Here is a 277,158-nt window from a genome sequence, read left to right on the forward strand (position 1 = left end):
ATGAGGAGTTGGAATGACTTCAGCAATTTTGTAGTGAACAAGTCCACAAGAAGTGGATAAATCCTGAAGCTTAGTTCGGAATAGTTGATTAGATTTTATTTTATATCATAACATTTACATCCCTAGACACAGTGCATAGACAGCAGGACTCTTCGATAAAATGCTTCTACATGCTCATGGAACGAGTCACTCCTGCTATGTAGTACCAAATGACAATTCTCTTCATGGACAAATTGGGTTGTCTTTTCACTTGAATGGGTTTTAAGCAGATGATCAAGATGATCAATTCACCTGACTCAACCACCTGCAGGCTATGCCTACTTGACTACTCAGCTGCAACATGGTCCATTTTAGGCCATCTTAGGTAGGGGTGACATCGAGCCAAGCTCGAACCTATATATGTTTGAACTTAGCTTGATCTGAATACTTTGAATTTGAGCTTAACCTCAAGCCAAAAATTGGAATCGAACTCAAACCCAAAAATTTTAACCAAGTTTGAGCTTGAGCTGAGCTGGGTTCAAGCTCTAACCAACATTTAAAACTATAACAATAAAAAATTAAAAAAATAAATAAAGAAAATATTATGATGAACTTAGTACCATTGAACTACAAGCTATCACAGAGGAGTCCAAGACTTTGCAATGAAGCATACTAATGTCTAATAACCAACTTAATAGAACTAAAAGAAATAGCAAATACTTCTATCAATAGTATTTATTCCATTGGCAAACAACAACATTAGATGTTGAAGGACCCAAAAGGTCTGAACTATCGATCGTCTTTAAAGTTTGAGATAAATAAGAGCAACTATCAACCAACTAAAGAGGGAATTGATGAAAACAATTAGAGTAAAGGCTATTTTTGTAAAAAAATCTATGCTAACGAATCAGCTCACAAGTTAACAAGCAGAGCTAGACTTGTTATACTTAACGAGCCTTATTTCAAGTTTGAGCTCGAGTCGAGCTTTTTTCGAGCAGAGATCGAACGGTTTGCGAACCGATTAGGCTTGGTGCCATCCTACCAAACCATTTTTTTTTTTTTTTTTTTTTTTTTTTTTTTTTTACTATTTCTCATTTAACAATTACAATAACCATTTTTCCACATCCACCAAACTAATGGACCAGTTTCCATCAAGAAGCCACGAGTCAAAACAGGTATAATAGTTGAACTTTCACTAAAGTAGAAAATCAACATTAGGATATGCAAAAGAGAAAGGGGCTTAAAAATTGTATGATGTATTCACCAAAGGGATAAGACAGTAAGAGATCATGATGTCAAAGATTCAACTAGGGTCAAAAAGTGTTTAAAAATCCCTGAGTGCTCAACAGCTGTGACATGAACACAATTCAACAACATGAAGGATTTGATAGTTGAATCATAAATAGCACCAGGTTTTCACAGCCAAGCTCATTTCGGAACATGTATAGATACATCAGCAAAACTGACTTGGAGGGATTTGAAACAGCAGAATATAAAAGCATACGACTATACATAATAAAACTTCATTTTAGAATATTATAAATTTGATCTTCTTCTCTGAGCTTGCATGATGAACTTACGTTCATTCGTCACACTATGCCATCATTGAGATTGAATAACTGTTCCTATTCCACCTGAAATTCTCTGTGAATTTGTGAAACTTCACATGCATGCAATAGATAAATAGAGAGCTATAGAGAGAGAGAGAGAGAGAGAGAGAGAGAGAGTACCACAATATTGCACTTCAACTTCTTGTCATCAGGATTACAAAGAGTAACCTAAACATTTGACTGTCTGAATTGCTGACAAGTGGTTTATTAACTGTTAAATATCGTTGCTTCACTATTTGTGAGCCACTAATTCATGTTCGAACATCTCTATGTTTGCCTTCTTTCAGAACCACCTAGTCATAGATCAAAGAGAGGTCTTGGGGGGTGGAGGGATAGGAAAGGCATCTGTTAACCTCCTTTCATGATACAAATCTTTTCCCTCAGTTTCATCAATCATCATCCAATGTTAATTTTGTCAAATGAAGTTTATACTTTTTGTAAGTACAATCTCCACCATATTTTGACAAACTTACAGCCAAATATGCACCACAGCTCAAAAATTCTCTGATCAAATTCATACTTTTTCATCTAAACTGAAAAGCATTAGCAAATTAATATATTTTATACTTTTTAAAGCTTAAATCATGGGAATCATATTTTGCACTAGCAATTACAAGAAACTCTCTCTTAAGACACAATAGTCAATCTCTGGTTAATTATGCTCACTTTATGGAAACCACCATATGGACACGGTCTCAAAGATTATATAGAACATGAATCTTATCCTAATATCAATCCCATTTCTCATCATTCTCAAAAGCACACACACACATCCCACAGAGTCAAGAACCCAACAGGATTATCAACAAGAAGTATTTCTGGAAGATGCCAAGGACAAGTACATGAGGGATATCTTAAAGCACTGCCTTTTATACAAAATCAATCAAATCATTAGAGTTAAGTACATTGGTATTTCTTTGACCTCATTGTATCCAGCTTCTGGTTTGGTACACAAAGTATCATTACTTTTTATCATTTTCTCGTAGATCACTGCATCTCCAGGATGGAATGATTAGGATGGGAATGCAAAGACAAACTTGTCAAAGCAAATAAGAATTTGAAAATTACATACAACTGAGAAATCTACAGAAAACCAACTAAATCGTTTTAAATTTGCACTAATGAAGTGAAGTTCCTATACATCAAACCAGCCAACTGGACAAAATGAATAGCCTGTTCGATTAGACTATGTTAATACAACTTGTAAATTTTTGCTCCCTATACAAGATAAACTCAACGTCATTCTACACAACCTATGCCTTTTTCAAAGTATTCACCACTCCTTATTGTGGTAAAATAGCTTCTTCTTCCTAAAACTTTCTCCTAACTATTTTGGGGTCTACTACATGCATCCTCCTCCCATGTTCTGTTTTATCATTTTCTAACTCCCTTCCAGATGTTAAAGATAATGACACATGAGATTATTATTCATGTAGTTATGAGTCGTTGGGTTCAGTCATGTTACATGGTGCGACCAGACTGAGTTTCAGTCAACATGGATGATCCACACCCCCATGACCCCTTTACCCTTTGTTTTAGATAAAAGGACAAACCGTAGAGATGATAAGTTTGTAGGGCAATCATCCCAAACCACATAAATATATCGTGCATAGTTTCTGTGCTTTCTTGTTCGTTTGATCCTTTTCATTTAGCTTGGCCTTCTACAAATTTTCCCTGTATAACAAAATATGATAACAAATTTACACATCAAATTATGATTCAAGACATATTTGTGTTAAAAATCAGAGATAAACCAACACATTCTACGATAATGCAAGACATTTGATTGGTAATCAGAAATATCAGATGCTTCAAAACGAAATTTGGAAGTTGCAGAAAAAACTATGAGAAGTCCAACTAAACTTGAACCTATGAATCACAATTAAGTATTTATTTTCCTTGTTATTAGAACTTAGAACTTGTCTCCACATTGATCGTATGATGAATGGGCAAGTCTGAAAATTGCAATGAAATTACAACAACAATTGAGTCGAAAACTACAAGACTCAGGAATAAGGCCAAGGTATCCGGTCCCCAGAGAAAAAATGGGGCAACTATCTTATGAATAAAAAATGCAGCATCAATCTACCGGTTCGGCCGTCCAGTAAGTATGAAAAACAAAATTAGCGACTGAGCTTCTACATACCCAGTCAATCAAATTCCTCTGTTTTTCTCCTCCTCTTGCTGCCGCTCTGCCTCAAGTATGGCCTTATTCTTCTCTATCGCCGCTGCGACCTCCTTGGGCATGTACTTCTCGTCGTGTTTCGCGAGCACCTCTATTGCAGCCAAATAACAGTCTCCACTTCTCGCCTTCTCCGAGACCGCCCTTCCGGACGACTTAAATTGCTCATCACCCTCCTTCGGCAGAGGCTTCACCAAACCTTCAACCACCACTGAGTGTCCCTCACGGAACAGGTCAGGCAACGAACCCTCATACTTGACCAGAATATCGTTAATCAAATCAGTCACCACAAATTCCATTTCGGGCGATGAGGCAGGCTGGACGATGGATCCCTCTAGGACGAGTCCACCAACTCGGAGCCGGTTCTTGGACGGATTGGTCCGAAATTTCTCAAGCGCGTCCGTGGGAGTGACATAAAAGACCATCTGATCTTGGAAATTGGCGAGGACGATGACAATGAAACCAGCTACACAGCTGAAAGTCAGGGCGTAGGTCCAGAGCCTGCGATTCTGGAGCTGCCTGGCGCGCGCGCCGATGTTCTGACCTTTGCGGACTGGTGGACGACGGAGAGTCGAGACGTAACGGAGGCCTGACATGGAGAAGGGGAGCTCGGAGACGGAGGATATAGGCAAAGGAGAGACCCACGGGGTAGATTCGTGTACAACAGAGGCAAAGATGGAGGGAGATCGCTGGAGCCGGGGGAGGCGGGAAAGGAAGGCGGCGGCGGCCATGGATGATCCGAGTAGAAATGTCGTCCTAGACGCCATAGAGATCAATGGCAAATCAAATCAGGGGTGCCAAGGTAATGGAAAAATAGGGTTCCGCAGATGAGAAACTATGGAAGGAGAGATGAATCTCCAAGCCGCCTTGAAGCTTCCAGTCAGGGAAGACAGGAAGAGCAAAAATAACGAAGAAAATTTGGAGTTCGCTTGCGCTGAAAGTCGTGGAGTTTATTAATAAAATACTCAGATTTAAAAGGTATTTTTTATTAATAAAATATTATAAATAAGTAAAAATAATAATTAAATATTAAAAATAAAATACCTAAGAAAAAATGTGCTTAATTAAATTGTTACTTTTATAATATCTAAATTCTTACTCTTAAATTAGTAATTAAATATAATATTAAATTTTATAAATTAATATAAATAAATAAAGAGGGTAAGAATACTTTGATACTTTTATAAGATGGTTTTATTTTAATATTTAATAAAATAAGATAGATTTTAGATTTATCTAAATTAATAAAATAAATAAAAAATATTTATTTAATTGATCATAAAAATAGAATACCTAAACAAAAATGTTTACTTTTATAATGTCGAATGCTTAATCAAATTATTACTTTTACGATATCTAAATTTTCACTCTTATGTTAGTAATTAAATATACTATTAAAAGATGAATTTATATAAATAAATAAAATATTTTGTTATATAAAAATACATAATTCATATATTTTCTTTGTAAAAAGTAAAAGAAAGCGAGAAAGGAGAAGGTTGAGAGGAAGACACTAGGACAGGGGTTTGAGCATGGCGAGAAAGGATCAAGGCAAGAGAAAAAACCAAAGGAGCGAGTGGAATGATATCAATTGAGCTCAAAGAAGGAAAGAGGGATGAAAGCTGCTCTAGCTTGGATGGAAGAACTTCTCTATACCATCTTTGCTTCCATTACACTTACTCTACTACCTCCATCTTCGCCTCGAGAGGAGTAGCATCTAGGCCTCATACTCCACAAATCTTTACTTTTTGTCATAGGTTGACATCAGGTGTACATTTGTATTTTGGTGTTGTGAATCTTTTTGTAATAATTCGATTAATATCTCTATTGTAATCATATTCTAATATTATAAGACTAATGTCTACATTTGTGCTTATATTGCATGTTAGTTTTTTTATGGTTGATAAAAAGGAGGAGAAAGTGTAAAGCATATATTAAGGGGGAGTCATTAAAATGAATAGGAGTTCTTAGCATAATCGACAATTATATGCATAGATAAAATGAGTAATATACCTTGCATGAACAAGTAAGGGTTTTTCATTTTCCATATGCTATGTTTTGTCATCATAAAAAAAAGGGAAATCGTTGACCTAGGTTGATTGTCCAGGTTTTTATGATAACCAAACATAAGGTAAGTGAATATGTTCGCAATTCAAAGTATTTCAAGATATTACCTTCAAGTGACACAATTATAAGGTTTATGAGGAAGAACCAACAAATTCACACAAAAGACTTCGAGCTAAATAAAAGATCTAGTCATGCACCTATGAGGAAGATTAAAGAATCGAAGACCTAGAGTCGAAGTCAATTAAAAAAACTCAAAATTCTAGCTCTATAAGAGGATAGCTAACCAATTTCCAATTCATAGGTAAAAGTATGTTTTGGAGCATTAAGACATAATGTTTTCTAAAACCATATTTTTGATATTCAACAAATAAAAACATCAGGGGGTTCAATTGATTAGCCAGTGGAAACATATGATCGATCAACCTCCTTGTTTAACTTTTTGTACGTGTCTATGGATTGAAAGCTTGAAATCTCATTGTACGGGCTATATTTGCAAAAGAAGGTGTACATTTCTTTTCTTTTTTTGTATTTTTAATTTTATTTTAAGAGATTTTCTAAAGCCTTGATTCTAGAAGGAGAGTGCATAGTAGAGTTAGATCTAATTGTAAGGAAATCTCTTTAAAAGAGATTGGGATCAGGTAATTGGCTTAAAGAGAGCTAAAATCTCTTTTATAATTTTGCATAGTAGAGCAAAATAGTGATTTTTCTCGAGCAAAGGTTATTGTACAGTGATTACTGCTAAGGGAATGATAACATCAAATTTTAGCCTTCTTTTGATTGTGTGCATGTACTTACATTTTTAATTACTTGCTTTAGTTGAACTCCAAGTACTTGAATTTTAATTTTTATACTCAATCATCCTCTCCTCCCCCTTGAGATACCACTTAGGCTAACAAAAAGGAGAATCAACACTTATACTTCAAACAAAAGAAGGCACATAATGCAATACAATACTTCCAAATCTAGTGTCTAAATTTAAAGAAAATAATTACACTCATCAAATCAATAAAATAATGAGAATGACTAGTTTTGACAAAAGAAAAGCGGGAAACCATTTGAAAATTTTCAAGACTATAAATAAAATAAACAATCATGGAAGCACACGCCTTACATGGAGTACCATCTGTCTCGAGAGCATGCTCTATCCAGATCAACTCCTCTTCACATTCGGCATGCAGAGGATCCCATCCACCATGGCTAACTTCGGGCCATAGCTCTTGACTATGAACACCACCTATCTCCACATTGGTATGATATTGTCCACTTTGGCCCTAAACCCTCATGGATTTGCTCTTGGGCTTTACCCCAAAAGGCCTCATACCAATGGAGATAGTGTCCACACTTTTATATCCAAGATCCTCTCCACTTCTAACCAATGTGGGACTTTGGTTGTATAACCAACAGAAATATTTTGCCAGAGTTCATAAAGTACTAACCTTATTAAAGAGGTATGCAAAAGCAAATAAAACAACTACATATGACAATTTACTGGGACTAGAGGAGGAAACTTGAAGAAGTGTCTAAAAAAACAGAATACCTTGCTTAGATATTATTGTAGGTAACAAAACAAGAAACTTTTCTAAAATAGAAAATAACATAAACTTCAAATTTAATTAGGAAGCTTATAGAATTATTTTTGCAAAAAGAACCCATTTTGGTAGAGACTTGCACTACTATAGTTTGAAAACAAAATGGAGGTTTGGGAAAACAAAAATACCAACTCAAAAAGAGAAGGAAAAATCAGACTTAAATTTTGGATTTTTCGCATGCAACAAACTTTCAACATGACCTTTAATTCTTCTGTTATCGATATCCCTCTCTAGAAAAATTGAATTGAAAAACGGTTTACTGGGTTAGAACATAAACTCATAGATATTTCTTTTGACATATAATTCTCTATATAAAGTCTTAATCTTAATGGCACAAATCATCCCACAAATTAAAGTTTTTTGTTGCCATTTGAAACATTCTTGTCTTCTTGGTAATTGGGAAGAAATTCTTTATTTTTGTGAGATTAATTATTCTTTCTCCCAACTTTGGTTGTAATTTACGAGATTAATTATTTTTTAAGTCATAAAAGCTTTAAATATTAAGTAAAATTATAAACCTATCCTTTTATTGTTTTTGAACTTATCATTCTATATAGGGGCGGGTACCAGTAGGGGTGGCATCAAGCCGAGTCGAGCCCGAACCTGCCTATGTTCGAGCCGAGCATCGAGCCGAATCTCGTCTTGAGCCTAAAATTGTTATCGAGCTCGAGCCCAAAAATTTTAACCGAGTTCGAACCGAGCTTGAGCTTCAACATATATTTAATTTTTTTTTTTAAATATATAATAAATTGTATATAAAATTATACATATATTTTACATAAAATTGGGTACGACCTCTACATAAAATTGGGCATAACCTATATATATATATAATACATGTATAAGATTGGGTATGATCTCTACTTAAAATTGAGCATAATCTATGTATATAGTACTTATATAAAATTCGGCACGACCTCTACTTAAAATTGGGCATAATCTATATACATAATACTTGCATCAACACTCCATAAAATTGTCTATACATTCCATAAATGCTCCATGAAATTGTTTATACACTCCATAAAATTGTCTAAACACTCCATACAATGCATAACATTATGAATAAATTCCATACAATAATCAAACATAACAAAATTAAATGAAATATCACTATCAATTTACAATCACCCAAATCAAAACTATAAATCCTTTAAATAAATTCCTATTACTATTAGAGAGTCACTAGAAAATTACAAGAAATATTTTAAATTTTTTTAGGAAAGTTAAATGGATCTCTTATTACCTTTTCTAAGGAAATAAATAATAATTAATAATTAATCTAATATATTATTATACTTATTGATAAATTTTTAATCAAATAAAATGTTAAACACAAAATTGCTATGAAAATTGCCTCATGCTAAAAGGATTATATCATCAACTATCAAATACTTATTCAAAAATTTTCTATACGGTTCTCTAGCCCATCTTGGCAAGAAAATCTTACTTGGAAAATTATATGATTTTTTAACAAGAATTTATAATTAGAAAAATATTTTCAAAAAAAATGAGGCGCTAATTGTCCCTATATTTCTATTAAATTTTTTTTTCAACATTTATTGAAAAAACCACTAATAGTCTCTAGAAACGTATTTCTACTAAAATATTTTTTCAATTTCTTCAAGAGCCATGAGGAAGGGACAAAAAGTTTTTTTTCCCTTGTTTATGATCTCACACGTAGGGGTGGCTTCGAATAAATTATATATAAAATTATGCATACATTTTAAAAAAATAATGATAGGGGAGGTTCGGGATTGAATTTCAATAATAGATTAAAATGCACCAGTATTAATTTTTTTTACTCCAATTGTTATCTAGCTTGTTTTGTAATTTTTGAATCTGGCTATAAATTTACTATGGCCTCCTTAGTGCCCCTAGATGAAAATTTATATTCTAGGAAAAACTAGAAATATTTTCCTATGATACATATTCCCAAAAAAACCTTTAAATAAAATCCTATTACTATTAGTGACTTATTAGAAAATTACAAGAAATATGTTAAAATTTTCTTAGGAAAGTTAAATGGACCTTTTATTGCCTCTTCTAGGAATATAAATAAAAATTAATAATCAATCAAATATATTATTATACTTATCGATAAAATTTTAATCAAATAAAATGTCAAACACAAAATTGCAATGAAGTATTACAACATCAACTGTTATATACTTATTCAAAAAATTTCTATACAGTTTTCTATCCCATTTTGGTAGGAAAATCTCACTTAGAAAATTATATGATTTTTAATAAGAATTTTTAATTAGAAAAATGTTTAAAAAAAACATGAGACATCATAGAAACTTATTTCTATAAAATGTATTTTTAATTTTTTCGAGAGCTATGAGGAAGGAGAGTTTAAGGATTTTTTTTTTTTTACTTTATGATATCGCACGTGCGAAATCATCTTCGCGCGGGGGAGGGGGGAGATTATTTCTCCCCTGAACTTACTGGTTCAGGTTTTCCGTCGAGACGACGCGGAGGGAAGGGGGTTACGACATTGGGGAGGACCTGTTGTCGGGGATGACGGCGGTGAGGGAAGCGACAATGACGAAAGCGGCAAGGGAAGCGGCAGTGATGGAAGCGGCGATGACGGAAACAGAGGCGACGACGAGGAGGGGAAGAAATTGAACGGACGGCCACAGAGGCGGCCGACGAGCAGCTGTCGACGGCAGTAGAGGCGGCGACAATAGCCGATGGGAGGGGCTCCCCCCCCCTCTAGCTCACGCTCACGATCCCCCGATCCTGACCCGATACCAATCCCGACTCACCTCGAGCCGGCTCGCGAGCTGACGAATCGAACCTGGCTTCGATCGAGCTTGGCTCGTTAAGGTAAACGAGCCGATTTTAGAGCTCGAGCTCGATAGATAACGAATCGAACCGAGCCGAACTCGAGCCGCTCACAAGCCAGCTCGGTTCGTAGCCACCCCTAGGTACCGTACCGGTTAAGATTAAACGCGAAATCTGGCTCAACCCAAAAACCTAGGATTGGGCTTTTTTCCTCATCCAACAGGGCGGGGACAAGGTTGAGTAAAAAAACCTATAAGGTTGGGGGTGTGGAAATGTTTTACCAAATCTAACTTGATCCTCACTTTAACCTACCTAATTAACTTATATATTATTTTTAATAATAATATTTATTTATTTATTTTTAAATAAAAGAAAACAATTTTAATTTTTTGGGAGATTCTTATTATTTGTTTATTAACTATAATAATTTTTATATAGATTAATTTTTAAAAAAAAGTTTTATAATACTAGATGAGTGGTAGATTGCACCACATATCGAAGCAGGGATGGATTAGGGTTAAAAGGACAAGGTAGGGCCAAGGTTGCAAAATGAATATTGGGTTAAGGTTAGGGTTTTAGGTTTTTTCGGGTCAAGTTTGGATTTTCAAAAATCTGAAACCTAACCAATGTCCACCCCTATTTCTATCCCTCTCTATCTTTGTCGATAGAAATGAAGTAATAGGGAAAAAGAAAGTCTCCCACTTTCTCTATTGCATAAAGATATGGAGGTGAGGGAGGACCTCCTCCAGCCTCTTGAGGCCTTAGTTGTAGGGTTTAAGAGGAGAAGTAAGAAGAGGAAGAGGAGGTTGAGCCCCTTGTTTGTGAAAGGAGGCCAAGAGAGGGTTTCTTCGCCTTCCAACATTTATTTAACTAAATATAGAATTAAATTATTTTAAATTAAAGTATAAATACTTAGTAATTTGTAAAAAACAAAAATATCTCTTTTGTTTTATTTTTCAAATTTAAAAAAATATCTCGCCGTTAGTTGAAAGGATAGAAGATAGCAACCGTTCTTCACTGGGGAGCCGTAAGAGCGTGGCGTTTCCATAAGAGGAAGCTCAAATCGGTGCTGTAAGCCTGTAACTGTACGCTTCGTGACACCTCATAGTGAGTTTCAAGCCTTTCCATCCCTCTGCCATCTGGATAATTTACCTCATAAACATTTACTAACATTTACTCGTCAAGATTCGTCTCAATCCTTACCCTTTAGACTCGGTTCTCCTTTTACTGTTTCTTCTACCATTTGGGCTTTGAAGTCTACCTCTGAATGAATGAGTTCTATAAATAGCCACCATCTTCGTCACTCTCCTGCAATTCGTTTTTCTGATTCTTAGAGAGAGATTTCTGTAGCCAAAAGCCATGGACGTCGATCTTACGCCGAAATCAGCACAGAAGTGTTTTGGGAGCGATGGAGGGTCTTATTACTCCTGGTCTAACTCCGACTTACCAATGCTCGGCCATGCGAAGATCGGCGCTGCTAAGCTCGCTCTGGCGAAGAACGGTCTCGCTCTCCCCAGTTACTCTGATTCTGCCAAGATCGCTTATGTTTTACAAGGTAAATTACGTTGCGTGCATTGACTATTATAATCTTCAGTTAAACAGTTTTTAGTGATTCTGAACTTATATATTCTGTTCTCTCTGTCGTTTTTCTCTCCATTTCGATCGGAACTTGTGTTGTTTCTTTGGTGGGTTTATGGATATTTTTCATTTTAATTGTACAGCGCATCGATGAAGCTTTTGTTCATGGTGTACATCCTATCTCGAAATTGTTATATTGAACTTCCGATTTCTCTGGTTTCAATTTACAAATCCGTTGTATGTTTCTGTTAATGATGATAACTTTTGTGATTTGCGAATAGGAAAGGGAAGGGCTGGCATTGTAATGCCAGAGGCCTCTAAGGAGAAGGTGATCGGAATCAAGAAAGGCGATGCTTTGGCCCTGCCATTTGGAGTGACGACATGGTGGTTCAACAATGAGGACACTGAACTCATCGTCCTCTTTTTGGGCGACACCTCCAAAGGCCATAAAGTCGGAGAGTTCACCAACTTCTTCCTGACAGGCGCCACCGGACTCTTCACCGGCTTCACCCCTGAATTTGTCGGTCGAGCATGGGACCTGGACGAGGGGCAGGTAGAGAAATTTGTAAAGAGCCAAACAGCTAGCGGTATCGTGAAACTCAAGGATGGTACTCCGATGCCTGAGCCGAAAGATGACAGAAAAGGGATTGTTCTTAACTGTGAAGAAGCTCCATTGGACGTTGATATCCCAAAGGCCGGATGTGTGGTTGTGTTGAATACCCAGAACTTACCCATGATCAAAGAGGTTGAATTAGGTGCCGATCTTGTTAGAATCCAAGGGCATGCTATGTGCTCCCCGGGATTTTCCTGTGATTCAGCTTACCAGGTGACTTATATTGTTCGCGGGAGTGGCCGAGTTCAGGTGGTTGGGCCTGATGGTAAGCGCGCTCTGGAGACCCATCTCAAGGCCGGGAACTTGTTCATTGTCCCCAGGTTCTTCGTCGTCTCCAAAATTTCTGATTCAGATGGAATGGATTGGTTCTCCATCATCACTACTCCCAAGTAAGTTCTTTTTCCTCTTCGGATTCAGATTCTCTTTTTAGCGCAGGTTTGTTTAATGGTTGAATTTTTTTTGTTGCGTTGCAGCCCTATGTTCAGTCACCTGGCAGGAAGGACTGGGGTTTGGAAGGCTCTGTCTCCCCAACTTCTTCAAGCAGCCTTCAATGTCTCGCCGGACCTGGAGAAGGTGTTCACTTCAAAGCGTCTAAAGGATGAAATTTTCTTCGCTCCGGCCAAGTGAGTGGCGAGGATCGCATAGCAGGGGCCTCAGTATATCGGCTCGAGCGAATAAGATCAGAGTTGACTGTCGTGAACCCTTGAATTCCAGAAAATAAAATTATGCTCTTTAGTTAAATTTTACATGGTTTTGATGTTTTGTCAAGGTATCCATCTCAATTTAAAATAGAAGAAGTGATTCTCGGAAACAGAACAAGGGATTGTGCTTATTCCTCTTCCCTAGTTGCTAGACTGCATAAGCCAGTCCTGTCTATAAAACCTTCCCCACGCATCCATGGCAGGCCTCAGTCTTACACTTTTTGCTGCATTTCCACTTTGGAATCGACTCTGGGTCTAGTATTAATCGATTTGCAAAGACCAGTTGCAGCATTCATCTGCAGGCTCTCACCCTCTTGAATCTTTGACGTCTTTTAATTATATTGCATATTAAACACGATGATCGTCCTATCTTAATCAACTATCATCCATCAAGCATTTCAAATGGTTCTTCGTGGAATGAGTTACTATTCCTCCGAGATTTTCGAAGTTCCCTTAATTCTATAAGAGATGTAATCAAGGTTCTGGTTTAAACCGCCGGTTTTTAGCACTAATGCGACTTATACAAATTACAAACTGTTATTTATTGAGAACGAGTTAGAAGAAAGTAGTAAAACTATTTTGGCTTCCAAGACAACACTTTCCGGTTCAGATAAAGCTTTACCTTAGGTTAGGTTGAGATACCTTAAAAAATAACCCACATCTTCTTCTTCTGATCCCTCGCTGCAAATCCCCTCCTCTTTTGGATATCTTACAGTCTTTCTGTGATACTTTCATTCAGGACAATTCTCCTTTCTTTTGCTCTATTTCTCTCCTGGATTCTGCTTTTTTCTGCATTTTTCTCTCCGTAAACCGACAATTTTATGGAAACCCAATGTATAGCTGATTTTCCTCAGTCGAATATGGACAAACCTCCTAGAAAAAGGCCCAGATTGACATGGGATTGGGATGTGCCTCCTCCTCTTCCGCCGTCGCTTCCTACAAAGGTAGTAGTGCCTTTTGGTATTCGTTTAATGTCCTACAATTTTTTTAGGTATTTCAATTTCCTTAACGATCTTTAATCTCTTTCTGTTTATGGGACATATTAGTTTCCCTTATGTTACTCATCTTTGTTTATAACTTTTTGTTTATTGTAAATTTTGATTGAAAACTTTGTTCTTGTACTTTATGCCTTTCCTGTATTCATTACGCTTGATTTTCAATTATTGCTCATTAACAGAATATTTCAATTATTTCCCCTAAATGCTTGATGCATGATGCGAAATCTTACTCTCTTTGCATCTCCTTCACTCCGTTGGTTTACCCTTGAATGTAACATAGAGGTGTTTTGGTTGTGCAAATCTTGTAATTCTGATTTTATTGTCACCGTTGAACTTTAAGGGTTAGGGAGGTAAATGGGTCACAATCAGACAGAGTAAAGGTTTTCCGTTGCCTGTTCTTGTTGCTCTATACTTATTCTGCTACAATTTCTAATTACCCTATGCTTTTTACGTTGCCTGTTTGATTTGGAACTGGTAAGGGGTGTCCATTACCCATTTATTTACCCTATTGTGTACAGGTGAAGGGATAAGCATTCGAATAAATGGATAAATGAAGATTTTAAAATCTTCATTTATCCATACAGCCCTAGAAAACAACATTAGAAGTTATATAAACCTATAAAAAACTTAACAAAATTTATAATTAACTAATATTTAGGTAAGTCTCCTACAAAATCTAATTGTCTACCTTTATACTGAAGAAAATAACTAAACCATCTGTTTATGGGAGAGAATTCAGCCTTACTTTTAAAAAATAAATGTTTAATCGGGTGCAAGAAACCATTTAGCCTTATCGATTTCATTTCATTAACTGTATAGGATGTAAATGGGCAAACATCTAATAACAGTTTAGGGGTAAATGGATAACTTAAGGGAGTCCTTGAATGGATAAGCAATTTTGATTCATATCCTATCATAATCAGACAGGTGCAGTGGTTGAAGTGGCAGTCACGTAAAATTGCCATCCGTGATGGGCATATCTTCTACTTTAGATGTCTTAATTTATTTGAGTTTTTGTAGTTGGCATGGATGACTTTGTTGTTGCTCTTCATTTTTTAAATATCCTAAAATTTGATTTCTTTTGTGCCTTTATCCAAGTAATGTTATAAAACCTGGATTGGACTGGCCGATTGAACCAGGCTCAGTTCTGCTCTGGTCTCTCATCCGAGTCAAGAGTTGTGTAATACCTCGATTGGGTCAAAACCCATTCGCCCTGGTTGGTTTGCCAGTTCAGCTGGTCAACTGGTTGACTGTGCCTGGTCAGTTTGGTCACCTGTCGCACAGAGAAATTCTCCCTGTGTAACACTTTTTATATAAGATTGGCTCCAAGAACCTGTCTTGTCTTAGGCCTATGTTTCATCTTAGCGTAGTTTGACATAGTTGACAACAAAACTTTTTCACTCAATATCCTTACTTCTTAGTCTTTGTGAAACAGTACAGAAATTGTGTGTGTGTTTTTTTCATGACATCTATTTGGAGTATTCAGTTGTTTATTGCATGAAATCTTTGTAGTTCTGGAAATGAGAGAAAATCTTGGGCTTTGCAGCAACCATAACCTGTCTTTCACTATGATAGTGTAGGCTGCTCCACAAAAATACTTTGCACAAGAATTTGGGGGTGGGATGGTTGCAAATGCTCATATTTATTACAAGGGAGTGGTTCGTCATACATCACCACCTTGCAGAGCAGATGATAAAGATGGCCATTACGTGTTTGCACTTGGAGAAAACTTATCGCCTTGCTGTAAGTATATCTTATCATGGCTTCTTGGTGAACAATCAAGGTGATTTCTTTTAACATCGAGTGCTTCTAACTTGGGATTACCATTAAATTGGCTTCTTGTATCCACTTATATGTTTCTGATACATGTGGCCTGGTCTTGGTTCTTTTGGCCTTTTTTTTTGTCTTTTGCTTGGAAAAAAAATCTGCATAACATATACTCTATTTATAGTTGTTATACTCTTCCGCTTCAGTTTGGTTGTTATTTGACCGGTTTGACAAACTCATTAAAGGAGCATTCTTCCATCTTGATTATCAATCTTGTTGACGTTTTCTTCTTTCTATTCTTGGGTTTATCTGTTGCTGACTAGGTTGGGTTTTTCTTTATGCGGAGGTATGTGTTCTTTATGCTTGGTTCTTCAACACTTGAGCTTGCTGATATTATATCTTTTTCTCTCTCAAAAAAAAAAAATCTTTGCAAGTATTATTTATTATATTTGCATCATGCTTATGTGTTTCATCAATTCATGAGGTCTGAGTACTTATATTTTGATTGCTACTATTTTCAGATAGGATCCTCAGCAAAATGGGTGAAGGTCAGTAGTTTGTGACTTTTACTTTGTTCTTTAATCTTCTAAATCAGCTTTTCATTCTTATACTGGTTTTGCTTGTGAGGCATTACAGTTCATATCCTTGATAACAGTTTATGTGCTTCATTTCTCACAGATTTTTGGTCAATTTCTTGTGTAGGGACATTTGGGCAGGTGCTCGATTGCTGGGACATGGAAAGGAAAGAAGCAGTGGCTGTAAAAGTCATTCGCTCAACTAACAAGTATCGTGATGCTGCTATGATTGAGATTGATGTGCTTCAGAGGCTTGCACGACATGATCTAGGTAGCTCTTGGTAAGTGTCTTGTTTTCTTCTTCTTCTTTTCCTTATTGTCTGTAGAAGCTTAAGAGAACTCCATATAAGTGGTTTTATTCTTTGCAGTTGTGTTCAAATACGGAATTGGTTTGACTATCGTAATCATATTTGTATTGTAAGTATATATTGGTGCCTGTCATTTAATCAATTTGTGATGCGGAGCTTTCCCACCATTGCCTGAAATATTATGCGGCTTAAAACTTGGGGTGGATTTGAAATGGTTTTCAATAGGTATTTGAAAAGCTTGGACCAAGCTTATACGATTTTCTTCGGAAAAACAGCTATCGTGCATTTCCCATTGATCTAGTTCGTGATCTTGGCAGACAACTTTTGGAGTCTGTAGCATGTGTGTGGACAATCTGGCACCGATCTTTTTCCTTGCATATTAATCTAGTTGTGCAGCTCCTGCAATTAATTAACTGCTGGTCGCAAGGCTCTGTAAAGAATAATTGCGTCAGGTTGAGAGCTTGCGCAAAATCTTAGTCATTCATAACATCATGAGCCTGAACCTTATCTAATTTCTGTGTGAAGAACGGAGGAGGATCCATGGAGCTGACCTAGCATATAGTTAGGATAAAGCTGTGATAATGATTATGATAATACATGTTGCCCAGGTGTTTTGTTTGGAAAATGATGATTGGGCACCGGAATTTTCCGTTTATGCATCTCTCATCTTAGTTAATTGCTTCTTTTAAATCAATCTAACTTCATAGAAAGTTACAGAATGTAATATGTTACAAAAGTTTGAGTTTAAACTATTCTTGATATTATATTTTTACTTATTTCAGTTATGCATGACTTGCGGCTTATACACACTGATCTGAAGCCAGAAAACATTCTCCTTGTTTCTTCAGAATGTATCAGGGTTCCTGATTACAAGGTATCATCTGCCATCTCTGTTTGCTCTGTGTTGCCACAATCATCAAGTGTTCTATCTTATTGGCATGGTTAGAACAGAGAGGGAGGATGATTATCTATTTTTGGGGTTTGTGGACTCTCTCTCTCTGTCTCACTTCTTGTGTTTAAAGAAAAAACTGTAACTGTTCCTGTTTTTGTTATTGTGATAGTTTGTATCTAGATCATCTAAGGATGGTGCTTACTACAAGTGTCTTCCAAAATCTAGCTCTATTAAGCTTATTGATTTTCGGAGTACAACTTTTGAGCATCAAGATCATACCTATGTGGTGTCCACTCGCCATTACCTCGCTCCTGAGGTCATTCTTGGTAAAGTAGATTCTTGGTCCTAGGAATTGCTAGTTGGTTGTCATTATGGTCTGGAATTGATAACCGACGGTGTTTTCCTTTTCTTATAATGATAGGGCTTGGATGGAACTACTCTTGCGATTTATGGAGTGTGGGTTGCATACTAGTTGAACTCTGTTCTGTGAGTCCTACAAAGCAGATTATGTCATTGAAAGATCTTTTCTTTTTCGACCCAAATAATATTATTCGTAATAATGAAAATTATGTGGATCTGTGCCTGGGGGAGGTCTAGGTGCTATCGGTGCATGCTGAATGACTGCTATTGGATCTTAATTTGATTATCAAGAATTCACTAAAAAAATTGATTATCAAGAAGGATCTGTTTTAAAAACTTAATTGTTATAAGATGAGTTACATTTACATTTATTTTTGCATTTGGCTATGCCTGTGGTTAGCTAGCTCATCGTTGGAAATGTTTTTCTTGGATCAATAGGGTGAGGCTCTTTTTCAAACCCATGAAAACTTGGAGCATCTAGCTATGATGGAGTGGGTATTAGGTCCACTACCCAAACATATGGTGCACAGGGCTGAGTAAGCGTCAAGTGGCACTCACTATTGTTGGCTACTCTTTTGCAGTGAATTTCCTATGGTTTTGATGGTAAATTTTTTCCATCCTTCCAACAGTCGTCGTTCTGAAAAGTACTTCAAGCGTGGGATGAGATTAGATTGGCCTGATGGTGCCACTTCGAGAGAAAGCATGAAGGCAGTTTGGAAGTTACCCCGCCTACAGGTCACTCTTTTAACAAAAACCATTTGCAATTCTTAGGTGCATATGGCTTGTGGGCGTGATTATTTTGTTATTCAATCACGTTTGGATTTGCATTTCAGAACCTGGTAATGCAGCTTGTCGATCATTCCGCTGGAGACTTGATTGATTTGTTGCAAGGACTCCTTGAGTATGATCCGGATGAGCGACTGAAGGCACGAGAAGCTCTCAGACATCCTATTGTCACTTGAAACACAAGAACAGCCTACTCGTCATCGTGATTGTTTTGTTTTTTATTATGATGCGATTGAGCGACTGAAGGCTCGGGAAGCTCTGACACGCGGACTGCTTGCCCATCACCGTGACTGCATTTGGCCATGGTCTTGCTTCTGAGTTTAATGGGTAAGGAAGAAACTGGAAGAATGTCCAAGAACACAAGTCTGGCCGGTTATAGATGTTGAGATGGAAGGTTACTTCTGTTAAAACCTACAGGCGAATGCCATTGAGATTGTTGTGAAGGAACCGATGCGTTGTTCTCTACCTCTTGCCCACAAGCCTCATTTCCTGCATGGATGAATAGAAGAAATCGGATATTAAAAAAATCAAAACAGAGAAGCAGCTTGTTCATTATCTGATTCATGTGAAGTTTGTGATCTATAGAGATGATAAAAAAAAATAAAAAAAATCTGATGAAACCATTTTGCTGTCAAAAACTTTTCTGTGGAAAAACGCTTATGCTGTAAATGAATTCTTGAATGAACATTAATCGTAGTTTGAGTTACAATTTTTAACTTATAAAAATATAAAGAGATTACATACTCTCTTTAAGCCATGTATAATCTCCAATTATACAAATGGATTTTTACCCAAGAGATTCAATACAAACTAGATTTCGGGCTCATAGCTTTAAGGTACTAAAAAACCTCTAACAAAGTAGGTATAAAATAAAAAATAATAAAAATAAACTTACAACTAAATATGAGATAGCCCTTTTTCCAAGTAAGATACAAGCCTCCAAAACTTTAAGCAGGAGAGATGAAATGTGTAGGAGTTCAATGAAACTTTAAATGCAAAGAATGCAAAGAATGAAAAGAGAGATGGGAAGATTTGGTCAATTTTTAGGTTTTTCTCTTCTAAAGGGTAAAACCAGAATGTGATACTCAGAAATAATTTTCAAGAGGTTTGATAAACCAATGTAAGCACAACTTTTTTTCCTCTACGAGTTTGGGGAGCTTATTTGTAAGCTTCCCAGCCAAATTAGATATTTTTTGCTCATTACCAAAAAACTACAAAAAGTATTGATCAATCAACCTTGTATAACAACTGTTTTTTTCTCTATGCCTTTTGACCTATTAAGGCACCAATCAACATGTTTTCAACCTTCCTAAAAAACTCGTTGTTCAATCAACCCAATTTGATTGATTGATCATACTTTATAAAACTAGCTACGTAGAGTTTTGTATGATCGATCATGCTTTGTAGGTTATGCCAGACTACATTTTAGATGATCGATCAAGCCCATGTAGGGTTGATCGATCAAGCTACATGCTAGTGCATTATTGTAACATTTAAGCATGATGTAAGCTATTTTAAGGGATTTACCATTTTAAAATATTTATATGTATTTGGCCAAAATATGATTTTGAAATATTTCATGCCCTAAAGCTCCAAAGCTCTTGTGTAAATTGGGATTGAGATTTGGTTGAATGTCCTTGTATATGGCTAGAGTTATTGAGATCATCTTGTAGGTGTTTCCTCAAGATGACTTGACACTTCTTATGGCTTGAGGTCTTGTGATGAATTTATTGATACTTTTGCATAGACCACGAATCCGTGTCTTTGGAAGGAATTGCATCTGAAATGTTTAATTTACAATCATTAGTGCATTAGCTTAAATTTTCTTGTAGTCAAAATGTGGATGACGGTCAACCTAGGTCAACAAGATTTAGGCGATAAATAATGCTCTCTCAACTTCTTTCTTTATTTTCTCTCATCTCCTATTTGGTTAGACCACTGTTGTCATTGGCTAGTTCAACCTAATTGAACCAAAATTGGAACCGATTTTGGTTCTCACATACGGAAACAATTTTTGGCTTTAAATATGAATACTTGACTGGTTAGTCTAGTCTGAACTTGAATTAGACCAACTAGTTTTGGACCGGTTTAATCATTTTCTTTTAAAGAAATTGTCAAGAAAATTTTACAGGATTCAAAACCATGACCAAGCACTTATGTAGAAAATAATAATAACTTTTATTTTAAAATATCTAAAACCTTAAAAGTATTAAATTGTAATATATTTTACAAATATTAAAAATTCTTTTTAAAAAAAGGTACTTGAATCATATTTATCTTAAATACTCATTTATTTAGAGGGCAGATCCAATACGAAAAACCATTTATTTTTATTTTTATTCTATTTAATAATGATAAACTCAATCAATATAAATATAATATTTTTTATTCTAATTTAATAAATTTATTTAAACATAGCTATATTTGATACCAAGATGCTTACACTTAATATTCCAATCACATGCTTTAGTTATTAAAAAATCCTAATTTATTATTTATTATTATTTTGTAACATAGACCTATGTAGTCCCATGCATAATACCTATCGAATTTTAATAATATAGGTATTATATTTCCTGAATATTCCTCTCTCATAATCTCAGACTATGGCCCACCTTGATGGACAATCCAACGGGTGATGGCTAACGCGAGTGATGAACTGCATGCAACACGACTCTTTTTAAACCACAAATCAGGCCCTTACAAATGTGTGCGTATCTGGACACAGAGGGTCCTTGACATCTGTCTCTGTCGCGATCGCCGCCCTCCCTGGTTCCGATTTCGGAGGCGCCTAGCGAGTTGCGCCTCCTACAGATACAAAAGCCAGCAAAATAACACCGAAAACGAGCCCCAATTTTTGCCCACAGAAAAAATTATCACACGCGTATCCATTGCAGGAAGGTCGTATCTCTTTAAAAAGATTAAGAAAAAAACCCTCCAGAGAATGTTACAGAGGGGACGGCGTATCGGAATCTGGGGTCATTTCCTGCTACCCGAAGCTTTGCTTGGTATATACGTTTTTTGAGCTTCTGAAGCGGGGACTCTGTATACTCTCGACGATTTTATAAGTTTCGGATTGTCTCTCATTGGGGTCCTCTCTCTGTTAGAGGGGAAAATGGAGGATCCGGAGCGGCTTGCCGGGGGTTCCGAAGATTCGGAGCTTCTCTTGCCGGAGTCCGGTAGCGAGCGGTCATGGAGGTTGAACTTCGACGGCTTCCAGAGGACGGAGCGTAAGGAGAAACCGCGCGGGCTTCATGACTGTCTTGGTGTTTTAGGTAGTCAGCTTGCTGTCGTACTACTATCTCCATTTTTTTTTTTTGGCTTTCCTTGTTTAGTTTATTGCTGTTTGAAGCTTGTTTCTTTGTTTAGATGAGTTGATGCTGACGATACCTTTTGTTTAACAAATCATCTTCTCTTCGTGCGCACGCCCTTTAGTTTTTTTGTCATTCTGTTTTTTTTTTTTTTTTTTTTTTGCCAGTACCTGATTCTTTTTTTGTCGTTTTCGTTTTAAGTGTATTGGTTTTTTTTTTTTTTTCCTGGAAATCCAAATGATTTGTAGTAGGAGGTGTACGTCTGTTTTCTTTTTCTTTTTTCTGTATTTTTGTGGACATTTTCATTTTTGATTTATCTGTTCCTGTGTTTTGTTCACTAATATGTTTGTTGTCCCGGGAAAGTTTAAAGAAGTCAAACTAACGGTTGTTGTAATTATAAAAGGACTGCATTTGTAGAATCTGCTTGACTTGTTTCATTTTAAGCTCTGTTTTTTGTTTTCGCACTCTGGACCTTCTTCAGTTGACTTATTTGAACTTGTTGGGCTTCTGTCAAGATCAGTCTTTGCGCATAAAAGGACCAGATGGCTGATATTTTTTCTGTAATGTGATTTTCCTGAGGTGGCTTGCTATGCATCTACATGATTGTTATAGAAGTTCATTTCTGAAAAGTAATTATAGCTCTGATAGTGTGTCTGTTGTGAAGTGATAAGAGTAGAAATTGCACAGGAAGGTCAATGTTCAAAGAGAGTCTGTCTAACTATGGAGCTTTGTGACTTAATGTTTATATAGATTGAAGTGATTTAGTGATTACATTGACTGAAGATACATCATACAAGGCTTAAATGGTTGCCAAATGTGCAGCTTATGCACAAATCAGAATATGCCAAGGAATTTGGGTTGAATTGGTGAATTTTCTTCACAGAGTAGTTAATTCCATATAATTTGCATCGATCTTTGTTTCCTGAAAGAAGAGTGTTTTGTTGTTAAACACATGCATCATGTGTTGTTTTTTTTAAAAAAAAAAGAAAAAGAAAGAAAGAAAGAATATTTGCATCCTTGAAAAATGTAATTGAACATTATTTATCTTTAATAGTGTATTTGAGGTGATTGCATGTCCAGAGGTTTATTCAGATCATTATTATTTTATCTCAAATGTACTGATGGTTTAGGTACAGAAGACGTTGTGGCTGAGTACTACCAACAACAGGGGGAAATGTTGGAAGGATTCACGGAGATGGATACCTTAACTGAACGTGGTTTTCTTCCTGGAATGTCAAAAGTGTGTGGTTGTGCTTGTCTGTTATTACTTAGTATGTTTAAAATGCTTTAATTTGACTTATGAATGTGCTGCACTGAATTACTTGCAGGAAGAACGTGAAAGAACTGCTAAGAGTGAGACAATGGCCATTAGGATATCAAATGTAGCAAATATGATCCTTTTTGCTGCAAAAGTATATGCATCCATTAGAAGTGGATCCCTTGCTATCATTGCATCCACATTGGATTCACTTCTCGATCTGTTCTCAGGTTTTATTCTATGGTTTACTGCCTTCTCCATGCAGACTCCAAACCCATACCAGTATCCTATTGGGAAAAAACGCATGCAGCCACTGGTCTACCCTTCTATCTCTCTTCTTTTCTTTTTATATCTATAGGAGCATATTCTATGTAGAAAATGAAGCTTGTTTCTTATGATATCTGTCTTTTAGATTACCCTGCTTTTGAGTCCTTTTCATGAACTTTATAATTTGAGTTTTATCTCCCCTCATTTATTACTTGTCGGTTTCTGAACTCCCTGGTACTATACCATACTTCTCCAAAGATTTGCTTTGGATTCTTGATAACAAATTTAGCATGGTTCAAGTTTATTTAAAAAAAAAAAAAAAAACAGACCATGGCCTTCTCTATACTGGAACTTTGGCTAAGTTTCTGCCCTTTATTTTGTCTTCTGGGCCGGGCTTGATAAGAATAATGATTGTTTGATGTCAGATTGAAGGATTTGAATTGCAGTTTGAACATTTAAGTTAGCAGATGATTGTGGAAACTTTGGGTTCATCAGAAACATGGACATAAAGTGGCCACTGTAGTGTCTAAGCAGGGGTACTTGTATTAGAAATGTCATAGTTCAGCTTTAAAAATTGTATTAAGGGCAAAATTGGAACGTCTATACCTTGCTCATGACTTGGTCTAAAAAAAGTATGAGAAAGTATAGAAAGTGTTGCCGTTGATATGAGTATATGATGTGGACGATATTGGTCTCTTATGTTTTACTAAGTTATGCAATTTCACCTCTTTTTTATATGAAGAAACTCACTTCTTCTTTTTGCATTTGTTTTTTCAATCCATGGCATCCCCAATGGCAATGATACTGAAATGAGTATTTCTCTCTTGGTTATTTGAAAAGGGCAATAACTTTATCAAGAAGGAAGATTACCTGGAGGGAAAATTGACAATTTGGATGTTAATAATATCATATAAAAAATTCAGGAGTATAATTCTTCTGTTAAACTGACATCTTAATGTAAAAAATGTTTGCAGGGGATCCTCGTTTTTGCTTCTGTTATGGCAACCTTGGGTCTACAAATAATTTTGGAGTCAGTTCGTACACTTTTGTCTGATGTAAGTGAACATTCTCTCCGTCGATGAATTTAATAGTGGCAAACTTAGTGAAGCACTTCTAGGGTGTTACCATTCATGAAAGAATAACTTCTTTTTATATGCTTGAACTGTATTTGGTTAATTCAATGCAGGATAATGAATTTGAACTGACTAAGGAGCAAGAAAAATGGGTGGTTGGCATAATGCTGTCAGTGACACTGGTAAAGCTTGCGCTGGTTGTTTATTGCCGCTCTTTCACTAATGAGATTGTCAAAGCTTATGCACAAGATCACTTCTTTGATGTGGTTACCAACCTTATTGGACTTGTTGCTGCTCTGCTTGCAAAGTACATAAAGGACTGGATCGATCCTGTTGGTGCAATCATTGTAAGTTATATAGTTCTTAATTAATATCCAAAAACCAATTATATTCCTTGTTCTTTTCATTGAGTTATTCTGTTATAATCTAGAGATTTTTATTCCATTTGGCATCAATTTGTCATTTGAAGGCCCATGCTCTGCTAGCTTTATTTCCTACCTCTCCCGACTGATAATTGCCTTTATCGCTTCTGCTTTAGCTGGCTCTGTACACCATACGAACATGGTCGACAACAGTACTGGAGAATGTAAACTCTCTGGCAGGCCGAGCTGCAGCACCAGAGTATCTTCAGAAGCTTACGTATCTCTGCTGGAACCATCACGAGGCAATTAAGCACATCGATACAGTTCGAGCTTATACATTTGGTTCCCACTACTTTGTGGAGGTTGACATTGTCTTGGCCTCAGACATGCCACTTAGAGAGGCCCACGACATTGGGGAGGAATTACAAGAGAAGCTTGAGCTCTTGCCTGAGATAGAACGTGCTTTTGTTCATCTTGACTATGAGTATATGCACAAGCCTGAACATGCACAAGCTCACTTGTAGAAGCAGACAAAACGTAAGCAGTTTATGTTCTCAGGCATTCTTCAGGTAAACTGAATGCTAATTAAAGTTAATGTTCCATAGCTGGAACAAGAATTGTCGCAAATGAGAGCTCTCAGTGGATTGCATCTTAAATCTGAAGACCCCTTTTGTTCATCTTCCAAGACTTTTTTAAAGGGAACAACAGACCCTACAACATCAAAGATTGAAGCTTCGCCACCTGCAGAACAGGTTGGGGGAAAAACCGTGTGGAACTCAAAATGGGGTTCGAATCTAGACGTGGCAGGAAATCTCCCTTTTTCAGTTGTGAAGATTCAGATATTAAATGACTACATAAACCTCTCTATCCATTGCATTGAAGCATAGGAACATAATTAAACAATATAATATGATATTAAGAGGTAGAATTGGACAAATAATTACCAAATACCCTTTGCTCATATGTCTTCATAAAAATAATGTTAGGAATTAGACGTTTTAATTCTAAATTAAGTACGAAAAAGCACAACAAGATTTATATAGGTTTGCCTCAAAGTGAGAGTATATCTTATTTTTCGTCGTTGTAGTAGTTCACTATGAAGATGAAATAGTTTACAAGAGAAATCGCGTACGTATAGGTGTTTCTCTCCAACCTCTCGGGTTGTAAATGTTCCTCGAATATAAAACCCTAATTCTTTCATAAAATGATGAAATCTTAGGAGAAAAGAAAATAAATAGATACTTAGAGAGAAATTTTAATCATTAAAATTTAAAAATATTACTAATTTTTTTTTCTTTTTTCTTTTTCATGTGTATCCAAACAAGAAAAATTATATTTCTCTTCCATTTTCTTTCTCATTTTTTGTGGGCATCCAAACAACAGGAAAAAAACTTTTTTTTTTCTCTCTTCTCTTTCTTTTCTTTTCTCTCCACTTTATGTTTTCCAAACACAACCTTAGGGTATTAAAATTGGATGGTTAAAATGTTATAGTTAGCAATCATATAGTAGTCTTCAGGTTCCTTCTAACATACCTCTATAAGTTCACTAGGCAACCTGTTGGAACCCATTGTGACCATCTAACCATATACCTCACACTAAAAACCAATTGTAACTATAAATTTGTCTAGATTAAACATATTTCTGTAAGCCATAATAAAATAATTGCTACTTCAATTGGGTATAGATTGAAGTAATTTGTTACAAGGTAATTTTCAAATACGACCCTCTTAGATGTCATATTTTTTTTTAAATATAATAAACTAGCTAATACTATAAATTTAAATACAAACTTGTGATTCAAATTTAATGACAATTAAGGTAATTTTATTTGAAGATTTTTAATTAAAAACTTAAATTAGTTAACTACCTATTTTATTTTAATAATTTAAACATTTAAACAAAAATTAACTATATTTTAAATATTTTTACAAAAGAAAACTCTCATCTTCTCCCCCATGTGCTAGGGTAGTTCGCTTGTCCTTTCCACTAAGCAACCAAGGGGGAAGGATACGAGAAACACATCCTTTGTTGCATGGGGTTTGCCCTGTCGTGTAGGGCAAGAGAGGGTGGTGTCCTTCGCCCCCCTGGTGTGTTCACCGGTAGGTGGGAGGGTCATTGCCCTCTCCTCCATCACTATAGAAAAGGGAGGGGATAGTGACCACCCCCCCTTCACCCCAAAAAAGAGGGAAGGGAGGGCCAACATCATAACTCCTCTTCTAGTCAATAGTGAAACAACATGGAGGGGGAATGAGGCTACCCCTCCTCTCCCTATTTATTTTAAAGGGCCTCCCACCCTACACAAGGTTAATTAAAGAACAATTTATTGCAATTTGGTGTTAAGGTAGCATTTCTTCAATTTATTGCCTACCTTTCTTTGAAATTAGAGTGGACATTGATTCCATTTGGTTTGACCTGAACTCCTGCAATTTAATAGGGTCTGACCTTGTAGTGCTAAAACAATATACATTCATATATGATTCCATTTAGATCTTATTCGATATGGATTAACATTGATATTACGTGGTCCTGCTTACAACACATGTTGGCACTAACTATGTTATGTAATCAAATCCGTAACGCATACAATTGATTGACTATGACTATTGAAATGTGACATTATAGCTACTTTGTCCTTCTCAATCGGGGCCGTTGAATGTATATATGGTCTCAACCTTTTCTAACGTTCCGATTCCTTACATGCGATAACGGTTCTGATCATCAGAACTTCGAGAGGAAGAAATGGACGGTTCTGATACAATTCTCTCGCCTCGGCTGAGATGTTCTGTCGACGACTCGAGCCGGACCAGCCGGGGTGAAATGGGCACACGCGAGATCCGTGACTAACCATGGTTAACTTAACCTGCCTTTTCGAAACCCTATAAAAGTCTTCTTCACACCTCCGCCTCAATTTCTTCTTGCCCTCCTGCAGTCTTCAATCGTCGCTTTCTACTTCTGTCGTGACTCCGGTAAGTCTCGCAATTCCTGCTTTCCTTCGAAAATCAAATTGTTTTTTTTCCCGTTCGACATGATGTTGTTATATTTCCTGGTTGCGAGTAGGAAAGAATAAGGAGTGGTTGGATTCTTGGGAAGAAATTTTGCGTGTTTTTGTTGTTGGAACCTTGAGGGAGGTATGTTTGCTTCGGTTTTTATTTCTTGAACTTCTGTTTTGACAATTTAATGGCGATTCTCTTTTGCGCGAAAGATCGAATGCTGCGATCTCCTTGTTTGGTCTATGGTTTTTGCGTATATGTTCATGTTATCTTGGTGATTAAACGGAGTTCTTCTTCTTCTTCTTTTATCCTTCTTCCTCTTCTTCTTTTTCTTCTTCGCTTTTTTCTTTCTTCTTCTTCTTCTTCTTCTTCTTCTTCTTCTTCTTCTTCTTCTTCTTCTTCGTCTTCTTTTTCTTCTTCTTCTTCTTCTTCTTCTTCTTCCTCTTCTTCTTCTTCTTCTTCTTCTTTTTCTTTTTCTTCTTCTTCTTCTTCTTCTTCTTCTTCTTCTCTTGTTCCTCTCTCCCCCCTCTTCTTTTTTTTTTTTTTTTTGCCTGTTGTTGAATTTAATTTTTGGCTTTTGATGAGTTTTACGGCTGATTTATTTTCTCCTCGGTTGCAATACATAAATTTGCTTGGCAAGGCATTTCTTGGTACCGTCTTGGTATTTTTATTTTATCTGACTTACGCGGCTGATTTATTTCCTCCTCGACTGCAATACATAAATTTGCTTGGGAAGGCGTTTCTTGGTACTTTCTTGGTATTTTTTATTTTATCTGACTTCATCTTGGTTCTCTCTCTCTCTTTTGTTTCTAGAATCGGGAATAATCACGATTACTGCCTTTTGATATCGTTTTCAGTTCGGATATTAGACCCTTTTGATCCTTGGAGAGCAGATTAAAATGTTCAGATTCTTCAAATGTTCAAATAAATAAGAAAATTTAAATGTTCTGTTCGATTCGTCTTTCATTCAATTCCTTTTACTTCTTTCTTTCCTGATTTTTCTCAACATTGTTGGTGGATTTCAAGCTGCAAGCCACGACTCTTAGTTCAATTCAGAGGTTGTAATTTGTAGGCTTATTATTTTTTCTCTTTTATAATATGAACTTCTTTTTCTGTGTTTGTACCCCCTTCATATCAGTTTTTGGTATTTCCATTGCATAGACTCTTAAGTGTTTGAAGGAATTATGTTTTGTCCAACTCGAGTATTCGTATCCTACTTTTTTTTTAGTTTATATGCTCTTCCTTTTTTTTTCTTTTTTTTTGAATAGTATGCTCTTCTGGAACTATTATTTTTGGAATTTTAATTCATTATGTGACATCATTGAAGCATTTTGAGAACATTTAATTCCCATCTACTACACCTTGTGGATTTCAGTTTTCTTTTGTAATTTCCTTTTTCTTGTATTCCAGGATTGAAGCAGGAGTTATCGTGATTCAAGCATTATTTGGTATTCCATCAGTTAGCTAGGAGGAGGTTTTAGGCATGGCATTTGGGCTTTTTTACAAGAATTAGTGTCTATGGTCGGGGACGAGGACCCTACTGGGTCTCGGGGGCCATGCCCACTGCCTTCTGGTCGCAGAACTTTCTGGAGATCTAACTCATGGTCCTCTAGGTCCCCGTCCTCTGAGCAAATAAATGATTTTCGAGATTTGACAGATCCGAGCAGCACCCAATTCAGGCAGGACCGGCACTTTCCCGTCCCTCTCACCCCTCGTTCTCACAAGAATCCTAAGGGTCGATCTTGTTTGCCACCACTGCAGCCTCTATCTATTACTCGCCGCAACTTAGATGAGTGGCCCAAAGCAGGCTCTGATGATATTGGTGAGTGGCCCCATCCACCAACCCCAAGTGGCAGCTCAAACAGAGGATTGAAGCTTGACTTGTCATCATTTCAACAAAAACCGGACCCTACTGGAACCCTTGTTAAGAAGGATAAGATTGCGTTTTTTGATAAGGAATGTTCAAAGGTGGCTGAGCATATATATCTTGGTGGTGATGCTGTAGCACGGGACCGTGGCATTCTTATTAAAAATGGTATCACCCATGTTCTTAATTGTGTGGGTTTTGTGAGCCCCGAATACTTCAAGGCTGATTTTGTGTACAAGACTCTATGGCTGCAAGATAGTCCTTCAGAAGACATTACTAGCATCCTTTATGATGTTTTTGACTATTTTGAAGATGTTCGGGAGCAACGTGGGCGGGTCCTAGTGCATTGTTGTCAGGGTGTCTCCCGTTCAACCTCTTTGGTGATTGCATATCTCATGTGGAGGGAGGGCCAGAGCTTTGAAGATGCATTTCAGTATGTTAAAGCTGCAAGGGGCATAGCAGATCCAAATATGGGCTTTACTTGTCAGTTACTGCAATGCCAGAAACGAGTGCATGCTATTCCTCTGAGCCCCAGCTCCATCTTGAGAATGTACAGAATGGCCCCACACTCTTCTTATGACGCTTTACATCTTGTACCCAAAATGTTGAATGATGCATCCCCATCTGCTTTAGATTCTAGAGGTGCATTTATTGTTCACGTGCCATCTGCAATATATGTGTGGATTGGTAAAAATTGTGAATCCGCCATGGAAAGGGATGCAAAAGCAGCAGCATTTCAGGTTGTTCGATATGAAAGGGCGCAGGGCCCCATAATAACTGTTGAGGAAGGGGAAGAACCATCTGATTTTTGGAATGTGTTCTCAAATTGTTCACACTCTGTAGATAATTCTGATACCTCTTTGCAAGTTGAGAAGGAGCAGATTGAATCAACAGTTAGGGTTGGAGTAGGTAGAAAGCGGGTAGATTTATATGATGTGGACTTTGAGCTTTTTCATAAAGCACTTATGGGTGGAATCGTACCACCCTTTTCCTCAACATCAGGAGCTGTGCACGAAATGCGGGTCCCAGCCAGGGAAAGCAATTGGAGCATACTAAGGCGTAAATTTGGCCCAGGAGTTGTTAAAGAGTGGTTATCAGCACCTAGGGCTACCCTTTCTAGAGTATATTCAGATTCGATGTTGATGGTTGATACTGAGAATCCTGTAAACAAAATTCAGCTGCTTTCTCGCTATAGTTCAGTTTCTTCTGACTCTAGTGTGAACCCAAAACCACCAAGTTCAGATTCAGCTTCCTTGTTATCTTCAGCAGCTTCTTTGTCAGCTACACCTTCACCCGCTTCTACTGCTGCATGTGACTCAACATCAAGTTCTTCTCACACTATGTTACCCAAGCAAGATCCTTGTAATGTACCGTGTTCTGATGTGTTTTCTTCTCCTTCTAAGGATCATTTTCATTCTTTCTTTGAATGCTATGGAGGTCTTTTATCCTCTGGGACCTTGATAGATGCATCTTCATCTTCACTTTCATGTTCAGACCACTCTGTTGGACGGAATGAGGACAGTAAGAAGAATAGAGTTGAGCTTTTGGACTACATTAAAGAAAATACAAATGATGATGATGTTTCAGTGACAACTGATGAAGTGGGGGGGAGTTTGTTACGTGAAAAGCAACAGTTGTCTACAGTGATTGATTCAATCAACACTAGCTCAGATTTTTCAAACCCGATGAATCTGTTAATATACTGCTGGCCCAATTTAAAAAAAATTGCAAAATTTTGTGTTGGTGATTTTGATTCCAAGGCAGTGTTTCTATTTTTAGCTCCAGAGAAAGGTGTAGGGAAAAAGCTTTATTTGTGGATAGGGAGTTGCTTTGAACATCAGAATAGACTGACTCAAATAGATAGATGTAGAGATGAAAATAAGGGGATCGACTGGAATCAAGTTGGCTGCGACTTTCTTACTACAATGGGTCTGCCGAAGGACATTCCTATTAAGGTATACCACTTAATTTCTATTTTATGAGTCTTGAGCTTTTTAAATTAATCAGTTTGGCTTCTTCATCTTGGGTCCATCTTTAAACGGGTTAGTAGTTACATGCTATACACAAAATGATTTAGAGCTAGGGCTGGTCAAAATGGGATCAAAAGCTAGGACTTAACAATTAAGTGTTCACTGGGCCTTTGGCTCAATAGCCACAAGGGGGTATTTCTAACAAGAGGTCTTGGGTTCAAGTCTTACTTGGGGGTTTTGGTTGTTGCATATGTTTGTGTTGTCAACATTCAAAGCAGTTAAAGTTGACAGCCAAATAGTAACAGTGCACTTCTATAGTCTGGCATCTGCTTGTTTTTAGCAACTTGTTGAAAGACCAGATAAAACTTCTTAAAGATCAGAACTACCTGATCTGCAGGTGGTCCTATTCACTTTTAGATAAGTTGGGGGGTTACATTCATTTTTAACTGCAGTTACATTGTTTTTGGAAATTGGGTTGAGCTCCCAGCTAAATGGTACTGGTCTTAGGTCAAAACAAATCTGATGTCAAATTCAATTGTTGCTTGTTCTCTTGTTGAAGTAAGTTTGAGATGCTAGGTTTGAGTGACCATAGGAAAAGGTACAAAGTGCCTTTTCAATTCAAAATCTTCGTATCTGACTTTTTATGCAGTTCCATATGGTAAGAGTATTAATTAGGAGATTTAGAAGAGTTTGAGATGTATACATGTGTACTTTTATTGGATTTTTTAGTTTTTTTCTTGTTCTTATTTTTTTCTTGAATTTTAAGTTTGATACTTGGAAGTATAATGGACTAAAAAATCAGAAGGGGGTATCCTTATGTACTACTCTGGCCTTTCATAATTATTAGCCTCATCTCATATCTTGATTTTGTGGACAAGTCATGCTTAATGCTTTGTGATTTTCATTCTGTGTGGTGAATTGGATGAACAGGTGGTAAGAGAAGAAGAGGGCAAGCCAAAGGATTTCCTGGAAATGTTGAATGCTTTTTAGGTATTCTGTAGAACTAACACAGCTTTACTTGATCAACCAAAGGTCAAGACTCAGGCTAGGTCCTTCAGCATACATTAGACTCATTTTGCCTTTTATTGGGGCTTCTGCTGACAAGATCAGTGAGGTAAGCTTATGGCCTTCCACCTCCTATAAGCTATCTGCCCTCAGGGCATTGTTACATGAACTAGGCCAATAAACAAGAAGGGAAAACTTTTTTGCATTCATTTTTTCATCTGCAGAATTTAGTTCTTGTTTTATGACTGCCATGCAGTTAAAAATTTAGGTGTTCATATTTTTTATTATATTTATATTAAATAGCATTTTTTTCGAACGTTCTAAGTTATTGATGTGTTTGCGGGCTACCCACAGGAGGCGAGGTTGAACTCATCTGTTGGTAATGAAGCAATCGCCCGCCTGGATGTACAGTTTCAGGTACCTTGTAAGAACGGCGTAGCATCGTTTTGTAATTTTTTCTCCACTGATTAGGTTTTCTTTGACATGTTCAATGTAACAAAATAATTGATCTAAAGATCCATCTTCAGAGTAGACAGATTGAATTCCCTGCTTTTAAATGTAGCACCCTTTTGATTAACACAACCATGTTAATGTTTAACTTCAAAACTGAAATGTTGCACAATGACTAAACTGTGGCACTCACCCTCCACTAAAGAGTGTACTGCTTGTAAATAATTTCTTAGAGGTGAACTCTGGAAGAAGCCATACTCTTTTATACTCGGGGTGGAGGTGGGCATCACGTTTGGGTTCTGTATCTAAGTTACCCAATATCTGAAATTTTATGGAAATTACGTTTTATACAAGATCCGATTTGCTCGCTATAATGTTGGATTAAACTATGGGGGTTATTTAATGTGACGTTACCTTCCTGGTTGGACTCATCGATTATACATTTTCGGTTTGTTGTAATTAAATTGTGTCATGTGAATGAGTCCCGTTAATTGTATTGCCCTCGTGCTCTCTGATCTGGTGACTTTGTTATTAAAATCAACTATCTACATGTCGGTATAGGAGGGGCGAGAAAGCCGACCGTTCTTGACGTTAAGATTTCTTATCTCGCAGCAGATTGCAATGCTGAGTTGAACATTCCTTGATATCTCCGGTTCCTATGCAGTTGTCCTCCTGCTCCTTAATCTTCCCTACTGCCAAACTGCTTGCTATCTATCTATCTAACAACAAAATCATTAGAGACCTGACAAAGGCAAACAGATGAAATAAGCTTTAACTCTTAACGCATCAGGGGTTTCCATTCAATTGTTTCGAATCTCCGCTATCTACTTGATCCGGTGAGGGGGGAGGATTCATCTTCTTGAAGCTTCTCCAGAAGAGGGAGCCAAAGACAATGCCCTGTCAATTTATTAGATGTTGGTTAGAGAAGACTTGATCTCACGACTAGAGATAAAGAGAAGGATCAAGAAGTTCACGACAGCAACGAGGATGAAAAAAGAGATGCTTACAGCTCCCATCCACTGTTCTCCACTGAGGGGATGCACGAACCACAGACATGATAGCATGATGCTCACCAGCTTCATCAATATCAAGAATTTCAATTCCCAATTTCATAAGATATGGTCAAATTAATTGAATAAATTAAACCGTGAAAAGGATTTGCAGAATCCTTTTGCTTTAAATGGCAAATGCCACTAACTTTTATGATTCCCTTAGGACTTTGGTACCACACATGGCAGGTTCCATATCAATTTATAACCTTAAGAGGACCTATGTAGATGGGGCCTTTAGCTTAATGGCCGCATAGGAATTTTAAGTCTGAGGTCTTGGATTCAAAATGACTTTTTTTCCTGATTTTCTTTCTTTAAAAACAAACACACATATGTGTACATATATATAATATCATCTTACTTGTCTTGTGGTCATTATAGTAGCAGTTGTAAGAGAGCCAAATGTGCGAATAGTGTAGGAAATAAAGAACTGGCTAGCTGTTGCCACCTGCATAAGCATTGGATCAGTAATTTCTTTTCCTATCTTTTCTCCTTTGTCTAGTGAAGAAAAAAATAAACTAAATGCAAATAGAAAGAAGACTGTAATGGTTACACCACCCAACTATGCAGACAAGGAAAAATATAGATTTCATTTCTTTCATAGTTAACTAGATACTTACAGATGAAAGCAATATAATATCATATAAGCAGTCACGATGTCGTGATACAAAATCAACTGCCAAAACTAGTTGCCCTTGTAGCACAAGTCCTATGTTCAAGTAACAAAAAGCAAATGTCAGTGTCAGCAACTAAGTTTACAAGTATAATCTCAGAACCTTCCTACAGATGATGGGAAAATGGGATCCTGCCAAACCCAGTTGGCCTATAGAGTGTATAACAAAGATCACAAATAAAATACACATTTTCATTTAACAATATCATGAGTTAAGCCTAGATCGAAACAGTACTCTTGAGGCACAGGCCTACAAGGAGCTTTCAGGAATAAGCCAATTGTAGCAATGAACTTCACAGCCTTGAAATCCAAGTTCAGAAAGAGTAGGTGTTTTTCATTTTCATTTTTCAAACGTTAAGGACAGTGCTAACTAGCTTATAGATTACAAAAGCATACTACACCGATTACCCATGTGACCATTGAAGTGTGTCTTTCTCTTGTTTCTAGGAGGGAAAAAAAAATGAAAGAAAAAGAAATGGAGAAAGGAGTTACCAGAAAAACTCAGAATACAAGAACACAAGGATGTAAAAAATATTTGATTGTGTATTTCCATGTCATAACCCTTAAACAGTTTCTCCTGAAAAGTGCTTGTGAAGCCATCAAACCTGCAAATAATGAAGAGAATGAAGGTTCAACAAATTTGTCTTCAGCTGGCTAATAAACAAGAATTAAATCTAGCTTGCAAGAGTATGCGCATACTGTGTATATGTACCTTAGTCGGAACCAACTGCTTTTTCTCCTGAAGTTGTCAGATTTATTTGTATCATGCAGGCAACTCTTAAGAATCTCAAATTTAACTAAGACTGGGTTATCATAACATCAGTGTCTTCTCATGCCAATGTCACCATTTCCTCCCCATGGTTTTGCGTACGTTTGCTTTCATGACCAATCAAACTATTTGAAATTCTTGCCTGTTGTCAATACATGATAACAGTGTTCTGGGTTTTCTGACAAATCTGTCTATAAATGCGAGTATACTTCCGAGACCTTTTTAAGGAAGTTTCTTTATATCTGGACCAAGACATAAGGTTCTACTTCTTGTGGGCTAGCCATATTGATATGCAAGTAGAGCTTGTGGATATCCTCATACAAGCATCAGCCAGAAACCAACATTATTTGCCTTTCTTAGAAGAAACTAAAGAACCAATTAGTCAAGAATTCGCAACATGTAGAAAAGCCAGCAATGCCATATTTGGGCTGTTTCTGCCGCATTACTGACCTACAAGCCCATCACACTTAGGAGGGCCAGGTAATGATTTTTAAGATAGGATGTGCAAAACACTCAAGGTTTTAGCTGATGGATACTAACCCAATGATCTGATATTCAATCCAACTCAAACTTTAAGATCCATGCATTAATGTCTGAAAGGTTATAATGCTTCTTCATTCATGTTTGAGATTGTTCCAACTTAGCGAGCCTTCCCAACTACTTCCTCTCACTTATTCCTTCCCAGCAAACATTATCGCTGAGTTTGAAGCAATTCAAAGAAAACTTTTCTGGTGGGGTGCTTTGGACAAATTTTGATTCCCCTGAGTGAAATGGCAAGAAGTTTCTAAAAAGATAAAGGATGTGGAAATAGGCACAAAAAAACTAAAGTTGATGCATGAGGTTTTTACTTCGAAATGGCAGTGGTGCTTTGCCACATTAAGGAACTCTCTTTGGAGGAAGGTCTTACACGGTAAATAAGGATTTGATCCTCAACAATGGCTCTCCACTAAAATTCCATCATATAGAAATTCAAGCATTTGGCGATCAATTTGGGAGTGTATGCAGTTTTTCACACATCATATAAGGTTCATGTGATAGCTGGGAATCTCCCTCATTTCTGGTCAGATATTTGGTTAGGGATTCTATTCTAGAGATCAACTCCCAAGGTTATTCAATCTAGCATTCAGTAAAGAGGCTTTCATTCAAGATTTGAAAAGTTCGGAAGAGGTAAGGTCAGCATGCAATGTTCAATTACAAAGGGCACTTAATGATGTGGAAGCTGATGATATATCAAGTCTATTGAATCAACAAGAGTCTCTCTTCTTCAGCCAGATAGGGGATGATGAGTTAATCTGGTCTCTGCCTACATCTGGCCAGTTGACTACTGCATCTCTATACATCTCCTTGGTGGTGGTGGTGGGGAGTGATCCCAAAAATGCCAAAAGGAGTCCAGTATCCTTTTGTTCGGAACCCCCAAGTTGCTGCATTTCATATTAACTACATTGCGTAAGGAAATCCTCCCTTGTACTGAGCCGCAAAAAGAGGTTGCATAAAACTTTTAATTTCAGCAGACTTGAATCAGGAAATTGCAACTTTGAGAAACTTTCTGATTTAGGACATTCTATTATTGGCACTTGAACCCAAAATAGGAAATTCTGGCTTTTTAAAATTGAATTTCCTTCTTCCTTCTTCTTTCACATGCCCCCATCCTCCCTAGATCTCTTTCAAGTGCCCCAACATCCTCCCTGGATACTGGTCCCCTTCTTCTTTCAAGGCCTCTTCATTCTTTGTTCTGCTTGCAAGGGGCTACCCCCCATCCTTTCCCTAGATCTCTCAAGATCAATTTCAATGGCAGTTCTTGGGAAGTCTGGGCTCACTGGCATAGGAGGAGTGATTAGGAATAATGATAGTGAGCTTATGTTAACATTCTCAGGCCCTAATGGCAGGTGTGACCCTACTAAAGCAAAAATTGGAGCATTGTTGCAAAGCATTAAACATTTCAAGCAAAATTTCCCAACTCAGGTGAAGATTGAAGGGGATTCATCATAGTCATGAATTGGATGGAGAGGCATTCTTGCCGGCCTTGGAGATTTCTCTTTGTATTTATAGAAATCAAGTTTCCATGTTCTACTATTTACTGTCACATGGCAGCATACACAGAGAGCTGCCAATAATCTTTCAGATTTTTTGGCTATAGAGGGCATTTCACGTCCCCCAACAAACTTTCAGAGTCGGTGTTTTTCATCTGTCTCTAGTGATTGGGAATCTTCCCCCTTACTTTTGAGGGATGCATTTTCTTCCTCTCTCACTGTAACTGTTTTTTATAGAATTCTCACAAAAAAAATATCCAACTTAGCACGTGGATTTCTTCTATCGCTACACACTTAGAGATAATTAAAACCATGCTAACTTGCTGAGAACTACAATCATCTATGTAAAATACATACAGATATAGTAAGAGATGCATGGAGAGAGAGAGAGAGAGAGAGAGAGAGAGAGAGAGAGAGAGAGAGAGAGAGAGAGAGAGAGAGCAAAGAACCGTACCCAAGATATCCCATCATCAGGAAAACACCCCAAACTGTGTTTTCCCTCCGTGAATTGTATAGGTTAACATCAGATGCTGGCTACAATCCAGTGAAGAAAAAAAAAGAAACTAAATTAGAATGCTTTGATGAATTAATGTTACTAGCTAAATCTTTTTAACCACAAAAATTAAATACTTATATCTGTTTAATATTTCTATACAACTGTAGTCCATTATTGAAGTAGTAAAGCCCTTGCCCTTTAGTACATTTCAAAACAAAAGACCATACTCACAGCTAGAGGATAGGAAAAGATCAGTTAAACAACAATAATGTAGCTACAGAACACTAGCTAGGTACTGGTTTCAGAAATTATTTTTCTAGAAATTTATAACATGACAGAAAAACGAATGAAAAACATCTGAAGATCCATTTAGGTAAAGAGGTGATCCAATGTGAAGAGCATCATCAAGTAATGACAGGGATGTAGAAAAGAGGAAACTAAAAATTCACCATTTAGCAACAATGACAGGAGATTATGTTATTATGTTTGGTGTTCCCTCTTCACTCCGTATTAATTGTTAAGGGCTATCTTAGAGATTCAAATATTTTATCTACTGAATAGATACTCAATCTTAATATATGACAACCTCAGAAATAATAAAAAAATGAAGTTGTCAGATGACTTTGCATTCAACCACATTCTGTATCTAATTTTCTTAAAAGCCAACGCAATGGAACTTTCTTCATTCTTGTTGGACACCTTCCAGTGTTTGCCATATGTTAATGGTTTTATTTTCATGTTTCTTGTTACTTTTTTCTGTTGCATCACATCATTTAATTTATAAAATACTACTCTCACTAGCTTTGGTAAATTCGAGTTTTGAAGGGAGAAAAGGGATGGAACCATATGTTAGTCCGACATAACTTTGCGGGTGATTAGATATAGATTACATCACAAAGATAGGAAAAGAGTTGGATAGTGGAGAGAATAGAACATCTCACACAAGATTTACCGGATATAATATGAAGAGTGCACTTCCCAGGGTCACTAGAGCAGCCACTACGTAGTCATGGCTTTTATATTTCTTTTGCATGATTATCATGCACCATACCTGGAGAAGTAGTAGAAATTTAATGAAGAATTTCTTTGAAGTGGAGATTAAAGAGACTGGAAAATCCTTCAACCTCAAGAAGGAACTGGTACCAAAAGAAACATAACTTTCACCGGAAAATCACAAGTCAGTGAATGATAAAGGAGACAGAATTACTAACTTTTTCCTTTCACATAGACACTCTCTTTCAACCCAAAGGAGTAATATCAAGAGAGAAATGAAAAACTACAGAGTCCTACTTGGCAACATACCATTACAGGAATCATCTTTGCACATTTTGCAAGTGTCTGTACTGGGAAACTGACATACTTCAATGCCTGAAAGAAAATAGTGGAAATGAACTCAAGTAGTGGCGAGTTGTCAGGTCACTGACAAAGATGACAACACAAAAAGAGGAAGTATAAACTGGTAACACTAACCTCATACTGGCATGTGGTTGTAAGTATATTAGATACTGATACAACACAATATTTATAAACCGGAGCTACCGGATTCAGACCTTTCCTAGTAGCCTGAGCAAAAGAGAAGACAAGCTGCTCAGGCAAAGGAGTTTCATGAACTCCACAAGCATTATGAAAGAATTGAAAGTAGAAATATAAACAGCAAATGCTGTTTTACCAGTAATATGCCTGCAGATACGGCTGATGTTGTCAGACGGTTGCAGCAAACAAGGAATAGTGAATATTTAAAGAGTTCCTTCTTTACCCCATAGGGGACCTTCATGAGCTTTTCCTGGAAAAAATTTAGGATGTCAACAATCACGAACTGAATAACAGTAGAGATCTATTCTATATTTTTACGATCAGTAGAGAAAAATAGGCATAATTTAGGTAGCACCCGATCCAGAAGAGGAGCAATACACTATTTCGACCTTAAACATGAGCAAAATAGTAAAAATAAAACATGCACATCTTTCTCACAGTGGAGAGGGGACAATTAAATAGAAGATAAAGCAGTACCAGTAGGATCTATTGGTTCCTTATAGAACTAGAGGAAATTTAATCCAAATAAACTACTATTTTGTTCTCTTGACTCACTCCGACGAATGGAAAGCATAAACCAACAGAAATCAGTGCTCTTTCCAATCAGATAACAGGAGAAGCATCAAGGCTCTTGATGAAACATCCATGGAGGTTTGGCCATAACGACCACAGACCCCACATATGGGTTGCCGGAATTCCTCGTAGTCCGCAATTCAGAGCGGCAGCCATGTTAGAGTTTCAGAGATGGCGATCCAAGAAGAAACACACATGGGTGTTCAGCCACGTAAATCGTTTCCTCAGACAGATTTACCATAACAAAGACTAAGAGAAAAAACATAGTGGGGAAATGCATTGCCTGAAGGACACCATAAATGAGAAGAGTACTCATGATCCCACCCACGGAGATAAGCCATTGGTACGGTTTATGTTCTCTCGCATGCGCCGTAGGTTCAGACTCAGCCATGGCCTATCAAAGCTAATTCCTTTCCCCGAGCAAACTCCACCGAGCTTAGACCTGCAAAACTCTGGATACAGGAGAAAACCCTCGAATCGAAATTTAACAGAATGAAGAAACGAGGCCAATTCTCAGGGGACCCAAAAATTTGGGATCGGAAGAGACGATATGATGCGAGCTAGACAAATAAAGCACGGAAAAATGTTTAGAGAGGAAGACGCTGGAGGGCGTGGAAAACAAATAGATAATTAGTGAAAGCGCAACAAAATACTTCAGCTCGTGCCGGCGAGTCCGGACACTGCTTCATCGCCGGGCGCGGCCGGCTTTGAGTGGGGCCCTTTACGCGGGACCCACTTCGCTCTGGTGCCCATGTAGTTTATTCGACAATGGCGACGCCGTGCAAGAAAGAATACGTGCCAGTACCGCAGTTTTTATTCATTGCAAGTAGTTCGATATCCCAGTTTGTCGATTTGGGTGCCATAGAAGCCTCTGAATTATTTATTGTTAATTCTCTAATCGAAAATGGAATAACAAAATGAAAATGAATGTATATGCCTTTTTCTATGATATGCTCCAAAAACTGAATCTCTTTTTCTTGCAGACCTTCCGTCCTTGATGAGTGTGCTGAACATGAAAATGAAAGGGGGCGTATCAAGGTCCTTCCTCGCATTCAGACAGAGAATGAGAATGAAACGATTCAGAGCACTACTTCAGTGTGTGCATTAAGCATGAGAATCCTGCTTGGGCAGTGTGGTTCGAGTGGGCTTCGATGGTGAGTCGCATATAACAGCAATAGCAGGTGAAGGTCTAGACGACTGAGAAACTGGTGTTGGTGACAAAGAAGCAGAATTTGAACTAGATTTTGAGTTCACCTGAGTTGGACGAAACTGAAATGGGGCCAGAAAAGCCGAAATTTGTTTACAGGATTATCAATGTCTACCATAAAGGTTGAATTCGAATATCGTGCAGAAAGGGATTCTAGATGATACTCACGCTTTACCAATTCCTGAGCCAAACTTGCGCTTCAGTATGCTTCAATTACTTTCTCTGCCTGGAATTCGCATTTCACACACTGCTCTGGATGCTGAAGAAAAAGGGTGGTACTGGTACAATTCCTTCCATAAGTGCTTTATGAAAAAAGTTCCGAGTCCAGATCGTAAAACTCTGCTCATTTCTACCGGTATCAACCCTAACCCCGGACTCAATCTGGTACTTCAGACTTGCAAAGAGTTGTTACCAGATCTATCTACAGATTAGAACAATTTGAGAAAACATTCCTGGTTCTTCCCTTCCTCTTATTTTGGGCCACTTGGGTCTGTTCGGATCATATAATCCCGAAAATCATTTATTTGCTCAAAGACGGGTTCCTAGAAGAGCATTAGTGAGACCGCCCCGATGTTTTGCGACCAGATGGTAGTGCCCATCGGCCTCGGGACGCTAGAAGGATCATCGTTCCAGACTTTAGACACTAATTCTCATCAAGTGCAGTAGCAGGAGAATTCAAATTTCTCAAAATGGCGGCAGGTTTGTGTCTGTTTCTTACCCATTTACTTACGAGTAACTCAGTTTTTTTTTTTTTTTTTATATTTGACAGGAATTGAATTAATTAAATACAAACAGAGATTAATGGAGTTGTACATTAATCACCTCCAACCCACCAAAACTGATCTCTACCATGTACAGAAAAAATTACTTCGTTAGATGAGATTTCCTAGGAACGAACTCAGAACATTTCTTGCCCTTGGAAAGTCATAACTTGAAACAGATAACTGAGCAATTTTTCTTCTCCTTGAATAGCACTTTTTTTTTTCTTTTTTCTGGTTTACTGCTGTTCTCTCCTATGAGAAAGATCTCCTTTTTAAAAGGACATAGATATATTTTTCAAAATAATAAAGGGAGTCCTTGTAATTGGAGTGAGTTGGGTTTTCTCCAACTGGGGATCAGGGACTCCCTTTATGCTACTTACACAGTAAGTGATGATTTAGTAGTGACGTAACTCTTTTGAGCAAGTTTCAAGTCACAGATCTGGCTGACCTTGAAGAGAGAAACGTAGATGTTGGGGTGAAAGAGGTAAGAGGTTTATCTCCTCCGTTTTCTCTGTTACAAGCAATTAATTAATTTCTGCATACAATTCGCATATTTGCTTCTTCTTTTTTATATAAGTGTGTTTCTTTACTTCTTTTACAGGGTTTGGATATTCTAAAGGCTTCTTTACAATCCGGAACAGTTCTAACTGATGTGTTTATGGGAAGAGAAGCTTGTCCTGGTGAGAATCTTTCTGATATTTAAAAGGAGACTTTTACATGTAATTTGTATCCAGCTATCTTTTATCTCTATCGGTTTGGTGGTTTTTTGGAAGTTTTCAAATTTTATTTTCCTTTTCACCCTTTTATGAGCGAGAAGAAGCAAGAGAAGAGGAGGCTAGGGCGTCAAAAGCAACAATGAAAATAAAATCAAAGGGTGAGGCTTAGGATTTTGCATTTACTTGTTTTACTTAAGAGCGAATGAAAGTGAATTACGGGGGAAGGAGCTACTATCATCGCTTCTTGACTTCAAGGTCTCCTTCCTTCTGTAGACTGAACAAGGACTGCGGTAAGGGCTCGCTCGAGCGGATCTCCCAAACTCAATAACCCCTGCAAACACTTTTCTTAATACCTATATGATTTGTCCCAACTCGCATAGTCTTAAGTTTTGAAAACTAAAACGATACTGATGACCTTTTTACTACTCTCGCGCGAAAGTTAAATCTCAGTCATTTCTCGGATACAGCAGAGCAGGTGTCGTCTTTCAGAAAAGGAAATGCCTCCACTGAAGTCTTTGCAGCAAGAATATCCGGCCATCGACGCTAGATTCCTTCATTTTTGTACTTCCCGCGGTATAATTTCAGGTTTTCTTCCGCCTCTTCAGTCTTCCAGCTTTAGTGTTTTGTAGTCTCTCATTCACCTTCGCAAGAACGTATATAGATAGAAGCTACATTCGTAAAGCAATAGATGATGCTTCCTAAATTAAGATGGCAGTGTGCGGACTGGAATCAATTTCATGTGACCTCTGTCAAATACCAATTACTTTTTCTATGGTTAAATAATGGAATTGAAGTCGAAACCTCCTGCAAATTTGATATGGAAGTTAGTTTCCGCCCACGAAATAATATATCGTGCCTGCTCCAATTGGTTAAGGATTTTGTAGAATTATTTTACGATGCCCCTGAGGTCGATCTGTAATCCAGCTTTGGGGATGGTTTGCCTCCATGTTATTAATGCCCGTGCGCGTCATTGATCTGCTTATCTTATATATATTGCAGTGAGTGACACTAGAAAAATAAGTTTGAAGAAGGTGAGAGAATTGAAGTATCTAACTGTATTTTTCAGTGTCAACTCATTGCATTTTAGTGGGTCTAAGCAATTGAATCTGCTAAATAGGTTTTTTTATTTTATTTGAAGGAATGCTACATAGGTATATTGATACTTTATTCTCAAAGACAACAAGTTCTTGTCATCCTCTTTGGAAATATATGTCATACTCTCGGTTTTCCGTGTTGTGCAGTGGAGGACTTTCTAATCCATGACCTGAACGAGTTAGTTGCCTTTGCAGAGCAGGATCCTGACTCAGAGGATCTGAAGAAGGTTAATACTTGCATCCGTTTTTTTCTCTGTTGTGATTCCACTAATATGGCTTCATACTGTAGCTGAGAGCGTTTATGCAACTTCTAGTTCCCCTGTGATGGTAGAGCTCTTTGTCAGCAGTTAACTTCCTACTTATCAATGAGTGAGAAAACCAGCTGCATTTGATTTTGAATACTCCTTCCTCTGATGTTGGTCTTTGTTGTTTTCTCTTCTCCTGTTGTGTTGTTTGATAAATTTCACCTGAAATTAGTGAGAACTATTATATGGTTTTCATTAAACTAATTTTAGACCATTGAGTAGGGGATCTTGCTGGTTCTCTCCTACATTGATGGTCAGCATCAATCCTGGCGGAATGGACTAGAGTTGCTACAGGATGCTGAACGGAATAATCTTGTTCTCTCCACTGGTTGTGACGGGTATTTATGAGAATGAAATCTTTTACACTTTACTGGCAATACCTAGTCTTTACTGATCATAAAATAATGCTTTGGATGGTGGAAAGGATTGATTTCCTTCTCCAGGGAGGACTTCATGAAGGACAGTTGACAGAACTAGTTGGATCATCATCTTCGGGTAAAACACAAGTAAGTGAAACAATTCCGGAAATTGGTAGCTATATAAGGAGATTAGTGTCATGCAAAGTGTCTAGGCTGAGTGTGCTCATGAATGATGACGCTGCCACTTATTCTCATCTCTTCCACAGTATCTATAAAAACCTGAGAAATGGATTGTTTCTCCTTAAATGAAAATTTTGTAGTACTTTTGCAATTGTTGATCGGGATTAATGAGAAAAACTATGCCAATTTATGGTGAATTCTGAAAAATCTTAATAACATGCTGATTTATCTGTCTGACTCTGCAGGTTTGCTTGCAGGCAGCATCAAATATTGCTGTTAAGTACATGGGCACTGTCATGTTCCTAGACTCATGTAACTCATTTTCTGCCAAACATATTGCGCATCTAATTAGTCCGCTTTTGACTACCAGAAGTAAAGAGGTCCAAACCCTGCCTTTAGATTGATTAACAGCTTTGCTGCTTTATGTCTGCCTGATGTGTTGTGTAGCTTCTCTAAGCTAAGGTTCTGTACTGGTAGTATCTCACATGCGTTCTTTTCCTCTGTCAATGTCTTTTTCCTTTACTATTCCAAGGTTGTAGGTGAAGGAGAGAAGCCTCCAGAGAGCTATGAGTAAGATATTGTGCCAATCGGTGTTTGATATCTTCACTCTATTGCATGAACTGAATCAGCTCGATACTTTATTGAGAAGCGAGGTTTTCGTCCACACAAAGCTCTCAATTTTATTTTTCTATTAGTGAAAACCTATTTTTTATCAACAAGAACATTTCTTCAGGTTAAGAGCAAAGAAGGAAAGATGCATCTCCTAATCATTGATTCAGTATCTTCACTCATAACACCTGTCCTTGGAGGCAGAGATTCAAATGGTATTTCGTTTATAACTTGTTGTGAAACTCTGTCCTTTGTTGAAAAGTAACTCCCAATTTTATTATCATGTTCTGAATTTTGACTATCTGATGTAGGCATCATTTGTTTCATGAACATTCCTAGGCCCACTGACAACATTTCTGTGTACAGTAAGAGGATCAGTTGATCTGGTTGACCTACTAAAAATTTGACATGCATGACTAAGGAATACTAATCACGATTGACACAAATGCAAAGAGAATCCAATTTAACAACAAAACTCTAGTCTCTATACTGTTTATTGGATGATCTTTATGTTTGTGTACAAAGATGAAGAGATGGGCCTATATGAATGAGCTAAATTTTCTGTTTTAGTTCCTTGTTACCAGTATTAATCTCTGGTTATGATATTTATGGTGTAGGAAAAGCATTGTTCTGTGCTCACTACTGATGGTGTGTCTGTGCCAATAGGATAGGGAAAAAAATGTTCAGCGCAAAGTTCTCCTCTCTTTTGTGCCGTTTTTTATGACAGGGAGGTTTTCCATTTGATTCCTCTTGATTACTCTTGCCTTTCAAAAATGTTAAAAAGGATAAAAACATGAGTTTCTTATTGTTTCAGTATGAAACTATGGAAAAATAAACCAAGAAGTGTTAAAGTTGTTCTTTGTCACTAACCTCTTACTTTAACATTATTTTCTATTATTTAAAAAAATTGTTTTGTTTCTAGTATAGGCACATAACTCTACACAATGATTTTTCCTGTTGTTTCTTATGGTGGCATAAACACAAAAAAACTGGTGAAAAGGAATTTTTTCCAATAGAAAATTTCCAATGACAAAATTAGTCAAAGAAAAAATAATTTTCCTATAATTTTCTTTTTCTATAGTGGCATAAACAGTTCATAAGACTCATGTTGCTTTTTACTTGAGAATATTGAACTCGCCAAGAGCTCTTTTTCCTGGTCTGTAAAGTTACCTTTCTTTGAAATTCCTGTGTGGGTTTTATTATCATAGCATGAAATAGAATGGAGGGTCTAATGCTGAAATACATAACACTGTGATGTGTCAAGTTGGATGAGAACCCCCTGATGTTGTTTACCTTTCAGTTTATGGAAATATTTTACGCCATCTTTCATAAGATGAGTTGATGCCTGACCTTATGAATACAAATTTATAGCATTTACCAACTTCCTGTGGATAGACTCACATCCTTGATAGTATTAACACTTTTGTTGTGTCATAGTACCACATCACATGAAATTAGCATTCATCTTTCTCATGGGAAAAATGCAGGGCACTCTTTGATGACTTCTGCTGGATTTCTTCTAAAGAAGTTAGCAAATGAACACAACCTCTCTGTATTGGTAAGTGCCCTCTTGAGCTCTAATGTCACTGGATCCAAACATTTACTTAACTTTTAAGTTTCTTTTCCAGACTTGTACTATAAACAAATTAATAGCTGTTACATGTCTAACTTTGTGGAACTCTCCTAGTGATCCACTAGTTGAAGTGGTTGTGTCAAGCATGGGTCAAGCATGGGCCAAGCATGAGCCTTTTTATGATATCTTATCTAACTTGCTGATCTTGGGTTTATTTGTCATTTCAAGAACTCTCGGACATCTGATGGTTCCGAACAGGTGGTTCACGGTGGAGAAATTCTCGTTGTTTGCCTTCAAACTTTTTTTTTTTGGAGGGTTCTTTTAACTGGGATGTAATCTTTCAATAGACAGTGGCTTTCACCCATAAAAAAACAGTTGTCATACCCTTCGTGTCATTGAGCCACTGGTTCCTGTGAATTAGCTGGATCCATGCATCATTAGTGAAAAACTGTCAAGCCGTTTTTTCTTCCATTGGTGCGCTCATGCAGCTAAGAGAACTTGAGCCCTGAGAAGATACATGAAATTTTCTTTTGGTTAAAAGAAGATTAAATTGTGGGTAACAGCGATGTTACTGAAGGGATCCATTATCTGATTTCCCGAAGGCTGCACACCTATGTTCTCGGGTCGGTGATATTATTGAAACCTTTGTTGTGTTTTCAGGAATTGGTTTATTTAGTTCTCAGGAATTGCTCTGCAGCTTAAGCAGAGCTGAACTCTTTACTGTTTTTTTTTTTTTTTTTTTTTGTTGCTGTCAGCATTGAATATTCGTTTTTACCATTTCTCCTGTTAGGTTAAAATAGAGGAACCTTTGGTTTCAGGTTAGTGATAGGGAAGTCCTCGACTGTTGACAGGACACCCATCATAATCGTTGGTGACGACACTGTCATTTCAACTCGTCTTGTTGCAATGAAGCTGCCGAAAGTTTTTGTCCGTACTAACAAAAAATAACTTATTGCTTGTCTGCTCATTATAATACTTTACTTCCATTTTCAGGTGACCAATCACACGGTTGGGGGCGAGAGAGGAATCCCGAAACCAGCCCTTGGGGAGAGCTGGAAGAGCATTCCACACGTGCGGTTAATGCTCTCGCGGGAATCTGGGAGTTCCAGTCGCAAAGTTTCGGTATTGAAGCACCCATCAGTGGTTTGTTCCTACTAATCTCATTCTCATCATGTGAATCTCTCTTGCTATGTTGATTGCAGAAGTTGCCGGAACCCATTTCTTTAACCCCGTCATCCCGCACTGAAGTTGTAAAAAAAAATTTCTTGTGATTCTCAGGCAAGTGGTGTGTCTGCGTACTTTGAACTGTTCACCTGAACCTGCCTTTCATATCTGGGACTTGGTAGACAGGGGGCGACGGGGGGCGACTGCCTATCTTGGGAGAAGATGGATCCGTGATGGTTATTCCTAGTAGGAGGTGAAACCAGCGGCTAACATGGTAGCAGGCTGCACCTTGGCTTTTTGTATCACGGGGAGAAGAGTCTGAGAAAACGAGGAAAGTGCAGTGCAACAAAAGACGAAAAGGTTTCAATTTTTTGCAGAACCGAACAAAAATTCTGTAAGTGCATTACCTCACGTTTTTTAGAACTTGGAATTAGATGACTACTTGAGGAGTGTCGGTATACTATAAACGCATCGGAATTCATTGGGTAAATGACAAAGATATCTTTTGATGAAACATCTCCATAACGCTTCTGAGGAAGATTTCGGATTAGAACAGCAAGGTTTTTCTTTGTTTAATCCTAGTTTAGAGGCAAGTCCTCATGTTTCGAGAGTTTAGGATTCAGGCCTTGTTAGTATCTCTTCTCATTTGACGGTCAGCCACCGGTTTCCGTAAAAAAACGCAAAATATCTCGCCACAGAAACCGAAAGTATGGGGGGCGGGGGGGTGGTGAGATGTCGTCTGGACTGGAGTACCTTCTGGCTGTCTTTACTCTCCTTGGCCGTATCTTCAGACAGACAAATACAGGACACACCTCCATTTCCTCATTTTTTATACCAAAAAAGTTTAAGGCAAATTAGGGAGCGACCAAATGGACACAACTCTACCTTTCGACGCAAAAGCGTTTCTGTCATCTTTCTTCATATTGCACTCAAGCGTCTAGACTCTACAGAGTTTGGACATAGAAATAATGTCCTGTTAGCTTTTGTCCAATTCTGGGTTTACGAGCCAGACGTTTCTGGAATACTGTATCTGAAAGATGAAAACAGAAGGTGGGTTTCGATCTGCTACAGTCTTCTACATGAACCGATTTCGATTTTAGGTTGCTGCTACGACTCTGAAACGCTGTTAGATGGAGCTCATAAACCATAAAGCGGTTGGGATTTCTTTTTATGGTTTTCCTGGTGCGTCTCGGCGTAGACAGAGAACTGCGGTGAACAGGAAAAAATTGAAGAAAAGAGGACGTGGAGGTGACTGTGGTCCCGTGGCTCTGTACAGAACATGTTGACTGGGGGCGGCGGGTGGTTGCCCGTCGCCGACAGGCCGGAGAGTGGGGGTCGTTGGAGGGGACGGTTCGGAGGTCCGGGGGAGGACCTGGTTGACGTGTCGAAGTAGGGCGCCTGCATGTGCGCCGCGTAGGACCCACGCGTCACGTGAACAATGTTGTCGTCTGGGTCCCACTTGCAGCGACATAGAAAAGCGAAAGAGGGTATCTGATGAATCTCCTCATCTGCTCTCGCCCAATCATCGTTTTCTGACCCCTGCCCCCTCTTCTCCCCTATTTTTTTTACTTCCATCACTTCGTTCCACCCCCACTACCCTCCTCCCCTCACCTCACCAGAGCCTCCTCTCCTCTCTGATAAGTACATCAGCGACTGATCATCATCATGGCAGATTCTTCTGCTTCTTACATACATATGGTACGTTCTCAAACTCCTCCTAGGTTCTTCCTAGGTTCTTCCTTGTTTCTCTCTGTTCGCCGATCTCCCATGCACTTGATCGACCAGTACCACAGAGCTCCTGTTTTATTTCTTCCTCATCTGATGTACACAGGTGCAACATCTGATCGAGAACTGTCTGCTCTTCCATATGACGAAGGAGGAGTGCATGGACGCTCTCTCCAAGCACGCCAACATCAAACCGGTCATCACCTCCACTGGTAATTAATTAAGTCGCGCCTCTTCCTCTTCCTGGTCTGTTTTCGACTTTCCAGTTCCTCTATCGAAGGAAGATCATCAACTGTATCTTGCTTCGCGTCTTCAGTGTGGCAAGAGTTGGAGAAGGAGAACGCCGAGTTCTTCGAAGCTTACACACGCCAAAGGGAAGAGATACTGTCGGAGATGGAGACCAAGGAGAGAATACTCAAGATTCTGTCTGAAACAACCAGGGATCCCGAGGAGTAGAAAGAAAGCCAGCCGCTATAGATGGTAAGGAACGCAGTGGATAGTAGTGTAAAATATGGTGGAGATCAAGGGGCAACAATAATAACCAGTCCAGGAGAGCAACCGTAACCGTCACCGTAAGGTTCGGAAACCTTGCCAAGGAAGGACTCTGTGCACGTGGCAGCACAAGGTTGGATGGTGTATCTCTTCAGATTCTACTACTGACGTGGGAATCATTGTCTTCTTCTCTGTTACAAGTTGTAATTGTTTTCCTCTTCCATGTACTAATTTGTTATTATTTCCTCGATTTCTCATATCATATACCACTCTGAACGATGGCAGGCCGACCCAGTGCAACTATTCCTAATAATCCTAGTTTATTTTGTTTAACTCATTATACAGCGGCGATATAAAAAGTTTTCGAAGGGTCGAGGAGGAAGATAACGAAGGAGAGAGAGACGAGACTGGCTGGTATCGACCTGTGGAAAAGGCGTAGCGGCTGCCGGAGATTGGTCGTTATCTTATGCCGTTTCTGTCTATACTAACGTTAATGGAGGTGTAACCCAATTGAGCTCCCCGCCAGGGTAACTATTCTTGTACATTCTTCTTCGTTTGTTTCAAATCATGGTTGCGTATATCAGTTTGATATCGATCGAAAGGGGCAGCTCGAATTGTCCGCAGAGCTTTCGCTGCTGTGGGGGTCGGGAGGGAAGGGAAGAAAGACTCTTGAAGAGGAGAAAGAAAGAGCGCTGTGGTCCTGGTTATCACGTACCGGTGACAAGCTCACAAAAAAGCCAAAAAGGGCGAATCCTAGGCATGTTAGAACGATGATGAGCTTCCGGGCCGAGAAAACCGAAACTTATCGAAGCTTGCAAGACGACAACCACTTGCATTTATTGAAACAATCATCTTCCCCCTTTCTGCGAATTCTCGAACATTTAATTCTTCGCCTCCTTCCTCGAACACCAAAAGATAGAAGGAACGACTCTCCTTGTCCGCTACGTTCATGAGAAATTGGTTTTCTTTCTCCGTGGCCTCAGTTCTTCTCCCAACTTTGCACGTGTTGCGATCCCTCGATCCTCACTCGCGACCGCACATGGCTCCATCGCACAGGTTTTTCTTCTAATTCATTTTCGCGGATGAATCCGTTTTTATTCTTATAGAGCTGCTGCAATCCAAATTTTCAATGGGTTTCTTCGGAATTTTTCCATCTATCATCCAAATTAGAGCAGAAATGAGAAAACTAAGAGAGGAGGTAAGTCTCTCTCTTGGTTTTTTAGAAGAATCTAATAGAGTATGCAGCAACAGGCATACGACAAAGAGACACTCGACGCAGCATATTCTAGTTATGTCTCTATTACTCGAGAACTATGGACCAGTACCACTCATATTACTCACTCCAGATAAGACTTTCAAATACTTGACATAGAGATTCACGCGTTCACCTTGGGCGCCCATCCGGCGATCACATGCTCCTTCGAAGCCTTGGTCTTAACGAAAGATTCTCGGGAGAAGAGGGCCTGCAACGGATAAATAGTAGCAGTGAATAGCAAGTGGCTCTTTGCACTACTCAGTTCAAATATTTCACCTAACCAAGCTGAAACAGAAATATCCCTTCTCTACCTTGTTTTCCAAATGTATACTGCAATTTTAAGGATGAGAGCAAATGACACAATGCACAAAATTTAGGATGACTTTGAAAAGCGATTCTAGGTTTGCTCTAATTCTAATTGAGGCTGAACACATGTTGTATTTTCATATATATATATATATAAGGGACAGATGAGATCATTCAACTAGTTTTATAAAATGCAATATATGAAATAACATTGTTACCCTTGCATGGATTTTTTTTATATAAAAAAATAAAATATGTTTAAAAATGTGCAATTCAACTCCCCTCTTTTTAATGCATAAAAGGTGAGGAAAACCTCCTTGTCCTCTCAGGCGATGGGCCAATAGAAAGGAATGGGCAAATGAGGCCTCATCCTTGTTAGCACTCTTCCTATGTAACCCTATTCAGAATACTTTTGATGAGGTCTAATTATTTGATTCTAGGGATTTTATCCCTTTGATAAATCCATCCCTCTTATCTCTCATCTCAAAATTCCTAATGGCGAAAATTTTGCCATATACCTTTTGACAATAAGTTGTGTCTTACATTGGTTTTGAGGATAACAAAACTTAATTGAACTAATAATTTGTAAATCTAAAGTATTTCAGATATTTCACCTTCAAGAGCATTTCAAAATCTAAAGCGTCAAAACCAAATTCAAGACTTCAAGTACAATTGAAGAACATTTCTTGTAAAAACACCCACAACGCAAGAAGACTCGAGTTCAAGCATTACAAACAAACATCTATACGTAGTCAATTTTTCTAAGAGAGTATTCTAACTCCTATTCCTTAAGTATATTTATAAAATCGGAGGTTTAAGTGATAATTTGCAAATGGAGATGTTTAGGATCATCATAAACATTACTTGGAAACATGTTAAAGCACTGACAGAGAAATTCTGATGTTTTATAGTCTACATTTTTAAACTGGCATAAGAATATTGATCGATCATCCAAAACTGTACAAACCAGAAATATAAAACACAATCGACCAACTTTAGTCAATTGATTGATCATCTAAAACATAGTCATTTCATGTTATAACGCATAATCAATCATCCCACTTGGATTAATCGATTATTGTTGTCCAGACAAATAAAACTTTCATGGAATGATCAATCATCCCTCCAAATTGATCGATCAATCAGAACCTTGCAAGTAAGAGACTTCAAGCATAATCGATCAAATAAAAATACACTGTTGAATCATACTTGTATTGCACAACCAGAGAGAATCTCGATTAATCGATCAACTTAGCTTTTCTGGACCAACGGTAATATAATGATCGATCAGTCCATCGATCAATAAGTCAATTGTTTGATAGAAAAGTAGTCATTATGATCGATTAATCACGTATCAGTGATCAATCAATCAACGATCTGATTTTTGCAAACGGGCAAATAACGACTAGTTTGAGTTGGGGAAGCTATAAATACTCCATCAAACCGTAAGTAAAGGAAGGAATGAGCTTTTATTGGCATATTTTCCAACCACAATCCTTTATCTTGCAAAATTTCATCAAAGTGCTTTAGAGAGAGAGAGAGAGCCACATACTTTAAAAAACCTTCATTCTCTTTCAATCATCCTTGCATTCATCATAGTACAAGTTCCTTGATCTATTCACAACGTGCTACAAAGGAGGAACCAATTTGAATCTCTCAATAAGAAACATCTCTCCAAGTAAGGGTGTAATTTTTCTCTTTTTTTATTGAAATTGTAAAAGGTACATCTAAAACCTGTTACTCTAAATAGAAAGACCTAAATAGAGCTAGAATCTAGCAACAATCTCTTGGGGAGATTGACATGTGTAAAAATCTGTATTGAACTACACGTGCCCAAAGAAAACGAAATCTCTTTTGTAATTTTTCAGCTATTAGAGCTTAATAGTGGAATTTTCCCAAGAACGGGTTCTTGAACGGTGACTACCACTATAGGAACATCAATAACAAAAAACCTTTTTGTCCCTACTCCCCTATTAAGAAGCCACCTGGGCTAACAATACCATATAACCGTATAAGGTGTTAAGCATAGGACCATGCACTGACTTGATATCACATTACCATACAAAATTTTACTTATATAGTGCATTCAATGGGTGACCACTTGATTGGATAATTGAACCTTGAGCCCATGAACCTGATCAACTCTTCATCTCACTTTCTTTCATCTTAAGAATTGGCCTGATTTTTATGTGAGATACATAAATTCTTTTGGAGTGGAAAAGATCATACAAAACTTTATTTGATGTATTTAACACCACAGAAAAATTCCTATTTTCTACATAATTGACCAAGAGAAACTCGTCCAAGTGGTAAAACCATAATTTTAAGAAAAACTAATAAACCTATGGAGTTATAATTGTTCTCAAAATTATGGATATTCTTATTCCCTTAAATGGTTTTATAAATAATTATTTTAAAATTGTTTACAATATTTTTATTTAAAACTTTATGGAAAATGGACCCAATAGACCCCACTTACAAAGTGTCAAATTTGGCATCAAACTTAGTTGGAGACGTCTCATCCAACTAGAGTTTAAGTTTGAGTTAAAAGATTGAGATAAAGGAAAAAAAAAACTCTTTAGAGTAAGAGAGGTTGATGGGTCAATAGAGCGCATGCTGAAGAAATCACATCAATCCTTGATTAAACTCTGCCCCATCTCGTGAGAGAGGGACCTGCCATCAAGAAATAGTTCTTAAAAAGGATTGGTGGACTTCAAATATAGGTGGAATTTCTGCAGATAGATAAGTGTTCTAACTGTTCTACTTTTACAAATCTAAATTTTTTTATTTACTTCTGAAAATTCGGATTAATATGTGGGACAACAATCTCATCCCCTTTACTACGTAGAGATAGATACGGTGGGAGTGGAGAGGAGATCTCTCAAGAAAGGAGGTTAACGTTCCTCATCCAAATAGCAGACAGAAAAGAGAAGGTCCAGGCCACTCCCTAAGTGTAGAAATAGGTGGAAGATCTTCACTTCCTATACTTTCAGAAATGAATCTCTCTCCCTATTTGTGTGAGAGTAAGAAGATTTAATTAACAGTTATGTTGATAGTATGTTCATTAGGCCATATCCATGAATGCAAAGCTGTTGCCAACATTAAGGTCACATTCAAAAATTAGCCTAATTTTTTTCTCCAAAATCTCATCAGTTATAAATTTTGTATTATCTAATACAAAATCTTTTTCTTCTAAATTGTTGTATACAGACACATTAAAAAATGATTGGACACAGAAATTGGTGCCCAACTTGATGAGGCTCTCAATTCAGTTTATTTAGAGAACCAACAATTGAGAGAAAATGAATAAGTAGATTTATAATTGAACTGCCTGAACTTGTTTAAAGTTTAAACCATGTATCTTTCTTTTATTATCTTAAAGTTGATAGGATCAATGTTATAAAACCCAACCCTGTTACCAAGAAGGCAAGGTGACCAGGTCTAGTTAAACCAGGTCATCCAAACCAGGCAAGGTGACGGCCTTTTCTAGTGCTAGTGGACAAAGAGCCTCCACCCTCCCTGCCATCAGTGATAACATACCCAGCTGATTAGGCTGCGTCAGCCAGTTCACACAGGTCTGGGTTTATGGGTATTTTGATCCGGACAATGGCCTGGGACTGATTGAACACGATTCAACTAGCCAGTCTAATCCGGGATTTATAACACTAGTTGGAATTTTTTCTTTACTGTATATATCCTAGAAATCAATCAATCCAACCAAACTTAAGGAGACAGGCCAGTTTCAAAGTTCAGCATGCAGTTATAAAAATCACAAAAAAAATAAAAAAAAAAATCATCATGTGGTAACATTCTGAAGAAAAAAGTTCAGCATGTAGATTTTTCTTTTTATTAATTAAAATAAAACCTTCCACGCTAATCAGGTCCATAACCTAATATAAATGAACAGTTTTTTTAAACAGATTTTATAGGAATCGTTGTCCAATAACTCACATCATCTGCTCCACCTTGGTTGTTAGATGTGACAAAAGCCAAGTTCTAAATCTATTTGCAATAACCAAGAGGCAAAAACCAAAGCAAATCCAACTTGAAGTTAAAAAGAGAATTAATGTACCTTCATGTAATTGTGAACAGCAGTCAAATTCTCCGGGACAGTCCAATTTTTGAAATGGCCAAGGGCAACCTCCAGATGATACAGCTTAGGAGCCAAGCTCAAATCAGCTGCTGTCACCTTATCACCAGCAATGTAAGGGCCCTATATCATATAAGCTGCATAAGTACCTCTTCAAAATCTATGAGAAAAGGAATGAACTTTCGTGACGTAAAATAAATAAAGGCAAAGACTTAGTTTACATCCTACGTTTCGACTGCCTGGGCTTGCTGCAAGCACAAGCTAACAAAGAGTTCAGAACAAAGTGCCTGGTATCCCTCATAGTCATTTTGCTGCTAAAAATAGTTCCATAGTATGAGCGCTCAAGTAAACTGAAAATCATGTAGCATAGCTGTCAGGATACAGTGCCCATCGGGTAACAACCGGCACTTTAGTTACAGTAACACCCAATCAACTTCATCTATAATTAATGTACCTCCACCATCAACTTTGTGAAGTTGGGTCCTCAGCTTGTCCCAAAATGATTATCCAACTTAGGAACCTCTTTCCTAACTAATAAACTCAAGATCTTTGTACTTATTAATCCAAGTGAGACTATTCCTTGACACTCCATCTCACACGTAGGCTCTCTTTTGTGGCTCTACATATGGATAATTGGGTGGAGGCCCACATATGAGTATCTGCTCTAATAGTATGTGAAGTTGGGTCCTAGGCCTATCCCAAAATGACTAGCAAACTTAGAAACCCCTTTCCCAACTAATAAACTCAAGATTTTTGTACTTATTAATCCATGTGGGACTATTTATTAACAAACTTGAATGTGTCATCATATATAATTGATGACATATAATTGATGCACCTTCACCAACAATTTGAACATGTCATCTTCTCAAATTAGTTTCCAAATAAAAACTGGATTCCTCCAACAACTTTCCTAGGTAACTCCAGGAAACTGCCAGAAACTCTACATGACAAAAAACTTGAATAACATGATTTAGCACTACTAGCTAAATTGTTACTGTTTTCTAGCAAAGAACAATCATATTCTTCTATCTTTGAGCCTCCCTTCCAACATGGACAACACCAACAACATCAAATGCCAAGCAGTGTGCAAACTGTTGCTAAGATACTGTTCTACTAAGATAAGAGTCACAGAAAATTTCCAATTGCAAGAACAGTAAAACTATTTAGAAGTATCTCCTAAAAGATAAACTAAGTGATGAAATGAATTTCTTACATAATCAAAAAAGTATATTAAGTCAAGAAATGCTCACATGTGCCTTGAGATGGTCATCCAAAGCTTTTAATTCCTCCAGCAATGCTTCCTCTGAGCCATCAGCTGGGTCCTTGCTCTTCAGAAACTTCACAAATGAGGGAAATATCTTCGAGCCTCTAAAGAGGAGGAGTTTGTGGAGGTGACAATGAAGTTAGTTTCAGGAAATTGTCAAAGCCAGAATTGAAGAAGTTAAGATATATTCCATCAATGTTTAAGAGATAATTTACAAGGATGTCCTGATCTCAATTTTCATGACAAATAACAAAAAGCAATTATGTCATAGTCCACATATAACTTGTTCAGGATTCCAAGTGAAGCTAAGCGTTTCTGACTAGCATCAACTTTACAAATCTTGAACGCAGACTATAAAAATGTTTATCTTCATACTCCCTCTTCTCATATCCAAATCTCTACACGATTTTAAAATCTATGCATCAACTCTGGAGTAGCATGACGTTGTACAAAGAGAATTGAAATTTTTAAGAGATCGTGTGAGAAAATCAGCTCAAGAGTATGTTGGTCACTTTACATAATCGGATATTTTATATTATGGCACTATCTTGTTGAGCATGTTTGATTTAGTCTGCATATAAATTTTTATATTCATAGAAAGAGTAGAATGGGAGTTATAAGGGAATAAGTATTTTCTATGTAAGAAGGGCATTTTTGTTATTCTGTAATCTATGACTAAAAACTAAATAAATAGCATTGGGGGTCTCGCACAACCCCCAACGCAGCTCATTCAGAGCTTGAGCCTCTTTTCTCTCCAATTTCTCTCTCTCTCTCTCTCTCTCTCTCTCTAGATTTTTTATACTTTTTACATGGTATCAGAGCAGTGATCATTGCTGGGAATACATCTTAACCAAAAAAACCTCCTCTTTATCTGGACGTCATCACAGAATCAAGGTTGTTTCAAACCTCCTCGATGACTGGTTGGTAAAAATTCAAATTTTCTTCTTTTTCTTTTGCCATAACCTTAGGCTTAGTGGTTCTGTCATCCTTTAAAGGATTATTCATGCTTTGATTGCCCTAATAGGGGCTCTTTTTGAGAGACCTTGGGATGTGCATCAACTATCCCTAGACCAATGCCTGCATCATCAATCTGCATGCTGACATCAGCCCTAATTGTGGTATATTCTTGGAAGATCCTCTATCTATTTGATATACGGTGTTGATTTGAGTATATATCACTTGCGCACATCTCATCCCTGCCCTAACCCTAATTTTTACGATGTGGAGCTGACATCTATGGAATTTGCAAATTTGGATATTGAAATTGAACATTTGGTGACTCTATACTTACTCTATGGCTGATTTGGGTGATGTTTATGTACCATCTAGCGATATGGGTGGATCTGATGGCAAAGATGTAGTGTTTATGACATTCGAGAAGTTAACAAGACCAAATTAGTGAGAATGTTCTTGAAGGAAAAAAAGAGGACAAAGTAAATCAGAGATGATCCTCCAATCCCAACGACTGATGATTGGGAAGTTGAAGACAACCAGGTTATGACTTGGATTGTCAACAGTATTGATTCAATATTAAGGAATCAAGTGATGCATTGTGAAACAACAAAGGCTATTTGGGTTTCTTAAGAGTATATGTATGCTCAAGAGAGCAATTTATCCAAAGTTTATGAATTGTACACCAATTTCTTTGGTTTGAAAAGGGGTAACAAGACTGTTGCACAATATTACAATGCATTTGTACGTCTCCAGCAAGAAAATTAATGTGTACCATCCATTCACTACGAATGAGTAGGTACTAAGGAAACCACATCATCAACCACTGGTGGCGAAGTTTCTTGATGGCCTAAGTGGAGAGTTTGACAACATTAAGGCACAGATCTTAGCTTCAAAAGAGGTACCTTCATTACCCACTACTTTCAACAGTATTGCGAGGGTAGAAACAACGTTGGTATCCAAAGAAGAAAAAGGAGATAAGATGACAGATGTTGCAGCACTTAATACTTTGGGCCCTAGTCCTAGCACAGCAAACTCATCTTGAGGTTAGACAGGTTCCGGGAGAGGTAGAGGTAGAGACAACTTAGGTAGAGGTCGAGGCAAAGGTAAGTCCGAGAGGAAGTGTGTTCATTACTTTGATAGATGTTGGATAAAATTTGGAAAGCTGGCCTAGGCAAACTCTACCAACCATCAGACTAGTGGAACAATATCAGAGGTTGTTGCTTCTATCTCCTCAGGAGGAGTTGATAAGGTATAACTATTTCAGTAACAACAACAGATTATGCAACGTCTAGCTCAGTTATTAGTTGGTTCATCTTCAACATCTATGGTTCATGCTCCTACTCCTACTGCTACTCTGGCTACTTCAGGTATGTCTGTTCTTCATGTGTCCTCTTCTCTTACTTGGGTTATCGATTCCAGAGCTATTGCTCACATGCCAGGTACATCATCCTTGTTTTCTAACATAAAAGAGTCATCACATATAAAACAAATAAATTTAGCTGACTAGTTTGTTTACTGAATCCAGGGTGTTGGCACTGTTATCCCTGAATCGTTCTTGTCTCCGTAGTCTGCTTTATTAATTCCTAAATTTCCCTTAAATCTACCGTCAGTGAGCCAATTAACTAAATCTATGAATTTTTCTCTGACGTTTTATCCTACTCATTGTCTATTTCAGGATCTCAAGATAAAGAGAACGATTGGTTCCGCACATGAGAAAGATGGTTTATATTATTTGGAGAGCCACTTGCCAGCACTTCATACATCTACTACCCTATTTTAGTGGCATTTGCAATTAGGTCATCCTTCGCCAATAAAACTGATTCAGTTCTTTCCAAAATTTCCTTCCAAGCTTACATTTCAGTGCGAGTCGTGTCAGTTGGGCAAGCATCACCGAAGCTCCTTTCTAACCTCACATCATTAGAAAAGTCAACAATTTGAGGTTATCCATTCAAATATTTGGGGCTCTTGTTCTATAATGAGTTTGCTTGGCTTTAGCTACTTTATCTCATTTATTAATGATTTTAATAGGTGTACTTGGGTCTATCTCCTTCGGGAGAAGTCTGAAGTTTTCGATGTATTCAAACTCTTTTACAATGAAATAAAGAATTAGTTTTCGGCTTCTATTCATATTATGAGTTTAGGCAATGGTCTTAAATTTATGAATCATAAGTTTGACAACTTTTGTCAAAATCAAGGGATCATTCATCAAACTTCATGTGTGTTTACTCCACAACAAAATGGAGTCGCAAAGCGTTAAAATCATCATCTACTAGAAGTAGCTCACACTATGATGTTATATATGAAGGTTCCTAAGCACATTTGGGGTGATGTACTGCTTATTGAATTCTATTTGATCAATCGGATGCCTTCATCTATCCTTGAAGGTAAAATTTTCATTCAAATTTTGTTGCCTTCAACTCCATTTTCTTAGTTTCGCCTTGTGTCTTTGGATGTGTTTGTTTTACTCATGTTATGAGATCATCCAAAGATAAGTTATCTCCTCGTGAAATTAAGTGTATCGTCCTTGGGTACTCTCGTACATAAAAGAGGTACAAGTGTTTTTGTCCATCCACTGAAAAACATTTGTATCCGTAGATGTCACATTTTTTTAGGATACTCCTTTTTTTTTAGTCTACTACTCCCATTGATGTACCATTTTTTTCCCAATTTCTGAGCCAGTTATTCGCCTGTCGGTTGATCATTGTCTTGGACCTACACAAAGTATCATTGTTGAGAAACCCTTGTAGCTATATCAGGGTCAACAGGTGCAGGACCATGACTTATCTTCGTCTCAAGATCCTGAGTTAAATGATCACCACCTACACATTGCTTTAAGGAAAGGTGTTTGAAAAGGTACTCGTCATCAGTTGTTTCATTTTGTGTCATATGATCATTTGTTTGACAACTACAAAAATTTTGCATTGTCTATCTCTACTTGCACTATTCCTTCTTCAGTGCAGGATACTATGTCCTCTCCATAGTGGGAGCAAACCATGAATGTTGAGATAGTTACATTGTTAAAGTGAGGAACTTGACAGTTATGTGAGTTACCTTCAGGTGCTACATTGGTTGGCTATAGATAGGTGTATATAGTCAAATACAAGGTTGATGGCTCGGTTGAGAAGTATAAAGCTCGTTCGGTGGCCAAAGGATATACACAAACTTCATGGCGTAGATGTGTTTGAAACTTTTTGTCCACTTGCTCGATTATCTTTGATACACATTCTGGTATCTATTGTTGTTACTCAAGATTGACCCTTATGCCAGTTAGACATAAAGAATGCTTTTATGCAAGGTGACCTAGAAGAAGAGGTCTATATGGAGCAACCTCCAGAGTATGTTGCTCAGGGGGAGATGCACAAGGTATGCAGACTCAAGAAAGCAATGTATGGGTTGAAACAAAGCCCTCGTGCTTGGTTTGATAATTTTAGCCAAGTAGTGATGTCTACAGGTTTTTCTAAGAGCCACTACGATCATTCGTTATTTATCTTGAAAAGGCCTAGCAGTGATACTCCTAGAATTGAAGAAGTTAAAAAGCTACTTGCTACCCACTTCCAAACCAAAGACTTGGGAGCATTGAAATACTTCTTGGGTGAGGAAGTTGCAAGAAACAAAGAAAGACTGATGTTATCTCAAAGAAAGTACATAATTGATATGCTACATGAGTATGGATTTTATGGAGCTAACCCAGTAGATACTCAAATGGAAGTTGGACTTAATCTACACAATGACTAAAGTGTAGGATTGAATGATAAAACATTGTATAGGAAACTGGTTGGGAAGCTCATATATGCCACAGTTATGTGCCTAGATATATCTTTTGTAGTAAGTGTAGTAAGCCAGTTATGGAACACCAACGGAAAATTCATCTCGAAGCAACTTAAAGGATCTTGAGATATGTCAAGGGAGCACCAGGGAAAAATCTTTTCTTTAAAAATAATGGTCGCTTGAAAATTGAGGTCTTTTCTAATGCAAACTATGCTAGGTCAAAGATAAACAGAAAATAACTACGAGTAATGTGCCTTTTTGGGTGGCAACTTAATCGGTTGGAAAAACAAAAAACAAAATGTTGTAGCTAGATCAACCGCAAAACGGAATACAAGGCTATGACACATGTTGTTAGAAAGCTCATGTGGGTGAGATCGGTCACTAGGGAGTTAGGCTTCCATCAGAATGAAGCTATGACTATGTTCTATGATAACCAGGCCGCTATATTTATTGCCAGCAATCCAATTTTTCATGAGAGAAAAAAACGCATAGAGGTGGATTGTCATTTTGTTGGAGATGCTATGATGAAGAAATATGTGATCACCCCCTATGTTCGTTCAACTGATCAACTCGGAGATGTCTTCACCAAGGCATTAGGAAAACGTGAATTTTATGAACTTCTGTAACAAGTTGGGCCTCATAGATATATATTCTCTAACTAGAGGGGGAGTGTAAGAAAATCAGCTCAAGGGTATTTTGGCCATTTTACAAGATCAGATATTTTATATTATGGTACTATCTTGTTCAACATGTTTGATTTAATTTGTATGCAGAATGGGAGTTATAAGGGAATAAGTGTTTTCAATGTAAGAGGGGCATTTCTGTAATTTACGACTTAAAACCTAATAAATAGTATTGGGGGTCGTGCACAACCCCGACGCAGCTCATTCAGAGCTTGTGCCTCTTTTCTCCCCTCTTTCTCACACTGTCTCTCCTTCTCCACACTCTCTCTAGATTTTTCATACTTTTTACAGATCAAAACCCAACTTGATGCTGCCCCCTGGAAAAAAATCATCACTTTCAGGAGAGTTTCCTGACCCCTGGTATGTGCGCTGAGAAATCAGTTAGAAGAATTGCTTAACTTCCTCTATACCTGGTTTCAGAGCAGCCTGCTGCAAAGAGAAATTTGAGGTGCTTTGTGATAATGCCAAGAAAAAGGTGAAAAGCAAAAAAGCCATTTAGGTCAGAAGTTGAGAGAAAAAACATGGTAGCAAGTAGGAGCAAAGGCAGAAAAAAGAAATGCTGGTAGAAAGGCAAAGGAGCTACACGTTAAATGTCTAAAGCAGCCCTAGTCCCTTGGGGGAGTCTAAAAAGAAAGTGTTTCTCTCTTAAAGGCTGCTCAAGTTCAATTGTCACATACATAAAGAATAAAACAAACTTTATCACATTATTGACCTATTAATTAGACATCTAATTGGGTAGGGCCTAATTAGTTCCTGCTTGGGATATGCTACTTTGGGCAAACACTAGCCAGGAAATCTGCAACTTGAAGTGCCGTGGAGGAAGGGAGAGGCACTTCCTAGTTTCTGCTTCAATGACACTGGAATTAGAAGCTTAGATAAAACCCGTCAGTTAAATTTTGCATCACAGCCTGAGCTCATACAAAATTGGCTTCCTTTTTCACATGAAGAAGAGTAAGATTGGCTGCATTTCAAATCAATTAGAACAAGAGGATTCAGCTCCCTTGACCTCTATACATACAGAGTCAGATGAAATAGTATACAAAACATATGAGTGTCAGCATGCAGCGTGGATAATGCTATACCCAATATAAGTAAACAAATGGAGAAGTATTCTTGTCCAATTGAACAAAATTTTCAGAATGAAACTGGAAATTAAGGCTATAAACTGAGCAAAGGAAGAGTAAGTTCAGATTGGCTTCAACTGATGAGCACCAAAAACTAAGAGGACATTGAAAAAACAGCTCGAACCTATCAAGTAAAAAGAGTAAAGGTAGTTGGCCTCAGAAGAGAATGTAGAGAATGTAACCATGATTCCACCTCTATGCAGGGGAAGGGGCCTTCTTTTTTATTTCGTCAACTTTTGAGGCGTATACAAGATGGATTAGCAGGATCCATTAAGTTAAACTGGAAGGACTATAACTTGCGCTCTCACAGAAGACCTGAGCCAGGTGTCCATTAAAATGGAATGCACATTCTAATGATTCAGAATAAGTGGTAACAGGACTAAAAATAAACATGACATGTAAGAAATGCACAGGAAGAAATTGAAAAAATGTTTTTTTTTAGTGTTAATTACAAACGCACAGACCCCCTTACCCCCTGGTGACACTTGAAACCCCTCATGTGACCACTGAGCCAAAGGCCCAAGCGACGGAAATTGCAAAAAAAAAAAAAATGTGACATTGCTAAACAACATAAAAGAGAATTTAAACTGAAAAAAAAAAAAAAAAGAAGAAAGAACTAACACAGAAGCGTATTCCGGAGGAGTAACCAACGATGGCTCCGGGTACTTTTCCTCAATAGTCTGCGTAATAACATCGGAATCCGGGACCCAGTTGTCAGCCGCTTTGCACACGGGCACCTTCCCTTCAGGGCTAATATCCAAAAACCTGCCCATTCATGCCCGTATAATCACAGTCAATCGATAAACCGAAAATAGAAAATCCAAGAGAGATACAAATGCAAATGCTTCCTCAGTACTTAAAGTAAAAACCTACCATTGAGGCTTGTTACTGACATCGACCAACTTCATGTCATAAGGGATTTTCTTCTCCTCCAGTGTTAGGAGCACCCTTTGGCTAAAAGGGCCTGAAAATCATCAGAAACAGATTAAAAAAATAATACGCACAAAGAACAGTAAAATAAAAAAATAAGTGTACTGAAGAACTGAGAGGAAAAACTAACAGTCCCCAAGCACATCAGGAGCTTCAACCGCGGCCTTCACACAAATTTGAATTGGCTCCATTTCGGTGTTTCGATGAAGTAAACGTGGTGGAAGAGAGTATCAAAGAGATATCTGAACTCCCCGAGAAACTAAAAGAAACTGCTCGAATATGTGATGGATTGAAACGCGTTTCTGTGCGAAATATAAATGCAAATTTTCAAACCTTCATTCCACGAGAGGATCTTAACGTAAGACGCTTCAGACGTATCTTGGTCCTCGGCCTGTGGCAGCTCAGGGGTAAATGAGCCTGGAACCCATTGACGGGCGTCTAAGATCAAAGTTTCTCGGGGGAAAATGTCCTTCAAATATTTTTCTCCATCACAACCAAAATATATTCACACGCGAATCACGTGTTGCCGCGACTCTCGTCCTCTTTGTTTTTGCTTTCATATCATGAAATGGAAGTGACGATGAGTAGAGACATCAAAATAAACCGGTGGACCAGAGAAAAAAGTGAGCACGGTCACTACCCTATGCCATAAGCTAGTGGGATGTCCACGACTGAAGAGAATCTAAGCTAAGTAAAGTAAAGTAATGTGTAGGGTAAAGTACTTGTTTGTATTAGCGTGTATAATATAAAATAGTATAAAGTATTTATTTGTGTTAGAATGCAAATGGAAAGTGTAGTGTAAATTGTAGATAAATTGTTTATTAAATAAAATATTTTGATATATATCTGATTTTTAGAAAATTAAATTAATATTAGTTAATAAATAAAATATATTAAATATAACAATTAAACAAATACTTACTTTTATATTATTAAGATTAAAATTTTATAATATTTAAATATGAAATAATTATACAGACATTATACTACACAGCATACTACACAGACGTCGTAATAATAAAAATAAAAACAATACAAGTATAACTCAATCACCTATTTAATATAAAGAATTCATTTTTTAGCCTTTTTTTTGTCAAATTAGAAGTTGGGACTACAGGTTAAGGGTTCGGGGTAGAGTTGAGTTCTTAAAAATATGGGCAGAGGGAATGAGGCAAGAACAAAGTTGAGGGAAAGGAAAAAGGTGTGGAAAAAACCTTGGTTTTGAAGTCGAGGCTCGAGGATAGGTTTAATGTTTAGAAACTCCACTCGACCCAAACATTAAACAAAGCTAAAACTATTTTAAAATGAATGAAAGAAAATAAAGTTAAACTACTAGTTTTAATTATACTTTATAATTAAAAAATAAAATTGGGAAGTAATTAAATACTAAGTATTGCATAATGAAAAAGTCCAAAATACGAATATAAAATCAAAAACAAAAAAATAGATTATAAAAAATAAAAATAACATAACTAATAACGATGGTTATTTTAAAAAAAAAAAAAAATAGTAATTATGGTGTGCCTTGCTTTGAGTTACTAGTCTTCCTCGCTTAGTGAGTGGAAGACGACATTGAGAAGATGAAGAAGACTGTTAAGAGGACAACGGAGGTTGCAAAGAGGAGAGAGAAGTTGTTGAAGGTTGTCAATGCTGGGGATGCGAGAGGAAGAGAGTCGAGCGTCGGGAAGAGGTCGTAGAGGGGGCGACTGAAATCGTCGGAGGTCAAGAGTGAGAGAGGAGCTGAAATTTTTTTCTCCAAAACCCTTTCGTTCAATAGACCGAGTCCGATGTAATTGATGGAGAAAAAGTGAATTCAAAGCTCGACCCCTTTGAATTCACTTTCCCTCACATTATGCCTAAAACGAGGGAAAATAAATTACATCCCAACTTACAGAGGGCATTAACGGGTTTTAGCATATGTTACCCAGAGGACACTAACATGGCCTTAGTGTACTTTGAAAGTGTATTGTAAAGTACTTTATTGTGTTAGTGTACACCACAAAAAATTTAATGGAAAGTTGAAAATTAATTTATTAATAAAATACCCTGATAAATTTAACTTTATAAAGATAATTTATTTAACTTATAAATTAAAAAATAAGGTAAATAATTTAAAATTTTAAAATAAATAATTTACTGTACATGTTTTGCATAGCACACAACCATATCTTAAATAGCTCAGCAAAGAAGTAGGATATCATTGCAACTTTTAGTCATTTTGAGAAGTAGAATTTTACCAAGAATATTTAAGAACTAGGATCAAAATTAGAAAAAGTTCACTTCGATTGTAGACCATTGAACTGTTGAGTAGTTAACTGATCAATTAACTGCTCAATTCGTAAGGGGGCTAAAACTCATAAACCTACAAAGAGAGTTAATACATATTGTTGAAAGTTATGAATTGCATTTGTCTCATGCTTCTCTATCCTTAGGGAGTCGCACGTACTAGTTTTAATCTGTCTTCGTAGCTGCTTGCGGCTGAGTTTAGCCTCTGCAACCTCTCCTTCCCCCAGAAACCCTGCTCGGACAGGGTTTTAGGTCTCTACCCAAATACCCTCTTGTGGCATTACAGACGCGAGTGAGAAGAGCAAGACACGGAAATAGATAAGAGGGGAAGGAATGGAGACACTTGGCCTCTCGACACTCGACACTCCGCTTTGCTTCTCTCGGCCTCATCCAGTATCCTCCATGTTTCTTTCTTCAGCATCTTTTCTTTCCAATCCTCTTTCTAAAGCCAGAGCTTCGTCATTTCCCCTTCGGCTGTCCTGTACTCCGCTCTCGTCTTCCCTCCAGAGCCCTTCAGACTTCCAGAATATTCAAAACTCTCCTAAAACCCTAAAAGCCAAAGCCCCCCGCTCCTCTCTCCTCAAGACCGTCTCTGTTGCTGTTGCCTCCACTGCCCTTCTCTTAGCGCAGTTTCAGAAACCCTCGCTTGCTGTGTCCACTCCTCCCCCTACTGTGGAAACCAAGGAGGACTCTGTCTCGGACGTCGAGAAGGAGAAAGCCCTCAAAGAGTATATTGATTCCCATCCGGATGATGTTAGCGCTCTCAAAGCCCTAATGGAGGTCAAAGTTAAACTACAGAAACTTCCGGAGGCGATTGATGAACTCGATCGATTGATCCTCCTCCAGCCGGAGGAGAAAGAGTGGCCTCTTCTACGAGGCCACCTCTATCTCTACTCGGGAGAAGTTTCCACCGCTAAATCCATCTTCGAAGAGTTAATCTCTGCAGACCGTTTCCGTGTCGAGGCATATCATGGTCTGATGATGGCTGTTTCTCAGTCTGATCCCGACAGTTTGGAAGGGTATTTGAAAAGAGTCAAGGAGACGGTAGAAAGATGCAAAAAAGAGAGGAAAGAAGATTTAAGGGATTTCAAGTTGCTACTAGCGCAAGTACAGGTTACTCAAGGGAAGTACGAGGATGCTCTAACTCTGTACAAGGAACTCGTAAAGGAGGATCCAAGGGACTTTAGACCTTACTTATGTCAGGGAATTATTTACGCTTTGCTGCGAAAGATGGATGAGGCGGAAAAACAATTCGAGAAGTATCGGAGGCTTGTTCCCAGGGGGCATCCATATGCGGATTATTTTGATGATAATGTACTTGCGACAAAGGTTTTCTCACAAATGAGGGACAATGAAATGCCAGTTTCTAAAAGATGAGTCGAGCAACGAGTGTAATGGGTAAATTTTTTTATTTTTTGTTTAATTTTTCATAACAATCATAGTTTAGTAGTTATGATCTGAGTTATAAATGTAATGCTAATCAACATTTTTTGGTGACTCCGGTTCTATTTTTGTTGACTTTGTTCTAATTGGATTTTCAGACAGATGGGAAGACTCTCTATTTGTTTGTTTGAAAATAAAACCTTTTTTTCTGTTCTAATAATTGGTGCTGAGTAAACTCTTAAGTTCAATCAAGCTTACACATAAAAAAAGAATGGATATTATCAATAATCTCTAAGCAAGGCTAAGTAATATGGAAACTTCATGTGGTTTATTCTGGCCTTAGTACTGGTTCTGAGTGAATTTTATATTCCAATCTAGCTTCTAAATATTGGATGTGTTTTACATCTAGCTTCTCTGCCATGATCAGTATATCACTGCAGTTTTTTTTCTTCTGTTTTCTCTTGTCTAATATAAGGTAAAATAATAAATGAATCTTTTCATTTGGATTGACTATAGTTTGTGTAGTAAGATGCTACTGTAACCTAGGCTGTAAACTGAACTGTTATCTGCTTCCAGTGTGACATTTTTTCTTGAGCTATGGATTTCAATTTGTTTAGGCCAAGGATTATTAATGTTGGGGTTTAGGAGAACTTGGTTATGGATTTCTGAAAGAATGCTGTTTGCTGCCAAAAGAGACTGCTATAAGTTGCTCTACTCCTGCTTATGTTATTGAGAATGTGGCGGATTTTTTTCAAGGAGCTGGACAATGATAAACTGCTTGATTAATCATTGAAGCAAGTTATAAATGAGATCAATATAAACCTGGCAAAATCTGCCCTTATAAGAGTGAGAACAATTACAGGATCTTCGTGTGTCTTTAGTGAGGAAAACTAATTGACATTGGAAGGTGAGAGATCCAGTAATAAGTGAACTTTAGGGGGAAAAGTTGGCTTACATGAGCTGAATAAAATGCTGAGGTAGTAGGTATATTGTAGTGTTTGAATTTGAACTTTTCCGTTGTGGATAAACGTGTGTATTCATCTTTTTTTAATAACTTGCTCACGTGTGTAGTGGTCCAAGGCCTATCCCAAAATGACCAACCAATTGAAGAAACCTTTTTCTCAACTAATAAATTCAAGAACTTTGTCCTCACTAATCCATGCCCTTCACGTGTAGGTCTTCTTTTGTGGCTCTACAAGCGGATAATTTGGGTGGAAACCACATATGAGTACTTGCTTTGATAACATGTGAAGTTGGGTCCAAGGTTCATCCCAAAATGATTAGCCAACTTAAAAAATCTATTTCCCAACTAATAAACGCAAGATCTTTTTATTCACTAATCTATGTAGGACTATTCCTTAACATAAAGTGATGATGTGGATGAATTAAATTAAGAAGTATTACATGTCTTTGTCGAGTTCTGCAGCAACTTTCTAGGTGTTGTCTGGATGGACTTCTATCATGATTGGCCTACCGTGAGTGACATGGACAACATGGTGAGATAGGTTGTTTGGCTGGTTCTACTGACTTGTTGATATGCTCTGTCTATATTGTATGGGGAGGGACTGTTGGTCTCTCATTTGCAGCAGTCAACTGAATCATAGTTTAAATTTTACTTTATTTTAGGCCTTGAACCATTTCTTAAAAGGTTCTTTGTTTCTTTTTTATGAGAGTGAAAGAGAAGCCAAGGTGAACTCCTTACATCGGTTCTGGCATCGATCGAGCTTTCTTTAAAAGGTTCACTAGTTCTGTTCTATGGCACATGAATATGTGTTGTTGATTATAAGAGTTTGATACCTCATACAAGTCATTAGTTGCAAATAAGAAAACAAGAAGAGGAATCTCAAGTGGAAGGAATCAGTGACCAATTGTTTGAGTGAAACTACCAGTCCAGTGATTATGCTCAAGGCATCTGACCTCTTTTTCTCATCTTTCCTTCCCTTTGTTGTCTGCATATGCACCCTCTAAATTGATTGACTGAAGAAACGAATGAGCTGTGATTTAATCTTTCCTTCCTTTGTTCTCTTTTATAATAAAAGGATGAAGTTATATCAATGACAATCAATGAAGTTCTCTTTGTGTTTTTGTGACGGATTGCTTGATTGTGTTTAACCTGAACAAGCTTGACCCCTACAAAAAAAAAATGAATGTAAGCATTTGGATAGAACTGAAAACCTACCTCCACCCCGAATGGATTCACCCAAACAAAGCTGCAACGTTACATCTTTCCAAAAGTGTTTACAGCGCACTGGTGCATGCTGGTACCTACAAGGCCACAGAAACAGAGATAGTGAACAAGCCTTCGCAACTCTAAATTGAAGGAAACCTTTAATATCAAAAGTGAAGAAAAGTTAAGAGATAATGAGGGGCAAATAAGTAATAATATTCTAACGTTAATTTTAAAGGTTGGAGATATTTTAGTGGGGGGCAAATTAGTAATAACAAGCCATATGAAAAAAAAAAAACAAAAAACCAGATCGATGATGAATTTCCCGCTTTTTTTTCTCGACAAACTGAAGAGCATCACTGCAGCATTCTTTATTTTTCATTCTCTTTACGGAGGAATCCCAATCAACAAACCTTGCTGTTGTGAATCCAAAGCAAATAACGTCAGAGTCTGTTGCTTTCCTCTCTGATTGGTTCTCCGGCCGTTGCCCAAATAACGGAGACTTGAATCTTGACCACATTTGATACTATATCTGTCAAATCGTCAAAGAAAAGCTACAATTGGTGACGCCCTTGTGCTCCGGATTCAAGATTCAAGGCCAGAACTGTTTTCTCTCTGTCTTTCCGATTTATCTTCAGTTATTTTAATTCCGGAATGTGAACAGGATCTCAGTCCATGGGAGCGTAGCGTGAGCACGAGCGCGCTTTTGCTTCCGCCGCAAATCTCGTAAGCTTGTTTTCCGGAAGGTAAGTACATTTTGGAGACAGGGCTCCGTATTTTGAGTCGGCTTTCTTCTCTGTCCAATTCCTCGAAAAGAAGACGATGGTTCTTCGCTTCGACTCCGTGAAAGGGAAGAAGCACATCCTAATAAAAGCAGATGCACATGCACTCACTTCGAAACAAAGCATCCATTATTGACGCGCCTAGCCAAAGGTGATGATTACCAACTCGTATTCTTCTCTTTCGATTTTTCTTTTCTTTCTTTTCTGTCTCCTCTTCTAAAACGAATTTTATGTTACGTTGCGTGTCAAAGGAGAAGATTGAAAGAGATCATGGAGAATTGTTCAGGTGAAACTAATCAAAGACAGCTCAGAATTAGTGATCATTATCAACCATTTTCATCTTCTTCCTGTTCTGATCTGTTCTTTAGCTTTTAAACTATACTACAAGTGCCAAAATGGGTTCCTGAATTCAACGAGTTTGTGGTTTTTTACCTATATAATTGTGACAATTACCTAACCTAAGCCCTAAACATAGCCCTTCATTTATCTTCTTCTCTTATTTAATTTTCCATACGTTTCTAGTCGATTCAGAGTATGCAAATCAAAAGGTTCACCAGTAACAGGCTCCACCATGAATTGAACTTGAGCCATTTTTGACATTCTCACTTCACTCCAGAAAGCACTAGTCAGGAACTTTAATGGTGCTGTCTGGCAATGAAGATGTAGCATTTTGTGTATAAACAATGGTACCAGCAAACCCCACTCTTTATCAAAGACACTATAGCTGTAGGTCCAAGTAAGTGACATGGTCAACAAATACTTGATCAAATCAGCAAAGCTTTGTTAATTAAGAGGTGAAGTAAGCAGAAATCAATTAAACAATGGCGTGTATTTATTATATTGGATTTTGTGTGTCTAATATGGGGAAGAAAGGGAAACTAAAGCTGGCGTAAGGCTTTTAAGAAGGTAGAAAGGTACTCCCATGTGACTGTTGGCCGGACCCCATTCATTGCAGGGCTGCCCTAGAGACACGGACCCCATGGTCTCATCACTGCATTCCAAAAATTTGGTAGACACGAATGGTATTCTATGCGTTTAGTTTTTTAATGTCTGTGATAAAATTAGAGTTTCCGTGTGATTTATTAGAAAGAATGAGTTGAAATTTAACTCATCTATTTAGTTAATTCCGATTTGGTGCTTAATTCAGGCCGGGAGACAGGGACCACATCACAGCACGACGGGATAAAATTTCTGTCGTGTGGATAGCTGGTTGGTACACGTAGTTGGGCCGGGAGAGAGGGGGCCCATCAGGTTGCCCGCCCCCGGCGTCGGAAGTGTTAGGGACGTGAGCATTTGAATGTTCAAAAAACTGTCACCGCTGAAGAGAGAGAGAGAGGGAGGGGGGGCTCATTAATGTCCGACGATGCGTGCCACCGTTTCAAAAAAACCAAAAAAAGCCAAACACTCAACATCTTGTCCTTCTCCGCCTTTATTTTTCTTCCTTTTTCCCTCCGTCTCTTTCTTGGATACACTCTTGCACCTCCGATCGTTGTCTCGATACCCGTGCTTCCGGAGATCTCTCTCCTGATTCGGCCTCCTGATCTTCAGCTCATTTTCTAGTAGCTTAAAAATTTCCGTGCTTCAACGATGGTTTTGCTCTCTCGGTTGTGCTCACAGCTGCGTCCTCCGCGGGGACTTTTTCCGGCTGGTTTTGTTTCCGGATTTGTGTTCGGTGGTCCTCACTGAGTTCGTTTCGGCAGGGATGGATAGCTTTTGGCATGTGAGGTCGTCGCGTGAGGGTGAAAAACCTTGCCATGGGTGTGGCATGGCCGGAAGGAGTAATTCGGTTTTAAAGGACCGAGCTCAAGTTGAAGGTTGTTTGAGCTCATTTTTAGCCTATCATGTTTCTCATCAACTATAATATCTCGTTTTTTAAGTTATTTCCTGTTAGAGGCTGTCTGCGTGCCTGCATAGTGTAGTCCGTTTTCAAATGACGGTGTAGGTGACTATAAGTCGACGCTGTGAAAATGAATTCTGCTTGTGTTTCCTTCTGCTGTGGACGATTGTTAGGGTTTGGATGAGACTGGTGTTAAAATTCCGGCACGAGAAAACTGTGGAGCTATAGATAACATGCTTAAGCTCTAGGGTTTCAGTAGCACCACTGAGTCGTTATCTTTAGCAGTATTCATTTAGTATCTCTTTACGTTGATAGTTAACTACTTGCTCAAAGTTTTGTTTGATTGTCTTTACAAATAAACATGTATGACATTGCATGCTGACTCTGTTTTGTGTGTCGACTTAAATTCAAATTACTTTATAGTACAATTCGAGATGTACGCAACTTGATATATTTGGTTTTCCATGAAAAAGGTAACCTTGGAATCGAGGCGACCTGTTTAGTTTCCTGGACGAAAAAAATGTACACCTTTAGGGAAAAAGTCCAAGTTTTCCTTGAATCGTTTCTTCCCTTTCTTTATCATTCGCTCTTGCTTTTGGTTGGAAACTAGAAGCTCTAGTGTCTTTGTTTTCTAAAATGTTGTGTTCTTGTTGCTATTTTAATCTTATTAGATAACGTATTGCTTCCAATTGGTGCCGAGTATTTCAGTGGGTGAAGGTTTTCTGCATGGGAGACTTTATTAATAAAGTGGCCCGCCCACCATTAATATGGGTTAGGACATGCAAAGCAGGGCTTCCGATCTTTGAACTTGTGAATCAATGCAAATTCTTGTTGATCGGTGCATTCATCATGAAGAATCTGCCCTTACCGTTTTCCTTTTAAAAAACTCAGACTTCTATCTTGGTCTCATATCTTCATGTTCTCCTTTTATGATTCTAGGATCACTTGTAAATAATTATGCTTCTTTCAGCTGAGTTTCTCCTTCTCCCTGCCTAAGAGTTCTTTGTGGTTGTGCGTCCTATTGAATTAAGTTACTTCTGCCTGATAAAGAATTTATTAAAATTTCTACAATTAACTTATTTTATTCTACTGAAAGGATCTGTTCCAGGAAACATCCATACCGGGAAACGATTTGATAGGAAAAAGGTGGTTGTGGGTTCTAAATGTACTAGAAGCAATCTTTCTGAGGAAAATTCTGTAAGTTTTCTGCTTAAACTTTATTAAAATGTTTCTGACCTTTCAGGAATAGGAAGGAAACTGTTTAGTATTAGATTATGTATATAATTAAAATTCCCTTTGTTTCTCAGGTGCATCTAATTATCTGGTTGTGTCTTCGTTTTTGTCACGTCTGTTCTTAGATTTTGTTGCTCATGTTAACATTAATGTTGTCTTTCCTATTTGTTGAATTCTAGTTTGCGATTGAATTAATGCAAAATTCTTCTAAACAAGCCTCGACAACACCCATAAAGACACTGATAGCTGCTGAGATGTCAAAAGAGACAGAATCTAGGAAGCCTTCCCCAAGTGTTATTGCGAGGTTGATGGGCCTTGATCCTCTTCCACCACATTATCTGGTCCATTCTCAGAGGAAGCTTTCAGAAATTCATTCTGAGACGCCATCAGTTATGTCCCAAGAGAATCAGGTTTGCAGTGAGAACCGGTCACTCCGGAAGAATTGTAATACCCAAGACTCTCAAGAATTTAAAGATGTTTATGAAGTCCTTGAAAGCTCAAGAGCCGAGATACCTAATGGCAGGAAAGCAAAAAAAGCAACTGTGAAGTCAAGGGTGAAGGAGGAAAAGATGGCATTTATTCGGCAGAAGTTCATGGACGCAAAACGTCTCTCAACTGATGAAAGCCGTCGGCATTCCAAAGAATTTCATGATGCTTTGGAAGTTTTAGATTCCCATAAGGATCTCTTCCTGAAGATTCTTCAGGAACCAGATTCTCTGTTTGCAAAGCATCTAAACAATCTGCAGTCCTCACCTCATTCAAGTCACATAACAGTGTTAAAATCATCAAAGGCCACCAAGCATGAAAATGGTGATACTTGTTGCAATTTTGAAAGAAAGATAGAAGGAAACTTACAGCCAGGGAGACATGCTGTTTGTCCTTCCCACAGATTGCCAAAATCACTGTGTGATGAGAAACTTGAGCCGCCCTCCCATTTGCCTACAAGGATTGTAGTTTTGAAACCAAGTATGGGAAAAACAAAGAATTCAGCTAAAGACACGTCATTACCACATCTTATAGCAAGTCCTTATGCTTCACAACGAAAGCACAGAGAATCACGAAGGACTGCAAATAGAGATTTGTTTCCTGAGTTAAGGAACCGCGCAAAATTATCCCATACTGTTGAACAGAAGCCAAAAGGTTCAAGAGAAATTGCCAGGGAAATCACCAAGCAAATGAGGCAGAGTGCAAATGGTGCTTTTAGGAGTGATGAGTCAAGCCCTGGGAGGAAAGATTTTGCTGCCTATGAAAGCTTATGCAAGTTGCCAATAAAACGCAATTTAAATGATTTTGAAGACCTCAATTCAAACTCAAGACTTTATTGTGATCGGGACACTCGGTGCAGTCCTTCTTCATCATATTCCTCAGAATCATATGTCAGTAGAGAGGCCAGGAAGCGCCTCTCTCATCGATGGAAGATGAGTCACACTTTTCAAGAGGTGAGATCTGTTGGTAGGGGTGCAAATACCTTAGGCGAAATGCTTGCACTTCATGACAGAGAACCTGTTCTTACTTCAGGTGGAGATCCTTCAAGGGATAGACTTGAAAGCTGGCCTAGTCCTTTGGGCATTAGTAGTAGGGATGGGTGGAAAGATGGGTATCCGAGAACATTGCCAAAGTCTAGATCTGTTCCAGCTTCATCTACACTATATGAAAGTCCAAAGATGAGGGTCAGACCTGGGTCTTTTGATAGTGACAACCACTCATTGTACAAAGAAATCACGCTTGTGAATCCTGAGAAGCGTCTTAACAGAAACTCTTTCTACTCAGAAAGCTCTTCATCCAAAAGTGCAAGATTTCCTAGTAGAACCTCTAAATCTGTACTTTTGGCAGGTATGGATAACGATCATCTAGTCAAGGAAATTCACATGATGCCAGATATGCTGATGAGGGGGTCTGAAGAAACAGTTCAGTCTGAGGAAATGACTCAGGATCTTAAACAGTTTGTAGGCAGTGATGATTGCATAGTGAGTAATCTTTCAGACGAAGTTGAAGCTTCTGAATGCAAGGATGCTAGTACTCCCTTCACAACTGAGGAAGAGAAGATGCCAGAACCCTCTTGTATCGTCATGGAGGTGACTGAAAGGGACTCCGTGATTTGTGATCCGAACAATTTGATCTTGCAGGTTTGTTTAGTTCTGACATGCAATCTTCTACTGTTATTTTACTTCGTCCATCAAATGTTATTTTTTTCTATTTACATCAATCTATATCAGTTCATTTCTCATCAACATTTGTTTAGAATAAGTTACTGTAGGCTTAGGTATTTGTGGTCAGATTATTGGTAAATTTGGTAATCTGTAGTATTTAATAAATGACTGAAAAATGGGATGTTTAACTTATGATAATGGTCCATAATGACCATGCTTCAAGTTAAGTTAATTAGTTTCTTCTCTGATTCTCTTTCAAAAGAAGAAGTTTTTTTTTTTTTTTCTGATTCCCATTATCCAAAGAAAGAACAAAGGTGTTTCTTTGACTAAGTGTGCTTCATCAATGAGATCTTCTTACTGTGCTTCATCAACTATAGAACCTTTCAATAGTTAATGCATTTACTTCTAGCACAATAGGCTGTCTTGGTGAGCCATTTACGAATAATGGGTTTTGGAGCATACCCTTCATACGTTGTACCCAAGCTGTTGCCCTAGCCTTGTTCAACATTAGAATTTTCTCTTCCATTTATGTTTATTCTGCTGTGTAGATATGGAAACATCCAGATGGCTTTTGGGATTTCCCATGCATTAAATTGGTCAACTAACTTCATACTTTGGGTTATAATTGCATCTATTTGTGAATTTATGTTGTCATATCTTTTGCCATTTTTTATTTCCTCATTTTAAAGTGTTTATTAATGCATATTTGAAAACAACACTTACTCTTACAGCTGTATTTAACTGATTGTGAGCACCATTTAATCATTTTATTTTCTGAATGGGTGATAAAAAAAAATCATTCATGAAATGCCATCTGTCTCTTACGTATCATAGTTTGCCATGTTATCAGTACCTTCTGCATTTATATTTCGCCATATGGCATGGTTTGTTTCAGTTGAACAGGCTGATACAAGCTGAATTTTTAGGAAGCTCATGTGATAACTGATACTGATACTGCCAGTCCTGCATATAGTAGATTTGTGAGCCTTAATTTTGCTTTAAGTTTAGGATTTCTCTTCATCTTGTTTGCATTATGTGCGGTTTAAAATGTTAGTGGAATGCACTTTGATCACGTTTTTTTGGTTCACAGTAAACTTTTGTATTAGCTACTCTTAAATTTATGGTTTATGTCTTATATCTTCTATCTTCTTCTTCTGATTCTGATTCAGAAACTTGAACCATTTGTTTTCTTCAGTTGTCATGTTTCTATTGTTGCTTCTTGTTATTTAGCTTTGATCTGGTCTACCTGTTGTATGTTCTGCATTTTTCGGACCATTATTTTTTTTACAAATCTGTCAGTCTCTGAAGTAAGTATCATTCTTGTCTTCTGCTGGGAGCTGTGAGCTAAGTTTTTATGTGTTGTTTCAGGATTCATCTGCAGAGCACTCTCCATTTATGTCCCGTTCCGATGTCAAAGAATCAGAATCTCCACGAAGCTCTAAAGGAGCTGAGCAGCCTAGTCCTGTATCTGTTCTGGAACCTCCATTTGAAGAGGAAACTTCTTGCAGCTCTGAATGTTTTGAAAGTGTCATCGCAGATCTCCATGGTCAGTAAGAGTCTTTATACATGTTCTCAATTTTTCTCTGTTCATGAAGCGAGTAACTTTACCCGAACTAGAGGCAGAAGATTAAGCGGATGGTCTAGGCTCACTTATAGGTAGAGAAGATGTTTTCATTAATTTGTACGGTACCTAATTACTGGTTCTACCTTAGGTGTTACTTAGCTGCTACTTCTATTGATTTTATACCTACTTTACCTAATTGTGAGACCTACCTACAGTTTTTTGTTTTTTGTTTTGGAAAATCAGACCTACAAGCAACTGTTGTTCTAAATGTATATCTCTGTTTCAGGGCTTCGAATGCAACTCCAACTTCTCAAGTTGGAGTCAACTGGAGCATGCACAGATGGTTCAGAGTTTTGTGTGTCAAGTGATGAGGACTATGGAGACAGTTTTGAGAGTTCCTTCGAAGAGAGGCGAGAATTCTCGGGAGTGATCTGGCATAAGGAGAATCGAGACTCCTCGTTCATACTTGATTTGCTTGTAACCTCAGGCTTACTTGCCACAGACCAGGAAATGCTCTTTGCCACATGCTACTCATCAGAGACCCCAGTTGCCCCTGGGGCGTTGGAGAAGCTAGAAAAGAAGTATGGGGAACAATCAGAATGGCCAAAAGCAGATAGGAAGCTACTGTTCGATCGAATCAACTGTGGGCTGGCACAGATTCTGGGTCCTTGCATGGACCAGCAGCCTTGGGTAAGGACAAAGGGGAGAAGAGTGCAGATCGGATGGAGCTCTGAGGCTCTGGCTGAAGAAGTATGGCAATTACTTTCAAGACAGACCAAGGAAGGTAATACGGTTTCAGAAGAGAGCACCTTGGGCGGGGATGTGAGTTGGATGGAATTGACTGATGACTTTGAGGCTATAGGGAGAGAATTGGAGAAGCTTTTGATTGATGAGCTTATGGAGGAAGTCGTGGCTGGGTTCTGAATTAGTTGAATGTAAGGTTTCTTTTTCCAGTAGTCGTAAAATATACATTCCATATAAGAGTCTTGAACGTTTCACATGAAAATAAGATGAAATGTTTCAAATCCAGACGGATCTTCCAAATTGGAATGTCTGGTTTAGCGAGGATATTGTAGTGGGGGGGCAATGCCTGGGCTCTGTAACATCAGAAAGAAAATAGTTTTATATTTTTTTTTGACTTCCTTAAAAGGGATCCATCCCCCGAGTGTTTTTGGATGAGGTAGGGCACCCTGCCCCACAACAAGAGCACCCTCACCTAATTTTTTTCAGTCTGAAAACCCTAACCATTCCTCAGCATGAATTTAGAAGTTCTTAAATGTTTAGGTGTCTAACCAAAACACAACAGAAGAGCCTCTCAACAGCTCCATCTCATCAACTCTACTTTCGGAATTCCATACCTTTATTTTGTTACTTACATCCCAGCTAATATATATACGACGCTTCTCCTCCCTTTGCATCATCGTCATTCAAGTTACAGAGACTGAAACAAATTATTTTTTGGAATCAACTCTCTTTCTCGATTGTCCGTCTCATATGGCGCAGCAGAGACGCATTTCCTACGGGCTCAAGGCCCTTGCCTTCCTACTCGTTCTGGCAATCTCCGCCTCATGTGCCGCCGCAGCTCGAATCCTTGACGATGATCAACCTCTTCCTGCTCCACTCCCCGAACCGCCTGTGGGTACTACTCCGGACGAGCTGCCCGCTGCCACCGCCACCGCAGTTCAACCACCTGTTGCTGCGCCTACCACCACTACAGCCGTGGCAACCAATGGGGAGCCTGATCACCATTCTTTGACCTTCTTCATGCATGACATTCTGGGAGGAACACATGCCTCCGCCCGGGTTGTCACCGGGATCGTGGCTAGCTCCGACATGAATGGTGCACTCCCATTTGCTAAACCAAACGGCGGTGTCTTCCCCATCAGTGGCGGCGTCCCACTTCCCAACGGTGTCATCAACAACAACAACGTCCCGTTCCTCACCGGACTTGGGGCTAGGACCGCGCCTTCTATGATAAACAACAATGGCAACGGCAACAACATTGTTAACGGTAACTCTCTGCCGTTCGTCACTGCTGGCCAACTTCCGGCAGGGTCCACCCTCCAGCAGCTTCTCTTCGGAACCGTGACTGTGATAGACGATGAGCTGACAGAAGGGCATGAGCTGGGATCCGGGGTGGTTGGAAGAGCACAAGGCTTCTATGTGGCGAGCTCGGAAGATGGAACCAGCCAGACCATGGCTTTCACGGCAATTCTCGAGAATGGCCACGAGGAGGATACGATCAGCTTCTTTGGGGTTCACCGCCGAGTGTCAGACGAATCGCAAGTCGCCATTATAGGAGGGACTGGAAAGTATGCCGATGCCCAGGGTTATGCCACGGTGAAGACAGTGCATCAGGAAGATCAGCACACCACTGACGGCCTGGACACTGTCCTGGAGATCACAGTTTATCTCTCTTAGTTCTTCTCTGAAACATATAACCTGCTAGTCATGTTAGGGTTTCAGTGTCAAGTGAAGTATGCATGGATGTGAAAGACAGTTGGAAGTGTAATGTCTGGTTCTTTGTTTGATTTGCTAAGCTATGAATTTGAGTCTTTCATTACAAAAATTTCCATAATTTCTATGGTTCAGAGCAAAATTTAACTGTTGAAGAATGAAAAAAAGCTAGTTCGCTCAGTTTGATTTTGAAGCTTGTTAGTACTGCTGAAGTTAAGTCTGCTTAAAATCCACACTTAAAACAGTTTTTAAGGTCCCTACCAAAATTAAACTTATTCATGAATCCCCTGCTTTTCTTCATCGGTGTAGTTTAACAGTAAGAAAATACTTTTCATACCAGTTTTGCAGTTCTCAAAATTATAAGCCATTGTTGCCAGGCGCCCACTGATAGAGATAAAGGATCGATTCGAGGGAGAAATGCAGATATCGGAAATGTCTCGTGCCTGCTCTGATACCATGTAAAAAATAAAATATTTTATGTTTACATTGATGGAGACAAGTTCAATTTATAGATTACAGAGAGAGAAAAGCGAACAGGATGATAAACTTTATAATGAGGATAAATACAAAGGGAAGATAATCCCTTATCAGATATTTATCTATCCTTTATGTCTACCACCCGCCCTGATATTCACATACAAGGGTCCATTTGTATCATTATCGGAAAACAAAACAAAATAGTGAAAAACAATTTGTTTTTACCAAATTTTTATTAAAAATAAATTATTTTTTACCAATTTTCATGTGTTTTCTTATTTGATCATTTAACCTCTTTTGTGAGACATTAAAAATTGAGGTAAAATTTTTATTGAACCAAAATTTGAATACCTAGACCAAATTGTGATTCATGAATACCCAGTCCTAATAGAATTGATTATGCCTAATACAAAGATTAAGCCTAGATTGGTGAGTACTTAATCTACAAATTTTCTCCATGGAGTAGAAAATCCTGAATCACATTAAACCCTCGTAATCTTTGATTTGTTTCTTCTGAACAAATTTTCTAGTAGTTGGAGGGTTCATTTTTCAAGAAAAATTTCTATGGAGCGTTCCACCCCGATAATTGGCAGAACGATAATGACCTACAAAAATCCATGGAAGAGTCGATAATTAGTTCCCTTACTGGCAGTTTTTTAGTGCTCGCTAGAGTTTTTTAGATAAAAAGCAATTTTCTATAAGTTCTTTATCAGATAGAGAAAGAGTTAACCAGCCACAGAGCAAAATCTAATTCTACTGAGATTGGATATCTGTTTGTCATCACTCTTCAGTTTCGGAATCTATTATAAAAGTAAAAGGCCATGAACTCGTCCCAATTTGCTTTATTTGATTGATCTGCTATCAACCTCTATGATCTGTTTGGAACCCCTAGAAAAGAAAAATTAAATTAAAATTTGACTATTATTATTTTCAAAAATAGTTAGTAAAAATAAGATAATGATCAAATTCTCCTTTTTTACTAACTATTTTTTGGAATAATAATGATCAAATTCTTATTTTCTTTTCTTTTCAATGGGGTTCCAAACAGATCCCTATAATCCATGGAAGAGGGGAATGCTTTATTATGAGAATGAGCTTATAACGGAGGAACAATCTACCTGTTTTTCAATTCTCTATGTAACAATTCTTGTTGTCTGGATCCTATTCTTGTGCTTAATAAAGTTTATTTCAGACCAAAATAATTGAAAAAATTAAAAGAGAATTGATGAGATGTTGGAAAAGAAGATTCATAAACAGAAATACTAGAAATTCCTTAAACAAACATTACATTCTTCAACTGCCCCATGCCCTGGTCTTAGCACACATCCGCACACACAGATTGGAACATGAAAATAGACTTCGTCCACAGATTCAGCAAACTAGTAAGAGAGGAAGACGGTGAGCTCCAGGAGGGTCTCGACTCCATCTGTTGTGTGCTGCTCAGGGTTCAATGTCTTAACAATGGCGTAGCCCTTCGCATTCACAAATTTTCCAGTCCCACCGAGCACCGCAAGGTGTGATTCGTCGGTCACGGTACGGTGAACCCCAAAAAACGTTAAACTGTTCACATAATGGTCGGCCTGAAACATTGCCGTGAAAGCCATGGTCTGGCTGGTCCCATCTTCAGAGCTTGCCACATAGAAACCCTGCGCCTTTCCAACTACGCCAGACCCCAGGTCATGACCTTCAGTAAGCACATCATCTATGACAGTCAGTGTGCCAAAGAGGAGCTTCTGGAGGGAGGCCCCAGATGGGAGCTGGCCTGCATTGAGGAAGGGGAGGCCATTACCGCCGATGATGTTATTGCCATTGTTATTTACAATGGTGTTTGTTTGTCCACCAAGGCCGGTGAGGAACGGAAGGTTGTTGTTGTTGTTGTTGTTACTGTTGACAATGCCATTATTGGTGGTGGGGAGGTTGACTCCTCCATTAATGGGGAGGACAGCTCCGTTGGGTTTGGCAAAGGGAAGCTGCCCACTAACTGCAGTATTAGAAACAACACCAGTTACAATGCGGGCTGAGGGGTTGGATCCGCCTAGTATGTCATGCATGAAGAATGTTAGAGGGTGGTGGTCTGCATCGGTAGCAGTAGCGGTGGCACCGGCTGTCGGTTGTACAGTGGGTGTTGAGGCAGTGGTAGTGGCCACAGGTGCTACATCAGGGTCAGGCGTCTCCTCCGGCGGTGGTTCGACGACCACCGGCGAAACGGGTGGTTCAACCTGGTCAAGGATTCGAGCCGAGGCAGCACAATTCATGGAAATTGCTAACAACAATAGGCAGGTGAGAGCCTTGAGTGTGAGGGACATTGGCTTGTTGGTTGCCATGGTGTGCAAAGGAGAAGACAGCAGTGCTTTCGAGGGGTGGTTCTTGGTTTGCTCTGTGATGACTAGTGCTTGGATTTTGGGGGTATATAAAGAGAAAGAGGCGAGTCACTCTTGAGTGAGGTTTATTAAGAAAGAGGAGCAGATGAGATGGAGTCGTTGCAGATTCCATAACTGGACAGAGGGATGGTTGAGATAATCTCAGTTGGAGTTTAGTTGAAATCTAACTGCTCCAAGAGAGACAGAATAAGAAATGTAAATTTTGGGTGTGAATCGACTTAGTCATTGGATATATAGTGATTTAGGATCCAGTAAAGAAATTGATAGATATCTGATTAAGACTGAGGGCAACTTTCTGAGGTGAAGAGCTTGAAAATCTCCAGTAATGAGCCTTGCTTCGACTTATCATCTTATTCAGTTCTTTCAGGAAGATGACTTTTTTTAATGAATGTTGAATCCAACATAATAATTGTCACCCTCTTTGGAATTTAGATATATTTTCTTACTAGATTCAGAACTTTATTTTGAAAAATGGCAGCTGATGAGTGCGAATGTAAATAACGCTTTGTCAATGTGATATGAGACGTTGCAGCACTTGATGGGGAGCTTAATGAGCAGCTTGATCTTCTCTCGAAGTCAGAAATCGATCCATGTATTAGGATTTGCATGGTGGTAGCCCTTCACGCACATCAATAGTAGAAATGAGAATCCTACATTCCTTCTAGATAAGATTGTAATTGAACCTATTACTCACTCTCTCTCTCTCTTTCTTTCTCCACTCCATTGCCTAGAAGAGCTCCACAAACTCACGAATCAGAACAGGAATCTGCGCCAGAAATGAGAAATCGTTCGCTGCCGTGAAACCACACTGGAAACTGAACCAACTTCATTTATTTCGATGCTTCATTAAGCAAGAAATCTGGCATTGCTGATAAGCTTCATGACAAAGGCGTCCATAATCAGAGAAGGCCCACATGGAGACGAAACGGCCGCCACCATCTCCCGTTGTATTAATAGAGACGTAATCACAAGGTGCAGCTCCGTGGCGAAGAGAAAGAGAAAATTATGGCCGGGAATTTGAAGCTTCCTCCGAAGTGGCTCGTGGTTGCATTTGCCCTTGTCCTCCTCGTCTGTCAGTCTGAATCAGCGAGGTGGGTCGTCAATGGAGCGGATCGTTCACTGGCGCACGCTGATCAGTCGAACTGGCATCCTCGAGTTGCGGCTGCCGGCGGGAGATTCAGAAAGCTGCCCAAAGGAGTCCCAATTCCTCCTTCGGGGCCGGCCACTCCTAGGGTTCCCCCTCCCTTCCCGATGCTGTCCAAGGGCGCCGTCACTCGGCCTTCTAGCGTCTCTCCTCCCAGTGGAGAAGTGCCGTGTTAGTGATTCCAGTGGCCTCGATGTCGAAAGTAAATAAATCAATAAAAAAACATATTTATTTTACGAATTTTATTTACATGAAATTAGTTTTCTCCAAGTAAAAATTGTGGATCTCGGATCCACCCATCCATTTGGTTCTCTCACAACTGAAGGCGACGCACATCGAATTGAATCGATTCGATTTGTGAACAGTTTGAGCTCGGCTTGACCTATCCCGATTTTGAATCGAATTCAAGATCATGAGCTGAGCCTCGGTTCGTTTGAAAGCTCGCGAGCTAACTCGGTAACTTAAATGTCTTTGATTTTGGGCCTTTAGGGCCGACAATGAGTCTTCAAAAAAGGTTAGAGCTTATCCGCTCTCCTTTGAACTCTAGTCCTCGATTATCCCATATTCTCTAACAAATCGATAGAGTATAAAAACTCTTGAATTCTATCGTAGGATGCCCTATTTCAACAATGTCATCACTATGTTCTTCACCACCACCGAACGTCTTTTTGTTTTTACCCTATTCCTTAGCCTCTTTAATCAACCAGTTTTCTTCGAGATTTTCTGTTGCCGACGGAATAGAATAGACATTACAGGTAAACTTTGTTTCCATTAAACTTTTTGTTATGAGATTGTGTTTTCCAAATTCTTATTTCCATGTATCTCTTAGTAATAGTTGTATATGATCTAGGCTTCATGCACATCATATTGATATATATGTTGTAATAGTGTTTTTCTATGCAATAGTTGTTAAGTTGTAAGCTTAATTAATGCCCTGTCAGAGTGGTTAACTTTTTGCATCTAACAGATTGGTCTTTTGGATGTATTGGTTAGCCGCTGTCATAATATACGCTGAGTCTGTATACAGCCCCCCTCTCGGGGGTGTGGGCCTTCTTAAAATTTTAAAATCGAAGCCACAAGCCACATTACATCTTTCAGAGTAGATTTTATAAAGGGCCCTATAGCCCTAAAGACGCAATGATAGACAAGAAAGCAAACGAACCCTTTAGCCTACTTTAATTGTCACTTGGACGTGGATATATTCCATTCACATACACAGATGATTTTGTCATCTCTTCACATCTAATATAAGCTAAGCTACAAAGGTCTTACAAGATTTTGAGTTAATTCTCTTCTCCTGATTATCAGTAAACAGACAACGGTAACGGCAGTGCAGCCGAAGATGAAGACTGCCGTGGCGGCGGCGGTGAAGGCCAGAACTGTGCATTCTTGACCCTCGATATGCTTGTGAGCACTCCTAATGGGGTGACATCGCCGATCACTGTCACCTTCTTCGCTTGAAAATCGATGTCGAAAGATTTCACTCCTGTAAAGTGTAAACGGTTGAAAAATTATAGTCAGTACCTGAGTACGTTGAAATGGAGAATTCCTTCAAATAGAAAAATTAAGTTTCAATGAACTGGGACAAAATTCAAATCCCATTTGAACTTCCGAGGTTTGTGGCTTAAAAATGTTGTTTATTCTGTTAAATATTTTATTTTAAATGAACATGAGTGAGTGCTTTGTGTGAATCAGTTCATACAGGTTTTTTTTTTTCACGTGGCTTGGTCTCAAATAACCGATCAAGCCTGTAATCGTCCCCTGGTTCACCCTGAAGGGTATTTAGATTCAATTCACAGGAAAGCAATGGAGTGGAAGCTCAAAGCTCCAGTGGCTCGTCTGAAAATCAAGCTTAAACTATGTAGAAGATAGTCAAATATGGAGACTCAAGAATCTGCAGTGATTATTTGTAAGCTTTTCTCACCTTCCATTCTGGAAATGTGCTTCCTGACTTTCATTTCACAGCCCTTGCAGTGTAAAGACACCCTCAAGACGACAACCTGCAAAAATAATCACCTCATCAGCAAATCCCAGAAACTGATGGATGGAGAAGGAGAAGGGGAAAGAAGGAGAGAGAGGGAGGGGGACCTGTTCATGTCGCGTTGGGGAAGAAGGCTTGAAGACTTCAGATGCTTCAGCCTTGCTCACTACTTGTTGTACAGGAACCAAAGCTGAAACAGGGTCGAAATCCGGGAATACGTCGAAGTAAGCATCCTCACTGAGGAGATATCTGGAAGAGCCCAGAGGGCTCATTTGGTCCTTGTGCTTTGCAGAGGTCTTTCTCGACTTGGGTCGGTGTGGTTTTGGCTTTGAGTTGGGGTGTACAGAAGAAGACGACGACGAAGAAGAAGAAGAAGCACCGGAGAAAGAAGAAGAAGCAGGGTAGATAGGCAGCTTCGATGATCTCCTGCTGTCGATGAGACGCGGCGTGTGGCGATCAAGAACCCGGCTGCTACTCCTCACCATCGACTTCTGATCCATGCTCACGCATATGGCCGTCGACGCCGGAGACGCACAAAAGAGATCGATTCCTTTCATTCCTTTCATCTTTTCCGCCGCGAGAGAGAAAGAGATAGAACAGAGAGAAGAAAAGAGGGTATTACAGACTAATGAACTGCATTTGCTGAAAGCAGAGAGAGAGAGGAGGAGAGGGACAGAAAGCTAAGGAACTTCCTTGTGAAGTTGGCTCTTCTGCTGCTTTTTAAGGAGAGTTTCCACGCAGAGAAAGTAAGAAGAAAGGTGAAGGCCCCCCCACACAGAATTAAAGAACAAACTGGATAGGAATTAGATAAAATGACAACCCAATAAGCCATTTTATCTACTTATAAACCTCTCTTTGCTCTCTGCCTTTTCCATTACTTCTTCCATAATTACGACCACCACCAGCCTGATTTACATTCAACTCAATTAGTATCTACCCATGAACAAATCACTGAGTCACACTGTGACTCATTAGGAGTGCATGGAGTAATAGAAAGGTTCCCTCACATTAAAATGGGTCCCATTATTTGTTTCAATCCGTGGTCCTCACATGAAATTTTTGTAACTTGCCCATGCATGAACCCAATTTTCCCCAAATTGACTTTGATTAAGCTTCGAAAATTATTGTGTTATTATTAACACTTGTCATAATCATCTACCTTCTCCATGGTTTTTCTTTCCAGGCCGGTGGAGTTATTTTATTAGAGGAGACAAGTGGAAAAGGGTGCACCATGGGGCACCATCATTAGGCTGCACGATGGTCATAGCCAGTGGGGCCTCGTCCTTTATGTGGGCTCCCATGGCCTGCGACATTTCTGGTCTGTTTGGATTAGTGGAGGAAGATAATTGATAATCAAATGGAGATGCTTATCTATATCAAATCCTAAGTTCTAAAGTAAATTAGACTGTGGTTATGTATTAGTTTTTTAAATGCCAGTTTGGAATAGAAAACAAGCTTGTGCAACTTGGCTTGATCTGAATACTTCAAACTCGAGCTTGAGCTCAGCCTCAAACCTAAAATTGGAATCAAGCTCGAGTCAAAGAATTTTAACCGAGTTTGAGCTCGACCTCTAGCTTGGTTCGAACTCCAACCTACTTTTAAAGCTACAAAAATAAAAAAATTATAAAAATAATTAAAGAGAATATATTGATGGGTTTAGTACCAATTAACGGCATGTTGTCATAGAAAAGTCCAAGACTTTGTAATGGAACATACTAATGTATAATAACCAGTGTAATAGTTCGAGCTCGAACGGTTCGCAAACCGGTTTAGCTTAGTGCCACCCGTACCCCCAGGCTTGCGCCAAGGCCAGCTATCAAACTTTGAGTTGTGCTATGAGACTATGGGGAACCTGAGTCGAGTCTCTATTCTAGGTTGGAAAACCTTGAGTAAATTCTGCCTTGGGAGACTGCTTTGCCACCTAACCTGGGTTTTCCTCAAAGAAAATTGCAAGCTTCTGGCACTTGTCAATTCGCAAGAATAGCAAATCCCAGCATAAGCATAAGATAAGGTCTTCCGTTTCTTTCGAACGTCAGATGAAGTGATCTTAATAAGCAAATAGCAAATCCAAACTCGCTGAAACTTTTGTTTTCTGAAGCAATTGAAAAATCAAACCAGTCCAGGCTGCTTGATGCTGCCGTCAGTTTTGATGCTTTCCGATTTTATATTACTAAGCCTGCTTTTGTGCTTATTAAAAATAAAATCTGGGTGAGCTTTATTTTATGTTGATGCTCTACTTTACACACGAAATGATACTGATTCGAAGATATCGTTGCTTGTTGACTGCCGGAGAATTTGCAATTTACAGCAAGCTTCAACTTTGATCAAAACCATGAAATTTCAGTTTTTCTTAGGAATCAAAGGCCATTACTGGTTACAGTGTTGGAGCCCGGAGGTGAGAACCCATACCAAGCTCCGTTATGGGTGAATCTGTTCTTGGGTCTCCATTCGCTGAACACAAAAATTAACTACTTGAAGAACAAGGTTATTTGATTGCTTGAGAAAATTCAAATCTTAAATCGAATTTGGTGTTGCTGTTTCTGGAACGAGGACAAGTACAAAACGGAGACCTCCAGCGTAAAGTTGCTCAACTATACCTTGTCGTTTCTTTTACTTTTGGCAGGTTAATGACTCAATCCGCAGTGATAAACCAGGAGATATTTCCTGGAAATAAATGCAGATTCCTGACGAACAAATGCTCTCTGATTTTCTAGATGAAGACGACAGGAACCCACTTTCTTTCAGTTCCATTCTGTTCCTGCTTCACACAACTCGGATAGAATCCGATGCCTTTCATCACTTTCTTCAGCTTTTCATCCTACCCAGTTTGCTCTGACATCTTCCAGAGTCTTCTCCCTCTTCTTCTTTCTTTTCTTCACATTTACTGTAACTCATTGCCTACTGCCTCCATTAACTATTCTGCAGCTTCATTATTGATTATGGTAATCAGACTCCTCTCCGTTCGTGGGTCCCCGGGAACCGATTTTTCTCCTTCACGCGTTTAAAGAGTTGCGTGTACTTTAGTTAGTGAAAGAAAGATTTAGACATTTTAGTATCTTCCCTGTTCTTTCTCCCTTGATTCCTTTATCTTCTTCTTTCCTGATGTGCACTACTGATGGCTTTGATTTTACAGTAACTTTATTTGAAGGGTGGGTGTTCTGCTGCCGCTGCATTCAAAACGGGGGACGACATTGTTTTAGTAAAAAGGCCGAACAGTCAAAAAGATGGAACTCTATTCTAACATTTCAGTTGCAGAAAGTTGTGGAATTATTATCGTTGATGAGAAGATCATTCTGGGACGTGGCGTCCAATTATTTGCAAAAGATACGAGGAGGGGTCCCAACAGGCGGCGGATTGTTACTGCTTTTTTGACAAGATTCGTATTATTTGCTCTTGATTGTGAATGTGACGGGGAAGAAGGGAAAGAGACGGAAGGTTTAGGAAGCCAAAAGTCCGCGTAAATCGACTAGACAAGATTGAGAGCCATTTTCCTGGGATTATCCGGTTGAACGGCAGAAAGTACAATAATTCCTGGTCATTGGGATCTAATCTAACATCGATTTGAAGCGGCTGGTATGTGACTTTTAAAATTTAATCGAGAGAACAATTAATTTACAGTGTTATCTTCGAGTTCGGTTTGATCCGAACTCGGCCTAAAAATAGAATCGAGCATTTGATCCATGTTATCTTCTGTAATTTCCAATAGATGAAAGAGAGAGAGAGGAAAGAGTAAAGGGGACTATTGGACTTATCTTCATATTTTTTGGTCTTGTTAATTTAGTTTAGGCCATGGATCAAATAGAGGTGTGATATCGTAATAAGACAGGAAATCACATGAAATAAAGACGACTACCCATTCATTCGACATTCTAGGACCCATTTTCAGTCCTAGATCAAAAAGTTAGAATCAAAATACTCCAGTCCCTGTCGATGGAAGAAGAAATTTCAGATGATGAATGAACCCACAAAAACCACGAATAGGATTTTCTAAGAGGAAAGGTAAATGCTTGTCTTTTCCATACTATACAAACCACAGTTTCATTTGGTAAAACCTCTTTACTCTTCATTCAAGATACGTTTCTGAAAATCTGTAACCATGCGAGGCAGACCTTCCTTAAGGGATACTTTTGGTTCCCAATTCAGAAGCTCCTTAGCTTTGGTTATATCGGGTTTTCTTTTATGCGGGTCATCAGCAGTGTTTGGTTTGAACTCAATGGTTGCACTAGAATCAATCACCTCTTTGACAACCTGGCAAATAAGTAGTCTAGCCATTGAATCTCCACAGTTCCCGGAAATATCAAAGGCAAAAATTAGTAGAAATGGATGAAATGTGGCTGAAAGAATTGACCTCAGCTAGCTCCAACATGGTGAATTCCCCAGGGTTTCCCAAGTTGAACGGTCCTACATGCTCACCTTCCATCAGCGCCATCAGTCCATCAACCTGTAAGTTCCATAAGTATGATATCAAATTTACAATTCTTTACTTTTGAGATTTGGCCCAAATTTAATCTCAGCAAGTCAACTACTGGAATATAAAAAAAAATGTCAGAAAAAATTATAAGGCTTCTATATGCAAATTAGTTACTCAAATGGACACGAGTTCTAACTACACATGTTGGAAGGCCCAAAAACCATAAAATAAAATCGATGAACTTTAACCACCCACATCACATTTTGCAAGTATGTTAATTTTCTTCCTAGTGTAATCACCACTAAGGTTCAAGATGAAGGTTTCTCTGGCAAAAAAACCCATCTTGATCTGTGGTATAGATTGCATCTATTCATGAACCACTGGAAGGAATGCCTCTAATTTGTATAGAGAAAGATAAATACATCCTCCACCTTGGGATTTATGAAGTCCACAAAAATGGAAACTAGGGGAGTGCATAAATCCAATCTGAGAACTTTCAGCTAAATTACTACATATTATAGGTTAATCCAAATTCAACAAGGAAGCAGAAAACCCATTTCAGCTCAATGCCTGTATATCTTGCACATTGCGCCCCACTTACACAAGTCAAAGCACAGTGCCAAACTTCATACTTTTCATACCATATATTTTATTCTATTCTTTCTCATTCCACATTTCACTGTAAGACAGTTTTTTCTTATCCTAACACAGCAACATGAGATTCTTGGTATAAAGTATAAAAACACACATGAATAGATTCTTGGTGTCTTTTCTCCTGATAGTATTTCTAGTTGTTCTTGTTTGTTCTGCTTTTGTATTTTTTAATATTCTAGCCTGCCCCCTCAGTTTGTTAGGGTTTTAGTTTGTATCTCCCATCTATCTCATCTTTCGCAAAAAAGAAAAATGACACCACTACTACCTGAAGAAAGGCCCTAAAAATTTGGCTACACTGACTATGACCAGTAAATTCTTCAAAGGTTTTACCAACAGAGATCTGATATCTAATCTTAACCTAAAACACTTGCACCACATGGAGAAATATGAATAAAATTCAAGACTGAGATGCTAAAAACGATTCCAGAAACTGAATAATTTTCTTTCTGTACAGGAGTAAGATGTATATAAACTCGCCAAACAAGTCAGGCAAGACAATTACCAAGTCAGAGACATACTGAAAGCTGCGTGTTTGCTTCCCATCACCATAGACTGTCAATGGCTTCTTGCGCAGGGCCTGTATATCTTAAGTACCACAGTATCACGAACCTGTACAGATGACTTCTTAAAACAACAATCAAGTAGACAAACGGAAATAAAGGTGAGGTAACCTGAGCGACGAAATTGCTGACAACACGCCCATCATCAATACTCATTCGAGGCCCGTATGTGTTGAAGATTCGAGCAATACGTACCTGAATTTACATATTTTTCAAACCAAAGGAGCTTTTTTTCTATGCAATTAAATGAAGCTCAAAACAAACATTCATGTTGATTATTTGCAATAAACATATGGACACTTTCACAGCAACACCAGATGCAGGAGTCCGCCCCCTCCATTCATAACATAGACATGAACTAGAATGTAGTCTGTTTCATATATTTATTTGCCTTTCCAATTTGGAGCAGTAAAAAGGGATTGACAATAAGATGGTATAAAAGTGATCTTCACAAAAAATGGAACAACTAAAAAGTCCAAAAAATTCATAAAGAGGCTATAGAATAGAGATTGCATGCACCCTTCAATGACTGACAGTTCAGCTACACGTTAGAACAATCTAATTCTAGAAACCACCACATGAATGGGAGACACAACAAAAACCATGCCATCTTGACTTTTTTGTGAACACGCACATAGAGAAACCTTGCATAGAACACTACATGCACCAGCCAATACTCAACATCCCTTCATCAGCATGAGGTACAGAACAGCCCTTTCATGTCTTTGTATTCTTACCTCTATGATCTTGCCAAGAATGATTATATGATAGAAGCATGACTAGAACAAAGGAAGTATTTTGAGATAGTTTAGGTGTGTTTCACACCTACCAATGCACCATTTGAAGGGTTTTGCCAAATTTAGTTTAGAGACCCACAACAAATAGAGTAGACCACAAAAATGTGTTGATGAAAAAGGATCCTTGTGGCCAACCTCAATGTGGTTGAGGCTAAAAGAAAAAACATCCCAATTCTTCATATGCATTTCTTTATAAGAAAGGATGCATGACCAAATGTATCACAAATCGTCAGCAATTACTTTTCAAATATTCACTGAAATAGTTTCCTCAAATAATCCTACTCTCCTAAATTAACTCCTGGACATCCTCTATTTTTGTCAAGGTCATATCAATGAAGTAGCTTGAAGTACATGTAAAAAAAAATTAGCAAAAATATTAGATTGAATGAGCAGAAACTCTTTCATGGCAACTCCAATTTCCAACTTCAGAGAAATATGAATGATTTACTTGATCCAGAATCTTTTTCCTTTACATGGGGGAAAAAAAATGCCAGCCAAAGTTGCACCTAAAATGCAGCTGAGCAAAAATAATACAATACGTAAATAACTTCCACGCTCATATTTATAAGGAATCATCACTAAAAGTTACCTCAACTCCAGCACCACGATGGTAATCCATAGTTAAAGTTTCTGCTGTTCGTTTCCCTTCATCATAGCAGCTCCTTACACCTAAAAGAGGATAAATCCTTTTGAATTTAAAACACGTGCATTTTTGGACCCCAATCGTTTATTGAAAACAAATCCAAAAGTAGGAAACTTAATGATACATTGCAATAAAAAAAAAAAAAACAGAAACACAGTTGATTTGATTGCTCACCTATAGGATTGACATTGCCCCAGTAAGTCTCCTTTTGAGGGTGTTCAAGAGGATCACCATACACCTCACTAGTACTTGTCAGCAAAAATTGGGCCCCAATTCTTTTTGCTAAACCCAACATGTTTAAAGTTCCCATTACATTTGTCTTGTAATCATTGTTAAGATTTGGATTTCATTTTCATGGAACAGGCGGACATTATCATGCTCTAATCAAAACAAACATTATGAAAGGACTGTCAAAAACTCCTCATAGATGATGAAAGACCTGTTTGTGTAAACGAGCAATTTGAAATATAATGACATTCTTGGAATGGGTCCAAGTCAAATGACAATGGTTTGAAGCACATTTTTTACACTTTTTCAGAAACCTGAGTATTAGATCATACTGTCTATGTCAAGTAAGGATGTCCTCTCAAATTCCAGGAAATCACTTGGAAACCCAAGCTGCTTCTGAGAGAAACTGTTTCGCAAACCAAAAATCATCTTTTTTGAGAAATCTAACAAAATTTTAACCTCTCAAATTCAGGCCACATTTACTCACGTTTACTAGGTTTTTTATATGCAATTATTCAATTTAATAAAATGAAACGAACTTCAATGTCAGCTCAGATGATCTACGTGTTGTCCAAGCAGAGACAAGACTATCATACAGCTTGACGAATAACTCATCAGTATGGAGAAATAGTAAAACCATGACGACAACAACCAGCATGTCCGGAAACACACTACCAATTCTGTCAACATTTGCATTTAAATTCAGAGCTATATTTTCTCTGAAGAGAAGCAACGCCGTGAGATACTAATGAGCAAAAGAACAACAGGGCGAGAAAGAGATCGAGCTAAAAGGATATGATTGTCTTCACTGGGTTATACTTGTAATGAACAGGGGAAGCAGGGCATGCCAAGTGATAAATCTGATCAACCTCGAGCAGTATGGGCTCGACGACATCATGTCGAATTAGCTCAAATTTGGGATTCCCAAAGTGATGCATCACATTCTCCTTCCTCCCCGTAAAAAAATTATCAATCACGATCACATTGTCCCCTCTTGCCAATAGCTTATCCACTAAATGACTCCCAACAAAGCCAGCTCCACCAGTCACGACGATTCTCAGTGGCTGCTTAGGAAGACCCTTCGGAACACGGTTCGTCGCACCACCGACAGACGCATAACTAGAGTATTCGTTTGGGTATACTTGTTCGTGATCACTAAAACCCACATTTATGGATTGAGGGATAAGGCGGTTGGTTTCTACAGGTCCCAGTTTCATCAGAGTAGGCTGGAGCATAAAGAAGGAGCAGGCAATCAGAATGCCGACGAGTACGAACAAAAGTCTCTGTTCTTTGAGAACGTAATTGACCGATCTGTACAGTGATCTAGTTTTCTGGGTTCTGCTAGAAAAGGGCGATGGGTGTGACTGGACAGGCATTTCATCATCTCTTCTGTGGTTTAAGCTCGTCTGCTTGTGATACTGCTTCATCTCGCAAGCTCGATCCCGGACGTCGAAGATCTGAAGAATTTCCAGAGAGAGATTTGGGTAACTTGCTATATGGACCATATAGAGAGTATTTACAAACTCTCGGCCCTCGTACGACCTTAGAGCATTACCCCATAAATTTGCTTTGCTGGGACTGACGGAATGCAACGAAGACGCACCGGTTATCTTACTGTTCTCTCGAGAAAACCAGTTCGGGGGTGAAAGATTTCCTTTGCGTCCGAACGGGAGATCGGAGAAAAACGGATGATAGGGGCTGATATCAATTTTCTTATCTGTCTCAAATCGTGGCCGTAGCCTCCGTTTATTGCACCTTCATTCAGATGCATTACCTATTGGTGAAATTATGTGGAGGGTGGATCTCTCCCCTTGTGCAAGTAATTGAAGAAGCCCATAGCTAACTCCTCTATAAGTGATATCATAAAAGCAATAGCTCTTGAAATCTATGAGTTAAAAGCCAATGAGGTAGTTTGGTCTAGCTCAATCAAATTTGATTGAGACCTGATTCCAACATTCTTTTGGCATTAGAAGGAACTTCTTCCTCATATGGTCATGGTGCCTAGAAATGTATTTGGGGGTGAGGAAAGAAGGATTTGGGGCAATGAAAAGTCATGTAGGTAAAGAGTAAATTTTGATTTTTTGTATGAAAAAACTCATAACTTGTTGGAATTTTAATAGTCACAGTATTAGTTGACTGCTTTCCTCTAAAATTTGTAAAATTTTAGACAAATTCCAAATTCACGAGAATTGATTTACTTCGACCTTTTGAAAAAAAATTAGAAGGAAGACATTTGTAAAAATATCTACAAGTTGGTCATTTGTTGCAACAAGTTTCATATCAATCAAATCCCTTTTGAATACAAGGTTGTAGACATGTATCCAGCTTCGACTGTTGAAAGTATCACACAATTTTGCTTCTTAGAAAAGAAGAGATCGGGCAACTTCTTAATAATTGACATGTGTAAGATGTGTTCTTCCTATCACTGAGACTACTCTAGCCTCTTTATTATGGATATTGTAATCTTCACACTTCAACTATAAATAGAGGCATGGGAGCATGGGTTAGAGCATTCAACTCTAGCCTCACTTTTTTCGATTTCTCTTTGATTTTTTTTTTTTTCCTTCTCTTCCTCTCTTCTATCAATTAGGGTTTCTCCCTTCTTCTCTTTCTTCTCTTCCCTTCTTTCTCTTCCTTCATCTCATAACCCTTTGTAAACATTATGAAAATGCCCTAGAAATCAACATGACCTAAAACAAGGTAAGCAGTTAAACAAAAATGCTTACGATAATGTGGTTGAAGCATGTGCAGAATATTTAGCTGTTGTGTTCACTTTATCTTTATGTTAAAAAGGTTATTCTCATGGGGGGGAGGGGGGCTCCTCACCATTAGTTCACTACAAGACGTCTCTAAGCCCCCAGATCATGGGGGGCTTGCAAGTTTATGTTTGATTGGTAGTCAAAGCTCATTCATTTTGATATATGGGAGGTTAAACATATTTGTTGGGAAATAAATGAAATGGTTGATGTGTTTTTTAAGCAATTGATGAATACGTCGTAAGGTGATCTTTGTTTTGTAGGGAAAGTTTGGATAAATGCCACACACCTTGATATTTATGCTTTTGACTCCTCAAACTGCATCCTTTTGCTCATGATACTCTTGAACATTCATTTTTTTAGACATCTTTTCTATTTAAATAATATTTATTAGTGTGTGAGCATCATCTTTGGATGGTTTGTACATGAAATCTTGTACACAAGAGTGGGAATTAGTGGTTTGGTTTTGGTGAAGGCTCTGAAGTCATACATCTTTGGTTTGTTATTTTGGGATTGGTTAATGTTGACTCACAATTTGGCATAACTTAACAAATTTGACAATTTAGTCAATTATAAAAAAACACATCAACCAAATTCCCTCTTCTTAAGTGTAACTCTTTTCTGACTTTGCAATTATATCTTATATTGTTGACGTACAAGGGGTTTGGTATCAGAAACGGTATGACCATGAGTATAAAAACAAAAGATAACTATAGAACTTACGTGATGTAAGGTTCGATCTTTGAAAAGTCTTCAGATTCGACCTCTATGTATGAGTTTGATTTGAACTTCAATTACTTTGATTGATGTGATAGAACTTTGTTGGTTGATTAGCCTTGATTTACAGCTAGCCTCCGCTTGATGTTTGACAAGAATAATTGATCTCATATTGTTTAGAGGCTTCAAGGGCAGTAACAAAATAGTTGCGAAAGGAATTTCTTATTGATACGAATTGGATTGGGCTTCAAACTTACTTGAGATTAGCAGTGGAGCACAATTCAAACTCTTCTTTTCTCACGAACAAACTTTTGAAATGCTTAAAAATTTAAGAAAATTCATTAGTAAGTTTCTCTCCAAAGTTCTTCTAAGAGTGCTCCCTAGAGTCATTTTCAACAAAGGTTCTTCAAACGCCTAAAGGGTACCTCTATCTATAAGATGGTGGGGGAGGTTGAACCATCTTACTTTTTCTTTCTCTAATCTTCTCATCCTCCCCTTGAGTAGTATACATATAAGGGGGCAAGGCACATGGGTAGGCTCATTTTTCATTTCATGAGGACGTGACACCTCACCTTACTTATGTCACATTTTCCTTAAAGGTGAAATCTTCCCTCAACGCCTCAAGTTACCCATGTGTCACCTCTCTCTTTCTTGGGTAGATCTTTCTTACGATGCTATCACCTTTTATGCCAACTTGTTGCTTATCAAGAATTCCCTTGCAATGCCCAGTGTCACCAATATGCCACTCCATTGCTTATGTGGTGCTTAGGTGGTATTCTCTTTTTATTTGATCTTGGTCGTGACACCACACAATCCACTTCATTTGATTGTCAATCGAGTGACTTGATCTAAGTAATAGACTCCGATTTTGACCATAACTCTGATTTTGATCATTTATTAACTTTTTGACTAAATTTTCATACTTTGACATTTGAGCATTTTGACTTTGACCATTGAACAACTAGTGATCAAATTCTTCCGATCTAGACTTTTGACCATTGAACAACTAGTGATCAAATTCTTCCAATCTAGACTTTTGATTGATGTCACTAATTTGATCAATTGATCAGGATCTTGATTTGGATGATTGAATTTTCATATCATCATATTATATATATATATATATAAGCTATATGTTATTTTTTGTAATATGCTATTTTTACAAGATATTATACCTACGTCGTCTCTCTCGTTGGTGTCTCGCGACAGATTTTCTGTTCGGTAGCCAGTCAATTCAAACCATTGCACTTCACAGAAACTTCCGGTTTTTATGAGGAAAAGAATCGCTTACAATTCATTCACAGTTAACACAGTTACAATCTCTTATCGTAAAGTAACTTCCTTAACCTCCTATCTCGATTGTCTTCCCTCGCAACGCCGGGAACTGATTGTCGTATTCGGCTTTCCTCTCCTTCTCCGATCTCGAGCTCCTGTCTGCGGATCTTTCGTCCAGCCAGGCGACGATGTCCAAGAAGACGCGCTCGATATCCTCCGGCGACTCGCCGGACGTCAACGCGTGCCACATCCCGGGATACATGTTCAAGGTCTTGTCAGAGCTCGACGCCGTGTTGTAGAGCAATTTGCTCACTTCTGGATCCGTCACGATGTCGGCTTCTCCGTGGACGATCAGGAAGGGCATTGTCACCTGTGAAGGGAACAAAAAATGCTGAGTGAGTGACTCGGATTCGTTCAAGAAGATCAGGCAGGCAGCGTGGCGTGCTGCGCACCCCTTAATAACGAACGTAACGGAATTTGCTAATTTAAGCAAGGTGTATTGAATACTTCCGTCGTGTATCGCCCGTTTAAATTGACCGTAATTAAATGTCGTGATTTGAGTAGAATGCACGTGATAGTGTAGTGGGCCCGAGGCCAGTTGAAGGGTCAGATATTTCTAGAATAGACAACGTTTGAAAAATCTATGGACGGGATTGAATGTGGCCCACGAGAACTCGTCTTTATCGTTATATTCTCAATTCTGACGTTTCACGGTGGGGTCAGACGTGGAAAATTGGAGGGAAGGGACAAACGGTAGAGACGGATTGAAAATTGATTTGATGGGAATGAAATGATTAAAATATTAAACATTTAAATAAACTCATTGACCTGGTTTGGTTTTGATAAGAAAATAAGAGTTTACCTGATCCAGCTTTTTTTCTATGTCGAGGCTCACCGTTAGCAGCTCTTGGGCGGTCTTCAATCGAGGCTTTCCCTTGTAGCAATAAGGATTTGAACGTATCTGTGATTATGTTATAAAACTTTAATAATTCTCTAAAGAAAGGGAGAATTTCATTAAAATATTCTGGATTAAATCTCGATTACCGCATTTCCTACCTCTTCTCTCTTCTCTGGATTCTTGAAGGCGATATCGATGATATCTTGTGTTGGGACTATCTTCCATGTCGGGATGGCTTTCGAAAGCTTTGTCAAAACGCTGATAACGAACGGGTGAGGCCTCATTTCTTCTGCAATCTGTTCAAAACCAGAAATTTTGGTGAAAAAGATGAAGACTGATATTCGAGGATGGATTCAGAAAGAGGAGGCAAAAAACCTTGCACATGGGCGCCACCAGAATCGCTCCGTCCCAGTATTTTGGCTTCTTGCGGTGGAGGAGAAGAGCAACTGCTCCTCCCATGGACTCTCCGAGGAGATATTTCATCTTGTTTTTGTATTGGATCTTCTCTGTAACGACGGAGGAGAAGGAAATCCCAGTTTAAAACTGATAGCTTCGGAAGCAGAGGGAGGCGAAAACAGGTGAAGACGACTCACCAGATATGCATGTGAAATACTTGGAGCAGTCATTAACGAGCTGATCGAAGCTGGGAATATAAGCCTGCAAACCAGACGATTTTCCATGTCCTTCGTAATCGATTCCGTGGACTGCATAGCCAGCCTTGGCCAGTCGGACCCCAGTTCCTGATATCAAAAACCATTTACAGAGCCAGTTCAGACCATAATTCCATTTTTTTTTCTCTAATCTTTCCCACCAACAAATTATCAAACGAAATAAATGAGAAATTCGACCATCCATTTATTCACCTCTCATGGTTATACTACATTCTACGGCATATCCTACACGAAAACAATATAGAATTGATCAGAACAAACAATTAAAAACCAGAACAAAGAGCAGTAGCGAAGATGATTATGAATACCATGGCAAAGAAAAACCACTGCCTTTGGCTCTTGATTAGCCGGAAGCCATCGACATGTGAAAAGCTTCAATCCACGAGAATTCAATATAAATTCCTGTACAAAAAAAAAAAAAAAAAAAACAGAGCTAAATCTCTAAATCTCTAAATCAAATCAAAGTAATACTAATCTTCCAAAAGTTACCTCTTCATACTTGACGTGATCCATATCTTCACCCTGCAGAAACAAGCAGAATCATAAAAAACAATGTCCATGCAATCGCAGAAACTCCCCGGATCAGAGCCTTACCGTTGAAAAGTAACTGCGTCTGAACAGCTACCAAAGAAGGAAGAATCTCAGTCGAGATCGATTGAGATGGAAGGAAAGTAGGGGAGGAAGGTATGCGAGATCCCTTTAAAATAGCGGAGGATGAGATAAGTATTCGAGAAGGTCGGAGATAGTGAAAAGATAATAGACTTGAACCTTTACTTTCAATAGAAGAATCACGATCCAGTCGAACCGTGAAGGCAGGCAGGACAGCTAATTCCTGTTTAACACTAATTAATATAATTAACATGGGAGTTGCGGCGTCTGACCGCTCCGCGCTTTCGACCTGGAAATCTCGTAACCTCATTTTAGTCCGGAGAAATCCCTACCCTTCAACGTGCGCACTTGAGAGATATCTAAGTGGGCCCACGAAGATTCCTTCACGCACCGTTTCGCTGCCAACCTTTCGAAGATAAAGACGGTGACGGTCGAGGGGCAAAACTCTGTGCACGTGAGAAAACAAATGCTTGACCGGTTCGGCCAGTGGATTGGCGGCTTTGAGAGTTTACCCGGTGAGCTGGGTCAGATCTTCCGAGTTGGGTTGGTTATTGTTTTAAAACTACAAGCTGGGTTCAATGGGATTTAAAAAAGAAGCAACATCAGGTCCATGTCCCAATTCTCATGATTAGACCTTTAAAATAGGCAAACAATACATAAAATGAAGAGACTTGGTGTATGGCATAGGCGAATAACCTGTCAAATGTCCCTTTTGTTTATTTAAGTGCTTTGAAAAAGCAAAAGCAGACTATGTGGGAAATGTATATGCTAACTACAACCTAATAATGCATGTGACAAATTAATGGAGAATGATAGGAAAATGTACACCTTCCCACCCTAGAATCCACCTCTAATTTGATTGAGATTATGTTTTATGAATGAGTCTTATTCACATGGCCGATAATACACCTAATATAGTTCGTTTTGACCTATCATATCTTCTTTTGTCTCGACACTATTTTTCTCCTTTTTTAATTTTTTTTTTTTTTGAAACATAAATTAAGGAGGACCTTCTAAAAGTATATTTCCTTCGCTTTGATAAAATTTTAACCAAAGTATATTAGCATTGAGTATCGTATAGGAACCGTTGAAACATCAACAAAGTGAAGAGGAAGCTCTGATTTGATAGCGGAAGAAAAGATTAATTGGAGCTGAATCTTGTAATGTCGTTTTGGACACGAGAGAGATCTTTATTTCGTGGTTTTTTTCTAACTTTTAAGCTAATATAAAATTTGGGATTGAAGAAGCTGAGTCAGGAGAGTCTGTTAATTGGTGAAGAACATATATTTTGGAGCTGTTAGGGTCTTTTAATATAGGATTCAAAGTTGTAATCAATCGGAAAAGATGAGGGCATGATACTCTCACAATTAAAATTTAATAACTATACATCAATAGTCAGCAAAATGATGATTCTACTTTGCACTGGTTTTGTATCATCAACAATTATATACTTACAAATCATACCCCATATCTTCTCTCTATAACACTATACCCACTAACATGCCCCCTCACACTCAAATTAGGTGGAACTTAATGAGATTGTCGACCAGAAATCGGTGTCATTCATGATCAAATCCTTTAATAAACAAATCGACTAAGTGAACATAAGATTGAACTAGGGGTGGCATCGAGCCAAGCCAAGCACGAACTTGCATATTTTCGAGTTCAGTTTGATTTGAATACTTCCAACTCTAGCTCAACCTTAAGCCCAAAAATTTTAACCAAGTTTGAGCTCAAGCTCCAACTTACATATAAAACTAAAAAAATAAAAAATTATAAAAATAAATACAAAATTATAAAAATAAATAAAAAATATTATGATGAACTTAGTACTATTTAGTTGTAAGCTATCATAGAGGAGTCCAATACTTTGCAATGGAGCATACTAATATATCATAACAAGCTTAATAAACCTAAAAAAACAGAGGAAACACCTCCATAAATAATATTTATCCCATTGGCAAACAACAACATTAGATGTTGAGGGGCCCAAAAGGGCTGAACAATTGATCGTATTTGAGGTTTAAGGTAAATAAGAGTAACTATCAACCAACTAAAAAGAGAATTGATGGGGGCAATTAGAGTAAAGGGTATGTTCATAAAAAAAAAACTATGCTGATTCCGATTTTCAAAAAATCACATTTGGACCCTAGTCAACTTCGATAGAGATATCTCTTCTTACAAAAATACAATTGACTTGAAACTTATTTCTTCTGAAACTACACTTAAATATCTTTCATTCAAGTATAATATTACCACATGAAAATATGCTTCTTGTAAAGGTGATGATGATCTTTTATTGGGTTAACGATTGAGATGAAGTAAGTCCCAAAGAACTCCTCTGATACCAATTGATAAAATCCCTAAATGTGAGAGGTCCAAACTGCCAAGAGTTGAAAATGAGAGGTAAAGAGGGTTGGATTAAGAGAGAAGTAAAGTAGAGGAAGAGAGGGAGATAGAGAGATCATGAAGGAAAAGAAAGAAGAAGACAAGAGAAAGATGAAAGAGTTGCTAGGTTCGATTTTGAGAGGGGAATACTCTGACTATGAAGGACTAGATCATGAAGCTGATTGAAAATTTTAAAGTCATAACGTTCCAATTTAAAATTCCAATAAGTAAATGAAATTTCCAATATGGAAGCAAAATATGAAAAATAAATATAGTCCTCTTGGCTTTTACAAATAAAAAATGAGTAATTGTTTTAATAATAGTTTTACTAATTTAAAAATATAGTCCTTTAGTTTAAATTATTTAGAATATATTTATTTTAAATTTAAATATATGTTTTAACTCTATTATACTAATTATATATTAAAACTAAAATATATAGTTCATAAACTATTGAACATACATGAATTAAATTATCATCTACTTATAAAGATTTATATTATAAAAATATCATCTAAAATTTTAAATATTACCATAATAAATATAATACTATGAAATATTTTTAAATTATTTCCATAATAAAATAAGACATTATAAAATTACAATTTAAAATAAAAATTCACTTTTTTATTTATTTAAATTAAAAATTATATTTTATTTACATATATTGTTTAAAGTTAAATATAACTCACTTTATTTAAACTAACCCGCTCATTTAACTTAAATTAATATAATAGTGATAATTTTAAATTTTTTTAAAATTAAAATTTATACAAATATTTAAAATAATTGATTATGTACTATTTGAAATAATTATATGATTATATATTTTATTAAATTATATTGTATAGATAATCATAATATTTTAAATAATAATACATTTTATTTTATTAAAGATTTACTTAATGTGAAAATATTAATTGAAATAATGATTATTTATAAGAATAAAAAATTTATTTTTTAATTATTTATTTTTGTATACACATTTTAAATTATTGAAGTAGATAAGTAATATTATTTAAAGTCGGTAATATAATTAAGATTAAAATTTATTTAACGTTATTTATGTTAGCATATGTTTTTATTTTTATATAAAATAAGAATTTTATTATATAATTTAAAATATATTTTATTTACATTAGTATTTAACATAGATTATTAATTTAATTTATCTTAAAATTCCATTCCATCGTTATGGCCATTGGCATGATTTACTTCGGAAGACAATGCAGCGCCTCTAGCCTTAAACGCCAACGCCCATACGACAAAACAACCAGCCCACCCTCGATGGACCAACTGTTACAAGTTAGCCCACGAAACCCAACTCGTTGTCGTTAGTTCTCTTGTTTTAGGGTTTTACTATTTATAATCCGTTTCGCGGCGCATTTGGAGCTCGATTCTGTTCAGGGTTTACCAGGCAGATACAGGAGTCATCTTGCAGCGGCCATGGGTAAGCTCCCTCTCAATCTTTCGACACAGTTTTCTCTTACAGTGCTTCGCGTGTCCGTTAATGTTAGAATTTGATGATTCTTTTTTCCTACTTCTGAATGCAGCGAGAATCAAGGTTCACGAGCTGAGAACTAAATCGAAAACTGACCTCTTGAGCCAACTCAAAGAACTGAAAGCGGAGCTTGCTCTGCTTCGCGTTGCCAAAGTTACTGGCGGAGCTCCTAACAAGCTCTCGAAAATGTAGGCGCTGATGTCTAATTTTTTGTTCGGCTGATCAGAGGTGGCTTGTGGAACCTTTTGATTAATTATCTGAAGGCCCTTTTTCTTTTTCTTTTTCTTTTTCTTTTTTGAACCAGTAAGGTCGTCAGGCTGTCGATTGCTCAGGTTTTGACGGTGATATCTCAGAAGCAGAAGGCTGCGCTGAGGGAAGCTTACAAGAATAAGAAGTTCTTGCCCCTCGATCTGCGACCGAAGAAGACCAGAGCTATCAGGAAACGTTTAACCAAGCATCAGGTATTTTCTTGTTAATGTTGTTAGTATATTGTTGGAGATGTTATATTGCCTTCTTTAGTATTTTCTTGGTAGTTTTCTGACTCCGTCACACGAAATTATCTTTTAGTGAGCCAAAAGTGTACCGCAGAACTCCGTAATGGGACAAACCAGTGACGTAATCTGAGCCATTTTAGGTTAAAGCCTATCGATTAACTATCTTATGAATAGCTTGCGAGTTGACATTCTTTTGTCTGTGACGTGAAAATTACATTCAGTGGTCCACATGTACGGCGAGGGGGTTTCCGCTATTTTGCATTCATTTTCATTTACTCATGTTCAGATCTTGGGTATACATGTTATTTTGTATAATCTTTAAATTTTTTATGTTCGTTTCTTCTTGGTTCATTCTAGATAATACTTTCAAATTTTATCTTGATTTAGTATTTGGAACAGTTTTTGTTTGATTAATTCAATCAAAGATTTGGGGGTGGAGCGCAACCAATGATGAGAAGTCATATGAATAACTTCATTATGGAATGATCTGTCTAATTAACCTAGAAAGCCAAGGTGACTGGGGCCTTCAGCTCAATGGTCACTTGGGGTTTTTCAAGTGTGAGGGCCTCAGGGAATAAGGGTTGTGTCTGTGTATTTATTCAACATTGATAAGAAAGTCTAGCAAGACATGGATTATTCATATCATAATCCTAGTGTTTGATAGAGTGACACCCATCTTGAGCCTACCTTAAAATATATGCTGCTGTAAAATCGTAACTCTAATTCTATTTGTTTACTTCGGATCCTGTGATTCCTCTGTCAAGCATTTATTTGTCCTTCACTTCCCTAAACTGTAACTAATGAATACAAACTCCATCTTTTTTTTTGTTTTAGTTTATTTGTTTCCCCTTATATTTTTGAGAGTATGATTATTGAGACAATACGCATTGGAATGTGAAGTGAGCCAAGACGATGACAAATTGAGCCAAGAGGATGGATAAACATTGTCATTTGTCGCCAGGATGCACCTCTACATTTCTTTCTCTTAAGCATCTAATGTTTGTTTAGCTCATTTAAAACTACTTTATGCTCTCAGACCTAATTCTGCAAATGAATTATTACTTTTAGTTTAAAAATGATGTTGGGGTTTTATTCATGAAATATGATTCAAGGGACATACTCCCTACTTCACAGAGGTAAGGTTCCTAGAGACCTAATCTTTACAAATGAGTTATCATAGGAAGGTTGTTGATGCTATTCTGCTGGACTCCTGTCAATGTCTCCACATGTGTGATATATGTTCATGTACTGGCCTCTAAACTGCCTATACGTAATGGGTCCAGTTTTGGGGAACTTGGACATTGCTGTATCACCTGAATGTTTGCTGCCACACCTGTAATGACATGGAAATGCTGAAGTTTCATTATTCTGTTCTGTCTTGTGTAAAAAAAGAAAGATAGTATCAGGTGGAGGCATGGTGAAAGCAAGTCCATGTGTTATAGTAGTATAATTATATTAAGTTTCTTGTTAGGATGAGAAATGAGGAATTTATATTAGAAAATTCATTTTGAGTCTTTTTTGTGTATTTACTTGAAAGAAGCCATTTTCTTGGTGATGATAAGTATAGCTGGCTAGCATGATCATTTCCAGCTTTGATAAATGGTACTCTTGTTTGGCATGTTTTGTAATTTATATTGTTCTAAGCTTGCTTAACTGTTGGACCCGTCCTTTTGAGGTACTGAATTACGTTACATCGTATGCTGCAGGTTTCACTGAAAACAGAACGTGAGAAGAAAAGGGAAATGTACTTCCCTAAGAGGAAATATGCCATTAAGGTCTAGATCTGTTTTTTGATTGTCGTTCTGCCTTACAAAACACTATTTACTTTGCAAGTTTATTTGTTTCTAAGCCATCAGATTTTTGACAGGATTTTTGGTAGTTATTAGGCTATGAGATAATCATGAATCTCATAGGAGTTATTATTATATCATATGTTTCTTAATTACATGTTTTTCCCTGAAACTTTTGAGGTTGGCCTCGTGTACTTCAATGAGCAGGTGGATTATAGCTTTTTTCTTAGTAACTTGTCAGATAAAAAAAATACAGATAATTGATGGAAGATGCGACAACTAGATATCACTTTCAAGCAAAAGGAACCCTGAGCTTTGATTTGTGATGGGATAAGTTTATGGTTCCAAGGATTTTTGAGTTTGGACATAGCTTCATCTTCTTTGTCTGAGATATGCATCTTAACCTGAATCTGATTTGTTAACATTGGAATCTCAATCAGAGTACATTAGGCATGTTTGCTTGACTATATAAAGGAAGCAATAGATTCTCATGATGTAGAATTTTGCCATATATCTTTTTATGTTGATTTGAGAAGTTGAAAACTCTTTTAACATTTCCTCTTGAAAGTAGCCATATTAGGAGATGAAATGAGGTTTACATTGGGTTGAAGGACACCTTGATGCATAAATGGAAGTGTCTTTTAGTATTCATATCAAGTCTAAACTGTAAAGATTTTATTCTCGTCTAATTTAATATGCCAAAACATTGACTTAGAATACACATGGGTTTGTACCTTATGTTCAATCCCACCGTGAGAAATAATATTTTTTTTCTTACAGACTATTGTTCTTTGTAACCTGAGATTTTGTTCTTCGAGTATAGGAACCATCTTTCCTTGTATCCTTTAGTCACTGTAACTATTATTATATTAATAAATTAAATAATTAATGAGGTATTGTAATTTATTTGTTGAAGCATTTAACCTGGCCATTCACACTTGGTCCTTGAGGCTTTTGTGAGCGAGCGAAACGAGAATTACTGGTTGATGTGGGAGAGTGAAAAGGAGTTGTAGAAACGAGGATTGCTGGTTGAGAGAGTTCACGAGATATGGTAACTTATTGAAGAATTTTGCCATCTGTCGTAGCGGCTTTGAAGATTGTTCTAGGGTTATTAACAAACATATATCGGTGTAGAGTCCCTGGGGCCTCTACTACAGATGGCAGAGTTCATGAATGAGTTACCATGGTTGGCTGTTCAGGACACTATTTGGCTGAGACAGTGGCATACTTCGCCTTGAATGAAAGCTTCCTAATGATCTGGATAAGGAGTTGCTGATGGTTTGGTTGATGGTGGGTTGTCCTACTCAGCGGTTCAAGTTGTTGCCTGTGACAGTAGCGGGAGCCATTAAGCCTGAAGATACAAGATTTTGAAAACTCTTTGTCATGTCATTCAACGAGCTTTTCTTAAATCAAACCCATTACACCATGCTAATCATGTTGGGCATCTTCTTGAGCGTGATAAAGGTAAGGAATTTTGCTCATCAATTCGCTAACTCTAACACTCAACTCCTCCGCTAGTTTTTTGAGATAGTGAAACTTGATGTCTATGTGCTTGTTTCATCCTAGGATAGAACAAATGCCAATTTGTTGTTGTTGTACCACACTGTGGGGGTCAATTGGCTTGTGGTGAAGCTCAACAAAGATTTGGCACAACTAGTTTGCCTGTACAATAGGTAAGTTGTACAATTGCACAACTTGTTAAACCTAACATTTGCTGGATTCATATAGAATAAAACAAAAGAAGTGAAAGCTGGATCTCGTTTTGATTACTCTCTTTCTTCAGCCCACCTGGAGAGTGCACTTATATCATCATCCACATCGGTCCGTGCTTGTCTGTCTTATCCATTTGAATCTTTAAAGATCAGAAAACCAAGTTCATGCACGACCACAGTGGGAGTCGAACCCACGACCTTTTGATCCGAAGTCAAACGCGCTAATCCACTGCGCTATGCGGTCTCGCCATACCTTGTGATGACAGTTGTTATATATTTAATAGTTACCTACGCAAAGCCTGGATAATTTAATTTAAATTACTGCGTATATATCTCTATAATGTTACCAAAGTTACCTACATGCCCTAAAAAATACATTTAATTAGTTAATTTTAACTTTAACTTACCCCAATAAAATAAGTCTTTCTTTTTTGTACACGAATATGGTTGATACATGAAGTTCATATGAGGGATAGATACAATACGAAAAACCATTTAGTGTAAAACATGTGAAACGCTATCTCAACCGTCCAATCAACGATTGAAATAGCCGTTTTGCAAGTTTCGCACCAAATAATTTTTCGTATTGGATCAGGAGTGAAGTTCATATAAATTACGATTGATGATAGCCATGTAAATGAATTTACTTGTAAATCTTTAAGCCTGTATCAAGTTGGTTCCATATGTATGAGCCTACATTGAAGAACATGAGACATAACGTCATTTTACATCCTAAAATAAAATTATAATAGTAGTTGCAAATATGTAATTTTGGTGAGATTATAAGGGTATATAGGTATTATTTTAAAACCTAAGAAGAATATGGTCTTAATTACATTATAATTTAATGTTAATTAGGCAATTAACACCAATAGTGTGCACGCAATTAAGCTATTGAAATGAGTTAAATGATAAGATTTGCCTCCTCTTCGAACTAGGGTTCTTATCACTGTTTCAATCCTTATCAGTTAGGAGAGGTCGGCAACTGTTTTAAACTAAAAGCATTTGATCAATCATTGTCGAATCTACGTTTAAAGTTTGAAATTTTCAATCGATACAAGTGCTGATGAGGACGACAGGTCTGGTTCTCTACGTTCTTTTTATTAAATTATTAAATAACTCGATAAGCAGAAAACGACGATCATATGATCAATAGGGTAGTTGATGCAAGACAATATTTCAATCAACTTCATCGTTGTCACATTGAATCGAGACACTTGAGAACAAACAAATCAGAAGCTAATCAAATTTCCCATCTGTGATGGGTCTTCAGTCAATTTTGTAGTTCGGTTCCAATTCACGTGCAATCGTCGTCATTTCCATTGATCAAGTCGAGTTTGAGAAACGGAGAAGTCAGTTTGTGGTTAATCAAAGAGTTGAAAAATAAAACGAACGGTTTTTGGATCTTTCTTTCTCGAGAGCTAATTCAGGTTCATAGTCTTCTGAGTTGAATTCTGGTTGTTTCTCCGTTTATGCAGGAGCTACGTTCTTCAGACAAATGTATGGATGGAACATGTTTCGCTGCAAATTATGTCAAACGAAGTGATTAAATCCACAAGAAACGAACTCAATGATTTGCAACTTCTGTAGGATGAACTCGCAAGCCATCGAAAGCCGTAAAAATGACGGGACTGGGATTGCGATATTCTATCGTCCTTGACATTGTAGTAAGATTATGCTTCTTCTCTGTCGATTTCACACTTCCTGTTTCTGAGTTCTGAGGGTTGATGACTCCATTGAAGTGTAGAGTCCTTCGACTTGAAAAATATGACAGGAATGGGACGAGCGAACAGATGTCCAAATGCATGATTCGATCCATGGTGCTTTCTTCTACTTCTCGTTTTGCCAAGTAATTGTGATTCCCGGAGAGTTAAAAGCAGATTTTTCTTGTTTCGTTTTCTTTTCTGGGCATCCTTTTCTTCAATGCAGAAATTCAAACAGGAGAGTCGTTAATGGACGGCCGAGCATGTCTTCCGTACTTACCAAGTATTTAATCTGAGTTGGGAAGTAACGTTGTGAGGAAGACGATGAATCAAATCCAACAAAATTAATAAAAAAACAAACTAATTACAAGCTTTTTCTTTGTTTCTTTCCAGTTACAGCCATCAATGGTGCAGAGACATTTAGCAGATTTTGATAGTATCAGAAAACTTTTTGAGTGACCTTCAAGAGAAACTGACCAAAACTGAAGCCATTGACATGATATGCATTCCTGAACTAGTCCAAGCATTTGAGGCTTCTTCATCTTCTTTTCTTTTCTAGGGTTCCAAACAGACCCTTAATGTCCAAGAAAGTTTCCATCAATGTGTTACAATTGAAATTTTAAAAGAGGCTGAAATTCCTAGAAGAACCCATCTCTCAGACCTCCCAGTGCGTGTTGAATTTTTCTCAGGCTTTCAGTATCGAACCATCAATGCATGGGGCCATAAAGGCCATAATTAAGGGTATCCACACCCTTAAAATTGACCAGCCAACCATGGGGAGGAGGGGGCTCCCTCATGGTCTCCAACCACTTTGAGTGAACTCGCTCGACACGTCAAGTTCGTATTTGACCTCCTCAGCTTGATTGTTTCAATGAAAGAAGATCGAGCAGGACTTCAATGGCGTTTCAACTTGCAAGTCAATCGATATCGTAATCACTTCGTTTAATTTCTTTCAGAGCCATGTATCAGATCATGGCAGACTGATTCCTTGTTTTACTAAATCACGGATTGGTGCACAGAAAGGACTGAATTAAAGCTTATCTTTCAGAGCTTGTTATAATCTTCGTAAACTCTGGAAGGATCGTCCTGCGTTTTTACAGAAAGGGTTCACTGGGGAAGACGACCCATCACCTGTTGAAAATGTCCATAGCGGCTGTGAATGCTGAGAGTTTCTAACATCCTCTCGTCTCCATCGAGAGCTTGGTCTCATTATTGCATAAGAATGAATATTTCAAAGTCTTTCAATTTCTCCATACTTGCAGTCACAATCAGTCCCCCCCGTTAAGCAGAAGACTCCGAACTCGATCAACTTCTTGAAAGTATCCATGAACCGAATCCCCCCCTCTTCCTTTTCTCTGATCAACAATCAATTTCACCACATCCGGAAGAAAAACTAACAGCGGAGCACAGACTAATACTTTTTACTTCGATCCCTCCATTCACGAGCCTTCGTCTCCATCTCGAGCTACGAAGCTTAGAACTTTCTTCTTCGTATTTTTTACGAAAAAAAATGGATCTGAAAGCAGATTGAGAAAAGTGGTTTCACATTCGCAGTAGGAAAAAGTTATAACCAGAACCTGGTAACAATTGCTTCAGTCTATGAAAATTTGAAAACGAGGACACGAGGTCGTGAATTTTCATAGACATTAACGCATTGGATTGAAAGAGAAGATACAATATTTGGAATCTGGAGCTACCCAAATCTGCTAATTTGGATTTTACTTGTGAAAATTCGAGGTAGAGCTTCCGTGATTGTTACGTTCGAGAGATTCGTGGGAGCTGCATGCGTTCTTCAACGACGTTTGTCTTACAGGCTTTTTTTGAAGACTTTACAAAGAAGGAAAATGATGGCTGAAGATTATGACAAATGAAGCAACACCCTCCACAAAACGTGGACGCTGCAATGAACGAACTTATAATTGAATCATCTCCGAGTCAAGCCGTACAAATCACTGATTTCATGTTCTTGGAAAATTTGAGTTTATTTATCCCTCCTCTTTGTGTTCACCTGGAATTCATAATGTAAGAAAACTTTTATAGTTTAAAAAGGTGTTTCTCAAATATAATCTTTGATGATTTGACTATGCAGCTTCTCTAAACCACTTCAGGTGTTTTTTTTTAGCCAAGCTCGAACGGTTTACGAACCGGTTTTTCTTGGTGTCACCCCTAACGAACGGTCAGCTAACTAGGGTTTGCTACTCGATGACGAGCAGATACATCTTTAAGCATTTAAAATATTTAACTAAAGTTAATGTTGTTACTTTCTTGTTTCTCGCGGTCTTTACGACATTCATAAATAGAAAAAGGAGTATGAACCTAAATCCATTCAAGTTAGATGCATCCAAATTTTAATTTTAATTTAATGCACTTGAATAGGAGAGGTGAAAGAGACCATCTATCTAATCTCCTTATTGTTAGGTTAGAATCATTATCAATGAAAAGAGAAGGAAAGTCATGTATATATCTTAATCAATCACTACAATAAATCTCTCTAATTGAAAACAATTAACCAATTAATTGACATTACGTATTATCGATTTGATTACAAATTATGTTTTTTAGTCAAAATTTTGAAGAGAGGTTAGCTATAGATTAGGTGGTTCAGTTTTGAAATATGCCAAGCATTAAGTCAACTTAGGCTTGTATTGTAGATTAATGGGTCAATGTAACATGTTTATAATGTCTAAAGACAGTAACAAGTCGTAATAGCATGCATAATAAGGTTCTTCCCACATAAGTACGTAAAAAAATTACAATAATACCGTACATAATCAGTAAATGTGTAAACGAATATAGAATAGGTATTACTTGATTCCATTCCGATTAAAAATTAGTTAAATTGGCAAATGGGAAAATCAAATAATCGAATAAAATTAACATCCCTACTAAAAAATATAATTAAATGAAAAATGGTTTCTCCAATTTAAGAAAAAATAGTATGTGGGAATATCATCAAATATATTGGGTTTATTTAAGCCACAATCCCAGGTAAATAAATGACCCTTGACAACTCTACAAATCTTGCGGTTCCTTGTAGCTCGGTCGGTTTTTACCCACTTCTACATTACTTAACAAGACAAATGAAATAAATGTATCTTATTTGAACAAACACAATCCTTCCACATGAATGGGTAGCCCTATAACAAATCTCATGCACATATGTGACCAAAAAAATATTATAATTGAAAATCATTTTCTCAAATTCTAATTATGTGTATGGTTGAAGCACCAACAAATCGTTATTTCTCATCCTCAACCTAGTATCATATAAGTGGCTACACTTAAAAAATTAGAAAGAGTAAATAAGGCAGTTTTCATTTTTATGACCAAAATACCCCTCCTACTGTATTAACGGGTTTGTTTGGAACCCCTAAAAAAGAAAAGAAAATGAGAATTTGATTATTATTATTCTTAAAATTAGTTAGTGAAAATGAGATAATAATCAGAATTTTCTTTTTTATTAACTATTTTTTGAAATAATAATAATCAATATTTTATTGTATTTTCCATGAAAGGACCTTGAGGAATTTTCATGCCGCGTTCAAGAGGGCGGCGGTCGACTGAAGGCGCCATGGGAATGCAAACGTGGTGGTCACCGTATCTTCGTCCCCATTTCTGCCCGCTTTTGCGGACAGCGCCGTTCAACTCCTTTTTTCTTCCTCCTGTTCTCCAATCATCAACTAACTAACTGATAAAACCCTCTTTTGGTAATTTTCGGAGACATTGAGATGTGGGGAGTTTCCTGTTTTCTCCCACTAGAAGACGTGGTAATCGTTTGAAAAGTAAATAGAAATTTCAGAGCTTGAAACCAACAGCGATTCGTATAAGTAAGAAAATTCAACGTCTTGGCGTTTGCCTACCCCTGCTACGTTGTAGAGATCAGTTACAGTTTCAATGAACCTGACGCAAATTTCTACTCTATTAATTCTCGAGTGGAGCTAATTCTGCATGGTGTGCGTTCCGGCTGCCATACGTTCACACCGAGTCGGAGATTTTGAGATGTTTGATGGCTAGTTGTTTCTCCTATAATGGAGATGCTGCGGTGACGAGCGATTACTAAGAACAAGGAAAAGTCTTCGGAAGTTTTCTGGTTTGATTCATTAATGGACATTTGATTGTTAATAATAGTTCTGGAACAAGGAAAAGTCTCTGAAGCCTGTTTCAACCAGTTCGCAAAAGTTATAACGAGACGATGGTCTGCATTTCGATATCCTCTGCGTGTAGGAGTTTGCTTGCTCGTTGAGTCGATACAAGGAATCGTAAAAAAGGGTCTTTCTGACTCGTAATGTGTGGCTCTGCCTCGTGCTCGTTGTCGTCAATGGTGATGTTCCAAACTTCCCAGTAATTCAATTCAGTCGAGTTTGCTTGCTTCTCGCTGTCATCACCAACCCCACGAAATCGTGATGAATGAAAAAAAGGGAAAACCCATTCAGAATTTTCTGGAGTCGTTAATGTCCGAACCGGAAAAGCCAAGAGGTAAACGGAAGACGTTCCATGATATTGTAATCGCTCAGTCATAACTGGGGCAGGAAGAAGAAGGAAGATGTAACGAAACGGAATGTTCTGATGCAACTGCTCATATCACGAAATTGAATTATATAACTGTAATCCAGGAGTCAAACGATACGAAATTTCTCTGAGTTTTGGCCTTTTCAGTTTTCCTATAATCTAGAATCACTATTCCATCTGAGAGAATGACCATAGTAAAAAACCTGGAGCTCTTTGAATTGCTCGCCCTCCTGTTCATAGCTAACTAACACTTTTACGAATTCAAGCTGGAGATTCGAGAGAGAGAGAGAGAGAGAGAGAGAGGACCAGGAACAAGAACAAAAATCAAATTTTCTAATTATTTCCCGGAGTAATCAAGTGCCGGCTATCAAATTAACGCGGAATTCTCTATAACCTGTTCAATGTTGCCCGGTAAACAGGAAACAAACATCACAAAATCGAATTCCCAGAATCTCCACCAGTTACCCGCTTAATTCCAAACACAAAATTCACAAGAACAAGAAAGCTATCCCCCACGTTTTTGTTTTTGTTGCTTCCAGGCGTCTGCGACCCCGACTCCCACCGAGTCTGACGGAAACAGGCCGAGTCAAAAAGCAAAAATCACTTTATCAATCATCAAACGCGGCTCATAAGGCTCCGTTCGTCATTTCCTGTTCGACACGACGCGGTTGCGGGCTCCATGGCCGCACCTCCCGCACGAAAACGACGAGAAGGACCCGACCCGCAGGTTGCAGAACCGCTCGCGTAAGGTTCAGTTCCTTCACTGCGCAACATCTCCTTTCTCTATTAATGATGTTTGAAAAAACCGTGACAACTCACAACTTCTTGTGCACCAGAAAAGACATGGAAGAGTAATGTAGATTACAGAATTCTTGTGGCCAAAATTAGAGCCTTCCACGGCCTTTTGTCCATTTCAAAAAAGCTTTAATTTCGTCGTAAATATAGTCCCTATTTGGGTTTTCTGGGCGGCGTTTCAGGCTTTCAGCAGCCTGAGACGGCCACAGGAGGAAACCAGAGTCAAAACGGAGGCATGAGATGGTTTAAAAGCAGACACGGCGTAACGGACAAAAGACGGGCAAAGGAGAACGACAAGAAAGAACATGAGGAGTCACTTCAAACTATTCACACGTGGACAGGGCCGACTGGTCAACGTTGTAATTTTGACCGCTAGAACCACAGATGAGTTCGTCTATATAAACCCTTTCGCCTCTCTCGACTTGTTCTGCAGAGCGATAGCCGACCGACAGAGAGAAAGAAAAACGAGCTACAGCTTCCGACTCGTTATCTATCTTCAGTCTCTCCGATCCCCAATTTTTTCCTGTTTGAGATTTCTTCTTTCTGGTGTATTTTTCGAAGTCCGATGCCTCGTAAGGGAATGAGAAGCCTCTTCTTTTCTTCTCCAAAAACAGCCACTAGAACCGCCATGGCTCCGACCTCTCCCAGTATCACCTTCTCAGAATCTCTAATGGAGGATGATTTCTCTGCAGCGGAAGAGATTATCACCAAGTGGGACCCTGATTCTTCCTCCTACGCCAAAATCACTTCGCTTTTCTACGACAACCGCCGGGAGGCCAGGGAGTTTATCAAATCGGTGAGGGATTTGCAACGGGCGATGCATGTCTATGTGTCCGAAGATTCCAGTTCTGAGAAGATTATTCGAGCGCAGAGCTTGATGCAGACAGCGATGAAGAGATTGGAGAAGGAGTTTTATCAAATTCTGGCGGCTAATCGGGATTATCTTGATCCGGAGTCTGTCTCTGAAAGGTCCTCCACCAACACCACCGTGTCTAGTATCTCGGATATTGAGGATGATATCGCCTCCGAGGACGATATGCAGATCGCTGGGAATTCCATCCAGGAAGTAGAGAGAGTTTCTTCTATGGCGATGTCGGACCTCCGTGCCATCGCTGAGTGTATGATACAGTCTGGTTATGGGAAGGAGTGCGTGAGAATCTACAAAGTTATCAGAAAGTCGATCGTGGATGAAGGCCTGTACCGCCTCGGGTTCGAAAGGATGAGTTCTCAACAGCTTCAGAAGCTGGATTGGGATAGTCTCGAGCATAAAATCAAGGTCTGGTTGCACGCGGTGAAAATCGCCGGGAAGACGCTCTTCACCGGAGAGCGAATCCTCTGCGACCACGTTTTCGCCACCTCCGGCACTGTCAAAGAATCATGTTTCTCAGAAATCGCCAAAGAAGCGGCCGTGAACGTCTTCGCATTCGCCGAATCCGTCACCAAATGCAAAAGGTCGCCGGAAAAGATGTTTCGGTTTTTGGACATGTACGACGCTATTGCCGAGCTCTGGCCGGACATAGAATCGACCTTCTCCTACGAAGCCACCTCTGCCGTCCGAACCCAGGCCGTTAATGCGCTGATCAAGATCGGCGAATCCGTCCGAGCCATGATTATCGATTTCGAAACGGCGATCCAGAAGGATTCGTCCAAGTCGCCGGTACCCGGCGGGGGACTCCACCCGTTAACCCGATACGTCATGAACTACGTCAGCTTCCTAGCCGACTACAACGGAGTTCTTGTTGACATTCTGGCTGACTGGCCTTTACCCGTCAAGACCCCACTCATGGACGCCTTATTAACAGACGATTCCAGCACCTTCTCCTCAGAAAATCCGCTCTACCCCGTGGCAATCCGTCTCGCATGGGTCATTCTCGTCCTCCTCTGCAAGCTCGACGGCAAAGCCGAGCTCCACAAGGACGTCGCACTCGCCTATCTCTTCCTACTGAACAATCTCCAGTACGTCATCTCCAAGGTAAAGAATTGCAATCTTCGCCTGATTCTCGGAGAAGACTGGGTCGCCAAACACGAAGAGAAAGTGAGAGTATACGCGGCCAACTACGAAAAACAGGCGTGGCACAAAGTCCTGACGGCGCTGCCCGACGCTCCGGCTGGCCAACAGCTCAGCCATGCCGAAGTAAAAGAAGGGTTCCGGCGATTCAGCTTAGCATTCGAGGACGCATACCGGCGGCACTCGGGATGGCTGGTGTCGGACCGGAAAATTAGGGACGATATCAAGATCTCGTTGGCGCGGAAGATCGTGCCGAAATACCGGGAATTTTACGCCAAGTACAGGATGACGCTGAGAAACGAAAGAGGGTTAGACGTGACGGTCAGGTTCGCGCCGGAGGACTTGGAGAACTACTTGTCGGACTTGTTTTACGGCGACGACGTCTCGGGATCCTCGACGCCGTTGCATCAACCAGGCCGGCGATCCGGATGAGAGGCAAAGTAAAGTCTTTTTCGAGTGATGTAAAATGTAACCTTACGAGACGACATACGATGAGAAGTACCCGTGTATATTCTACACAAACACGATTTTCATAGATTATATATTTCTTGGTTGCGGCTGAAAATGGTCTCTTCTCTTCTCTTTTGAATTTTTTTTACTGAGACAGGAACAGATCTCGGAATTGATGGAGGCGACTGATTTAAATAAGATTCTAATGGCCGTCTGTGCATGGCGAAGAAGGTTCATACGAAAGAGACAAATGTAGGCGAAGCAAGAAGATTGCAATAAGCTTTACATCTGGAAACGAGTTAAGATGTTAAAATAAGGAAAACGAAGCTGACCCATCTCTTCGTTGATTCTCTAACTCTTGTTCCTGAGGCCACAAATTGCGACTGATTAATGCTAGGGAAAATCAGATGTGACGAGCTGTTAATTGTGATCTTGACATGGGGAAGACATTCGTTGCACGTATGGCCGTGTCAAGGGAAAACTATGAATATGTTTTTAATAGGTTATTAATGCTTTGTTATGAAATTTTGTCCAATCTTGTGAGCCGTCGCTTTTCGCACTTAACCTAGCTTAGGTGAATAGGACATGTCAAACGCCTAACCAATACAACCCGAAAAGACCGACCTGTTAAGGAGTGGAAAGCTAAGTAACTAACCCATCCGGGGTGGACAGAACCTAACCCAAGTGGACCGGAACCACCTTTGACAAATAGAACTGTGTTTTGTTTTAACTTACAAGATAGATTATTTAACTTAATCCAAACAAATTGTCATAACCCAGTCCATTTGGATTTTAAGAATCTCAATATTAATAATGCTTGTTGTTATACTAATCATGTATTGTAATAAGTAATAATCAAATATAATATTATAAATTTTTAATAATTAATGTTTAATAATGTGTAATAAGTGTTTATTGTAATAATCATAGTAAATATATTAAAATCATATAATTTTTTTATAAAATAATTGAACTCCTTCCATCTTCATTTTACACCTATAGATTGAAAGAAGTCGGGAGAGAGAGAGAGAGAGAGAGAGCATAGAAGGGGACGACAACTCTCTTTCTCTTAAATTTTGAGTTTCATTTATTAATCTTAGACTATCCTTGTCCTTCACGTAAACAGAAAAATACTTAGTTCGGCCAAATAACAAAGTTGAATATATTTCATCCAAGTATTATTTTACTTTATAAAATATGTTTAATTAACTTCGTTTTGTATCTTGACCTTTGCCTACTCCATCGATGATGTTTACTCCGTATAGAGAGCTCATAACAACATGATTCAGTGTCCAAGATTTTTATAATAAATTAAAGCTTTTTTAATCTAATTTCTTAACTAACAAGTTGTTTACTATTTTGAACTATATTTTGGTAGGGCAGGTTGAGGATTTCCTCAAAACCTAACCCTAAAGTGACCCAAATCTTTTCAGATCCCATTTATTTTTTACTAAATATATAAAAACGTGTATTTAATATCAATAAATTATTTTTCCTTTTCCTTCTCTCTCCGTTCCGTGCACAGGACTGAATTTTCCGGAAGTGGAGTGCGCGGTGGTGAATACACGCCGGAAGTGGAGTCAGTGACACTGCTTCAGTTGCTTTTTCAGTGGGTGATTTCCATTTCTGTGTAAAAAATAAGTGGTTTCGCAAAAGACTAAAGACGTTTGTGGAAGGCGTAAAATTAATATTTGTCTTTAATTAATGAGTTATGTTGAAACCAGTATGCTAAAAGGCTCGAACCTTTTAAAAAAACTACCCCATGGATCTTATATAAGGATTGACCCGATTGATACAAACAAATATTCCAACAAGTTATTTAATTTAATCAATATTTTCAAGATTTATTTATGACTAAAAAAACATTAATAAAAAGGGGGACACCGAGTAGAAGGAGAGGAAAAGGATTTAACCTCTTCCACCTGAAAAACTCTCGCCAGAAAGGATCTTCTTATACACCTAAAACATCGTCTCTGAGACTCACCTTATTTTTCACAATAAGAACTCTCTTTGGGAATCACTTTTGTATTAGGGTTTATGATGTTCTCTCACCCACAACTTGAGGAGTGTTAAAAGATGAACCCAAACCCACAAAACCAAAGTACACATTCATAAGAGGTAGCATCATGGTAAATAAGAAGACATCATAAAGATAGCGCCAAGAAGAACATTTCTACTTATATCTTTTCTTATATAAAACTTGTAACCCTAAGGGTATTATAGACATTATAACATCATTTTAAAAACTATAAATATAAATACTTAATTTGGGGTAGAACATTCAAGTTCTCTCTCCTTCTCAGCCATGGCAAAAGATTATTGTTTATTTATTTTGGTCTTATATAAAGGAGGGGCAAATAACTCCACTTTATTAAAGCAACAACAAAAACAAAAACAAAAGGAAAACGAAAGTCTGAGTGAAACATAAACAGTACTAGGAGACCACTGATCCCACCCTTGTTAACACTTTTCATTACACTGGCAGAGAAAATCTCATCACAGGCAGTTGTGTCGAATCCTCAGGACTAGCCGGGTTGCAGACCGGAACGGTCAGGCATTCTGAACAGCTTCTGGTGGTGTTGGGATTGACTGCCATCCAGTGCAAACTTGGAGAACATCCTTCAGCGTCTCTGAGGGCGGTTCCATTGTCCAGGTGGGGTAGTGTTCCTCTGCTCTAAACACACTCTCCACAGCAGTTCCTGTTAATAAACTTGATTGGGCACTATTAAGGAACAAATCTCCTTCTGATCTTATCCATCCAGAAACGCCTGCCACACTGTCTGTTGCCTGTTCCAACAACACAACACAGTTGAACATAAAAAGTATTGAGAACATGACTGCATTTGCATTCCCGCTACCCACACATGAACTGACTTAGTATAGAAGCCAAATTTATGCCAACAGAAAAAAACAAGGCTAACTTTTCCCTGACCATGTCCGACAACTCTGGACAATGCCTGAAAGCTTTAGAAGATACAATAGAGAGGTAAGTTACTCACCAACTACAAAGTCTGTAAAAAGTCAGCAATCATGTGAAAGTTCGCAAGAATGAACAAGGAAATCTGTCCACAGCCCAGGCTTACTAATTTCAAGACAACCCAAGGCAAACAGGAATGGCCCAATATGTGTAAGAAGAATTAATCCTAAGAAGCAGACCGAAAAAAGAGAGGGTAGAAAGCGCACTTCTTCCTATCTCAAACTGGCCGGTTCAGTAAGTGATAGGTGAATACTCCCACATTAGTAAAGGCTGACAAAATTCTGTGTTTATTAGTTTAAAAAAAGTAATGTAATTTCAGCCGGTCATTATAGGACAAACCCAGATTTGACTTCTTCTTGGTATCAGATGAAATACAAATCCAAGTCCAAGTATATCAGTTTGTTCTCCATAACCCACTTCAGGTTTTATCCGTAGATCTACATGTGAGAAGCAATGTTGTGGGATAGAAACCCCTATATAAGGGGCCCACATGTGCTCAGAACTTAAATTGGTTACTTGGGCATGTGGTAGGTGAAGAGAGTCACGTAGGGTTGGTCATGGACCTAAGCTTATTAGTTGATAAAAAAATTCTTAATATTAATTAATCATTTTGAGATGGACCAAGACTCAACTTCTAAATATGTTAAGGTTATATTAATTCAATTTCAAAGATATTACTACTTTCAGGCAGCATAACGTCAGCTAGACCTATAAATTTCTTATTGGCGTTTTCAGAAGGTAAAGTCAAGTTTGGTGCTTGACATTGTTGCAGAGGATGAGCACCCTCTCTCATGTATGTAAAATCCTATTTGTCAAAAAATGCAGACTTTCTGATATGTAGTAAACATTATGCAGAGAAAAGAAAGCCAAATTTTTGTGCTTCTTTTCTATTTCACAGTTCTCTTCCACGTTTTCAAATTGAGAAGGATAAAATTTTGTGATTCTTTCACCATTTATGGCTGCACTGTCCTTTTAGCAGATCAGTTTGGAGGGCCTTATTCAATAAATTTGGCATTGTAAAATATTTCCCAGAGACATTGCCTAAGTTCATCTGCAAGCACCATTCATGGTCAGTACCCCAACTGTGGCAAAACCCTACAGAGAGTACCTTTTGCAGCCGTCCCCAGCATTGCTCCTTGGGGCATGATATTGAAAATTTAGTCCACTTAGTTCTATTATGGGAAACCTCACTAGAAGACATGACTCAATCCCAAGTTTAATCATTAGAGGGCACTGGAAATCTATAATGAACTTCAAAGTTTGCCCCTCGTCCTAGGTAGTTTATTGGTGACCTCCTTCAGTGGGCTGGACGAAACTTAATTTTGATGTTTCTTCAATAGGTAGAACCAGACCAGCTGGAGCGAGAGAAGGTTTGAGGGATCATGAAGGAGCTATCATTTTCCTGCTCTCAGGCCCCCTAGGCATATGGAACTCAACAAAGGTAAAATCCCATGTTGCTCCAAGGGATTAACTTGTATGCTAGCCAGTTTTCAGGGCCTCTTATCATCAAGGGTGAATCAGCTAATGTGATTAGCAGGATGGCCAAAAACCATCCCCCCACCCCCCACAATAAGGGATCTGTTTGATGAAATTTCAAAACTTTCCTCATCTTGGAGAACTGAACAGAGGCATGTGCCTCGGTCCATCTACAACTTAACAACTTATCAGATACTCTAGCTCAAGAGGGTATCTCTTGGAAGCACCTAGCTCCCAGGATTTCTCTTCCATTGTAATCCTAAAGTTTCTCTATATGTTCCTTGTATTGCTTTGATTGATTGATTGATTGAAATAAAGCCATTACCATTTTCAAAAAAATTTGTGCTTCATTTCTTTTACACAGTTCTCTTCCCCATTTTGAAATTGTGACAGCAAGAATAGTATTCCAAGCTCCACCTGTTAATCAATCCATGAATAACAAAAACTGTATTGCTATATCCCATTCTTTTCCATAAAATTTCGTGTCGTCTCATGTTTTTCAGGGTTCCTTACAAACATCCCACCTCTGAACAGCCTATTAGATGGCCAGCCTTTTTTCTACACTTAACAGTTCTAGTGCATTTGGTTCTAAAAATTTTGAGCAATTTATTGACTTATCTAGTTTTTATTTATTTCTTCATTTTATTGTTAATGTTGGTTAGACAGAAGCACAACACCCCCAGTGAAAACTAAACTGAAGACCTCATCCTGATGTCACTTATAAGCCAAAGGCCTACTTATTTTTAAAATAGCTATTCGTAAATTGGACTTAATTGGAAGGAAACCCCAAAAACAGAAATGAAAATGAAAATACAAGTTTCTACTTTAGAAGTTCTGTGAGAAAAATGTCGAAATTTGAGTAAGAGAGTGGCAAAAGCTTTAAGTATCTACCTTTTCTGTCATGTATTTAAACACCACTTTCTTCTGTCCACACTCGTATATGTTGTACTGAGAAAGAATCTGCAGCAGAAAAAGACAATTGGTTCAATAAATATGGAAATTGGTGAAAATAACTCTACATAGTTACACATAATTACAAGTTCTAAATCTGACCAAACCTGTGCTTCTACACTAGCACAAACAGCATAGATGCCCCAATTCCTTGTGTAATTATTATACAAGTGAACTTTCCCAAATCTAACACGAGGATGCCGCTGCCTGGTCCCATCAAAAAAGCAGTGGTGAATTGTCACTCTGATACATCTATCCCCAATATGACTTGAGTCGGATCCAATAAGCATTGTTTTATCATGTTGTGCAAAGTGGCACCTGAAAGATTAAGTACTTACAGTTACACTTCGTTGAGACAGCAGAATTTTCAAACGTAGAAAATACTTTTAAAAGTATCAACATGAACCTCATCAACAAACCTAGAGACAGTAATGTCTGTACTTTCTCTAGTAATATCAATCAAACCATCATCAAAATCACGCAATGAACATCGGTCTATCCATATGTGCCTAGAATTTGGTTTGATCTGAATTCCATCAACGTCATGCCCCCTGCCACCTTCAAACTCCAAGTTGCAAATAATCACATGTTCACATTCCCTTAATTGCAAGCCTTTGCCAGTGAGTTTGATCCTCTGGCCACGGCCATCAATAGTCTTATATGATGATACTCTCAAGTAAGATGAAAGATGAATGGTTCCTGAAACTTCAAAAACAATCCAAAGTGGTTCCTTTTGGCGGCATCCTTCCCGAAGGGACCCACGGCCATCCTCTATTTAAGATAGACAAAATGAAGAAAATTAACTTGGAAGAATAGCATACACCATATATAAGTAAAAAAGAAGAAAATAGCAAAGACCAATATTTGGCCAGTAAGCATAAGAAGATTTTATAGACAACTTGCTTGGACATTGCCCATCTTGTTTGGGAGAGCAGATTATGTACTCACAACTTAGATCTCGCTCCAAAACGGATCTTACTTAGTGAGCATTTAGGATAATGCAATGAATGTGGGAATCATATTGGCAAGACTATCCCTGGGTTAGGTGAATGGATCTGGTACCTTGACCATAGTTTATATTCACTTTAACATTCCTAAAAATAATAACAAAATGTCTTTAAAAGATAAATCTGATATAGACGTGAACAAGAGTAAACATGATCTTTGCTTGTCTTAGCATGTAAACAGGGACATATTTACATGCATGTTGCTTACAGGCTGAGTCTCAAGTTGTAATGCAGCAGAAAACAGTCTTGGTGGAAAACAAAAAAGATGACAATTTGTAAGGCACCAAGGCAGAAGTCTTATTAGCAAAAGTCAACTGAAACGAACATCCACAAATTTTTAATTTTGTGAAATGAATTAGAAAGCCCACAAGGACCACCAGAATTATAAATCAATTGATCATTCTCTGTACAATATTTTATAAGTCTCAACAAAAACACGTCCATACACATTCTTGTATAAGTGAGAGCAACTGGAACATATAATTCGAGGTGTCCATACATAGCAAGTAAAACATTACTGGAAGAAGAGGAAGGAAAGATTTTCAACAAAACAGAGATAAATAGAGGAACAGAGAAAGGTACCCGCTAAAGTATTGACACGATATATTTTTCCATGAAGCCCCCCAATAGCTTGGCGACCGAATCCCTCGGCCTGGGCTGCGAGACCACGGAGAGAGGTATCAACGTGAGCGTAGGGCAAGGTAGCCATGTTTGTTGCAGGAGTGATACCGACAGGGAGGGGAGTAGGAGTATAAGGCTGGTAACTATAATTTTGATTCGGAGGGTTCGTATTAATATTGGGAACAGAGAAATGGGCGTTCCACCTTTGACGAGAACCGGTGGAGCTGTGATTTCCCATTTAAGAAATAACACCGAAACCCCCGGGGCGGAGATTTAACTTTCGCTTTAGCTGCAGTTAATCCTTTACCTCTGTCGGCAATTAATTTCCATAACCGAGCGATCGGATTCAAAAGTGCAACGGAAGCAGCTTCGAAGGGACAACCGACAGCAGCACAGGAGCGAGCACTTCGCGAGAGAAACCGCACAGAGCTGTAATAGTTTACAAAAACGTAACAGATGGAGTCACCCCTTCATTCATTAAACCATTCAGATACATAACAGAGTCGACACGTGGAATTGGTCCACAGTTTAAAGAACAAGAAACCAAACCAAAAGAGCTATTTTTCATCCAGGTGATCCAGCGATCATTCAAAATCCAAACCACCATGCAATAAAACCAGCTCAAACAACAATAAACAACCAAAACAATAACTCACCATTCGTACATACATCTAAAATACCCCTTGGCACCAACCTCGCATCCAGTACCTCCGAGGTGGAACGTCAGCCACTGACGATGATCGCCAACGATGAGTTTCTCGGGCACTCATTACCGGGTACGATCGGAAAATTAGGGTCTGATTAGAAGACGAAGCACCGATACACGGGACATAAGAGTGATTGGGGGGGGGTTAGTGCACAATGTAAGTACAGGGGGAAAGTGTTATAGAATATAAAGTATTTTTTTGTGTTAGTGTGTGTAATGGAAAGTGCAGTGTAAAATACTTATTTGTGTTAGCGTGCACAATGTAAAGTGTGGTGTAAAGTGCAGATAGATTATTTATTAAATAAAATATTTTTATATATCTGACTTTCAGAAAATTAAATTAATATTAGTTAATAAATAAAATATATTAAATATAATAATTAAAAAAATACTTACTTTTATATTATTAAAAATGTAATCAAATTTTAATTTTGTAATATCTAAATACGAAATAACTATACAAATATCGTATTACATAGCGCACTACACAAATATCGTAATAACAAAAATAAAAATAATAAAAATATAACTCAGTCACCTTTTTAATATAAAAAATTATATCTATTCATACAAAAGTACAACACAAAAAATATTTAGTGGCATTAAAACATAATAATCAATAATTTTGTCACATCTGAATTGCTAAAACATCTCAATAATATGATGTTCTTGCAAATTGTACTGCATACTCCCTCTAAGTGTCCATATTATCCTCAACATCATCACTATTATCACGGTCTTCATTTTCACTTTCATTGTTATCTTCACAATGTTCTCCACCAGAATCATCACTTAAATCATCTTCTTCATCTTCAAATAAATCCATGTAATCTTCCCGCCATCTAAAACTCATAACAAATAGACAATGAATAAAAAATAAGTTGTTCTTAAAAAAAAAAATTGAGAGACCCCCCTCCCCCCCTTACCAGATACACAATTTCATCAGTAAAGTTAGAAAGATTTTTGAAGTCTTGTGAGATAGACATTAGTATATCTCTAAAGATCTGTCATGTTTCTTAAAGAGAAAATGAAGGAGGAGATACCAATTTCAACTCAAGAAACTAACCATAACCTGAAAATGAGTGAAGGAATGACTCAAACGTTGGTTTTTCATGCTAAATAAATAATAATGACCCTCTGATCTGATCCATAGACATTGCACAAATTTTTACAAGACCCATGTTGATGCCCTGATACTTAACACACTTAAAAAGCATCAAATAAATAGACAAGAGGTCGAGGAACAATCAAAATAACACATCAAACAACTAATAGGGTATTAAAGACAATGCCATTTACTATATCATAACACATGAACTGAAAATTGAATACAGAAAGGGTTAGTTGTTTAGCCTTGTCTCCCTATGATGGGCCCTCTTTTGAACTCATGCTTACATATATGGCTCAAGAAGAAAAGAGTACTTGTTGGCAGTAACTCAGCAATTCCAGTTATTCTAAAATCTGTGATACTCACACGAGTACTTACTCAAATACCTAGCATGCTCACCTTTTGCATACATCACAAACAACACAATTTCTCACAAGCACTTGATCAAACACCTGGTGTGCTCACCCTTCGTGCACCTCATAGACAACACAACTTCACCCCAACCCAAGCCAGCCATTAATGCCACTGCCCATATTAACCTAATTATGATGAAATGCTCTTGAAATAATTTATGGTGGCAAACCCCTCTTCTATACGTAAAACTAAGTTACAATTTATTGCAGAATAAGGTTACTGTGAACATCACATTGGAGACTACATTGATTTTCGCAGTCAAAACGTATATGATAAATTCAAAAAGTATTATGTTAATAAGAAAAGCAGTACTTACATTACTCAAACCGAGCGATCTACAAAAGTTGATTGACGGCCGAAGTAATTAGCCATTCCCACGCCATAAATTTCAACAATGGAGCCAAAAATTAAAATGAGAAGCAGACGAATGATTTTGAAACAATAAGAAGAATAACCATCGATTTCTAGGAAGAAGGGTTTACCTAGTTCCTTTTAAATAGAGTTGGAGAGGTTGCAGAGAGGGGAGAGAAGTTGCCGACAGTCGTCGGTGCTAGGGACGGTGAGAGGAAGAGAGTCGAGCGCTGGGGAGAGGTCGTAGAGGGGGCGATTGAAATCGTTGAAGGTCACGAGGGAGAGAGGAGTCGGAGAGGTTGCAGAGAGGGGAGATAAGTCACCGAAGGTCATCAGTGCTGGGGACAGCGAGAGGAAGAGAATCGAGCGTCGGAGACAAATCGCACAGAGGGCGATTGAAATGGCTGAAAGTCGCAAGCGAGCGAGAGATAAAAAAAAATTTCTCCCAGACCCTCGTTCAATAGAGCCCTCCCGACAGCCCGATGTAATTGAGAGAGGGAAAGTGCATTCAGAGCTCGACCCCTCTGAATTCACTTTCCCTCCCATTATGCCTAAAATGGGAGAAAAGTGAAATACAGTTGTATTTTACTTTCCCCCGGCACTTACGCTGGGCACTAATGGCTTTTGGCTCCTTTTACCTAGCGTAAGTGAAATATATTTCACTTATAGAGGGCACTAACAGGACCAAAAAGTGAATTCAAATTCACTTTGCACTTTATTTAGGGGGTTATTCAACATTTACAACTGCTTCAACTTCAACTTCAAATTCAATTAAATGATTTAATTTAACTTCAACTTCGAGTTGGGTGTTACTTGTTAGTATGGACAAGTACAAGTGCACGCGAAAACAGTTTCCAAGGTTAGAGCCCCAAATGATAAATATAACCAAAACAAGAGAACAAGTAACTTGTAATGATATACTTAAATATAACATGTATACCTAAACACCAAATTAGCCAATCCAAACATGATTACTATACTAAAATTCTACCTTTCTACATTATTTATTTTTCTCATGCATTTTGTAGTTGACTTACTCATTTTCTCATAGTAATTTTTTGCCTATTTAAATGTTCAGTTCTGCCTGATGTTGAAGCTGTGAAATTTAGTCATTTCATGAATCATTATAATGCTCATGAAAATCAAAGCTCTGGTAATTCCAAAATTTATTTTTTCCTTACATGGTATACAGATCCGTATAACTTGAGGGTTACCTTGCTTGTTGTGTTCAAGCCCAAGGGGCAAAATTAATTTAATAGAGCATAACCGAGTCGGTGGAGTGCCATAGCCTTTTGTCTTGAGAGAAGAAACCAACCGAAACTGAAGACAATGGCGACGGCGATCAAGACGAAGCAAGCACTAGCAGCGATAGAAGAGATGTGCTCTGCAAAACTAGGAAAATAGGGTGAGAGCCTTAAATGGGGAAATCAAGGGAAATCGAATTGGAATCGAAAAAATTGATGCCAAAATGGGAAAAACTGCAAATGGGAGAAATCGGGAAGATTTTTAAGGGAAAATAGAGCGGCGACAAGGAGAAGGGAGAGGGAGGCTGAGTGCGAGAGAGAGAGAGAGAGAGAGAGAGAGAGAGAGAGAGAGAGAGAGAGAAAAGGGAGTGTGAAGACGAAGAAGGGAGAGAGAGTGCAAAGGGAGAAGAGAGTGCAAAGACAAGAGGGAGAAGAGAGTGCAAAGACAAGAGGGAGAAGAGAGCGGGAGAAGAAAAAAAAATCAAGAGGAAGAGACGCGTCCTGACAGCTTCAAATGGATGACTCACAAAAAATGGGTGGATTCCTGATTCTACAGTTTACACATGGGGTGGCCTCATCCCGATTACCTATGTCATTCGAATAAAGTTGGTGCTGGTGTACCACTAACGACATCTTTGAATGACCTAAATAATCGAAATGAACTTCATCTCCTTATTCATGTTGGCCAACCCCCCCTTTACCCAAAATCTTAGTGCATGAGGGAAGGAGAAAGAGAAAGTGAATGAACTAGGTAATTTGCTTTTACTAACTCGAGTGTAAAATGAGTGAAATTGAATTTTGAGGGTTCGCCCATTTTATTCACTTTTCCTTGCTCTCTCGATGCTCCTTGCATCCTCATCTATCTTGATGCTCCCTGCATCTTTCTCTCTCGATGCTCCTTGCTTCTCAACCCTCATCTTTCATCTCTCTCAACATTATACTCTTTGCCATCTTGCAGTCTTGTCATGCTGCTTCCTCTCGCCATCTTGTCGTGTTGCATCTTTCTTGTTCGACCTTGCCCTCGCCCTTGATGCCTTCCTCTCAGCCAACCTCTATCGCTCGGCTTCACACTCTTCCTTTTCTTTGATTTAGCTCTCAACCTCTCTTTTTCTCACTACCCCCTTTAAATTTACATAATTTAGATAATGTGGATTTTTATTTATAGATTATAAAAATAACCATATTTGTTTAGGTATTTTTGTATTTGTTATAATTAATTAAATTAATAATTTTATTTTACTTCATAATTATTTATTAATTTATACACACTTAAATCTATCTTATGTTATTAATAAAATATAATATTTATTTATTTATTATATTTATAAATTTTAATTCTATATTAAATTACTAATTTAAGAGTGATAATGAAGATATTGTTAAAGCAAGAATTTAATAAAGTACCTAGACACTATAAAAGTAAACATTTTTTTAAAGTATTTTATATTTTATAATTAATTAAATTAATAATTTAATTTTAATTCGTAACTATTGTATTAATATAGACAAAACTAAATTTTATCTTAATTTATTAATAAATACCCTATTTTACAGGAGTCTCGCACATGCTCTGCTTACACCGACCAACTGCTTCTCCTCCAAGTTCATGCATCGCAGTCGCATCTCTTCTCTTCGTTTTTTTCTCAAAAAGCATCGCCTCGGCGTCACAGAGCGCCGAAATGACCCTAAAACAGTATCCCCGATACCGATATGTACCAAAAGAAAAAAGATCGTCTAGTTTCGTCGAATCTGCCAGGAACCTTCGACGGAATTTCGGCCTCGCAACGTTCGGATGTATTTGGAAGTGAAGCAGCGGTGGGAGCAGGTCGTCGAAGGTTTTCGTTTTTCTTTTTTCTTTGGTTTTGTGCCGTTGGACCAAACCGCTTTTTACTCCATTTAACTCATCAAATTGTTCAGCTGAACCGCTATTGGTGGTCAACCGGGGCCACCACCAGGTGACTGTCTGATGAAACACTGGGTCACTGATGATTTCCCCAGTGACCGGTCCATCTGCTTTATTCAGGAATCGATTAAAATCAGACCGGGGAAAATAAGGGAACTAAATTGGACCCACCGAGAATATTTTGTCGCGTCTCTCCGATAGTCACACTCGTGAAAAGAGCAAATGGACGAGAAAGTTTTAAAGACGCGAGAAATTGGAATAGTGGGACGGCGGCTTCGTGTTTGACGACTGACGGGGGTAAGCGAAGACAGAAAACGACGAGAGAAACCAGAACTTGAAATTACCTTTCTACCCCTATGCGGCCTTCCTCCCTCCCTCCCTCCCGCGCTCGTGGTCGTCCGTCAAAACGACTCCATCCAGCTCCTCTTCTGTCTTCTGCGGATGAATCGGTAAGCTTCGGAGACTGGATAGCCACCGCAGCTGCCGAGGATGGGTTACGAAATCGAGCAGGGTAAGTTTCTTCTCGCTTTCCTCGCTGTTCTTCTTCAGTCTTCGGCAGCTTTTCGGTTGTTATGGCGTCTGATTGCTCTTCTTTTTTTTCTTTGAAATAGGAGAGGTAGGTATCGGAAAAGGTCCGGTCCCAAATTCCAATGACGATCCAGTCCTCAATTCTAACGGCGATGTGGTCCTCTCCCCGGTGAAGCTCATCTCTTCTTCGTTGTTCCCTTCTCCGTCCCTGTCGCCATCCTCCGCTACTGCTCCTGCCCTTGTTTTATCCAACTCTGGGAAAAAAATCGATCAGGCTGGCAAAAAGAAATACGTCAAGCAAGTCACCGGCAAGCATAATGACACGGACCTCCATTTGGCTGCGCAACGCGGGGATCTTACAGCCGTGAGGCAAATTCTGGATGAGATCGATGCTCAGATGGTGGGCACGTTGAGTGGAGTGGAGTTTGACGCCGAGGTCGCCGAAATCCGGTCGGCTGTTGTCAACGAGGTGAATGAATTGGGGGAAACAGCATTGTTTATTGCGGCCGAGAAGGGGCATCTCGATGTGTTGAAGGAACTTTTGAAGTACTCGGGTAAGGAGTGTATTGTGAGGAAGAGTCAGTCGGGATTTGATGCGTTGCATAAGGCAGCCAGTCAAGGTCATCAAGGTAAGGGCTTTGATTTTATCTGTTTTCATTTTTACCTCGCTGCTTTTTTTTTTTTTTTTATATATATATATTTTTGTTTTTGTGTGTATGGTGGGTTTGGGGGAGGACTTCTATCATCTTATTTTGTTTAGGACATGAATGGATAGGCGGAAACTGTAAATGAACGCCCAAACTATGTTCATCTATTACCACTGGCTTGAACTTGCCTTTCTTTTCCTCTACTTTCATATTGGTATTGATTTCTCATTCACTTTCTGTCCTTTGATATTACTTGTCTAATATTTGCGTAATTATCTACAATTAAAATTTATTGCTATTGACCTAGTTTAAATGAAGTACGCGACAGAAACTAGAGGCACATATTTTCTTTTGTCAGGCTTTGCACTAGATTAATATGAAACGGTTCAGCAGTAGGTGAAATATCTCACTGGTGAATTTTGCTTGTATTTTCACTGAAAAATCTTAGTTTTGTGAGCTTTGAATTTGGTAAAAAACAGTGAAGTGTGAATGATAAAATCTTGGGGGTGTCAATAGTCTTGCTAGAATGTGAGAAAGTGTGTCTATCTTAGTGGCTGAATAGACTCAAACTATAAACTGGAAAAGGTAAATTTATTGCTGAATAAAGAAACAAAAAGTTTTACCTTGTGAAGAGATTTGAACCATAAGAATGTCTTGTAAAATCTTGGGGGTGTCAATAGTCTTGCTAGAATGTGAGAAAGTGTGTCTATCTTAGTGGCTGAATAGACTCAAACTATAAACTGGAAAAGGTAAATTTATTGCTGAATAAAGAAACAAAAAGTTTTACCTTGTGAAGAGATTTGAACCATAAGAATGTCTTGTAAATGGCTCCTTATGTTCTTCTTTCCTGAAATTTGTTTCTGATTGGTGATAAACCATCTTGTTTCACATTCTGCTTGGGCGACTTTGCGCGATTCTCTTTGACATAGTTGTGGGCTAGAGGGGTTGAACATTGCTGGTTTTCAGTGGATTAGATGATTGAAGGTATCAAGTTTGATGTTTCTCTCTTGTCAAGAACGATGAGACTGGAAATCTAGGACTAAGGAATTGGAGTGATGCTGGTGGTTTGGGTGCTCATGGGCGTTTGGTTGCAGGGAAAATGCTTAGTGTTTGAATGTTATAAAATTTCTATGTTTTGGTCATTTGAGTTGTTACATAATGACAGTTAGTCCTACACAGCCTTGTCACAAACGTTTCCTTCCAGATTATATGTTTCCTGAGACCTTTATTTTGTTGGATGTTTCAACCTATTCTTGTGATTACTCTCATACTGCTGAAACATGGTCCCAATTGGCAGCACCACATCCAGTGGGGCAGACTATGAGGAATCACTTATCTGTGTTTTTGGTTGTTGTTGTTGTTGTTATTTTTCTTTTGGCTCATAATAGTTATTATTGTAGTCACGTTGTCTGTCTTAGTTGTCTTTCTTACTTCCTGAACTAACAGCTTCACTTGTACCAATGTGCTCTGAGGCAGTACGATTTAATATGATATCATTTATGCAGCCATTGTGCAGGTTCTTTTAGATCATGATCCTGGATTAAGCAAAACCGTTGGTCCATCAAATGCAACTCCTCTGGTATCTGCAGCATCAAGGGGTCACACAGAAGTCGTGAAGGAATTACTTGCGAAGGATTCTAGCTTGTTAGAAATTCCTAGAAGCAATGGTAAAAATGCTCTCCACTTATCTGCTCGGCAAGGACATGTAGAAATTGTAAGTTCATTGCTTGAGAAGGATCCACAACTGGCGCGGAGGACCGATAAGAAAGGACAAACTGCTTTACATATGGCTGTAAAAGGAGCCAGCTGTGAGGTAGTAAAGTTGCTTCTTGATGCTGATCCCGCAATAGTTATGCTGCCTGACAAGTTTGGGAACACAGCATTGCATGTGGCCACCAGGAAAAAGCGTGCGGAGGTATTTTTTTCAAGACACTGTGTCTCTAGATGGTTTCTTGCTTTTTGCACTGAGATATGTCAAATGGGAATCTTGGATTTAACCTCATCAACCTTTGGATGTAAGATACATCCAAAGTTTTATTTAATAGCCGTACATCCCTTTTTAGTATCAAGTTTTGGTCAGTTTCTGCAGAACCTGCCTCAAACCCACCTGCTGCCACCCTATTCATGAACTGGGTGGGAGTCCAAAATCACATGCAGGCATTAGATCAGATTGATATAGAAGGGTTTCTTATCTTATTGGAAGTAGAAGTCTTTCAAGAATAACCAAGTAAGAGAAATTTGTACTTGCTCCTTTTTGTCAGCATGATGCAAAGGCCACAGAGTCTAAGTGCCCTTCTCTAGGGCATTTGAAAAGTCTCTCCAAATAAATAAAAAAAGGATGATGTGATAGCCGAGACTCTCTCCTCACTTCCCCCTGGCTGTTGACCTCTCTGTCCACATTCTCATTGTTGACAAGAGGATGAAAATTCACCTACTTAAAGAGTCCTACAAGTCACTCTACTCCTTGGATGTAATAAGAATGACTTCCCATTTAAAGAAAGCATGATTTTTTTTTTTTTATTGGTTGTTGTTGTTGTTGTTGTTGTTGTTGTTGTTGTTGTTAAGGTGTCAGGATAGACTTGTGCTGTCTATTTGGAGTATTTTTTTATGGATTTACACTTAAAATCTGCCATTTTTACACTTAAAATCTGCCATTAGTTTTTCTTTATTAATACTGTGGTGAAAATGTCTATCTAAATGAAAATCTTAAAATTGCAAATGGTATTGGATCATTTACAGCGCTCTAATCGCAATCTTGTCACTTATTGCAGATAGTAAATGAGCTCTTAAGCCTCCCTGATACCAACGTGAATGCTCTCAATAGGGACCATAAAACAGCCTTTGACATTGCAGAAGCACTCCCCCTCTCAGAAGATGCACAAGACATAAAAGAGTGCCTATCTCGCTTCGGTGCAGTTAGAGCTAACGAGCTCAATCAACCGAGGGATGAACTAAGAAAAACTGTGACAGAAATCAAGAAGGATGTTCATACACAGCTTGAGCAAACCAGGAAAACCAACAAGAATGTCCATGGTATTGCAAAGGAGCTTCGCAAACTACACCGAGAGGGGATCAACAACGCAACAAATTCTGTCACTGTGGTTGCTGTTCTGTTCGCCACTGTGGCTTTTGCTGCCATTTTTACTGTGCCTGGAGGAGACCGTAATTCTGGGGTGGCTGTGGTGGTAAATTATGCTTCTTTCAAAATCTTCTTCATCTTCAATGCAATTGCACTCTTCACCTCTTTAGCTGTTGTGGTGGTTCAGATTACGTTGGTTAGAGGGGAAACAAAATCTGAGAGGAGGGTAGTGGGGATCATCAACAAATTAATGTGGTTGGCTTCCGTCTGTACATCGGTGGCTTTTATTGCCTCTTCTTACATTGTAGTTGGCAAGCAGTATGAGTGGGCAGCTATTTTAGTTACGGTTATTGGGGGAGTGATAATGGCTGGAGTTCTTGGCACAATGAGTTACTATGTTGTAAAATCTAAGCGGACAAGGAAACTAAAGAAAAGGGAAAAACTGTCAAGGAGAAGTGGGTCCAGCTCGTGGAATCATCAATCAGAGATAACTGATTCGGATATTAATCCAATATATGCAATTTGAGGCAGCCTGGTATGGATATTGAATTGGCATGTTCAACAAGTAATTCAGGTTATCAGGTTTTGTATTGTATAGAAAGAGATTATCTGGATAACTTCGAAGCTGACAAAGGAGCCTTAGGTGGGCTGGAGGAATGGATTCTGGGGTTTTCTAAGAGATCTGTGATTGAGTCTGTTGTGTCCCCCAGCAACTAACCTCCTGTAGGTCACATTGAGCTCGACCTTCCTTCCGTCACAATACTTCACTAAGGTATATCTGTGAATGGATTATATAACCCACTTTCTGTCTCGGAAGCTGTTAATGTGCCTTTTAACTTGAAGAGGCAACATCAACTCAGTTTTGCCTCAGGATTATTTGAAACAGTTCATGGTGGGATCCATGGTGCTACAGGAAAATATTGGCGGTTGTCTGTGTGATGAAATTGTTAATTCGATCGGCTTCCAGGTTTAACGTTGTTCCATGAAACCGACACCATCCTTTTGAGTTATAGCCAATGCCGGTTACTGAAAAAAGATGGACTTATTTCAAGAAGGAAAGCCTCATCTGCCATTCCAAAAAAAAAAAGGAGCCTAATCTTGTTGGGGAAAAAGGTTAAAGATGATATGAGCAAGATATGTGTAGAATTGACTTAGTTTTGAGGTACTTCACAATATATGTCTAAAGTGTGTTATTTTCTTGGCACAGGAGCTTAATGGAAACTTTGGGAACGAATTTGAGAGATTTCTGAAATTTTCCTTTAAGCTTAGTAGAATTCTTTAAGATTCTTCCTTTTTGTTTGAGTTTCTCTAATATCACTGCGTATGAATTATGATAGAGAAAAACGAAAAAAAGAAGGCAGGCAAGGATAGAAAGAGAAAACAGAGGGAGAAAATGAAAGCTTTTCTCACTTCTGGAATTTTGTTATGAAAAGATAAACTTTTGCCTTCAATAGTCATGTCAAGGTTTTAGTAGTTGCCCACAAGAAGCCAACATTCGAAATGTTCTTTAACAGTTTAAAGTGTAATGCAGGACTAAGAATCTAACTGAGCTCATTAAATAATCAATTAGAAAGATTTTATTAGCTCTTGCATGTCTATTGCTTCTCTATTGGATCCAAAATGAAAGGGTCAAACTTACATATGCCTCCTTCTCCTTTTCTGAAGGTGGCATAAATGTTGGAGGGGTCTCCCTCTCAGCTCACCCACCATGAAGCTTGCAGTGTATATGATTTCTGAAAAAGAGTGAACTTCAGTTTTGGAGTAGGAGAAAGAGAGGGAGAGAAAAGAGAAAGAAATCGGAATTCTAGAATCTCTGTGTGGGGGTCGAGTTTGTGGAGGTAAAACTAAACACATAGAGTAGGATGGTGCAGTGTTGAACTTTGTAAGAAGTGTAAAATGATAAAATTACCTTTCAATAGATTTTTTAACACTTCCCCTTCAAGCTAGAGCATACATATCTATAACGCTTAGCTTGTTGCAGAACACACTGATTTCACATTTGCCTAGTGCATTAGTAAACATGTATCTAATCTGATCACCAAACCTCATGTAGGGGAATCTTGGTCCAATGGGAGAAAGGGAACCGATTCATCTTGATTAGCTTTTCATCTATGATATACATGTAATGACTTCTCTACGGTAGTATCAAGAAGTGGACTAAGGATATTATCCACAAGAATTGGGGGGACCTCAATGAAAGACGAAGAGAAGAAAGGAGTATCTTCAAAAAACACATATCAACGGAGAAAAATGTTTTCTTAATATATAGACTGTAACATTTATATCCTTTCTATGTGCGAGAGTAGCCCAAAAAAATATACATTTGGCAGCACGAGGTGACAACTTTTCTCTAGACGCGCACAAATACAAGTGCAAAACAAATAGGATAGTGTGGTTGATTTTCTAACAATTTTTGTATTTTGGTAGAATAGAAAAAAAATTACGAATAAATAAATGAAAATTGCATTTAACTCTTATGTTATCTTATCTATATTTACTTTCTAAATTTGTTAATAAATATAATTGTAATGGGTTAAATGCTATATATTTGTGTGTCAAAATTTCTAACTACTGTCTTGTTCACCATCCTTCGCTAGCCGCCTCCTGTGCCTCCAACTAAACACAGATCAAGTATTGATTCGTCGGCCAGTGTAGCAGATTCTATTTGTGGCAATCCCAGTGGAATTTGCAGTCCCATTCTCTATCGAGTCATTTCATTCGTACACACATCCAATGGAGAAATCACAAATATGTGCGACCAGCGGGGTCTGCCCTCAGGATTTCAAACTGATGTTGTCGTGCCCCTCAGGGCTCTCCAAGTCTCAGGTTAACACTTGCCTTTGAATTTAGCTCTTTGGTTTCTTCTCTATTAGGATTTCCTAGCTCGCGGTTATAATTTATAGAACCTAGGCTACGCGACCTTCTTGGCATAGATAGAGTAAAACTGACATACTCGAAAACCATCGGATCAGAATTTGAACGAATTTCTTGGAATTCCGGTGAGCTGTGAAGATGGGTGGATTCAAATTGCGGATCTTCTGACCGTCAGGTTGGGAGGATCACCTTGCATTTGATCCGCTAATAGTACTCTTTGAGAAATGATGGCTCAGTAACTAGGTCATTTTTTCCTCATCAAGTTGAGCAATTTATTGCTTACCATACGTAAAGAAGAAGAGAGAACTTTGAGGGACTGATCGAATTACAGAACTTTATGAGTGTTCATGAAGCGGTCAAACATGGTATTTCAGAAGTATAGCCTATTAAACAAATCTATACGTGAAATTTAAAAAAGGTAATGATTGATTTACAACTGCTGTACTCATGTGGATAATGAATCCATAGTTAGTCTCACTTCAATATATGTAGGCAATGTTTCCAATCCTCTTAAGTTAGCTTTAGACAGATTGATTTCCATAAAGTATGAAATGCATTTCAAATGGAGGAGATCCTAATCACATAATAACTTAGTTTGGCATTAAATTTTAGCTGATAAATACAAACTATTTTCACTTCCCTGTTTGTATATCCAAATGCCTACTCGCCAATTTAATCCTCCTCTATTCTTTGACTGGGTCAAAGGTACTGTCTAAAGCGAATATCCTACTTGCTTTTGTTGATTTACTAAAATTCAAAACTGAAATCATTACTTTGTAGCTTAGCTGAAAGGTTTCTTGTTTCTGATTTCTAACAATTTTTGGTGAAGGTAGCTGTGAAGTTCAGTATATTATATGACAGGAGACCCCACCCTGACAATCACTGGGAAGAATCAGTATCAGAGGTAGCTGCTTCTTTCTATTCATAGTTTTACTTGTGCCTTATTTTTTCTCTAAGTTTCTTGTCGTGCATTGTCTCTAAAGTATGATGGGCTATTAGCTCCCTAAGCTGACTTTTATAGGCAAATAATGCTGTCGTATCTGTGGATTTCAGAGCATTCTCTTTATCAATCATGATAGGATCACTAGACACTCATCGTTCTCAGCCAAATCAAGGTCCAACTGGATCAGCAAGTGTGTTTATCTTAGCTACAGTCTTTATTCGTAACTGCGTGCTCTCTCCGACTCTTGTGTGTATTTTCCAGGTGTTATTGATAAGCAATATAGCAAGTTCTCCTTTTGGAGTAAAAACCTCTTGGTTTGTAGGGAAACAGCAGAGAGTTCCATTATAAAGTTTGATTTGGAAGAAATATTTTAGGAGAAAATATACAGACAGACTTACTACATAAAGGGATATCTCTAAAAAAGTGGTGCCCCTCTCATTTTCTGCTTCATTGATTTTGGAATTGTAGGCTAATTTCCAAAACTTAAGTTTTGGCATAATTTCAAATATGGGCACAAATTTGTTTTTTTTTCTTCTAAATATGGCTTTATTCCAGACATGACCAGTGACAGTAAATTTTACTGTGAGCTACTTGTTTAATGTTATAATTAATTTTTATTTTCGTATTTAATTTTGAAGTCCTTGCTAAAGAGAAGTAGGGTCACCTTCAGAAACCTTTCACTCATTATCTGAGATGAAGAAGGGAAGAGGGCCCACCTGTCCCCTCCTTCCCCTCTCCCACTCCAGCCTGAGTAGGGGGGTGCAGGTGTGCCCTTGCCCATCTTCCCTCTTCTCTGTAAATTGTGCCAAAAGAGAAAGGGGAGGCCTCTCTTCTTCTTCTTCTCTCTCTGCTGTCCATGCTTCTGCAGATAGAGAAGGCTCAGAAAGGCGTTCCAGTCTCACTCTCTGCTTGTATAGAGAGAAGGAGAGCTCCCACCTCTCCTTTCTGTAAAATCATCCACAGAGCAAGGGGGTAAGGACCAACTTCTCGTCTTTCTGTGCTCAACATTATCAGGAATATTTGTCTGCAACTAGGTGTGGCATAGAACCGAGCCGGTTCGTGAACAGTTCAAGTTCGGCTTGGCTTGACCCATCCTGATCTCCAGCTTCAAGTCCTATTCAGGGAGTCTCTGAGGTCAGCAGTTCATATTAGCTTCACCTACAACAATCGCAGTGTTGTTCCATCAGCTTGAATCATTTCAACTGGTGGCTAAGCTGGAAAAGACCTTGAGATAATCCTGGCAGACCTCTCAATCCTCCCATGCCATAGTGATCATCCTCTGAGTACTCTAACATATTTGGACAATGAAGTAGTTTGTGGCTCCCTTGCCACAAGTAAGGGTCTATCCAGACTAGGCAGAGATAGACGGGGGGACATCCTTCATCTTTTACAGAGAGGAGGGGGAACTTCCTCTCTGTAGAAACTGTGAAGGGGAACCATCTCCCTCTCCTCTATTCTGTTAGTTGTATAGAGAAGCAGGGTGAAAGCCCGCCTCTCCTCCTTTCTCTGTTTGTATGAGAGAAAAGGGGAAGAGTGCCCCTTGCTCTGTGTTTTACTAGGGGTTGGGGACTATGTCTCCACAAGAGAAGGAATTGGCTCACCTTTCTCTTATTATATTAAGGTTAAACATGTCAAATAGAAAAGAAAATGTAATTTTACTTGTCTCTAGTTAACCCCTATAAGATAAATCAGCAGACTGCCATATTTTTCCAGTTTAGTTTATCAGAATTCTATATTACAAATGTGGCCACATTTTTTTTTATTTTTTTTATGAAAAGTATGTATATATTAACACAAAGAATTACAAAGAAACTGGGAGCAAATCCCTAACAACGGATGTGGCCATATTTGAAATTAGGCTTTTTCTTTAATGAGAAATATGGTCAAAAGATTGGGCCATTCCTTTTGGTGCATTTGATTCATTTAAATCATTATTCTTCCATACTATATCTGTTTTTCATTCGTGTAGATTTGGAATCATCGACTTAAAGAAAATTCATCATTGTATAATGGCCTTAAGTTCAGGGTATGTTGTTGTAACCTTTATGCCTTCATTTAGTTCTTTAGTTCATATGTGTTTGAATTTTCTTGTTGACTTTTTTGCATGGTTGAAAAAATACATCTGTAGTATGGCGGGCACCTTATGCATAAAAAGGGCAGTTTAGATGAGGATTTCCATGTTTGTCTTCAACTCGGTTTGACAGATTACAGGTCTGTCTCTAACTATGTGATCTCTTTTATCTTAACTTACCTGATATAGAGCACTTATATTTCCACCTTTAAATGGTAGCTTTTCATACTTTTGATAATTTGTAATAGAGAACTGCACATGATGTTTCTCTAGTTACATGACATAATGAAATCTTTATGTTTGAATTTCTCTACTTCGTGGTACCTGATCTTATGGTATTTTCAGTGTATGAATCTGTTAACTTTTTTATTGATTCGAAGTTGTAGATTTTGCAACTTCTGTTATACAATATCTTGTAAGGCTTGTTAATTATGGACACACATTTTTTCCCTCCCTTTGTATTTCGTTTTCTGGTACTTGCTAAAGTGTGTCCCAATGGTATGCTCTTACCCAAAATTAAATCTACATTATGCAGGACATTTGTGGGCACAAATTTAAATCCTTTATGGGAGAAGTTTCTTGTTTCTTCAGAAGGTAATTCTTTGTGCGGCAATCTTTGTTCAATTATGATTTATTGCTCATGTTATCAAGTTAACTGTATGTATCTTGTTGGCGTACAGTTTAATGTCTTGAAGGGAATAATCTGGCTTAAACTGTTCTCATTCATACTCTCTTAAGCTATGCTCCACAACTATGCAGATGAGTCTGAGATGTGCAGGCACATGTCAATGCCATTGGGTAATGGCGCTATAGTTGAGACTTCAGATGGAAAGATTCTTTTGCTACAACGAAGCCAAAACGTGGGAGAATTCCCTGGACATTTTGTTTTTCCTGGAGGGCATTCAGAGGCAAGTAACACTTTTATAATAACTCGCTTGGACTTGTGACCATGGAACCCAATTCTATTGTTCAGTATCTTCAGCATGGCATAGGTCTTTTGTTCAGTATTTTCAGCATGGCAGGACACGATGCAAACACTCATAGCCAACATAAAATTGGTCTTGATTAAGCATCTGAAATGTCTGACAGTTGGCACTTCATATCATCTGCTTTTAGTGTACCTTTGATACTCAACTCCAGATTTTGGGCACCTTGATGAGTTAAATCATCCAGACATTTTTGTTTCACAGGGGAAAAAAATTACATCAATTCCTTTAATAATTCTAATTTTTTAGATTCTTCTCAAAACGTAAATTACCTTCTATATCAGTGACATGTCTTGGCTCCAGTGTCATGTGCCGCATTCAAGGCAAGTGTCATTAGAAACTTAGCCATGTATACTCAAGCTTTGTTCTCTCTTTATGTTTGACTTCTAATTGTTCCCATTCTGGTCATGTTATGGTGGTTAGACCAGGTTTCTTTCTAAAGCACTTGCCTGATCTTCTATTGAGTTATGGACTATCCATTGCATTTAATTTTGGTTATAACGTGAATATCTTAAATGTGATTATCCATGATTGGCAGCCAGCAGAGATAGGAATATCTGATCATCAATTTGACAAGAATCTGGCCACCTCTGATCGTTTAAATGAGAGTGTTTCTCTGGAGATGTTTGATGGTATCGTTCGTGAAGTAGTCGAAGAGATTGGAATTCCTGCAACATCTCTGGTAAAGTCCCCATTACTCTTGGGATTTGAGCACATATCTAGTTTTTACCTTATATTCATTTGAATTGGGCCAGCTATGAATTTTGACTAGTGAAAAGTTGGACCGAATATTATGAAGCTTGAAGGCAAAAAGTTTGTATTTAACAAGCGAACTGAAACTTTTTGTATCACTGGATTAGATTTTGCTTTCTGAAAAAAACCATGAGAAAGCTGCTTAGTGGGTAATACATGGTTTATGTGAAAAAAATACCTTGTTCCTTGATATCTTTATAATTATTTTTTCCATTACTGCTATACTTGAGGACTGATGTTTTCTGCTGACTTCCTTTTCACTGTATTGACTACTGTGCAGTCTGAGCCTCTGTTTATTGGAATATCACGCAGGGAGCTGAATGTTCGTCCAACGGCTTTTTTCTTTCTCAAGTGCAATCTAAATTCACTGGAAATCCAACAGTTATACTCCAATGCACAAGATAGCTATGAGTCTACACAACTCTATGCTGTATTAAGGGTTAGTGACTTCCTGATTGGACAGACCTAGTTGCTAACATTCTACATTGTTTCTTAGGACAATTAGGACTACTGACCTGATCTAAATCATTCCTAGGTAGGTTGGTGCATCTCTCATCTGTGATGGCAAGAGAGTTGGGTTCAAAGCCTTGGCCATCCCATGTGGTGCCTATCCACTGAAAGGATAATATGGAAAACTTTATTGCTACCTGTTGTGTCTTGTCCATTTATATGTGCATTAGTGTCCTTCATCAAGTTTTATTTTATTGTATTTAGGTGGATCTACTTTGCCTTTGAATTGGCTATGGGGAAAATTTTATATTGAGCTGATTCAGAAAGAATTAGCTTTAAAATTAGAAGCACTACATAATGAAAGCATATGGAAATTGAGCTGATTCAGAAAGAATTAGCTTTAAAATTAGAAGTACTACATAATGAAAGCATATGGAATTATGATATAAGTACTGTTAAATTGCATTTTTTCTTTGCAGATTATTAAGTTACCTACTGTTTCCTAGATTCTAGGAATAAAGATAGATAGGTTGTTAGGAATGGAGAGAGGAGGTGGTGTGAACACTAAAGACTTATTAATTAAAGACCGAAATATATATTTTTTATTTTGTATATTATAATGACAATCATAAGAGTGGATTCATTAGAAAAGAGGGCTTTGGAGGGGAAATATTACTAACATGAGAGTGCCAATGTTGGTAAACACTGACCCTTAAGGTGACCAGGTTTGGGTGGACTTGAGTCAGCCAGGATTCATGGCTGGTTGACTCCGCATTTTATTTTTAAAATATAAAAGAAATCCCGTGTGCCTCCCCTCTTTTTTTGTTGGAGAGTAGGGACCCTTCCTCCAGCAACAGAAGAAGCCATTGCATTTTTTACAATGGGGAGGGGAGGTTTGCTGCCACGCTTCTCTTCTATGCCCTACCCACTGTTGACAATGGGGAAAGCTGGTGCTCCTTCCCCACTGGTGCCCAAAGGAGGGCGGTTGGTGGCTATCACCGTCTCTTCTGCTTTTGTGTTGCTCAGGAAGAAGTTCTTCCCATGTGAGAGAATATCTAACCAACTGGGCCAGGTCAGTGGGTACACTGGTTGAACTAGTCAACTGGGTCTTGTAGAACAATGACCCAGGGTTTTTATTGACCCAGGTTTTTGTAGCACTGGAGAGTACAATGATTACAACCAAGAAAAATAGCAAGAGCTAAAATGCCTTTGTCTGTGTGATGTATTAAACAAACATATTTCAATTTTAGAGTTGTTTGTAAAAAAGATCAGGTAGAATTATTGTCTGATTGAATTTTCACAGAGAGCATCAAACTTAAACTGGTTTTGACACATTCCTGGGTTGAGTTTTCTATCTGTATGAATTCATGCACAGTTTAAAAATTGCAAATCAATCAGGCAGATCTGTATAAGGTCTTTGAGAACATAATTTGCTCCTTTATCCCACTGTTATATGAAATGAAATTGATTTCTGCAGTTTATTTGGAGATTATACTGAAAAAGAAAACCATCTTTCAGTCATCCATATAAGGTTATCAGAGTTGCCTCACTGGTAGTATCTGTGTCACATGCAATCTTTCTGATCCCACCAAATGTGTATTTTTTTAAGTTGCTGGGTTTCATTATCTGATTTTTGTTCTTATCATCTTCAATTATGAACTTTGGTTGGCCTTGCTGATATGCTTTCTAAAATTCTAGGGGGAATTGGAGAGTATGTCATCGAGAATGCCTGGTTGCCATCGTGGTGGATTTGCACTATATGAGTTGATGATGGAAAGTGGTCGGATCATATAGGGCCCTGGGAAGATTTCAAGGTGTTGTCTTACCATCTTTAACCATTTTCAGTCAGAAAGCATGCTTTTGATCATGTTCTTTTTTCATCCTTGTTGTAAACATGTTTTGCTTTTTACATTATTAGCTTGATGTAAGTCACGAAGCCAAATCTCCAATTAATTTTTTTTTTTTTTCAAAAAATGCCTGGTGTGCTATAGACTTCAATTTGTTTTTTCTTCCATAGTCTATTTAAAAGTCGTGTGTGTGTGTGGGTGGGTGGGTGGGTGGGGGTGTGCGTTGATTTGACTACGGATTTACATGCTAGATATTTCAATAAGTACATGTTGACCTTACCTATTTCGTGAAAATATTAGAAAGGGAATTTAGTGGCTGTATTTTGGGTCAATGAAATGACTTGTTTGTTGTGAGTTGATATTTTCAGTCTGACAGCAGCTGGACTTCTTTTCCAGGCCCCCCAAAAAATCAGCTACAGATACAAGTCTTTCCACCCTAAAGATCAGAAGCTCAATATTGTCCGTCGTCTGATTTTGCTTACACTGCTTAAGATTTGCCGAGTGACAAGTTGCTTCGTGATCATTCTACAAGTATCATTACAAGAAAATGGATGAAATAAATTGCAGCTACAGAGGGAGACAAGGTACCCGGCAGGAGGCAGAACTAATCTGCCAGGATGAAGATAGGGTGCCCAATACTGCCTGAGATGGGATCAGTTGCTCCGGAGGAGCAGCAGGCCGCTAGGATAGTCTTTGCATGGAGAGGGTGAATTAGAAGTCCATGGGAATACGGTTCTAGTCTCTGCTGCTCAACTGGAATGGCAGATCCAAACTCATTCCGACTTGTGTTACTCTATATTTTATCTAAGCAGCTGAGTGAATTAAAAACTTGCACAGACACTGAGCAATTTGGACCTGAATGTTTACTTTGCTGACCATATCAAAATGCTTTCTAGCTACTTATAATTGAGCGATGACCGGCATTTTCAGATGTAACATTCTTAACTGTTTGATGGATAACAGGGGCATGATAAGGCCGAAATATGATTAATAAATGTTATTTTGATTGAATTTCTGTTGCTTCTCTTACAAAAACATTTATTTAACTGTCAAGAATGTGGTGCTATAGCTTGATTTTTCAACGCCCTGAATCCTAATCGTCAATGGTGCATTGAGTGGCTGTTTCTTTGACAATTCTCATGACAGTGTTGAATATTGAGTCATCTAGGTTTCTCTAAAATCCCTCCAATTGCAAATTACCCATTAAAGATTAGAGAGAATGGATAAAGAAAGTCTATGAGCTCCAACTGTAAACCTGATTTAAACCTGATCCATTTCCGCCCTTTCATCAATCCCATTTATCCCTAATCCCTTGCCTTAGGGGTTAGTCAACTTGAATCAGGATATGAACTTTAGCCGTATTATTCAGTTCATCTCTTGATGATGTCGTAAGTGGAGCACCAGCACCCGATTTATGTTGATGAATTTGAAGATAATACCCACAATTTAATTTCAGGATTTTGGATTCCATAGTATATTATAAATCATCTGGATGAAGCGAACAGGACACATTGCGGGAGGGCGAATTTTTTTTTCTCTCCTACTCGTTGCTCTCTCTTGGCCTCCCTCGCTTCTCCCTCTCGGTCTGTCCCGATGTCTCTGTTACAATACAAACCTTCCGGCCTCCCGACGCCAAACATCGTCTCCGTCACGTCACTACCTCCGTCACAGCCCTGTAGGTCTGGTTTGGGAAACCCCCTCCCGGATTCAAAACCCGACGGTTTTTTTTTTCCCGCCCCCACCCCGAACCGGTCACCTGACCCGATGCCTACCCCTCGAACATTTTTTTTGTTTTTTTTTGTGGTACAAAAACGCGCCGATTCCAATCGAACCCGCAAACGAGACTCCACATCCTGTTTGTGGGCCCACACAGGTCTTCTCCGTCCGCGCTTGCCCAGTCAACCGTTCTCTCTCATCTTCTTGGAAAACCAGAACAAAACCAGAGTCAGCAGCACCCGCCCTGCGTGATTTCATGGCTTCCATTTTACTATTTTTAGACGTTTTTATTTTCATTATCTTCTATTCAATTAGAAAATAATCACAGAAATACGTGAACAAAACTAGCATTATTTTCAGATTCATTTCCAGACTTTTCTGTTTTTTCTCCATCTGAATGTCACCCTCCCGCTTTTCTTTTCGATATGTAGTCATTTGACGATTTTGATTTGTACGAACCAATCGGTTTTTCTACCGAGCTGCACATCATGCTGGATTTTTTGCGATTGAGTTTACGTGAATGCGCTCTTCCACTTTTAGTTTCAAACGAAATTGGGATTGTAGAGGTGGAGAGGAAACTCTCTACTCCCAGAAAAGGTGAATGTTCTTGACTCTCTTTCTCTTTCATCTCCGGTTTATTGTCTTTTTTTTTTTTTCTGCAACTCGATCGGATGGTGAAGCCAAATTGTTTCATTTAATTCAACTTATGAGATCTTTCTTTGATTCAATCCGGCTTCAAGCGGTTGGAATAGCTCTCTAATATTCACACAACTATCTAGAATATAAATCAATTTGTTTCTAACAAAAAAAAATAAAAAATCAGGTATAAACAGTGTAGCATTCATTTCGATACATTTTTCTTGCTAGCCCGCAGAACGCAGATTTTTTTCTTTCCTCTCAAGTCCTGATATTTGTTTGTTCTTCATTTGCATTTCTTGATCAGGGCTTGATCGTCTAATATAAGAGGCAGGGTTCTAAATTTGAGGACAGGTGAATGCCCGTCCCAACATTTCGACTACATTCGACCCATCATTTGTTTTTTCTTGATTGATGGATGGTAGTGGGATACGATGCCAATAGATTACACAGAAGGAAGAGAAAGTTAATTTTTTTTATAGAATTCCATGTAGCTGCTGCAAACAAGATTTGCATTTGCTGTGCAAGACAAATCTATGGAGAATATTGAGATTTTCTGACCAGAACTATGGCTTCTCCCTTGCATTCATCTTTCACGGACCGGAGTAATCATAATTTGAGGTTAAGCTTTTTTTTTTTTGCAGCCCCGCATTTGGTTCAGTATTGAACAACAACTTCGGGAGTTTCTGAATTGATCCAAATGGAGACGCAGCCGAGTTTCCGTCGCAAAAAGATGACAAAACAATTAACCGGGAAACGAGATGATACTCCTCTTCATGGAGCTGCAAGAGCAGGCAATCTGAAGGCGATATTGGACGTCCTCACAGAAACCGAAGAAGCAGAGCTGAAAGAGTTATTATCAAAGCAAAACCAATCAGGGGAGACGCCACTCTATGTGGCAGCTGATTATGGTTATGCTGATTTAGTGTGCGAGATGATCAAGTATCATGACTTGACGACTGCAAGCATGAAGGCCAAAAATGGTTACGATGCATTCCACATTGCGGCCAGGCAAGGAGACATCGGTGGGTTATATTTGCAGCTTTTTCTCTTCTTTAACATTGGTGTTCTTCTGCTCCTTGAGTTTCCATATATTTTGCTTCAGTTATCTTTCTGCAACCACAAACTGAGAAAATTAACTACCATTTCTGCAAGATTCTCTTGAACATTGATCCTTGTCCCTTGTAATGTTTTCATGCATACCAAGAACTGTTAATCTCTTACTGTTCATTTTTATCTTTTCCTGTAAATGAAAATCTTGATTAAAGACGTTTACTGGATGGAATTAATTTTGGTTTTTTCTATTTTACCTGTTCAGAGACAGTGAAGGAGCTCATCACTGCCCTTCCTCAGCTTTCTATGACGGTCGATCTATCAAACACCACAGCACTCCACTCGGCTGCGGCCCTCGGACATGTGGAGGTGGTTAATCTTATCTTGGAAACGGATTCAAGCCTCGCAAAAATAGCCAGAAGTAATGGAAAAACTGCCCTGCATTCTGCTGCAAGGAATGGGCACTTCGAGATTGTGAAAGCTCTTTTAAGCAAAGAACCTGCAACAGTGGCAAGAACGGATAAGAAGGGGCAGACGGCTTTTCACATGGCTGTCAAGGGACAGAGCCTTGAGGTGCTGGATGAGTTGCTCAAGTATCAACCATCCGTGGTTAACACGCTGGATACCAAGGGTAACACTGCTTTGCATATTGCGAGCAGAAAGGGTCGCCAGCAGGTTTGTTCATGGTAGCCTTGTTTACTTTCCTTCCATTCAAACAGAACTTCAAATATTTTTCAGCTCAACTGATGAACTAGTTCTTAAATCAGATTGTCAGAAAACTGTTAGAGATCAAGGGCGTCAGCACAAATTTCATAAATCGAGCTGGAGAAACTGCAATCGACACAGCTGAAAAAATCGGTAACCTTGACATTATGGAGATGCTAAGAGAGTACGGCGTCCCCAGTGCCAAAACCATAAAACCGGCGAGCTCCGCCCGGGAGCTAAAGCAGACAGTGAGTGACATAAAACACGAAGTTCACTCCCAAATGGAACACACCCGCCAGACGCGGAGACGCGTCCAAGGCATTGCCAAACGCCTCAACAAGCTCCACGCAGAAGGGCTGAACAATGCCATAAACTCCACTACAGTGGTTGCGGTGCTGATTGCCACAGTCGCCTTCGCCGGAATCTTTACAGTTCCCGGCGAGTACGCAGAAGACTCAAATTCTCTCCCTAAGGGACACTCCCTTGGAGAAGCCAACATCGCCCCGACCACACCCTTTTTGATCTTCTTCGTGTTCGATTCCGTGGCCCTTTTCATTTCTTTGGCAGTGGTAGTTGTACAGACCTCAATCGTGGTGATAGAGAGCAAGGCAAAGAAGCAGATGATGGCAATTATGAACAAGCTGATGTGGTTAGCCTGTGTTCTTATATCAGTCTCGTTCCTTGCTCTCTCGTTCGTGGTTGCAGGTGAGGAGGGGAAGTGGCTGGCAATCACCGTGACTTGCATTGGGACTACAATCATGGCGACGACGTTAGGGACTATGTGTTACTGGGTTATAATGCACAGAATCGAAGCTTCGAATTTCAGAAACATTAGAAAGTCGGAGGGTAGTAATCGATCGCGATCTTGGTCCATGTCAGTGCCCTCTGATTCGGAGATCAATCCCAGTGAGTTCAAGAAAATGTATGCGATTTGAGAATTCTAGCCTCTTTTGTACTGTGTTTTTCGTTCATTCAGATGATGCTTTTATCGCAGCTGTGTCTGTTTTTCTCATTTAGACGTTAGGATGAACACTGTTAATCTCAATCGTTCGATCATGATTAGATGATTGAGATAACCATTGTCGTTGATCATGACGGTTATTTAAAAAGGTTTACTAGTGGGCCATGTGGTGGAGAAGTGGGCTCGGATCTCATGGTTGTGATATCGTAAATCTGATACGGCTCCTTATGTAACCTCACCCTCGTGCGTTAAAAGCTTTGGGAAGTCTAGGGCCGTTCGATTGACTCGTTTTATTCCAAAATCGGCGTCACGTCCACTTACGGGAGCAAAATCGGAAACGGCGACGACGCGCGTTCCCAGTCACCGTTACGCAGCTAAACTGGGGGGGAGATCGCTGCACTCTGGATCTAGAAATGGATGACGAATTGTTTGAATTGCAGAAGCAGTTTGAGTTCGCCCAGCAAGCGAAATCGAGCGTTAGATTATCCGAGAGGAATGTTGTCGAATTGGTACACAAGCTCCAGCAGCTTCAAATCATCGATTTCGAACTTCTACACACAATCTCCGGAAAAGAGTACATCACTCCGGTAGTTTCTTATTGTCTACTTGTATCTTTCTGTCCTTTTTTATAGGCTCTTGTTGAACACGTTCCATTTCTAAGGTTTTGGCATGCCTTTTCGTGTTTTTAATGTTTTTTGTTGATATGTTCTGTTTCTTTAACTTTCCGTTGTATTCAATTTGTTGCAGTTGCTGTAACTACTTTATACAAATTATAAACTTTATCATTTAGATTTCTCATTACCTGTTGTTTAGAATTCCATTGCCTCGATGCTTTATTTTGTATTCTTAAGTACTGGTTTTTTAATTCTTCTTTGGGGATGATGTCGTCATTTATCTGCATGTGGATGATTGTAATCTATAAGAAAGAAATTTCTGACTCACATTAGGTGTGTCGGCAAAGCTGAGTGTTGGATAATCCTTGACATCTATCAATTGAAAGCCTTTTTTTCACATAATTGCAGAGTGACTGGCTACTTGTTTAACGTTGTTCTCTAAATCAAAGGGCTATCATAGGCATCCAATAAATGGCTCTCCAGTACTTAGCAGAGCAGTTAAGACCACCTCTTTGCTGGACTAAATCCAGTTTAACAGCTCATAAGGTTGCTCATGGTGCCAGTCATTCCAGCTAATGGAAGCATCTCTCTAATTACAGGGTGGTCTTAGCAGCAAAAAGGTGTACTGAGGCTGCCAATAAACATTTTCAGATAATCATGTATACGATGTCTTTCTTATGATGGCTGAATTTCAGATTTCTGTCTCTAATGTTGTCAGGAATTTTCCTTTACAGAATCAGCTAAGACTTGAAATAGAGACAGAGGTGAAGAAGTTGGGTCGTGTGGCTCTGATTGATCTGGCTGACATAATTGGGGTTGATTTGTACCATGTAGAAAATCAATCCCAGCAGATTGTTGCAGATGATCCAGGTCTTATGCTGATACAAGGAGAGATAATAAGTCAGTCTTATTGGGATGCTATATCAGAGGAAATAAACGAGAGACTTCAAGAGTGCAGTCAGATTTCATTGCCAGAACTTGCTGTACAGTTGCATGTCAGCTCAGAGTTGGTGGCATCTGTTTTGGAGCCTCGACTTGGGACTCTTGTGAGTAATTTGTTTCTCGAAATTACAGTGTGGTCTGTTGGTGGTTTATGAAGAAATTTTAGAATCTAAATGGTACATTTGCTTCCGCTATTGATCTACTCCACTGCCATGCAACTATTCTTAGTGGTTTTATTTTGTCGAGTAATTATGCAATTTTGACAGGCTCTGCATTGTCACGTTCCCATTGTTTTTGGATAATCCAGTTCTTTTTAATTATGCACATTTTTCCTTTCCCTCTTCATCTAGGTGAAAGGGAGACTGGAGGGTGGACAGCTATATACCCCCGCATATATCACACGTATTAGTGGTATGGTACGTGGAGCAACAAGAGGCATCACAGTCCCAACAAATTTGTCAACAATTTGGAGCTCATTACAGCAACTATTGGTAGAAATGAATGGAGGTGGCAGTTTGTCTGTTGAAGGTGCTCTTTTTCAGTCTCTGTTTAGTGGCCTCTTGAAGGAAGGGGAGATCCTTGGTTCACTTCGTGCAGGAATTCATTGGACACCGGCTGTATGGAACCACTGCTATTTTCTGATTTCATCCTCCTTTTGATAATTAAATAGTCTCATCATCATGCCAACTACAAAGCAGTGATGCAATTTTATATTTGTCTTCATGATAAATTGGCTTGTTTATGTACACTTTCTCCTTTGATTTTAATGTTGTTTAGTCATTTCCTGCAGGTGTTCGCTCATGCACAACGGGAAAGTGTAGATTCTTTCTTCTCACAGGTTAGTGAATGTACTGGATGCATGTATAATTATTGACCTGGGGTTTTCTGTCGTCCCCCCACCCCCCCCCCCCCCCCCCCCCCCCCCTCCTCAAAACAAAAAAGGTGAAAGAAGGAGCATCTAGTTGTATCTCAATCTATACTCATATTTGGAGGTTTTTACCCATCTATTTTGTCCTGCAGAATTCCTTTATCAACTACGATGCTCTTTACAAACTTGCAATCTCCCAGCCTAGACAGTACTTGCAGGTAATCAAATTTAATTCTTATCCGCCCAGCCAATGCTCTTTCATGTGTTTTGTGTTTTTTAATAATTTGGGTTTTAGGTCATTGATCATGTAAATTGTAGAACTGATTTTTCTGTATTATGGGATTTCTGTGTGACCAATTTGTGTTTCTGCTATACTATCTAGTCCAGATATCCTGAAGGCATTCCATTAGAAACTGTTTTTGCCCACCCTTCTGTGGTTGAGATGTTGGATTCAGCTGTAGAAGATGTCATTCAGCAAGGTAGCTGGTAAGTTCTACCATGCAATATTTTGATTTTTTTTGGTTTCCTGGCTGTTTTATTTCAACAATTAGTTTGGTTTTTGAATCATACTTCTCATATTTGTTTAATCAAAATCGAGCTAAGATGATTATTTATCTTTTGAATTTAGGATGATTAAGTTATTTGATTTGATCTGATGTTCTTGTGTTGATCCTTTTTAGGGCTTTCTTTTACTGTATGACCTTGAGAATAACTTTGACTGAATGACATGTAGGCATTGTTTCTTTATCTTATATTGGTACCTGAATCTTTACAGGATTGACTGTCTTTCAGTTTTACCAACTGTATATGGGTCTGAAGATGCTTCTAAGCTTTTATCTCTTTGTCCATCCATTCAGAAGGCAACGAAGGTGGGGTTTTTACATACATTAGTTTCTAGGATTTTCTGGCATTGACTGTGTCTAAGATGTAATAATTCCCTTTTTTACCCTTTGTGTTCTCAGTCCTTGAAAGCTACTGTCATGGCAGAATCTTGTGTTCTAAGTAATAACTTCATCAAGGTATAGTTTTTTTGTTGCTTAGCAATAAGAAATATGCTATCAATTCTTTGATCATTTCTGCACATTTGCTGTTGAAACTGGAAACTTATATTTCTATACACCAAAAATTTGGGAGGTTGCTCTGTGCTTACTTTTGTCATTCTAGTTCAATGTGGTCTTCTGTTGTTCATTGAATTGGTAGGATGTGTTTGATCAACTAGACAAAGAGATGAAGGCCTTTATCCACACAAGCCATGCTTTTGATTCTTCTCATTCAGTGAATGAAGCTAAAGTTGGAGCTGATCATGTACAACTGTCTACAATTACTGAGACTACCGACAGTAAAAATGGTGATAAAGTTCCCCTGGAGAAGGGGTCGAAGAGGAAAAAGGGGAAATCTGGTGGGTCTTATAAGGCAGCCCCAACTGAAGATAGTTCTGTTATCCAAGAAAACCTTTCTACCAAATCTAAGAAAAACCTGAAAAAACAAAAGGAAGCGAGTTCTTTACAGGTAAGTGACGCTAGGTCTGCTGGTAAGAAAGAAACTGATAAGGTTAAAGATGAGGGCACAAGCCTCATCACAGAAGACTGGATTATTCAGAAGATGTTAGCCCTATTCCCAGATTTTGAAGGACTAGGAGGTTTGCTGAAAAATGTTTGATTTATATTTCATTTAAAAATTAAACTCTTGGAACTCCCTTTGAAATTTCTAATTGTGTGACATGTAGGTGAGGAAGGTACAAACTCTTTAGTTAGAGCTTTGACGACACATTTAAGGCCAATGCTTCTTAATTCATGGAAAGAAAGAAGAGCTGCACTATTCATGGAACATGTGGAAAGGAGGAGGCATTTACTCGATAATTTGCAAAAGAAACTAGATGAGGTTAGATATATGAATATGTGACATGATTTGCATTTTATATCCACTCTCTAGCATATTGTATATTATTGGGTTGAGTTCAGTTTCATGTCAAAATGACTAGCTACTTAGGAAACTTATTACTTAACCTTATAATTTAATAACTTTTCTTAGCACTTTTCAATATAGGATTTTTCCTACTTAACACTCCCCCTCATGTCCAAGTTTGCACATAACAGGCCTAAGACATGGGCACAAACTACCAACGGAGCACACACAACACAAATTCTCATCTTATGGAGCCCACAACACGTAAATAACTTGGCTCTCACTTCATGAAGCCCATATACACACATAACCTGGGGAGCACAAATTGGGTCTTAACCCACGCAAACAACTAGCTCGAGTACCACTATTGGGTTGATCTCGATTTTATCCTAAAATAACTAGTCACTTAGGAGACCTATTGTTCAACTCTATAACCCATTAAATTTTCTTAACACTTTTCATTTTGGGACTTTTTCCCATTCAACACATGTCTTGTCTTTCCATTTGGTACTCTTATAGCTCAATACACTTAAGGATGGTAGGGAACTTGCCTTGCCCCACCTTGCTAAATGTGGGGAAGCCTGGCTATTCGACCCAATGGGGTGAAGTCTAAAACCACACACGGGTTTGGGGTGGGGATGGGTTTTTCCATCCCCACATTGCAGGGTTTTGGAAATATACCTTACATCTTTTTAATTGAATATTTTAAATTATTTATTTTTTATTTTTCATGTGATTTTACTTGTAAACCACAATATGAGGCAAGGTAAGGACGAAATTTAAAATCAACCACGTTGTAAGGTGGGGTGGCTTACAAGACGACATATGGTTGAATAATCATCCCCATTGTGGGGCAAACCGGTGCTGAGGTTGCCAAGTGGAGTTGGGTTTCTTAGAACCTGCTCTACTATCATCCCTAAATACACTGGAAAAAGTGGATGATTATTACAATCAACTCCTACCTACACACTCTCTCTCTCTCTCTCTCTCTTTTATGATTATCTTTCTGCATTTCTATGGCATAGAGTATGCATTGACATCTCTCTCTTCACAGCGTTTCTTAGATATGCAACTTTATGAGAAAGCACTTGATCTGTTTGAAGACGATCCCCCAATTTCAGTATGTCCTACCCACACTGACCTAATAACTGTTGTCAGCCATTGTTAATGGTACTAATTGCAAAAATTGTTTCTTTTGGATGTCAGGTTATTTTACACAAACATCTACTAAGGGCAACGGCAAGTTCTATGCTTGACATGCTTTTATTGAATTTGGTGAGTGATGTTTCTCTCAAGATGACAAATCTCTTTGCTTTTTCTCTATTGTTGTTTCTGTACTGGTTTCATAACCTGCGATATTACCATTACACATTTTTTTCCTGAAAATTTTTGTTTGCTTTGTATTTTTCATCCATGTTAAAAAGGACATTGACAACAAGCTGAAGAATGGAATTCAAGTTGAAGAATCTGAAACTGCAGAGACTTCCTCGCTCACTTCTGCGGAGAGAATTTCACTCGTATGAACATTCTTTATCGATTGTAAAATATTACCAATTCGAAAAAGGCAAAGACCTCTTGGTTATCATCAATTCTTTTGATGACCTTGTGGTCACACTCCCTCCTCCTTGTGCATCAGTTATAAGTAGTTTAAATTTTGCTACTGTTCACTCTCATATCCTTGTTTCTCTTCAATAGGCAAAGAGCTTGCCTGGTTCTCTCTCACTTAAGAGCATTTCAGCAGTTGAAGCTCTGGACGGAAAGGTAAACTGCTTTTCTAAATATCCAATAAAGGGATCATGACACCTATGCAAGGTTCCTAAGCCATTTAGTTTGATGTACCTACTCTTGTTTGGATGTTTATGGATCTAGTATCCACAAAGTTGAATGGCAGATATTTGTTCCTGTAACTTTTGTAGGACTAGATCAAGTGGCAGTGATTTAATCATCTTCTGCAAATGAATTTCTTTCTTGACTTTGATGAAACGTTTGAAATAATATGATGACATTATCATTATCTTAAAATTTCAAATCCTAAGGCAGGTGTAATAGGCATGTAATATTGTTATTTTGTGACCCTCTTACATCTCTGTGTTTCCATCAAAGCAACATTGAAGAATAATTTTTATATGATTAGGGAGGGTGTTTGTTTCTTTGCATCCTGTTTGCTTATCATGTCCCTTGGAGCTTCAGTACTTATTTCTTATGGATTTACACAGTTGTCTCGTTGATGTCATGCATTCGTCTTATTCATTTAAAAAATATTTTGCAGCGGGTTGACACATTCATGACTGCTCTGAGAGCAATTGCAGAAGAAAGGTAGAAATGAAAACATTCTGTGGAGTTATTTTGACTCAATTCCTCCATACTTATGTACTTCTTTCAATTTGCATAGTGGACTGATGTTGAAGAAACTTGACAAGAAACTGGAGAGACCCCTATTGCATTCTTATCGTAAGGTATGGATTCTGCTCTTTCTAGTTGGACAGAAAGGTTAAGAAAAAAATGTGTGCTTTATTACACTTGTCTCTATTTTTGTTTTTTATAATAGTGACGTTTCTTGTCTAATTAAGCACTTGAAAGAGAACCTTTTATTCTTATTCTGTAGTCTAAAAACTGTTTTATTTTCACCTACATCCGATCTTTTCTATAATCTCCTTTTTCACCTTCTTAATTTCAATCAAGAGTAAATTGATATACTTAAATATGTGCATAGTCATAGCTCTCTCCTTGTTTACTTTTCTACATAGAATTAGTAAAGGTTTTTGGGTGTTGACATAACATCTTTGCCTGATCATCTGTATAAAACAAGGTGAAATTGTTTAGATTCCCCATTATATGTCCTGTTCCTTGTTAGTTATTTGAGTATGTGAACTCATTTGGTGTTATTGAGATGTTAGGATTTGACTTCTAAAGTTTCCTCGGAAACTGATCCAGTTGCACTACTGCCAAAGGTTGTTTCACTGCTATATGTGCAGGTTAGTTTATTCAAGTTCCTAGTTATCTTGGTTGTGTTGAGGATATTCTCCTAATTTTCAGTCCCTCACATCCAATTCTTTTGCTTATAGTTGTATGGCAAAGCTCTTCAAGCTCCAGGAAGAGCCATTTCGGTTGCCGTCTCTAAGCTGAAGGTCTGAGCATCTTCATTTTATGAGGACCCAAAGAAGGATACGCATTGTTAGATTGTCATTTCTAATAAGATAATTTCTGTTTTATCTGATTTTTTCTACTTCCATTCCAGGACAAATTGGAGGTTGGAGCACACAAGGTCTTGGTGGATTACCATACTGCTACTGTTTCTCTGTTAGCTTTGCAGTCGGCTGCAACTGAAGATGTAAGTACATAGACAAGCCTCAGACATCTTTTGTATGTTAGAAACTACTACTGGGGCATAAGAAATTGCAGGTACAGAACAGGTATTTTCTGCTTGAACACGTTTACTATGCACTGTCTTTTTCGATATACCTTCAAAAATGATGAGAAGTGTGTCATGTGTGTATAACTTATGCTAAAAAAATAGTTAAAATAATAATAGTAATAAATAATAATAATGATGATGATAACAATTTACTAAGAAGAAACACAATTTTGCCATGTATTAAATCTTGAAATTGTAATAGGATTCTATTACTTTCCTTTATTATAAATAAGAGTTCATATACTCAAATTACATCAGTGCTACCCTAATTATATCATATCTTCCAACAGTATTAACAATGAAGTCTACTTGTATTATTTCCTCTCTCAACGGTGCTCGAATTGCTCCAATGTGAGCTGATGGTTAGTTCAATTTTTGACTCACGCATTTGCTTATTATGATGCTAATGCTTTCAGGAGGAAGACTGCACTTCAGACAGAAAATTGAGTAAGCGGGAGTACCTGGAAACCCGAATGTCTGAACTGAAAGGTCTCGTACTTAATTCCAATCAATCCTAGGCCGACAAAGAATGTTAGATGAACATTCTTGTTGTTGAACTCCTGGAATTATAGTTGGTGATCCATAAATAATGAGGGCATTGCTGAACGTGTTTCACTGACGATGCTCTTGGGCATCTCCTACGGGCAAAATTTTAATATTATCTCAACATGTTACAGTACTTTCTTAAGATGGTGTTATGGATTGACTACCCCAGAATCTTAAAGTAATTCTTTCAATCTCTTCAAAGGTTCCACCATTCTCTCTCCTGCACAATCGGACCATGGAGGGTAAAGGACGTGGTACCTCCCTCCCATTTTTCCTACAAGTGAGGGAGATGGAGAGGTAAGGTTGCTTCTCTCTATTTTTAAATTAAATATATAAAATAATATTTTTAAGAAAAGGAATGTAATATTTTTTATTTGTATTAAGACTCGTTAATGGTATTACTTTAATTGTTTACTAAAATTGTATTACGAGGAGGAACTGCACATCTATTTCCTTTCTTGTTGAAGAATAACAAGCATGTTTTTTTGTTGAGTTTTCTTTCTGGAATGGGTTCTCACTCATTTGTCATATTCAGCTGCTTTTGGATTTTCAATTTTTTTTCCAATTGAATATGGTGAGTCTTTTTAGCTTTCTGTTGAAGTTTTGGAGAGGAATCTCTCTTGCTCTCTCTCCACGATGACAATGTTGACACAGGAGTTGATTGTGACAAGTGACAAGTTAATTTGTTTAATGAGCTCGTGCCAACGACATTTTACCTCTAATGAGAATCTTGTCATAAGGTAATTCTTATGTATCAAAAGTTTCCTTTTTATCAGACCTCATCATTAGTTTCGAAAAGCCAAAAGAACTAAGGGGGAAGCATGGATTTCTAAAGTGATTAGTGATAAGACTTGTTATGTTGCAAAAGTTAGAGCATAATGCTAAAATCATGGACTATTCTAGAAGGAAGGAATAGGTAAATTGTTCTTGTAATTCTTCATTGACAACTAACAATCCAAAGATAGATCCTATAATCTGTCATTGACAGCTCACGATAACATTTTCCCTCAAGTTGGTGCATAGATATTTTTTATATCCAACTTGTCAAGTGTATTGTAGAATGTTTTGTTGGGTGACAGTTGATCTTCAGATTTGATAAATGGAAATCGAATTATTTTGTCTTTAAGATTCTGTCTAATGAAGTGTCGATCCACCTCAACATGTTTAGTTCAATCATGTTGGACTTAATTATGAGAAATATTAATGGTTATCTTATTATCACAAAACAAGTTCATTTCAGTACTAGGGGCAAATTCGGTTTCTACTAGCAATCTTTTAAGCCAAAGAAGTTCACATATGCCTTTAGCCATTCCTCTAAACTTAGTTTCAACACTAGATAATGACACTAACTTTTGCTTCTTACTTTTCCATATGACCAAATTCCCTCCCATGAAGGTGAAATATCCTGATATGGATTTTTTTTATCAAAAACATTCTCTACCCAATCTGCATTCGTATAATCCTCAATATTTAGATGATAATTCTTAGAAAACATAAATCTCTTTTTCTTGGGGAGGATTTTAAATAGCAAAGAATTCAAGTTAGTGCTTCCATATAATCTTCACTAGGACAGTGTATAAATTGACTCACTATGATTAATGCATAAGCAATATTTGGGCGATTATGTGATAAATAAATTAGCTTACCAACTCATTTTTTATTATTTGGCCCCTGATTTGCATGTTTTCCAAGCTTGTGATTTTAGACAATTGGAATGCCAATTGGCTTACAATCCAATAATTCTACTTGTAACAATTAATGTAGAACATATCTCTTTTGGGAAAGAAATATACCTTGTTTTGATCTAACTACATTTTCCAAAAAATATTTCAATTTTCTGAGATTCTTCATTTCAAAATCGGCTGCCAATTGCTCTTGGAGTCAAGAAATCTCTTTTATGTCATCTACATAGATTATTAAAATAGTTACTTTTCCCCGTTGATGTTTCAAGAATGGAGTATGATCTGACTTGCTTTGTTATAAGCCATACTTTTTCATAGCACGAGATGACCCTTATAATGAACGTTGCAACTTACTTACCATCTTAGCAGGTTGTTGTAAACCCTAATGGGATATCCATGTAAACCTCTTCCTCAATATTACCAAGAAGAAAGATATTTACGGCTAGTGTAGGCTCACTACAAGAGACAACAAGAGCCTGATAATGTTCAATTTAGCCACTAGTGAAAAAGTCTATTGATAGTCTATGTCATATGTCTGTATATCTCTTTTTGCCACAAGTCCGACTTTGTATCTTCTGATGGATCCGTTTGCCTTGTGTTTGATAGAGAAAACCCATTTGTACCTGATAATTTTCTTCCTTCAGGTAGTAAAACAATTATTGATATGTTTTCACATTGTCTTCTCTATATTTTTTTTCTTTTTCCTTTTTCTTACACATTTTAAGCTCTTTTTGATGTGGCAATTAAACAAATTTTCTTGAAGTGAGTTTACTCGAGTAAGAGAAGATGATTTATAGTGCCTAGGCAGTCAAAATGACCATCAAGAGCAAAATCAAAAGGCCAATGGGAGAAATAATGAGTAATGTAGAAAAGATCAGTGAAATAATAGAGACAGGACAAGGGTAGCTCTCTTTCAGTGTAGTCCTTGCATCCAAATGGCTACTACTTCCCTGGAAGTGCAACTGAGAATAAAGTGTTGCAGAACATGACAAGTCTACTGAAACAAAAAATGGAAAAGGTTGTTGCGGTAAAAGATCTTCAGTTCATAAAAAATGAATCCGATGCACCTCCCCCGACATCACCCACATGCTTCAACTGCTTTGTTCCTCGATTCAGTACCACAGCTATGTAGCTTATTTGGAATCGGGGAATATGAGGAATTGTGGATCATCTCTTTCTGTGCTGTTACTTCCAGTAGGAGAATCCGACATGAAGAGGAACAGTGAGAGCGACAAAGCAGTTATGATCCATCCCATTCAACTTATTTTTCCTTTATTTGTCATCGCAAAGAGTCAAATTTGAAAAAGACGGAGAATAACGTATCAGATAATGGTACTCGTGCTGCTAATCGAATCCTAGAACGTATTTTTTAGAATATTTTCGATTCACAACTAGTAAACAGGTAAGGCTTATCCCACATCAAATAAGAGTTTTATCACGTCTGCTTTTCTTCAAATATTTCATTCATGGAGTCTGTAAAGATGAGACAGCCAAGGCAGAACGCCAAATTAAATAATGAAAGATGGGTTTCCTTGTTTTCTGCTGCCAAGTGGTGTTTACTGCAGCCTTAAAGCGACGTGTTTATACCTGAGTAGGCATGGCTTTAAACTAATTTCTTTTTCTGGACACTAATTTTGTCAAACTTTTCACTGACAATTTTGCTTAGTTTAAGGTTCTGCTTTTCCAGAACTTGAGAAAACCGAAAAGACACTTGAATTTCTCTTCATATTTCTGCATTAATGGTGGCCTCCCATCAAGACATTCCTCTGCATTTGAAGTGGGTTTTTCTTAGTTGCAGATAAGATTCAATTACCATTACTTCAGAGAGAAGCAGAAATCTTCCTTTAAATTGCGAAAATGGGATGGCCATTATCGAGTATTTTGGCAGGATATCAACACTGACCCAGTACTAATCACTTCCAGTGATGAATATAACGTCAATAATTTGGACGATGACGCCGAGCATCCATCAGCAAGGCAGTGAGTTTCAGAACCGGCACTTCAGTAGGGGACAAAGAAGCATAGACGGGAGACCCACAGAGAGGTAATTGGAACCTCTGATGACTACGGAAGAAAGTAGACTGGTGCCAATCATTCTTTTACTGTTTTCCGTCTTTTAACTGCTCCTTTTTCCTATTTGATCTAGTTTCCATCATTAGGCCCGAGCCGCTGAGGCAAAAGTACTTTTTTAGTACTTGCCTGTTTCTTCAATCAATACCTTTTACCATGGGATTGAGGTAAAATGCCAGGCATTTATTTCTGGTGGGCAAGAAAACGAAATTGGGTAAATCAGGATGGAAGTTTGCACTTATAAACATAATATAAATATAGTGACAGATATAAAAATAATTATAGAGATAAAAATAATTAGTGATTAAATTATGATTAAATTAGAGACAAACTCAAATTATAGAATTCTAATCACACAGTCCTTGTGTAACCTGATCAATAATCATAATAATATTATTATTTATTCTTATATTTTACATGGTATCAGAGCTCCTGATCGATTAATCAGAACTAGTCTGCTGTCTTTGGAAATCTTTATCTAAAGCAGCCTCCATTGTTGCAGCCCACTGCTGCCTCCCACACTTGGTACTTTTCTATTCCCTTCTCCGTGCAATCTCATTGGAGATATTTTTGAAAAAAAAATTGCCATCGACGACCTTCGTCGCCATCACCGTCGACTCTCTCCTCGTCATCGCAGCCGTTCGGTCTCGCCATCACCGCCGACTGCCCCTATCCAATCGGCGCCACACAACACCCCTCGTTCTTCCTTCTCTCTTCTCTCCACCGATTTCCCATCGAAATCGATTGACCCTGCTGCCGCCGTCGCACCCCCCCCCCCCCCGTCCATAATGTTCGACATTTCGCCGAACAGGATCGCCTGTCACAAATTTTCACCTCCATCGTCAGCAATCATCGTTGATCAACCACTGACAACACTCTCCTCGTCGTTGTTGTCGTTCGCTCCTTCGGCCACAACACCAAGGCAACCTAAGTTCAGGGACACGCTGTCCCGTGCATGTACGTGCGTAGCGTGCGAACTCGCATGTGTGGCAAATTTTTTTATTTAAAAAAAAACTACCACTGAAGAACCTCTTCATCCTATCTGGACGATGCGATTCCGTCCGCCCTAGCTGCCTCTAATGTCGCTGCTCTTCCACTGGAGAATGCAATTCCGTCTACACCAATCGCCTTAAGTGTCGGTGGTCTTCTTCCGAACGGTGCGATTCCATCTGTCCTAGCCGCCTCTTGTGCCACTGCTCTCTCTAAACCACTTCCAAGAAAATGTTTCCTCTTTGAATATCAAGATTGGACTCTCCTCTCGTCTCCATTTTGCAAATATAAACATAGTGATAGACATTAAAATAATAATAAAAATAAATATAACTAGTGATTGAATTAAAGAGACTCAAATTGTAGAGTTATAATCACCTAAGGTCTGTGTAATTCTATAAATAGTTTAATAACATTATTCTTTATTCCTGTATTTTACACAAACAAGAGGAATCAGCAAAGAATTATACATAATGACATCTAGTGAGAGGAAAATAGTCGTAAATAGAGGCACTTGGATTAATTCAGAAAACACATCATATTACAAGTATGTATTGGATTGGATACACCAAAAACAGAAAATAGATAAGAATCTTTTATCCAATCGAATTATACTCTATTTTGGTTTTCTCTGAATCTTCATCCCCTACACATTCCCGGCCACTCTTGGTTGTCACAAGCTGCAATTCTAGAAGCAGACAAGGAACAGAACCCGACTTCGCTTGCACTCTTTCTAGCAGAAAATAATTGCAGGGACTGTTTACAATGAGCTATGGCTCCTTGGATTGAGCTCTCCACTTCCGAATTGACACTACTGCTTCTCTTGAGGATCTGTGCCCCGTGAAAACCATTTGAACTTCCACTCGAGAAAGAAGAAGAAGAGCTGGACGATGATGAAGAAGTTGAAGATTTAGCTGCCAAGTTCCGTTTAATGGCACCTGAGAAAGACCTCCTATGATTCCCATTGTTTTCAGCAGTTTCTTCTTGAATATCCTTCAAAACAGTTGGGCTTGCTTGGTTTCTTTCCCTGTGAATCTGCCCAAACGGGTTCCTCTTTGCCACCTTGCTGTACTTGTTGAGAGACTCCGTAGCCCTGGAAGCAGGTAAATCCTTTCTGATTTTTGCTGCATCAGTACTAGACTCGTCCGAACACCCGGATTTGGTGAAGAGGGATCTCAGGTAAGCACGAGATGCTTTGAGCTTGTGGCTCAGTGAAGACTGTTTGATTAGCTTGAGCTTCTTCGACCAGGACTTCTTGGGGTGGTTGATGAAACTCGTATCATCAACCCCACATTCGTAGAAGTACTCATCAGGGTTGAGCTCTCGGCTGACTGGACACGAACCGGCCGGAGAGATGTTGCAAGACTCATAAGGGGTGGCGGTGGCAGTGATGTAGCTTTGTTCCAAGGAGTCTACGTTTGGTTCGTAACAAGGGCTTGGGTTCTGGAGGAGCTTCTGGACCATCTGTAAACGTGGGGGCAGATGTAGAGGAAGGAGCTTCCCTTTGTAGAAGAGTTCATCGGCAGGAGAGGTGGTGGGTTCTCTTTCTGGTAGATTCGCGGACATTTGGAATTCGAAGTCCCTCGACTGGGGAGAGTAACAGAAGAAAGAGCTTGAACTGACATCCATTTCTATGTACTCTTCCTCAACCTGGTCACAAGAAAGAAGATCTCTGGCCATCTCATGGAATGAAGTGTGGTTACTGGTTGGAGGTAGACCTCTCCTTCCTTCTCTGCGGATGGTATTGGAGAGATGGGCTTGAGACACGGGAGGGAAGGGAGAGCATACTTTAAAGTGGGAAGGAGCCAAATCAGAAAATAGTTTATAAAGAAAAGGTAAATGTAAGAACTGACAGAAATCAGAAAGCAGACTAGTAACAGAATTCAGAAAATTATGGGAGAGTTTTTCTAAAGGGTCATCATCTACTATTCAACTGATTCATATCGTTTCACTTTCTTTCCTCTTTCAACCAGTTTCTCTGGCTCCTCTGGATTACACTTTTTTCTTCTTCTTTTTTCACCTCAGTCAACTTGGTTTCTCTTTAGAATTGTTAAATCCATACTGTTCAAAGAAACAAATTTGATATGGCTGACAATAAATCTATTTGATTCAAGAAAGATAGACGCACCAGGCTTGTCAGATAAACAAATCTCCCAGTTACAGGCTTCTCTTCTGCAAACAAGGCTAAACAAATTACATGCTTTCTGCAGCAGTATACCACTCTTCTGTAACTCACCACGATACTTGTTCATACTTCTTTTGAATTTGATCCCAGCTCACATCTCAAAACTCGATAAACTATAATAATAAATATAATACTAGGAATCTATACACTGTTCCTCATTGATGGATATTTAATACAAAACATACTCGAATACGATAGAGAAAGAAGAAAACTCTCTCAATCACTTTATGATTTATTTTCTTCTAACTGAGTTACTGGATTCCTGGCTTTGCTTTTTATCTTTGGTGTTGGGTGTTGTTTATCCTCTTCTTTCTTTGACTTGTCTAAAGTGAGAAAAAGGGGTGGAGGCTTCTGTTTGTGGGTAACACCTGGGCATAAAAAATGCAGAGCTCGAGGCTTTCTGTGTCTTCCCAGCGCTCTCATCTTTTCAAGATGTCAAAAATGAGAATTTCAGACGTATAATAGCAACAGGAATATGTAATCCACTGAAGAGTGCCCACCCAGAGATTCAGCAACCCTAAAGGCCAGAAGTTTGGCTGTACTGGTCGGAGACAATGAAGACCGGAAGTGGGTCAGGTGACATCCTGGGCGTCGCAAGGCTTTCATACCAATTGCTCTTACTGGGTTGGAGGTCACTGTTGGTGTTGAACCCACTTGGTTTTGTTTCTCATGATGAAAGCATGGAAGCCCCATGATAATGATGATGCTCTTCACGATGGCAAACAATTCCCAGTTGCCTTAACTAGAAACTTTTTCTTCAAAAGAGGGATATTTATAAAGAATCACATAAAGTTGTGGCTTGCATATATGATGTCCCAGAACCTCTTATTTTTTAGTGGCCCTTGTACTTGGCAAGGACCCTTCAACTTTGTAAGAGACCAGACAAATTTGTACTCAAAAACCAGAATTGCACCTAACCTATTTCTTTTTCTCTCTCTCCACAGCGTGTTGTGCTCCATTTCCTGGTTTGCTACCAAGGGACTGTTAGTGGCAGTTACTGAGAAACTGAGAAGAGAAAACCAATTACAGTTTCTCCATTAAGGAGTAAGTAAGAAAAAACTTTTTTATACATGCTAGTGTTGGATGCAGAAAAGACTGGAAGAGGGTACTGATCAATCTTATAACAAATTTACACCCAATTGATAAAATTTAAAGTGAACTGTTACACATCTTCAAAAATCTAGCCAAGAGTGGCAGTTCAATTCCCGACCTACTCCCCCAAGCCTACAACTTACGTACAGCTCCAGAAGTCAATTCCTGTTCAAGCTCATCAAACTCCCAGCCTCCAATCTCATCAGTGGTATAATCTCTGCTCACACTCCCAAATTCTGACTCTAACTTTGCCAGTTCGGCTGCTGGATCTAAAGATTGGTCAGCAGGTGCAGGTGCAGGTGCAAGTGCAGGTGCAGGTGCAGGTGCAGGTGTAGGTGCAAGTGCAGGTGCCTTGGGAGACTCCGCCTGTTCAGGTAGCAAAGTGCCAATTGTCGGCTTGAGAATAGGAATTTCTTGAGAATTCATCGACAGGGTATCTCCTTTCACTTCAGTCTCAATTTGCAACGTTGGTCTCTCAATGGCATCAAATTCATTTCTTATTTGTCCAACAGCATCAAACAGTTCTTGAATATGGAAATCATCTTTCCTGCATTGGTTCATGATAACGTTTTAAAATTATTGAAAAGGATAAATGCTTAAATCAGATGTTCATGTAACACGAAGGGAAAGACCGTGTTTCTAGAAATGACCTGGGAACATTCCCATCCAGAGCATAAAACTGCTCTTTCATGTTGTCTACAACGCCAAATGTAGTTACAATCTGAAACAATTACCAATAGTACGTATCACAGGTAGAAAAAAAATAACAAAATAATCATCAGTTTAAAAAAAAAAAAAAAAAACAGAACAGAAATATCCAGAGTAAAATATCTTCTACCTTTGCCTCAGTTTTGAGATAATCCTCTTCAAGATGTGTCCTTTGGTTTGAAATATCATCATGGCTAATGGAGTTTATGTCTGACCTGTAAAATGACATCCAGATATAGCTTGTGAGAAGCACTATATTTCCAGGACAGTTCTTAGCAAATATTGGACAGGTAACATGTGTTTCTGGATCCACCAATTAAAACACTCCCGACGCAGTTATATTCACCAAAACAGCTAATTCAAAATTTAAATTACCTCTTATCCAAATTCTTTAGATCATCAACAAGTTTCCTGATACAGGTAACAAAAGGGCCCAACTCTTCCTATAAGAGAAGGAAGAACATACAGAAACAGAAAAAGTTCCAAGTGAGACAATGGATCAACTATTTCGTGATTCATAGATTTACAGTGTTATAATTAATAATGGGAAAAGAGAATACCTTATATGCAGAGAGCCGATCAATGATCAGATCGGCAAAATAGTTCCCACTATGTTCCAACTCATCGCTTAAACATCAAAGAAACATTAGAGCTAAGAATTTTATCAAGTCCATACAACAGAAGCATTCATCAAGCAGAAATCGGAGTAGCTCAAGCTACAAATGAACTATAAAGATGAGCTGCAAATTTAGAATAAGAACACAATATGCAGTACAAACTGCCTTCCACCCTTAGATATTTCAGATGCATTCGATATCAGTAAGGCCTTCAAGCTACCATTGCACTTACTTGATCTGCTTATCTTTCTGTTGTGTATGGGCAGATTGGAGCACCCATGTATCTTCTAAGAAATTGATCCACGTATGGACAACATCAGCCTCTATCTTGCATGCAGCTACAGATCTTGAAAGTTCATCTTCCTGAAATTGGATAAAACAGGTTCACTCGTTAATTACTAGAATGGAACATGAAAGTTAAAGATGAGCAGTATTCACACCTTCGTTTTGAAGTGTGATACAATTTGATTGCTTGCCACATCAAATTGTTCTCGCTCCTCACGTGTATTGTGAAGGCGTGCAAGAGCTGCAGCCAAGGAGATGTTTACCTGCATCTCAGTTCAAAAAAGTAAGAATGAGTGCATCAAATGAACAGAAACACCCCTTTTCACAGAACAAGAAGAGGGGAGATGCAGAAGGACACAACCATGGAGCATGTAAGCATATTAACTAATGCAATACATAAATTGAGTAGAATTTTTTCTTTGTATAGCTAGAGTGGAAAATTTTGTCTGTACTGATAATCCTGAATCAGAAATTTGATAACAGCCTTGACATGTTTCTAGAAAACTCACATACCTTACAATTAGGGCATGGATGAGCATAAAATTGACGTTGCTTGAATTTGACATGGAGCATGTAAACATATTAACTAACGCAATACAAAAGCTGAGCATAATTTTTTCTTTGTATAGCTAGAATAGAGTCTGTACTGCTATTCTGAATCACGAATTTGATAGCAGCTCTACTTGACATGTTTCTAGAAAACTCACATACCTTAAAATCAGAGGCACCTATAAACATGGAAGAACATGCAAGTGTTGCTTGAATTTTATCTCTATTACTGACATGATGTTAGATCCATAAAGAAGTAATACTGCCCAGTAAATAATGTCAGCATATAATTTTAATTATCATATGGCTCATTGACTCTTGCAGCTCCAACTTTTGATTAATTTCAGCGCAGATTGATGTGTACCCCTTTAAGATGCCTGACATACAGCTCTTGTCTTAGTATATTGATTCTACCTTTTCTGATAATATATGTTTGTTGGAAACTGGTGGACATTGATAATACCTTTATGTGTATGAATCAGTGCATCTAATAATTAAAATAAACAGTAAATTTTTTTTGAATGTTGATAAATAGTAACACCATAGCCATAATACCTTCTTTAGCTCAGCTTCAAGGGCATCTCTTTGTTTCTCAAGTACTTCAATCTCAGATGCTATTTCCTGTAAAAATTTCTCTCAATATCAGTCACTGGCACATCTATAGTGTCCACGTGCATCACATAAAAGTGCTTTTTCATATATGACGTTTAAATTAGTAACACTAACGACCAGCTATTATAGCAGGTGAAGAGACAACCTTCTCAACTTCCCTAACTTCAATAGCTTTAGCTGCACGGAAACTAAGTGCCTCTTCTTTTTGGGTCCTGTTGAAAGATGTATGCAAATGATCAAAAAGTTAAAAGACTAGCCCTACAAATGGAGGCGGCTGCATGGTATGAATAAAGCAGAAATCATCTTCTGTGGCAAAGTAAAACAAAGTTCAACAGAACTTTAATACTTGTTGCAAATGGATTGAAGTTACTCATGACAGCAATTAGAGCTTATTTAACCAATTAATTATTTTAATAAATAACTAAATGCAGCAGCAAGCATGAGATTCAGTAATTCCTCAGGAAGACCTGTGATCTGAAATTCGTTTCTCTGCCTTCGAGGTGGAGTTAGCGAGTGATTCCGCCAAAACCTTCAACTTATCAACCTGCATATTATTATTGATAATATCATTAGACACCTTACAAAAATATCCACAAGAACAAGAAGCACATTTTAGAATATCTGCTCTCTCAATTACAGAAGTAATTGTCATTTTTATCCGAAGAGAAGGCAGCCATTTGAATTTAAATTCAACAGATAATTTTCATGTCAACATTGCTTGCCTCAGCCCAATACAAAAGCACAAGCTTCCCATAGCACAACATTACCCAGTTATTGTTTTCATCCTTTTTGAGGACACAATTTCTCAGATATTCTTTCCTTCATTTTTTCAGAGGAAATCATTACTACCTTAAGAGAGTGTTACTAGATCTTTAAGTCATAGAGTCGCCTTGCATTACTTAATCTCTAAGAAAAAATGACATAATCAACATGAAAAATTAGAAAAAGTGAAGATTATTAATCTGCAGTAAAGCAAATCCATCCAGAAAATTTCACATAAGGTATGGAGAGAGAGAGAGACCTTCTGAGAATGAACCTCCAGAGATTCTCCAATAGTAATAAATTTCTTATTCAACAAAAGGGCTTCCAACCTGGAACACAGCCGAACTTCTGCTAGGGCTTCCTTTAAATCCTAAAGATTCAAGCATAAACATCTCATGTAATTAGGTCTATAATTAAAACCTCAAGGTCTCACATAGACTGACCAATGAAAGTGTAAGAGACTTGCATTAAGTATACAAAGCATTAGAAAGATCCACCTGAACGGTCTAATAGGTCTAATTTTGGATGGGATTTTCTGAGAGGGTTTGACAAGTTGTCAAAAGAATGTTTTACAAAACTTTAATAAAATAGCCAGAATTGAAATCCAAGAACAAGCTCCAGAATTTGCACAGTTCACAAAAAAGGGAAATTAGCAAATTTGATTAGTGATACAGGATAAAAAATGTAATAGATTTGATTTGTGATACAGGATAATACATTTAACATATTATTACTACCTGAAAAGAAACACTATTTATGACAATAAACATGCAAGTTTCAGAAAACCATGAGCATTGAAGAGAGGCTTGTTTCATTTCACAGTAACCAGAAAAGGCATTGGCTTGGCGAAAAAGTTCACACATAATGTATTTTGAACCAGACATAACTGACTTATTTAACAGCCAAAGGCAATACTAGCCCTTCTTTCAGTTGATTCAAGGACCTTTATAGAGCATTTTCATATTCTCATTCAGCTTGGGAAGGAATATTATTATCCAAGTCAAGCAAGTACTGCGATCAAATGAACACAGTTGTTTTTGTAATTGCATAATGTCTGATCCATGATTTAACCCACCAGACACACAACAGAACAAAGTGCATCATGCTCTCAAAACCAACTGCACAGTAGAAATTGATGCACACTGTTCCATCAGATCTTTCCTCCAATAAAGAAATTACATTACATGCCAAATCATCCTTCATAAGAAAGATTGAAATAATGAATCAAGTGATCCTACAGGTCAGATCCATATCTTCTGAAGAAAGGCATTATCTCAGCCTAGACACTTTTTGTCAGAACCAGTAGTTGATCATCCTTATAGAATTGTACTATGTGGCAGAGTCAGTGCCTGATCATTCTTTTCGTATGTCTTTTTTTTTTGGATGTTGATTACACATGCTACACACTATACCCCCTGACTGTGCACTAGAAAACTCCCCATGTGACCATTGAGCCAAAGGCCCAATACATTTCTTTCCACTTACCTATTTATAAAATTCATTACCCTTTCTCTAAATTATTTTTCCATTTTATCCTGCCTTTTCCAGCTATTTCCAACTCCAAGATCAGTTGAAAATTTTAGCAGTAAGTGATGCATTTAACAAGACAATGCAACCAATGCCCACAGCCTTTAGAGAATGGCAATCCACCTGGTATGCAATATTCATCATACCTCTAATGCCGAAGGTGGTGATTTCTCCACTCCTTTTTCTTGACCTTCACTAATAGGCACTTGTTTTGCTTTTATTTCCTCAAGTTTTTGCCGCAATGTTGAGGCTTCAGCATCTATTCTGTGACCAAAATACAAAAGAGAAAAGCACTCAACTGGACAGTCTTGATTACTTGCTAAAACTGGGTCATTTGTTTCTACTTGATCAGTGCAAATGTAAATTTAATTTATGGAAACACACAATTAGAAAGAAGAGCACGAAAATATAATAATAATGACCTAAAACTACAAGCACCACAATTATCCATATCAGTAAAAGTCCGAGAAAATGAAAGAAGCAGTAAAAAACTACACAACAAAACATTTATTATTCAAAATTCAAAAACCAAAGATGTGATTGCCAGGAGCTTCAGTGTTCTGATCCATTTGGATCATTGTAATGCAATTTGGGCAGGTACTCTGGTAGCTTCTTGATGGAAACGACCACATCTCTATCTTACCAAATGTAGACACACTTCCTGACTCAAGGGAAGGAAATCTAAGTAGCACCACACAGGCCAGTTGAATTTGGCAGCTAGAAAAAGTTTGAAGGCCTTCTCCCGTCATATTCAAAGAATATTTGATTAATTATGAGACTAGCAATAAATCATTCCAGTACCACCTTGAAAGTGGATAAATGATTTTTAAAGTTTGTTGTAGAGGTTTTTTTCACCTTGCCAGGTGCAGAGAAAAATCATCAAACTCATAGAGTAGGATCTCTACCAGGATAATAAGCAATTTGACATTATTTCAGAAAGTGACAAAATTACTAAAGAAGAAATAAGCAGAGTTGATAACCTATTGTGTAAAAGCTTCATTCAACTCTTGTACATTTTCTAAATAAAAGCGTCTATCATTTTCTTATATTCTTCACTGTATAACCTATTGTGTAAAAGCTTCATTTAACTCTTGTCCATTTTCTATTTAACACAAATTTGTTAAACAAACACATCATTTATCGATACCAAATTTTCTGTACATGAGACAAACCTAATTTGAAATCATAATTTCAAATGGAATGGCACCTGAACTGCAACTCCTAGATCACATATGACATCTTTATTCACAAGAATTTGTGACTCCTCGCCTATTCAAAACTTGGTATTCTTTAGTATTGTAAGTTTATAATTTAGTACACCTATTGGAATTTGTGCACTATATCTGTTGAATTTTTGGAAAAGAGAAATAATCCAATGACTTGATTATAAGTGAGTACAATAAGCCTCTATTTGTAATAGAGGAAAGAAGTAGAATCAAATTCCAACTAAAGTACCTATGTCCCAGTTACACCCAAAGTCTAACTCCTAAAGATAAGTCCTAGAATAATTAAATAATTGAACATAAATAGAAGACTAAAATAACTAAAATACTTTTTAATTGAGACTCTTCTGTGAAACTCTGCCATATGAATTGTTACTCTGTGAGATTTCTTGCAATTAGAGTCATGTAAGACTCTTGCATACCTTTTCTTCAAAAAAAAAGAAAAGAAAAAATACACACTGTTATGGTGTACCTTGAAGGGAATTTTTTTATCAATTTAATTAAAGAGAGTACCAGATTGAAAGCACCTCATGTAACTTTGGAGAAAGGCAAATGAATCCATAACCATCTCTTCATCCAATGCCCTTTCACATTAATGGTGGGAACCCATCCTATGCAAATTCGGGCTTCCTTGCTGCCTCCCAAAAAAAATTTGTGCCTCTCTACCAACTCTTTGGATGGTTTGACACTAAACCAGGTAAAAAAGTGGCGGCAGCTCTCTTTTGCTGCAATCTCTAGTCTAATTTGGAGAGAGAGAAACAGGTGCACCTTTAAAAACAAATCCTCCACTAAGCAGTGGTGCCAATGAAAGACTTTCCACCACAATCTCATGTAGGTAACCAAGCTTAATGATTTCTATCACCTACCTAGCACAATAATCCTAGAAAATTGAAGGCTTGTGCCTGCTTTTATGGATGCATACATAAAGAAGATCATTGATTGATCCCCCAAATAACAGGTTGGTTGTAATTAAATTTGATGGGAGCTCTAAGGGGAATGCATGTCCTTCAGGTAGTGAGGGAGTTATCAGTGACTCTTTGGGCTTGATCATTCTTCCATATTTTGCCTCCTCTGGGAATACTGACTCCATTGTCGTGGAGATATGCACTCTCCTTCATAGTTTGAGATTGTTTACAGATTTGTTCTCCAGCACACTTATTGCTGAGGGTGACTCTACTGTTTGTCATTAGCTGTGTTTCAAGTCTCTGCTCTCCCCCCTTAGAGCCTATAACAATACTTCAACAAGAAGAAAAATACTACATCTACTCTTCACATCACTTGGTGACACTGCATGAAGCTAATAAAATTGCCAATTCCCTTGCCAGGCATGGTATCTCTCAGCAACATCTTGTGGTGGCAGATGCCTACCTGATTGTTAGCACTAGTGTTTGCTCATTTTCTTTTTTCGTATATTATGTCTTTTTTTTTTAAATAGCTTAAGCCTCTTTTCTTTTGCTTTTTCTTCTATTGGGTCTCCTTTTATTTGCTTGTACATACCCTTCAAGGCTTCCCATGTACATCTCTTTTTCTCTACTTGATGAATCTTATCTCATATTTACTAAATAAAAAAAAGTTATCAAAGACAACTAGAGGTTCAGGGATCACATCTCCTCTTGAATGGTGTTTTCGTATAGGTGGATGGCATGAGCTCAAGTTCATCGGCAGTTTCATGGGAAATCCAAGGCCAGTAGATGCTGTTGGTATCAAGGGCTCCAATGGCAGCATCCACTAGTTTACTATGTTCCTTTCAGTCCCTGTGACTCCAAAGGTTGCTCTGAACCTTGCTTCTTGTTCTTTGAGTGTACACTAATCACTTCATTGAGACCTTCATTGTTGAAAGTGATTCACCAATAATCATCAACAAGGTTTCAAGGAAGAAAAATCCCCCATGGTGTTTCTGGTCAATTCATTATGAAGATTGAAATTTTTCTTTTTGAATGTAGATTACACATGCACACTTCTCCCTTTTTCCCTAGTGAGACTTGAACCCCAAGACTTTATACTAGAAATGCCCCATGTGACTGCTGAACCAAAGGCTCAAACCACTATGAGATTGAAGATTTACAGAAATCCTTTCTTATCTTTAGAGACAAAGGCCAAAAAGCATTAAAAGCCTTGCAGATTAATTGGCTAGGAGTAGACTTGTTGCCAACAATTTTTCCTGGAAAAATTCTACTTTTGAACAAGAAATTTGATCCAGTTCTCGTACTGTGCAAAACTATCTCCTAGTTGATAAGCCTTTTTGCTCCTTTGCACCTTTTCTCTTTTCTATTCCTTTTTACAGTTTGTTCTTTTGTTTTATAATTTTCTATTTGTGCTTACAAAAAAAAAGAGCTTCAAATGAGTAATCACATCAATTGAGATATCAAAGAGATGGAAAACAATAATAAAGCAGCAAGACTTAAAATGAACAAATACACCAAATATCTGAAAGCAAAGGACTACAATAAGCACAAGTTTATCCAATGTAGACAGCCTTCCTACCTTGCAACATCGGCATTTAATTTCAACCCTGAAATTGCTCCTTGTGCAAACTGAAGCAGTTCTTCCCTTTTCACCTGAAAATGAAAGCAGGTGTGCACAAATCAAAACCTCCATGTAGCAAATTATTCTTTAGCATATTGTACTTCAACATAACAGGGTTTTTCAGACATGCCTCATCATATAGTAGCATATACACACATATGCTTCCTTTTCACCCATTTCCACAAATTATCTTAAATCAGGATGGTTAACATAGTAAAAATACACGATATTATTTCATGTTGCTACTAGGTGTCATACATCTGATAAGGATGGGTCTATAATGAAATAAGTGGGCAAATTTTGAACAACTATCCACAAACCGCCTACCCACAAAATTCATGTTATATACAAAATAATAATAATAATAATAATAATAATAATAATAGTTATTGTGCAGGTATCTTTTTTTTTTACGAAGATCGTACAAGTACAATGTATCCTTTCAAAAGTCCTTGTTACGATAACTAAATAGATGGCATCCGAGGTGGATATGAAGAGTAACTCTCCAAGCAAGGAATCTAGAGGGAGTGCATAAAATACCTGAAGTACATCAAACCTCTTTGAGATCAAACTAACCTTTTTCTTTTAACTTCTTCATTGAACTCAACTAAGCAACTGTAATTGAAAGTTCTACTGCAAAGAGATTGTGTCTGCTACAAACAATCAACTGCATCTATCTACCAACAGAAGCAGAAAGTTCTAGTTTATGTACCAATACTTCATCTTGGTAGACTGAGAACGCTTTTGCCAAATCTTGTATACTACTAACAATAGCATTATGGACTTCCTTTCCGCTTGTCAAACAAAGTCTGCAAAAATAAAATAAAATACAATAAAAACAAAGAAAATTTCTGAAGTACTGGAAATTCTCAACAAGCACAGTTCATCAAATTTCCATTACTAAAGCTATAAGATTTCAACTGCCTTTGCATATTCTTACAGGCTTTCCAATGACCTAAGCTATTAAGCAAGGTTTTAACTGAGCTTGATTTATGTCTGGCAAGTAATAGTTTTGATTTATGTTCTAATCTTTAGTCTGAAAAGCTATTTTAAAAAATATATATCCTTAGTCTATAAAGCTAAAAGGGTTGGCTAGAATAAGCAAGTCTAAGAAAATGAAACACAAAATCATCTCTCTCTATAAAAGCCATCGAATGTAAAGAATACTTAAACTCCAGGCATGATGTATGGTGTTAGAAGCCATGTAAGGGTATTTTGATCTTTCCTTTGGCTTTCAGATAGATCCAAACTAATTTTGACCAGCTTAAGTAATTCTGACCATTCAATTTACTAGCAGTGAACACAATTGTATCCTTCCCATTTGAATTTCCTCTCTCTAGTTGGTGTAAACACTTCACTGGACTCAACCATATTGAAACCTAACAATTAGATCAAGAAAATATAAAACACCCCAAACAAGATTTTGTGCAGGTTGTGCGGGCCCCACACCAGATCAATTAGCGCAATGAGAGACTTCAACTTAAGTACAATTAATTATTCATTTTGAGATGCCGCAGATTCAAATTCAAGCAAACACCAAATATTTGTCAATGGAAGGATGGCATCACCTTCCAGATAGGTGATGCAGGCAATAGGTGCAGGTTTGCTGACATGCACAGGCAATAGGCACAGGTTTGGTGACATGCGCAGGCAATAATTGGGACAATCCGAATGGTACAACCTCTAGGGGCACAAACTTCACATAGAACTGCTCCAATTAGCATTACAAGTCATTCACCCTAAGGATATGGCACAAGGAGAAGAAAAACCTGACCTTTAACTTCAATCAGATGAAACCCTAGAAATCCCTGAAATAGTTGAAAAACTCAGAAAGAAGACAGAAGAACACCTGAAAAGCTTTGCAGCAGGATCTCACAGCTCTAATACCATGGAAAAATGTGAGCTTTAAGAAGAAAAAGAAAGAAAAATAAAAAAATAGAGAAAGAACAAGAAGAGAAGAGTGCATAAGCTGCACTTGATGGGGCAAAATCTCGACCCCACTTTCAGTTAAATATCACTTAAGTGAAAAGTTCAGTGAAGTCACAAAAATACCCCTCAGCTTAAACTCTCATAAGTCTTATCGAACTTGACACCTAGTCTACTGCTATCTCACAAGGCGCATACCAGATTGATGAAATGACCAAAATACCCTTATATGGATTCTAACACTATCAATACCCAGTTAAATTGAAACATTATATGTTTCCTAAGTCACAAAAATTTCAATATATAACATGCAACTGTTGTCCACTATTAATCCCCTGTTTGTCACCTCTAGATAGTGGTCATGCCTAATCAAAGGACTAGACGATCATACAAGTGTACCAAGTATTTAGTAGGTCCCAAAGTTCTAGGAAACAATTGAGGTGGGAGATATCTCATCATTCATTTATTCACACCAAATCCCTCACCTGAAGTCTAATCAGCTCGGTGAAATTATCATCCATAGGGGGGACATGCTGATCTAGAAGTGGATGTCTTCTGGATTTTACTCCATTGCCTGCTTGTAAGGCCATCTACTTCTTCACTGTGATCATGGAACTCATGGCCCAGAGGTGGTTAATTGGGATTATTTCCACCGTCCAAAGGTCACTCATTTCATCTGGTGTGTTGCTGAAGGTAAGATATTAACAATTGATCAACTTAGTGGAACACTAAAGCTCAATTTTGATGGGAATGCCATCGGTAATCCTAGAATTGCGGGCTTTGGTGGTGTGTTCTGTGATGATGATGGCAATCCCCTCATCTCATATTCTGGTCCCTTGGGCATTGCTGATTCTACTACTGTAGAGCTTTCAGCCCCTCCTTCATGGACTTAATATTTTCCATGATCAGCTCAGCGGCCCCCTCATCATTGAAGGCAACTCCAAAGTAGTGTTTGGCTAGTGCTCTTCCCCATTGGATCCTCCGTAGCATCACTGGGATGTTTTTTGGATATTTCTAACATTGTATCTTCCATTTCATGTACTTGATCTCATATTCCCCAATCAACAAATTCTGTTGCAGACTCTTGTGCTAAATTAGGAGCCTCTCTGCAATATCTTGTTGTAAGGGAGGGCTCCCTTAATGTATCCTCTGTTTTCCCTTAGTTTGAAATTGATCAACTTAAAAAATGTGCGCACCACATAGATAACTTAAGCAAATGCTGAAATTTGGAAGAACCTCAGAATGACCTTTTGCATCACTGCACATTCATGTTCCAGGTTTGGAATACCCTGCTGCATAAGTTCAATTTCTCTGTTTACCTTTCTCCCTCGTTTCTTCACTTATGTTGCCAGATGTTTATTAGGAAAACCCCAAGAAGTTATGAGCAAACAATTCACCATAGTCTATTTTCGGACAGTAAATACCCAGACCTGAAATACCTTCCAGGCTGCATTATCTAAGAGAATCAGGAGGATATTACTTCTTTCACATAAGCCATGATGTGGTCTCTCCATCAATGAACCACTCAGCAGCATAGTTGGCTCAAACTAAACTTCGATAGCAGCTCTTGCAGTAACAGGCCTGCTGGTAGTGGTGGTGTGGTCCATGAGGAGGAGGTATACTCTGCCCCAATTGGGCATTGTGACTCCATTCTCGTTGAATTTCAGGTACTCTACATGGGAGTTTCGTATTTAAACCGGTACCTTCTCCCATCCGGTGGCTATAGAGGGTGATTTGGCGGCAGGCATCACATGGATGCCCTTCAAGAAACCGCCAATTTGGCACCTTTTCATGTTCTATGAGAAGATATTAGATCTGTGTAGACACCTTACTGTATCTTGGAACCACATTCCCAGCAGCATTTATCTTGTTGTTGATTCATTAGCTTGGGAAGGAACCTCCCTGCAACACCTTGCTGTGGGGAGACCTTTCGGCTTTACCCTAGTGTGACATACCCCTCATGATGGCTCTATTTTATTTTTCATTTTTTGATTGCCAGCAAGCATTGTATACCCCATAGTACTTCTTTTCCTGTCTAATTAAATCCCATCTTCTCACAGTTATGAAAAAAACTAAAATTATCATCAAATGATGACATCTCCTAATATTTATCTAACAATTTCGTAGTTCTGCTAAGAAGTCAGAACACCCAAAGACAACGAAAGCAACAGGACTATCACTAGTAACTATATATTAATTTTCTCCTATATTTATTTACATATAAGCATATATATAAGGCAAACAAGCTTACATAATAACATTGCTGTGGCAACAAATTAAGGGGAGAAAGAACTTACCCAAAAATATCCAGAAGTAAAGAAACTTCTTCCTCATTTGGTGCTTCAAGAATCTGGATCATAGAAAAGAGTTAACCTCCATGATCAATATTAAAAGAATTCCCATACAATTTTTGAAGTTCCTTTTTACCAAATTTTAACAAAACAATGCCAAGGTTCAACATCATGATATTTGGTACTCTCTCCAGATACCAAAAATCTGCTGCATAAAAGTCAGTAAGCTCATGTGTCTCTCTTCATGTCCGTTTCAGCCAGCACATCTAATATAGAAACATATGAAGGGCTTCTGAATCCAGTATAACTGGCTAGCTAAGCTTGGACATGAGTGCATGCATAATCTATGCATCTCAACCAAAAAATAAAATCAATTTATCAAAAGGAAAGAGCAAGTTTAAAGTGTGAATTATATTTTCTGTATACTTGTCACTCAGCTCCTCATAGTGAAAGTAGAGTTAGATGATAAAATAGTAATAAAGCAGCCCGAATAAGAGGCGGCTCTCAACTTGCTTCTAGATACAAAACCTTATCAGCAACTATTTTTGAAAAAATGGTGAGAATTGTATTGAAAGAAAAAAAAAGAATTACAAAGCTACAGCTAGCATGTGAAGCTGCTGAGTGTCCATAATACAATGCAAAATAAAATAAAATAAGAAATATAAAACACCCTTCACAAGATCTGCACTTATTTCCCAATCATTAGTTTCTCAATTCACAGGAAAAAATTGCAAACAACTTAAATAAGAGCAACCACTAAAGAATGACATGGAAATTAGCACAATCCTCCAGGTCTTCATCAAACTCACCATGGATAATGTGATGCCTTCAAGAGCTTGACTATGGAGAAACACATCCCGAAAGTTCATGGGTTCACTCCCAGATTCAGGATCATAGAAGAGAACCTTCACCACAAAAGCAACAGACTCAGTAAATAAAGCAAAAAAGGAAGAAGGCAAGGAAGAAACAAGTGAGATACAGAGAGTGAACAAGAGAAAGATATTCAATATGTGGCTTTATGTCAATAATATATCAAAATGTGAACAAGCAAATGTGTGTGTGTGTGTGTGTGAGGGAGAGAGAGATGAAATATGTGGCTGAGTGTGCTGATAATAACATATCCTATCTGACCTCTAATTTTTAGGTGGTCAGAGAAAAACCAGTAACACAGAAGGTGAACAAAGAAGACTAGAACTACACACTGTACCTACAGAACCTCAAAGTCAACATTTTCCCTGAAAGCATAGAAACATCCAATTGCAAATTCTATTTTTACTGCAAAGATGGCTAATTTCATTAACATATAAAAGAGACTAAGGAGCACCAGACATATAAAGGAAGAAAAGAAGGTAAAAGAACTAGAGACATCTCTAGGAGAGTTTGGATCATTAACAACGCATGTGTGGCTGAGTCCATCTCTTGCAAGAGAATCAGCTCTGGAATTTGCAGAGCAGGAGGCACAAGACTCAGAACGTGAGATAACTGTTCCATACAGCATCTATGACAGCAGTAACAAGAGATCCAACTAATCACACTTTTTGGGCAGCCATCCCAAGTCCTCTTGAAGATCCAATTAATGGAGAACCAAACACCTTCTATCTTTCATTTAGGCAGATACCGTAGTAGGAACAATAAGCTATCAATCTCCTCAAGATTGCAAAAAAAAAAGGAATAAAAACTCTATATCTAGTTGGACCAGGATTTCCTCTTGGGGTTTGAACATCAATTGTAACAATTCAATAAATGACTCATTGAGATAGATGTATATGAAGAATCCCTCAAACAGCTCAAGAAAGAATGATTCGCATTTATTTTTATAGTGGCAAATGTATCCAAAAATTTTAAGTCGTTTTTTGTCTTTCTCTCCCACTAGCACACTTTCTCCCCCTAATGGGGGAATCCATAAGAGTGTGCTAGCAAGCAGATATTCCCTTTGAAGCTACTGCCACGACAGCTCCATGGGAATCATGGATCAAAGGATTGGGAACTTTGACTGGATCTTTAGGATTGACAGGGTCAGATTTAACAATTCCAGATCCATAAAGGATACAGGATCAAGTCTTCAGAGCTATATAGAGAACTGTGCAATATTATGTTTAAACTATACACAAATAAGAATCTCATGGGGACCAACAGAGAACATTTCATGTCAAACACGAAAAACGCAATAAGAAGAATGTTACTTCTTTGATTTTGTGAATAAGAATGCACACAAACTAACAAATATATTGACTGCCAGTATAGTTAGGAAACTTAAATCGCTGTATTTACTCACGGTAGTAGCCTTTCTTGGACTTGAGATGAACTCATCGGAAACTTGGGATTCGTCCAAATTTTTTTCTAGACTAACTGCATTGGCTCCAGATGCTCTTTCAATTTCTTTCAATGCTACTAACCATCTTCTTAACAACTGAATCCTTTCCTCTCCTCTGCAAGTGACAGCAATTTCTTCCAACCTTTTCACAGTTTGCTTAAAGCTTTTGAAATTGCGAGTAAGCTGAAAATGACGAAATTATTACTAGCAGTAAGTTAGAAACAAGCTCAATAACCACAAATCGTTGTAACAAAAAAATAGAGATGTGTGTAAGGGTGCCTAGAATAAGAAATGTCACATTATTCTTTTCCAATGAAACGTGTGTAAACGCAGCATCCAAAGATATATCTTGTGAAGCACCAGAAAATCCAAAAGATGAGGTCATTTTAGTAATGCTCTGATTTGATATCTACGAGGGCATATTTTTTTACTTTAAAAAAAATAAATAACTATGCTCACACATGATATCACACAGACTGAGCTTACCAAACAGCGATGGTTGATTCCTTTTACAAAACACTTCACAAGTGAAAGCGGATGCGAAAGGAGCAAAAATCATTACCATCCGATCTTGCAAAATCTTGGCCCCCTCGGCAACAACGTGACCAACGGAATCGGCATAGTTCCTGACGGTGCGAGTGAGATTGTTCCTGCCGCCGACTTCGACGGCCTTGCTTACCGCAGATCTTAGCCACGACATTGATCCTGATAATTTCTTCTGTGCACAGCAGTAAGGGATTGGGATGATAGCTAGGGAATAGAGGAAACAAGGGAGAGAATGACAAAAACTATCTGGTTTTCGTTCCCATCTTTCTGTGACTTTCAAGTGGATTCATTTGGGCACTGCAATTGGCATGGAATTTCGATACGATGACTGGGAGGGTAGAAGAGGTCAGCGCGGCTCCGCATATCGGACCTATAGATCGTTTGGTAGTTTGCCAGGGCTTTCTAATTTTGATGTGCCCAATTTGCAACTCGCCTCATCTCTTAAACGGTAAACCGTTTCCAGATGAACATTGCACCGTCCACTGTCCACATGCGCTCAACATGATTAAACATGTCGTTTGGACAATGATAGAAGAGACAAAATTACATTTGGATAAGGATACGAAGTACAACAAATCGCCATGACCCCGTAGATACGTAAATTTTACTTAAAATGTTGTGTGTACCTTCTTTATGCCTTTCTTATGTGCGAGTTTTACTTTATATTTAGACAATTTTAACATATTATCTATTTTTTTTATAAATATTAACACAAATACCCAACTTTGACCGGTCAATAATATTACGTGATATACGACATCAAACACACCCAAAGACTCTAACGATGTCTTACATGATGCGGCATTGCATCATCATGTCATCTAGGATCACATCATCATTGTGCCATATCAACACAATACGTGAGGTTACTATTTTTCTTCCATTTTTCTTTTATTATTGATTTAAATTAATTTTTAATTAATATAAATAATATTTTTTTAAAAATCGTACATATTCTATTTCATTATCTTCACTTTAATATAATAAAATTTGTAACTGTTAATTATTAATTATTTAAAAAATTAAGAAAAATTTAAAATAAATTATTATACTAATTTTATATTCTATTATTATAAATACTAATTTATTGAACTGGCATTCTACGTGTCGGGTGACTTATTGTTTTACCTTTTGGGTGCTGATGTCGCATGATGATATGGCACCACGCAAACAGTCCTTTGGATTCTACAAAAGAAGCCCTTAGATTTCTTTAATTTCTTTGGCCTATAAAAAGAGATTTCATAGCAGAAAAGGAAAAAAAAACTGTCTTTGGACCTTTCACCCTGTTACGTCCCTGAGTCAAACCTTAATCTGTCTTCTACCACGCTCACCTGACGTGAGGACTGCATCTCTACTCCTCTGTGACAGCGTCGACTTCCAGTTCTATTTTCTCGTGGAAAATGCAATTGCCTCCCTTGACAAGAAACCCGTCGTGATCTTCATCGAAGATGAGTACGAGGTGGAAGGTGCTTCAAGCGGACAGATTGCTTCATCGATGGCGCTTCTCACTTATCAGAGCTTAATCCAGAAAGGAAACCCGAGTTTCAGATGGTGAGGCAGGCGGAAACGGAGTGGGCGCCCATGGTCCTTAATTATACTTCCGGCACGACCGCCTCTCCCAAAGGAGCCATTCACTGCCACGGAGCTCTCTTCACCGTCACCATGGATTCGTTGATCGATAGGTCGTTTATCTTTGGACACTTCACATATTCCATACTAAAGGCTGGAGCTTCCCGTGGGGCATCGCCGCCGTCGGGAGAACCAAAATGTGTCTCCGGAAGTTCGACGCCGGTACGATTTACGCAGCGATCCGATCACCAAGCACAGAGTGACACACTTGTGCGGGGCCCTGATCGTGCTCAACATGGCTCAGTTGATGGGCTCAGTTGGGCTCAGTGGTCAAATTGGTCGCGTAAGCCCATGTTATCCGCCTTAGCTGTCTTCCCGCAACCTTCCCGTGTCCTTTTGTAAGTCTCGACTCAGACGAACGCTTCAACCCGCTCGCCCTTATAGGCACTTTTGTGCTGCTTGGATGTGCGCAGATGATCTCCAACCCTCGGGGCGTATGAAGGGCGAGCTCTTTCGAAGGCACGACGCGGCGGGATTCCATTGAAAATCCTGCAGGGCCGTTTTGGGCGCGAACCTACTTGGAGATCCTCACTCCTATTATATGATATGGCTTCTCAAATAGCAAGGCGGTTTCTTCGCGGCCATCGTTCTGTCGGTGGGATCTCAAACTCGGCCAGGATTTGGACTCGATCGCTATCTTCATCTGATTCTCCATCTCTTCCGATTCGTGCTACTTTGTTTCCGGGCGACGGAATCGGCCCCGAAATCTCACAATCCATAAAGCAGGCCGGTTTTTTTCCCTCTCTCACACTCGCTCTCTATATTTTTTAGGTGGTTTTTGTTTCGTTGGGCATTTTCTCTTTGATATTTAGTTACATCCCTACATGTCGATGGAGCTATTAGAGAATAACAGATACTAACATTTTGTCTTTTATTTCGTCAAACTTCATACAAAATTCTGCAACTTCACTGAATCGAATAAGAAGAGATAGGAAACAACGTCACGACAGTTAGTGTTAAAGTTCTTATCTTGTGAACCTGTTTGCAGTTTAGAAAGAAGTCCTTATTTGAGAACTAATGTTACCTCTTGCAACATCCCTTTCGAGCATTACAAGTTGTGTTGAAGCACCCGGCAGGTTTTCGGTTCCTTCAGTTAAGAGTTCCGTGAACTTGGAATTAATACCTGACAATCGTTGTCAATTTTCAGAGCCTTGTCCAATTCTGTTGTGGTTGGCTTTATGAGTCCTCGATTCATGTTGTGAGATGCAAGATAGTTTTAGCAGTAGTTGTCAACCTACCTGATGCAAGGCTCCTCTACCCACTGACAGCTAAATGTTAGCTTATAGAGTTAATATACCAGATAATAAAAAGGAGTTGGATGTTCAGCAAGTATATATTCCAGGTGTCTTCATAAGCTTCTTGAAGGATTCGTAAATTGGATCTTTAATGTATTTTAAAATTTTCAAAAAATGTCTTGTTGGGCTTCCGTCATAGGATTAGAATCCTAATTTCTCCAGGACCTACTTGGAACCTTGACTTTATCGTGACTTGTACTCCGGTTCAATTGATATTGAGGGGGATAACTGTGTGGTTGTCCCCCCATGGCGTCTTCCTTGCTTTTTTCATGACATCACTGTCATTGCCTCTCATTCAGAGATCACTTGGACCCACATCCCTCGTGAAGCCAACCAGTTGGCTGATGTGTTTGCTCGTGATGGAGTCTCTGGGCAACACCTTGTTGTTGGGGACTCCATCCCTCTTGCCTCAGATTAGAACACCAGTTAGATTGCCTCTGACTGTTTTAGTTTTCTTCTTGATGTTTCTGGTTTGTTATTTTTATTCCTTAAATCATATTACTGCTTACTTTTCATTTTATTGTTTACTTTTATTTCTTTCCTCATTTTTCAATGCCCTCTGTACTATCTCAGTCCTATCATCATCAGTAAAATTCTCTTCTCACTGGCTTCAAAAAGATTAGTAGTTTTAATGTCATATAACCTACTTAAAGGAATTTCATGGTGCTAAACAAATGAATGGCTAAACTGGACCAGCTTTATTTTGTATTTTTTGAAAAGACCTGTTTTCTTCTTTCCTTTAATAGGACTTAAGTCAACGCTGTTGCAAGTTGCAATATGGGGTCTTTGCTTAATTGGTACTGAAATAGATGGCGACTGGCTTCTGGGATCAACTGGCTAGGTTTTATTGCATTCTTTTCATCTGTTTAAAGGTCAATCTCAGAAAATGCTGGATGTGTGTGACTGGTAAATACCAGATGAGTAATTTAGGGGCATTCAGATCTTTGAAAAAGTTCTGATGGTTTGCTCACTGCAGTAAATGGCAAGGTGAACTAACTATAGGCTTTAAAGAAGCTTATGATGTTTTATCAATTAGAAATGTTGATAAGGAAGGCCATTGACAGGTGGAGGGAGAGACCACTTATTCACTTTCCAATATTGGGACAAAGAAAATGATCAAGAAAATAAATTGGACAAAGAATGCGGCTGGATGCCCTCTATTTATTATAGCAAATTCTAGCAGATGAGGCAACTATTTCTTTATTTGAGGATCATCCAGCTAAGTTGGTAAGGTTTCTCCATTGTGATATGAAGAAACTTTGGCAGCATAACTTACTGGTCAAAGATAGGAGTATTATCACCCAGCTGAAAGACAATGAACGTAGTGGGGTTTTGGTTAACAAAGATTCGATTTCTTTTGTTTTCAGAAATAAGGTCTGCTGTCATTTTTGTTTAAGCACCAAACTTGAATTTTCAGAAAAAAACCACAATATAATTGAGGAAGAACATCTTTTTGTAGGAGAGACCCTTCTGATAGATCCTTCATATTTCTTGCTGATTTGATGCATTTTGTTTTCTCTTGGGCTTTCCTTTTTTCTATGCTTTCTCTTTTTTGATCTTCTTTTCTTCTCTTTATATCCTGTATCTCCCTTTCAGGGCTGCTCATGTATCTTTCCTTTCCCTCTCTTGAATCATTTCTCCTTATTATTCAAAGAAAAAAGTGTTTTCTATTGGATAGAGCCTTGAGATATTTTTTTTTAATATACCAGGCATATTGATGGATGGAGTGGCAATAACCCTCTGTACCACCAAAAACAGAAAAATAAACTATCTGTATATTAGTCTGAGCCTCATCTTTGTTTGCACCTTATATATCATGTGTCAATGCAGGTATTCAGTGCTGCTGAAGTACCAATAGAATGGGAAGAGCATTATGTTGGGGACACAGTGGATCCTAGGACTCAGAGTTTTCTAACATGGGAGAGTCTAGAGTCTGTACGTCGAAATGGTGTGGGTTTGAAGGGCCCCATGGCTACACCAATTGGGAAGGGTCACAGGTCTCTGAACCTTACTTTGAGAAAAGAACTTGGTCTGTTTGCCAATGTGAGACCTTGCTACAGCTTACCTGGATATAAAACACGGTATGATGATGTCAATCTGGTTACAATACGTGAAAACACAGAAGGGGAGTATAGTGGCCTTGAACACCAAGTGAGTGCTGCTTAATATTATGAGGATTTCATGATTATTGCTGGAAAAAAATCTGATATAATTGAATATTGTGCCCAGTCTCAGTGTTTGTCTGCTTTATATCAGGTGGTGAAAGGTGTTGTTGAAAGTCTTAAGATCATCACCCGGCAAGCAAGTTTAAGAGTAGCAGAGTATGCTTTTCACTTTGCCAAGACACATGGTCGTCAAAGAGTTTCAGCCATACATAAAGCTAATATTATGAAGCTATCTGATGGTCTTTTCCTTAAGGTTAGCTGATCATAAGCTTGAATTGATCTTAACTTTTTTACTTGCATTCACAAAAATGATGAATCTTTTGATATTGTGTCTGCAGTGTTGCCGGGAAGTTGCTGAGAAATACCCTGAGATTACTTACGAGGAAGTAATCATTGACAATTGCTGTATGATGGTAAAGCTAAAATTTGTCTTTTCACTATGATCGTTTTATTATATATCTTCGTTCAAAAGAAAAAAAACTACAATAATTTTAAGTGGGATGTTAATTTTCTAAAACCCATTGTTTTGTAAAATATGGGTACAGAGATAGATGCATAGATAGATAGAAAGAGAGCCTTGTGTCTGGACAGTCTTGTACAATGACAATTTTATTCTTCTCATATTTTTTCCACAGCTTGTGAAGAATCCTTCACTTTTTGATGTTCTGGTAATGCCTAATCTCTACGGTGATATAATTAGTGACCTGTGTGCTGGACTTATTGGAGGATTAGGATTAACACCCAGGTATGTGTGTGTTTTTTCTTTCCCAGTTCATCCTATAAAAAGTACATATTTTAAGCCGTCTAACATATCTGTTGTCGTCGTTCAGCATTAATATTGGTGAACGTGGCATTGCTCTGGCTGAGGCTGTCCATGGTTCAGCACCCGATATTGCTGGAAAGGTGTCACTTTAACGCCCTTCACATCTCTCTCTGTCTCTCTCTCTCTCTCACAGATTGTTTAACTTATGTTTAAACTGTTCTTCAGAATCTTGCAAACCCCACTGCGTTGTTGTTAAGTGCCGTTGAAATGCTGCGACACTTGAGGCTCCATGACAAAGCGGAGCAAATCCACGGTGCAGTTCTGAAGACCATCGCTGACGGAAAGTACAGGACCGGTGACCTTGGCGGAACTGCTACCACCACTGAGTTTACGAAAGCAGTTTGCGACAACCTCTGATTTTCTGCATTTTTTCATGTGCACGTTTTTTAAATAATGTCCCCGGGCAATCTCTTTTACTTATATGTGTTGGCATAGCTTGAAGTGTGCCAAGAAATTTTCATTACCCATAAGTGCCCCTCTCTTCCAAATTTTTTTCTTCTTTTTGTAAAATTATTCCCTTTCCTTTTGTTTTGTAATAATCTGCATTTCATGTAAAACAAATTTCATTTTCTTCGAGCCAATGGTTCATGGAGTTACAATTCAGTACAAGGTTTCTAATAAGGGAGTCATCCCATAATCACTTGGAAAGCAAGTAATCATCTAAAAGGAGATGAGGAGAGTAGCACAGTCAAAACGTTTACTAGTTAAAATCAGATCTTTGATGAAATCAGACCAGCTGAAAAAGAATAAGCTGTGCAAGCGTGATAAAAGAAAATGGACGTATGGGTTCCGGCCAACGATCCTTTTCAAATTCAAGGCGAGGGAGAAAACAAGGATAAGAGGATTTTAACTGAAATCAGCTAAGAGATTCTTTAGTGTGCATGGGATCCTTTATTATGTCACAGACCTTGAGATCAATCCATCCCTTAATTTCCCAAGGACAAAACCAATAGTTACAAATTGCATCGCCCCTAACGTTGATGGACGAAGTGGAAAAATAAAAATGATAATCAGGCGGCAATAAAAGGTGAGAGGAGCTCCCTTGTTAAAAAGATATACCAGGAGGTCCTCAAAGCGGCTGCTCAAGTGAAAGAGGAGCTATTATCAAATGTTAATCAGACCTTAGCAGTCAATAGGAGGCAATGGAGTTCTCCAGTAATTCCAAGAGTTAAAATCTTCCTGCAAAGAGAACACAACCATTCGTGTTTAAACTAATATGAAACGTAAGGGCAAACGAAACTTCATTTTTATAGTTTTATTCCAGACAGTAAGAATTAAAGGAACCTGTTCAGCCAAAGAAGTGGGAGGGAACATGTCATTGACAAGTGTATGCAGAGAGGAGTATGACTTTGCATCGATGCACTGGTGAATTGCAACCTCGCCCTGCATGTTAGAAAATATTAACTTGATTGATCGAGATTTGTGGACTTCTGGCATGATTTTTTAATGACATGGGTAAAAAAAAAAAATTACCTTGGGGTTGATTATGAAAATTTTCCCCTTTGGGATCCCAATCTTCCGGTAACTAATCTCATCAGTATCTCTGTTCCCAAAGCCTGCATAAAATGGGTTGTAGTCCGAGGGGAAAAGTGCTCTGATGTCCTGCAAAAGACATAAAAATAAAAACAGCACCAGATGAAGAACTATTTGCCAGAGAATTGTAGCACTGGATAGACGAAGAGTTTCACTCCATATTGATTAGCTAACAACAACTCCGTGATTCAGATTTACCTCCAGACATGCAATCTTGAACTCATGAGGCTTTCTTCTTATAACTGTGACAAACAAGACAAGCTCTTCAGTAGTGAATAAATGAACCAAAATAAAACCATGATTTCCAATAAAGACATCAGTTTAATTGGAAAAAGAATTATCATGTGGAACGTACATGAAAATAGTTCAATGTAGTTGCAGCATAACTAGAGTAACTCATCTTTGTTCAATCAGCAAAAACACATTATAGGTTCCCTAGGAAAGGCAAAAGAATACCCACCTACCCCGACCTTAACAACATTTTCTAGGGTGCAGTGTCACACTAACAAATTGCACCATGGGAAACTGTTTTAAAATAATGCATAATGCATTTAACAAGGTCAAACCTATAGGTGACATGTTTTAAGCTTTTCACATCATATTACGAACACCAGAAGACTCACCTATCAATTTATTCACTTATTACAAATCTATGGGAACTTCATACATTTAAGAAAATCAGCAAGCATATTCTATTCACTGAGGTAAATACGTGCAGTTAAACCAATTGATTGGAACAGAAGGAACAAAAGCCTTATATAAAGTATTCTGTAGTCTCTAAATTCAGTAGGAAGCTCACCAAGAGATCCATAATTGTGAAAAAAAAATGAAATGGTTAAAAAGCAATTTAAAGAAGTGGAGCTACCTTTAAACTGCTCTTAAGACTAAGTGGTGTGAATTCTAACATGGAGAAGCATCGTAAGATATTGCATTGTGGATTCAACTAGGTACAACCTACAGGTTGGATTTTTAGCTTTTTACATCACATTGTAAAGACTGGAAGCTTAACCAATCCCTCTTTCCTTTTTATTCAACACAATGGGCGTATCATGTACTTAGAAACCTTAATTCCTTCTACTGAATCTGAATGGTCTTCCAAAGTGAAACCCAGCCCTCTTTATTTGCCGTTTGAGTGAAGAAGATAAACCAAAGGGTACAGAAAGCATTGTCTAGTTTTAGCCTTCAGACGGAAACAATGAAGAGACTCATAATGGTAACACTTGGAATAGATACCAAGCAATTTACTTATATAGAGTTACCTTATAAATGTAAGAAAAACAAGTAGTTACAGATTATTGAATCGTGATTGAAAACATATAACATACTAGGAGGGAAATGTTACCTTCTCGGTACAATGAGGGAAATAGGCCATTGGGAGAAATGACAACAGGCCCATTTGGTAAAGCTTTGCCATCCTGAAAAAATTTCAATTATATAACTGGTGTCAGAGTTCATATCGAATGACTAGACCATGCATTGCAACGAATGCACTACATCTTTCTTTTGGTGGCAAAATCCTGTTTATTGTTGATATTTCATCCAGGCAAATTTTTGTACCCAAAATAAACCTCAAGAATGTCAATTTCCTTCAACCAGCTTTTAATAGCAACAAACCCATACAAGGAAATAGTAAACTACAATGAACTGGAATATGACTTATTTGCTGGAGAAAGTATGAATGGTCAAAGAGACCATGCTCAATGAGTTAAAATGTACCATTACCTGCTTGAGGTTGAGAAGAAAGTTTCTGGTAAGATATGCCTGAACAATTGCACGTGCACTAAGAAACAGTAGCTGATAACCATTTTCCTACATTTAAACACCAAAAAGACCAAATGTTAGTACATCATGCTCAATCTACAACCTCCTTTAAAGAGACCATGAAGTATCACAACAGCTGTTACAGTGATGTCAACAGACAACAAGGAAAATTGTCTATGTTCATTTAGAAGGGGCACAAATAGCAGTGGCACACAAAGATGAGCATTTAACAAAAAGGAGAACATAAAGTAGTAGAGATACATAAATACCTTAATAGCAGAGAAAAGCCGTGCTACACCAGATTGAGTCCAATCTTTCCCAAGCAAAGGCATGAACTGTCCCAGAACATCGGATCTAAAACAGAGGCATGGATTCAGTAAGAAACAACTATGTTTCCATTATAAAATGTAAAGAAGCGTGAAAGAAAAAATGCTTCATAAAAATCTAAAAAAGGCACAGAGCTTTTGACTGACAAATGTAGAATAGAAAAATGAAAAAGATGAAAGAAAGACAAATCTGAGGGAGAAGTCAATCTCTGCAGAGAGAGAGAGAGAGAGAGAGAGAGAGAGAGAGAGAGAGAGAGAACCCTCATGCAGCAGCAACAGCCTGTTAGTCATCCTCTCCCATTGTCCTTATAACATAGATCTATATTTGAAGTTTATGACGGTTATACCCTAATAGAACATAATAGAACTCAACAACAGCATTAGAGTGTTGTATTAAACTTGTTTAATTTCCAAAATTAAATAAATGTGGCCTTTAACCTTTAATTGTTGTAGACAAGTGAAAAGAAAATACGAGCTGCAGGGAGCATACTTAAGTACAATTCCGTTTCATCTTAATGATTCCGATATTGTTGACTGCAAATTGGTTTTTAAGATTTCATTCCACTAAAACAATACATGATTCAGTTGATCTTTAAACAAATCCTTTGCCTAATCATCTCCTACTAGAGCACTAATATTTGCTAGCATGTCTTTAAAAGCCTACATGATGCAAAGAATATCAACCCACTGATAAAAAGGAGAAACATAGGTCCTAAAGATCAATGAATAATCAAGTGCTAGTCAAATAACCAAAACTGTGACGACTTTCATAAATGAAGTACTCCTCTTAATACCTGTTTAAATGATTAACAAAAAAACAGAAATTTATGATCTACTCTGAAGGAAAAATATGGTATATTGCACTTTCTACAGGAAAAACAACATGCTGCACACTACCAGAACTATAATATTAGCAAATAACTATATAGTGTTTATAGTATTACTTTGTAATGGTCCCATCAACATCTGAGATTACGATTTGAGCATTCCACTTCCACAAGTAAACATGGGCATCAACCTGTTGAAGAAATGATTCACAAGTTTTCAACGATACAGAACCTAATAAAGTATTGCTATTTCACTGCTTTATGAGATAGAAAACCTGTTGTTCTCCAAGAACCCTGGTTGAGAAGCTGAAAGCAATCTTATTCTGACCATCTTTCAGATTCAAAGATGCAATCTCATCACTGGTTGGGATATTTGTTCGCAGAAGTTTCTTTTCAGGAAGCTTTTTAGTCACATAGTTGGTTGGAGTGGGTCCTGCATGTGGACTCTCCATACCAGACTCCGAATCAACAAATATGTGCTCACTTGAGGCATTGCTATTAGAGTGTTGAAGGGTTTTAGTCCTTCTAAATGGAATTGGCCATAGTCTCCATCTGCGGCTAGGGGTGGGAGAGAGTACAGAATTATATTGATCCTCAACCTTTGTTGGCTCATCCTGTTCAACAGGAATCGCACCTTCTGGTTCAGCAGGAAAATCTAGACCAAATACAGCCATGCCAAGAAGGATAGAAGCAGCTCTGTCCCAAGGCAAATACCTATCTCTGTATCTAACAATGAGGTTTTCATTCTTTGTGATTGATGCCTCAGAATCCATGAACTTCTCCTTATTCAGACGATGTGTATTAAAGGCCTCTTTTGCAGAAACCAGCCCCATACCAGCATGAAGTAAGTTCCCACAAAGTGAGACTTCAATACCTGCAAGTCATAAGAGGGAACATGAAAGAGAAAACAATATCAACAGATCTGCAAACCTTATGCGACCACTAAAAAAAATATTCAATATTCCTACCAGTGTCAATTCTTGCATCAACTGGTTGTGATTTGGGAATTTCGGTCCCACACTGAGACTCTCTAGGATCTTGGGTTCCACCCAGCTGTTCAGCATTCTGTTCTAAACCAAAATCTTCACTAGCTTTAAATCCTATGTCACTTCCATCAGTAATTTCAGATACATCCCTTTGTATATCAGTTGGACAGATACCATTACAAAAATCATTAGGGTCAGGAAGCTGTGCCCTTTCACTCTTTTGAATTTCACAATGAAGCAAAGTTTTCTCATCCTCTATGGCCAGATGAATGTATGAAGACTTTTTTGCCAAACCATGCTCATTCCATTCAGACGTCAAAGAATGTGAATCATGACAGTCATCTTCATCAAAAGCTGCTGTCAGTTCTGAAAATTCTAAACAACTTTTAAAAATATCTCTTTTGCTCATGTTAACAGTATCCTCTGAACAACAGCTTTCTGTATTGGGGCTATTATGAGCCTGATCAGAAATTTTTCTGTCATCAGCACAGCATTTGCTTGGAATTTTAGATGTTTTATCATCATCACGTGCAGCAAGAAAATCTTTAGATGCGCTATTAAGGCTGGATGGCCTAAAGTCACCTAGTAAACCTGCTTCCCATAAGCCTTCTCCAGTGTTGATATCTAAATTACTTCCAGTAAACCCTGAAGAATCATGCAGCTGCTCGATTGCCACTTCTCCTGCCTCACCTGGGTAGAGGTCAAAATGTGGTATACATAGTTGCACATTATCGTTGTTACTGTCACTTAGAGAAATAGGAGCAAGCAACACACGCCCATCCCCACTCACCAAGACTACTTCAGAATCTGAACCCTGAGACTTCACTATATTCTCCACATGATCTAAACTCTCATAGTGATAAGCACCATATTCTGATGTTCCGGTTGACCTAATTTCAGATAGATGGTTATGAAATCCACTAGAGGACACAAAATCATCATTATAGATATTTTCATTTGCCTGAGTACTTTCAATATTATCTCCTTGAAAAGTTTCCATTGTGTCTGAATGCTTAAAATCCTGATAGCTCCCATTCTCTTCTTGACCATCAATCTCTCTGACAAAATACGCTTCTCCAGAGTTATCAAGATTCATGTGAAAATTTGCTTCAACACCATTAACTATGATTTTTACATTTTTTTCAGCACCTTTCAAGACTCCCTGAAATTTACCAAAGCGTACATACCATGGTGTACTTCTGAAGGTCCCATCTTGTTGCTCAACAACAATGATGTCGACAGCCCCACCAAAGGGATGGAAAGGAGTGGCTACAGAGTAAACACCTTGTGAAATTATACTCCCAACTCTACCAACCATATTCATTGTTGATAACCAGAAAAATTAAATAGTGACCTGTTTTATCAGAATATCAACTTTAAATCCAGGGACCACCCCTAAAAAATTGACGTGGGATCTAAATTATAGATAAATGATTTGATAACCATAAGTTACTTGTAGTCCAATTTGAGACTAACAGAAACCTCTGTTATAAGCTTTCGAAGTATAACCAACTCCAACTGAGAACTCTGCATGAGAATATATAGCATGGTAAAATTTCAGTTCTGTAGCACATATGTAGTAAATTAGTGGTAAAGGAACTTCACGCCTTACAAAAGCGTTAGCCTATCAGTAAGCAACAATTCAAAATTGAACCAGAGTTAATAAAGGTAATAAGGATGAGAGAATTTTTTATCGAAAAAATTAGCATGGCAGGAAATTTCGAGAAGAAAGACAAGTGAGATAATTGAGGCAAAGAATAGTTAAGACTTTATAGCTCTCTATTTTAGAAAAGTTTTAGTTTAAGTAGGCATAGAAATAAGAGTTTTAGTTCAATTTGGTTTCTGATTTTTGTAAGGCACTCATTGCCTATAAATTAGCTGTAATGCTATATTTTTACTACTACCCCCAGAATGGTAGAGCACGGTTGTGCTCAGATGTAGAGAAAAACTTTGTTCTTTTCCAGGTCCCGTCAAGGTATTCCTCTAAACAAATTAAAACGCAGGCTTCAAAGTCCGCTCAAAGGAGAAGTAGTAGCAGCAAAACAACCATTCAAAGGCGCAAATAATAGAAATCGGTCAGCGGAAGAGTTAGGAAGAACTCATAAATCCCGGTCCAAAACTCTCAACTCAAGAACCTCTTAGAATTTGAAAGAAACAAACAATAAGTGCCAAAAATGATAACCACCTTGAAGCAATTCGAATAAAAAAACACTTACAAGCAATTCGAAGGCTTTGCGCTGGAAGATCAACTTCTTCCTCAAGGAACAAAACTCTGATCCCCAAAGATCCTTAATAGCGAAGAACTGAAATGGAGTCCATCCTGCCAATGAAAAGAGGAGTCAGCTGACAAACTGAGGCTCGTTTTCTCTGCCTCTCCTTTGAAAGCTCGGTCGTGAGAAATCGATCTCAGGGCGTCGAATCGGATAAACCAGCGGATAGAAGCCATAAATACGCACCTACACGCCATTTCTAATTATCATTTCACCGCCAAAATCACACTATAAACTTCCTAAATTGGAATTAATTCTAAACCAAGATTACAAATTAATAATATTTTGCTATAAAATATAATAAATAAATATTTTTTGGAAATAAAAAAATTAGATATTGCATAAAACGCCTTTGGAAACGCCATGGTTTGCATCCTCCTTTGGATGATGGGTCCGGTGCGGGCTTACCACACTCAATTGAGGATGGGCCTCCATCAGCCCAAGCCCAGATGTCACGGTGACAGGTTTTTTTGTCCCTCGGCGTGGCAGTCAATGGAGAGTAATTTGGGAGGGGTGAAAGTGGTGAGACCAAAGACGACAAAGACGATGTTAATCAAGGGAACGGCTATCTTCCAATTTCCGAATTCGGCATAGTAGATCCCGTCGTCTTCCATTTTTCCGCTCCCCTTGCGCAGTGGCAGCAGAAACCAGTCCAGGTAGCAGACCAGATCTACGTCTTTCGCTCGGTTACAGAAGAGAAGGTACATGGCTGCCGCCATGGGAAAAGCCAGAATCGCACATCTCTTCCTCACGCTTTTTCTTTTAGTCTCTCTTATTCATGTCGCCTTTTGTGAGATCAAAACCCTAAAAATCGTTTCCGATTCCCGTCCACTTATCCTCTTCGAGAAATTCGGTTTCACCAATATGGGTCATGTGAACATCTCTGTTTCTTCGGTGTCTTTCTCTTCGTCCCTCTCTTCCCCCGACCCCAATCTCTTTTCCTTCTTTTTGCTCTCGCAGGAGTCCCTTTACCATCTTCTCATCGAATCACAACAATCGTCTCAATTCTGTCCTCTTACTTCTCACTATGTTTTGAATTTGCTGACCTTTAAGGGCCTTGATGACAATTTATCGTCCAACCGCTCTTTCCCCGTCCATGTTCCCGGTGAGTACTCTCTCTTCTTCGCCAACTGCAATCCGGAGACCCTGGTCACTATGGGCGTTCGCACCGAGATGTACAACCTCGATAACTCCGGAGCCCGGGACTATCTCCCTGCCGGTCAGACCCAGCTTCCGTCCCTCTACCTCTCTTTCTTCCTCGCGTACTTTGCTTTTCTCGGCGTATGGATCTACGTGTGTTACAAGAACAAACTCTCAGTTCATCGGATTCACTTCCTTATGGGAGGATTGCTTCTTATGAAAGCTCTGGATCTACTCTGTGCTGCGGAAGACAAACACTATGTTAAGGTCTCTGGGACTCCACATGGTTGGGATGTGCTTTTCTACATTTTCCAATTTATTAAGGGGGTTTTGCTGTTCACGGTGATCGTCCTCGTCGGCACCGGGTGGTCCTTCTTGAAGCCATTTTTGCAGGAGAGGGAGAAGAAGATTTTGATGATTGTGATCCCACTTCAGGTTCTTGCCAACATTGCATCAGCGGTAATCGGTGAAACGGGTCCTTTTCTTAAAGATTGGATGACTTGGAACCAAGTTTTTCTTGTCATTGATATCATTTGCTGTTGTGCTATTATATTCCCGATCGTTTGGTCCATAAGGTCGTTAAGAGAGACATCGAAAACTGATGGCAAGGCTGCCAGAAACTTAGCAAAATTGACCCTATTCCGAAAATTTTATATGGTCGTGGTGGGATACTTGTACTTTACGAGAATAGTTGTGGCTGCACTGAAGACAATTGCGGCTTATAAGTATCAATGGGTGAGTGAGGCAGCTGGGGAGTGTGCTAGTCTTGCATTTTATGCTGTTATGTTTTATATGTTTCAGCCAGTGGCAAAGAATGAGTATTTTGTTGTTGATGATGAGGAAGAAGAGGCGGCTCAGGCTATTCTACGGGAGGAGGAGTTTGAGCTTTGATCACAAATGTCATCAAAGTGTAACATACTGTGAGTTGGCTTCTTGGGTTTTGATTAGAAATGATGACGATGGTGTGCTGCTTTGGTTAACTTTTGTACTCCCTGCAATAAGGAGAAGTTTTGAGTTAGTTACAATTCAACCACATTTAGTTATTTTTGTTTTTAAAAGCATCATCCAATTCTTTTGGCTGCTACAGTTCTTGTTTTGAGTTCGGATCAAGAGGGCTAGTTAACAGGAATTATGGCGTGAAGTAAATCATGAATGGATTTTTGCCTATATAAAACTTGGAAATGTACTTCTTCTAAAAGATCCAGGAGTCATATTATGGTCTTCAGTCTTCATATGCAAACACTTTTAGTTGCCTACTAGAAGTATCTGAAAGGCTCTTAAATTATTACTGATGTTCTGCCCCCCGAAAACATGCACTGTTACACCTTTCATATCGACAAAGCTTCTTTTACTTGTTGTTCGCAATAACACCTCAAGTGCAAGTTAGTAAGTATTTAGCTAGGGTGTCGCCTCATCTCAACTTGAATGTTCTGATACCTTTGTTCGACCTTGGATTGCAGGCTTGAGTCTCACTTGCATTGTAAATAGTTCTCTTCCAGTATTACTTTTAGCACTGCAAAGTTTCTTTGTTTTTTTTTTTTTTTAGAAGTTGATGTACCTGATTATATTCATACCTTGTAACAGGCTTAACAGAAAAGAACTGATAAGATAATTTGTGGGTCTTTTTTTGAACAGTTACAGTACTGCTATAGGCATGGAAATGGAATGGTTGCAACAGATGTCTCTTTGTCAAATCGTTGTTTCATAAACTTTTTATGTTTTTCAGCCTACTGCTATTGAACAATTCATGCCACTTAATCTTATAATAGCTTACATGGGTTTACTATACCTCTATATATTTGTAAACATTCAAAAATGATTCAGGTGGAATAGGATTTCGATAAGAGGCAAAAAGGATTTGTGCAAACTTGTTTTAGATTATTTGTGAATTTTTTCATGTCAATTTGAAATGGTTAACATATAATTCATACTTTGGCTGCCGAAGTAGTACATTTTTGGTAAATTTAACATGGCGAAGTGATTCAACTTTCTATATATAGAGAGCATATATTATCGTTTTGGTTGTGAGGAAGTTACTCTTTGCTAAATGGCATTTGTTGCACAAAAAATAGTTATGGTTGTTTGGAAAGGATAGGATTGAGCTGCATAAAAAGAAAATGCAAATAGTTTTTGAAGAAGGCCGATACAACCGACTATCTTTGTTCTTGGTATTGTGAGTTTAAGTAGCTTGCTTATTGGAGTGCTGATAACTAAATCTAGCCCACTTCTCTACCATCAAACCCTATCATTCTCTGAAAGTTGAAGAATACAACTACACTTAGAGCACAGGATCTCTACATTTAGCTGATCTTTGTCCCCAAAAAAAAAGGTTGACTGAGGTGCTGGCTAGACCTTCTTTTTTCCAGTTAGTAGTAATTGATATTGTGATGTTACCTTAAGTTTCTAGAGTATGTCAAGAACTTCAGTGGCAGAATCAGGTGGGCTTTCTCTGTACCATGACATTGGTTGTAGTTCTGCTTGCAAGGTCTTCTCCTGATGGTATTGAAAATCCCATGGTAGGCTAGAGTTCAGTGATCACTTACAATTAGGTCTTCTGATGTACGTTTCCCAAGCTCGCCTGCTGCTGCAGGTGTTTTTTACTTTGTTTTAATTAAGTTTCATAAACTTACTGTTCCCAATTCTTAAGACCTCCTTCCATGGCAAACCAGTGATATCCTTTTTGGTATTGAAAAGCACATGCAAAATCCTTCAAACTGCATGAATGAATCGTTGTGGTGGGAGTGGGGGATGCTTTTATCTGGCTATTTGCTTGATATCTTTGTTACTTTGCTGTGAACAAATTCTTGGTTAGATACCCAATTGTTGACATTGGAAGTTGAAGAAAGAAGTTTCAGGGACTAGACAAGTGCTGCCTAAGTAACGTTCGAAAAACAAAAAAACAAGAGAAATGTTGTTTAAGTTTGATGGTCTTGCACCCCAAACTCTTCTGGGGCATATCTATCTGTATATTTAGTGGAATTTAGTTGAGTATCCACTACTTTATTGTTGCCATCATTTTTAGACTTATTGGTGTTGCTTCCATTTGAGTAAATCGTGACAAATGTATATTGACCAAGTAATTACATGGTTACAGCCATGTAATTGTTGTCGGCATGCTAATCAATTGGTAAGATGGAAAATTCGGTTCTTTAGGATGAGCCACAAGTTTATCTCGAGCCCGTCAGTTCTATAGAAAGTGTATTGTTGTGTAAAGGTGGCATCGAGTTGAGCCAAGCTTGAACCTGTTTATATTCGAGTTTGACTTGATTTAAATACATCGAATTCGAGTACGAAATCAGTTTCAAACCTAAAATTGGAATTGAGCATGAGCTAAAAAATTATAACTGGGTTTAAGTTCGAATTTGAGTCGGGTTCAAGCACCAATTTATATTTAAAATTAAAAATATTATAAAAATAAATAAATAGAATATTGTGATGAACTTAGTACCATATCATTCAATTGAAAGTTATCACAAATAAGTTCAAGTAATATATAATAACAAGTTTAATAGACTTAAAATAAATAATAAATATTTTTATTAATAATATTATTAATATATAATAACAAACTTAATAGACTTAAAATAAAGAATAAATATTTTCATCAATAGTATTTATAATAACAACATTAGATATTGAGGGATCTAAAAGGATTAAACGATCGTTTTTTAGGTCTAAGGTAAATAAAATAAATTACCAACCAACTAAAGAGAATTAACAAGTCAATTTTGGAAAATATTGTGGTTGATTTGTTATACTTTACTGTTCTGCCATTGATGCCCCTAGTGTTTGCCGGAGGACGGTGTTCCATTATTTTCAGCAATCAATTCACCAATTTAGGACTTGTTGTTGCTGCTTGAGATTGAGCCAATTCCAGCCAGTAGTCGGAGCTACCGCTCTCTGTTCGTCCACGTCTCGTATTCACCCGCCATTCCAACTCCTCGTGCAAACCTACCAAATCTATCAGCCTCACTGCTTTCCACCTTTTGCCCACGTCTTTCTCCCCAAATTACCCTACCTACCACCGCTGCACGTCTCCCTCTTGCAGACCTGTTAAAGAGTTTCGTCCCGATATCCTAATTATCTCGCAAGAGGATTCCCATAATCGTAATTTTGCTTTTTCGTCTTCCTTAAATTCCAACTCTGTATCGTGCCTTCGTTCATATTTCAAAGTTGTGGTTGTCGAACCTCAGTTCAGACTCCAGAGTTCTTCTTACAATGGCTTCTCTTCCGTCCGTCTCGCAGCTGAACATCGACGACGTCGCTTTTTGCCCCACCGTGAAGCCTCCTGGATCGAGCAGCACCCTGTTTCTTGGGGGAGCAGGTTTGTTCGACCCCGGCTTTGTTGTTTTATCTTTCATATGATTTTTGCATGTGCTGCCGCTGAGGGTGGAACGTGTTTGGGAAACTTGTGAAGGCGTTAGAGGGCTGGAGATCCAAGGCAAGCTCGTCAAGTTCACGGCGATTGGTATCTATCTCGGTGGGGAAGCGTTGACTCATCTCGTTCGGAGATGGAAGGGAAAGACGGCGGACGACCTCAACTCCAGCGTCGACTTCTTCCGAGACATCGTGACTGGTAAAGAGTCCAGACAGTAATTCATCGTAAAATATGAATTCCCAGTAGAATATTATTTATTTAAGCGGAATGTATCTGTCAAAGGAGAGCTACCTTTCGCTCGCCGGGCTTGTTGATTCTCTTAAAGTGTAGAACAGGCCGTGATCGTCATGTCCGATCGATTAGGTCAATCGGATTCAGCTTCGGTTGTGTCTGGTAGTTCTTAGAGCCTTCTAACTTATGACTAAACCAACGATCCTGGTCGGGCTCCGGATCTATATTCCAAACATTAACCGGCCTGAAGCGTTTGGATTTTCTTGTTGGCAGGGCCATTCGAGAAATTTATGAGAGTGACGATGATCCTGCCTCTCACCGGTCAACAGTACTCCGAAAAAGTCACAGAGAATTGTGTGGCGTACTGGAAAGCTGCGGGCATCTACACCGAGGCGGAAGCCATGGCCGTAGAGAAATTCAAACAAGTTTTCAAGGACGAGAACTTTCCTCCCAATTCATCCATTTTATTCACCCTTTCTCCATTGGGATCTTTAACGGTGAGTGTCTCTTGGAAGTTATTAGGTTTTGATTCTTCCGTCTGTTCTTCTCTTCCGACTGTACTCTGTTTTCCGATTTTAGATCGCGTTCTCCAAAGATAGCACCGTACCAGAAGAAAGCAACGCAATTATCGAGAACAGAGCAATGGCAGAAGCAGTTCTGGAGTCGATGGTTGGTCAGTACGGTGTTTCACCCGCCGCGAAGCTCTCTTTGGCGGAGAGAATAGCAGAGCTGCTGAAGGAGATCCCTGTAGAAAAGGACGAAGAAGAAGGGGACGGTGAGAAGGCGAATTCTAAGGAGGATCGGCATTAAAGTAGAAAGCCCAATTGTGAGAGGCGGAGATGACGAGGAGGCCCTGGGTGGGGAAATAAGCTCTGATCGAGTCACGTAGAGTTTAGAACATGTGCCCGTTTCTTATTTTGGCCGAGTTTTTGTAACACTCGGTGATTCAGCCGAGTCAATAATGCATCTCATTATACCTTTGATTTGTGACAGCCATGGCATACACATAATGTACCTTCACATATTACAATTAAACAATTGGATTCAGGACACCGAAACATAGGCAACTTTCAAACTACATAATAAAGAGTACTCTTCGCCCAAAATTTCAAGCATAGGGAATTAACTGCAAAACTGCCTCACATTTTTGCAAGTCTAAGTTAAGAGTTTAAAAATATGAAAAATCTCAGAGAGAAGCAATTTGGATCTCTCCGATTCCAAGTCGGCATCCCTTCTCAGATGCTCCAAACCTGCCTTCAATATAAAAGATGAGGGCTTGGGTGCAATAACACAACCCACAAGAATTATGCACCTTGAATCTTACACCCAGACATGTTTATAGAGATTGCCTCTGTCAACTAAAGTCAGCATCTACCGTATCCTAGTCGCCTATCCTCACTACTCATGCTTGTGTTTCGCAGATGAAACCTGCCGCCCACTTGTATATCGTCCAAAGAACTTGAGAACTTCATCGATAAGGATCACTGGAAATGCGACAGCCACTACCAAAAGCCACTCATTCAGACTTAAGGGCACGATGCCAAAGACTTTAGCAAGGAAAGGAACATAGAGGATCAGAAAGTGGAGGCCAAAAGAGACCGACATGGCAAGAAGAAGCCAAGGATTGACCCATGGTGGCATTGTCAACAGGCTACCGTCCTCAGAGAGTGCATTTAGTGAGTTGAACATCTCAATTGCAACCAACACCGATAGAGAGAGAGTCATAGCCTTCACTTTGCCAGCTTGGAAATAGTCACACGGGTTGGAATCGAAGGAGAAAACATGGGACCCTGCAGTGAAGGGAGAAACCTGGAAACCCTCCCAAGACGGACACTGCCCCCAGTTCGAGAGCTGAGAGTAGGAGACAAGTGAGTGCCCATCACCACTCAAGTCAATACCCAAGAAAGATCCATGGGTGTACCATATGATGAAGACACCTACAGTTGCCAGACCCACATACAGTCCAATTACCTGCACATTACAAAAATGGAAAGAAATCACTAGTTAGCGCATCTCTTTGATCAATTAATCCACTCCCACATCCTTTGAATCAAAGGAAAAGGGATCCTTCACATAAAAAAGAAAAAATAATGAACGACATACCAAGTATCGGAACAAAATCCAAGCGCTTATCAATGAATCATCACTTCTTCGAGGGGGTTTCTTCATTACATCCCTCTCTGGAGGATTAAATCCCAAAGCAGTTGCAGGAGGCCCATCAGTGACTAGATTGACCCACAGCAGCTGAACCGGTATTAGTCCTTCTGGAATGCCTAGAGCCGCTGTTAGAAATATGGAGGCAACTTCACCAATATTTGAAGAGATCATGTATCTGAAATAATGTAAAACACAATTAAACAAGGAAATTCTGTGCAACACCCATATTTCCAAGAAGCGGGCAAACAACAATAGAAAAAGTAAACAAGCTTCCAGCAGAATAACAGAACCAAATCCTTGTTGCTTCTAACAGATCAGAGTTTCATCCAAACATATCAAGTGGTCAGTATGTTTGATCTCAAGTAAATGTATATACACATTTATTACAACACTACGATAATTTTCCTCTCCAAGGATAACCCAAGGAACAGAATCTGAGGCATCATAATATTTCATTTTGCCAATACATGATTTGAAGTACAATCCTTGATCCACAATGATCTCTCATCTGAAGCTACAACCAGGAAAATTAGGAAAACTAAAAAATCAACATCAACCCACCTCATTGGAAAATTTGCACAGACATTTTTTTTTTTTCCTTTTTCAACATCAAATCATCTGTTCAAGGAAATGCTTTCTACATCCCTTCAACTACTAAATATCACCCCACAACAATATTACACTTTTTTTTTTTGAAACATAACACTCCCATACCCTAAAAATTGTATTTTAGTGCTGTGTATAGAAGTTGAAGCACATGAGCATTATTAGTAGCACCATGCTGTGCAGAAGCAAGATCAGAATTATATAGCAATCTTCTGGTTGCTTTTTTTTATGAAGGTACTGCAGCTTAGGATTAGAATCTAGGACCATGAAGTTTATCTAAATGCTATAATCAGTTGTTACTTAATTTTTCGTATTACAATTTCATCACAGAAGCATTTAGTTACAACACTAACACATGCATAGAATGAACACTTGGGGGGATTTCCTAGTCTGAGGTTTTCAGTTCAAGTCTCACTTGGGTATGGGTTCAACACTAACAAGAAGAAGAAAAAGATGAAAAGAAAAGAAAGAATAGACACACATCTGACCAAAACAACAACAGAGTGAACTCAATAGTGCAATGTACCTGATAAAGGCTTTCATGTTGTTGTAGATAGATCTACCTTCCCCAACAGCAGCAACTATAGTGCTAAAATTATCATCTGCTAAAACCATGTCGGCTGCTTCCTTTGCTACCTATACAAGGAAAAAACAAAGGTTCGTAAAGAATATGAACAAGATTTCAGCAGAAAAGAGAGACAACTCTTCATGGACATGGATATATATATAAAAAAAAGAATCAACAGTCAGTATGTGCGTGTGTGTGTGCGTAATCAGCTATTACTTGTCATATCACATAAAAAAATATTGTCTTTCCAAAAGAAAAAAAGCAGAAGTGTAGGTTTCTGGGGTTCGAGCAGTTGGCTCTATGGTCACAAGGGGAGGTTTCAAGTGTGAGGTCTTGCATTCAAGTCTCTTAAGGGGTAAAAGAGTGGATGTGTGTAACCAACATTCAAACAATAAAAAATAAAAAAAGGGAGTAAGGTTTCTGTTCACCAATGAGGACAAGCAGAAAGGATACCTCAGTTCCAGCTATGCCCATTGCAATACCAATATCAGCCAACTTCAGCGCAGGGGCATCATTCACACCATCACCAGTCATAGCAACTACTTCACCATCTTCTTTTAATAGCCTCACAATCTCTTGCTTGTGCTTTGGTTCAGCCCTAGAAAAAAGTAGTCCACCTGTTTGTCTTAGGTACTGTTTAGGATTTTTCAGTAACATAAACTCTCTCCCTGTCATGCTCTTCGAATTGATGTCTTCACCAGGTTGGAACACCCCAATTTCCCGGCAAATAGCTTCTGCAGTGTTCTTGTTATCTCCAGTAATAACCATCACTCGGATTCCAGCTGCTCTGCAGTCTTCAATAGCTGTATGGACCTCTTCTCGAGGAGGATCCTGTAATGGTTTTGGATTTATAACAGATGACACATACTTGATAACAAGAGAATGCATGGAAGCACATACACTAATAAGACTGGAAAAGATAAAGAAGAACAAACTTTAATTGCCAACTCACCCTCAGGCCAGCCAAGCCAACAAAGATCAGATCACTCTCGATTGACAGATAGTTGGAAGGATCAAGTAAAAGCTTATGAGCTGGATGATTTTCACCATCATATGTGGCAAAGTCGGTAAGGTCACCTTTGTATGCGAAACCTAAACAACGCAGAGCATCTGTTGACATATCACGAAGTGCCTGTAAGATTGCATCTTTTGAAGTCCTATCCAAAGTATCAATAGAGCCATCAGACAGCTGAATATATGTGCTTCTCTCCAACAAATTCTCCACTGCACCCTGCAAGAGTGAAGATTTCATTTCAGGAAAAAATAACTTTTGAACTTATAAAAGGTAACTGACACAAAGATAACTCATTACAGAGTAAACAGGACTGTCAGTATACACTCAAACGCAAGTTATGGAAGTATACCTTCACAAGCAGTACATTTCTTCCAGTGTTTGACTTCACAATCACTCCCATAGACTTTCGAGTGCGGTCGAATTCAAGAGTTGCAATCCTTTGCTCCCTCTCATTCCAACGTTCACAGCAAGCTTAATTGTTTGAAGAAAACACAAAACAATAAATCAATATACATGATGGATATGAAGATAGATGAAAGAACCAAGTTTGGCAATTCAACTTACATAAAGCAGCACAGCCTGAACACAACCTGTCAAACCCAGGAGGAGGGCCCATTTTTTCAACCAAAACCTGACAAAAAAATAGAAGAAGACACTATGTACTTATCATTTTGAATCGTACTCAAAGCAGAAACAAGATTTTTGCATAATAAACTTCAAAGTTTATTCCAAAAGCAAGCAAAACGAGAAAAAAAACAGTTGCAAAGATCTTTAAAAAGATGACAGTTTGGAACCTGAATCATTGTCCTAGATAAAAGGTATGAAGTAATAGCTGGTCTCCAACCTCAACCAACTGTAGTGCAATAAAAAATTCCAAGAGCATTTGCTTTGAAAGAATCATTACTTGCTTTAAGAAATCGACGTGTTCTTAGTTATCTATTTTTCTTGAAGACGTTTAAACTGTCTTTTATTAGCACTATCTCCCTCTTGCAACGAATACATTAGCCTGCTCCAATTTCATAGTATATACTTCGACAAGATCAATGTGAAACCTACCATATAAAAGAAAATAGTTTACTTCGATTGGTAAATAAGCAGAACAGGTTCTCACCTTCAAGGCTGCCTCAGTTGGCATGCCATTGGCTAAGTACTGATGACCTGAGTGGGTGACGCTTGCATCATTACAAATTGCTGCTACCTTTGCAATCATCTGAAGATTAGCATCCATATGACCAGGCCAATCGAGTATTGTACCATGATGAGGATCATAAGTGTTTCCCTCCACTTTAAATGTGCGAACCCTACCAGCTGTATGTCCCATTGCCACAAGCTTTGCAACTGACATTTGATTAGTTGTCAGGGTGCCCGTCTTGTCAGAACATATCACAGTAGTACACCCCAACGTTTCCACACTAGGCAATTTTCTAACTAAGGCATTCTTTTGAGCCATCTTGCGAGTTCCAAGAGCTAAACAGGTTGTAATAACTGCAGGTAAACCTTCAGGTATAGCAGCCACAGCCAGAGCTACTGCAATCTCAAAGTAATACGTACACTTCTCAAAAGAAAATTTAAAATTACGTGGCCACCCATCAACATAATCCCAGGTCAAGAAGTATTTCACGTTGATTAGCCAAACTAAAGCACAGATGACTCCAATTATAGCGGTGAGTACCTCCCCGAACTCATTTAACTTCTTCTTCAATGGAGTATCTTCATCATTCTGAGATGCTTCATGGATCTGAGAGTGTACCTTTCCAATCTCAGTAGTCATTCCTGTTTGAGTAACTAAACAGAGACAGCTACCATTCACCACGGTGGTTCCAGCAAAAACCATGCACTCTTTGCCCTGAATGTCCACATCTTCAGAAACCTTGTGATGGGTTTTATTAACAGCCACACTCTCCCCCGTTAACGACCCTTGTTCGATTCTCACAGTGGAACTTATGAGGCGTATGACCCTCATGTCGGCAGGAACCTTATCTCCGACCCTGAGTTCAACAATATCACCCGGGACGAGTTCCTTGGCAGGGAGATTTGGAATTATTTTGCCGTCACGCTTGACTGTAGCGTGCTCGGACTGAATTTCCTTCAGCGCTTCAAGGGCTTTTTCAGCATTATTCTCTTGCCAAACTCCAACTATGGCGTTTACTATTAGGATCAGGAAAATCACGAGGGGCTCAACAAAGGCAGTAATTTCCATTTCTCCCCCCTCATCTCCATCATACCAAGCGAGAATAAAAGAAATTACAGCAGCAACAAGGAGAATTCTTACTAAGGTATCGTTGAACTGATCGAGGATGAGTCTAAAGATGGAAGGACCCTCATGCTTCTCCAGCTCGTTCCAACCGTGTGTCTTGCGACGTGTATCAACTTCATCAGATTTAAGTCCATGCTCACTAGAGACCATGTATTCCGCCTCGCACTCGCTGATGTCCCGAGCCCACGCCGGAAAGACGCTCCGATCTACAGCAGACGGCCTATAAAGTGCCTGATTTCCTTCATCCTCTCCTCCCTTCCCCATTATGAACCAGGTTTTAGGTTAAAAAAAAAAGCAAACAACGAAACAAAAACACCGGCGAACAAAGTTACTATCAAAATCTAGCAACCTCAAGTGAACAATCTCTCAGTCAACAACGGTCCAAGAGAAGAATCACAAAAACACATGAACCAATAGGAGAACCCAATCGAGAAATCACAGATCCCAACCCAGATCCAAACAGAATTTTAATTTAAAAAAAAACGAGGAAGAAAACAGGCAGAGATGACTAAGGCTTTCCTATCTGCCTCTCAGAACATGAGATCCAAAGGAAACACAACGAGATCCTAAAAACCTTCGCTTGCTCCGGTCTCTTCCACAGCTCCTCTTCCTCTTTTTCCCTCTTTTCTGTTTATAGAGAGAGAGACGGACAGAAGGCTTTCGATAAAGTGACGCCTAGAATCGCTTCAAAGGAGACGCCTTCTCTCTCCGCATCGGGAACTGGAGATCGCAATTTCTCCGCATTTTGTTTTCTTTTCCTAAAAAAATAAAAAAGTCTATAAATACATATCATTTCCTAATTAATTAAAGTTTAAGGAAAATTTCCGAGCTTTCGGTCGAGAATTAGGAACAAGGTACACCTAGTGACGTCATCCCGCCAATGAGCAGGCCCCACGTCGGATTTTAATCCACAACGATTGTTTGCTCGTGCAATTATTGGCCCGTGATGCAATCGGCAGCCAAAGTCAAAACTCTTGATAGCGGGGCCCATGATTAGGTCATCCGTCAGCTTTCAACCGTCAGATCGTCACGTTTCACAATTAATGAAATCGATCTCGCTACGGACGGTCAGATTCACTATTTTGGTGTTGAAGTCAAAATTAATCACTGAAGAGTTTGTGTATCGTTGAAATTACACAAAATGCCAATTCTTTTTACGTGAGGCCGCCTCGGTTACTTTTTAGGGCGGGGACCACCATCTTCGGCGACTGCTCGTCACTGTCTTTACGCTCGAGTCGAGTATTCGATGGTTTTAGAGGTTTTGATTTAACAAATAATTGACGAAGTTCCTTGATGCCCTGACACCGTCACGATCCAACCAGGTCGTTCTTCTCTGTGGTTGATTTTCGGGTACTTGTGGAACCTTTTCGACTTTTTTCTAAACCAAGCCAGGACAAGCTCGGTGGCTGCCTACTGAAACTCAATAGTACGACTATGCAGAATTCAGTGGAAGATGAAGACTTTCAAAGGGGAGACTGGACTCGGAAAGTACTTTAATGGCCCCAGTTTAGATTTGCCTTTTTTGTTTGGAAACTTAACATGTGATGTTAGACAAAAGCTAAACCAGCTTAACAGTGTTTTATGCTAGCAATGAACTGAACTTTCTTCCTTGTTCCTTGATGCCCTCTCCCATGCAAACGAGTATTAGAACTTGGTTCTTTTCTTTCCTTGGTTTATAAGAAACCTTTCAAGAAGAATCTTTGACGAGAAAGTAGAAGCACCTTCGTGAAGTAAGATAGCCCCATTTGCGGAAGATCAGATGCTTTTCTGGGTATTTCAAAAAAGAATGTTTCAGAGAAGCTTCTCAATCATCCCGTGGAAGAAAGAGATCTCAATGACATTCTCTTCTTCTGCAGATGAAGACTCCAATAGTGAGGTAACTGAACGAAGTTTGGATATGGATGGATTGTAATTAATAATAGAGCAGCAGCTTGTTGTCAAATGGGGTGGAAAGCCTCCTCCGAATATAATTCTGCAAGTGACAATGAGGTTTTTGTCTTCGTGCATGGTTTTTGGTGGAAACTACTGGTTGGCTGCTGGTTTCTTTACTTGGTTGTTGGAATGTTGCATCTGATGTTTCGTTGGTTTTTAAGCTATTATGACAATTTACAAGGTATTTTAGATGCTCCCTTTCTTGTGAGAGGCACAAGAAAAGACAGCCCTAATTATATTAATCATACAATTCAAGAAATATCATAAGATCATATTTTTTATGACTAATATTTCAAAATGTAAATTAAATGTAATAACTATATAAATTATTTTTCATTGAAAATTGTATGAAGGTGATTCTTACCAGAAAAATGCAAATACTTAAGGCCCTATTAGAAAATATATTTTTAGGGATTATTAGTACCTCATGTTTCTTGAAAACACTTTTCTAGTTAGAAATTCTTACTAAAAAAATCATATAATTTTCTAGGAAAGATTTTACATCCAAGACGAATCGAAAAATTATACAAGATTTGAATAAATATTTTATATTTGATGCTATAATACTTTTAGCACCACATATTTGTTTATTTTACCGAAAATTCACCAGATAAGTATGCTAATGTATAAAATTGATTATTAATTTTTATTTATTTCCCAGTAAAGAGTCACTAACGGGTCCATTTTATTGTTTGGAGAAATTTTTAAAAATTTTCATGTAATTTTCTAGTAAGGCACTAATAGGATTTTATCTTAAGGTTTCTAGAAAATGCGTATCCTAGGAAAATTATATCTAACTTTTTTTGAGATATAAATTTTCAACCAAAAGCATTAACATCTTTTTAGGGGAAGTTGAGCGTAAAAGGGTTTCAATATGAAGAGCCAATATGCTCGATAACTAAAAAAACAAAAAAGTTTAATAAATATAAAAATAAGCTAAAAAAAGAAGTGAGTGATAAAAAAATTACTTTATTTTTAATATAAAATCTATTTTCAATTATCTTTAATATTTTTAAAAGCAAGAGCAAACAATGATTTAATTTTTATAAATGATTTAATTTTATATTTATCCTTATACCCGGTTTAAGCAAAATCATACATTATATTAAACTAATCATACCCTTATTTCTCGTTTTAGAATCGTCCTCAAAAAATGTTACTCAGAATATTTTTAAGAATATTCTCCTCAGAGTTCCAAACAAGTCAACGGATTTAGAAATGGGATCCACCTAACCCGTACGACTAGGTGAAGCCAATATTTTAAAGTAAAGTGGTAAAGGTCCGGACCCACAATATGTAATGCCCTAAACGGACAGATTCGAACCCGTTTCCGAAAGAGGGTCCTTTGAGCTAGGAAACTCTAGGCACGTGCCTTAGATCCGAGTGTCTGGCTTGTGCGAGAGGAGACAATAGTACGGCTGTCGTCGCAGCTTTTTACGCAAATTTCGGAGTAAATTAAACGGATCAACATATAATATTCGGGCGAGTCCGGAATTGCACGCGTAACACGGATGGATTCCTATTGATCTCCTGTCCCCTCCCGTCCCCTCCCCTCCCTCCACATTTTATCGTTTTATTCTGACTCTGAGCTTAGTTTATCTAGGCTGCTGTAAATTGTGGACGATTCGTTTCAGTTTTCCGACGAAGATCTCCTTCACGGCGTCCAGGAACCATCCTTTTCTATAAATTATTCACCGACGCTTGTCCTTCTCCGAGATTCGGATCGGAGCAGATCTGTTATCGGATGGATGAGAAATCGAGAATTTTCAGATCCATGCTGTTCGTTGAACATTCGAGCCTCAGCTGATACTACAGAAAGTGAGATGAATGTGAAAATGGAGAAGGATTCAACTGTACGTACGGTATTTTTTCAATCTCCTACTCTGGACATTTAATTTTTATATTGCTTGCGTTAGTCTTGCTTCGATCGAGAGAGGTAATAATGCAGTAGAGAGTTGGATTCAAAGTTTGGAAGATGCTAAGAAGCTGCCGATTAGGAGACGAACGTCATCAATAGAAAGTCTTCATCGGTGCCTTTGACGTTCCGATACTTAATTGGTTAGTTTTTTTTCCTCGGGAAGTCAAGAGGTAAGGTGGAAGAAATGCGTCAAATTCGACGACTGGCTTTTCTTTTCCTTATTGTGTGAAATCATGGTCGATAGAGCAATCTTTAACTTTTGCCTGCTTTCTTCACTGTATAATGATTCAAAGGCAAAATCGTTTCTACAGGGAGTGGTTTGCGGGCATCTTTGCACGTCACCATTATCGATGCCACTAAAAATATTTTCAGTGATTCGTCCTCGAAATACTGTTCTAAGATATTTCAGTGCTATGTGATCGATTTAATGATCGACAGAAAACAATTCTAGTACTCGAAATAACAAGGAGTGACTAGGAGGGAACGAGACTTGTAACTATTGCGTTAAAGAAAAAGTAGGGAAAGCTTGGTTTCTTCTAGAGAGTTAGGAAAAGACACCAGGTTTGGCGCACATTTTTGTGCAGTTTGTATGTGTTATGTGGGGTAAGGGTAACACTAAGCCAAACTAGCAGCAAACTGTTCGAGGTTTTGAGTTTTGCTCAGTTCAGTTTTTACTTAGCTCAGTTTGAATTCAAACTTAAAATAAGACTTGTTAGCTCATGAGCTTACTCGTTGTTCTTATCAATTCCCTGTAGTTAATTGATCATTACTCTTATTTAACTCAAACCCCAAAGTCGATAAGAATAATCCTGTAGGGAGGATTTGTTAAAGTTTTTCTTTCAATTTTTTGTAGGAAAGCTGAAACCTAAGTGCATTGTTACTTGATTGATCTCCATTACTTTTACCAGCCCATGTAGTTTCAAGTTCATCATTATATGCTGCACTTTATTTACAGGATCCTAATAATGCCGTACTTTGATGTTTCTAGTCAGAAATGATGTTATTCCCATTCCAATAGACCTTGATTGATAACAGCATTTATCGCTCATGATTTCAGTCTCTGTTGTGTAAGATGCTTTTGCATCCAAGAGGAGATCATAGCGGGGAGTAGGTTGGACACATGCTTGAATGGATGGTTAGTTCTTCTTCTTGAAACTATACGTAACTGAAGCCCAAATGACCTTTGTTTGTTGACTTGATCCACCCACCAAATTCAGGGGTTCATCATAGAAGAAACTAGGATAGCATTGTGTCAAGCCAAGCTCAAACCTGCGTATGTTTGAGTTTAGTTTGATTTAAATATTTTGAACTTGAGCTCAAGTTTAGCCAGAGCTCTAACTTACTTTTAAAACTATAAAAATAAATAAATAAAATATATTGATGAGTTTAATACCATTGGATTGCATATTATCTTACAGGAGTCATAGACTTTGCAATGGAGCATACTAATATACAATAACCAGCTTAGTGGACCTAATAGCAAGCTCAAACCCTTCCATCAACAATATTTATTCTATTGGCGAGCAATAATATTAGATGTTGAGGAACTAAAATTGGTTGAACGATCGATCATCTTTGGGGTTTGAAGTAAATAAGAGCAATCATCAACCAACTAAAGAGTAAATTGATGAGAGCAACTAGAATAAGATTTATTTCCGTAAAAAAAATTCTACTAATGAGTTGGCTCATGAACTAATAAGCCGAACTTGATTTGTTATACTTAACACGCCTTATTTCAAGTTTGGGCTCGAGTTGAACTCAAGTAAAAACTGAATTGAATTGAGTTTTTTTCAAGTCCAACTCAAACATTTTGGCTTGGTACCATCCTTAGTAGAAAACAAAGCATGCAACAAGTTCGGGGATGTTTAGAATGAAAGATATACCTTTCATAAGCTTTTATGGCATTCCAATCGATCTAATTAACTTTTGTAGCCCTTGTGAAACTCTCCAAATGATCCTATTTCAAATGATAAGTGTTGGCTAGGGAATGTGCCCTATAGTCCCACTTATAACCGTTTATAGTGCGAATATAATTAGTTTTAAAGGTGTTAAGAAATATGAAAATAGAAACATCTACTCATATGCCTCTATAATACGTTAATAAATGATTACATACTCTTTCTAATGCTTTCCACATAATCTATGTGAGCCAATTTTATTGAAAGATATAACGGCTTAAGCTCATATTGTTACTTATATGATAATACTTGTGCCTTATATATATATATGAGATCTGATCTAATACAAAAAAATTATTTGGTGTGAAACATGTGAAATATGTGAAACAATTATCTCAGTCGTTCGATCATGATCAACGGCTATCTCTACCATCCGATCATGATCAACAACGTTTCACACCAAATAACCTTTTCGTATTGGATATATATACACACACTAAGCTTCTAATGCATGACATGTAAAATTTTGTTGGTAACATAACCTAAAATGAGCTTAGGGTATTGTGTTTTTGCAATAGGAGAAAAAAGGGTTAAACGCTACATGATCCAAAGAAAAAACAAAAATGCTTGAGAGAGGAGCAACTCAATTCAGCCTTGCCGCCATTAGCAGAACTTCCATTAGTTGTTCAAGAGGAAACAAAAGCACCAGTTTCATCGTCCCTCTCCCTTTCTAACACTCCTCTGTCAACACGTAAACCGTCTCATTTAATTTGGACCAACCAGGGTCACATCAAGTTCTGCAAAATCCTCTCTCCTTCAAACAGTCATGAGTAATGATGCTGAATCATTCGTCCACACACTCCGATCACATATAGAAAGCACTAAATTCTCTTTTCTTGCGATCTAAGCTTACACCCATTTGATTGCCGAGGACCCATCTCTACAAATCCCACATACGGTACACCGGATTATCTTCGGAAATACTCTTCTCATCCTTGCGGCGAAGACCGATGAGCTCCGGCTGCATCTCCGGCTGCGTCGACGATGCTCGGGTGCCTGTCAGAGTGACCTATGTGAATCTCCACAAGTGGCCGGAATCCGACGCCGAGTTCGTGAAATCTGTGGTGTATGGGGAGAAGGGGGCGGGGCCGAGGGTGGTGGATAGCTACTCGTGCAGGCAGATGTATCTGAGGAGCTACACGTTTTCCAGGGAGGAGACCGTGCCGGAGAAGACGAGGAAGTGCTTTGGGAGAGTGAAGCAGAGGGTATCGATCAAGAAAAAGAAGAAGGTCTCCAGTGGGAATGGTAAAAAGAAGTGTTTCGTGATGAGAAAGATGAAAGAGGTTTCCTGCTCTGCGTTTTTCTCCATTTTCAGCCGCCTCTTGTCGTGCACTACTAGTATCGATGTGGTAGATCGTTAGCTAATGTTTGCTCTAATTTTCAGGTTCTTCCTTTACTTCTTCTTATATTCTGGTCTTTGATTTCTTCCCCTATTTATTTTGAAGAATACGAGCCTCTCTCATGGTTTCCCTGCTTGTAGATTGAATCAGTATGAATTCTCGGTGAGAAACTGGTTACGAGCGTTATATATTTGCAGGGGTTTGTCGGAGATCTGCTTAGTTTATTACCTGAACGATGAAGTAGTTTCTTCTGTAGGTGTTTTACTGCTAGTATTTGCTCTTTCTTATCTTGTTCCATTGCCAAAATGAAGTTGTCTGTGCGGAATCTTTGTTCTCTTTCCTCCCTGTTACTGTTCCGAACTCCATGATTAATGTACAGAAAATTCCCCACGGTTAATCTTAAAACTATTTGGTTATGTCACGTTTAGCATGTAAAACATTCATCTCTACTTCATAGTTTGCTTCGTGTTCATCGTTTTGCTTCATAGGACGATGCCTAATCGTATAAAAAGCCATTTATAAAAATTTCATGAACTCAGAAAACTTATTCCTTGGAATTGAATTTGGAACTGGAGACTCTTGGGTGCATAAATGGGTAAGCCACAAATGAGTGAAGTACCAATAGAAAACATCCATTTCCACAAATCTTTTCACTTTTCTGCTTGCCAGTTCTTCCCGGTCAATAATAATTATAATAAAAGGATGCTTATCGGTCTCGATGGAAAATGGCATCTTGACCAATCGGATCAGAAGACCCAGATAAGAAAACTCAAGAAACAGCAGCAGCTTCAGTGATTACTATTCGTCTGAAAAATAGCAGTTGAAACAAATAGTCAAATTACGTATTTTTTTCCCACGGCTTCGTGTCATGCATTTGAATCCATTCGACGAAAATCATCATCAGCTCCTTACCCTAAAGTTGAACCACTCGAAACCAATCTGGTCGACGAAGTCTCTGTGATTTCGAATGGTGACTCATCCATTTACATAAAAAAATAAAATAAAATATGAAAACAATTCCCACAGCAACCATCACTGAATACAAAGCAACTGTTAGGCATTCCCAGTAAACAATCGTGCCCGTTCATCCCCTTTAATTATACTAAAGAGGGTATTTCATTACATTCTGGTTCAGAGAAAACTTTAAAATATATCAGGGCAGAGCAATGATACTATCAGACGAAGGGAGTCGATGGGTTTCCGGTAGAGTTTGGCGGAGTTCCCAGAAGCATCCGGCCGTCATCTTCCAAGGATTTTGTTTATGATTTACTTTTAGAAGGTCGTTAAGCTAAAAAGCAGTCAATTGGAGCTGCTGTGGAACGAAGTGGGTGGGAGGGTTCACAATAAAGTACACGTAGCTTATACGATTGGTAATGGGTTCTTGCAGGAGAGATGATGGAAGAATGGCACACGCATCGTAGACGTGTTTAAATTGGCAATGTGTTCTCGTGCTTTAAACAGTGAAGAAAACCAGTTTAATTGGATCCAAACCTAACCCAATTTATGAATGAGTCAGGCTTAATGCAATTTATAATAAATCAGAACAGATTCAGGTTTCACACCAAAATCCCACCGGTCCTCTTTTTAAACGTTTTAATATAGTTTGAGACAAATATGGGGGAAAGATCCAACAGGACATCAAATGAAACTCAAAATGCATTGTCATTGTTAGAGGCTACAAGAATTCTCATCCCAGACGAAGCTCAGAGGCAACTGAAAGGTCCTACAAAAAGTCTCTAAATTTGGTCATCGGAAAAGTTAACTGCTAGGTCCCAATAGTGACCAACCCCAGCATCGGAGAAAACCTTCCTTGCAGCAGCTTCAGTTCGACACTGGTGAACCAGAAACCTGTTGAAGCTTGGCTTTGCAACGCTACCTTGCCACACAAGAACGCATTTATTTAACGGTGCATCTTCATCCTTTTCCACTCCATCTTCGTTTGGAAGTGCAGCAGCCCAGTTGATTCGTTTAAGCATCAGCTTTCCGTACCTCTTAATGGACTTGCTTCCACCTTCCACAGCTATAACACTAAGTCCATCTGAAATCACTGCACACCCTGTAAGCCGGTTCTCCTGTGCATTCACATCAACCTTAAACCTAGTCTGAGGGTGCGAGAGATCATTGATCTTGTAAACAGACACAAGGGACTCGAGATTATTTGGGTCATCAAACAGTTTCCTCTCTTTCTTCTCTCGGCGCTCTGCAGGGGTTAGTTTGCGAGCTATATTTCTATCAACATGGGCTTGTTCACGTTCAGCTGCTGCACTGCGAACTTCCATTTCCATCCTTGTGGGGTCTTGAGTTGCTTCAGCACCAAGTACTTTCATGAGATTACTCATCTTCACTTTGGGTTTGGGAGGTTCTAAAAGCCCTTGTCTGATCATTTCTTGTCTATCTTTTTCCTTAGCAAGACGTCTCTGTGTCCTTAGTTTTTTCTGTTCCTTCTTGGTTAGCTTCAGAGGTTGTGGAGGTGGTGGTGCAGGCTCTGCTGGCGGTTCAATGGGAAGAGGGTGCTCAACATAAACGGTTATTTTATCCATCTTCAGTTTATCCTCAACACTACCTTCCATTGCATCAGGGTAGGCAGCTGAATTTACAAGTGCCAGGTCCCTGTTTTAGCACAAGAGTAGATCAGAAACTAGCAAACAAAAGCTACAGAGTCAAAACTGGCCAAATCACTCTTAACATATAAAATTAATTACAAGGAAAAAGGAATGAGAAATTTACAAAACTATAGAAAATGAATATTAATAAAATATACAACGGAATGTCACCCATATTTCAGTAAGTTGCTTAAGTAATAAGGGCAACCTTTCAAAAAAGGAAAAAAATATAAGGGCAACACAACATTTTCAGTTGAACATAGAATGCCATAAGCAGAATTATGTCTTCTACGATCTCTTTACGAGAAGTCCTGATGCTAACACTCAAGAGTCAAGGTATTCAAAAGGATAATTTTCTCAACATCTCAAATTATAATAAAACCAGAAAACTACAAAATCAAAAGCCCTAGGACAGTTCATCGTGTGCAATTTTCTATATGCTGAGCAATGTTGTTGATAACATCTAGTAAAACTGAATGAACATCTCAGTTTGATGGGTCACGTGTACTTCTTTGTTTCTTGATAAAGCACTCAATGCTCTGTGACCCAAATGGATTTGGGCACCCACAAAAAGGAAAGTGAGTGATGCATGTGTGCAGCTGCAAATGCTACAAGACAACAGGTCTGTTCAATACTACATAGAAATTGACAATCTTGCTATGACTGGCAAGGGTAGGAAAGATCTATTGTTCATATGAAACTCCTTTAATTTTATTGCTGTCCATCAAATTATCATCCTCAATATCATCAACATGCAAATGTTTGGAGAAGCCAAACTTCAGGATGTTGAGGGAATGGAAGCAACAATCATCATCCTACATGAAATTCTTTTAAATCAAACTTTAAAGAAAATCAACACATATATAATCACATTTCTGATCAGATAGTTTAATGGCAAAAGAAAGTAATAGCTCCTCCGGCACAGGTAACATTTGCTCACCAGATGATGCACTTGGCTGTATCCTTCCTGCTCAAGAACAGTCAACACTTCATCAACATCATTCCATATGTGAAGTTGGCAGTAAAATCCGATGCGTTCAGGTTGTTCAAGAAAATACAGATAGAGAAGATGAAAGATTTTCTTGAAGCTTTAGAAATACATCTATGGAGCACAATGAGAAGAAGAAGAAAAAGACACGCCATTCTGGTTGGGTCATACGTTATATGGTTTTACTATGTAAAACCACGTGAGGTGATTGTAGCAATTTCAGAAAGGCACAATCAGGAGTCAACAGCCTCCTTCTCTCTCAACCAACACCTCCAACATTGGCTAGAACTGGCTAATAGACAGCCTGATCACCATAAAAGAAAATGCTTCAAAAATAAAGCTAAGAAAAGTGTAGTGCCAGCACCGGTAAAAAAATGCTTTACCACCTCCACCATTGACAACCTATCTCATCCTTCCAAACTACCCTAGTCAAAATTGTTCCTCCACTGCAATACCCACTCATACCAGATTCCAATTCTGCAAGCAGGCATGGCAACACCATACCCTATGCAGTCAGCTCACACAAATCAGAGGGACACATAAACATTGCTATGGAGGCCACTGCAGAAGGACTCAACAATCTAAAAGCTTGCTTTAATTTCAAAGTAGTGAAAGAAGGGTTGGAATGGGATTGGTTGAAAACCTGGACGCATCAGTAAAGAAAAACTGTAGGAAAACCCCATCTAGGCACGAAGTCATGGCTCATCTCCTTGCCCTTAACTGTAGTGGAGGAAAAACTTAGAATCTCGCAGTAGGAGAATACAACTTTCGGCCCGCACATCTCTGAAATTTTGGAATGGTACTGAGATTTAAAAGTGAATGAAGAAAACTGCTGGGTAACTATTTGTGGCATTCCTTTATGGCTACGGTGTGAGGAAAACTTCAGAACTATTTCAATGTCTGTTGGAGAAATAATTGAGGTTGACAAGCTCTTTCAGGCAGAAAGACTGGATACAATCCAAGTAAACATCTCCATCAAACTCCTTTGACTAAAAATCTGATTGTCCCATTAACAGTCAGTGAATCCACTTTGAAAACAATTATTACTAAAGACCCACCGATCCAAGACACAACCTCCAGTTTCTGGCAAAACAGGGTCCAACACCCAAAAACAGCTCAAACTAACTGAAGCCAACCAGCAGGGGGGAAAGCAGAGAAGAAATTAATGCTCTGTTATGCAGCCAATTGGAAACACTCAAGTCTATCTAGCCTGCTGGAGGAATAAATGCTAAAGAGCATCCTGCTCGAGAAATAAATGCTACAGCGCAACCTTTAACAGCTGAAACCCAACCAGTTTCAAATCCAGAGAAGAGTAACCACTTAAATCAAGAGGCTCTGAATATGATATACTTGAAAAAAGCTAAGTCTGGATGATATAGAGCTGTTAACAAGAGACACATTGAAAGAAGAACTCAGAAAGCTCAATCTCAGAAGAAAGGGTTGACCGGAAACTAAGGGCAAGGTTCAGATAGATCAAAGAGAGTGATACCAATTCTATATTCTTCCATGCCATACCATCTCTACTAAAAAACAAAAAAAAAAAAAAAAAAAAAAAAAGAAATAGCATTTCCTCGTTCACAAGTGAAGTTAAACAATTACAGACGGTAGAAATCTCACAAACTTTCATTTGCTTCTTCTATGCAGAAGATAACCCCGAGAGACCAAAAGCAGAAGACCAAGAATTCAAAAGCTTTCCAGCCAATACAGTAGAAAAGTTGGAAGTTCCCTCCACAGTAGAAGAGGTGAAAGATGCATTAGAAGCAAGGCCAAGGGACAAAGCCCCTGGTTCAGAAGGATATACTAGTTTCTCCTACCAAAGAGGCTGGCATTCCTTTTTTTTTAAATAATAAGGCTGACATTTCTTAAAGTAGAATTTCGTGGAGATGTTTGAGGAGTTTTAGAATTCAGGTCTGACTGCAAAATTATGGGGGTTACCTTTATAGGCCTGTCCGAAGAAAGGAACCGAAAAATCCATTAATTCGAAGCCAAAATAAGTCTCATTTATAGCTCATACAAATTACTAGCCAAAGTCCTGACCACTAGATTGAGAAAGGCCTTTTTCTTCATGACAATGAGACAAGAGGATTCATTAAGAGGAAAACTCCTGAGGGAGAAAGATAGAAACACCACTACAAGCTAAAAAATTACAAATGAAACTAAATGGGATCAATACAAGCAAAGGAATCAAAAGCTGCGAACAGATGAAACTAAGGGGGGGTTAGTGCACATGACTCAGGACATGATCTTCATGCGCATTACGCAGTTCATGTCCTGATGTCGTTAGGGGGCGCCGAAATTCATGTCATGTACATGAATATACATGAATCAAGAGTTCGTGTCTCAAGAGTAACGGGCGGAAAGTGCTTTCCGCCCGATTTTGAGAATCATCCACTTGATTCTCTCGCGCGGGCTCTCTCTGGCTCGACCGTCGCTCTTTTTTTTTTTTTATTTCGCTCGTTTCATTCCCGCACAGACACTCTCGTTCCTGCAGCCCTCTGTCGTCTCCGTGAAGCCCGAGCTCTCTGCTCGCTCTCTCGTCTCCGCCGTCCCTCTCCGGTCTCCCTCTCTACTGCCTCCATCTCTCACTGCAAACGTTCTTCCGGCGTCCTTCTCTTTCTCAGACTCGCTCTCCCTCTGAACCTCCCGCTCGCTTCTCCCTCTCTCTTATCTCTCTATCTCTTCTCCCTCTCTTCTCCCTTTCGGCATCTCACTCCCTTCTCCCTCACGCTATCATTTTTTCCCCCAAAAGACCTTCCAATTTCATACGATTTCCCCTGTTTCAGTTTCGTTTTTCTTCGATTTTGACATTTGGACTTCTCGGTCTCCCTCTCTTCTCCCTCTCTGCGTACCGTCGGAGCGCCGCCTCTATCGGCGTTGCCCGTCGCCGTCGCCGTCGCCCACTGGCTCACCCCTGACAAAGACGACGATAGTTTAAAACTACCGTCATTAATTTATAAAATTTATTTATAAAATAATTATTTTTATTTATTTAATACATTTATTTTATAATTACTATATTAAAAATAGTGATTTAATAGTCATAATTAAAATATTTTTAAAATAAATATTTGATAAATTATCTTGGCATAATTATCCAATTGCTATAGTTAATTAAACCAATGGTTTTAAATTTTGTGATAATATATTATTAATTAATAATACATAAAATATATTATATACAAATATATAGTGTGTTAAATTTATGATTAGATCAATTTTTCTCTTAAATTATTCATTTTTAGGTTAAAGTATATCATATGTTATTAATAACTCCACGTATTACTTTCATTTTTTTTATTTATAACGTTATTAATAACTCCACATTATTTATAACGTTATTAATAACTCCACGTTATTTATAACGTTATTAATAACTCCACGTTATTTATAACGTTATTAATAACTCCACGTTATTTATTTATGATTTGTAATTAATCATGTGCGTATTTCATTGGCTCATATAATTACCATATTAATGCATAATAATATATCTAATTCAATTAATAAATATATTAATATATTTAATTATACATTAAATAATTTATTCGTGTATTAATAATGGTTGTTTTACCTAATTTGGAGTTTAAAGATTATATTGTAATTAAGTGTATTGTAAAGGTTTAGAGATTCTCTTGTTTTTTATGTTTTTCTCATGTTGGGGCACTAACACTGGAAACTGCTTTCCAGTGCACATGAAGTTGTCAACACTAAGGGGGGGTTAGTGCACATGACTCAGGACATGATCTTCATGCGCATTACGTAGGTCATGTCCTGATGTCGTTAGGGAGCGCCCAAATTCATGTCATGTACATGAATATACATGAATCAAGAGTTCATGTCTCAAGAGTAACGGGCGGAAAGTGTTTTCCGCCCGATTTTGAGAATCATCTACATGACTCTCGCGCGGGGCTGTCTCTCGGGGCTCTCTCTGCCGCACACCCTCTCTGCCATTGCATTCCCGCAGCCCTCTCTCGTCTCCGTTCCCGTAGCCCTCTCTCATTCCCGCAGCCCTCTCTCGTCTCCGTTCCCGCAACCCTCTCTCATTCCCGCAGCCCTCTCTCGTCTCCGCAACCCTCTCTCGTCTCCATTCCCGCAGCCCTCTCTCATTCTCTGCTCCCTCTCTCATTTCCGCAGCCCTCTCTCATTCCCGCAGAGCACGGGAGGTCGAGCATTTGCAGAGCTTCTCGACCTCCCTCTCTTCTCCCTCTCGGCGTACCGTCGGAGCGCCGCTTCTGTCGGCATTGCCCGCCGCCGTCGCCGGCCGTTGCCTTTGCCTAGCCCGTCCCCGTCGCCATCACCCCGCTGGCTCGCTGTGAGGAAGACGAAGATGTTTAATTTTTCCTAAGTTAGGAAAAATTAAACTATCTTCATAAAAATTAATAATTTATTATTTTTATTTATAAAATAATTATTTTTATTAATAAAATAATTATTTTTATTAATAAAATAATTATTTTTATTAATAAAATAATTATTTTTATTTATAAAATAATTATTTTTATTTTACAATTACTATATTAAAATAGTGATTTAATAGTTATAATTAAAAAATTGTTAAAATAAATATTTGATAAATTATTTTGGCATAATTATCCGATTGTTATAGTTAATTAAACCAATGGTTTTAAATTTTGTGATAATATATTATTAATTAATAATACATAAAATATATTATGTACAAATATATAGTGTGTTAAAGTTATGATTAGATCAATTTTTTCTCTTAAATTATTCATTTTTAGGTTAAAATATGTCATATGTTATTAATAAATTAATAACTTAATGTATTACCTTCATTTTTTTATTTATAATGTTATTTATTTATTATTTGTAATTAATCATATACGTATTTCATTGGCTCATGTAATTACCATATTAATGTACAATAAAATATCTAATTCAATTAATAAATATATTAGTATATTTAATTATACATTCAATAACTTATTCGTGTAGTAATAATGGTTGTTTTACCTAATTTGGGGTTTAAGGATTATGTTGTAATTAAGTGCACTGTAAAGGTTTAGAAATTCTCTTGTTTTTTATGTTTTTCTCATGTTGGGGCACTAACACTGGAAACTGTTTTCCAGTGCACATGAAGTCGTCAACACTAACACAAATTCTTACCTAATCTTCATGTACATGACATGACATGATCTTCATGTTGGACATGACTTGATCTTCAAGAATCCACTTTGGGGCACTAACCCCCCCTAACACCAAATGCGAAGATGATCTTCATGTACATGACTGACATGATCTTCATGTTAGACATTAACTTGATCTTCAAGAATCCATTTGGGGCACTAACCCCCCCTAAATGGAATCAATACAAGCAAAGGAATCAAAAGCTGCGAATAGATGAAACTAAATGGAATCAATACAAGCAAAGGAATCAAAAGCCGCGAACAGATGAAACTAAATGGAATCAATACAAGCAAAGGAATCAAAAGCCGCGAACAAATGAAAACTAAATGGGGAAGGAGGTGTCAACAACGAGATTGAGAAAGGCTTTAACAGTGGTAATCAGCAGACAGCAAAGTGCTCTCTAAAGGGAAGGCAGATTATCGATTCAGCCTTGTAGCATATGAGTTGATAGATTCACAAAAAAGAAGGGGCGTCAGGGTTTGGTGGTCAAGTTAGATATGGAAAAAGCATTCGACAGAGTGAATTGGAGCTCATTACACTATACTCTTGAAAGGATGGGCTTTGGGATCAAGTGAAGCAAACAGATTCATTCATGAATTTGATCCCCCTCCTCTATCTTGATAACACCATAGCTAAAGGAAAAGTTCAAAATTATCTTAGGGCTTAAGCAAGGTGACCACCTCTCTCCTCTCCTCTTCAATGTAGTGGTGAAATCCTTTCTACACCAATTCAGGCAGGTCAAATCAAAGGCTGGATAAATACTTCAGCACAGAGCCTCAAGCAATCAAATTTTTAATTCTACAATTTGCAGATGATACTATACTTTTTGTCAAGGAAATGAAGTTGAAGCCCTAATTCTAAAAGCGGTGTTGCTGCCATATAAGACAATCTCAGGCCAAAAGCAAACTGCAATCAATAAGAAATTTTCAGGATCAACATGCATGAAATTCAAGTGAAGGCAATGGCAGAACTAACGGATTGCAAAGTACCAGACCAGTCCACACAAGTATCCCTCTCTTCCTTAGAAAGCCCCCACAAAGTTTAGCCTCTTGGAAGGGTAAACTCCTCTCCTTAACGGGTCAAGCCACACTAATCAAATCCACACTGGCATGTCTGCCTAATTACTTCCAATCCCTTATTACATGTCCAATAAATATCATTAACAAGCTGGAGGCAATGGAAAGAAAATTACTCTGGTGGGGAGCATCACAAAATTTCAAGTATACCCTGGTCCAGAGGGAAACAGTGTGTAACACGAAAAAGCGAAGGTGGACTTGGCTTTAAAAAATTGAAGAAAATGAACCAACAGTTATTAGCCAAATGGCTGTGAAAATTAACAAGTGAAAATTCAGCTTATGGAAACGATTCCTGTGGTCCAAATATGATGAAATCTCTGAAGTTTCTAACCGCTGGAACCAAGCTTAATCACAGAAATTCATCGGTCCATTGACAGTTGACGGTGACTCAGCTCTTGTAATCAAATGGCTAGGAAAAAAAATTCCCTCCCCCATGGAGAATCAGGCATACATTTGATGAAATCAATGAGTTATATAATCCTTCACAGGTGGTATCGCAGCATACTCTAAGGGCTACAAATGGCACAGCTAATAAGATTGCTAAGGATAGGGTATCCCGTCAGTCTTCAGCATTTGGGGAAGCCCTTCCCCTTGACAGCTGATCCTTACATCTTTCCTCTTCTAAATGTATAAATCTTCATCATTTAACGAATAAAATCCACTATTTAATGAATAAAATCCACTAGTAGCAAATATATAAACACACACTATTTAATGATAAAATCAACTAGTAAAAAAAGAAACACATACCACCACTCAACTTCAGGGATGGTGTCCTTTGGCTTTTCTTTGGTGATGACTCTTTCTGAGACCTCTATTAAATTAGGGTTGAGATCAGCCAGTTCAGCCTTTGCCTTCGCTAGCTGTGCTTGCTTGGTCTTTAACTCCTTAGCTTGTGCTTCACCAAATTGACTCTGTAGAAGTAAAAGCACTACAAATTAACAGAGAATAGATGAAGCAAAAGCACTAGCAATTAACAGAGCATTGCTGGAAGGCAGCTGCTTAACAGAAAACATGACATCATACCTTAAATCTAATCACTTCTGCCTGCTTTGACCATTTGCCTTCCTCAACAAACTGAAAGTTCATTCTTTTAGGCCTTAGAAGCTTTGTTTTATTTATACCCATTCTATCATCAAAGTGAGGATTTGACTGCAAACTGACGTCCAAGTCAGGCCTCAGTATTTGGAATGCCTCTTTCTTCTGTTTGTTGATGTTGACCTAATGTTTTGAACATAATACACAATTAAACACCGATGTGAAAGTTCCCACAAGTTGCAGAAAAAATGTTTAAAAAAAATAAAAATACAACAACCTTTAATGTGCTTGTTGGTTTCGGAACATTGATCACATTACCCTGCTCATCTATTTCTCTGCCAAGTGCATCAAGGCGAAGAACAGGAGCCTTGGCTGGTTTCTGCTGAACAGCCACTTCAGGAGCACTTTGCCCAGGAAACAGATTAATTAGAGGGCCAAATTCTGGGTCCTGGTGAAAACCCATCCTGGCAGCAAGTTCCTGTGCCCGCTTTACAGCTTCAATATTTGGAATTGAAAGGGCAGCGCTGATGAAGGTATTGGTAGGAGGCTTCATGGATGTTGCAGCCCCAACCGGTATGGTGCTGGTTGTAGATGGAAGTGATAATGGAGCTTTAGGAACTTCTTTGTTTATTTCTTCCGAGCCTGATGTGGAAGACTTGTTTAACTAGAAAATAAAAAAAAACAAAAATGTGAGATCAACATGAAAGAAAATATGTCGGCCCTCAGTGAGGACTCAGAGAAACTTACCAGAGGATTCTTTTTTAACAATTCCTTCTGCATCTGTAAAGCTTTCTTAGCTTTCGCTAAGGCATCAAGAGTCAAGCTTCCACTTTTGCCAGCAGATGATGAAGAGGATGTCCCATCTGTACTAGATTTTCCAGGAACCTGATGAGATCTGGTAATACTAACTCCCTTATTTTCATTGGTGGTTGTAACTGAAGATACCTTGGAAGGAAGGGTATGATTGGATGCAGTGTTAGACTCTGTCAAAGCCTCTGGTGCCATAGTTAAAGGTTCCAAAGCACTACCCTGCAATAGATTCAGGAAAAAAAAAGGGAAAAGAAAAGAAAAGAAGGAAGAAGTCAAACAAGAAACCCCATGTTCTAATGGTTGTCGTAACATTTGAAGCAACAATCAAAAACAAGGATCTGCATTAGGTCATGTACAGTACATATCCTGTTCATGTGTATAAACAGAAGAAGAGAAGTGAAATATTCAAAGCATTACATAACTGAAAAATGTTGTGCACAAGACTGGCCTGAATAGGCAAAGGCAAGCCATACTTTTGCTTAGATTCTGATGCCTTACATCGGTATCAGAGGTACCATTCACACAGAAATCAGAATGAAACACAACACTGCAGGATAAAACATTTACCATACACACAGAAATCATAATGAAACACAATACTGCAGGATAAAACATTTACCATTCACACAGAAATCAGAATGAAACACAACACTGCAGGATAAAACATTTACCATTCACACAGAAATCAGAATGAAACACAACACTGCAGGATAAAACATTCTCCTGACAGAAAGAATTTACTAAACAAAACTTCTATATTTGATCTCACAAGCCCATTAACAGAAGGAAATAAGTCAGCCTCTCAAGGTATGAATAGGATATCTGCAATGGATACCGGAATTACTCATAATTGTGCAGGTCTATTGGTGCCAAAAATCCCATTCCAGAAGTAAATCATTCAGGCCTCCCCTGGATGACCTGATATCATCATTTGAGTACCATGTATGCAGTAGATACAAGAATGACAAATGCTGTGTGCAGGCAATCAGAGATTGAATTTCAGTACCAAAGAAATAACATGTGGCTCAAAATGCAATCTTATGGATAACATAAACTCTAAGGGCTCATAGAAGAATTTCATTCAACGCCCACCACATCCCTACAATAGAAATTTTGCACAAGTTCAATACAAAACTCCAGCTGCTGCAGACATAACATTCGGGTTACACCACAGAATCATCTGGTGCCCAGATGGATGGGACATTCACTGCTGCTTCCTGCTATGCAACCTTAGTTGATCTCAGCACTCCCAATTATCGCCTCCAAATCCTTGGAAGCTCTCAGACCCACCTAAAGCTAAACTCATCTTTTGGATTGTTCTCCATGGAAAAATTCTCAAGAGAGACAAACTTATTTGCCGTGGATACCATATTCCTTGCAGCACCTGCCCCCTATGCTATAGCTTTGATGAATCAATTGACCACCTTCTGGTCCGTTATCATTTTTCTTGGTGCATTCGAGATCTCCATATGTTTGCCTCTCAAGCCTCATCCGCATCAAACTCAATCTCCCCACCCTAGGCCAAATCACATCCCCTAGTCATTGCCTTTAGTTTATTTGGAATGAGTGGAACCGAAGAATTTTCCACAGGAATTCCTCCCCTTGGCAAAGGATTGCTGGAAAAACTCTCCCAGGTGGTTGCCTGGCTTGGTTCTCTTCCTCTCTTTGAAGATGTTAGAGCCGGTCTGATGGTTCCAGGTCTCGCACCTCTACCACTTCAATCCTTCCCATATTGAAGTTTGGCACCCTTGAATCCCTGTATTACAAAGCTAAATTTTGATGGCTCATCTATTAGTAATCCGGGCTGCCAGGTTTCAGGGGAGTTTTCAAAAACTCTTTGGGCACCATCCTTGCTACATATGCAGACCCTCTCGGCGTGTTGACTCTACTTCCGCTAAGCTCCAAGAGTTAAGGCATGGTCTTAAGATTTTCAAAGACAGATTCCGGGGTTCTCTTCATGTGAAGGGTGATTCCAAATGCATTATCAATTGGTGCTCCGATCAGAATGAGCCTCCTTGGCATCATTGGTCCTGTTTTTTTTTAGATTCTTGAGCTTGGTATTTCTTTTGTTTGTAATTGGAATCATGTTCCTAGAGTAACAAACTGCTTGGTTGACTCCCTTGCTAAGGAAGAGGACTCCCTCTAATCCCTCATTGTTAGGAACCCCCTTACCTATAGTTTTTTTCTGCCTTTTGGCTTAATCAAATTTCATTATTCCAAAAAAAAAAAAAAAGGTCCTTAAAAATTTGTATGACCAATATTAGAAATACAATAGGTAATTTTTTTGTTCAAATGGATATTTGCACCATAAGTTCATTGTACCACTGATCATGTTGAGATCTTTCAAGATGAAACTCATCATGCACTTCGCTCTTGATACTACAAGCTTTGTCAAATGCACTTCAATTGTTTAGATACATATTATGTTGCTTTAAGTGATCTACAATCAGTTATTGGAAAATTCATAAGTTGCTTTAGCAAATTCATTGGAAGTGACAAACTCTACTCAAGCTACAGGTCACGGCTTACAACTTGTTGAAATGACTCAAATAAGGTTTTTTATAACAGTGAGAAATATAGTTCCATTAAGAGGGTTCCCTAAGGAGACAAGACTACAAGGCTAGAGACACACACACACACACACAAAAAAAAAAAAAAGGGAACGATAGATATTCCTAGTGCAATAGCCAAAGAAGATCATAGGGGGAGAGTGGCCTCTACAATGAGGTGCTGTCTGGAGACCCCTTCCCTTGCCAGTGAGTCTGCAATGCCATTGGCACCTTCTTGGGGTGCGCTGCTAGAAGACATTCATATTTTAATAGGTCCTCAATTTGATTAAAGTACATTAAAAAAAGCCAAGGTGTGTCCTTTTCTCCACTCGCCCAACTAATGACAGTCGAGGAGTCGCCTTCTACAATCAATGGTGTGGTGAATCTTTCCGAGTAGAGTCAGATGCCCCGAAGTAGAGCTCTTAACTCCACCATGGTATAATCCTTACAGCCAATGGAGCAAAGTATATGTTGAATTTATGGAAAAGAGAAAAACTTCATTGACTTGATATAATTTGAGTACATGAGCCCTTATTTATAATAGAGGAAAGTAGTAGAGTCCAATTACAATTAAACTACCTTTGTCCCAATTACACCCAAACTCTAACACTTAAAGATAAGTCCTAACATAATTAAATAACTCATAAAAAATAGAAGACTAACATAACTAAAACACATTTAAACTGAAACTCTTCTGTGAGACCTCCTTTTATAATAATTGTAGCTCTATAAGACTTCTTATTGTGAAAGTCATGTAAGACTCTTCCATATTTGCTCTTCAACGCTCCCCCTCAAGGTGAAGTTTATAACTTCAACTTCCAATGAAAAGGATTCTTGGTCTTCAATTTTCTTTTGCTAAAAAAAATTCTTGACAAAGACAATTCTTCATAGATACAAAAACATCATCTTTTGTGCTTCCCCTTTCTTGAATATTTTGGTCACATAAAACTTACAACAACATATAGAATAAAATACCTCTTTCTGATACTTCTTCTTCTAATTCTCCCCCTCAAACTGGGAGGTAATGGCAGAGATCCCAACTTGAACCAAATAATATAGATGTAGTAATAAGTTTCTCCATCACGGTGTCCCAACCCGAGCACCGACTCTCAAAGATAGAAATGGGTGATAAGTGGGTAATGCCTGTCATTCACAAGACGGCGATAAAAGACCCACGGGTACATATAAAAAGTCTCAATGGACTTAAAACACCCATATGTATATATAAAGGTAAACCAACCGAAGCAACACACAAGAGGTTGGCCCAAAGGGGTATGTGAGGGTCAAAAAAGGATAGTAGGAGAAAGGTAACCGATAAAAAGGGGTAAGTGATATTTTATATCAATAACATCAACTCAAAAAGTAACGCAATTTTTTGGCTTAAATTCGGATTTATCAATGCAATAGGATACCAACATGACCTTTGATTCTTCTAGTGCAAATATATCCTTAAATATAGATCGGATTGGTATGAAATTTTCTCCTTCTGAAATTAGACTTAAATACCTTTCATCCAAGTATAATTTCTCTTCATAAGTTGTACTTCTTTTGAGATAAATAATCCAATAGATTTCGGTCTCTTTAATTTGTCGGAACGAAATACTCTTTCTCCTTTTGCCAGCATGACCATTGACTCTTTCAAGATCAATATCTCCATATAAAAAACTCAGATCGAGAATTTGTTGAATAGGTAAGAAAACAGACTTACAGATCTTTCTTTTGATATATAATTCTCCATATAAAGTCTCGCTCTTGATAGCACAAAATGACTCGAAAGTTGAAATTTTCTGCTACTGCTCGAACCTCTCTTGCAGTCTGACCTTTCTTACTTCAAGTATCGATTTCTCTTTGCAAAAAACTCCGATTGCCAAAAATCGTTTTAAGTTGGAAAGTAGACATGAATATTTTTCCGTCAATATATAATATGCAATATGAAAAGCTCAGTATAAAGGTGATAATGCAAAAAAAAAAAAAAACAACGGGTATAGGGACTGAAAAGAGAAAAAAAAAAGATAAATACAAACCTAAACTGCTAGAGATAATAGATTAGAAAAAGATCACATTATCTTTGTGGGTTGACTGAGTCAACTCACAGAACCTGCTTTGATGGATACCATATTGAATTTATGGAAAAGAGAAAAACTTCATTGACTTGATGTAATTTGAGTACATGAACCCCTATTTACAATAGAGGAAATTAGTAGAGTCCAATTACAATTAAACTACCTTTGTCCCAATTACACCCAAACTCCAACACTTAAAGATAAGTCCTAGTATAATTAAATAACTCAACATAAATAGAAGACTAACATAACTAAAACACATTTAAACTAAAACTCTTCTATGAGACCTCCTTCCATAATAATTATGGCTCTGTAAGATTTCTAATTGTGAGAGTCATGTAAGACTCTTCCATATTTGCTCTTCAACAATATACGAGAAGGATATTATCTAGAAAGTCTCTAACCATGCCACCCCATCCATTTGGACCCAAATTGCTCCACGAGCTGCCACCAAAATTGATTTCACGACACGCTTCAGGAGGAACCTTCAAATGACCATATGGATGTAGTCTTAGGAGTGGGTTACTACCTTCCAATTTTGTCCTTACGATAGCGCTACGGATGTGGGAGGTGATATGTAGCATACTCGTCCAAAATAGCACGTAGGGGATAGCAGCTTCGATGATATCGAAACTGAATATCAAGCTTATGACACTCATTTCAAACTATATCAATCTTGATGGATCATAAGCCTGAAACTGGTACGGACGGGCAGAAAGAAGCAACTCGTAAATTGAATTACCAGATATGCAACCATAACAAGCAGCTACAACGGAAAATGTTGGCCACGATTATAAATTTAGTGGTTTTACAATTTAAATTATCTAGTTTTGCAAAACCTTTTATTATGAGAAAATAATGTCAAACTTGGCTTTAAAGCTTCCATGTGCTTTTCATTATAAGAATGGGTTTCCCACAACTTGTCTTATATATCACAGTAGATTAAACAACAACATAGTAATCTTAGAAATGATGTTTTCAATCAGGATTTTCTGGCAGAAAACCGCAATTCTCTAAATTCAACTTCAATTATATGATAAAACATCCAAATTAAAAAAAAAAATGATTGGATCTGCAGACCAAATCCTAAGCCACTGAACAAGACATATATTTTACCACATGTATTTGAAAGAATTAGTAAGAATATGATATCCTATTGGGCTCCCTCAAACTGAATTTTGATGGTAGCTCCTTCCTAATCCCAGGCCATGGGAAAAGGGGGACCTCAAGACTTGGTTCTACTGGCTTTTTCAGGTCCAATTGGCTGCTCAAACTAAGTTGAAGCAGAATCCATAGCTTTGAATCAAGATGTGAAAGTATATTGCTAGAACTTCTCATAGCCTCTAATATTGGTGGGTGATTCAGCGATGGTGATTAGCTGGATGAAGGAAATGCAAAGCCCCTTTGGTGTCATAGGCACATTTACGACAAAGTTCAAGACAACTATAGGTCTACCGATGTAAAATGGCAGAGTATTTTTCAAGAAGCTAATTGTATTGCAGAATCATTAGCCAAATAGGGAGCTTCTCGCTCATCTCTTGTAGTTGGGGTCTCCTTCCTTACAGCTTGAAGGTTTCCCCTTTTGAAAGCTAATTAATAAGATTTTAACATTTCAAAAAAACATACAACTCACATAGACTTTCAATCCAAAAATTTTGGTTATAGTTTCAAAATTCTTCGGTATATTTTGGGGAGCAGGGTTTGGTTCAAGTTATCCTTCCCATATTGTCCAATATGACTCGCATAGACTTTCGACCTAGAATTTTGGATGCAGTCATATGGATAGATACATTGTCAACAAACTACACCTTTAAGGACTAGTATTTAGTCCTTCTAGTGGAAGTGATCTCTCTCTGCAGACTAAGTATGAAAATTTCAAGGCTCTAAAAGACACACTGTCCAAAAAAAGAACAACCAGGACTTATCCTATTTGCCACATCCAAACAATTCAAAGGATTTTGATTTTTTCCATCATTTTCACTTTGTGTTTCTTTAATTGCTTAATTTTTCCATCAGGATCATTGTATTGATACTGTCCGTCTATATTTCAAGATTTATGCAGCTAAGACAACGTCTAGTGCAACACGGAAGCCCTCCACGATAGAGTAAGAGGTCCAGATGTAGCTCTTGGAAAGATATAAGTTCTTCAGTATAAGAACTACTTATCATATAAATGCTTAAACAGGGAAATCCCAACCACAGACACAGGAGACACATCTCCATGACACTATATGCAATGTGAAAAAGCTCTAGCTCATCTCAAAATGCAGGCAAAATGCACAGACCCTTTGAAGAAGGTTTATATGCCTCATTACAAAAGTGAGAATCAACTAAGCCATCAATCATTTTTTCTTAAGCAAGGGCACATTTCATTAGAAGCCCAAAGACAAAAGGAAACTAAATTAGGAAGGGGGACCAATTACTTGAAGGGATTTGAGGGAAACCCCCTCTTTAGTAAGCGAGTCATCCAGGCCATTAGCCAACCTCGGCACAAGACTCCAATTACAAACAAAATCAGCAGCTAGATCTAGGATTTTGTGAAATGTTGACCAACGTAACCATGCTGGGTCACACTTCTGAAGATACACTGATAACATTCTTTAAGCAATATATCATTGGTTCACCATTAAGGGAGTTGTCTTAGCTCCGATGACAGTCACCTGACTTTTTTCTCTTGGTCTCCTCTCTTCTTCCTAATTTCCTTAGGTAAAAATTTTATTAAATTTTATAGTTAGATTTTGTTTTTGAAAATGTGCAAATTTTATTAAGAGAAAAAAGCAACAACAACAAAGAGCCAACATGGGGCAAAACAAAGCCAAAGGCTACAGCAAATAAGACAACCAGGGGAAAACTGAAAAATGACTTGTATATTTTAAATATTTTAACCTCATTCTTATTCTTCTTTCCTTTTTTTAAATGGTGAAAATCTTTATTAATAAGTATTACAGGATTAGAAAACTAGGGGAGGAAACTGCATTCTTTATATTTTTATAAGTTTACAATCCTGAATTTGTCATCTATATTATTCCTTTTTTTTCGAGAGCAAATCGACACTCCTGAATTGGTTTTCAAAACTGTCTTTCCACATCATGAGCAACCATAAAAGTGCAACAACCACTTGAGAATCTTTCATAATCTCTAAAACTTAAAGAATTCTTACTGCATACAGCCGGTTCTTAAGGAGCACCGAGAATTTCACTAATTTAGAATTCATGCAAAAGAGACATATATCTCCTCAGCCCTTCTGCATGAAGTGACAACTTCTTAAGCCCCTAACCAGTATTTATCTTCGAACAAACAGGAATAACTCACACCAGAGAGGTGCAAAAATGTCTGTAAATATCAAACACTTTACATTAACAGAAATTATCCTCCTTCAGCTATAGTAGTAATAAATTACCAAAGAGCTCCCAAAATTTATCAAAATACCTCTTCCTAGCACAGGTCGTCTAAGTATGATTCTTCAGTGTCAACTAACTCTTCCATAACTTCATCCAAAACAAAGCTTCCATATGAAACAAAAAACTAAATGCAGAATGAAACTTAATTCATAGGATAAGAAGCCACAAAAGCCACAGAATACAAGTTATTACACAATAAGTTCCCAGCCTAAATTTCATAAATAGCCAGGTTAGGTATAATCCAGACTCACAACTCCATTATCAAACCCAAAAAGTTTAATTCCATAGAACATTTGCAGTAAAATACAATCATGGGTGTGATGCACCTCGCCCATTGTACTTCAAAACTTCAAAAAGGGATTTCTACATCGACCACATCTCCTGAACCTCATCTAAATGAACCAATTAAACCCTGACTACAAAACTGAAGAAATAACTATACATGAGCAATTTAATAAATCCTTCTAGCTCATATGACCCAAAAATGGAAAGCCTGGTTTAATTATAAACACTTCACCTTCAGCTAGGACCTTCCCTTATCCTCTCCATCTTTTAGCCCTTGGAGACATCGGCTCTAATGTGAAAATAGAATAACTCCTCATAAATGGATCCAAATTTAAACTGATTCTCCCACCCACTTTTAGGAGGCATTCTGAAAGCCTCCTAGTAAATAATCAGAGAACCTAAGAGTAAATAAATGACCACTAACCCAGAATACAACAAGAAGTAACAAAAATTTGCAAAGAACAGCAATGTGATGATGCGTCTACTTTTTGGACTTCATGAATCAGTCCGTGAGATCTAAATAATAGAATAATCAAGTACCACATACATAAACTGACTAAGCATATAACCTCACTTATATACTCCAAACGAAACAACCGGCAGAACAGAGAAAACAATCAAATAGAAAAATGAGAATAAGGTATGTAAGAACTCACATCAGCACTGGAACGACTCCCATTGGTAACACCAGAGTTTTTAGAACTATCTAATGTCTCATAATCCACAGTATTTTTCTCCGATTTTGAAGAAGTAATTGGTTCTCCATTATCTCTATTTCGAACTTCACTTCTCTTCTCCTCGGGTTTAACTCCATCTACCCTCTCATTACGAGACTCCTCAGCCACCTGATCTTTAAACCTACGTTTCTCTCTTTTTTCTTCCTTCCTACTCCGCTTCTCAGTGGTATCATGACGATCCTCACTGTCTCCACGATCCTTTCGTTTATGTGAAGAAGAAGAATGCCGTCTTTCCACGGATTCCTCCCGGTAACTCCTATCCCTTTCCACAGAATCTCTGAATCTGTCACGACTTCCTTCAATCTCGCTTCTCGATTCCCGCTCCCGAGATCTTTCATGCTTAGATTCATCTCTGTAAACCCTAGCTCTGGAACCATCGTCCCGGTATTTGTCGCCTTGCTGTCTATCATCTACTTCTCTTAACGGCTCATCTCTGATGCGACGCTTATGGTCTCGTTCCCGATGGCGATCTCTCTCAATTTCTCTTTCTCTCTCTCTTGCCTTCTCTCTTTCCCTATCTTTCATTTCCGGACTGTTCTCCTCTCCTCGGTAACCTCTAGGCTGCTTTAATAGATTATCGTGAAATTTCTGCCAATGACTAGGCTTTGTAGACACCAATGCGATGATAGATATCACACTCGACCGCCTCCGAGACGACTACAGCGACAAGAGTACCTTGAGCAGCGGCCGAGAGGAAACCAGAATCCTTGGCATGAGAGGGCGAACAGTCGGGGAAACCAGAATCTTTGGCATCAGAGGGCGAACAGTCGGGGTCGACAGTAGCAGTCCCTGCAGCCCACCAGAGATTCGCCGGCCGGCGATTGAGATTGTCCTATTGAAGTGGGCACCCTCTGCGGCGTCTCCCAAAGGCGAGTGTTAACTGTGAAACGGATGGACAATTCCTTCCAACAAGGAATTCCATTCGTATTTAACGCCTCAAACCCATTTGCACAGATTCGCTTAAGAATTAAGATGGTTTTTTTTTTAAACCTTAAAATTTAAAAGTTAAAACATTAGAATTAATTTTTAAAAATATTAAGTCTATAAGAAAGAAAGGAAAAGACACGATAGAGAAGAAAGTCCTCCTGTATTCACTATGAATTGAATTTAATCAAAACTGTACAAATAACCAAAATGTATACAACAATGACAACTATCTCCATAACAGAGTCTAACACCCCAATACTAACAAAAAAATAATAAAACCAATTACAATTGTGCAACACAACAATGAGATAAAATGGAAAAGGAAAGAAGATTCCAAATTAATCTGGTCTGTCCTTATGTGTCTGATTCAGAGTGAGTGGACGACACGTAGGAGAAAAATCTTCTTCTGTATGAACATGACAGGTAGTTGAAGGAAGAAGACATGTAGCCTCTGTCTCATCAGAACAACTTGTAGCATTGTCAACAGTAGAAACAGGATGCTGCAATACCCCCCCCCCCCCCCCACAAGATAGAGAATAGAAGTTTACTATTCTCATTTTTAGCAAGTGAGATTGAAGGGTTGTAGAAGGTAGAGCCTTGGTGAGGAGATCAGCAAGTTGTAAGTGGCTAGGAACATTAGAGATGGAAATGGAACCATCCATGATTTTATCTCGAATTATATGGCAATCTAACTCAATATGTTTTGTATGCTCGTGAAAAACTGGATTTGCAGCGATGTGAATGGCCGCCTGATTATCATAGAAAATATGAGCAACTTGAGGACGAGAAACTTAAAGATCTGCAAGTAGAAACTTGAGCCAAGTGATTTCAGCACATGTTGTTGTCATGGACCTATACTAGGCTTCTGATGAAGACCTTGAAACCACGGTTTGGTTTTTAGATTTTCATGAAATAAGTAAATTGCCAAGTAGAATGCAGTAGCCTGTTACTAACCGACGGGTGTCAGGGCAAGAAGCCCAGTTAGAGTCACAGTATGCAACTAACTGCGGTGATGAATGAGTAGCAAGAAAAAGACCTTGACCAGGAGCTGCCTTAAGGTACCTCAAAACCTTATGAGCAGCAGCCATATGTGCAGTAGTTGGCTTGGACATAAATTGGCTGAGTGTTGAGATCAGGACGAGTTATGGTCAAGTATAGAAGCCTTCCAGCGAGCCTTCGATAAGTGGAGGGGTCCTGCAATTCAAGGCCAGAATCTTTGCTAAGCTTTAAATTTTGGTCCATTGGAACCTTGATTGGTTTAGATGCCAAAGTGCCAGAATCTGCAAGTATCTCTAATGCATACTTGTGTTGAGAAATATGGATCCCTTTGGAAGTTCTGGCCACCTCAATACCAAGGAAAAACCGAAGAGGACCAAGATCTTTGATCTTGAAATTATCATTGAGAAAATTATTGAGTGTAGCTATAGAATCAAGAGAATTAGTGGCCACCAAAATATCATCAACATACACTAAGAGAGTTGTAAAATAACTGCCAGTGGACTTAATGAATAAGCTATAATCTGCCTTAGATTGGAAAAAGCCAAAATCTAACAAACAAGCAATGAGTTTGGCATACCACTGTCTTGAGGCTTCTGAAGTTTGCAAACTTGGTCGGGCTTACCCTTAGTATACCCTAGTGGTTTGGTCCTAAAAATTTCTTCCTTTTAAGTCATTATGAAGGAAGACATTATTTACATCGAATTGATGTAAATACCATCCATGAATGGCAGCTATAGATACAAGGCAACGAACAGTCACCATCTTACCCATGGGTGAAAATGTCTCAGTGTAGTCAATCCCCTCTTGCTGGGTGTAACCCCTAGCCACCAATTGGGCCTTCAACCTTTCTATACTACTATCTGAGTTGCGCTTTATTTTATACACATACTTGCAAGGTATAAGTTCTTTACCATGGGGAAGGTCTGAAAGGACCCAAGTTTTGTTTTGTTCCAAAGCATGCAACTCTGCATCCATGGCTATGCACCGGATGGGATCTTTAACTGCTCAAGAATAGGATGTTGGCTCACAAACAGTGGAAAGTGAGGAAGAAAAGGCTTGAAAGGAAGGTGATAAATGTTCATAAGTCAAGTAATCATGTAAGGGATATTGACAAGTAGAAGGAGGAGAATTTACCTGAGCTAGAGATTGTGATGTTGAAGCCAAAGCAGCTTGTTGACAGTGGAAGTCATGTAGGTAGGCAGGTGCATTTCGAGGTCTATTTGACATTCGAAGTGGAAACATGTTCAAAATTAGTGACAGGTTGTGGGGAAGGAGAATTATGTGAGGATGGACTTGTAGGTAGTTCAAGTGTATGTGGTTTTGAGGGAGAAGTATATGAGGGTGGACTTGTGGGCAGGACAACAGGTGAGTCAGTCAGAGGTGGATCAATATCAGGTGGTGATGAAGCAGGAAAGAAAGGGGGAAAATCAAAGGAATCTAGTGGAGGTGCAGTAAAAACAGGTGGATGTTGAGGGATAGAAGTGGGGAAATCAGATTGAGAAGTGTTAAGAAAATGACAAATTCCTTCATGAAAAATAACATCCCTAGAAACAAAAGTGGTATGAGACTCAAGATCAAGTAGTTTATAACCTTTAACCCCGAAAGGATAGCCTAGGAAAATGCAATTTCTGCCTCTTGGATCAAACTTTTGACTCCCATGGGACAAAGTAGTTGCAAAACACAAGCATCCAAAAATTTTGAGGTGATGGTATGCAGGTTTAGTGGAGAATAAAATCTCATATGGAGTTTGATTGTCAAGAAGAGGGGTGGGAGTTCGGTTAATAAAGTAGACGGCTGTCAAAAATGTAAGGGCACACCTGACTGAAAACGCAATGCTTTTGCAACATTGATGATGTGTTGATGCTTTCTTTCAACAATACCATTTTGTTGAGGTGTCTCAACACGAGCATTGGTGAATGATGCCTTTTTGATTAAAAAACTCAATCATTTTGAACTCAGCTCCATTATCACTTTGAATAATTTTTATTTTAGTGTCAAATTGAGTTGCTGTCATATTGTAAAAAGATTAAATATTGGCCTTTGTTTCTGATTTTGTATGCAGTAAATAAACCCAAAGGTTCGTGAAAAATCATCAACAAGAGTAAAAAAATACTTGGTTCCATCATAAGCAAGTACAGAACATGGCCCCCATATGTCAACATGCACTAATGAAAAATGGAAGGAGATTTGTGATGGCTGGTAGGAAAAGAAATTCTATGTTGCTTAGCAATTGGACAAACTTAACAAGGAGAGATTTTATTTGCATGGAAATTGCCTTTTACATTTGAATCATCAATCAGGACTAGTCTAGAATTTGAAATATGACCAAGGCGACAATGCCATAGGTCAGAAATATTACTACTAGTCATGACAGAAGTAGCAAAATGTTTGGAATTAAAAAACAAAGAAGATAAAACTTTTGTAAAAGCATGTGGAGGAACAACCACTGGCAAAAGATGATACAAACTGCCTTTGACTTCAGCCATCCCAATTGTGGTCCAGGTGGAAAGGTCCTGGATGAAACAATGGTTAGACAAGAAAACCAAACAACAGGAAAGAGATTATGTTAGTCTTTTAACTGAAATTAAATTGAAACAAAAAGAAGGCACACATAAAGTATCCTTTAGCAAGATGTTATCAGTGACTTGCACATTTCCTAAATGACTAACATGAATAGAAGTTCCATTTAGAAGCTTAACAGAATATGAAACCTTAGCTGTAACAGAAGTAAAGAAAGTGGCACTACAGATCATATGATATGTTGCACCTGAGTCTATAATCTAAGGTATATCAGTATGATGAGCAAAAGAGGAGAGGGCAAGAGGGATACCAGAGATCTTGGAAGCTTTTGGTTAAGATGTGATAGGTTGATGGACAACCTGAGCCTGATTCACAGAGGGGCAAGCATTAGAAGTATCCTTGACTTGAAGCAAAGCCATTAGCTACTGATATTGTGCTTTGGTGAAACTTACTTGGTTTTCATTAATTTCATCCTGGTTAGAATCTAAAGACAAGATGACTTGATGAACAGAGGGTCCAACATTTTTACCCTTGTAAAATTTATGGCCTGGAGGGTATCCGTGTAATTTATAACACCTTTCAACTATATGACCGATTTGCTTACAATGGGTACAACTAGGTACTTGTGCATTCCCTACTTTAAAACAAGTTTCAAGGGTATGTCCCTGTATGCGGCAATGGGTGCAATATGGCCTGTTTCTCTTGGTAGGAGCAAATGATTTAGTATTGGTTTTGAAAAAATTATAGGATGTGTTTGTGACTAAAGCCATAGACTTAGGATTTGGGAAAGTAGATATGATCATGTGTTGTTATTCTTGCTGTTGTATAAGGGAGAAAACTTATTAACAGGAGGTATAGGGTCTGACATCATAATTTGATCTCTAACATTAGAATACTTGTCATTCAGTCCCATAAGAAATTGAATGACATTATCTCTTTGATACCTATCATTCAGGATATTTAGTTGTCCACAAGTGCAAGCAGCTATTGAATCATACATAGCGAGTTCATCCCACAGGGTCTTGACCTTAATATAGTATATGCTCACAGGATCTTGTTTTTGCTGAAGACTTGCCAAGTTTCGCGTTAATTGAAATATGCGAAGACCATTTTGCTGAGTGAATCGATCCCTGAGTTCATTCCAGATATCACAAACATCATCCACAAAAGCCACACTCAACTTCACGGTGGTGCTGATGGAATTCTAAATCCAAGTCATGACCATGTCGTTGCATTGTTCCCATGCATTGAATAGGGGACCCTTAGATTAAGCTGTCATTAATAAAACCCAATTTGTTCCTTCCTCTGAGTGCTCTATGCATAGCTCGAGACCAAGTTACATATTTCTCTAATGTAAGAAGATCAGTAACAAGCGCAATGGTGGTATGATCTCCACTATTAACTCTGTATGGGTTATTTGGGTCGTTGAAATTGAGAAATGAATGAGGGTTCTTAGGAATCTCGTCTTGTTTCTCCATTGCAGAAAAGGAATAAAAGGAAATCAAGAACATAAAATGAGCTTGAGCTCTGATACCATGTAAGAAAGAAAGGAAAAGAGAAAGAAGATAGAGAAGAAAGTCCTTCTGTATTCACTATGAATTGAATTTAATCAAAGCTGTACACAGAACAAAAATATATACAGCAGTGACAACTATCTCCATAACAGAGTCTGACACCCCAACACTAACAAGAAAATAACATAACCAATTACAACTGTACAACATAGCAAGTGAGATAAAATGGAAAAGGAAAGAAGATTCCAAATTAATCTGGTATGTCCTTATGTGTCTGATTCAAAGTGAGTGGACGACACGTAGGAGGAAAGGTTTCTTCTGTATGAACATGACAGGTAGTTGAAGGAAGAAAATACATAGCCTTTGTCTCATCAAAATGACTTGTAGCATTATCAGTAGTAGAAACAGGATGCTGCAATAAAATCCAATAATGAAAATTAAAATAAGTATTCATAAATAAGAAAAAATTATGGATTTATGTCCATTAAGTGCATACAATTTTTAATTAAAATATTAATTATAATTATAATAAATATAATAACAATATTATAAATATATTGAAGTGAATGGCATTCCTGTAAATAGTGTAACTTAAAAAAAAGGTTTAAACCTAAAATTCAAAAGTTAAACATAATAATTAATTTTTAAAAATTTAAATACAATAAAGAAAATTAAAATAAGTATTCATAAGTAAGAACAAATTAAGGATTTATGTCCATTAGGTGCATACAATTTCTAATTAAAATATTAATTATAAATTATAATAAATATAATAACATTATTATAAATGTATTGAAGTGAATGGCATTCCTGTAAATAGAGTAACTTAAAAAATAGGTTGAAACCTTAAAATTTTAAAGTTCAAACATTTGAATTAATTTAAAAAAATTAAAACAAATAAAAAAATTAAAATAAGTATTTATAAGTAAGAAAAAATCATGGATTTATGTCCATTAGGTGGATACAATTTCTAATTAAAATGTTAATTAAAAATTATAATAAATATAATAACATTGTTATAAATATATTGAAGTGAATGGCATTCCTGTAAATAGTGTAACTTTAAAAAATAGTTCTAAACCTTTGGTGCATACAATTTCAGACTCGGAAGAGACGACGGTATGGAGGGTGGAAAGGATGGTGGAGGAGGTGAAGGAGGAGGCGGAGGCGGAGGCAAATCAGGTGGCGGCGGCAATGGAGCCTCAGGCGGGTCTGGCGGCGGAGGTACGATGGAAGCTCATGTGATCTAAAAAGAAACATTTCCTTGATTTCGGGAAACCTCTCTGCTAAATTCAAGCCCAGCATCATCATTCACAAAAATCCAGAAATTTGAAATGCAGGCAGTACTTGTACATTTTGTACATTTTTTGTGATATTCAATGGATCATCTTGCATTCCATGTAGAAGATAATTTCCAGAACAACTTCGCTCAAGCCAGTTCCAGAATTACTAATCTGCTAGAATTTTTTTTCGAGAAGACTGCCAACCTTTTCATAATCTCTGTTGAAAATACCTGTCCATCAATAGAGGACTTAATGGGTGCTTCTGCAGTGTAATTACAGGAAAAAAACTTGATTTATGAAAAATACAACTTTAATTAAAAGATTACAAATCAAACTGGATCTTCTGTCAATGTAGGAAACCATCCAAGCATGGCAAACACCTTCAGGAAGTTCCATGTAAATGCGAGAAATGGCACAGAGATAACCAGTACAATACAAGCTTCACAGTCACTACCTTCCTTCAGATTTTACCAACTGTGAAAAAACTCTACTCATCGACACACCCGAGAGATCTTCAATACAGTCAGTCTCAGAGCCCTGAGCTGCCGTTTCTTGCTCCGAGTTCACAACAGCTTCAATACGGGGTGAAACTGCAGGCAGCTGATTAAGACTACTGTCTTCTTCTCCATCCATTCCCGTTACAGCCTCTTGAAGCTGTAAAGCATATTCAAGATTCCATAACACATCCCCCATTGATGGCCGATCAACTCCGAAATCAGCCAAACACTTCTCAATTGTGTCACCCAACTTCCTTAACGAATCAGACTTTACTTGTCCACCTAAACGGGGATCTGTGATTTGATCCAGTTGACCTTTCCTCTGCCATTTCAGGCCCCATTCTGCTAAGCTCACCATCTCCCTTGGTTGAGTAGGATCAATAACAGGTCTGGCGCATATAACTTCGAGCAAGACGACGCCAAAGGAGTAGACATCCGACTTCTCCGTGAGCTGTTGTCTCCGGAAATATTCAGGATCGAGATACCCGAAACTTCCTTTTACTGCAGTACTGACATGGGTCTGATCCAGCTCTGGCCCTGCTTTTGAGAGCCCAAAATCTGCAACTTTCGCCATGAGATTTTCGTCGAGCAGGATATTCGCAGATTTAACATCGCGGTGGATGACGGCCTTGGAAGAGCCGGTATGAAGGTAATGCAACCCTCTAGCAGCTCCTATACAGATTTGAAGTCTGTCCTTCCAGCTGAGACAGGGACAATCAGAGCCATACAGGTGACTCTTCAGAGTACCATTTACCATGTATTCGTAGACCAGAATCATCTCGTTCCGTTCATCGCAGTATCCGATCAGAGCGACGAGATGCCTGTGGCGGAAATTCGATAACATCTCGATCTCAGTCCGAAATTCCCTGAGACCTTGTTGTGAGCTTGGATTACCTCTCTTCACCGCCACTTCGATTCCGTCCCTAAGTACTCCTTTGAAAACGTTCCCAAAACCTCCTACTCCGATGATCCATTTCTCGTCGAAGTTGTCTGTCGCTTCCAGTATCGCCGACAGTGGGAATCGCAACCCACCCCCAGCATCAAGTATCGATGTGGTGGAAAACGTTCCATTAGAGTACTTACTTCCCATTGTAACAGAGAAAGGAAGCCATGTCTTGGATTGATGCTTCCGCTTCACTTTCCTTCTTCTGCGCATCAAGCAAAGACAGGCAGCAAGCATGATAACAACGAATACTCCCACAACGGAACCCACTATGATTCCGATGTTCGACTTGGAACCCGCCCGCGCGGACGGACTCACAGGGCTAAAACCATCCAGACTGCCGACGGAATTGTTCAACTTCATGATCTCCAGTCCGTTCAAGATGGCATTCGGAGAAGCCCCATCAACAGGCGACGGACCAATACTTACCCGAAGTTTATTGGATCCATCAGTGATCTCTGTTACAAAATCTCTGTAGTAAGGTGCAGCCAAAGTATTAATTGTAACAGAGGAGAGATCCAGGGTGCGGATGGCTATTCCGCCATTGATATAAACATTAAAAAAGAGCTCACTAAGCGCAGCACTCACGATATCACAGAAATGAAAACGCAACAGATACTTGAAAGACGGATTCACATCGAACTCCCAAGTCACATTGAAGTTCGCATCTGTAACATTTGCTAAGTTCATTTCTGCGCAAGTACTGTAGACTTGATCTGGTGCGGTGTCTCGTGAAGCCCCGCCTTTCAGGTAATTGAGGGTTCCTCCGAAGGAAGACGACTTGGCGAGAGTTTTTGTCAGCAGGAACTTCTGATCAGGATTCCAAGTTCGAGAAAGGGTGTCATCAGACGGAGATACCAGAGGTCCGCCCATATTAACCCGATAGATCGTCTCGAAGGCGTTGTTTAACAGACCCTGGAAGGGAGCCGGAGGATCGATACTCGAGGCGTCATCAGAAAGAAGGTCGTTGGGGACGGAAACCACTTCTAAGGCATTAACAAAGGCAAAAGAATTAGATGCAGGGGTGAAACGGAGATCAAGGGTGTTCGCACTTATGTTCAGCAGATACTCCTTGAAAAGAGTGGTATCGTTCTCTGCTTGGAAGTCGCTGAGGAGGACGAAATCTTGGGTCGAAACAGAGAACTTGAAGGTTTTCAGATTGTAGTTTTGGTAGGTTAAAGGGAAGAAATAGAGGCGAATCCAGTGCCAACCTTGCTGATTAATCGGAAATTTGTAGGAGGAGGGTCCTGTAAAAATCCTGGCTGTTCCGTATAGAGAAGAATTTGAACCCGAAGTTGCAAGAACATTTTCAGCGGTCGAAAGCACCTTGGAGAAGAAAGCTTCTGCAACAAAAACACGGCCATCGACAGTCGTATTTGTTCGCGATCCGCAGTCTATGAGATAGTTATCTGCTGGATCAGCTGCTGCAGAACTCAACACAAGAGACAGAATCAATGAAGCCCAGGCAAGAAACTTAGGCCCCCTACAGATACCCATCGATCAACAAACAGAGGAAAATGAGAAAGGATGGAAACTTTCAAGCCCCCAGAATCGCAAACTGAAAATCTACATAGGATGAAACACTTTTTCCTCTCGATTTTGCAAAGATCTCAAATAGCCGTCAAAGAAAAGTGTCAAGGTAGATACATATGACACCTTTGAGCTCATCCGAATTCTTAAACAACACCAGATCAATTGAAAAGAGCAACCCCGTTTTATTTATTCAAGCGGGTTCTCCGTCTTCCCCATATAAAATATCAACACCCACGTTTATCAGCCAAAAGCGCAAATGAAAATGAAAAAGAAAAGAAGAGAAGACGAAGGATATTAGTATACGAGAGCAGTTGAAAGATCGATCGATCCAGAAGAATACGGCTCAGAAGGAGAAAAAAAATCAAGTCAATGGTGTAAAAGTGTCAAAAAAACAGTCCAGCTAATGAAGAGCTGACATTTTCTTTGGAATGCAACAAGTAGGGGAATGAAAGACCTCCGCCGCTGATAGAATATTTAGAAGAAAGGAAGACAGCAGAGCCATGTTAAAAGTTGGTGGGGATCCATTGCTGCTACGAAGAAAAGACTGGTCGAAAGAAACCATGGATGAGCCTTTCAAGTAACTGAAACACCTTAGAGAAAGTGTTCACCGAAAGGAAGACAGCAGAGCCATCATGTCGATTAAATTTACAGACACAGTACAAAAGAAAAAACAAAATTCTTCCAAACAAGTGGCAACATTTGGCAAACATCTCCTCCATTAATTTAATGTAGAAGACGAGAGGTAACAATACCTAACGTCATCCTTTCAGAGGAAGATCAACTTCTACTGCAGTAAACTCTAATAAACTTCCCACCATATCAAGAACGTAAATTTTCAATCCGTCGCTTGCACAGCACAGAGGCCGGGGACCACTCCACTTATCAATCTACCTTTCTATAAAGCAACGGGTAGCTAACTCTGCAAGCAACCATCTTTTGCCAACTGGATCATAGTTTCGAGATTTTCTTTCTTTCAATCTCCCTCGTCTGGGTTCATTTTTTTTTTTTTTTTCGAGATTTACAGTTTTATATGGTCTCGGTGCGAGCAATTTGAGATTCCGGTCGATCACAGCCAACATAGAGACTGACAACAGCCGTCCTGTTGCGGCGTCTCCGAATTGAATTGGTTTTCTGGAAGGGAAGATCTCCGTAGGCTCTTCAAGTGTTGTCTAGAGAAGCCAACCAACTCGCATTCAAAAAAGTGACCCACCCGGATTTTAAAGACCAGAGAGAACAGAAAAAATTATTCAATTCGTTTCAAAGTTTGAAATTTGAAGAAGACGTGTGAACGTCTCCTCTTTCTGGAGGGCATGCAAACTGCAAATGAGGGGAAGCCGTCGAATTATATTTTTCCCTCGGATTGGGAAATTTTCCATTAGAACTGCAAGAACACCCTCGAAGGATGGTCACGTCTTTATATCGCATTTCATAGGTACAGAGACAATTAACTGATACCATTATTGGCGACATTTAGATGGGAAGTTCTTTTCAATGTCGATTATTATCAGATTAGACAAGAGGAGATGAAATTTAAGAAGAGAGAGATTTCGCCGTCGTGATTCAAGCGTAAAGGGCGGCTGCGGCACTTGAACATGGGAATCGGTTTGGGGATAAGGCCGACACCTGACCACTCACGTAAACGTGTTTGTTGACGGCTGAGCCCAACTGTTAAAGGGGGATTTCTCCCTTAATCACCTAAAAAATGGGGTCCACAAGCCTATTTTAAGTAACGCGGAAATGGAAGTCAGATTACTCGCTGACACGTCGTAGTTAATCGAGTGACGACGAAGATGACGGCTGGCTTTCATCTTTCCCTTTCTCAACGCCAACGAGCCACCGCCTTTGTTGTTTCTGATTCCTCGCCGTTGATTTACTTCGTCTTCTACTTTCGTCATTTCCACTCCTAACTACCTTCTTCTGCAATAAATTATCGTTCATGACTCCCGTATCATCGCATTTTAGGTTTGAATCTTAGTTGTTTTTTTCTTTCGCAAGCGATGGTTACTAATGAAGTGATAAATCTCGATTAGCAACATGTTCTGAACACAGAGATCTGGGATTTCAGATAGTTAAGCCGACTCTTTCGAGCTTAAAATTATAAACTATGGCAGACAGATGATTCCTTCGAGGAATCTCATTTCTTATGTTGATTAAACCTGAAGGATTCCTTGGCCAACCACTCCAGGAGGAATTTCAGGAATCAAACGAGGATAAACCATCTAATCATTGACTCCCCATGTTAAAATGAATGAGAAAAACAATAGATATTGAAGCTAATTTACATTCACGATTCAAGTTCTTTGCGCTCTATCTCCTTGTCGCTTCAGAAGTCAAGACTTTAAATTCTCATCAACACAGTTCACTCTGCCCAGCATACTGTGGCCAAACTCATCTCTTCCTTCGTGTTTCTACTTCTGGTTCTTTCTGCATTCTCTTCCACAGTGGCTGGTAGGTTTTCCCCTTTTTAGTTCTTCTTTCTCGGTTTCTCTCCTAATACGTTTTAATCCAGTTCGGTTCCTCTCACTTTTTTTTTTCTCTACTTGCAGTGTTCATTAGTCTGGATTGCGGAGCTGAACCTTCCTACTTCGACAATAACGACATCTTCTGGCTACCGGACGATCTCTATGTAACCGGCGGGGAGACCCGGAAGGCGCCCGGCACGACTTCTCGCCCCATGAGCACTCTTAGAGTGTTCCCCACCCGTAAGAAGAATTGTTACTCGATCGACGTCACTAAAGGTGAACGACTCCTCGTTCGGGCTAGCTTTTTCTATGGGAATTACGATGGGAAATCTTTGCCTCCGATATTTGATCTTCAAATTGACGAGAATCACTAGGTGACCGTTCTCACTTCGATGGATTCGACTTATTACGAAGTGATTTACGTTCCAAAGAGGGACCAGATCAGCGTATGCGTGGCGCAGACAACGAGCAGTTTTCTTCCTCTTATATCTGCACCGGAAGTGAGGAGTTTGGATTCAGAAATGTACAGTGAAGTCGATGCTGATCATGATCTGTTCACGGTGAGAAGAACTGCTTACGGTTCCAAAAAAACTATCAGGTAAACGGGATGTTAAAACAGAGGCTAATAAACCGAGCAAACAACAGTAATCGAGCATATAATCAAGCTACAAACATTATAACTAAACGAAGAGTAAATCAATCCAAAAGGAGAAGAGACACAGGGTTACCTACTCCACGGGTGAAGGTGATGATTCCAGTATGTCAGCGAAGAAGAGAGCTTTGCGGCAAATATACAAATCGAAAGACCGATTTCTCCCAATGAAGCCCTCTTCCTTCCCAAACCCTCTTCCTCTCGACGAAACCCTTCCTAACGAAAAACCCCCAAATCGAATGTCTCTAACTCCAAACCTCCCGACAGAGAGATTTTCGATTAAGTGATTTAATCGGGTAACATACGCGGGTCCAAAACGGGTAATCGGGGTAATTGGATTCAAGACACCCAGTTAAAAAATCTCCACCTTGGCTTGAATTCGATTACTCCTCTCTGAAAAACTGAACCTGTCTATCGCCATCTCCACCTTGCCTCTTAGGGCATCTGAATTGAGCAGCATCACTACCCGTGACAACTTCACGGTAGTTAGAGGGCTCTGGAAACTAAACGGTCTCTGCCACAGGCAATGCACAAGAGACCATGTCGACATAGCCGTACTTATCACCTTCAAACTCTACCTGCTCATTGATATACCCTAATAGAATATTCCACAGACAAGTCGTGTCAATATCAATCTGAAGATGAGGAAACTGTTGCAGTACCTATGACTGTACTGCCCTGAAGCACATAAAGGTTTCCAACCTTTTCCCTTTCATCACAACCAGTGTACCTATACAGACCTCCAAAAAACTCCACCTTCAGCTGTATATCTGCAGCCAAGGGAATCAAAAGAACCTAGAGAAAACAGATTTTTCTTCAAATCTGGTACATGTCGAACTTCTTCAAAATCCTCACTATACCGCCATACATCTTGATCTGAACCGTTCCAATCCCAAACAGTTTTACAGGGCAAAAAATCCCCATCAAAACTGTACCATCATCTACCGACTGATATGTTGTAGAAAAAATCCTTGATATGACACATGTGGTAGGAGTGTGCAGCACTCAACCTGTGAGTGTGCAGCACTCAACTGTGAGAACATATTCTACACCATCAAAATGATCTTCAACAACCCTAGTAGCCTCTTCCTTTTCTTCTCTTTTCTCCTTCTCTTTAAGTTTTGGACAGTCTATTGCAAAATGACCCAGTTGATGACAATAATAGCACTTGCCCCATTTCTCCTTTGACTTCGGCCTAGAACGACCACTGCCTCCAGAATCCTTTTCCTTCGTTCGCCCTCGAACAAACAGACCATCTGCTTGCTCCTCGCTCCCACTGGTCGACACCTTCTTCCTCAACTCCTTAGAGTATAAAGATGCCTTAATATCCTCCATAGAGATGGTATCGTGCCCATGGAGCATAGTCGTAACGAAGTGCTCATAGGATGGGGGTAGAGAGCACAACACAATCAGTGTTTGATCCTCATCTTCAATGGTAACTTCTATATTCCTCAAATCTATAACGATCTTATTGAACTCATTAAGATGTTCTTTGAGAGATGTACATTCCTTCATCCGAAGAGTGTAAAGGCATTGCTTCAAATACAACCTGTTCGTAAGAAATTTAGTCATATAAATACTCTCCAACTTCAGCCACAAACTAGCTGTTGTCATCTCATCTGCAACTTCCCGCAAAACCTCATCGGCCAAATACAACTGAATGGAACTAAGAGCTTTGATGTCAAGATCTTCCTTGTCTTCTTCTAACATCGTAGCTGGAAACTTATCATTTCCATTCAATGCTCTGTGGAATCCTTGTTGTACTAACAAGGCAAACATTTTCACGCTCCACAAACTGAAACTCATATGCCCATCAAATTTCTTTACTGTATACTTTACAGTCATAATTACCAAAATACCCTTAGTCACAAAAAAATGCTTAGATGCTTAAATATTCTCTTTGGACCTCTTTGATAAATAGAGTCTCCCTCTTTTCACTTCCAGAATCCAACAACGAACAGTGCCCAAATTTTTTTTTTTTTTTTTTTTCTCTTCGACACTTACAAAAACCACCAAACGGAAGCAGTGCCGGAAAACTCAGAGCTGGGGACAGAGTACTCTCTTCCCGTTAGCGGAAACAGATAGGGACAAACAGAAATCCGGCGTCGTCGCCCAAAAACCCTGCTCTGATACCAATTCGTTAAAATAGAGGCTAATAAACCGAGCAAACAACAGTAATCGAGCATATAATCATGCTACGAATAGAGTAAATCAATCCAAAAGGAAAAGAGACACAGGGTTACGTGGTTCGACAACAACCTACTCCACGGGAAAAGACGATGATTCCTGTATGTCGAGCGAAGAAGAGAGCTTTGCGGTTTCAAGCATACAAATCGAAGATCGATTTGTCCCAATGAAGCCCTCTTCCTTCCCAAACCCTCTTCCTCTGGACGAAACCCTCTTCCCAACGGAAAACCCCCAAATAGAATGTCTCTAACTGAAAACCTCCCGACAGAGATTTCCGATTAAGTGATTTAATCGGGTAACATACGCAGGTCTGAAAATGGGTAATCAGGTAATCGGGGTAATCGAATTCAAGACACTACATCTCCTCAAATTCGTTTACCTCTCTCTCTGCCTCTAAAATTATGTACCTCTCTTACCATAATCATAGGAACCCCGGACGATCCGTATGATCGAATTCGGAAGCCAACGGTTGTCTCGAACAACATTACAACACTAACCAGTGACTCTCTCTTTATGTTTGCAAATGTTTCGAATAATCCTCCCACTTCGGTGTTGCAGTCAGCAACCACAACCTCGAAACCATCCGAATCCCTAACTTTGATTCACCAATCTTCCAACTGCGACGATCCCAGTTTACGTCTCGATGTATTTCGTCGAGATGTCTAAATTGGATACAACAGAGAAGAGATCGTTAGTAGTATCCATCAACAATGAAAAGCGCGGCGAGGTCGCCATTGTTCCTCCTTGTCAGAATGCTATAGAGGTGGTAATTGACAACCTGCGTGGGAGTGCAAATACGTCGATTGCTCTGGTAGCGATCCCAGATTCGACTCTTCCTCCGATTATCAGCGCCATTGAGATTTACGCGATTAGTCCCCTAGTGGAACCAATAGCAGAGATGGTATGTCTTTCTACCATTTCTGTCGTTCAAGTTGCTGAGAGAAAAACGAACCGCTTCATTGCTTTGTATAGGACCGCCATGGGCGTAGACGGTAAAAGTCCGGATTAATTTGCTCTCTCCTTGTCTTTTAACAGTGGCGGCACTGGATTTGTTGCAAAAAACCTCTACAAGCTGCAGGAGTGGAACGGGGATCCTTGTCTTCCGACGAACTTTACTTGGGATTGGGTGGCTTGCAATTCTGATGAAGTACCTCGAATAACTGCACTGTGAGTTCCCTCCTTCCTCCTTTCCTCTCTTCTACCTTCCCTCCTTCCCTCTCCCCTCCCTAACGAGTTTGTATGATCATATATCTCAGCGGCCTGAACCTTTACGGGCCTCTCCCTGACTTCAGTGTCCTTGATGCTCTGGAGACTATGTAAGTGTGTCTGTAAGGTGGATTCGTGAATTTGGGAAAACTTGTTTGAGTTCATTGATCACTTAACAGGGTTTACTTATGGTTTGCAGAGACATGCTCAACAACTCCTTAAATGGTGGAACTCCTGATTTTCTTGGATCTCTCCCCAATCTAAAAGAACTGTCAGTTCTCATGAGGAGATCGAAATCTCTCTTTTCTTTCTTATAAACAAATTATTAGTCAAAATTTGCTGGGACTAAAACGAACATGATTTGGTCTCATTGTTGATCTTTTTCCTTCTTGGATTACAGTAACATAGCAGGGAAAGATTTCAACGGGCCAATTCCTTCTTCCATCACCAAAAACACGAAACTACGATTAAAATAATCAGTGCTCCTCCGTGATCTGTTCACTTTTCTTCCGCAAGAATGAAACACAGTGAGCGCATAACATGCTTTGTGATCTGACATCTCTGCCAATTTTCTTTTACTCGGCAGTGTCGCCAGCAACCCGGGATTTTGCGAGTCTGATAATTCTTGTGAGACTTCTAGTTCTCCTGGCTTTGGCACGGGAGGATATATTCCACAATATTGGACTTCAACCACGACAGTAACGACGCAGAGTAACAAAGTAGCGAGAATCATAGGTGGATCTGTTTAGCCTTCTACGCTCTTTGGGCTGTTTCAGGAATTGTCGTTATCATCCTCTAGAGGAGAAAAGCAGCCATGGCTGTTATGTATCCAGGTAGTAACTTCACCTTTGAACTGAAGATTGTATGAAACCCGACATCTGGGATTACTCATCATCTTCTTGGATTGCATTTCTTTCATCAACGCCTGAGAAGAAAAATTTGTGGGAACATCATTTACAGCTGCAGGCCCAAATGGGCACCGCACAAGCGGTCACAGAATGGGCAATTTCTCCAGAACTCAATGATGTAGTTTGGCAGCTGGCACATGAAGCCACTGGACCAGAGATATCTTTTTTATTTCTCCTTGTAATTCTTTCTTCGTTCTGCTTCAATCCGGAGCTAGACCAAGTTTCCCTCACTGTCTGTAACTCAAAATTCTGAAACCTGTTTGTAACCCATTTCGGCATTTAGTACTCACTTGGTCCCAAGTAAGAGGCAGGTCAGAGATGTCCTGTTATGAGGTTAACACCAATTCACTGAGTTTTGTCTTACAAGTAAGAAAATTTTACTTGTTTCACGAAATACAATCCGGTACACGAAAGAATATACGATAAACCCCCTGTGGGAGAGAGGGAGACCAGAAGAGTGATAAATAATGGAACCCTTTTCCATTATTATTCAATTTTTAATTTAAAAATACAAAAAATATATAGAAAAAAAAAAACAATGGGATCTACAATGAAGACAACCTGTTTTCCTAGCGATCCATGATATAAGGAAATCATTCCTAAAATTTATCGTCTTGATAACTCACTCTAGCACTCTCTCTCAAGTTGATGCATAGATATATTTCATGCTCAACTTGTTAAAAGAGTTGCAGAAGGTTTCACTAGGAATAGTCTTTGTAAGTATATTTGCAAGTTGGTCTACTTCTATATGTTTAATTCGATCATGTTGGACTGGATTATGAGAAATATCAAAGGTTACATTACTATAACAAAAGAAGTTTATTTCGGTACTAGGAGTAAATCTAATATCGGTCATCAATTTTTAAGCCAAAGAAGTTCAAAAAGACCTTGGGCCATTCATTTGAGCTCATCTTCATCATTGGACAATGACACTACCTTTTTCTTCTTACTTCTCCATGTGACTAAATTGCTTCTTACAAAGGTAAAATAACAAAAGGTGGACATTTTGTAAAAAACATTCCCCTCCCAATCCATATCCTTGTAAGCATTAATATTTAGATGTTCATTCTTGGAGAACATAAGCCCTTTTTCCAGGAGAGGACTTTAAATAGCGAAGTATCTAAATTATGGCTCCAATATGTGTTTCACTAGAACAATGTATAAATTGACTCACTATGCTTACAACATAAGCAACATTTGGGCAAGTGCGGGATAAGTATATTAGCTTACCAACCAATTTTTTCTACATTGTTTATTAGTTGGTACATGATTTGCACACCCTCCAAGTTTGTGATTGTGAACAATTGAAGTGTCAACCTGCTTACAGTCTAGTAATCCCGCCTGCTTTTGATAGCAAATCTAGCACATAATTTTTTTGAGAAAGTAATATACATTGTTTTGATTTAGCTACTTCAATTCGCAAACAATATTTGAGTCTTCTCATATTCTTCATTTCAAATTCAGTTGTCAATTGTTCATCGATTCTTGAGATCTCTTCTATGTCATCCATTATAATAATCATGTCATTTACATAGAATATTAGAGCTATTACCTTTCCTAGTCAATGTTTCAGGAATAGTGTATGATTTGAGTTGCTTTGTTGGAAAACATATTTTGTCATTGCCAAGCTGAACTGTCCAAACCACGCACATGGCGACTACTTCAGCCCATATAATGTAGGTTGCAACTTACACCCAACCTCAATTTCTGAGCATCCAGTGTATCCCGGTGAAATATCCATGTAGACGTCTTCCTCAATATTACTATGAAGAAAGACATCCTTCACCTTAATGCAACAACTGGTGATAACACGACGATGATTAATGAGCAGAAGTATCTGAGTCATTATTTGTAGAAGGTATAATAGGAGAGCTTACCTTAGGAATATTTTGAGGAGATCGATATGGGACTACGGGTACTAAGAAGTGAGGGGGTTCATTCTAAAATTCAAATCCTTGAGTAATACCAGTACCATTAGTTCTCTCCTACTCATTAACCACCATTGAATTATCTTTTTCTTCACTCATTAGATTATCTTTAAATCCTAGCCATTTCAGCCAAATATGCTTATCATCTTGTATCTCCCCCTGAAGAGAAGAAGTGGATACCTGTGAAGGAAAAAAAGTCTCAGATTCCAAGAAGGTAACATCCATAGTGACATAGGAGTGCTTACTGACTGGATTGTCACATTGATGTATTTTTTTGTGTATCATACCCCAAAAAAATACAATGCACTAAGCATGGATCAAACTTATTGTGCGGATTTTTATGAAGATGAGTGAACGCCACACATCCAAAGATTTGTGGAGGAATCACCAAAATAGAAGGCAAAAAACATGGTTGGAGAGAACTTGTAATGGGGTCTTGAAATTTAACCTTTTCAAAGGCAACCGATTTAACAAGTACACTGTAGTGGTGACAACATCGTCCCAGTACCTACTCGGCATATGTTCTTCAATGAATAGAGCACAATCTACTTCTAAGATACGCATGTACTTTCATTTAACAATTCCATTTTGTTGTGATGTTTGAATGCAAGAAGTTTAATGTAGAAGGCCATGAATCTAAAAGTATGGAATTCCTGGTTGACATATTCTATACTAGTCAAAATGAAAAATCTGAATTTTAGGTAAAAATTGTATCTGAACCATTGCATGAAAGTATCGAAAAACACCTACACACATCATCTTTATGTTTCAACAAGTACAACCAAGTTAATCGAATACAATCATTTTCAAATGTGACAAACCATCAGATTCTGGCAGAAGTGGTAATCGAAGAGGGTCCCCAAATATAACAATGTATTAAGGCAAAATGAATCTCATTTTTATTCAAACTCATAGGATAAGGTACACAATGACTTTTGGCCAAATTGCAGGTATGCCATTTAAAATCGGAATCATATAACTATGAAAGTAAATCTAGAAATAAATACTTCATATACCCAAATGGGGTGCCATAGCTAGATCTGTCTCTCCTTAACATCAAAAGCACATTACATATTATTAGCTCTACAAGAACTAAAATCATCTTGTCATATCCTAATATCACACCCAATGATCTCCATAGTGAGAATATCCTGGAGAAAATAAGAAGTAGGATAGATTAGTGCAACACAATTTAGTTCCATAGTAGCTTGACCAAAATTTATTTGTTAGAGACAAAACTAGCAAAATATTAGATAAAGAGAGTGAGGGTGATAAAGCAACAATTCTAGCTCCTATAACATGATATATAATTCCATTAGCATTAGCAATGGTTGTTTGCCTTGGTTTGAGTAATCTTGATAAGATCATTTGAATCAAATGTCAAGTGATTAATTGCTCCTGAGTCAATTATCCAACCACTGTAATAATTCCATTTAGTAAAGCATACTCACAATTACCTTGTTCATTGAGAGTATTCAAATCATCTAACCATTTGTAGGATGAGAGATCATTGGGGTTTTGCATTCATCAGAGCAACCCGACTTGAGCCTCCATTAGTAGCAGCCTCACGTTGTTTCTGAACCTTGAATTCATTCCTCCATTTTGGATAAATAAGTACATCCTCCTTTGTAGTGAAGATGATTGTTCTTGACTCATCTTGATTCTTTTAGAAGCCATAACAACACCAATTGTATTTTTTGTTCCGGTTATCATCACCACCTGCCTCTGTCTTCTCTTCGAAAAGGTGATAGCAATATTGTCCCATACCATTTTTTCAGTTCGAAAGTGAATGAAATTACTGATCAAGGACGAATCCATCAAGTTGATCAACTACTTTTTTACAATTGCACTTTCAATTCTCCATTTGCAAAAACTTGGTTTTGTGAGTTGAGGCCGTGGAATATCTCCATTGATATATCCCTTGCATTATCCTGGAGTCAAGTCTTCCAAGATAGAGTTCGTGTTTCTCGTCTCCATTTTTTCCTTTTTTAATTACCCATTCGAAAATCACAGGAGGTCGACAAACTGTCCCTTGGAGCTCTCTACCTTCATCACGCTCTAGTTATCCATCTGCTGCTTGCGCATGTGGAGTCGACTTCACTTGCTTAATTTTTCAACAACAACTATTTCCATGGCGTCGTTCAAAGTCAAACATTTGAAGGGTTTATGAAATCCCTGTGGGTTCAGTAAGTCTACGTCTCTTCGGTACCTTCAACGAAAGGGGATCGTAAAACTGTAAGATTCACTTCTTCTCGCATGACTGGCTTCTCGCCCAACTGAGCTAGCCATGGCGGAACTATCGTCTCTATTCTTCGATATGAAAATTTTCTCCACCAGAGAGAGGTAGCAGAGGAAAACATGAGGCCTTTCTAGTGTAACCAAATCCAGAACAGCAAAGCTTCCTGCTTAACCTTCAACTTTGGTTTTGATAATGGTAATGGAGATCGATTACTTCATTAACAACTAGATTCACGCTTACAGAGGGTGCAGGAGTGAGTACAATCTCAAGCCTTGCCCATGTCCTGTCAATTCCGAGCAATCTCATGAGTTTTCCGAGCATATTCTCATGACTCAGAAGTCCCATCTTAATTAATTTATCCATTAAAAAACATCAGCCGAGATCAACAATTTCTATTCATCTTACTAACGTAAAATAGAGAACAGTTGCGTATCTTGGAAAGAAAAAAGAGAAGCTGGTCATTAGGAAACCATCATCGGTGCTGAAACTGGAGAAAGTAAAGCAAAAGAGGTGAAACATACGGGTCTCTGGTCGATTCCTCTTTTGATAATTCATCATTTGTTGATGGAATTTTCATTGCTTTCCAATTAATTGACACTTATCGATTTCTTAATTTATGTTTTGGTGTTTGAGACAAAAAATTTGAAGACATGGATTTAGGAGGTTTTTATTGTAACTGAAGATGTATTGATCACTGATCACTCTCTCTTGATGTCATGTGATCTCTCTAATTTGTTTTAAACTTTATCTTGACTAATTTTCTTATGTTTATGTTTTCTCCATTTTTTTCCCATTTTTGCTTACTAGAGCAAAAAAAAAAAAATGTGGGAGAAGAACAACAGAGTCAACGATTTTCCCTCCGCCTAAAACCGATATAAACGACCCTAAAATATTCGGACAAATATAAAATACTTTCAATGGGCTCATATAATCACAAACATACCGAAAGTAATTCATAAGGGATTAGGAACAAGATCTTATATGACCTACTAGTCTATGATGCCCCTTAGTTTTGGTATGTACTAAATTTGAACTCAAATATTACAAAGTTTCCATAGAAAAGGTTCTCTATTGATTCAAATGTTGTACTTATGAGATAGGAGGATGATGAAAAGCTGAATATTTCACCTATGATCGAAAAATCAATCTAATATATTTTGTACCCATTGCTCAACAAAAAAAATGGTCAGATTCAACTGGATAAGACCTATGGGATTTAAGGAATCTATCGATGATTATAGAAGTGGCCCTTTGACCTATGTACTTATTCTACCATTATACCCTTTTATTTTAAAAATTATAAAATAATTTTTTTTACCCATATATATTCTAATAAATAAAACATAAAATAAAAGGGTATTTCATGTCTGATTACTTGATTCCTTGAATAAAAATATAATTTTATAGTTTTTAATCCTTTTTTATTATTGAAAAAAATTAAAGGATCTCAGTTTATTTATAGAGGATGACATAATTTAAATAATATTTGATTTAAAATAACATAATTATTTTTTACACATTTAATAGTGATTTTATGGTATATTCCATTTTTATTGCTTGATGCATTAGTTAAGTAGGAATAGTCAAATAATTGGAAAACTCATGGAAGCTGGTAGAAGGGATTATAGAAACTGGATGGAATTTAGGGTTTAGGGTTTAAGAAATAGTCAAATAATTGAAAACTCTGCAATAACGTGCACTTGCTTAGGTTTTAAAACAATCAAAATCATGGGAGTTGGTAGAAGGGATCACGGAAGGTTGCATGGAATGTCTCCCAGACCTTTAAATCTCTTAAGCTTTGCAGTCCAAATTCCACAAGTAATCATATTTTTGTTATTCAGCTCAAAATATCTTCGTTCATGAATGCGATGAGTGGCTTTCAGTATCCGGACCAACTGGAGATTCGCTGTTTACTGATTCAAAGTCTACTCTCTCCACTTTAATTCGGCGACGACTTCCATTAAATCATCAAGTCTTCACAAGTTGATGATCCAAAAGTCCACGCATGCTACAGGGCTCAAGGCCACATGAAAACCTTGTCATCATCCTCTGTCCGACGCCCCAACTTTCAGATTTGAATTCTACGTTCCGATTCATACTGGAAAGTCTTTAAATACTGACTTCCACCCTTCATGTCCGAGTAGAATAATTACAGTGGGAGAGCTTAGTCTGCTACAATGGCGAGTTCCCACTTCTTCTCTCACCTTCTCTTACTTCTCTTCTCCCTCTTCGCCGTCTCACGTACCACCGCCGGTGAGTTTATCAATTTCTCCTTCTCTTCTTCTTTGCTGGAGTACTAATTGATCTCTTTCCATGAAATAAAACATCAGTTCTAACCTTCGATTGTGCAGTCTTTGTCAGCATCGACTGTGGGGCGACCGACAGCTACTTAGACGGGAACAACGTTATATGGACTCCCGACGATCTCTACGTAAGCACCGGCGAGAACCGAGTCATACCAGGCACGGTGTCGCAGGGCATGAGCACCCTCAGGTTGTTCCCTACCCGGAAGAAGAATTGCTACTCCATCGACGTAGACAAGGGCGATCGCCTTCTCCTTCGAGCGAGCTTTTACTACGGCAACTACGACAAGCGATCTTCACCCCCGAGCTTCGATCTGCAATTCGATGGAAACCACTGGGTGACTGTCACGACGTCGATCGACCTGAGGGTGTACTATGAAGTGATATATATAGCAAAGAGTAATGCAATCAGTGTCTGTGTTGCTCAAACGTTGCCTAACAACATCCCTTTCGTGTCCGCCATCGAAGTGAGGAGCCTGGAGGCGGATATGTACAATCAAGTAGATGCCACCAGTGGGCTCTTCTTGATCAGGAGATTCAACTTCGGATCAAATGAAACTATTAGGTAATTCATCTCTAACGACGTATGAATCCCTACAGTTCAACCGAAAAAAAACTAAAACTGTGATGACTGCAGGTTCCCTGATGACACTTACGATCGAATTTGGACGCCGGTGGCCACAGCCAGTGGATTAACATCTGTTTCGAGCGACTCGCTGGTCATGCTTACGGATGCAACGGATAAACCTCCATCGGCTGTTCTGCAAACCGCACTTACGACCTTAACCGCTTCTGATTCCATTCTTCTGAACACTAATCTTGCAGAAGGCGAGGTCCCTGCCTACATCAATATGTACTTTGCAGAGATGTCTGAACTGGATTCGACACAGAAGAGAGAATTTGTAGTGACAATTGATAAAGAGATTTCGGATCCTGTAAAGCCTCCTTATGAGAATGCAACAGAGATCACATTTTTCAACCTGACCGCCAGTGGGAATACTTCGATTACCATGATTCCCACAGCCACTTCAACCCTTCCGCCCATTATAAGTGCCATGGAGGTGTTTGTAGTTGGGCCTCTCGACGACGGAACCAATGGTGACGACCGTAAGTTCCCTACTCCTGCCTCTTTTTAACTTGGATTCTTAAAGAATTAAGATTTGGATTGTTGATGCCTGTTTGCTTTCTCTTTTTCCCTTGCCAGTGGATGCACTCTCCCTCTTACAGGACCAGTTCGATAAGCTCCAAGAATGGAGTGGTGATCCCTGCCTGCCAACCAATTTCACTTGGGATTGGGTTGCTTGTAGTTCAAATGAAATTCCGCGAATCACAGCACTGTATGACCTCTCCCTCCCTCTCTCTTTCTCTCTTGCTTACTAGGAGGAAAATGCTTGGCGTCAACCTAATCTCAATGCTCCGATTTGCAGATATCTGAATAGTTTTGATCTGAGTGGTCCTCTCCCAGACTTCAGCGGTTTAGCTGCAGTTGAAACTATGTGAGTGATTGCAGGCTTTGAACATACTATCGAGAGTAAACAGAATGGATGCTCTTAATCTTTACATTATGATTTGGAAGCTCATGTTTCTGGTTTTTATAGAGACTTGCACAACAACAGCTTGAGCGGGGAAATTCCTGATTTTCTAGGAACTCTGCCCACACTCAAAGAGTTGTAAGTTCATGAAATATTCTTAAATTCTTTTTTTTTTTTGGTCTGTCTTCCCATCTCGACCTGGGGGTGGGGGTGTCCTTCCATCTCTTGGTGGCCTTTTTACCATGCCAAAACTAATGGAAGGGCAGGAGGGTAGCCCTCTTTCCTTCTCTTCCTGGCTTTCTTTACCAAGCAATACCCAACCGAAAGGGGAAGGGCCCCCTTCCCCTTTCTCTCCCTGTAGATCCCACTTGCTGGTTTACTTTTTGCTTTGCAAGCTATTGACTAAGAATTAAGTTGAGTTTGTGCAAATGGGGACCCTCCTGCAAATGGGGTTTTTGATTAAAAACTAACAGCTGACCCTTCTATTTTTGAACTGTTGGAAGGAATTTGGCAGATAATGATTTCAGCGGACCGCTACCATCTTCCATCTCAAAAAACAGTAAAATAAAATTGGTGTAAGTACTTATAAACATCTCTCCGAAGAAGACTTGAATTTTCGCACAGAAACGTTGTCCTCTGTGGATTGATTCCTTGCTCTGGTTTTCCAAGTTTAATTCCTTTTGCTATTGGTTTTTGCAGTGTCTCAGGCAATCCAAACCTGTGTGTTTCCGGAAAATCCTGTGACACATCCAGCACTGATGACACAGGGACTACCCCAATACCATCCACCTCATATGGCAAGAAGAAGAAGAGCAAACTCCCCGTAATACTGGGTGCATCAATTCCATCGTTTCTGGTTTTCTGGGTCATTGTTGGAATTTTGCTTCTGAGCTATCGAAGGAGAAAAGCAGCCATTGCTGCTGTCACCGCAGGTAAGAAGCTTCTTTCCCCTAATCATCCCGATACTGAATAACCCCATTGGAAGTCTTACAGACTCGCACTCTTCCAAAGGGATACAGAATTAATTTTGTTTCTTCATATTGCCAGCTCCAGTGGGGGGTCAAGGTAAGCCTACCGGACCGCCAAAGAATATGGAGACGGGCTTCATTGGACAGGTTTTCCATTCCAACGATAATGGTGCAAATGAATACAGGGAGGACGTTGAACAGCAAATGGGATCAGAGCCCTCCAACCAGACTAACTCAACTGCATAGTCAATCTTTCTTTTATGCATTTTTTAAATCTAAAATTGTAATTCTTTTCTCCGAGCAAGTGATGTTGGCTAAACATTTGGAAGCACATTCCAGCTAGCAATCAGATCGATTTCTGTTGTATTAATCTTAATCTGAATCTTCTTCATTTGAATATTGCCCTGTTCGTGCAAGTAAATCCACACTATTTATCTCCATCTGCTTTCTAAACTCTTCCGATACCTCCTCGAATTGGTCGTTACTCTCTGTAACTGGGTCTTCTCTTGTGGGAGTTCCAGTACTAGCTTCCTGTGGAATGTCATCCTGTTCTACAGCACTTTCCTCGGTCTCTCCTCCTGTCTTTAAGTTGGGAAGAACAACTAAGAGGACACAAGCCACTATAAATAGAGAAGCTCCTGCGACTGATGCTCCCACAACCAGTGAATTGTTCTTCTTCTTCTCGTGGTACCTTAACTGAGAATTGCCTGCGATTCTGCAAAATGGCATATCGAAGGCATGAAAATTAAAACAAATTGGTAAAAAGAAACAGACAAGGTTGCGAAAGATTTATCTTCTTACTTGAGTTCTACTTTTTTGTTGTTGACAATAGATTCCGGTACGATCCCACTGAACTGATTGTCAGCCAAGTTCCTGTGAGATCAAGAACAGGTTAATGATGTGGGCAAGAAATTCATATCCAGTTCTGTCAATAAAACCATGAACTACCACTTACAATATCTTCAAGTTGGGCAATCTCCCAAGAAAGTCCGGAATAGCTCCACTAAGGCTGTTATTGTGCAAATCACTACAAGAGATGTGAGCAATAAGAGAATGCTGCAACGCTTTAACGATTCTCACAAAGGTGAACGTCAGGGCTAATTCTTCCAATTTTTAATTAAAAAATGTGTTCTAACTTTGATTAATTATTTTAGGATAGACCTAAACTAAATTCTACCTTGTTAATGCTCTTTTTAATTTGTAACCCGTTTGAGATATCAATATCTGTTGGATGTTGGGTTAAACACGGTTACATTCCAAAATGATTAACCACTTAGGAGACCTATTGTTCAATCTTATACCTTATTAATTTGTCTCACTTTTTCAATGTGGAACTTATTCCCCCTCGACTTTGTTGTTTTTAGTAGGTGGGGTCTAGTCCATGAGTGGGCCCACCACTAATCTCTTTCATGTGAAAGAGATAAAGTTAAAGAAAGAAAAAAGAAAAAACCTAAGAGAAGAGGGTTGGTTTGCCGTGAGCGAGAGACAGACCCGTGTGCGAGAGAAACAGAAGAGGGTTGTTTTGCCGTGAGCGAGAGAAATAGAACGCGAAGACGTTTGGCCGAGAAAAGAGAAAAGGGGTTTCGACCGAGAGGAGCAAGAGAATAGAAAGAAGAAGAGAGGGGGAAAAAAGGAAGGAAAGAAAAAAGGTTTTCGAAGCTTCCCCAAAGTCGTCTTTTTTCTACATCCTTATTTTGGTGAAATCTCCATATCCGGTGATCTCTAACCTCAGTTTATTTGGTTATCTCTCAATTATAGTGAATGCGTTTGAATTAGAAACTTGTTTTCTCTCATGATTTTATAAACCTCAAGTTTGGGCAAACGAGAGAGAAATTGATATTGTAAGCCCATATTTAATAGTGGAAGATTATTTGGATTTGCCCCGTGGTTTTTTCCCTTCACACTGAAGGGTTTTTCCAGGTAAATCTTGTGTTGTGGTTGTATGATTGAGCTTGGTTGTTAGACCTTCCATAAAGAGCATTTGGTAGTTTGATTGAGTTTGCTTAATTGGTTCTTCCCATAACAAGTGGTATTAGAGCATTTGGTTGTTTGGGGTGTGTTTTTTATCCAATGGAGAGTTCAAATGCAGCTAATAGAATGGTTGGTTTGAATGGAGAAAATTAGATAATATGGAAAGCAAAGATGGAAGACTATTTGTATTGCAAAGACTTGTATGCACCCATTGAAGGGGAAAAACCTGAAAATATTTCAAATGAAGAATGGAAGAAACTTGATAGAAAAGCAGTTGGACATATCCAATAGTGGGTGGATGATAGTATTTTTCACCATGTCTCAAGTGAAACTTCAGCCAAATAATCATGGAAAAAATTACAGGATTTATATGAGAGAAAGACAGGTGGAAATAAAGCTTTTCTCATAAGGAAACTTGTGAATTTGAAGTACAATGACAAAGGTTCCATTGCACAACATCTCAATGAGATAAAGAGCATTGTAATCAATTGACAGCCATGAAGATAGTTCTTGATGATGAGCTCCAAGCCCTTCTATTATTGAGTTCTCTACCAGATAGTTGGGAAACCTTAGTGGTGTCTTTGAGCAACTCTGCTCCAGATGGAATTGTGAGTACGAGTCTTGTCACTAGCAGCTTGTTGAATGAAGAGACAAAATGAAAATCACTAGGTTCTTCCCACTCTCAAGCAGTGGCGTTTGAAAAGAGAGGTAGAAACAAAAGTAAAAAACCTCAAGAGAGTGGAAAATCTAGAGGAAAGTCAAAGTCAAGAAGGGATCTTGAGTGCTACTATTGCCATAAGAAGGGACATATCAAGAGTGAGTGTCGGTTTCTCAAGAAAGCACAAAAGGAAGGAAAATATTGTGCCAAAGAAAAAGAGAATGAAAAAGATGAAAACACAATAGTGTTGGATAATGAAGTTGCTATTATGACTTGTGATGTAGATTCTCTTCTAGCAAGTGATTTTGAAACAAGTTGGATTGTTGATAGTGGTGCTTCCTTCCATGTTACTCCTCATGCAAAGTATTTTTCTATGTTTCAGTCAGGTGATTATGGAACAATGAAAATGGGAAACATAGGTTTTTCAAAAGTTAAAGGAAAGGGGGACATAGTCATCAAAACTAACCTCGGGTGCAAGATGATTCTTCGAGATGTAAGGTATGTCCCAGTTATTCACTTTAACATAATCTCTGCAGGCATATTAGATGAAGAGGGATTTGACAGTCGTTTTGTTAATGGCAAGTGGAAGCTTTGCAAGGGATCACTTATACTAGTAAAAGGAATCAAGTCATGTACTCTTTACAAAACTGAAGTAGAAGTCATTAATGAAGGCTTGACTGCAACCCTAGAAGCAAACTCATCAAATTTATGGCATAAGAGACTTGGACATATGAGTGAGAAAGGGTTAGAGATTCTAGCAAAGAAGGACTTTTTACCTAAAGGTATGAAAATTTCTCCTTGTGATGATTGTTTGTTTGGTAAACAACATAGACTTACCTTTGCTAGAAATGCTCATAAGAAAGACACAAAGATTCTTGATCTTGTTTATTCTTATGTATGCTCTATGGATGTTAAGTCTCTTGGTGGTGCAGACTATTTTGTTACTTTTATAGATGATGTTCCAGGAAGGTTTGGGTCTACACTATGAAATTCAAATGGAAAGTTTTTTATATATTCCAAATGTTTCATTCCATGGTTGAAAGAGAGACAGGTAAACAGCTTAAATGCTTACGTAGTGATAATAGAGGTGAATATATTTCTAGAGCATTTAAAGATTATTGTTCAAAACTTGGAATTAGGCATGAGTTGACAGTTCCAATGACCCCTCAACACAATGGTGTAGCTGAAAGGATGAATCGCACCATTGTGGAAAGAGTAAGGTGTATGCTTTCTACAACTAAATTACCTAAATCCTATTAGGGGAATCTGTGAGGACTGTAGTTTATTTGATAAATTTGTCACCTTCTTACCATTTGGGAGAGGATATTCCTCAGAGAGTATGGAAAGGAAAAGACATTTCTTATTCCCATTTGCATGTATTTGGTTGTAAGGCTTTTATGCTTGTACCCAAAGAAAACATGTCAAAGCTTGATGTGAAATCTATTCCATGTGTATTTGTTGGAAATGGAGATGATGAGTTCGGATACAGATTATGGGATCCTAAGAACAGGAAATTGCATAGAAGTAGAGATGTGGTCTTTCATGAAGACAAAATCATTGAAGACCTTGAAAAAGTTGAGAAAAGTCAAAGTACTCCAGATATTACATCATTCTTGCCTCTTGTGTCCCTTCCTACACCAGTTATTGAAGAAAGTGTAGAATCTCATGAAGATGATGATGTTATCCATGAAGATGTGACTCCTAATGATGCTGAATTGGGAGAGCAACTAAATGAACCATCTCAAGAAGTTGAAGAAGAAGAAACTCCTATTGAAAAACCGGTGGCTGAACTTGAATTGAAAAGATCTTAAAGAGGTAGAATTCCTTCTCAGAAATATCCTTCTAATGAGTTTATTACTCTTACTGATGCAGGTGAACCTGAAAATTTTCAAGAAGCTCTGAAAGATAAGAACAAGAATATATGGTTGAAAGCTATGGAAGAGGAGATAAACTCTTTGCATAAGAACTACACTTTTGAGTTGGTGACATTGCCCAAGGGTAAGAAGACCTTGAAAAATAAATGGGTTTACAAACTGAAACAAGAAGGGAATAATCAAGTCATGTACAAAGCAAGATTGGTTGTAAAAGGTTTTAGCCAAAAGAAAGGAGTTAATTTTGAAGAAATCTTTTCACCTGTAGTGAAGATGCTATCAATTAAACTGATTATTAGTCTAGCTGCTAGCCTAGACTTAGAGATTCAATAAATGGATGTCAAAACAACATTTCTCCATGGTGACTTAGAAGAGGAGATACATATGAAAAAACCAGAAGGATTCAAAGAAAAGGGGAAAGAACATATGGTTTGTAAGTTGAAAAAGAGTCTCTATGGGTTGAAACAAGCCCCAAGACAATGGTATAAAAAGTTTGACTCCTTTATGATGGGTCAAAGCTACAAGAGGATATCTACAGATCATTGTGTTTACTGTAAAAGGTTCCCAAATAGTTGTTTTATAATTCTTTTGTTATATGTTGATGATATGTTAATTGTTGGGCAAGATATGAATTTGATTGACAGGTTGAAAAAGGATCTCAGCAAATCCTTTGACATGAAGGACTTAGGTGCAGCCAAACAAATTTTGGGCATGAGGATTTCTCGTGATAGAAGGAAGAAGAAAATTTCGTTGTCACAAAAAATTATACATTGAGAAGATTCTTGAGAGGTTCAACATGAAAGATGCAAAACCGGTAAGTACAACACTTGCAAATCATTTCAAATTAAACTTCCAACAGTGTACTTCAATTGAGAAAGAAAAGGAAGTCATGGAGAACATTCCCTACTCCTCAGCAATAGGAAGTTTAATGTATGCTATGGTATGTACTAGACCAGACATTGCTTTTGCAGTTGGTGTTGTGAGTAGATTTCTTGCAAATCCAGGGAAAGAATATTTGGTTGTTGTGAAGTGGATTCTTAGATACCTCAAAGGGTCTAGCAAATTGTGTTTGTGTTTTGGTAGTTCAAAACCTATATTAGAAGGTTTTACAGATACAGATTGGGCAGGTGATATAGATGGGAGAAAATCCATGTCAGGTTACTTGTTTACTTTTGTAGGGGGAGCCATCTCTTGGCAATCTAAACTTCAAAAATGCATTGCTCTCTTTACAATAGAGGCTAAATACATTACAACAACTGAAGCTAGTAAAGAAATGTTGTGGTTGAAGAGGTTGATGGGTGAGATAGGCTTCAAACAAAAGAGGTATGCGATTCATTGTGATAGTCAAAGTGTTTTGGACTTGAGTAAGAATGCTACTTTTCCTAGTAGGACAAAACACATTGATTTGAGGTATCACTGGATTAGAGATGTGTTGGAAAATGATACGTTATCTCTTGTGAAGATCCACACTGATAAAAACCCATCAGATATGATGACGAAAGTGGTGACCAAGGAAAAACATGAGTTGTACACTAGTCTAGCCGGTTTGGAAGATTGTGGTGAGCCCTCCTCATGGTCTGGAGGAAGAGATTGTTGTTTTTAGTAGGTGGGGTCCAGCCCATGAGTGGGTCCCACCACTAATCTCTTTCATGTGAAAGAGATAAAGTAAAAGAAAGAAAAAAGAAAAACTCTAAGAGAAGAGGGTTGGTTTGCCGTGAGCGAGAGACAAACCCGTGTGGAGAGAAACAAAAGAGGGTTGTTTTGCCGTGAGCGAGAGACAAACCCGTGTGGAGAGAAACAAAAGAGGGTTGTTTTGCCGTGAGCGAGAGAAACAGAACGTGAAGACGTTCGGCCGAGAGAAGAAAAAAGGGGGTTTGACCGAGAGGAGAAAGAGAAGAGAAAGAAGAAGAGAGGAGAGAAAAAAGGAAGGAAAGAAAGAAGGTTTTCGAAGCTGCTCCAAAGTCGTATTTTTGTACATCCTTATTTTGTTGAAATCTCCATATCCGGTGATCTCTAACCTCTGTTTATTTGGTTATCTCTCAATTATAGTGAATAAGTTTGAATTAGAAACTTGTTTTCTCTCATGATTTTGTAAACCTCAAGTTTGGGCAAACTTGAGAGAAATTGATATTGTAAGCTCATATTTAATAGTGGAAGATTATTCGGATTTGCCTCGTGGTTTTTTCCTTAACACTGAAGGGTTTTTCCATGTAAATCTTGTGTTGTGGTTGTATGATTGAACGTGGTTGTTAGAGCTTCCATAAAGAGTATTTGGTAGTTTGATTGAGTTTACTTAATTGGTTCTTTCCATAACAGACTTGAGATGAGTCTACAACACACCGATTCATACCTATGGACTTGGAAAGTACAAATTGGGCTTCGATTCTCACATACTACCTGCTCTAATCCCCCAAATTACTAGTCACTTGGAAGCCCTATTCGCCAATCTTATAATTAATGAGTTGTAAAACCACTACAAATATAACCAACAAATATTAGAAAATGAAAACTTACATCACTTCAAGGATCTGCATTTGACTGAAATCAATGATTTGGCCTTCCAGACCATGACTTCCAAGATTCCTAAAAAGAAAATGAAATAAAAGAAGAAAATCAAGTAAACCACATGTATACAAAGGAAGCACATTGATTCTAATTTCTAAGAAGATAGAAATGAAAATTTTACAGAGAAAGAACCCGAGGTGGGTTGTTGTCATCGCATGATATCCAGTCCCAGGCAGAATAAGAAGGTAGGCAGGGATCTCCTGTCCACCCTTTGAGGCTCTTCCAGTTACTGATCAGCTGCTCTAACCCTTGCACTGTCAAAGAAAACTAGCATTGATTTTAACAATCAGCTCAACTCTTCATAAGAACAGGGGAATCATCTGAAGGAAATATTTATGATCACCATCATCGTTAGAAGTTCCACTTGCCAGTTCTTCAATCACAGAGAACAATTCCATCCCACTTATGGTTGGAGGAAGAGTCGATCCTTCTCTAGGAGTAAGTGTCAGATTGAATAAAGAAGTCATTGTGACCAGACTGAGAGAGATTTCTGTGCCCATTTCGTACTGAAGAAAAAGGTCCAGGTTCATATTCTCCCCGTTGATGTATACGTCGAACATTCTCTTCTTCCTCGACGCCTTAGCTTCCGTGAAGTAGAGGTTTACATAAACTAACCGATTCTTCTCGTCTAAAATGAAGCAAAAAATCATCGATTCTGACGGGTTGGGTGCTTCAATGGTGGAAGTCATCACCGAGGACGGAGGCTGGTCCTCCAATCCTCCTAGATTCCTAGGCTCTGGGGCTGTCACATATTTGTAAAATGGAGACACGCCGAGGAACCATAGTCTTGAGTAGATATCTCCTGGAAACCTGCAAAATCTACGATTCATCACTTGTTTCATATTCATGCGGCCAAGTCTGTAATAGCCTGAAAAAACAATCTTAATCAACTAATAGTTACAGAGAAATTTGCCGGTGCTGACCAGATATTATTTGGGAATCCAAAATTGACTCTGTTCTCCAGTACCAAGGCATTGCCGCCACCAATGCGTTTGTACGGAAGAGAGGAAGGGAGGTATACCAGTACGAGAGTGGAGATGAAGGGGATTTGATTATATGCAAGTGTTCGAGCGACGCAGACGCTGATATTTTCCCGTTTGGCAAAGACAATGGCTTCTTTGAAGGACGGAGATTCCCTCGTGGTGTACACAGTCGCCCAGTGGTTCCCATCGAACTGGAGATCAAAGGTGGGAGGCGTGAATTTCCCATCGTAGCTTCCATAAAAGAACCCAGCCTGAATGAGGTATTTCTCCTGGATTTTGGCAGGTAAGGTGTAGCAGTTCTTGTTCTGGTCGGAAGAACCGGAGGGAATTCATTTGCTGGCCCCATTTATCTCTGTACTCTCTGACTTGACTGTTCTGGCCGGTTTTGATGAAGTTATCATCTGATTCCCACATACCGTCGCCACCTCCACCGCAGTTGATCATTAAAGTGCCTGCAGTTTTATTAAGGAATGGTTCGAAGATCATCTAGGGACTTGGAAGACGCAAACATTCATCGATTTTCTGATGAGATATGATAAAAAAATTCAAGATTAGAAAAGAACAATTTGTGAAAGAAAACAATTAAGTACCCTGAGAATAAGCTTGGTCGACGTACAGAGACGCCAGAAAGATCGCCTGTATCATCAAAACAATCATCATTTCTGCTGAAAACTTCGATTTCTTCCTCCATTTTCCTGCTATGAGGTAGAGAAGAAAGACAACAGGTAAGACGAAAAAGTTGCTGTCGTCAGGACCGTGTATAACGCCGAGCTGAACGGCAGAATAGATAAATATAATCTTCGAGTGCGTGTTTTAACTTTGTTAAATTCGGTGAAGGATTGTAAAATGATTAACGGGTTTCTAAACTTTTTTTTATGAAATAAATACAAGATCTTTATACTCACTAATATATGTAGGATTTTCTTTTAACACTCCCACTCACGTGTAGATAGGGGTGGCATCAATATGACTCATGACATAATCTTCATGTGTATTACTCGGTTCATATCCTGAAGTCGTTAGGGAGGGCCAAACTTCATATTATGTACATGATCATCTATGACTCAAGAGATCATGTCCCAAGAGTAAACAGCGAAAAGTGTTTTTTCCCCGATTTTTAGAATCAAGTACATGAAACGAGTGCGGGGCTCTCTCTGCCGCACACCCTCTCGATCATTTCTGCCATTTCGTTCCTGCACCCTTCTCTCGTTCCCACAGCCCCTCTGTCGTCTCCCTAAACCCCGAGCTCTCTGCTCCCTCTCTCGTCTCCACCATCCCTCTCCAGTCTTTCTCTCTATGGCCTCTCCCACTCGACTTCCGTTGTAGAGTACGGGAAACCGAGAGACTCTACGACGGAGGTCGAGAGGGAGGGAGGCCTTCCTCCCTCGGTGATAGCTTCTCTTCTCTCTTCTCCTCCCCCCCAATCAGCCCTCTCCTCTCCCTCTCGACCTCCGTGGCAGAGCACGGGAGGTCGAGTATTTGTTACAGAACTTCTCGGACTCCCTCTCGGCGTACCGTCGGAGTGCCACCTCTGTCGGCGTTGCCCGTTGGCTCGCCACTGAGGAAGATGACGATGGTTTAATTTTTCCTAAGTTAGGAAAAATTAAACTATCGTCATAAAAGTCATTCATTTATAAATTTTATTTATAAAAATATTTTTCTTATTTATAAAATATTTTTTATTTATTTAATATATTTATTTATAATTACTATATTAAAATAATGATTTAATAGTCATAATTAAAATATTATTAAATTAAATATTTGATAAATTATTTTGGCTTAATTATCTGATTGCTATAATTAATTAAACCAATGGTTTTTAATTTTGTGATAATATATTATTAATTAATAATACATAAAATATATTATGTACAAATATATAGTGTGTTAAAGTTATGATTAGATCAATTTTTTCTCTTAAATTATTTATGTTTAGGTTAAAGTATATCATATGTTATTAATAAATTAATAACTCAGCGTATTACTTTTTTTTTGTTATTTATAACGTTATTTATTTATTATTTGTAATTAATCATGTGCATATTTCATTGGCTCATGTAATTACCATATTAATGCACAATAAAATATCTAATTTAATTAATACATATATTATTATATTTAATTATAAATTAAATAACTTATTCGTGTAGTAATAATGGTTGTTTTACCTAATTTGGGGTTTAAGGATTATGTTGTAATTAAGTGTATTATAAGGGTATAGGGATTCTCTTGTTTTTTATGTTTTTCTCATGTTGGGACACTAACACTGGAAATTGTTTTTTAGTGCACATGAAGTCGTCAACACTAACACCAAGTGCGAAGATGATCTTCATATACATGACTGACATGATCTTCATGTTGGACATGAACTTGAACTTCAAAAATCCATTTGGGGGACTAACCCCACCTATGTTCGAGCCAAACTTGATTTAAATATATCGAGCTCGAGTGTAAAATTGATATCGAACTCGAGCCTAATAATTTTAACCGAGTTCATGCTCCAATGTAAATTTAATTTTTTTCAAAAAATACATGTTAAATAAATTATATATAAAATTATACATATATTTATATAAAATTGGGATTGACCTCTACTTAAAATTTGGCATAAGGGTGACATCGAATCTAGCTGAGTCTGAACCTTGTTCAAGTCGAGTTTGATTTAAATATTTTGAACTCGAGCTCGACTGACCCAAACCTCGAACCTAAAATTGTAATCAAACTCGAGCCTAATAATTTTAACCGAGTTCGAGCTCGAGCTCTAGTTGAGTTCAAGCTTAACCTACATTTAATAATCTATATAAAATATATGTCAAATAAATTATATATAAAATTATGCAAACATTTTAAAAAAAGAATGATAGGGGAGGTTCAGGATTGAAATTCAATAATGGATTATAACACACCGATATTAATTTTTTTTCTCCAAATGTTGTGTAGCTTATTTTGTAATTTTTGAATCTGGCATAAATTTACTATGGCCTCCTTAGTGCACCTAGTTGAAAATTTATATTCTAGGAAAAACTACAAATGTTTTCCAATGATACATATTTCCAAAAAAACCTTTAAATAAAATCCTATTACTATTATTGACTTATTAGAAAATTACTAGAAATATTTTAAAATTTGCTTAGGAAAGTTAAATGGATCTCTTATTGCCTCTTATAGGGAAATAAATAAAAATAAATAATCAATCTAATATATTACTATACTTATCGATAAAATTTTAATCAAATAAAATGTCAAACACAAAATTGTTATGAAAATTGCCTCATGCTAAAAGTATTACAGCATCAATTGTCAAATACTTACGGTTTTCTAGCCCATCTTGGCAGGAAAATCATACTTAGAAAATTATTAGATTTTTTAATAAGAATTTTCAATTAGAAAAATGTTTACAAATAATATGAGACACTAATAATCCCTAGAAACTTATTTTTACTAAAATGTATTTTCAATTTCTTCAAGAGCCATGAGGAAGGAGAGTTTAAGAATTTTTTTTTCTTTTCACTTTATGATCTCACACGTGCGAAATCATCTTCGCGTGAGGGGGGGAGAGAAATTATTTCTCCCTTAACTTAGGTGTCTCTGCTGCTGGTTTTGGTTTTCCGTCGAGATAAGGAACGACGTCGTGGGAAAAGTTTCCAGCGGCGCCAACGAGGAACTTTCATCGGGGATAATGGCTGTGATGACGACGGAAACAAAGGCGAAGGCAGACAAATGGGAAGAAATCGAGCGGCGGCCACATAATCACCGACGACAGAAATGAAAAAGGTGGTTGACGAGGTAGCTTTTGATGACAACAGAGGCAGCCACAACAGTGGTCGGAGGGGCTCGACAGTGACGAGGGGAGGAAGAATTTCTCCCCCTCGCTCTCGCTCCAGCTTCACTCGGCGCTTCAGTCCCGACTCCCCTGAATCCTCCGCCACTCGTTAAATTAACGAGCCGGCTCACGAGCTTTTGAGCCGAACCTTGATTCAGTCGAGCTCAGCTCGTTAATTTAAACAAGCCGATCCAGAATCTCGAACTTAGCTCGAGATTCGAGTATACCGAATCAAACCGAGCTCGAGCCGCTCGCGAGCCGGCTCGATTCAAAGTCACCCCTACGTGTAGGCATGTGGATAATTTAGGTAGAGGCCCTCACGTGGTGACATGTGGATAATTTTGGGTGAATGCCCACATATGAGAATTTGGCTTTGATACCATGTTAAATTGGGTCAAAAGCCTTATCCTAAAATGGTTAGCCATTTAGGAAACCTTTTTTTCCCATCTAATAAATACAAAATCTTTATACTCACTAATGTATGTGGGACTATCACAAACTTTGTAGATGTTTCTAAATAAAATATTCATTGCGAGTTTAAATGGCATAGGCTTTGACCCAAGTTTACGGGGGCCTCTATCTAAACTATTTATATATATAGTTAAAAAAAAGGATATGACAAGGAATATTAAGGAATAGTCTTATATGAATTAGTGAATACAAAAATCTTGAATTTATTAGTTGAAGAATAGGTTTATAGTGGTTGATTCACCTTGACTGACCAAATGATTCAACTTGATTGATCAAACTTGAATTTCTCTTTGTGTATATATATTACCAGTAGAACTCGCCTCTTTTTGCTAAGAAAAAATTAATGTGATCATAAGCGAAAAAATATTTCTCCACAGTCATCTAATTTGTCTAATAGGAGGGGACTAGTCCAATCTTTGCTAACACACACATGCACAAGCGCACACATATAAAGAGTCGGTTTAGTTTGAGTGATATAATTGGAGTAGGCCATTATAATATATAAATTTGATATTGTCTTACAATAAATACAAGATAATGAAACTTCTTCTACAAAAAAAATGTGATTCTTTAAAAACTAATTTTAAATAATGTTTTTAGATTGACATAACATTTTAATTTAAATTATATAAATCAATTAAATAGAGGTGGGAATGAGCTTTTTTAAGTTTTATTAAAAAAATTTAAACTCAATTGGACAAAGAGAGATCATAAAAGACTTTTGACTAAAGTTAAAATTGGGTATTTTGACAATTAAATATGAAAGTTTTATATTTACTTAATTAAAATTTTATAAATTCCGTAATTTATTAACACAAAATTCCCCTAACTAAATCAAGGATCTCGGTTCACAGGCGGAAATTCTGCGAAGAAGACCAATAGTAAACCAAGAATTAGCCAAAGTAGATGAGAAACTGAAGAATCATAGTTCTTCGAATTTGAATTCAATAAGGAATTCCGCTACACGATCCTTCCTACTCCAAAAATACAAGTTTCTAATTCCCTTCCGCATCAGTTGAAAGGAATTACTTGTTCTCTCTGAAACGCCGATTTCACCCCATTTCATTTTCGAAATTCGATTAGGATTAGGATACCTCTGCCTTCCATATCTATTCAAGTAACCATATCTATTCGAGTAACGCAGATTTTACCCTCTTTCGTAGTTGCGATTCGATTAGGATACCCCTGCCCTCCTTCCCTCCTTGTATATAAGCGAGGGAGTGCGCCATTCACTTCTGTTCACTCTCGAGTCCCTGCTGCACTTGATTTCTTTCTTCTTCACCGAAGTAATCCAAAGTCATTGATGGCGGCTTCGCGTTCCTCCTCTGTCGTGCCTTTCACCCCTTTCTCCACTCCCTCATCTTATTCTCTCTCCTCCCCTCGTCAATCCTCTCACCCATACAGAGTCTTGGAGGTGGAGACGGAAACCAGGGCTTCAGTGAAACTATGGGTTTACCACGACGATCAGATCGTTGCCAAGGTTGATAGGACGAGAGGTGTAAACACCGCCTGGAACAAAAAGTTTATTTCCGCCGTCACGGAGGAGTTCCTCTTCGACGACGATTCTCTGCTCTTCTTGGATATCTACAGTCGCCCCCACCGTGCCGTTCCTCGGGAGAAAGAAGTTGATGGGTACCGCCAAGTGCAGCGTCAAAGATGCCTTAAAGGGGATTGAGACGGATGGGGATGGCGAGGTGGTGCGTTGTACACTTCCCTTGAACGGGGTTTCCGGCATGGCGGACGGAACATTGAA

The 277,158-nt window shown here is 38.4% G+C and overlaps 35 protein-coding genes, 1 long non-coding RNA gene and 1 other non-coding gene across 52 annotated transcripts; 21 read left to right on the plus strand and 16 right to left on the minus strand.

The window, feature by feature from the left end:
• Positions 1-2,643: 2,643 nt before the first annotated feature.
• On the minus strand, positions 2,644-4,683 carry LOC137942492 (cytochrome c-type biogenesis protein CcmE homolog, mitochondrial). The gene is made up of 2 exons (XM_068788172.1): positions 3,736-4,683; positions 2,644-3,263 (listed from the first exon to the last, which is right to left on the minus strand). Exon 1 carries the CDS (start codon positions 4,536-4,538, stop codon positions 3,744-3,746), a length of 795 nt encoding a protein of 264 aa, XP_068644273.1. The 5' UTR covers positions 4,539-4,683; the 3' UTR covers positions 2,644-3,263; positions 3,736-3,743.
• A 6,788-nt stretch (positions 4,684-11,471) lies between these two features.
• LOC137936515 (11S globulin seed storage protein Ana o 2.0101-like) lies at positions 11,472-13,289 on the plus strand. Its single transcript, XM_068781240.1, has 3 exons — positions 11,472-11,772; positions 12,077-12,797; positions 12,882-13,289. The coding sequence occupies exons 1-3, from the start codon at positions 11,577-11,579 to the stop codon at positions 13,033-13,035; spliced, it is 1,071 nt and encodes a 356-aa protein (XP_068637341.1). The 5' UTR covers positions 11,472-11,576; the 3' UTR covers positions 13,036-13,289.
• A 447-nt stretch (positions 13,290-13,736) lies between these two features.
• LOC137936505 (serine/threonine-protein kinase AFC1-like) lies at positions 13,737-19,437 on the plus strand. The gene is made up of 12 exons (XM_068781228.1): positions 13,737-14,053; positions 15,688-15,850; positions 16,396-16,422; positions 16,577-16,730; positions 16,818-16,866; positions 16,983-17,097; positions 17,540-17,631; positions 17,819-17,975; positions 18,071-18,135; positions 18,448-18,545; positions 18,639-18,744; positions 18,843-19,437. Exons 1-12 carry the CDS (start codon positions 13,931-13,933, stop codon positions 18,969-18,971), a joined length of 1,278 nt encoding a protein of 425 aa, XP_068637329.1. The 5' UTR covers positions 13,737-13,930; the 3' UTR covers positions 18,972-19,437.
• A 2,095-nt stretch (positions 19,438-21,532) lies between these two features.
• Positions 21,533-25,743, plus strand: LOC137936542 (metal tolerance protein 5-like). The gene is made up of 6 exons (XM_068781283.1): positions 21,533-22,070; positions 23,237-23,346; positions 23,435-23,680; positions 24,606-24,686; positions 24,818-25,051; positions 25,243-25,743. The coding sequence occupies exons 1-6, from the start codon at positions 21,911-21,913 to the stop codon at positions 25,588-25,590; spliced, it is 1,179 nt and encodes a 392-aa protein (XP_068637384.1). The 5' UTR covers positions 21,533-21,910; the 3' UTR covers positions 25,591-25,743.
• A 2,246-nt stretch (positions 25,744-27,989) lies between these two features.
• On the plus strand, positions 27,990-33,599 carry LOC137936525 (protein-tyrosine-phosphatase MKP1-like). Of its 3 annotated transcripts, XM_068781259.1 has the most exons (5): positions 28,004-28,032; positions 28,124-28,194; positions 29,467-31,878; positions 32,824-33,007; positions 33,253-33,599. In XM_068781259.1, the coding sequence occupies exons 3-4, from the start codon at positions 29,575-29,577 to the stop codon at positions 32,881-32,883; spliced, it is 2,364 nt and encodes a 787-aa protein (XP_068637360.1). In that variant the 5' UTR covers positions 28,004-28,032; positions 28,124-28,194; positions 29,467-29,574; the 3' UTR covers positions 32,884-33,007; positions 33,253-33,599. The 3 variants fall into 3 exon arrangements, with proteins under 3 accessions (XP_068637352.1, XP_068637360.1, XP_068637370.1); XM_068781251.1 differs by lacking the exon at positions 28,124-28,194 and having other exon boundaries at positions 27,990-28,032; XM_068781269.1 differs by lacking the exon at positions 28,004-28,032 and having other exon boundaries at positions 28,059-28,194.
• Positions 33,600-33,812: 213 nt separating this feature from the next.
• On the minus strand, positions 33,813-41,308 carry LOC137936547 (UDP-galactose/UDP-glucose transporter 5-like). The gene is made up of 12 exons (XM_068781294.1): positions 41,125-41,308; positions 40,755-41,031; positions 40,035-40,148; positions 39,836-39,928; positions 39,668-39,733; positions 39,318-39,416; positions 38,324-38,403; positions 35,563-35,675; positions 35,018-35,106; positions 34,759-34,845; positions 34,356-34,424; positions 33,813-34,245 (listed from the first exon to the last, which is right to left on the minus strand). Exons 2-12 carry the CDS (start codon positions 40,860-40,862, stop codon positions 34,135-34,137), a joined length of 1,029 nt encoding a protein of 342 aa, XP_068637395.1. The 5' UTR covers positions 40,863-41,031; positions 41,125-41,308; the 3' UTR covers positions 33,813-34,134.
• An 843-nt stretch (positions 41,309-42,151) lies between these two features.
• LOC137936558 (DNA repair protein RAD51 homolog 4) lies at positions 42,152-48,947 on the plus strand. 9 transcript variants are annotated; one of them, XM_068781305.1, is made up of 12 exons: positions 42,152-42,923; positions 43,041-43,119; positions 43,623-43,740; positions 44,397-44,476; positions 44,777-44,892; positions 44,979-45,060; positions 45,339-45,473; positions 45,633-45,746; positions 45,827-45,917; positions 47,190-47,260; positions 48,269-48,418; positions 48,554-48,947. In XM_068781305.1, exons 2-12 carry the CDS (start codon positions 43,090-43,092, stop codon positions 48,590-48,592), a joined length of 1,026 nt encoding a protein of 341 aa, XP_068637406.1. In that variant the 5' UTR covers positions 42,152-42,923; positions 43,041-43,089; the 3' UTR covers positions 48,593-48,947. The 9 variants fall into 9 exon arrangements, with proteins under 9 accessions (XP_068637406.1, XP_068637423.1, XP_068637414.1 ...); XM_068781322.1 differs by having other exon boundaries at positions 43,623-43,728; XM_068781313.1 differs by having other exon boundaries at positions 43,626-43,740.
• Positions 48,948-49,913: 966 nt separating this feature from the next.
• On the plus strand, positions 49,914-50,961 carry LOC137936604 (uncharacterized). The gene is made up of 3 exons (XM_068781388.1): positions 49,914-50,137; positions 50,271-50,376; positions 50,481-50,961. The coding sequence occupies exons 1-3, from the start codon at positions 50,105-50,107 to the stop codon at positions 50,618-50,620; spliced, it is 279 nt and encodes a 92-aa protein (XP_068637489.1). The 5' UTR covers positions 49,914-50,104; the 3' UTR covers positions 50,621-50,961.
• An 873-nt stretch (positions 50,962-51,834) lies between these two features.
• LOC137936611 (probable glutathione S-transferase DHAR1, cytosolic) lies at positions 51,835-65,434 on the minus strand. The gene is made up of 6 exons (XM_068781400.1): positions 65,164-65,434; positions 64,977-65,067; positions 64,725-64,868; positions 57,561-57,678; positions 56,290-56,430; positions 51,835-52,119 (listed from the first exon to the last, which is right to left on the minus strand). Exons 1-6 carry the CDS (start codon positions 65,222-65,224, stop codon positions 52,033-52,035), a joined length of 642 nt encoding a protein of 213 aa, XP_068637501.1. The 5' UTR covers positions 65,225-65,434; the 3' UTR covers positions 51,835-52,032.
• A 2,064-nt stretch (positions 65,435-67,498) lies between these two features.
• Positions 67,499-68,843, plus strand: LOC137942493 (protein SLOW GREEN 1, chloroplastic-like). The gene has a single exon (XM_068788174.1). It carries the CDS (start codon positions 67,653-67,655, stop codon positions 68,694-68,696), a length of 1,044 nt encoding a protein of 347 aa, XP_068644275.1. The 5' UTR covers positions 67,499-67,652; the 3' UTR covers positions 68,697-68,843.
• A 2,754-nt stretch (positions 68,844-71,597) lies between these two features.
• On the plus strand, positions 71,598-79,589 carry LOC137936620 (uncharacterized). Of its 3 annotated transcripts, none has more exons than XM_068781428.1 (5): positions 71,598-71,802; positions 74,597-74,685; positions 74,901-76,847; positions 78,240-78,417; positions 78,722-79,589. In XM_068781428.1, exons 3-5 carry the CDS (start codon positions 74,916-74,918, stop codon positions 79,357-79,359), a joined length of 2,748 nt encoding a protein of 915 aa, XP_068637529.1. In that variant the 5' UTR covers positions 71,598-71,802; positions 74,597-74,685; positions 74,901-74,915; the 3' UTR covers positions 79,360-79,589. The 3 variants fall into 3 exon arrangements, with proteins under 3 accessions (XP_068637529.1, XP_068637512.1, XP_068637520.1); XM_068781411.1 differs by lacking the exon at positions 71,598-71,802 and adding an exon at positions 73,000-73,465 and having other exon boundaries at positions 74,585-74,685; XM_068781419.1 differs by lacking the exon at positions 71,598-71,802 and adding an exon at positions 73,000-73,465.
• Positions 79,590-79,882: 293 nt separating this feature from the next.
• Positions 79,883-80,856, plus strand: LOC137942719 (dirigent protein 9-like). Its single transcript, XM_068788453.1, has one exon. The coding sequence runs from the start codon at positions 79,930-79,932 to the stop codon at positions 80,854-80,856; it is 927 nt and encodes a 308-aa protein (XP_068644554.1). The 5' UTR covers positions 79,883-79,929.
• A 1,892-nt stretch (positions 80,857-82,748) lies between these two features.
• LOC137936665 (dirigent protein 25-like) lies at positions 82,749-83,693 on the minus strand. Its single transcript, XM_068781484.1, has one exon. The coding sequence runs from the start codon at positions 83,691-83,693 to the stop codon at positions 82,749-82,751; it is 945 nt and encodes a 314-aa protein (XP_068637585.1).
• A 1,047-nt stretch (positions 83,694-84,740) lies between these two features.
• On the plus strand, positions 84,741-88,125 carry LOC137936646 (uncharacterized). Its single transcript, XR_011109559.1, has 3 exons — positions 84,741-85,649; positions 86,203-87,633; positions 88,059-88,125. It is a non-coding gene; the product is annotated as an uncharacterized lncRNA (long non-coding RNA).
• LOC137936636 (protein SODIUM POTASSIUM ROOT DEFECTIVE 2-like) lies at positions 85,975-87,570 on the minus strand. Its single transcript, XM_068781439.1, has 3 exons — positions 86,983-87,570; positions 86,819-86,894; positions 85,975-86,380 (listed from the first exon to the last, which is right to left on the minus strand). Exons 1-3 carry the CDS (start codon positions 87,439-87,441, stop codon positions 86,199-86,201), a joined length of 717 nt encoding a protein of 238 aa, XP_068637540.1. The 5' UTR covers positions 87,442-87,570; the 3' UTR covers positions 85,975-86,198.
• Positions 88,126-90,705: 2,580 nt separating the features above from the next.
• LOC137936651 (UDP-glucuronic acid decarboxylase 1-like) lies at positions 90,706-95,904 on the minus strand. Its single transcript, XM_068781459.1, has 7 exons — positions 94,965-95,904; positions 94,115-94,261; positions 93,887-93,966; positions 92,612-92,695; positions 92,443-92,517; positions 91,224-91,316; positions 90,706-91,123 (listed from the first exon to the last, which is right to left on the minus strand). Exons 1-7 carry the CDS (start codon positions 95,671-95,673, stop codon positions 90,932-90,934), a joined length of 1,380 nt encoding a protein of 459 aa, XP_068637560.1. The 5' UTR covers positions 95,674-95,904; the 3' UTR covers positions 90,706-90,931.
• Positions 95,905-98,908: 3,004 nt separating this feature from the next.
• LOC137936657 (caffeoylshikimate esterase-like) lies at positions 98,909-101,209 on the minus strand. Its single transcript, XM_068781472.1, has 9 exons — positions 101,080-101,209; positions 100,975-101,007; positions 100,794-100,887; positions 100,678-100,710; positions 100,408-100,554; positions 100,190-100,320; positions 99,973-100,110; positions 99,779-99,877; positions 98,909-99,286 (listed from the first exon to the last, which is right to left on the minus strand). Exons 2-9 carry the CDS (start codon positions 100,996-100,998, stop codon positions 98,984-98,986), a joined length of 969 nt encoding a protein of 322 aa, XP_068637573.1. The 5' UTR covers positions 100,999-101,007; positions 101,080-101,209; the 3' UTR covers positions 98,909-98,983.
• A 3,633-nt stretch (positions 101,210-104,842) lies between these two features.
• LOC137942494 (large ribosomal subunit protein uL29) lies at positions 104,843-107,496 on the plus strand. Its single transcript, XM_068788175.1, has 4 exons — positions 104,843-104,932; positions 105,036-105,171; positions 105,288-105,444; positions 107,184-107,496. The coding sequence occupies exons 1-4, from the start codon at positions 104,929-104,931 to the stop codon at positions 107,256-107,258; spliced, it is 372 nt and encodes a 123-aa protein (XP_068644276.1). The 5' UTR covers positions 104,843-104,928; the 3' UTR covers positions 107,259-107,496.
• Positions 107,497-109,149: 1,653 nt separating this feature from the next.
• TRNAR-UCG (transfer RNA arginine (anticodon UCG)) lies at positions 109,150-109,223 on the minus strand. The gene has a single exon. It is a non-coding gene; the product is annotated as a tRNA-Arg (tRNA).
• A 7,268-nt stretch (positions 109,224-116,491) lies between these two features.
• On the plus strand, positions 116,492-118,547 carry LOC137942675 (exocyst complex component EXO70H1-like). 2 transcript variants are annotated; one of them, XM_068788407.1, is made up of 2 exons: positions 116,492-116,981; positions 117,057-118,547. In XM_068788407.1, exons 1-2 carry the CDS (start codon positions 116,552-116,554, stop codon positions 118,424-118,426), a joined length of 1,800 nt encoding a protein of 599 aa, XP_068644508.1. In that variant the 5' UTR covers positions 116,492-116,551; the 3' UTR covers positions 118,427-118,547. The 2 variants fall into 2 exon arrangements, with proteins under 2 accessions (XP_068644508.1, XP_068644507.1); XM_068788406.1 differs by having other exon boundaries at positions 116,492-118,547.
• Positions 118,548-120,794: 2,247 nt separating this feature from the next.
• On the minus strand, positions 120,795-126,305 carry LOC137942495 (probable pectate lyase 4). The gene is made up of 6 exons (XM_068788176.1): positions 126,133-126,305; positions 125,438-125,905; positions 124,268-124,619; positions 123,956-124,166; positions 123,789-123,857; positions 120,795-121,231 (listed from the first exon to the last, which is right to left on the minus strand). Exons 2-6 carry the CDS (start codon positions 125,712-125,714, stop codon positions 120,995-120,997), a joined length of 1,146 nt encoding a protein of 381 aa, XP_068644277.1. The 5' UTR covers positions 125,715-125,905; positions 126,133-126,305; the 3' UTR covers positions 120,795-120,994.
• Positions 126,306-131,613: 5,308 nt separating this feature from the next.
• LOC137936674 (ankyrin repeat-containing protein ITN1-like) lies at positions 131,614-136,699 on the plus strand. Its single transcript, XM_068781496.1, has 4 exons — positions 131,614-131,713; positions 131,814-132,359; positions 133,883-134,292; positions 135,149-136,699. Exons 1-4 carry the CDS (start codon positions 131,692-131,694, stop codon positions 135,980-135,982), a joined length of 1,812 nt encoding a protein of 603 aa, XP_068637597.1. The 5' UTR covers positions 131,614-131,691; the 3' UTR covers positions 135,983-136,699.
• Positions 136,700-138,046: 1,347 nt separating this feature from the next.
• Positions 138,047-146,376, plus strand: LOC137936690 (nudix hydrolase 9). The gene is made up of 10 exons (XM_068781521.1): positions 138,047-138,282; positions 139,160-139,234; positions 141,243-141,299; positions 141,402-141,484; positions 141,880-141,938; positions 142,104-142,252; positions 142,869-143,012; positions 143,364-143,522; positions 145,232-145,347; positions 145,777-146,376. The coding sequence occupies exons 1-9, from the start codon at positions 138,190-138,192 to the stop codon at positions 145,325-145,327; spliced, it is 915 nt and encodes a 304-aa protein (XP_068637622.1). The 5' UTR covers positions 138,047-138,189; the 3' UTR covers positions 145,328-145,347; positions 145,777-146,376.
• Positions 146,377-148,423: 2,047 nt separating this feature from the next.
• Positions 148,424-150,425, plus strand: LOC137936682 (ankyrin repeat-containing protein At5g02620). Its single transcript, XM_068781509.1, has 3 exons — positions 148,424-148,757; positions 149,051-149,460; positions 149,553-150,425. The coding sequence occupies exons 1-3, from the start codon at positions 148,433-148,435 to the stop codon at positions 150,423-150,425; spliced, it is 1,608 nt and encodes a 535-aa protein (XP_068637610.1). The 5' UTR covers positions 148,424-148,432.
• Positions 150,426-150,745: 320 nt separating this feature from the next.
• On the plus strand, positions 150,746-160,861 carry LOC137936697 (E3 UFM1-protein ligase 1 homolog). Of its 2 annotated transcripts, XR_011109562.1 has the most exons (21): positions 150,746-151,038; positions 151,800-152,111; positions 152,358-152,624; positions 152,798-152,845; positions 153,028-153,093; positions 153,258-153,361; positions 153,651-153,744; positions 153,838-153,894; positions 154,076-154,514; positions 154,602-154,756; positions 155,835-155,900; positions 155,987-156,055; positions 156,205-156,297; positions 156,476-156,541; positions 157,050-157,096; positions 157,173-157,236; positions 157,678-157,755; positions 157,846-157,908; positions 158,019-158,111; positions 158,612-159,038; positions 160,793-160,861. XR_011109562.1 is itself a non-coding variant. In XM_068781532.1 (20 exons), the coding sequence occupies exons 1-20, from the start codon at positions 150,865-150,867 to the stop codon at positions 158,711-158,713; spliced, it is 2,457 nt and encodes an 818-aa protein (XP_068637633.1). In that variant the 5' UTR covers positions 150,746-150,864; the 3' UTR covers positions 158,714-159,403. The 2 variants fall into 2 exon arrangements, 1 of the variants encoding a protein (XP_068637633.1); XM_068781532.1 differs by lacking the exon at positions 160,793-160,861 and having other exon boundaries at positions 158,612-159,403.
• Positions 160,862-164,122: 3,261 nt separating this feature from the next.
• Positions 164,123-165,163, minus strand: LOC137942794 (probable membrane-associated kinase regulator 4). The gene has a single exon (XM_068788531.1). It carries the CDS (start codon positions 165,161-165,163, stop codon positions 164,123-164,125), a length of 1,041 nt encoding a protein of 346 aa, XP_068644632.1.
• Positions 165,164-166,717: 1,554 nt separating this feature from the next.
• Positions 166,718-183,102, minus strand: LOC137936708 (uncharacterized). The gene is made up of 18 exons (XM_068781549.1): positions 182,663-183,102; positions 182,062-182,283; positions 180,596-180,691; positions 179,793-179,845; positions 176,282-176,378; positions 175,528-175,601; positions 171,967-172,084; positions 170,553-170,663; positions 169,999-170,075; positions 169,677-169,743; positions 169,475-169,540; positions 168,526-168,633; positions 168,318-168,448; positions 168,029-168,095; positions 167,844-167,911; positions 167,599-167,683; positions 167,411-167,481; positions 166,718-167,307 (listed from the first exon to the last, which is right to left on the minus strand). The coding sequence occupies exons 1-18, from the start codon at positions 182,798-182,800 to the stop codon at positions 166,893-166,895; spliced, it is 2,064 nt and encodes a 687-aa protein (XP_068637650.1). The 5' UTR covers positions 182,801-183,102; the 3' UTR covers positions 166,718-166,892.
• A 1,540-nt stretch (positions 183,103-184,642) lies between these two features.
• Positions 184,643-189,157, plus strand: LOC137936714 (isocitrate dehydrogenase [NAD] catalytic subunit 5, mitochondrial-like). Its single transcript, XM_068781562.1, has 7 exons — positions 184,643-185,001; positions 187,401-187,721; positions 187,827-187,988; positions 188,074-188,148; positions 188,371-188,480; positions 188,566-188,638; positions 188,724-189,157. The coding sequence occupies exons 1-7, from the start codon at positions 184,822-184,824 to the stop codon at positions 188,913-188,915; spliced, it is 1,113 nt and encodes a 370-aa protein (XP_068637663.1). The 5' UTR covers positions 184,643-184,821; the 3' UTR covers positions 188,916-189,157.
• A 245-nt stretch (positions 189,158-189,402) lies between these two features.
• LOC137942496 (phosphatidate phosphatase PAH1-like) lies at positions 189,403-196,386 on the minus strand. Its single transcript, XM_068788177.1, has 11 exons — positions 196,208-196,386; positions 193,974-195,518; positions 193,281-193,879; positions 193,123-193,196; positions 192,122-192,206; positions 191,814-191,900; positions 191,434-191,506; positions 190,290-190,333; positions 190,032-190,160; positions 189,843-189,941; positions 189,403-189,737 (listed from the first exon to the last, which is right to left on the minus strand). Exons 2-11 carry the CDS (start codon positions 195,313-195,315, stop codon positions 189,681-189,683), a joined length of 2,589 nt encoding a protein of 862 aa, XP_068644278.1. The 5' UTR covers positions 195,316-195,518; positions 196,208-196,386; the 3' UTR covers positions 189,403-189,680.
• Positions 196,387-196,780: 394 nt separating this feature from the next.
• Positions 196,781-198,575, plus strand: LOC137936720 (protein CANDIDATE G-PROTEIN COUPLED RECEPTOR 7-like). Its single transcript, XM_068781575.1, has one exon. The coding sequence runs from the start codon at positions 196,967-196,969 to the stop codon at positions 198,290-198,292; it is 1,326 nt and encodes a 441-aa protein (XP_068637676.1). The 5' UTR covers positions 196,781-196,966; the 3' UTR covers positions 198,293-198,575.
• A 2,985-nt stretch (positions 198,576-201,560) lies between these two features.
• LOC137936737 (chalcone--flavanone isomerase) lies at positions 201,561-202,988 on the plus strand. The gene is made up of 4 exons (XM_068781600.1): positions 201,561-201,725; positions 201,819-201,977; positions 202,284-202,507; positions 202,590-202,988. Exons 1-4 carry the CDS (start codon positions 201,620-201,622, stop codon positions 202,818-202,820), a joined length of 720 nt encoding a protein of 239 aa, XP_068637701.1. The 5' UTR covers positions 201,561-201,619; the 3' UTR covers positions 202,821-202,988.
• A 23-nt stretch (positions 202,989-203,011) lies between these two features.
• Positions 203,012-209,310, minus strand: LOC137936730 (calcium-transporting ATPase 4, endoplasmic reticulum-type-like). The gene is made up of 8 exons (XM_068781587.1): positions 207,468-209,310; positions 206,921-206,987; positions 206,706-206,827; positions 206,294-206,572; positions 205,795-206,172; positions 205,300-205,409; positions 204,114-204,342; positions 203,012-203,981 (listed from the first exon to the last, which is right to left on the minus strand). The coding sequence occupies exons 1-8, from the start codon at positions 208,875-208,877 to the stop codon at positions 203,409-203,411; spliced, it is 3,168 nt and encodes a 1,055-aa protein (XP_068637688.1). The 5' UTR covers positions 208,878-209,310; the 3' UTR covers positions 203,012-203,408.
• An 8,066-nt stretch (positions 209,311-217,376) lies between these two features.
• Positions 217,377-237,339, minus strand: LOC137936746 (protein RDM16). Of its 2 annotated transcripts, none has more exons than XM_068781612.1 (6): positions 236,379-237,339; positions 227,362-227,643; positions 226,892-227,278; positions 226,603-226,797; positions 226,327-226,490; positions 217,377-218,371 (listed from the first exon to the last, which is right to left on the minus strand). In XM_068781612.1, exons 1-6 carry the CDS (start codon positions 236,982-236,984, stop codon positions 217,498-217,500), a joined length of 2,508 nt encoding a protein of 835 aa, XP_068637713.1. In that variant the 5' UTR covers positions 236,985-237,339; the 3' UTR covers positions 217,377-217,497. The 2 variants fall into 2 exon arrangements, with proteins under 2 accessions (XP_068637713.1, XP_068637721.1); XM_068781620.1 differs by lacking the exon at positions 236,379-237,339 and having other exon boundaries at positions 227,362-227,477; positions 227,560-227,643.
• A 6,474-nt stretch (positions 237,340-243,813) lies between these two features.
• Positions 243,814-247,250, minus strand: LOC137936760 (receptor-like protein kinase HERK 1). The gene has a single exon (XM_068781629.1). It carries the CDS (start codon positions 246,637-246,639, stop codon positions 244,153-244,155), a length of 2,487 nt encoding a protein of 828 aa, XP_068637730.1. The 5' UTR covers positions 246,640-247,250; the 3' UTR covers positions 243,814-244,152.
• Positions 247,251-247,998: 748 nt separating this feature from the next.
• On the plus strand, positions 247,999-253,658 carry LOC137943104 (probable LRR receptor-like serine/threonine-protein kinase MEE39). Its single transcript, XM_068788799.1, has 8 exons — positions 247,999-248,107; positions 249,118-249,123; positions 249,222-249,509; positions 252,609-252,849; positions 253,006-253,143; positions 253,233-253,292; positions 253,382-253,453; positions 253,583-253,658. Exons 1-8 carry the CDS (start codon positions 247,999-248,001, stop codon positions 253,656-253,658), a joined length of 990 nt encoding a protein of 329 aa, XP_068644900.1.
• A 6,776-nt stretch (positions 253,659-260,434) lies between these two features.
• On the plus strand, positions 260,435-263,334 carry LOC137943105 (uncharacterized protein At1g24485-like). The gene is made up of 9 exons (XM_068788800.1): positions 260,435-260,510; positions 260,609-261,125; positions 261,198-261,667; positions 261,765-261,897; positions 261,988-262,056; positions 262,159-262,230; positions 262,596-262,667; positions 262,792-263,024; positions 263,140-263,334. The coding sequence occupies exons 1-9, from the start codon at positions 260,435-260,437 to the stop codon at positions 263,304-263,306; spliced, it is 1,809 nt and encodes a 602-aa protein (XP_068644901.1). The 3' UTR covers positions 263,307-263,334.
• A 6,680-nt stretch (positions 263,335-270,014) lies between these two features.
• On the minus strand, positions 270,015-271,768 carry LOC137943106 (probable LRR receptor-like serine/threonine-protein kinase At1g05700). The gene is made up of 7 exons (XM_068788802.1): positions 271,699-271,768; positions 271,475-271,560; positions 271,104-271,377; positions 270,469-270,993; positions 270,247-270,379; positions 270,075-270,143; positions 270,015-270,033 (listed from the first exon to the last, which is right to left on the minus strand). Exons 1-7 carry the CDS (start codon positions 271,766-271,768, stop codon positions 270,015-270,017), a joined length of 1,176 nt encoding a protein of 391 aa, XP_068644903.1.
• Positions 271,769-277,158: the final 5,390 nt, after the last annotated feature.

Source organism: Aristolochia californica, unplaced genomic scaffold, assembly GCF_029961685.1.
Source record: "Aristolochia californica isolate CCGP_79_NKW_82.1479 unplaced genomic scaffold, dmAriCali1.0.hap1 SCAF_10, whole genome shotgun sequence".
Taxonomy (NCBI): Eukaryota; Viridiplantae; Streptophyta; class Magnoliopsida; order Piperales; family Aristolochiaceae; genus Aristolochia; species Aristolochia californica.

Bases quoted from the DNA above. Each gene is read 5' to 3' on its own strand.
- LOC137942492 (XM_068788172.1), bottom strand. From the start codon at position 4,538: ATGGCGTCTAGGACGACATTTCTACTCGGATCATCCATGGCCGCCGCC.
- LOC137936515 (XM_068781240.1), top strand. From the start codon at position 11,577: ATGGACGTCGATCTTACGCCGAAATCAGCACAGAAGTGTTTTGGGAGC. The intron at 11,773-12,076 runs GTAAATTACGTT...ATTTGCGAATAG, and splicing joins GATCGCTTATGTTTTACAAG to GAAAGGGAAGGGCTGGCATT. The intron at 12,798-12,881 runs GTAAGTTCTTTT...GTTGCGTTGCAG, and splicing joins TCCATCATCACTACTCCCAA to CCCTATGTTCAGTCACCTGG.
- LOC137936505 (XM_068781228.1), top strand. From the start codon at position 13,931: ATGGAAACCCAATGTATAGCTGATTTTCCTCAGTCGAATATGGACAAA. The intron at 16,867-16,982 runs GTAAGTATATAT...GGTTTTCAATAG, and splicing joins ATCGTAATCATATTTGTATT to GTATTTGAAAAGCTTGGACC. The intron at 18,136-18,447 runs GTGAGTCCTACA...TTGGATCAATAG, and splicing joins TACTAGTTGAACTCTGTTCT to GGTGAGGCTCTTTTTCAAAC.
- LOC137936542 (XM_068781283.1), top strand. From the start codon at position 21,911: ATGGAGGATCCGGAGCGGCTTGCCGGGGGTTCCGAAGATTCGGAGCTT. The intron at 24,687-24,817 runs GTAAGTGAACAT...AATTCAATGCAG, and splicing joins TTCGTACACTTTTGTCTGAT to GATAATGAATTTGAACTGAC. The intron at 25,052-25,242 runs GTAAGTTATATA...CTTCTGCTTTAG, and splicing joins ATCCTGTTGGTGCAATCATT to CTGGCTCTGTACACCATACG.
- LOC137936525 (XM_068781251.1), top strand. From the start codon at position 29,575: ATGGTCGGGGACGAGGACCCTACTGGGTCTCGGGGGCCATGCCCACTG. The intron at 31,879-32,823 runs GTATACCACTTA...TTGGATGAACAG, and splicing joins CGAAGGACATTCCTATTAAG to GTGGTAAGAGAAGAAGAGGG.
- LOC137936547 (XM_068781294.1), bottom strand. From the start codon at position 40,862: ATGGCTGAGTCTGAACCTACGGCGCATGCGAGAGAACATAAACCGTAC. The intron at 40,149-40,754 runs GCAATGCATTTC...AATTTTTTCCAG, and splicing joins TCATTTATGGTGTCCTTCAG to GAAAAGCTCATGAAGGTCCC. The intron at 34,425-34,758 runs GTAAGATGATAT...ATATTGATGAAG, and splicing joins CTATAATGACCACAAGACAA to CTGGTGAGCATCATGCTATC.
- LOC137936558 (XM_068781305.1), top strand. From the start codon at position 43,090: ATGTGTTTATGGGAAGAGAAGCTTGTCCTG. The intron at 45,747-45,826 runs GTTTTCGTCCAC...ACATTTCTTCAG, and splicing joins ATACTTTATTGAGAAGCGAG to GTTAAGAGCAAAGAAGGAAA. The intron at 48,419-48,553 runs GTTTGTTCCTAC...TGTGATTCTCAG, and splicing joins TATTGAAGCACCCATCAGTG to GCAAGTGGTGTGTCTGCGTA.
- LOC137936604 (XM_068781388.1), top strand. From the start codon at position 50,105: ATGGCAGATTCTTCTGCTTCTTACATACATATG. The intron at 50,138-50,270 runs GTACGTTCTCAA...TGATGTACACAG, and splicing joins CTGCTTCTTACATACATATG to GTGCAACATCTGATCGAGAA. The intron at 50,377-50,480 runs GTAATTAATTAA...TCGCGTCTTCAG, and splicing joins ACCGGTCATCACCTCCACTG to TGTGGCAAGAGTTGGAGAAG.
- LOC137936611 (XM_068781400.1), bottom strand. From the start codon at position 65,224: ATGGAGCCAATTCAAATTTGTGTGAAGGCCGCGGTTGAAGCTCCTGAT. The intron at 65,068-65,163 runs GTTAGTTTTTCC...GATGATTTTCAG, and splicing joins TCCTGATGTGCTTGGGGACT to GCCCTTTTAGCCAAAGGGTG. The intron at 56,431-57,560 runs GTGAGCATTTCT...TATATGATATAG, and splicing joins ATGACCATCTCAAGGCACAT to GGCCCTTACATTGCTGGTGA.
- LOC137942493 (XM_068788174.1), top strand. From the start codon at position 67,653: ATGGAGACACTTGGCCTCTCGACACTCGACACTCCGCTTTGCTTCTCT.
- LOC137936620 (XM_068781411.1), top strand. From the start codon at position 73,354: ATGGATAGCTTTTGGCATGTGAGGTCGTCGCGTGAGGGTGAAAAACCT. The intron at 73,466-74,584 runs GTTGTTTGAGCT...TTCTACTGAAAG, and splicing joins GGACCGAGCTCAAGTTGAAG to GATCTGTTCCAGGAAACATC. The intron at 76,848-78,239 runs GTTTGTTTAGTT...GTGTTGTTTCAG, and splicing joins CGAACAATTTGATCTTGCAG to GATTCATCTGCAGAGCACTC.
- LOC137942719 (XM_068788453.1), top strand. From the start codon at position 79,930: ATGGCGCAGCAGAGACGCATTTCCTACGGGCTCAAGGCCCTTGCCTTC.
- LOC137936665 (XM_068781484.1), bottom strand. From the start codon at position 83,693: ATGGCAACCAACAAGCCAATGTCCCTCACACTCAAGGCTCTCACCTGC.
- LOC137936636 (XM_068781439.1), bottom strand. From the start codon at position 87,441: ATGAAAGGAATGAAAGGAATCGATCTCTTTTGTGCGTCTCCGGCGTCG. The intron at 86,895-86,982 runs GTCCCCCTCCCT...TTATTTTTGCAG, and splicing joins CCCCAACGCGACATGAACAG to GTTGTCGTCTTGAGGGTGTC. The intron at 86,381-86,818 runs GTGAGAAAAGCT...TACACTTTACAG, and splicing joins GCACATTTCCAGAATGGAAG to GAGTGAAATCTTTCGACATC.
- LOC137936651 (XM_068781459.1), bottom strand. From the start codon at position 95,673: ATGGTCCATATAGCAAGTTACCCAAATCTCTCTCTGGAAATTCTTCAG. The intron at 94,262-94,964 runs TATCCTTTTAGC...ACAATGATTACA, and splicing joins TAACCCAGTGAAGACAATCA to AGACAAATGTAATGGGAACT. The intron at 92,518-92,611 runs GTTACCTCACCT...TAAGATATACAG, and splicing joins TCAGCAATTTCGTCGCTCAG to GCCCTGCGCAAGAAGCCATT.
- LOC137936657 (XM_068781472.1), bottom strand. From the start codon at position 100,998: ATGGATCACGTCAAGTATGAAGAG. The intron at 100,888-100,974 runs GTAACTTTTGGA...TTTTTTGTACAG, and splicing joins ATCACGTCAAGTATGAAGAG to GAATTTATATTGAATTCTCG. The intron at 100,321-100,407 runs GTGAGTCGTCTT...CCGTCGTTACAG, and splicing joins GTATTTCACATGCATATCTG to AGAAGATCCAATACAAAAAC.
- LOC137942494 (XM_068788175.1), top strand. The intron at 105,172-105,287 runs GTAGGCGCTGAT...TTTTTGAACCAG, and splicing joins CCTAACAAGCTCTCGAAAAT to TAAGGTCGTCAGGCTGTCGA. The intron at 105,445-107,183 runs GTATTTTCTTGT...CGTATGCTGCAG, and splicing joins AACGTTTAACCAAGCATCAG to GTTTCACTGAAAACAGAACG.
- LOC137942675 (XM_068788406.1), top strand. From the start codon at position 116,552: ATGCCTCGTAAGGGAATGAGAAGCCTCTTCTTTTCTTCTCCAAAAACA.
- LOC137942495 (XM_068788176.1), bottom strand. From the start codon at position 125,714: ATGGGAAATCACAGCTCCACCGGTTCTCGTCAAAGGTGGAACGCCCAT. The intron at 123,858-123,955 runs GTTTGGTCAGAT...TTTCTGCTGCAG, and splicing joins GTGCTAGTGTAGAAGCACAG to ATTCTTTCTCAGTACAACAT. The intron at 121,232-123,788 runs GTAGATACTTAA...TTGTTGGAACAG, and splicing joins TTAAATACATGACAGAAAAG to GCAACAGACAGTGTGGCAGG.
- LOC137936674 (XM_068781496.1), top strand. From the start codon at position 131,692: ATGGGTTACGAAATCGAGCAGG. The intron at 132,360-133,882 runs GTAAGGGCTTTG...TCATTTATGCAG, and splicing joins AGCCAGTCAAGGTCATCAAG to CCATTGTGCAGGTTCTTTTA. The intron at 134,293-135,148 runs GTATTTTTTTCA...CACTTATTGCAG, and splicing joins CCAGGAAAAAGCGTGCGGAG to ATAGTAAATGAGCTCTTAAG.
- LOC137936690 (XM_068781521.1), top strand. From the start codon at position 138,190: ATGGAGAAATCACAAATATGTGCGACCAGCGGGGTCTGCCCTCAGGAT. The intron at 138,283-139,159 runs GTTAACACTTGC...TTTTTGGTGAAG, and splicing joins CAGGGCTCTCCAAGTCTCAG to GTAGCTGTGAAGTTCAGTAT. The intron at 141,485-141,879 runs GTCTGTCTCTAA...TACATTATGCAG, and splicing joins CTCGGTTTGACAGATTACAG to GACATTTGTGGGCACAAATT.
- LOC137936682 (XM_068781509.1), top strand. From the start codon at position 148,433: ATGGAGACGCAGCCGAGTTTCCGTCGCAAAAAGATGACAAAACAATTA. The intron at 148,758-149,050 runs GTGGGTTATATT...TTACCTGTTCAG, and splicing joins GGCCAGGCAAGGAGACATCG to AGACAGTGAAGGAGCTCATC. The intron at 149,461-149,552 runs GTTTGTTCATGG...TTCTTAAATCAG, and splicing joins GCAGAAAGGGTCGCCAGCAG to ATTGTCAGAAAACTGTTAGA.
- LOC137936697 (XM_068781532.1), top strand. From the start codon at position 150,865: ATGGATGACGAATTGTTTGAATTGCAGAAGCAGTTTGAGTTCGCCCAG. The intron at 151,039-151,799 runs GTAGTTTCTTAT...TTTCCTTTACAG, and splicing joins GAAAAGAGTACATCACTCCG to AATCAGCTAAGACTTGAAAT. The intron at 152,846-153,027 runs GTTAGTGAATGT...TTTGTCCTGCAG, and splicing joins TAGATTCTTTCTTCTCACAG to AATTCCTTTATCAACTACGA.
- LOC137942794 (XM_068788531.1), bottom strand. From the start codon at position 165,163: ATGGCCAGAGATCTTCTTTCTTGTGACCAGGTTGAGGAAGAGTACATA.
- LOC137936708 (XM_068781549.1), bottom strand. From the start codon at position 182,800: ATGTCGTGGCTAAGATCTGCGGTAAGCAAGGCCGTCGAAGTCGGCGGC. The intron at 169,541-169,676 runs GTTGTCTCTTCA...AAATTTTTACAG, and splicing joins AAGTTAGGGAAGTTGAGAAG to GAAATAGCATCTGAGATTGA. The intron at 167,912-168,028 runs GTATTCTCTTTT...CTTCTCTTATAG, and splicing joins ATCGGCTCTCTGCATATAAG to GAAGAGTTGGGCCCTTTTGT.
- LOC137936714 (XM_068781562.1), top strand. From the start codon at position 184,822: ATGGCTTCTCAAATAGCAAGGCGGTTTCTTCGCGGCCATCGTTCTGTC. The intron at 187,989-188,073 runs GTTAGCTGATCA...TTGTGTCTGCAG, and splicing joins CTGATGGTCTTTTCCTTAAG to TGTTGCCGGGAAGTTGCTGA. The intron at 188,639-188,723 runs GTGTCACTTTAA...ACTGTTCTTCAG, and splicing joins CACCCGATATTGCTGGAAAG to AATCTTGCAAACCCCACTGC.
- LOC137942496 (XM_068788177.1), bottom strand. From the start codon at position 195,315: ATGAATATGGTTGGTAGAGTTGGGAGTATAATTTCACAAGGTGTTTAC. The intron at 193,880-193,973 runs GTAGGAATATTG...TATGACTTGCAG, and splicing joins TGATGCAAGAATTGACACTG to GTATTGAAGTCTCACTTTGT. The intron at 191,507-191,813 runs GTAATGGTACAT...AAATTTTTTCAG, and splicing joins TTCTTCTCAACCTCAAGCAG to GATGGCAAAGCTTTACCAAA.
- LOC137936720 (XM_068781575.1), top strand. From the start codon at position 196,967: ATGGCTGCCGCCATGGGAAAAGCCAGAATCGCACATCTCTTCCTCACG.
- LOC137936737 (XM_068781600.1), top strand. From the start codon at position 201,620: ATGGCTTCTCTTCCGTCCGTCTCGCAGCTGAACATCGACGACGTCGCT. The intron at 201,726-201,818 runs GTTTGTTCGACC...AAACTTGTGAAG, and splicing joins CCTGTTTCTTGGGGGAGCAG to GCGTTAGAGGGCTGGAGATC. The intron at 202,508-202,589 runs GTGAGTGTCTCT...TTCCGATTTTAG, and splicing joins CTCCATTGGGATCTTTAACG to ATCGCGTTCTCCAAAGATAG.
- LOC137936730 (XM_068781587.1), bottom strand. From the start codon at position 208,877: ATGGGGAAGGGAGGAGAGGATGAAGGAAATCAGGCACTTTATAGGCCG. The intron at 205,410-205,794 runs GTATCCTTTCTG...TTCCTTGTATAG, and splicing joins TGGGCATAGCTGGAACTGAG to GTAGCAAAGGAAGCAGCCGA. The intron at 203,982-204,113 runs GTATGTCGTTCA...TGTAATGTGCAG, and splicing joins GGATTTTGTTCCGATACTTG to GTAATTGGACTGTATGTGGG.
- LOC137936746 (XM_068781612.1), bottom strand. From the start codon at position 236,984: ATGAAAGATAGGGAAAGAGAGAAGGCAAGAGAGAGAGAAAGAGAAATT. The intron at 227,279-227,361 runs GTAAGTTTCTCT...TTTATTTTCTAG, and splicing joins TGTTAAAAAAGAATCCTCTG to TTAAACAAGTCTTCCACATC. The intron at 226,798-226,891 runs GTTGTTGTATTT...TCAAAACATTAG, and splicing joins AACCAACAAGCACATTAAAG to GTCAACATCAACAAACAGAA.
- LOC137936760 (XM_068781629.1), bottom strand. From the start codon at position 246,639: ATGGGTATCTGTAGGGGGCCTAAGTTTCTTGCCTGGGCTTCATTGATT.
- LOC137943104 (XM_068788799.1), top strand. From the start codon at position 247,999: ATGAGGGGAAGCCGTCGAATTATATTTTTCCCTCGGATTGGGAAATTT. The intron at 253,144-253,232 runs GTGAGTTCCCTC...CATATATCTCAG, and splicing joins GTACCTCGAATAACTGCACT to CGGCCTGAACCTTTACGGGC. The intron at 253,293-253,381 runs GTAAGTGTGTCT...TATGGTTTGCAG, and splicing joins CTTGATGCTCTGGAGACTAT to AGACATGCTCAACAACTCCT.
- LOC137943105 (XM_068788800.1), top strand. From the start codon at position 260,435: ATGGCGAGTTCCCACTTCTTCTCTCACCTTCTCTTACTTCTCTTCTCC. The intron at 260,511-260,608 runs GTGAGTTTATCA...TCGATTGTGCAG, and splicing joins CGTCTCACGTACCACCGCCG to TCTTTGTCAGCATCGACTGT. The intron at 262,668-262,791 runs GTAAGTACTTAT...TGGTTTTTGCAG, and splicing joins AACAGTAAAATAAAATTGGT to TGTCTCAGGCAATCCAAACC.
- LOC137943106 (XM_068788802.1), bottom strand. From the start codon at position 271,768: ATGATGATTGTTTTGATGATACAGGCGATCTTTCTGGCGTCTCTGTAC. The intron at 271,561-271,698 runs GTACTTAATTGT...ATAAAACTGCAG, and splicing joins CGACCAAGCTTATTCTCAGG to GCACTTTAATGATCAACTGC. The intron at 271,378-271,474 runs GTCAGAGAGTAC...GCCAAAATCCAG, and splicing joins AAACCGGCCAGAACAGTCAA to GAGAAATACCTCATTCAGGC.